This window comes from Eublepharis macularius, chromosome 2 (genome assembly GCF_028583425.1).
Source record: "Eublepharis macularius isolate TG4126 chromosome 2, MPM_Emac_v1.0, whole genome shotgun sequence".
Lineage (NCBI taxonomy): Eukaryota > Metazoa > Chordata > Lepidosauria > Squamata > Eublepharidae > Eublepharis > Eublepharis macularius.
The window spans coordinates 148,948,276-149,236,633 of NC_072791.1; the positions used below are offsets into that span (position 1 = coordinate 148,948,276).

At 44.3% G+C, this 288,358-nt stretch overlaps 6 protein-coding genes and 2 gene segments (V, D, J or C); 3 read left to right on the top strand and 5 right to left on the bottom strand.

Moving 5' to 3' along the window:
* Positions 1–38,343: 38,343 nt before the first annotated feature.
* Positions 38,344–78,973, bottom strand: SERPING1 (serpin family G member 1). Of its 2 annotated transcripts, none has more exons than XM_054971117.1 (9): positions 78,927–78,973; positions 78,463–78,532; positions 64,145–64,309; positions 60,248–60,734; positions 58,636–58,773; positions 44,514–44,717; positions 43,201–43,343; positions 41,070–41,289; positions 38,344–39,472 (listed from the first exon to the last, which is right to left on the bottom strand). In XM_054971117.1, the coding sequence occupies exons 2-9, from the start codon at positions 78,517–78,519 to the stop codon at positions 39,225–39,227; spliced, it is 1,662 nt and encodes a 553-aa protein (XP_054827092.1). In that variant the 5' UTR covers positions 78,520–78,532; positions 78,927–78,973; the 3' UTR covers positions 38,344–39,224. The 2 variants fall into 2 exon arrangements, with proteins under 2 accessions (XP_054827092.1, XP_054827091.1); XM_054971116.1 differs by having other exon boundaries at positions 78,888–78,947.
* A 9,488-nt stretch (positions 78,974–88,461) lies between these two features.
* UBE2L6 (ubiquitin conjugating enzyme E2 L6) lies at positions 88,462–93,151 on the top strand. 4 transcript variants are annotated; one of them, XM_054970495.1, is made up of 5 exons: positions 88,462–89,423; positions 89,730–89,835; positions 91,556–91,651; positions 91,943–92,129; positions 92,278–93,151. In XM_054970495.1, the coding sequence occupies exons 1-5, from the start codon at positions 89,161–89,163 to the stop codon at positions 92,430–92,432; spliced, it is 807 nt and encodes a 268-aa protein (XP_054826470.1). In that variant the 5' UTR covers positions 88,462–89,160; the 3' UTR covers positions 92,433–93,151. The 4 variants fall into 4 exon arrangements, with proteins under 4 accessions (XP_054826470.1, XP_054826471.1, XP_054826472.1 ...); XM_054970497.1 differs by lacking the exon at positions 89,730–89,835 and adding an exon at positions 90,916–91,001 and having other exon boundaries at positions 89,365–89,423; XM_054970498.1 differs by lacking the exon at positions 88,462–89,423 and adding an exon at positions 90,916–91,001 and having other exon boundaries at positions 89,795–89,835.
* Positions 93,152–95,400: 2,249 nt separating this feature from the next.
* SMTNL1 (smoothelin like 1) lies at positions 95,401–116,018 on the bottom strand. 2 transcript variants are annotated; one of them, XM_054970493.1, is made up of 9 exons: positions 115,826–116,018; positions 108,917–109,792; positions 107,868–108,003; positions 106,598–106,652; positions 105,855–106,022; positions 103,614–103,716; positions 97,668–97,819; positions 96,348–96,554; positions 95,401–95,739 (listed from the first exon to the last, which is right to left on the bottom strand). In XM_054970493.1, exons 2-8 carry the CDS (start codon positions 109,727–109,729, stop codon positions 96,410–96,412), a joined length of 1,572 nt encoding a protein of 523 aa, XP_054826468.1. In that variant the 5' UTR covers positions 109,730–109,792; positions 115,826–116,018; the 3' UTR covers positions 95,401–95,739; positions 96,348–96,409. The 2 variants fall into 2 exon arrangements, with proteins under 2 accessions (XP_054826468.1, XP_054826469.1); XM_054970494.1 differs by lacking the exons at positions 97,668–97,819; positions 103,614–103,716.
* A 6,801-nt stretch (positions 116,019–122,819) lies between these two features.
* Positions 122,820–127,896, top strand: TIMM10 (translocase of inner mitochondrial membrane 10). 2 transcript variants are annotated; one of them, XM_054970248.1, is made up of 3 exons: positions 122,820–122,948; positions 124,474–124,571; positions 127,581–127,896. In XM_054970248.1, exons 2-3 carry the CDS (start codon positions 124,501–124,503, stop codon positions 127,780–127,782), a joined length of 273 nt encoding a protein of 90 aa, XP_054826223.1. In that variant the 5' UTR covers positions 122,820–122,948; positions 124,474–124,500; the 3' UTR covers positions 127,783–127,896. The 2 variants fall into 2 exon arrangements, with proteins under 2 accessions (XP_054826223.1, XP_054826222.1); XM_054970247.1 differs by lacking the exon at positions 122,820–122,948 and adding an exon at positions 122,957–123,074.
* Positions 127,897–138,213: 10,317 nt separating this feature from the next.
* Positions 138,214–167,929, top strand: SLC43A1 (solute carrier family 43 member 1). 2 transcript variants are annotated; one of them, XM_054971266.1, is made up of 16 exons: positions 138,214–138,513; positions 142,988–143,104; positions 147,633–147,810; positions 149,159–149,342; positions 149,663–149,718; positions 150,154–150,230; positions 154,898–154,990; positions 155,485–155,618; positions 156,070–156,251; positions 157,069–157,221; positions 157,463–157,498; positions 158,592–158,730; positions 158,813–158,954; positions 159,110–159,183; positions 161,066–161,189; positions 162,811–167,929. In XM_054971266.1, exons 3-16 carry the CDS (start codon positions 147,657–147,659, stop codon positions 163,003–163,005), a joined length of 1,743 nt encoding a protein of 580 aa, XP_054827241.1. In that variant the 5' UTR covers positions 138,214–138,513; positions 142,988–143,104; positions 147,633–147,656; the 3' UTR covers positions 163,006–167,929. The 2 variants fall into 2 exon arrangements, with proteins under 2 accessions (XP_054827241.1, XP_054827242.1); XM_054971267.1 differs by having other exon boundaries at positions 142,988–143,027.
* An 8,333-nt stretch (positions 167,930–176,262) lies between these two features.
* LOC129325138 (Ig heavy chain C region, membrane-bound form-like) lies at positions 176,263–179,745 on the bottom strand. The segment is given in 4 exon segments: positions 176,263–176,562; positions 176,908–177,027; positions 177,942–178,280; positions 179,318–179,745. Coding segments are annotated over 4 exon segments (558 nt in total).
* Positions 179,746–203,876: 24,131 nt separating this feature from the next.
* LOC129323505 (T cell receptor alpha variable 20-like) lies at positions 203,877–204,513 on the bottom strand. The segment is given in 2 exon segments: positions 203,877–204,265; positions 204,434–204,513. Coding segments are annotated over 2 exon segments (465 nt in total).
* A 72,944-nt stretch (positions 204,514–277,457) lies between these two features.
* Positions 277,458–286,415, bottom strand: RTN4RL2 (reticulon 4 receptor like 2). Its single transcript, XM_054971716.1, has 3 exons — positions 285,936–286,415; positions 280,089–280,564; positions 277,458–279,129 (listed from the first exon to the last, which is right to left on the bottom strand). The coding sequence occupies exons 1-3, from the start codon at positions 285,964–285,966 to the stop codon at positions 278,350–278,352; spliced, it is 1,287 nt and encodes a 428-aa protein (XP_054827691.1). The 5' UTR covers positions 285,967–286,415; the 3' UTR covers positions 277,458–278,349.
* Between the last annotated feature and the right edge of the window lie 1,943 nt (positions 286,416–288,358).

Below are 288,358 nucleotides of genomic sequence, written 5' to 3' on the forward strand. Positions count from 1 at the left end.
TTCCTAAACCCCACCCTCTCCACCCCCAAATCTTCAGGAATTTCCCAATCTACCTCTCAGTGTTGTTGTGAGCATAGTATGGAGGCAAGGAGAATGAAGTGAGCTACTTTGGGTCCCCACTGTGGACAAAGTTAATATAGAAATACACTAATTTAATAAATATAGATGAAGATGGGGGGGGGGAGAGATACAAGGTAAGTTGTCCAGAGAATTTAAAGGAGAGAATGAAGTAGAGAAAGGTGAGCAGGAAGAAGCTTCCAGGAGGAAGGAAAGAGGAAATTGTGTGGGGAAGGAGATTAAGGGAAAATGAAGTATCTGTCACAAGTCCTTGCAGGATTCCCACCACACAACTGGGCCCAGCTGAGCTCAGGGTTGGCTGAGGGGAAGGTGAAGACTGGAGAAACAAAGGTGGGTGGGGAGGAGAGAGGGCAGCAGGAAAAGGGGGAGAGGCTATGGAGGGGCCAGGGAAAGGAAAGAGGACATGATGAGGGAGGGGAAAATGAGACCCCCCCCCTTTCCCCCACAAGTCATTGCAGGTTTTCCATTTGTCTGTTGCTAATGTGTGGAGCCTGTCAGATCAGATATGAGCAATTTTATAAGAAAAGTGCCTAGTAAGCTGGTCAAAATGAGATGTCAATAGTTCTGCTATTTGCCCCGAGGGGCTTTTGCTACTTTTTTACTACCCTCGCTTCAGAGTGGGGGCATAAATTTGATCTCCCCACAATCTCATCTTTCTGCAATAAGTAGCATCAACTATTAATTAGCAAAGTATTGAAGGTGGGGAGTCAAACTAGCAACACAGAACTAGAATTGTGCCAGTATCTCTGGTAAGAGTTATTTGAGTACATATCACATTTCAGTGAGCTGTGCAAAACCTAGGTGCTCTCACCAAATTTTGACCCCAAATGACCTCAAATGAGGAACTTGGACGAAACAACTTGCAGACAAAACACTAGTGAGATAGACTGCACAACAAACAGGGTGACAGCCAGGGTAGGGCCATTGGGTACACTGCCCCACCTGGATCACAGCTTTGCCCCACCTAGGACATTTTTTGAAAAACAATTTGTGACATGATGGCTTTCATTTAAATAATGAGAGTTTGTTTTCATAATAGGAAAATTTCTGGTAAAAAACAAAAATAAAAGCCAACTGTTTGGTGCCCCTCCCAATGCAGCAGTGCTCTAAACTCCACCTAAATGCTTTACCTAGTTCTGCCTGTCCAAGATTCCCTCTGGCTCCAGGTAGATTTTTCAAAGATACTATCACTATTATTATACTTTAGTGATCCTGAAATAAATTCTCCTTTGGCTTCTATGACTTTAAATATAGCAGAGGGTGAAGGGGAGGTAAAGAATAACTGAGGAATAGACTTTTTTGAAGAGCACATCCTTTATCCCTAACTTCGTTTAGGCACCTTGCCACATTTAAAGTAATAATATCTAAAAGGTGTTTTTTAAAATGTGCATTCAAGGATGATTGCAGTGACAATCATCTTTTTGTTCTTAAAATATGCATTTCTGCTAGTATGATTATGGAGAGGACAAAGTGTATGGGGATGTGAAAAGTAGTTTAAAGTGGTGAATTAAAATAGCATTGAAAGATAATTCAAAAGCTCATATCCTGAGAATCTAGTTGGTCTTTAAGGTGCTACTGGACCCGAATCTTGCTGTTCTAAGTTACCCCATATAATTGTTTAATCATTCTGCCAATCTTACAAGTGGCTAAGTAGATTTTTAAATCATCGCTTATGGATGGTTCTTGGCAAAAAATCAAAAATCACACTTAGCTACTGTGCTGTTCACCCCTAATTCCAGATCATTTATAAACAAATTAAGTAACACTGGCCCCAACACTGATCCTTGTGGGACTCCACAGCTCACTTCCCTCCATTGCAAGAACTGTCTTATCCCAAGACTGCTAAATTACTCAGGAGCCTTTGGTAAGGGATCTTGTCAAAAGCCTTTTGGAAGTCCAAGTATATGTCTACTGGATCACCTTATCCATATACTTGTTAACTGGCTCAAAGAACTCCAAAAGTTGAAGCAGGACTTCACTTTGTAGAAGCTGTACTGTGTACTGCTTCTCCCTCAGCAGGCTTTGTTCCTCAACGTGCTTAATAATTCTATCTTTAACAACAGTTTCTACTACTTGCCTTAAATAAGTATCTGAAGAAGTGAGCTGTGGCTCACGAAAGCTCATACCCTACCACAAATTTTGTTAGTCTTATAGGTGCTACTGGACACTTGATTTTTTCTACTACTTACCTGGAAGCGATGTTAGGTTAACTGGCCTGTAATTCCCTGCATCCCCTTTGGCCCTTTTTTAAAAAATCAGTGAGACATTTGCCACTTTCCAGTCCTCTGGCACAAAGGCCAATAGTTGGTTTCCATAGTTGGTTTCCCCACATTTTCCCTTGGCCAGCCCCCATGGCAGCCATTCCTGGTCCATGCCACCAGGGGGAGGGCTTTTTTGTGAATTTTTTTAAACTGGTAATTGACATAGCAGCATACCATTATATTAGCTTGTCAACTTCAAATTAAAAAACCTCAAACCAGCCCCCCAGTGACATGGTATGTATGTTGGGGGGGGGGATGGCCACTTTAGGGACTGGGAAAGGGGAAAATGTGGGTGGGGCTATACAAATCTGGACTTTCCTGCGCTTACTGGAGACTCCCAGACTATATTACAATCTTTCCCAAAACTTCTAAGCAAAGTAGGTTTGGGAAAAATTGGAGAAAACCTGGGGAAAACCCAAGAGGTACACAAATGCACAGTGATGCTGTGGTGAAGCAGGAACAAAAACCACTTCCCAGCAGCATCAAACCCAGGAAAAATAACTCAACTAGTGTAGAGAAGATCATATTATCCTGTTTCCTTCATGATTTATTTTTATATGGTTGCCATATAATGTCAAAATTGTATCAGGAACTAAATTACAGCTCCCCTGCTTCCTAATTATACCCTAAAGCCCTAAACTATTTTGTTTTGTTTTTTTCACCTATAGTCAACTGCTTGTTCATTAATTTCTACTCAAGCCCTATAGTTCTTATTATTTAAAAAAGTCAATCATATAATTCAAGACGTTTGTAATTTATTCTCTTCGGGTACTTCTTTAATGCAGGCAATGTGTGGCAATATAGAGACTTACAGCTAGGGTTGCCAATCTCGAGGGTGTGGCCTAGAGATCTCTCAGAGCTACAACCAATCTCCAGACCTCAGAGATCAGTTCCCCTAGAAACAATGGCTGCTTTAGAGGGTGGACTGTGTGGCAGTATCCCCCCTGCAGTCCCTCTTCTTCCCAACCCCTGCTCTAGCCCCAAAGCTCTAGGAATTTCCCAAGCTATAGTTGACAACACTGTCTCATAAATAGAAGGGGCCTATGACTGGGTTAGCCAGTCACTGACCAAGGAGGAAGATGGTGAGGAGGAAGCCCTACTCCAGGGGAAAGCAGCTGAGGACCAGGGGGATTTCCCAAAGGAACCAGCAGGGAATGACCCACTCCAGAGACCTATAGCTTGAGTGTGACTGTGTCCTAATCAGATTGGTCAAGGCTTGCAGCTGTTTACAGCTGTGATGGGAGGACAGGGGAGTCTCCTAGGGCTGTAGTGTGGCTGTGAGCAGATGGCAAGGCCTGAGATCAAGGTGGGTCCAGGCTCTGGGCTGCTACTTAAGAGCTACCACCCTGAGGTAGGCAGCTGAGATGGTAGATAGAGGGATGGAGCACAGCTGAGGGAAGTGAAGTAACTTCCCTGGGGCCCATGTCTCTTTTTTATTGCTGACTTTGATAAATAAATTGTATGTTGGCCCCAGAAACCTAATTAAAGGATGCCATGTTTAGGCCATTAGCAGAGTTTATCGTTTAGCAGTGGTTGTGTAATTATAGATGGTTGTGAGCTGGTTCTGCTGGCAGGTGTGCGTTCCGGAGAGAAAATAATAAAGCATACACTTGCTTATATTTAGAAAGGAAATAGAGTTCTTTATTGTAAGAATTCCATACTCTGATAAGAAAGGAGGCGAGACAGAGCCTGTCTACCTAACTAATCTAAGGATAGACATGGATGCTAGGACAAGTCCTGCATCCATGGTTGCAAGATGGAGGGAGGAGAAGGAGAAAGATGGTGCCTGGAACAAAGCCAGGAAGAGAAGAGGGAGAGGGAGGAAATCAGGAAGAGGAAATCTTGAGAATAGCAATCTACATATCAAAGGATAGGCAGAGCAGTAAACAGAGTGCCTTGACATCTCTATCTTTCTAATTTTTTTATTTGTCCCCCTCTGAAACCTGAGGAAAGGGACAGCGCTGAACCTTCTCTTCCAACAGACTTGATAAGTGGCCGAATGAAGAAAAGCTGGAACTGCATTCTGGGATCCAAGGTTCTTTGTAACCAGAAGGGCAGGGCAATGGGTAAACTATCACCATACAGCTCCCTGTGCCCTCCCACATTCACAGGGCCACATGAACATTTAATTTTAGAAAGATTTTTCACTGTACTTTTCTGTCAAAAAGACCCTATCAAAGTTGCCAACAATAAAAATCATATTAAAAGAGGAGGCAGACAAGAGAGAGGGAGTGTAATTTCACCATACTCACATTCCTCACCACATCCCTTCCCCCAGTCAGGATGATAAACTGTACTGCATTTTAACAATGGAAATTATCAGATCTTTTGCCTTTCAAGGGAAGAATATAAAATCAGGAGTAAATTCAGTTCTTTCTGTGTGCTCCATTTACTTCAGTTAAATGGCCTGCCCTTATTTCCCTGTTTGATCTATAGATTTAATCAAAACAATGAATGAATGAATGAATGAATGATTTTCTTACTTACTTACTTACTTACTTACTTACTTACTTACTTACTTACTTACTTACTTACTTACTTACTTACTTACTTACTTACTTACTTACTTACTTACTTAGGATTTATATTCCACCCTCCCCATGAAGGGCTCAGGGCAGATTTCAACAGTTTAAAAACATATTAGAATTAATTTATACAATTAAAACCATAACTAGATTTAAAAGAAAATTTAAAAGAGAAATTCATTCATAAAATATCCACTAATTACAATCAGATGGCAGCAATCGATAGGCAGCAAGCACGGCTCAACAAGGTAAGATGGTGGACAGCTCTAGTAGGGAGGAATTCAGGTGTTATATTCTTCTCCATTTTTTTGGCCGGTGAATATTGAAGAGAATATTGCCTCTTGTGGGACACCATAGGTTGGCGGGATGACAGTCTTTCCGCAAGCACCACCCTTTGTCCCCGGCTGTGGAGAAAGGAGACCAGCCACTGCAAGGCAACCCCTCATATCCTCACGTCGGTGAGGTGGTAGGTCAGAAGTTCATAATCGACCGTATTAAACGCTGAGACAAATCCAACAGAATCAGCAGCGCCGATCCACCTCGATCCAGGTGTCTGCAGAGATCGTCCATGAGGGCGACCAGCAATGTCTCCGTACCATGCCCTGGACAGAAGCCAGACTGGAAGGGATCTAGAGCTGAGATTTCATTCAGGAATCCCTGCAGCTGTTCCACCACCACCTGCTCAATCACCTTACCCAGGAACAGGAGGTTTGAAACTGGGCAGTAATTGACTGGGTTGGTGGGGTCCAAAGATGGCTTCTTTAAGAGAGGCCTCACCACGGCCATTAAGACGCCTCCTATCTAGACTTGCCTAATCTTAGGGTTGCCAAATGGGGTCTGGAATAATACCGGACCCCCAGTATTGCATGCATGCTCTCCTGCCTCAATGTGATGATATCACTTCTGAGAAGTGATGTCGGCTGATTCCGCACACATTGGATAATGCACTTTCAATGCACTTTATCAATCGTTTGAGGTGGATTTTTTGTTCCGCACACAAAAAGATCTGTTCCAAATGGTCTGTAAAGAGGATTGGAAGTGCATTATCCAATGTGTGCGGAATCAGTCGTCATCACACATATCCCACTTTGAGGTGCCTGGGCTGGCTGGCCATGCCTGGCCAGTGCCACACAGTCACAGATTGGGTGGGCTGGCCAGTCTCACTGGCACTACACAGAAAGGTGGCCGCCCACACTGGTTGACCACTTTCCTGAGCAAGTGGCAGAGCTCAGGAGGCTAGGGGCCGGGCTGAGCAGGCAAGTTGCCTGGAAGCAAAGGGGAGGAGGAGAAGGCAGTGCCAGGTGTCCAGTATTTGGAGAAATTTTCTCCCAGACTGTCCACAAAAATATTGGACTGTCTGAGTGAAAACCAGACATCTGCCAACCCTAGCTGATCTGATCACATGTATCCATGCTTATGGTTACCTTGAGGCTAGACCATTGTAAAGGACTCAGTATAAGTCTTCCCTTAAAGTCAACTTAGGAAATTCTAGTTGGTACAAAATGCAGCAGCCGTGTTACTATCAGATACTAGACAGAACATGCATGTTACACCCATTTTGCAGTCACTCCTACTGACAGTTGCCAAGTTCAGTTCAAGGTACTGGTTATCACCAACAAAGCTCTTAATAGCTTTGGACCCACATATCTGCAGGACCACCTCTCTTGCTGTTAGGGCTGCGAACCTCCATGTGGGACTGGGGGGCTCTCCTGGAATTCTGACTGACCTCTAGACCATGGAGATCAGTTCCCTGGAGAAAATGGCTGCTTTGGAGAGTGTAGTCTCTAAGGCATTACACCTTTCTTAGGTCCCTCCAGAAGACTCCAGGCCCCACCTGAAAGTTGGCAATCCTAAACTTAGGCGCCACCCTGCAAATGGATAATACCAGCCTGCCTGTTCACATGCATTCTCTGTGGTGGTTCCTACCACGTGAAACAGCCTGCCTAAGGAGGTCAGTAATGCCTCCAGACTTCTAACATTTCACAGAATGTGCAAAACAGAAATGTTCAGGTGGGTATTTTTATAAAGACGTTAGAACTATAGTATAATGGAGCAACTCATGAGATCATTTTTATAAGTGTATAGGATTATAATCTACTGCAATGCTTTATATATATATTACCTGTTTTTATTGTATTGTCTTCCTTTCCGACGTACGTTCTGTATTTTGTTATGTCATGATGTAGACAGATTTCTTTTGCTTATTTGTTTGCTTTGCTTTCCAGTTCTGTGATCCTAATCCTACTTATTGTTTATTGGATGTCTTATGCTGTCTGATCAAATTGTATTTTATATTTTGTAATTAACCTTGAATCTTGGTGAGCAGTGTTATAGCTTGGGGAGGGAAAGAGGGGTGATCGCCCCGGGCGCAGAATTTGTGGGGGGCGCAAGAGACTGCATAAATAAACTAATTTCTTCCTCTGCTCCATACTCTTAGAAAGACCAATAGCCTGGCTTGAAGATGGAAGAGTGAAGACATCACCCTACGCAACAGCACCAAAGTTCACCCTAAGTTCCTGATAGTTGGCATTTCCAGTTTGTTTCCAGAATCCTACTTGAGGTCTAAATCTCATTAAACAAAGAGGGAAAACAGAACAAATTCCACCATGGGGTAGTAATGTCCTTTTGTCTTGAATTAACTAATTTAAGCACACTGTAGAAATATATATCATAATTGGTGACCATTACATAACCAACTAGACTTCCTGTTTTGGAAATAGAATAGCTGCTCATAGCTACTCCTGGGCTGTTTCCACACAGCTTACCTTGTTGTGGAAAATAGCCAAATCTCGTGTGAAATCACGCAAGAAGACGCTGTTATCGCGTCTTCTTGTGCAATAACAGCGTCTTCTCGCGTGAAAACAGCATCTTCTCATGAGATTTCGCGTGAGATTTCGCTATTTTCCTCAACAAGATAAGCTGTGTGGAAATGGCCCTGTGCTGTAGCAGCAAAAAGAATATTTGTTCCTCTTTGTTTCCATCTCCTTTAGGCACCAAGCTTCTCCTTTTGCTACTTCTAGCTCTGCCTTGGTTTATCCTGTTCCTATATGTCTCACAGCTTAGATCTGTCAAAAACTCATTACTGTTAATTGGTTCAGTGAAACTAAGTGTCTCAGACGCTTTCCTCCAGACCGGTCAACTCTGGCATCAGCTGCTTCCAACTGACTCAAAGCCAAGCTACAAGTGATGCCTGACAAAGGTTGGACACTTGTCAGCTTCCCTCAAGTTTTGATGGGAAATGTAGGCGTCCTGGTCTTGCAGCTGTAATGGAGAGCCAACCTGTAAAACCAGAACGCCTACATTTCCCATCAAAACTTGCGGTAAGCTGACAAGTGCCCAACCTGTGTAAGGCGTCGCTTGTAGCTTGGCTCTCAGATCCTGCTCTGGTTCTAATTGCTCAGCAGGTTCCACTGCCTATGAAGTTACACTCTGAACATGTACTGTTTTTGAGCCTCCAACCTTATTCCAAAATAAAACTGAAAATAAGCAAACTGATGGCCACTCACTAGAAAAATTTCTGTATTGCTTTTTAAAATTAATTTTACTGCAATTTAAATTACAGTACATTGGTAATATTAAATTATTATATTTTCCACAAATCAACCCTTACTTGTTACATATTTAAAGAAAATAAATAAAACCTCTGAATTTCTGATTGATCATTAGACAAGAAGTTCTCTCGTTCAAGATACTTAAAAACCACTACGCTTGGTGGAGGAATCACTAAGTTAGCAATACAGCACATATAAGACAGAGTGGCTTAAGGAAAGCAGATGAGTTACCTGAATGGCTACAAGTGTCTGTTCTCTGGCCCCAGAAGTGTCCCTCTGAGCTCATTCAGAGGCAGACTGACACCACTATGGTTATCTTATATTGCAATCTCTTCCTTTATATACCAGGGTCCTGTGGGTTGAGCCATTAGTGTTGTGAGGGAAGGGGGGAATGAAGAACTTATTTTGACTCACGATTTGGGGAATAGCCAAACAAACACTTAGACACAATAATGGAGTTTTATTTACTAACAGACAAACAATGGGATTGCTGCAAAGGCTCAAACTTAGAGGCAGACTACAAAAAATACATAACAAAATGAGGGAATATTAACTTGTACACATTCCATACTATGAAGGATTAGAAATCTTACATATACATGTTAAAATTGACTATGCTGAATGAACTTAATATTCCTAAGGGTTAAACTTAGGGATCCCATTCCCCCAGTGGGGGCGGATAATCCCCCGCTTTCACCCTCTGCTCCCCGCCTCCACTTACCTGGCCAGCACGGGAGGAAGGCATGAGAATGGGCCTCCGAAGTGCGTTCCTGGGGTGGCACGACAATGTCACTGATGTCATTGTGCTGCCCCGAGAGCATTTCCGCACTTTGCAGCAGATTGGTTTGGGTGCCAAATGGGCCAAATTGGGCCCATTTGAGCCTCAAATCGGCCCATGATGATGCACATGTGTGCACTCCTGCACCTGCATGGTCATGTAACTGGAAATGACATCATCATGCAGTTGCAGGACCATGTGTGTGAGTAAACTATAAAGAAGGTAACAGCCAGATCTCTCCCCGTCCCACTGGAAGGGTAAGGGGACCTGGCAACCCTAGTCAAACTAAAAGAGCAGGTTTTAAAGAGTTCCCTGCAGCCACACGGCAGTTATGGGGAATGGCTGTTAAAAATAAAGGAGAGCCTAAATGGCCTCAGAACACCACCTTGGGGAGTGGAAGGGCTCCTGCCTTTCCTTCTCAAGCTGTTTTCTATAATAGCAAGTGAGGTGTGTGTGTGTGTGTGTGTTTGCTGCTTCACATGGAGTATTCTGTACATGCATAGCAGTAAAAACAGGAAAATGACCTCCCCTTGTGCTATTTTGACATGGGGAAATGGCTTATGGGAGGGAGGCAGGAGACCTCTACCCTACCAAGGTCAGTTCCCCTGGAGAAAATGGCTGTTTTGGAGGGTGGAATCTATGGCATTATACCCTGCTGATGTTCCTCCCCTCCTCGTCCTCCCCTTTTCCTAGATTTTATCCCCAAATCTCCAGGAATTTCCCAACCTGGAGTTGGCAACCTTACCTACTCATCTGGTTTTGGGACACAAAACAGAAGTGACAAGCTCCATCCTGAACAGGCTTGACAATGTGGAAAAGTTATTTCTGCACTGGACTGCTTTATTTTGTCCATACTTCCCTCCCTTTCCCTCTTTGGGTAGGGAGCATAGTGCCTCTGCAAGATTTTCATGATACTTGAAAGTGGAGCTGCCAAAAATGCAAAAAGATTTCGAGAATCAATGAAGAAATGCAGGCAATAAACCCATGCCCCTTAGCAAAGCAGTTATTCCACACCTCATTTTGTACTTGTATTCATTTATACCACAAGCACTGTTTATGCAACATGATACAGATTTGTGAGGAAGGGAGGTTTCAGTTTTTCTAAATAAATCAATATATTGAATTTTTATTTGCACATTCTAAAGAATTGACATTTTTATCAGTTTTCCTTTTTCCTGGAGCGCACATACAGCTGTTTTTAAAAAGTTTACATGGTAGGTAACACTGGTGCATTCCGCCCATCTCCAGACTGTTCCTTTCATATCCATTAAGGTTGTTTCCATATGAAGCTTTTGGTGTAATTTGTCAATGAAACTGGAGTAGGTTTGTTTTTTAAACATCCACATGACATTGTTCTTCTTTCATCCACTGTCTGGGTTTTCTTTTGCTCTGTTCTTTCCCAAACCTGTTTAAGATAATCTCTCCAGAAATATCACCGTCAAGGCAGGTTTGCAGCTACATGAGTGGGAAGGTGCAAATTTTCAAACCTCCTGCCAACATTAGTGTCACTGTATTGCCATCATTTCCTAGTGCCTACCTTTTCCCTACACTATGCTACCATAGGGCCTTTGGATAGCTTTTAAAAAACCAAGGCTTCGGGCGGATTTGGGGCCGGCTGCCCATTAATAGATACAACTGGGTGTCATCAGCATATTGATGACATCTCAGTCCAAAACTTCATACCAGCTGGGAAAAGGGGCGCCTATAGATATTAAACAGCATCGGGGAGAGTATTTTCACTACAGTGATATAAGAAATATTGGGGGGGGGGTTACGCCAGTAAAAAAACTTACAGTGACAAGGGGTGGGAGATGTACGCTTGGGGGATGACCAAAGGAAGCATGGAGAAAATCCCTTTGTGGATGCTGTGTTGATGCTTGCAAGTGCCTCTACATTCACATCAACAATCATTCTACAACAGAAAAATGTCACTGTGTATAAGCAAACCCAGTTCAGGATGGATGTCACACTGTTGCCACTGGATCTGGGCCTGAAAAGGTAAAACTAAATGTGAAAACAACACCATTGTGAATGCTCTGATATACAGCTGTGTGAAAGTGGTGAGTGGGTGAGGGGAATTAAACTTCCATGCCTGGTTGCTTCAGACACTCCCCTCCCCCCCGCAAATTTGTTTACTTTTGGCACTGGAGTTGGAATATGAGTTGATGGAACACAGAGAGGTTATGAGGACAGCAAGGAGGATTCAACTCCATTCACCTATGTAGCCTTTCAAAGGCTTGCCAACCAGGTGGGGCCTGGCAATCGCCCAGACTTACAACCAAACCTCAGACAACAGAGATCAGTTCCCCTGCAGAAAATGGCTTCTTTGGAGGGTGGATTCTGGCATTATACTCTACTAAAGTTCCTGTGCTCCCCAAACCCTGCCCTCCTGAGGCTCTACCCTGACTCTCCAGGAGTTTCCCAACCCAGAGTTGGCAACCCTATGCTTTTCTGATGTTAAAATGAGACACCTGCCTTTTCCACCTCAGCATTGGATGTTTTTATTAACAATAACATTAAGTCAAAAGAGCAACGATTAAGTATGGCCGCCCAACCATTTTTGAACTCCTTGTCATCCAAAAACATTCCTGGAAGGACAAATGTTGTTGGGGAATGATAAGTTTAATCAGGTGGCAAGACTTTTCCTGTACATAGGTACTCTTTGAGGAGTCCCATTATCACTTTGTCATGATGATTCTCATGGTGACACCATCACAATTTGATTTTTCAGAGAAATATTTAATTGTCTGCCCACTCTAACATGTCTTAGGTGTGTCAACTAACCTGCCACATTCTATTTTCTCAACCTGGAAAACTCTCGTTATGCTCAAAAGTAGTGAGAGTCTGTATGTAACTCCTTGGTGGTGGCCAGAAGCCCCAAGCTATCAAGCTCAAAGCATATTTTCCTTCCATTTGCCTGGAATAGGCAAGAAGATGATGTCTGGTGATACTAGTAGTAAAAGTCCAAAATCCCAAGCCTATTCAAAATAATTTTGAACATGAAGACACGTAGATGGCGCAAACATTTCTAATGGTGTTTTGGGAAATTTTTCCTCTTGGTTTCACAAGATGGGGAAAAGACTAGCATTGGTTCCATTTGCCCTTCATTTCCTGCAAACACTCCACCCTGGCATACATGCTGTGATGCTGGGATTACAGTAAACTGGAGCCCCAAGCTATGTTCCTGACTTCATTTCCCATTAGGGAAGAACTTTTAATCTAGAAATCGGAGACAACTTTTGCAGGCTGTGAAATAGCAGGGACTATACTGGGATTTTCGGCACAGCAATTTGAAGTGAAAGGTAGCATGCACTGCCAAGATATACGACACAGGTCTCTTGAAAGTCAGCACATAAGTTTTCTAAAATAAAAAATACATCTATAAATATGTTCAGGTCATTCAAGGAGCACTTTGGATCCATCCAGCCCAAGCTACTGGACTGCACCAATATATGAAGTCTTTTGGGACAACGTAGAGTTCCCAGGTGTAACTTTTGGCTTTCACACTACTTGCTTGCAAGCTAAGAAGTACATTCCAGCATCCCCTCTGATGTCACAGTGGAGCTGGGTCACCGCTCAGTTTGTTTGCTGCAACTACTAATGCTACCTAGAGATGTAAAATTTCCAGAAATCTTGAAGCCACGGTGGGTGGGGACAGGGTGGTGGTGGTTTATTTTCTCAAACAAAACCAGACATTTTGGGGGGAAACTGATATATATGCAATATTTATTTCCTATCAAACCTAAGCTTATGTTACTGCTTTAACAACATAAAATGGATCATTTATAATAAAAATATTATTTATCATTTATAAAATTATATTATTTTGTAATATTTATGGAATTACAAGGTATAAATGCCTGACAGCTCCATCCTAAGTCCTGGCCCAAAAATCCTGGTGGCCAGCCCTGCCAGTGTGAATTCAGTGAAACTGCAATGCCAGTGTACAGCTGGAAGGCACCAGGGACATGACATGGGTGAACTGAACTTAGTCAGTTCCCTAAGTATTCCAGCCCTGAGCCTGGTCCCAATGCTTGTGTAAAGTTATACCACTAAACCTCTGGTGTAGCCCTTAGAGGCTCATACAATGGGAAAAGGTGCCCCCTGATATCTTCTCCTTGCATCAAGCACTGGTGTAGCTTAGGATGGTGACTTGGGGCCAAACCAGACGAGACCCAATTTGTGGCCAGATGTCTTGTCTGGTTTGGCCCTAAGTTCACAGTCAATTATATCCCTCTCATAATGGCCAATCACCCCCATCCCCCAGTGTCTGCATTCCCTTTGCCTGGGAAAAAGCTTTGCTCTCACATGCCACCCTGACTGGGATCTGAACCTGGAGGGATCCACCATAGTGTCATGTGCTGAGTGAGCTATGAGAACATGGGAATGCTGAGGCTTGATTAGCCATGTTTCCTCTGATGTGTCTGTGTGGGAAAAGGGAACTTGGGGAGGGCAGGGATTCAAATCTACATCTGTAGAACTTGTTGGCCTATGTTAACACCAGGGTTCCTGCTACTCCCTCTTTCACGGACATAAAGCGACCAGCAGCTCTTGTCTCCCAGTCTTCTGACATTCTGTGTGAGTATTGCAAAATGGGGGAAGTGGCTGGGTATGGCTAGGGAGCATGGCCACTTTGGTGGCTGGTGGTTGGCTCCACTGATGTGTGCTAATCGTGGGAGAATCAGCAGCTTCTTTGTGGTTGGTGAGTGTTGGTGGGATTACTTTGGGCTCTACACCATCACTATGCTATACACATTCCGGGTGCTATACATACTTGCATTGGAGTGTTTCTATTTGTCATTTTGCTTCTGCAGGATGGCCATAGGTTGCTGACTAGCAGTGTTAGTGCTGCACTGGCATGGGGTGCCACTACCATTAGGAAGGGGCAGCTTCTTTTCTATAAGCAAGACTGGCAACTTACTCACTACTTGAGAGACAGCTGCAAACTGTTATACCCTATGCTAGCTTAGCACAGGTATCTTAATATTTGCTATTTGACAGGTAAGAAAAAATAGAAGTTGAAATAAAAAACGTAGTAAACAAAATAAAGTGTATTATTTGGACAGAAATAGTCTCATATAGTCAAAATACAGCTATCACTATATATAGATGTCAACTTAAACTGTGTGATAAAGACAGTAGTTCAGCCACAAATAGACCTGTAAATAAAGTACAAAGTACGTATCTGTAGGGTACAAATACTGCACTATTAACAATTTAATAATGCATATAAATAAGTTGTGAAATAACAATGCTATACATGTATTTCAAACCATCAAAATACAAAAGTATCCCTCCTCAAGAATAACATATCAAGTGGGGAAATTCCACATATTTCTTCCAATGGGAGAGAACCCTAAGGCTGTAACAAATCCCTTTCACACACTATTTTCTGTTTCCCTCTTCTTGGAACCTTCCCCTACATCATTTTCTCTTTCAAATAGGGTTGCCAGATGGTATAGGGGGGAAAAAACACAGACTTACCAATTCAGAAGTTTTTGCATGCATGCTCCTGGGCCCAGCATGATGTCACTTCCAGAAAGGGTGTCAACTGCTACCCCCTGGGCAGCTTCACAGTGTCGCCAGAGAGAGGATGGCCCAGGCTGTAGCGGTGCCTCCTTCTCTCACCTAGACCAGGTGTCCATTATTTTAATCCCATTTTCCCAAGATAGTCCAAGAGAATCCTGGACTGTTTGGGTAAATACCGGATGCTTGGCAACCCTAAGTTTAAACCCAGTAAACAACTTACCTTTTATCTGCCCCTCCACATCTTCATGTATATATCTTACTTCCTTTAAATACTGCCTTTCTCCACAATGGGGATCCAAAGCTTAAATCATGCTCCTTGGCTCCATTTTATTTTCACAACAATCCTAACAGGTAGGTTTGGCTGAGAGTGTGTGACTGGGTCAAAGTCACCCAGTGAGCTTCTACAGCAGAGTAGTGACTGAAACCTGGGTCTCTAAGATCCTACTCTGAAACCCTAATACGAATGATCATTATGTGATATTGTAGATTACACCACATTAAAAAAAATTCATACCACACATTTTGAGCATCTAAAATCTTGTTTGAAAAATTATTTCACTCCAGAGGATATTTCATACAAGGTCCCCCCCTCCCTAGTATGCCCCAACATGTTCCAATTTTTCCAATGAAATTTTAAAAACTCTTTGAAAAATACTCCACTTTTTTCTGACAACCTCCCCCCACCCTGCCAATCTTCACAGCTCTAATGCTACTGCTCAACCTAAGACTTGTACCCAAGTGCTCTTTGTAATCTTACACAGGATATTGGGGTATGTTGTCATATCACTCACTGCACCAGTTTCCATTGGCCTGATACTGAAGGGGGGTGTATAAAAAGTATGCTACCATAAGCAGAAGTGGCCTGTTACCCAGCTATTCTTGTAAACCACTGCAAAGTGGGAAATAAAGAATAGAACATGTCTCTGAACTGACCAAATCAGGAGGTGGATCATAGGAGGCCTATTTTGCCCAGTGAAGGTGCAGCTTAGACTTTAGTGGCCCATGTCAGTGTGAATGGATAAACCTGGTCAGCAGGTGCTAGATGCCTCCATACAAGTGCAGTATGGACATACTTACCCCATACAAGTGCATTAGGGTTGCCAGCTCCAAGTTGGGAAATTCCTGGAGATCGGGGGGATGAAACCTGGACAAACCTGGAGAAAGTGGGGTTTGGGGAGGGAAAGGACCTTGGCATGGCATAATTCCATAGAGTCCACCCCCCAAAGTAGCCATTTTCTCCACGTGAACTGATCTCTGTGGCCTGGAGACCAGTTGTAATTCTGGGAGATCTCCAGCCACTACCTGGAGGCTGGCAACCCTATGCAGTATGGACATACTTGACCCTCACGCTTACTAACTTCTAGCCACGACAGTTGGCAAGTGCTGAGATCCTCCCATCAATGGTTAAGAATAACAGTATGCACACACTCAGGAATTTCTAGCACATGTAGTAATTAGTAAGTTTTGAACCAGCTGAGCTATTCATGAATGGTCTTCTAAGATACAGAGTTATATAATACATTTTTGTGTATATCCTGGACTCAAAGAATCCAGTCTGTCTTGTCCATATTTGGAAAAGACTAACATTTATATCACAAGAACACTGCTGTTAAAATTACCATTTAATATTTAGTAACTCACAAAATAAAAGTATTAGTTCACATTACCTCAATGCCGGAAAGTTTTTTTTAAAGCGCTTATGTAAAGGTTCATTCACTTCAGTCCTGCCAAGAAGCTACATGTTTTCATCCAGACCAATGCATCCTTTTCTTACGTCACATATTCTTCTTGAGCTTAATGCTTAAAAGCAAGCTGGCAGGATCTGACATGTAAGAAAATTAGCATTTTGTTCACAAATTAGTTCAGGAACTGCCCTTCCCTAGTCTCTCATCCAGCACCAGGTGATTTGCATTTCACTTACGGAAATAATTAGAGCCATCGAATCTATTCTGTCACGTATGTCTAAACAGGAAGTGGGTCTAAGGCTTTGTCAGCAAGTCAGACAGTGTGTGCCCCAGTCACATTTTACTAGTCATGCAATATTTGAATACCTAAGTAAGTTTTATGACTTGGTATAAACGTAGGAGATGGTGAGAGGGAGGGCAGGAAGGGATGATCCAGTGCTCGGCTCTGGGCTCTCTTATGTGCCCAGAGAAATGTTGATGGCTACTTTGGGGGCAGGAAGGAATTTTCCTCCAGGGCAGATTGGCCAGGAATCCTGGAGGGTTTTTTTGCCTTCCTCTAGGCACTGAGTAAAGGTCACATGGGCATGGGAGATAGCATTGTGCAAGGGGTTGGATTAGATGATCCTTAGGATCCCTTCTAGTTCTATGATTCCTACAGTACAATATACAGTCTACACATTATGGGTGAGGGGATAGGCTTGCTATAAGGACATGGTTGTATTTCTGTCTGTTCTCCCTTGTTTGTTCACCCTGGCATAGGAGACAGAGGGCCAAACTACACAATATATTATTTGCCAAGGCAGGTCGATATTCTCCTGTGTTCTTTTCCTGAGTTGAAATTACCCCAGCAAGGAGGGGGCCCCTTTGGCTTAGAAAATGACACAGGAAGAAGGCAGGAGCCCCTCTCCTCCCATGCTAGAATTCTAAGGTGAATCAGATTCCTACTGCTTTAAAAAATGACATTCCCTGCAGCTGCTGTGTGGCTGTGGGGAAAGTGAGTCGAGTACAGGAAACCTGGACTCCATTTACCAAAAACCATATCATGTGGTTTGGCCCAAAGCATGCATTTTTCTAAAGAAAGCAGAAAAGATAGCTGCTGTTCAGAACACAGAGACAAATGAGTTCAGTGACTTAATGAATGAGTGTTGACCACCATTCACAGTACAGGCTGCTTCACATAGATGTTTTCTCTGCCTTGGCTTTCAAACAACAGCATGGGGTTTTGCAGGTGGCAGGAGATTCTACAAAATGTCATGCTGTACTTGTTGTGTTTCCAGGTTTTCCTTATACACTATCCCAAACATTTGTGTGTGCGCATGCACACATGAGCATGTTCCATCCAGTTGCAGCTACCCACCATGGAGTTTTCAAGGCAAGAGATATCCACAGGTAGTTTGCTATTGCCTGACTCTGTGCAGCAACACTGGCCTTTCTTGACAGTCTTCCATCCAAATACTGACCAGGGCAGACTCCACTTAGCTTCCAAGATCCGACGAGACCAGGCTACCTAGACCATCCAGGTCAGAACTCCAAGCCTTTACTCCAATCCTTCTCAAAAGAATGCATTCCAAGTACACTATCTGGAAGGAATGGTGTGCATTATCCTGCCCTGCAAAAGTCTCACCCATGGTGGCATCTGTGATGGATTGGGATGGGAGGAGTTGGCAGTAAGGCACTTTTGGTGGGGTCCAGTGCCACTGCCCAGCGCCAGATCTAGGGTTGCCCGCGCCTGGGGCAACCCTCGGCCGGCCACCTCGCACACGTGCGCTCCCCGCGCTGCGTGATGATGTCACTTCAGTGACATCATCACACAGGGCGGAATGGAGGCAGCGTGTGGGGCTGGGAAGCCACCCGCACCATTCGCCTCCCCGCAGGCAAATGGCGCGGGCGGCCTCAGAGCCCCCTGCGCAGCTTTCACGTGCCCCGCAGGACAGGGGGCGGCCGGCTTGCTGCACACCCCCTTCCCTGCAGGGCAGGCAAAAGGCAGTGCGGCCACCCGCGCCATTCGCCTGCCCCGCAGGACAGGGGGCGGCCAGCTGCCCCCTGTCCTGCAGGGCAGGCGAATGGCGCGGGTGGCCCTGCAGCCCCCCGCACTGCCTTTTGCCTGCCCTGCAGGACAGGGGGTGCGCAGCAAGCTGGCCACCCCCTGTCCTGCGGGGCAGGTGAAAGGCAGTGCGGGGGGCTGTGAGGCTGCCCACACTGCTGCCTGCGCCCTCTGGCAGCTGGCAGCTGCTCCCAGTGCCCCCTCACTGGTGGCGCCGGGGGCAGACTACCCCCCTGCCCCCCTTGATCTGGCCCTGCCAGTGCCTTCACGGAGGCAGAGTGTTGATTTGGGGATTAACTGAGGACTGTCTGCCCATACCTCACTTCCCCATCACGACACCAATCATAGCTGTGAAAGAGGCTAAAGCTATGCTTATTTAGATTTTATTTAGATTTTTCTAGTGCCTTGTAAGTTTCCTTGACTAAAAATTAAAAACACTATCAGATCACACCACTAGATCATATCTAAATCTCCCAAATCTCCATTTCACTAAGCCAGTGTATCTCTGAGTTATCCCAAAGATCTCTGAGTTTATCCCAAAGATACATGGGTGTATCTGGACATATGTTTTATCAAGATTGCAACCACACTAGCATAAACCTCAGCAGCCGCAAAGGCATGCTGTGGATGAGGTGTGACTTTGTTGGTTTCCTAAAACCTTCCAATCCCAAATATACCCCCAATGCTGGTATAAGATTATATCAAAAATAATCCTGGGGTAACCCATAGAGGACCATGCAAGGGAAAAATATTAAATGTCCCCCGCAAGCGCTGGTGTAGTAGCTCTCCACAATATCCTAACACATGCCTCCATAGCTGCCAGTCATACCCCTCAAACCAATTCACCTGATTCTCTACAGCTATGCCTCTATTTGACTGAAGTTTGACAGATTAGGCTCAATTCTCACTCACTGTTAACAACAACATCATCATCAACAACAACAATAACAACAACATTCAATTTATATACTGCTCTTCAGGACAATTTAATGCCCACTCAGAGTGGTTTACAAAGTATGTCATTATTATCCCCACAACAAAACACCCATTGAGGCGGGTGGGGCTGAGAGAGCTCCACAGAGCCGTGACTAGCCCAAGGTCACCCAGCTGGCTTCAAGTGGAGGAGTGGGGAAACAAACCCAGTTCTCCAGATTAGAGTCCCACGCTCTTAACCACTACACCAAACTGGCTCCCACCTTGTTCACCTTGCTCAGCTGTCTTCCTCATGCAGTTCATGTTGGAAGGAACTGAGACAGCAATCTGAAGGGGATATAGGTATGATGTTGCAAGGAGGAGGGGAAGAGTGTCCAGGTTGTACATCCCCACACTGATGAGGTATGCAGGTTGCATAAATGGAAGTAGGCAGGAATAGACAGAGCACAAAAGTCACTGGGCTGGAATGGAGGGCCTGAGTGCAGGAGGGAAATGGTATATGGAGTCTGGTCAAAAGGATGGGGATGAGGTGTGGCCACTCAGCATGAGCAGCTCGTCCCCTGTGATTAAATGTGATAGGGCAAAACTTATGAATCCAAGCAGGGATAGAACCAGGAACCATGGGTAAGCTATCCTCATGTCTGTCTCTGTTCTCTACCCTGCCCTGCTCCATATGGTTGGTGCTGATGCAGTACTGCTGGAAGTTGCCTAATGCCCTCTGCTGTCTCTCATTCCTGTGTACCCATCTGGGTGAGTGGGTATAGAATTACTCCTGAGTGTGGAAGGTGTGAATTTTAGTCTCCTGTTTGGGTTTATGCACTATGCACATAACTTTTAATTTACTTTTTCAGACTTACATTTATAAAGCTTGGCATAGAATACATGCCCAAACAAAATATTTAGAACAGAAGAGTCTCAATCATTCTTCTCTCATCTTGTTATCCTGCCTTTCCCAACCATCTTCTTCAGGCCCCCTTAAATTCATTTCCCATGTATTCATCCTTTCATGCTACCCTGCAATTTAAACACTTGGTCACAAAAGTTATCAATAACAACATGACACGAATCAGCAAATAGAGCCAAACCATTATTCAATTAATTGATTTCATAGTTATATACAGTTACTGGCAGCGCTCATTTCGAGGGGAATGCGCAGGAACGCAGTTCCGGCAGTTCCCCAAAGAGGTCACATGTCAGATCCCACTCAGCAGCGGCCTGATCCTGACCATTTTGGGCCCCTTTTCGGCCATTTTCAGCCCCCTTTTACCATTTTGGGCCCAATTTTCAGCCTGAATGGCCAGGATTGGGTCCAAAACAGCCAGGATATGTGATGCCAGTGGCGTGGCATATGCAAATCAGTTATGCCAATGAGTTCCTCTAGCTCTTTTTCTATGAAATGATCCCTGGTTATTGGTTATAATTTAAACCCTTGGCAGAAGGGATCTTGGGTGGCAGCCCTGAGAGAACTACAGAAACATGGGAATGCTGTCGCTGGATTGGCCATGTCTCTTTTGCTGTGTAGATAGTTTAGGTGGTTAGCTGTGTTGGTCTGCAGTAAAACAGCAGGATTTGAGACCTGTGGCACCTTAGAGACCAACAAGATTTTCAGTGTGTAAGTGAGATTTAGCATTTTAATGAGAGAGGTTGGCGTTATCAGACTTGAACTCTTTAAAGTTCTTTCTTTGTTAGACACTCCTTCACAGGTGCGCAACCACACAGCACACCTTCCCTTTTACTGTAGACCTCAGGGTACTGCACTGAGTTAAAACCTTCTCCAGTGGAATGGGTCCTGCCAGAAGCCTTGCACCCCAGCTGATGCCTCGCCTCCCAGAATCTCCTCTTCTAGCTCACCCCATTCCTCTTCCTTTGCCTGCTGTCACAACTCACTTATGAAAGAGCCATGACCTGTTTTTGGGTCTCTGACTTGCAGCTTGAGAACCACTGTATTAACAAATTGCCAGATATTAAAACAGATATGATGATGAGGCAGAACTGTAATTTTAAAGTTTTTTCTCAAAATGATTGGCTTTGATCCTATGCCTTGCTTTCACTTGTGTAGCACTGATCTCCATTGTAGAGGCAGTCCTCTAATTCAAACCATGTTCCTTTGGTGCTGGGCAGTTCTGCTCATGCAAGAACAATGTCTTTCAAGAAACTGAAAGTGCTCTGCAGGGAAGGATGCCTCCTCAACATTCAAGAGCTGGTCAATTGGAAGCAAGGAATAGGATCCAAGCCATTGGTTGTTTTCTTATCTTTGGTGATGGTAAGAATTTATAAAGAATTTATAACTAACAGAGACCAATATTTGAGAAACTTGTTTAGAATATCTGATAATATTCTGATTAAAAGAGGTTTATATCAAACTATTATGAATCCCTATTAAACAAAGAATCACCTGGAAGTTCCAATTTCAACATCAGCAGCAAAAATGGTAGATAGACTAAATACATGCTAGAAATGTGGTCAGGTTTCTGCAGATGTTTTGCCCATGTGGTGGTTCTGTCCATACATATGAAAATTTTGGAATAAGGTTATTTTAGAAATTAGTAGAATAACATTGTACATTACCTATTCATTACAAGGTTATTTTGATGGGTTTATTAGAGGATTGTGTTGTATTAGATCAGCTGACTGCATTCAGATAGGAGGGCTGTATTGTAGGGAGGTAGTCTCAGAGAGATGCTTCACTAAGAAGTTAGAGACCATGGACTTCACCATTATGTTGCGCTATATACTATCTGTTACTTTAAGAATGACCCTACTGGGTAGTTCTATGTTGTCTAATGTTAATCCTAGAATTGTTTGTTTGTTTGTTTGTTTGTTTGTTTGTTTGTTTGTTTGTTTGTTTGTTTGTTTGTTTGTTTGTTTGTTTGTTTGTTTGTTTGTTTGTAGTCCTCATTTCTCACTGAGACTGAAGGCAGATTACATAGACTGAAATTAGCACAGTCAATATCCAGGACATTTCAATATGCTTATGCTCTGTTTCAGCATTTCTTCAGCTCTGTATTGGATTTTTGCTAATGTTATGTGTTTGTAAACTTGCATTTATTTACACTATGGCATTGTTTATTGAAATGTCCTTGATATTGACTGTACTAATTTCACACTATGTAATCTGCCTTGAGTTTCAATAAGAAAGGTGAACTATAATGACAAATAAATAAATATGCTGATAGCTAAAAATTGACAAAACCCCGAACATATGACTATTAGGTTAGGAGAAATAAGCTTTGGCAAATTGCCAAAATAAGTGACATGGTTAGATCAATGATACTTAGTGGCTCAGGAGCCAGGTATGACTCTTTGACATGTCACCTATGGCTCTTCTGAGCACTATCCACAAATATGGCATTTGCCCCATGTTTCAAGAAAGCAGGCAAGGCCTTTGCCCAGTCAGGCTTGTATTTTTTAGTTATTTCCCACCTTGAAACAGCCACAGACAAAGGAATGAGTAAGCTGCAATCCTCCCTCTGGTATGTGCAGCTGTCATGCCAAGGATGGGAAGTACATGCAACTCTTTTGGCTGAGGGTAATTGTGAATGAGCCATGGAGTGATCCTCACTGTGTTAGACTGAGAGACTGCAAAAAACAAAAAATGAAATTCTAGTAAAGAGAGATCTGCTCTATAAGTTTTGAAAGACTAAAGGAGAATTAGATACAGACATTTAGTATTATGATGTTATAGAAACTTTTTAAGCTTTTTTCAGCTTTTTAAGCTTTTTTCAGCTTTTTAAGTCCTCCGAAACCTTGACCTGGATAGCCCAAGAGAGCTTCATCTCGTCTGATTTCAGAAGCTAAGCAGGGCCAGCCTTGGTTACTAATAGGATGGGAAACCTCCAATGAAGACCAGAGTTGCAGAGGCAGGCAATGGCAAACCACCTCTGTTAGTCTATTGCCATGAACACCCCGCCAGGGGTCACCGTAAGTCAGCTATGACTTGAGGGCACCACTCACACACTTACAAGTCCTCAGAAAGCCCTCTGATGGTACAGTGGGGACAACAGTATCCACAAGGAGCTGATGAAAGGAAAATGGCACCAATAGAGGCAAGCCCTTTGAAAATGTGAGCTTCTCCATCAAAATGGTGCTTAGACCGTGTTCTTTTTAAACAGTTAAGAGCAAAGGAGGTTTGGGAAATGATTCAAGCTCTAAGCAGGGAAAAACCTGGGAACAGAATGATTAAGGGACAATGTCATGTGGATTCTTCAATAAAACGTTCCTGTTTGGAAGCCAAAGCAGAGAAAGACGTCCATGTGAAGGCAGCCTTTAATATTTCATACTTGCGCAGGTAAAATTTATGCACATAACAGCTACATCTTGGTGAATGGTTCAAATCTATATGTACTCCCAACAATTTCTGTAACCCCCAACTTTGCAACATCCTTTCTAAGATGTGCTCATCAGAACTGGACACAGGATCTTAGCAGCAGCATCTTTGTCTAGAAGATGCCAGCAAGGACTTCCTCAGCTTGGAAAACCCCTTTCTGTTCTTTACATTGTCAGGTGCACTCAGATCCCCCCAGGTGAAAACATACGTAACAGATGTCTTCATTTGAATGCTTTCCTTGCATCATCAGGCCCAGCCTCTTGTGGGGGGAACCCTCTGCTCCACCCAGAAGTGTCCACAAGTTCATTCTGTTAAAGCTCCTCCCCCCACATCCTGTCCCTTGCTTCACCAAACTGATATACCAGTCTTCCTGGGAACCAGAGTGATGTCAGCACAGGGGTGTGATAACAACAAACAGATGGGATAAAAAGACCCTTAAGCAACAGGTAAGGGACAGTTAAGGAGCAGGAAAGCACCTGAATTGGACCAGTATGGAGCAGAGTAAGTAGAGGTGATCGGGGAGCAGTGCTTTCCATTGCACTGAGGCTTCTCTAGCAGATGGTGTGGTGAGATCAGAAGGTTAGCTGGATTCAGCTAGTGGAGGGAATTGGTTCTGCATCTTATAGGTCTTTGTTGAGGTGAGAGGAGCTTGATATTTTCACAGTTCATAGGGGATGGGAACGTGGCTGGCAAGTATCAAACCTTTGATGGAGAAAAGTCTACCAGGAAAAGATATTCAGTTGCAACACTGAAAGTGCTGAACTCTCATAGGTGGGAGCAAAGTTGCCCATGAAACAGTTATCTGAGATGTTGAGCAGCACTGAAAATCCAGATTCTTGTTTGGGTACTTGAATGTTTATCTGCTTCGAAGAAACAAATATGCCCAAGACCTCTTAGCTGGATGCCTGGTTTCTTCCATTGCTATACTGGTTTATTCCGTTGCTATCTGTTCCTTCAAAGCTTTGGGGCATGTTTAATTGACTTGTAAGGAAGGGGCAAGTGTGTTTACTGCATTTTGCACACTGTGACATGTAAAAGTAAAGAGAGGCCTGAGGGCTTTAGGACCTCAACAGAGCTGAGCATGCTTGTACCAGGGGAAATTCCAACCACATAGGGCTGAAACTTTGTTTTTTTACAGAGAGGGCCTTTATGTTTTGACAGCAGCTGATATATAGGAATTAAATGGCTGGTGCTTTTCTCGGCCTGGAAAAGCAGTTATGAGCTTTACCAGTTAGGCTTCTGCCTGTAATACAACTCTTACAGTCACAGTCTGACGAAGAGAACTGTGATTCTTGAAAGCTTATGCTACAGTAAAGTTGGTTAGTCTTAAAGGTGCTACTGGACTCTTTTCGATTTTGCTACTACAGACTAACACGGCTAACTCCTCTGGAACTGTTACAGTGCAATCCTAAGGAGAGTTACTCCACTCTAAGCCCATTGATTTCAGTTATTTCAATGGGCTTAGACTGGAGTAACTCTTCTTAGGATTGCACTGTGTTAACGATTCAGGAATCCTGTCAGAGAAAAAAATTCAACTATGTAATAGCATGATCTGTGGATTAGGATCAGGGGGAATGAGCAGAACTAGGTAAGGTGGATTTTACATTTTACAATGTAAAGAGCTATTGGTTCCTCCACTAAAAACATTATTCCATTTCTTGTATTCATGATTTGACAAAATGACATTCTGGTCCATCGCATCTTCCTTCAGTGGATTAGTGAGAGTGGTAGAATGTTATGCATATGCAGATCTTTTGGCTGGAATATGGAGAAAGGGACATGAGTTGATAAGAAGGAGAGGTCAGTAGAAGAACACAGATTATGCAGTATTCAAATGGCATGACATACCAGCAGTACCTACTGACAGGTAACATTGCTCCAAATCTGAGAGCAGTCATGACCCTTCCAAAATGTTTTCCTTTGTCTCTCCTAGTCTAGATTGGTGCTGGAATTCCATTGTTTGGTTCTTTGTTGCCTGATGGATTGGGGAAGTCCCTCTAGACTGTCTCTCCTTCAGGGCATTAATACACAAAGTAGCTACCCCTGTCTTGTGTCAGGAGAGGAAGTAGTGTCTCTGTCTCACTAGTGCTACCCAGAGCATGTATTCAAACTTACAGTTATGCTGCCTGGCTCAAATTCCTAGGGCAGGTGTGTGCGTGTGTGTGCGTGACCCACCCTTAGTTGCTGCAACTAGGAATCTATCTCTTTGATTACTCATGTGAGAGAGGCTGTGGAGTGTCAGGTGAGTCAAGGGTGACCAGAGAAAATAATTCATAAATGGAAATAGCTGACTAGCTTCATAATTATTTTTTGATTTCACTGACACATACAAAATATAAATCTCAGTTTCACTCAGATTTTATTATTTTGGTTTTTTTTAAATACATGTTTTCTGATTTTTCAGTTGGCTAAACTTTAATCCCGCAGAAATTGATGGAACTTAATCTAGTAAACTTGTGGCTGCATCATCTTCATGCTATCTAGGTTCTTGTATTAAAAATAAAATCACTGGCTCACAACAGTAATGAAGATCCTGCCAAATGAGCCTTAAGTCGAGAACTGTCATGATTATTCCAATTTACTGAAATTATGTTGTTGAGAACCCATTGCAGTTCAGTGCTTTCTATGTCATTTTCCCATCCCCCCCCCCCACACCTGATTAGTGGTGGTTTTTAAAAATAGGATTACGACTGTCCCATCTATGTACTAGTGAGGTTTCCTGGACCTACTGACCCTTTACATTTTCTATCCTTCCTTTCCTTTCCAGCACAACTAATTATTTTCTGTTCTTCTGAGGGCCATTTAATTCTCTAGGAACTCATTAATCAATTGTACATTATCAGTTTTTGAGCTCTGGGGAAAAGATTAAGTATTGTACTTCTTTCACTCTTTATAGTTTGTCAAACGCACTGCTCTTCTAAAATTGTTTAATGATCATAATTGTGATGTTACTATCATAAACAAACCATTATAAACCATCACTTGTGTTGGCTACAAAGTAAACATACCCCTCCCCCCAAATTTCCCTAGGGGATCAAAACCAAATAATTAAGTATTGATTCATGAATGCAAAAAGAGAACTGGCAAACCCTTAGAGAATAGGAAGGAATTAGCTTGAAAAGAACAGAAGAGAAGGAAATAGAAAGCTGATAGACCTTTGCTGAAGCGGACTTAGTTCCAAATAGACATATAACAGGATTTTTTAAAATTTATTTTTATTTACTTCATTTAAACCACACTTTTCTCCCTGATGGGGACACAAAGAAGCTTACAACATTCTCCCTTTTCCAATTTTATCCTCACAACAACCCCGTAGAGCAGGTGAAGCTAAGAGTGTGTGACTATCCCATGGCTACCCAATAAGCTTTCACTGCAGATTGGGGATTTGAACCAGGCTCTCTCAAACCTGACACTCCAAATACTGCACCATGCTGGCTCTCTATTTTAAGAGGAATGTAGTGCTATGTTAAGTGCTATATGGAACCCTACTTTCAGTTGTGCATTGAGCAGATTACAGAGCAGTTTAGCAGCACGGAATAACTTTTGTGAGGATATTAGTGGGGAAATTAGTATAAAGTTATCAATAATATTAATAAAATAAATGCAAATGACAACCATACAAATATCACTCCTCCTGATACAGGTCACCACAGCCACAGCCAAAAACTTGTAGCTCACAGATCCAAGTATATGTTCCATTCAGTGTTAAAGTGAATGGTTGATTAACTGTGGGTTGTTTGTGGGTTTTTTTGATATTTGCAACTGGAAGCTGCCATCATCTCACCACCTTCTTCCCAGAATGTGCAATCTGATACCAGGTCTGCACAGCACCCACTGAATTTTGCTGAGCAATCTACACAAGGATGCATACAAGGAGCCTTAAGATCATGGTCAAAAAAGCTGGAACCCCCCCCCCCCCTTTATAAAGTTGCTAACTCTGGGCTGGGAAATATATGGAGATTTGGGGTAGACCCTGGGGAGGGACCTTAGCAGGGTATAATGCCATACAGTCCACCCTCCAAAGCAGCCACGTTATCCAGGGGATTTGTTGCCTGGAGTTCAGTGTAATTCTGGAGATCACCAGGTACCACATGGAGACTGGCAACCCTACCCTAACATCCAGCTTGATGAAGAATTCTGGAGAACTCAAAAGGTTGCAAGTTGTTTTTTTGTGCCATTTTGGTAGGTTTTAATAAATGCAATTATATGGTTCTTGTGTTTCTTTGAACCAATGCAGTAAGCTGGAACCATTCACGAGGGTTTAAAAAAAAAGATATAATTGTCTTCTTGACCACTGATAACGTCTCTGCCCAGAAAGTACTTATTGCTACACAGATGACTTTGGTATGCCTTTCTTATGTCATGACTACCATTTCTGAAGAAGTATTTGGCAAGAAAGTATGATGAGGCAGCCAAGTAACCCCCCACAGGATATTAGAAAGTGTCTCTTACAAAATAAGTGTCTAGTCCCACAGGAGGCTTTCTTAAGTCAGGATCAGGAGGAACCCTTCAGACATATTACTAGACTTTTCTGTGTATTTCAGCCAGAGGAATTTCCTCCACAGATTACTGTGATAAACTTTCTTTAGAAAATCTTCTGCTTCATGTATTGAAAACTCTAGTAAAGAACATGACAAAATAGACAAAAATGATCAGGTATCAGAAACACGCTGTTGCATGGGTTTTGTTCATCCATGGCATATACTTTGGAGAAACTTGTGCAGCCATATTGGTCCATGCAAAATCCAAAAGCAAGAACAAAATGTGTGTAATACATTTTAGTAGGAAATACAGCTACCATAAGGTGCTTTCTATTGCTGTCTTGTTTTTAGATATTCTGAGGAGGTCAGTCTCAGAGTACAAACTGATTTGACTGTGAATCTCCATCAGTCTAGTCAAAAACCCCTCTGCTTTTCTTCCATGACCTTGATCTTAATTGTTTGCATATACAATTTGGCTTTTAAAGATGGACAGAGATCTACAGTCCTCATTATGTTGCTTTGTGTCCTGTCACGTGGCACATACTATGTTAGCCCCCTTAGTACCTGCCTCTATCTGCCTGCTACTTACTTACCTTTTTATTCAGCCATCTTCATGGGCAGGAAGTAAACATATTTAAACAAACTAATTAATGTTGGTATTTTCATTATCACTTTTTAATGCTTGACCACTTGTTACAATCTAGATTATATTTGGCTTGAGTTAAAATGGTCACAAGGGGGTTCTTCACTAGAGTGACTAGACATGCCATCACTGAAGTCACTTTCTGAAGGCGGGTTAGTGGTGCACGCAGTCCAATGGTGTTCTCAGATAACCAAATCCCTATAGGCAACCTGAATTCCGTATTGTAAAATGAAGTGGCTGACCTTGGGCAAAGTAGTAGTTGTGACAATCAACCACGTATATATTTAAGCATTGATTTTAAATGTTCAGAAAAAAAATTTAAACTCCTCTTCTTATCCCTGAGTCATTTTGGACACTAGACTGCAGTGTTTATATGTTTAAAGCAGGGGCAGGGGGAGTGTCAGTCTAAAGTATTGAGAAAAATGGCTCTCCCTATCTTACCTCTCCTTTCAAAAACTGTGACCTTGAGTACATTTTGCTGAGTCCTTTCCTACCATTGATTTGTCATACACCATAGTATAATTTCTTGCTATTTACATGATGATAGTTTTTTCATTATCTTCAATGGTAACACTCATAGTACTGTCTTTTGTTACAGGACAGCAAAAATTTGCATCTCTAATGGTGATGATGTGGATGTTCTGGAGCTTATGCCAGGGGTGCCCGAATGTCCCTGGACCCGCGTGTGTAGATGAACTGCTCAATGCCGATCGCATTATTAATCTCTTGAAGAAAAGTCTGAAGCACCTTCACAAGACCTTTGTGGTATGTAGGACAAGTGGTAGGCGTTTTCTGTCCTCTTTTCCTCCCTTCTTCCTAGATTCCAGTACAGCCATTCCTGATTTTCAAGATGTAAAATAGAAAAGCTTATGAGAAAACAACTGTTTTAATATTCCCATACAAGAACTGGGGGAGCAGCAAACAAAAGCTGACTGCTGAGATGACTCAGTGTCATAAACAGTAGGGATTGAAGAGTTTTTAGCTCATTTGACTAGGAGAAAACATTCCTTCTCCAATTTTCTGTCACTTTTTAATAACCAATCGTTTCAGTTCAGGGAAACCAGACTTATTTTCTAGCAGTTTGGCAAGGGGGAGAAGAAAGGGGCATTGAAGTTTTCTGAGAAGAAATGTTTAGGTTTCAAAAGCCAATAGTAAAACCATAAATATTTGTTGGGTATTTATCCCATTCAGTCTCTAAGGAGCTCAGGGCAGCATGCATGAGTGTGGGATAAAAATCCCTCCATTTAATCCCAACAAGAGCCCTGTAAGGTAGGTTAGTCCAAGAGTGAATGGCCTCAGATCAATATGAGTTTTATGGGGAAATGGGGATTTGAACCTGAGTCTTTTCAGTGTTGGGTTGCTACATGGTTGTTGCTTTGCTCCCACATCCTCAAAAAACATCCCCTGAAGCATATTTTATTTTGCTTCCACACAACATTGTTTTGCTTTTAGGTTTCCCCCAGCTCCACTGAGGGTTTCTGCAAACCTTAATTTTCTGAAAGATCTTACAAAAAAACAGGTTTGGGGAAAGTGTAGACAGGGAAGTGTGGATTTTCACGCCTCCCCACCGACTTCCAGAACTAAATCTAGGCTTGCCAACAACTTGGATAACAAATGTCCTGTCCCTTCAGTAAAGGCATAATGAGATGTTATTTACCAAGTGATGTTATTTACCTCCATGCCCTGAAAAGCTTCTGCGGCCCATTTCCTCTCATTAAAGGTAAAGGTAGTCCCCTGTGCAAGCCCCGAATCACTACTGACCCATAGGGGGACGTCGCATCACGACGTTTTCTTGGCAGACTTGTTACGGGGTGGTTTGCCATTGCCTTCCCCAGTCATCTACACTTTACCTCCAGGAACCTGGGTACTCATTTTACCAACCTCAGAAGGATGGAAGGCTGAGTCAACCTTGAGCTGGCTACCTGAACCTGGCTTCTGCCAGGATCAAACTCAGGTCATGAGCAGAGTTTGGGCTGCAGTACTGCAGGTTACCATTCTGTGCCACGGGGCTTCATTCCACACATTAAGCTCCTATTAAAGGAGCAAGACATTTTTTACTCATGTTGTGGGCAACCCAAACTGCAGCCAGCATCATTTCTCCATGTATATTACCGCCCCCCCACCCGCCCCATGCCAGGAGGCTTTATGCTGCTTTTAAAAAAGCAGTAGTAGATATGTTGCTATAGTGTTAAAACAGATTTTTTTTAAATGGCAAAAAAGGCCACAGGAAGTAGTGGTGGAGAAATGGCAAATGGGAAGAAAAACACAGAGAAAATCTCAATGCAGAGGTTCCATTGCAAATGCCTTTGGGGAACTCATCTGGAAAAGCTCTTATTTGCTCTGTGACGTGAGGTTGCAGTGAGGTTTCACCAACAGAAAGGGAAGCAGAGGGGGGGGGGCATTTCACCTCTTTTCTCTGACTCCAGGGGGAACCCAGGGGGAGCTAGGGGAATGGAATGTGGGGAAAGAAAGTGGAGACAGGGCTGAGGGGAGAGGGGACGGGAAACAACGCAGAAAGGACTCTGAAAAAAGAAAGAGAGTTGGGAACAGTGTGAGAGAGTGGGATTTCCTTCCTATATAAGTTTCCCAAGGCACCCCCGCCCCCCAGCTTATATCTTTTTTTCTCATTTGCAGGTTGAGGGTTATGGAGGTAGACTGTCAAGAGGACCTGTATGTATTCATGGAAATAGTGGCATCAGTGACCAGTCCATGGACCTGGTAAGGAGGCATTTGGCAAGATGGTGAGCTGCCCCAGGGGAACAGAAGCTGCTGTTGGCTTGACCCAGAGCTGCCTTATATTCCTCAGCAGCATAGTTGCCAGTCATTTGGAGGAAAATAAAAAGCACAAGAGTGGAAGCTCATTTATATTTCTTGTATGATGAATATGCTAAATATTGGGATAGTCTTTTTCTTTTAGACTAGTCTATGAAGTGAATGAAATTTTTGTAAGTTTACATGGAGGAAAGAACTATTTTCAGCAAGCTCTTTTTAGGACTCTATAGTATCTGTGATCAGCTCTGGGTAGTTCCAATTTCAGTTGACTATTTGTGGGAAGGTGGCTGAATGTGGTAAATTTAATATATAGCCCTGGCCAAGGTTTGTCAGGAATGTGGCAGTGCTACAACACCTTGAAACATGAATGTAACAGAAGGAAACATGGTAATGCTTGTCTAACTTTTGTTAATGGCATAGGCAGGGCTGCCAAGAGCCACCACAGGCCTCCAGACCAAGATCCACTTTGTGCCCTCCACATCACAACATCCGGACCCAATCCAACTATTATATGAAAACAAATCATATGATTTACTCAGCTTCACAAGTCCACAGCATGTCCAGGGCCCCTGAATTTGTCCCTAGTCCCTGCTTCTGAAGCTCCTGGACATTGGAGCCCCGCCTGTAATGACAGAATGCCACACTGCAAATCACAGTTCTCAAATCTGATCATCTTTGCTCCTTTGACATCAAGTGGTTTAAAGTAGTGGTCTTTAACAGTCCAGGTCTGAGACCCACTGAGCTGCAAGCATATGTCATCAGAATCACATGACAGGAAGAGAGGGAACTTGAGTTATGAATTTATTAGTGCAAAAGCCAGGACCAAGAGAGCTAGGGACAGGAAATACAGCTGAGACTTAGGAGGAATAAGCCAAATGTGAAAGCTATGGGGGAATCCTCTCCACATCTGAGTGACCTGGTCTTACTGTCCAGCTGCTCCTCTCAGTACCAAACTTTATATGATGTTTATCATATGTTCTCCTGGGGGATTGGCAACCATATGCCAGCTGCTGGTCCCCATGGAGAACTCCCTCTAAAAGTGCTTCATAGCATCGATTCTAGAAAGGATCACAGTGTAGAGGGAGGAGCGTCTACCTCCCCCATGTCATTTTCTTGACCAAAAATAGGACCAGGAGGTGTAATTTGTCCCCTCAAGTGGCTGACCCCCCAGGTGCCTTTTGGGACCAGAATTGGGAGGTCTAGGGTACTTTTAGAGGGAGTTCTCCACAGGGACAGTTGGCTGGCACATGACTGCCAGTCCCTGTGGAGAATTTGATGAGCATCACATCTAGTTCGGCTCTAAGCAGGGCTTTTTTTCAGGGGGAATGGAGTTCTGGAACCTCTTGAAATTGGTCACATGGCCCTGCCCCCTGATCTCCAGACAGAGGGGAGTTTAGATTGACCTCCGTGCCGCTGAGCGGTGCGGAGGGCAATCTAAACTCCCCTCTGTCTGGAGATCAGGGGGCGGGGCCACCGGCCATGTGACCATTTTCGCCAAAGGCAACCCACTGAGTTCCACCACCTCTTTCCCCAGAAAAAAAGCCCTGGCTCTAAGTGTGCAAGCAGAGAGAAGCAGGAGTCATGGCATGATGTTTTCTACTTATAGATACTAGCTGTAGGTTCTTCCAAAAGGCAACAAAAAAAGGTACCTCTAGAAGGGATTACAGTCTAGCAGGTGGGGCTCCACAAGCTGCATAAGGGTCTCAGCCTCTGGGCTGAAGACCATTGGTTTAAAGCACCTGTATATAATGTGCCTCTGCTTAGCACTCTTTCTTGTTTGTCTTCCAGAACAGTATTGAAACAAGACTATGCCAGTATGCCCAGTGCCTCCAGCATTTTGTAAACAATACGCGTGAGATCAGTGGTTTGCCACCTACAATCACTGAGGCACTTAAAATTTGCCAGCACTTCCTTGGCCTTCTAGAAACTACCATTAAAAAAATGAAGGTAAAAGAACCATTCATTCAGAGCTTTTTTTACACACAGTCATGATTAAATTGTTGTCTCGGTGTTATTCTACAGAGGCAGCAACCTCTAGCTACATGAACAATGATTTTTCTTCCATGCTCAAATGCTGATGGTCCAGGATTTTTTATGGTTTACTATATTTTTCTGTAAAACGGTAAATGTCACCCATTAGAACTATTTCCGTACGCAGAGTCGCAGTTTTCCCTCCTGATAAAACACGTGTTTTTAAAAAGCAAAAAATTATCACAGATGTCGCTTTCCCCAGCTTGAAAACGAAGTAAGGTTAACTTTGTCATTTTTTGAAAGTTGTCCACAGGGGGATGAACTGGGCCCAATTCAGGCCTGAATCATCCCCCTGCGGAGCGCAGGTGTGCTGCTGCGCTTTGCAGTGGCCTGAATTAGCCTGAATTGGGCTGCTGCGGAGCACGGGAGTGCTCCTGCACTCTGCAGTGGCCTGATTGAGACCGAATCAAGCCCGAATCCGGCTGTGGCTCTGCAGCAGCCCAATTTGGGCTGAATCTGATTTGGCCTGAATTGGGCCCGAATCGGGCCACTGCAGAGCATGGGAGTGACGTGCTGCCCGGGAGCCTATGATAGCCACCATTTTCCCTGCCACTAAAAATCTTTTCTTAAACTTTAAACCCCAGTTTGGTGTTGTAACATTGTAACAATCTATTGCAACAATGTACCAGCCCCCAACTTTCATTTTAAAAAGAAATTTCTAGCCCATTTTGTTTCTAAGTTATAAGGGGAAAGGTGCATGCTGAGCATTTCCTCTTAGAACTCTTCAAATAAAAGAGTTAGAGACTTTGAAAAATGAAAGGGGGGAACTAGTACATCATTGCAATAGATTGTCATGATTTTACTACACTAGAGCAATGTGTCTATTATCAATTTTTTTAAGTCTGAAAAAGGCCCTCTGGTGACATTGGAGGAAACAGTGGACACAGCAAAAAAGTGCAGAAAAAACTTCCATGTGAACACTCCATTGCCACCATGCTGCATTTGCAGCAGAAACCAGGCTTGATAGTGTGGGAGAGTTACTTCTGCATTGAATTGCCTTGTTTTGTCCACCAGACCTTTCCTTTTTTGGTAAGTAGCATAACATCTCCTTGTTTTCATGACACTGAAAACAGAAGTGCCAAAAAAGTCCAAAAATTTTCAGGAAGCAACGAAGAAATACCAGGGGAGGGGGCAATGTAAAGGAACTGGGACCTCAAATGAACATTTAGTCCTTGGTATAAAATAGTCCTGTATGAACAAAACAGGGCTTGAATTGAGCTGATGTACTGTTATCTTGAGATCACTGGCAGTGTAAATGGGGATTAGCACAATTCCTTTTCTACTTGTTGTACAAAAAGAACTTCTGTCTAGCTGCACAAAACATTAAAAATGTGCTCTTTTCAATAAAGATCCTCATTGAATTCTTGCATATGCATACATCTTTGGCAGATTCCTCTCCACAGTTTTAAGAAAATCCTGATTATTTAAGACACATGCAGAACAAAATAAATTGACTCAACACCTATAAAAATTTAAAAGGAGAGCAGACATGTGGAGGAACCATACCAAAATCAATTTCAATGCTTGGAGATCAACTGTTAAGAAAATCAGGAATAAATCGAGTATGTGGGAAAGCCCCTGGTATGGTATAGCTTTCCCACATACTAGGATCTGAAAGATGCAGGTTCAAATCCCCACACTGGCATGAAGCTTGCTGGGTGACCTTGGGCCAGTCACATACTCTCAGCCTGATCTACCTCACAGCGTTGTTGAGAGTAGAAAATAGAAGAGAGAAGGATGGTGTAAACTGCTTTGGATCCCCAATGGGTGAAAGATATAGCATTAAATAAATAAATGATTTGAAACAGGACTTAATAGTTCCAATGTCTTCACTTTACTTTTTTATGTCCTCATATCACATGTACAGAATTTGTAGGACTCCGTTTTGGCATTTTTGCTTCATCTTTTTTCTTTTCATTTCAGCTGGAACCCTCAGCTTTGTGTACATCTCCCTGTACAGTCACCTGGTCTTTTGCTGAATTGACATGGGAAGAAATCATCAAAGGACCACGCCTTGTCCAGGAGCTGTTGGCATATTTGGATCATCTTCAGTTTCCTTGCAGCTGAGGCATATGTGTGCATGCTTCTCATTGTATCCTAAGTTTGGTATGTATGAGTACAAGTTTGTGCGTGAGAGACAGAGGTTTAAGGCACATGTGTGAGGGTGGAGTATGAATGTGTAGGATGGTTGGCCACAGAACAAAGCAAGGGAACTAGTTGATTTCTGTTATCTGCTTGTTCTATTTATATATAATGCTGTTAATAATATTGTCTGTTGTCCCTGTATATTTTGTCTACTCCCTATAATCTTCAGCAACTCAACTTTGTAATGCTGAAGCTGGATACCCTTTTAAATAAAACCAAACCTTTTTTCTATATCTCTGGCTGCTGTATATTTCTAAAAAGTATAGAATTTTCCTAAGGCGAATCTGTACATTCTTTCTTTCTTCAGTCCATCTGTTTCTAGGCTGATCTTCAGTCCATTCCCCAGGTGATCACACTTGGCTACTTCATCATGACGCTCCCAAATAAAATAATATTTATTACATTTTTGCTCTTGGGACAATCTATGAAAGGAATGAGTGGTTCATAGAAATGTATTATTTCCATCAGAAAACTGAGTGGTCACCACCACTCCTGTTTTGGATCATGTCTGTGCTGGGTTAGCATTATACACTCTTCCTTAGATATTAAGCAATAGTGTAGTGAGCAGTTTAGGCATGGTCATAACCGGTTCAAAAGGATGGTATCCATTGGAAAGGTTTGAGGAGTGCTACTCTGGAGAAAAATAAATGAGCATGATAGAATTATTTGATTAGCTGGCTAATTAGAAAGAGAGAGAGAGAGAGAGAGAGAGAGAGAGAGAGAGAGAGAGAGAGAGAGCTCAACCTGCCAGCTTGCTCCCCAGAAGCAGATTCCCATTAGGCCAGTAGAAGTAAAATGGTGGAAGTGCTATTCTCTGTTCGTGTCTTTCATCCTACTGGCAGACTGTAAAGCATCAGCTGAACAAAAGTAGATTATAAAAGTATTTTACCAAACTACTTGCTTCATTTACATGCTTACTAAACTCTTATGAGGAAGCAGACATATTTAGACTGCTGCAGAATGTTGTGTTTTCTCATTGAATCACAAATTTTCCAGTTAATTATTGTCTAAGATTTCCCAAAATCCATGCCCATAATGGGAGAAATCCTGTGTTTTACATGGTCTGAGAACTTCAGTGTGTATTTTTCTTGGCAAGAAAGAGTAGAAGAATATACCAGTAGAAATGTCTGAGGGTAATATGGGATGCTTTATTAAAATGCAGTGGTCTGCCTTAATGGGAGTAAACCTAAAAGATTGTTTCAGATTTTTTTTTTTGTCCAAGGAGCTCAGAAAGTCAAAGAAAAGAGACTATGAACATTATTTCTGGAGTTTAACTTACTTTTGTCATTATGGTCTATCAACAAATGGCTGGTGAGCCTGGGTCCAGATTGTACTATTTCAAGAATGCAGGTGGAGGGCTTACATAATGAAACATACTGTGGGGAAATTACTCTAACCTGAGAATTTACCCCAATATTTCAACCACTGGGACTACACTGTTTATGAGCTGGAACCCAGCTGCAAACCTGTAGCTGGCAGAAAGGAAGAGATTGGGGAAGGAGCCATCAGGCTCCAGGCACAGAGCACTCAAGCTTTTGGTTATGCTAATGACTCTGGCAGAAGTAAGACAATAGTTTACTATCTCAAACCTTGCCGGTCTGGGACAGTCAAATGGTTAGAATGTATTCACTTCCCTTTGAGGCAGGAAGATCTAAACAACTCCAAGGTGGGGCAGACTCCCCAGAGTAGATTATAAATTTTCAAGTATCAAGGAAGACGCTCCATCTTCTACAGCATGGCCAGGGAGGCATAAATCATGCAAGACTAAGTCTTTACCTAGGGACTCCATCTTGCTCATGTGGTGAGAGACAATGGAGAAAAACTGGCAGGAGTGAAGCAGGAGGCAGGGCAACTAGGTAAAATCCCTAAAGTGCAATGCAGGTATAGAGTGTTACACTGCAACTCTGTTTAACAGGAGATACTCTCAGAGTTGTGGGTGCAGCAGTTACTACACAGTTTGTTACTGGTAGCCTCAGGACCTGAATGGAGACTTGGGATGGCCACAGGTTTTTCTGGCCTCTCAGGGACCAGCCTGAAGAAATTAGGAGGGGTGGCCTTGCAACTCCATTCCTTCACATTGACCTATGTACCCCCCAAATCCTGTCATACATTTTTTTCCAGCGAGAAGTGATCTAGTGAAACCATCTGTCTGACATGCTAGTTGCCTATGGAGGGGCATTAAATCACCTGAGTACCTACCTAGCATGTAAACCCAGGCACCTCATCCATCATTTGTGAGAATGAGGCCTATATTTCTAATTCAACTAATACACTGACATTAATTATTGCCCTAATAAAACCCTCTCACCCCAAATCTTCTCCAGCACCCTCTTCCTGAAACATAGCAATAACACTCCAGTAAGTCAGCATAGTCACTCTTTATTCTGTATTAAGTGGAAGGAAATGCAAGCAGTTGGTGGCCTTGTTGCACATTACACCTGGGAAAAGAAAGACCCTTCTAGATTGTTAGGGGAGAATTTTAAATAATACTCTGCTTTCAATTTGTAAGTCCCCTACTACCATTAACCCATATATATTTCAAGACACCAAACACAGTGAATACAGAGGAAAATGGGTTTATTTCTTACATGGAATAACCCCAGATACTGCCTCCATTAGGGGGAGACGTGTAAGGACCAGTAGCATTGGAGAGCCTTATATACCCTTCAGTACTGATTGTTTACAGAATAATTGCTATTTGTTTACAGAATAAAAGATCAGAGGTTAGGATGAAACCCTGTCAAAATGACGCATTTTTCCAGAGAACATGACATCTGACAAGTTTGAATGATAAATGAATTATACAAACAATTGAAAAGCTGGATCCATGTATCTGACATTTTCCCTGGGAAGGAATTCATCCAAGGCCAAATCCCACTTTATTTAATTAGAATAACCAAAACAACAAAATGTTTACACATTGCTCCAGTGACCAGTCTCCACCAGAGGAGACACATGTAACAAGCAGGATATCTCAGAAGAAGGAATTTGACATTCAGAGCAAGGCTTTATCACTTGTCCACAGATTTCTGTATGTCAGTAGCTAGAAAGTATGCCCAGAACTAGATTCTATGAAATGGGGCCTAAAAATTCCCTGACATAGATGAAACCTCCTTTTCAGTCTATCACATAAATGAGCACAGATGAATTTTTTCTGGGTTAAGGAAGAGCAAATAAATTGGAGAAAAATTAAAGTGGGAGGAAAACCCATTGAGGGGAACCCTCCCTTCATGAAAGGTAGAAATGAAAGAATTTTTAAAAAAGTAATTGGATAAAAACAAAGATGGATTTGAAGAACTAAGTGCATGCACCACACCCAAACAAAGCATCACATGTAAATATATCACATGTAGATAAGATGAGCCTACATGTAAATACTGCAAGATGGAAAAAGTGTCATCCTAAAGACAGAAGATGATAGGAGCAAGAAGAAGGAAGTTATCATGCCTGTGGATTGTGGATGCGCCCCATGAAGATGGGGAACCTTTTCTCATTCACTACCACAAAGATGAAGGGCTGCTGCACGTCAAAGAAATTGGCTGTGCGTGCCAGGGAAACAGCAGTGGCAGCAGCTGCCTCCACTCCTTCTTCACTGATTTCCATCACAGCTCTGTGCCGGGCACTGGACACTGCCAGCTCTTCATTCTCAGAAATCCCACACAGGTTGACATCAAAGAAAATGCCGTATGCTAGAAGAGAATAATGGATGGAATGAATAGAGGACACTTGTATTTCTTCCTTGGGAAACTCATGCCAGAAGGCACGTGGCAGAACATAATACTTCACTCATGAACTCCCTCTGGCTTGATGTGTGAGAATGGGGTGTGGTTCAGTGACATTTCCACGCATGTACTGGGGCCATGGCACACATGTAGAGAGGGCTTACATCCCACCCACCCCCACCCCACACACACTGTTTACCTGATCTGAAGTGGCTCTGGGGAAGTGTTATTTCCCCCACTGTGGAAACTCATACGTAGCCATCAGTATAAGTAATTCTCCTCAAGGAGGCAAACAGCAGTTCCCCAGGCTGTTTCAGGCTGGGAAAGCAGCGCAGGGTGGCAAGCTAAAGCCCCATCTCCCTGCATGCCACAGTTCCAATCTAAATTGGGCCCCCACATTCTAGGGATTTAAGTTTGTACCACAGAACTCCCAGTACACATTTGATCTACAGGACCCACTGAAGACATGTGGGGGCATGAAGACTTTGTAACATGTCAATTTGCCCTAAATCACTTGTAATTTCAGTTGAAAGTATCTCATGTAAGAGGACTAGGAAGCACCCGTGGTGAAGGACTTAGGATCTAGGATTTGTCCAGTTGTTTCAGAGATTTGGCAGATATCAATTAAATGGATTACTTATTAGGAGAAAGTGTCCAGAACCAGGAATGGAAAGTGACCTCTTCCTCACGTATCAGGATTCTCCCGATTCCACAGTTAAGAACTTCTCTTGATTTATCATACATTTTAATAACAAAAACAACAATAACTGCACTTATATACCGCTCTTCTAGACAGATTAGTCTCTCACCCAGAGCAGCGACCAAGTTAGTGTTATTATTCCCACAATACAGCTGGGGAGCTGGGGCTGAGAGGGGTGGCTTATCCAAGGCCACCTACTGAGCTCATGGCAGTAGAGGGATTCAAACCAGTGGAGTGCCGATTCACAGCCAAACCACTTAACCACTATGTTACAACAGCTCTTGCTGCTTTTTCACTTAACTAGAACTGCCATAACAGGTGTTAATTTCGATCCCATTTGCTCTGGTGGGCCAAACTGAGACAGTAAGGTACATATAGAAATGAATGAAAAGTGCCATCCTCCAAGGCTTATAGCTTTCACTCAAATTAATTTGTATTTTTCTGAGGAAGCCTCTTGTGCACCATGCAGGAGGACTGATTCCATGGCGTCATCTGGAAATGGAGAAAGAGATCCACGTGATGGACACCTGATATTAATCTGGGCCCTGTTTACTCCAGTAGGCCACACTGAGCCAGTAGTGTACTCACAGAATCAGTAGCTTTACTGAAATTAATTAAATAGTCTATAAGCGACAAAGGAGCAACATACCATAAAATAAACTCAGAAGAAAGGAGAAAAAGGAAATGCTCAAGGTATTTGGGATATTCTTTTTTTTTTTTACTTTTTAGGGAGTTTCTGGTATGTTGATGATCTCTGTGCCTCAGTATACCATTCCCCATCTCACTGTCCTTTATTTAAACATGAGCAAGCTGATGACCCTTTCTTCGAGTTTCTCCTCCCACCCCCATTTTCACTTTTCTTACCCATCTCTGCTACTATGGACATGAGATCCAGAGAGGAATCCACTTTGAACTTGGGAACAGACACTACGGTGGGTTTGAAAGGAATGCTCTCCAGCTTGGCCATCATTGACTTGAAGACATCCCCACTGAGACGCTTCTCCACATCAGAGAGATTCTGAGACAGGGATCGAGGAATCATAATAACCAGACTCATGTTGTGGGACAGCTGCAGACGCCCAACCTAGCAAAACAAACCACATTGACTATGTCTCTTCCATACTTTCGTGGACCTTATTTTAAATGAACATTTCCTTCCTCCTCTTCCTGGGTCAGAACTACAAACCACAGCTGCTTTTGCAACATTTTGCTTTATAGCTCCTCCCTTTGGAAGATATTTGAAGGGATCATGTGGGGTCCCTAATAAATCCCTAAAATTCTTCATGGGGTACATAGTAGGGGCTTAAAGACGTGTCCCACTTCAGTAGCAGAAGCCTGTGCTATTCAAGGAGGTTGCTAAGAGAGGCATAGTGCAGGGCCCAGACAGACTTGATGCTCAGGAATCCATGAGAAGATCTTCTCAGCATTTTTTAAACAGCTTATAGCTGTTGAGCTTGGCCCTGGTGTAGACTGGACCCATGATGCAAGGGGGAAGGGGCTTTAATCCTTCTACCTCTGCTTCCCAGCTCTGCTTGGCATCACTAATTGCATTACTACCACCACCTCCTTTCTAAGGCTAATATCAACATATGTGTGGTGGGGGGAAGGAGTTCAGCTGGTAAAACCATGTGAAGGTAGAAGGGCTAATTCCCTTCTCCCCTCAAATGGTGGCTTTGAACTAGATTGGGACTCTGTAAAAAAACTATTAGCCTTTTAATTAGGCTGGGAAGATCCAGTCATATATCTCCTAGTGTATTATTGGCTTTGGAAAATGCATAGGCACACTACTGAAAACCCTGAAGCATATGATTGTCTTAATATTCAGCGTATAAGAACACATCTACACTAGAAATTTAAACTAGTATAAAACCGATTTAACTTCTATGGCTTCTTCTTAAGAATTTCAGAAATAGAAATACTGCAAGAGTGTTGTTGGGATTTACATTTGGATATGAATAGTAAAAGGAATTGAAGAAGCCATTTTCATTGTTATCATTGTATCTAACATGAATTACGAATTAACGATGTTAATTAATATTACCTAATTACCTAATAATTACCTAATATATGTGTGCCCCTGTTATTCTGGCCCTTTGAAGCCATTTTCCTTATCATCACTGTATCTACCATGAATTACAAATTAACAATGTTCATTAATATTACCTAATAATTATCTCATATTTTTGTGCCCTTGTTATTCTGGCCCTTTGATGTCTGTTCCTAACATTAGGGTAGCCAGCCCAGCAACCTCACTTTCAGCATGAAGCAAGTGCTTTGGCACTTGAACAGGCTGGGGGAACAAGATGGTATGGTGTCACCACACCCTGGGTCTGATCAGGACTAGGCCCTTGCAGCAATTTTTAAATGGCTAAATTCTCTAAAATGGCATCAATGGCCATGCGTTGAACCAATGTCTAGTTTAGCCCTTAGTTACCAGACCAAGGAGTTTAAATGAATGAGAACCCAGAGTGATCCTGGTGGCTGCATAGTTTGCTGGTATTGGGAGAGGCAGGTAAATGACCACCTCAGGTTCAAGAGATCTGAGAAGTCTTAAAAGGGAAAAGAAGTTCCAATCTAAAGTGATATAGAGAAGTGGGAACTGAATGTAAGAGGGAAGGAGTAAAACATCAAGCCACATCTTGTTAGTCTTTAAGATGCCATTAGGCTCCCAAAAGGATATGAAGAAGGCAGGTGAGTGTATGAGGCAGTTTCATTTCATAGTTTCTGCAGACATAACGGGCAGAGTGCTGAGAATTTCTAGCTGGTGCTAGCTGCAACTGAGTGCAGCTTTTGACGGCCACACAAGTTTCTGTATCTGGAGGATCTTCTGCCATGGAGGAGAGTTTGTCTACCTTTATTTATGCTCTACTTGAGCATCTGTAGATAAAGGAAATATTTTTTTAAAACCTGCACATTTCCAATGCCCAGTAGTAGTGCTTGGGGAAGTGTAGGGGGCACCTAACAGCATACATCAGCACTGGATCATGAGCATTACCTTAGCCTGCAAGATGTGGTCAGTGAAGGAGGCTAATGGATATTTCTTACTGGTCATCATGAACACTTTGAAAGGAGGGAGGCCTGGATGGTAGAAATTTTCCTCTATTGTGTTTTTGCGCTTAAAGGTGGTCTTCCACTTGGCTGAAATGATAAAGAACTTGGATTAGAGGCGAATTTACTTATTTATACATACAACCTAGAAGGGCTGATTAAACTATGTTGCACATTTTTGAAAACCAAAGAGAAAGAAATAATATATGGTGAACTCACAGTCAAAGGGCCAAACTATACATTAAGAAAAAAAAATGTTTTAAAGCAACCACAGAGGCAGGGGGATTTGATCAAGGCTGCAGAGCTGGTCGGTACTACCTTGCCACCGATGATGGTTTTCCCACTGCAGTCCCCACCCCTCCCAAATAAGGTGGCAACTGATTGAACTTAAGAATCCGGGACAGGCTATGAGAGGGGCTTTAGTGGGGAGTTCAGACATTGAATGGGGGTTGACGGCACCGGCTTGCTAGTGAGGAAGCCGTGGTTAAAATCTTGTGGGGAAGGATCATGGGGATTCAGATGAGCCGTGCTGAGAGGGGGCAAATGTACACAGGGAAAGCAAAAAGCATATTAGAGGCTATAAGACAAGCCTTTGGGAGGATTGGGTTGGATTGAGAGTCAGTGTGATATAGTGGTAGAGTGTTGGACTACAATCTGGGAGACTTAGGTTCAAATCCCTGCTCTGTCATGGAAGCTTGCTGGGTGACCTTGGACCAGTCACACCCTCTCAAGCCTAACCTACCTCACAGGCTGGTTGTGAGGATAAAATGGAGGAGAGGAGAATTACATGAACCCACCGGGGAGAAAGGTGGAGTATAAATAAATATAAATATGACATTGTATGAGAATGAAACATGTGGAAGGGGAATGTAGGGGATAATAAAGTTGAATATTTGGGGAAAGAGACTTTAAAAGGAGAAATTCTACTGATCAGTTATATACAATGTATTTTAAGCTGCTTTGAACTTTCAAGGAGCTGGAAAAATGATCTGAAAGAGAAACTCTTTCTAAAACAGGTTGTACAACAAGTCTTGTGACTTCTTGGTGCCACAGGACGCAGGGATGGGGACAGGCTGCAGGCATAGTTTTAGGAGGAGCTGGTGGTAAATGCTGACATGAAGCTGTCCAGGATCAAGATTCTGCGCTGGCATTGCCAAGGATATTCTGCCATTGAGGGCTTCAAGGCTAAGGGCAACATCTCGAGCTATTGGAAGGCTTTGTAACTGCAGGGCTGGGAGGTCTTGAGGACTTTCTACTTACAATGGAAATGGACACCATTGACAAGCACCATCTTGACTTCTGAATCCAAGTCATCCAAGAGCTTTTTGATTTTGTGGTCGGTATTTCTTCCCACCCAATTATTGATTTCATTTACATCGTTGGCAGGGTCATTAGTGAGATTCCGTAGCATGCTGCGATAGAATTTTTGTGACAGCTGGTAGAAATCATTGTTCCAGGAGAGGGCTGTGTATCAGAAAATCAAGCACAGAATATCTAAAATAACTCTTCAATGGAAAGTCATATGCCTGGTTCCCAGAGGTTATCCTGACAGATTTCACCTAACACAAATGATGAGCCAGGCAAATATAGCAATAACTATTGTAAAGGATCAGAAACATTTTCTATGATCAAAAGGATTAGCAGAATGTGCATGGCAGAACAGCATCATATACATATCAGTCACCAAAGTGCTACCTTGTTACTGAGATTTTCTTCTGTAATTGAAAGTGAATAGAGAATCTGGAAATCTTAGTTCAGACAAGCATTTACTATTTAAATCACTCCAACCACATTCTCTCTCAGCTCCCAGTCTATATTGTAGTGATAATAATACAAGCCTATCTCAAAGAGCTGTTGTAACAATTATTGAAATACTATACGTGAAATATATTGAATATCTAGAGGAAATATCAAGAAGTAATATCTCATAAACATGATACCACCATTACTAATCTCCCTGCCTCTCAGAGAGATAAATCATGAAGTTATAATAACTCCTCCTAATTAACAACCATAGTATTGGTGACAATAAGATGCTGTGGTTATGAATCTACTCCCTCTCAAGAGTTAATATCAGAGGCAATAACAACATTAATGAAATATTATATTTGTTTCCTTGATGATAAATATTTATTTATTTGTTGCATCTCGTTCCCACTTTTCTCTTCCATTAAGACCCAAAGTGGCTAATAAAAATACAAATACGGTGTCGTGGACCAGCCCAGCCCAGCAGAGCAGAAAGGAACAGAGGACTCTTCTGAGGAAGAGGCAGCTGACGAACCTGACCCAGATCCACAGCCAGTGGCAGAGGCACTGCAGGAAGAGGCAGTGTCTGAAGGATCAGACATAGATCCATAGCCAGGTCCCAGCACATTGGCCCCTCAGCTTCCCAGCCCTGGGTGAGCAACAGACAGCCAGGGACCAGTTAGCTCCCCCTCCTCATCACCAGAGCCTCGGGAGCACCATCAGAGGAGGAGAAGGAGAGCCCTCCATGCCAGAAGGCGCAGTGCCAGGATAGCAGCTCAGCACTGGCCCAGCATCAACAGTGATGATGAGTAGACATGGGCACGAAAGGGGGAAAAAACGAACACGCTGTTCGTTGTTCGTTGCCGTCGACGAACACGAACAGACAAACAGTGACGAACATGTCCTGTTAACAAACATGTTCGTAGTTCGTTGTTCGTGGGGGGCCAGAATGGCTCCCGTTGGACTAACAGAGCCCATATTCACAGGGAGTGTTCAGCAGGCTCTCCTCCAGCCATTACTCAAGTTTGGTCAAGATTACAATATGGATTTTGGAGTTATACATTCCCAAATCTGATGCCCCCAGGAAACTCCCACTCAATACAATTGGAGCCACCAGTTGATTTTTGCCCCATGTACAAGCGGTGGACTTGAAGGCAGGCCGCCTCCCCTCTAGGGGGTGGTGGGTTTATCCGCTCGCCAGCAGCACCCCCCATGTGCTTGCCCGCCAGGCCTCCCAGAGGCTACTTTCCGCCAAGGCATTAGTGTAGGTCATGTCAGCAGCCACTGGGCCTGGCAGGCTGGGGGAGGTGGAGGCGAGCCACCTCTCCTCTAGGGGGCAGGGTGTGTGGCCACTCGCTGGCAGCACCGCCCCATGTGCCCACCAGCCAGGCCTCCGAGAGGCTACTTTCCACCAAGGTATTATGGTGGGTTATGTCGGCAGCTGCCAGGCCTGGCGGGATGGGGGAAGCGATGACCAGCCTGCCATCACAGACATGGCAGTCTATTCAGCACACCCTACAGAAGACGGCAGTTCCACAGAATCCACACCACTCAGAGACAGCTTACCTGTGCAGGCAGTACAGGCAGGCTGCCGCCAGCATCACCCACCTTCCTGCCTTCGCAGGAAGGACGGGTGTTGCGGCCGGGACCCATTTCCCCCTGCTCAGAGAGGACAGCAGGTGCCCATGGATAGGGGGCACTGTGCTGTGCAACCATATGTACAACAGCTCCTGAGCTGCCCTTCGTGCCCAAAAGCAGCAGCAGCAGACAGCACCCACCTTCCTGCCCTTCCTGCCTTCACAGAAAGGGTGGGAGGGACCCATTCCCCCCTGCTCAGAGGGGACAGCAGGTGCCTTGGAATGTGGAGCACCATGCAGTACAACCGTATCAGCGACAGCTTTTGAGCTGCCCCTCGTGCCAAAAAGCAGCAGCAGCAGACAGCACCCACCTTCCTGCCTTCACGGAAAGGGTGGGATGGGCTGGACAGGAGAGGCCTTTGGGAAGGGTCGTATTGGTTCCATCAACAGAGGGCAAGGATAAAAGAGGGACCGTCCAGGAACTTGTCATGGAGAGGATGCGACAGGCAGGACAAGTCGTGGGGAAGGGTCGTTTGGGCACCATCCAGAGAGGGAGAGGTTGAAAGAGGGACCAGGACTTTATCAGGGAGAGGGGGACAAAGGGTAACCGGCTGCATCAAGGGGCAGGACCGGGAAGACCCCTGCATTGGCGAGACATGAGTGAAGAAACCCACTGAGTTGCGGGGCAGCAGCGGCAGACAACATGACCCACCTTCTTTCCTTCGCAGAAAGGATGGGATGGACAGGACAGGAGAGGTTGGGAGGCATCTGAGCGGTTCCAGAGAGGGAGAGGTTGAAAGAGGGACTGTCAGGGAACTTGTCAGGGAGAGGGGGACAAAGGGTTACCGGCCACATTGCAGAGGAGGACTGGGAAGACCCCTTCATTGGTGAAACATGAGCCGAGAAACCCACTGAGTCACGGGGCATTGGCAGCAGATGACATGACCCACCTTCCTGCCTTCACGGATAGGGTGTGAGTTGCAGTGCGGGACCCATTCCCCCCTGCTCAGAGGGGATAGAAGGCACCGTGGATAGGGGGCACCATGCGGTACCGTACAACCAGATGCGCAACAGCAGCTGAGCTGTTCCTCATGTCCAAAAGCGGCGGCAGCTGACAGCACCTACCTTCCTGCCTTCACAGAAAGGACGGGATGGGCAAGACAGGAGAGGTCATTGGGAAGGGTCGTATTGGTTCCATTCAGAGAGGGGGAGGTTGAAAGAGGGAACGTCCAGGACCTTGTCAGGGAGAGGAGGACAAAGGGTTGTTACCAGCCGCATTGCAGAGTGGGACTGGGAAGGCCCAAAGGTGGGGGCAGTGCTGTGGTAGTCCCTCGTGTCCAAAGGCAGTGGCAGCTGACATCGCCCACCTTCCTGCCTTCGCGGAAAGAATGGGATTGGCAGGACAGGAGAGGTTGTTGGGAAGGGTTGTAGTGGTTCCATCCAGAGGGAGCGAGGTTGAAAGAGGGACCAGGAACTTGTCAGGGAGAGGACATGATGGGCAGGACAAGTTTGTGGGGAAGGGGCGTATTGGTGCCATCCAGAGAGGGAGAGGTTGAAAGAGGGAACAGGAACTTGTCTGGGAGAGCAGGACAAAGGGTTACCAGCTGTGGAAGCAGCCCCGAGAACTGAGGGGGGCTAGAGTCCACTGCAGAGGAGCTTGGCCTAGAACCACAGTAGACTTGGGATGGCTCAGAGCCCAGGTAGGTCCAGGTCTACAGAGGGATGCCCAAGTAGGTTAAGGTTGGCCTTGATGAAGGTCAACATGTCCACCAGGTCCAGGTGCAGACGTGCACAGCGGGGACAGAGGAGGTCTCCCAAGTGGGAGAACACCCACTCGCTCTGCACGCTGGTGGGAGGGCAGGACAGGATGTTGGTTGCCACGATGGACAGGTCTGGTCATACGGCAGATTTACTCAGCCAATACTCCAACGGGTTGGAATGGGGTGGCTCGGTGGGCTCCGCAAGGTACTCTCGCACCATAGCCCCCACTGAGTCCTCTACTGCGAGAGACGTGCCCACTGTGCTGCGGCCAACCACACAGCCCACCATCAAGATCCAGAGATCAAGTGGGGCCGTTTGGGTGGGTCTCTCCTGGTGTGGCTCTCTTCCCACCACCTCCTCCCCCACTGACTGCCCCTCACCCCTGCCCGGTTCCCTCAGGCCTGCCTTCTCTTTCTGGAAACTGAGCACTGCTCTGCGGAGCTCCTTTTTCCAGCACTGCATCTGACCCACCCACATGGCAATGCTGCCCTTGATCCGGGGGTCACAGAGGGAGGCCATTTGGTATGGACCTCGTGGCGCAGAGGATGCAAGCGCTCAGCCACGCATGTCTGCATCCTCCTCACAAAGTCCCTGACCCTGGGGAGCAGCTCTTTCTCATGCTCAAGCTCCTTGGCCAGGAACTGGTCGAGCCTGTGGATCAGGGGGATGACCTGACCCTGGCTGGCCTCATACACGCACAAGAGCTTGGTGGCCTCCTTAAAGGGTTTCAGCATCCGGGACATCTGGGCAAGGACTCTCCATTTCACAGAGCTGAGGCTCAGCTCCTCTCCCCTCCTCAGAACGTCCATAAATGACAGGATGTCCTACCATGGGTACTTCTGCTCCACCAGATGACACATCGTATAGTAGGTGGAGTTCCAGTGCGTGGGCAGGTCCTGAAAGAGTTGGTGCTCAGGGTCCTCCCCCTCCCCCTGGAACAGTTTGCAGGAAGAGTTAATGCTGTGGGAGAAGTTGGAAGCGATGTGGCAGCAGCTGTCCAGCAGATTGCACGTCCACAAGGTTCCCTCATCCCAGCTGTCCCTTGGCTTGCTCCCCAGCCCGAGCATGTCCCTCATCACCAGGTGCAGCTTATGTGCCATGCACACCAGGCCCGGGAGGGATGCCTCTTTCAGGGCTGCCAACATATTGCTTCCCGCATCCATCACCATGAAGCCACGGACAAACTCACCCCCGCCGTACACTCCCTCAGAACCACCTTTGCAGTAGTGGCAATGTTATTCCCAGTATGGACCTTGTCCATTCCCCGAGCCTGGAGAAGAACTACCCTGTAGCCTGGTGTCAAGCATGGCACCTTTTTCAGGGTGCCAGTTCTTGGCCTGGGGTGGTGGAGGTCCTCTGGTTGTCACCAGTGGCTGGTAATGGCAAGGTACCCATGATGGCAGCTGTTCCAGAGGTCAGCTGTGAAGTGTACTGTATGGCCTTTGGTGGCCGACAGCTCCCTGAGCACCATGACTCACACAGACTGATAGAGGGCAGGCAGGACTCGACGCCCAACAGTGCGCTGTGACGGCATGGAGAACCATGGGGCAAAGTGCTGAAGCGTCCTTTGGAAGTCCACACCCTCCACGATGGATAGGGGGAATCCTAGCAGGGCAATCATCTCTGACACAACACGAATGCCCACCTCCTGAGCCCTTGACCTCACCCTTTTCAACGGCACTATCCTCAACCCCGATGGAACAACCTCCCCAAGAACGGCCTGCCTGACCGTTCTGCTCCCACCAGCAGCACCCTTGGGGCAAGACTTCTTGCTTGGGGTGGATTCCAGTGATCCTCCCACTGATCCCGGCTCAGAGGAGCTGGTAGCCCTCTGTCTCCCCCCCGCTGTATGTTTCACTGGCCAAGGATGGAGACCATAGGCTTGAGTGGCGTGTCTTCAGGTGCCTAGTCAGGACTGTTGATGACAGGTGCTTCGGGTCATGGCCCCTGTGCACTAGGCCATCACAGACACGGCACCACACCACACGGGGGTCATTTGGAAGGGCCCGAAAGTACCTCCATACAAAGAGTTTGAAACCATGGCCTGCTAACTGTTCCAGGGGAAGGAGGCCGAAGGGTTACTGGCCGCGCTGCAGAGCTGGTAACGGAAGATGGAGTGAGGGGTGGACTGCAGGCAGGGACAGCACCGGGAGTTTGGGATGGGGATGGGATGGATGTTTCATCGAACCCCAACCATTCCTCCACGGATCCTTCACCCTCCTCCTCCTCAAACAGTGTAAAGAGTTCCTCTTCCCCCAGCAGCAAGAGCTCTTCGGCCTCCTCCACAGCCTCCAAAGGTGAATTTTGGGGAGCGAGAGTCTCTGCTGCCCTACAGCCCTGCCCAGTACTGCTTCCTGCAGGGCAATTGGGACAATCTTTGCACTTCCCCCCACAACCACCCTTGGCCCCGCCCGAAGCCTCATTGTGCCAGCAAACAAGAATAAAGGGGGAAAGAAAAGGAGAGAACACTGTGAGACCTCAGCCCAGGTGCCCACTGAGATTGGCCCCGGGGCCTGTAGAGCCCTAGCCCAGCACTCCCAGATACCTGACCAGATCAGGCACTGATAATAATAATAATAATCAGGACTTCTGGCTTGGAGTTCATGGAGGGCTGAAGCAGCTCAGGGAGCTGGGCTGTCCGTGCTGCTGTTTGTGAGGGCTAGTGGGGTGCCAACTGCCTGTAGCCCCCTGTTCTCAGGCGGAGAACAGACAAGTACTCTCAAGACCCCAAGAGTGTGAGGGTCTCGGCTGTGGGGGGGGGGATCTACGCAACGATAACCCACCCAGCCTTGAGACCCCGCTCGTAGACAGGTGGCAAAGATCTCTGCAGTAGCTCTGGAGTCAAGTTTTTGGCTTAAGACCTCCGTACCCAAGCTTCAGCACCAAACTGGGAATACTGGATTATCGTAACTACTGAAACAGCAATTACAACCCATAAAGAAGATTTAATAAGGTAAAGATTGCTATCTCTTTATGTGAGAAGAAAAATGGTAAAAGAAACTGAATCAAATTAGAAGACAAAAATGGCAAAAGACTTAATAACTTACTGTGAATATTCTGGCAAATTAATTGAGAAAAAAGATTTTTTTAGAGAGGAGCTAACACAGAAAATAGATTATTGTTTACATACCTGCGGCTTGTAAGAGATAGCAAAGTGTGAGAAAGTTGAAACATCGCGAGAAACGCTATTTTGAGAAGAGAAACCGGAAGTGCGTCAGTGCAATAGAAAGACTGGCTGGAAGCAGCCTCTGAGGAACCGGAAGAGGACGTGCGCCATTTTGAAGAAGGGAAAGAGCTTGACCTCAAATTGGGCGGAAGTAGGACATTTTGGATAAGGGAAAGGGCATAAACTTCAAGAAAAAACCATAGAGAAAAGATGCCCGACATTTTGGATGCTAAGATCGCAAATTTTTAAAAGACTTTGTTAAAATTTGATGCTTAAGGTGAGGAAAGTAAATCAGCCACACCACGGAGTTAAGGAAAAGAGCAGACTTGTGGGAGCGAGGTAAGGCAAGCCCCACGATGTCGAAGAATAATGGCAAATGGCGCTGTACAGTCTCGATAAAAAAGTCGCAGAGGGGAATAAGGAGATCAAAGATATGATGCAAGAGATTGTGAAAGACATTAAGGAGCTCAAAGAGACTTTTAAATCAGAGATGGTGGAGTTGGTTAAAAATATTGATGAGGTCAAGAAAGAATTACAATCGACACAGCAGAAAGTTAAAACAGTGGAAGATGAAACTGACAAGTTGGCTGCATCACACAGGATAGAAACCAAGGGTTTGAAAGAGAGAATGGCTGTGGTGGAATGTAAGCATATGGAAAAACAGCTTCGATTTCACAGAGTCCTGGAAGTGGAAGGGAAATCAACCCAAGAGCAGATTTCAGAAGTACTAGCAGAATTTTTGAATAAGGAACCGGAGGAAGTGGCAGCCTTTCTGGATGTGACATACAGAATCAACTCAAAATATGCAGCACAAAAAAACCCACCAAGAGATATAATAGTCCAATTTACAACAAAAAGAACAAGAGAAGAGATTGTGAGTAAGCAATTTCAAAACCCTCTGGAAATTGGTGGAAAAAGAGTGAGAATAATGAAGGAACTTCCTAGGGGGGTTTTGTTGGAGAGGAAGAAATACAGAGAACTAGTACAAATGTTGAAAGAATTGAACATCAGATATAGATGGGAAATACCAGAAGGATTGAGTTTTGAGTTTCGTGAGACCAGAAGAACACTCAGATCTGGACAGGAGATGGAAATGTTCATAAAGGACTATGAAAAAGACTTACCCAAAAGATCTAAAATTTGATAATGGAGTGCAAAATTATATCTTGGAACGTAAACGGACTAAATTCACCTTCGAAACGTAAAGCTACTTTCCACTGGCTATATAAACAACATTGTAATATAATTTGTTTGCAGGAGACACATATTAGGAAATAGGATGTGAAATATTTAAAATTTGCTAAATTGGGGAAAGAATTTGCAGTGGCGTCAAAGCAGAAAAAAAGAGGAGTTGTTTTATATATTAAAGATGAGCTGCAACCGAAAGTGATTTTAAATGATCCAGAAGCTAGATATATAGCAGTGGAAATAATTTGGAACGCAAAGAAGATACTTTTGATTGGGATTTATGCACCGAATGGCGCTAAAGAGAACTTTTAAAAAGACTTACAGAACCAATTGGATGGACTGACATATGCTCAAATAATTCTGGCAGGTGATTTTAATGGAGTAACAAATTTGGATGATGATAAAAAAAATGAAAGGCGCTCATAAAAAAAGAGGACTTTTGCCAAAATCCTTTTTTGGAAAATTTGGAGGATGTTTGGAGAAGAAGTAACCCTAAAATAAAACAATATACGTTTTACTCGGCGAGGCACTCGACACTATCAAGAATTGATATGATCTGGGCCTCTAAAGATCTGGCGGTATGGATTAAGGAGGCGGAAGTAATGCCTAAGGTAGGCTCAGATCACAATCCAGTAATGTGGAAATTTGGGAAAGGCACCAAAAGACGAGGATGGAGGATAAATGAAGACCTGCTGCAATTAGAAGACAATATAATGCTACCACAAAGAGAGACCAAATTCTTTATACAATATAATCTAAATAAAGGCATTTCGACTGACAAAGTATGGGATACCTACAAAGCAGTAATCAGAAGAACTTTAATGGATTTAAACGCAAGAGACAAAAGGAGAAAAGAAGAAAAAAGGCAAGAAATTATGGAAAAGATAAAGGCCAAGGAGTTACAATTAAAGAAAAGACCTGGGAAGAAGAAGTTGTATCAAGAAATAAAAATTCTGCAAGAACAGTTGAGAGTAATGAACAATAAAGAATTAGAGTGGGAATTGAAAAAATTGAACCAAAAATCATTTGAAGGTGCAAATAAACCTGGGAAATATTTAGCGTGGCAATTGAAAAAGAAAAGGGAGAAAAAAGTAATAACTAAGATTAAAGATGACGGTAAGACGTTAATAGACCAACTGGCCATAAGTAGAGCCTTCTTTAAGTATTACGCAAAGTTGTATCAAAGGAAAAAAGTGGATTTGGATACTATTGACCAATATCTGAATAAGATCAACTTACCAATACTATCAGAAAAATGGAAGGAAAAATTAAATGCAGAAATAACGGAAATGGAAATAAAAGAGGCTATCCGGTCGACTAAGTTAGGAAAGGCACCAGGTCCAGATGGAATTACGGCTAGATTCTACAAATTATTGGAAAACGAACTGGTGCCTTTTCTGAAAGAGGTAATGAATGGAATTTTAAAAGGACAAAAGATACCAGAGTCTTGGAATGAGGCCAACATATCATTGATTCCAAAAGAAAATCAAGATTTGAGTAACGTCAAGAATTATCGACCTATTTCGTTGTTAAATAATGATTACAAAATTTTTGCAAAAATTTTGGCAGAGAGATTAAAGGACTGGTTAGTTAAGATTATTGCAGAAGAGCAAGCAGGGTTCCTTCCAAACAGGCAAATCAGAGACAATTTGAGAACTGTAGTAAATGCTATAGAATACTATGACAAACATTGTGAAAGGGAAGTTGGTTTCTTCTTTGTGGATGCAGAAAAAGCATTTGACAATTTGAACTGGAATTTTATGTTTGCCACAATGGAAAGGTTGCAAATGGGAAACGATTTTATTCAAGCAGTAAAAGCAATATATAGAGACCAATGTGTGGCAATTGTAGTAAATGATGAGCTAACAAAAAAATTGGAAATAAGAAAAGGTACAAGACAGGGGTGCCCATTATTTCCATTGTTGTTCATCTTGATTTTGGAATTGGTATTGATTCAAATAAGAGAAGACGAGGCTATAAAAGGCATAAGGATTAAAGAATTTACCTACAAGGTTAGAGCTTTTGCAGATGATGTGATGGTCCTAGTGGAAGATCCAATACAAAATATGCCAAAGTTGCTTGATAAGATAAAAGAGTTTGGAGATCTGGCTGGATTTTATATTAATAAGAAGAAATCAAAGATACTATGTAAGAATATGACTAAACAAAAGCAGCAAGAATTAATGGAAATTACCGATTGTGAAGTAACACATAAAGTAAAATATCTTGGAATTGAGTTAACTGTGAAGAATATTGATTTATTTAAGAATAATTATGAAAAGCTATGGCAACAGATTGATAGAGATATGATTAAATGGAATAAACTAAATCTATCATGGCTGGGAAGAATAGTGGCAGTTAAAATGAATGTGTTACCACGGATCATGTTTCTATTACAAACAATTCCAATTATTAGAGACACTAAACAATTTGAAAAATGGCAGAGGAAGATCTCTGACTTTGTGTGGGCAGGCAAGAAACCACGAGTAAAAATGAAAGTTTTGTGTGACGCTAAAGAAAAAGGTGGACTGCAGTTGCCAAATATTAGACTATACCACGAAGCAATATGTTTAATTTGGTTAAAAGAGTGGATGTCACTGAAAGATTGTAAGCTGTTAACATTGGAAGGTTATAAGAAGCTGTTCGGATGGCATGCCTACTTGTGGCAGGATAAAATAAAAGCTGATTCTATGTTTTTGCATCATTATATCAGAAGGAGCCTCTTCACGATCTGGAAAAAATATAAAAAATATCTGGGTGAAGGCATCCCCTCTTGGGTGGTACCGTTTGAAGTGATTGATCCGAGAGCTATCTACAATGAAGAACAATGTTTACCATATAAAGAGATATTGAACAGAAAATGATAAGAATTAAATCAGAGGAAGAGTTATCTTCTTGTTATGGATGGTTCCAATATAGACAGATCAGAGACCTTTATAATTCGGATTGTTCAAAAGAAGGAATTAAATGGGAAAACTCAGAGTTGGAAGAGACTATACTACAAGAAAGCAAAAAGAAGATATCTAAGATTTATAAAATACTTTTGAAGTGGTATACAGAGGATGAGATGGTCAAAGTACAGATGGTGAAGTGGGCAATTAATTGTCATAAAGAAATAACAATGGAATCATGGGAATATTTATGGAAAACTCCTCCCGGTATGCATGCTCTTTTATTTTTTTTTCAAAGCCAGGAATGATTCCTAAGCTTGCTGCTAATTCCCTGCTAGCTTTAAAAGCAAGGAAAGTGTTAAATAGCTGCTTTCTCCTTCCTCCCTTAGGGTATGCACACACATTCTTTTTTTTTTTTAAAGACAAGAATGGGTTGCAACGTTGTAATGTTCCTGCACTTTCTTCCCGGCTTTAAAAACCAGGAAAGGATTAAATGGCTGCTTTTCCCTCCCTCCCAGGCATGTTTCAGACTTTGCCAAAGAGGGGGGGGGGAAACCCAAGCATTTTGCACAGCCCTTTGGAAACAAGCCTCTGCTTCCTGGGAGGAGATGAATCGGCAGCATTTTAACCCTTTCCTGGCTTGATTTAAAAAAATGAGAGTGCTGCATGTTTTCCCCCAGAACTCTGCCACCAATTGCCTCTCCAGTGGGCAGGGGACAGCCCAATCAGCAAAAAGGGGGGAAGGGTTCCAACATTGCAACGTTACTATGCATGCTCAATTTTTTTTAAAAAAGTGTGACGTGAAGGCCCCAAAAGCCCAAAATTGCACCGAGGTTTTGAAATGAAGCACAGACACCAAATCGAAATTGCAGTGGACAGTGTGAAATGAACAGGTGCAATGCCGAAGCCACTGCGATCGGGGCGAATGCTCATAAATGGCGGTTTAAACCGTAAGTGCAAACAGGGCCAGAGTTCAGGCAGTCCCTGCCTCCATTGCCAAGGGAATTGATCGAAGGCACCTGACTGTCTGGCTTCATGAACAGTGGATGAACGCAACGAACGAGGCTTGTGATGACCACTCGTTTGTCTAGAATGGGGTCTCACAAACAGCTTGTTCGTCAACCTCTGATCAGGCTGTTTGTGGCTTTTTTGCGTTCGTAATGCTGTTTGTTCCCATGTCTAATGATGAGAGCTTGCAGGAGCAAGGGTGAGAGAGCTGGCAGATGCATGATGCAGCACAAGTGGCTGAGCAGCATGAGGCTTAAAAGCAGCAGAGAAGGGAGTGGCTGTGTAGAAACAACGTCGCTGCTTACTACTGACCTTGCTGCTTGTGTTTGGAACTGATTCCCTCATCTCTGACCTTGGCCTGTTATTGTGGACTTGATTCTGGAACACCCCCTTTGGACTCAAAGCTCTGAGTGTGGTCTAACCTGTGCCTGAACCTTGGAACTGTGATTTGTCCTGCTCTGACAATTTGGGAACTTTCCCCTGCCTGAGTCTGTAACCAGGACATACAGCTTAGAGGATTAAAGGTGTCTGATCTATTACAAAACTACAGTGAAAAGCAACTTTCATACTATGTATACACATTCCCAAAGGATGTTCACAGTATTCATATGACACATGTCTAGCACCTATTATAAAAATATGATATCTGAGAATATATGACAGTATTATACCCAAAAGTGTCCTCATAATCTTACTTCTGCGTATCAGATGGGGTTGTGATCCCCCCAGTTTACTCTTGTGAATGCACCATAAAGAAATTACGCTGCTTGTTTTACTTCCTTATTCCTGATAGTATTTAATGATGTAGGTATAGCATTTGTGAGATGAAAGGTGAATCAAAGAAAAGGAGACATTTTACAATTCAATCACAATTTTGAAAGCTATATATAGATGGTTGACAACCACTGCTAGTTCAAGGTTAATGTTTGTGCACATGGATTGTGCACAGTCTTTAAAGAGACTGTGTGAGTGTCTATAGGTGCACATATTTGCAGCCTATGAAAATATATGCTTATGTTACATGGGAATTTGTTCTCCAAGAATTTTTCCCCATTTAGAATCTATTTATAGCACCAGCCATCGGTTCAAGATCCTGTTCCACTACTATGTTTGCCCACTGTGTATTGGGAGACTCCTGCAGATTTGGGGGTGGAGCTGGGAAGGGTGAGTTTTGGGGAGGGACCTCCACAGGGTGTAGTGCCATACAGTCCACACTGCAAAGGAGCCATTTTCTCCTGCGGAACCGATCTCTGTAATCTGGAGGTCCTTTGTAATTCTTGGAGATCTCAGGTCCTACCTGGAGGTTGGCAGCCCTATCCACTACCAAGGAAGAGATTCCAGATATAGGTGCGGTTCACATGATAATTACCGAAAGCAAATCTATGAACATTATAATGTATAAAAGAAGAACAAAACACCTATTAATCCACCATGAAAAAAACATACTGCCCCACAGCCCTTCCCTCATACTACAACTTTGGCATCTTTCACAAGGGTAGACTGGATTAGATTTTCTTTCTTTCTCAGAGAACTCCAAACCATGTTACAAAACCAGATTTTTGGTCCAATTATAATATCAAAACATCCAACCTCTGATTTCCTTCTCTCAAACTGTTTTCTACAGAGCAATTTCAGTCATCTAATATTATGCTATTCAGTATATGATTACAGAAATTAAGCAGTAATCCAGAGATGGAGATTGTCTGAAGTGTATTTTTTGTCTTGAAACTCACATCTCTTTGTAAGCCCTGGTCTACACATATAGCAAATAATGAGGTGGCAGAATGGACTGTTATCACTTCAAATTGCAGGTGAGAACATTTTTCAAAATTCTCCTACATTAATAATTCTCTGTAACTGGAAAATTAGTACAGCATATCAAGTTTTTACATGGGGGAACATTTAAAAAGTGACTCCTCCGCCTGAAATCTGAAGTGGTACAGTCCATTTGGACAGAATTCTACCATCTCATTCCTCATGCATAGATCAGGCACAGATGACTTTACCTGAGAAGAGATGTGTTTTGAAACTGGTAATTTACTCACCAGGTTGGACAAAAATTGCAGATGCTGCTGTCATGGCTTCTGATTTGTGGAATTTACCCATTGCATCATGAATACACGTGAATTCTTCAGGGTAGGAGAGCAGCTTCTCAAGATCTTCTTTGGTTTGTCCACGGGCTCCTGAAACAGTATGAATACAGAAAGAATGTAACTGAGCAGGCCAAGGCCTCCCTTCAACCGAGTGTTTTTTGAATGATGAGCGATTTCTGTTCCCTTAGATCATGGCAGCATTGAATGCTTATTTGTTCAAGTGTTAATTCAGAGCTTTATTATTTGTTAAAGTGTAATTCTTTTTTTAAAAAACTGCTAGGGTTGCCAACCTCCCCATGGAGCTTGGAGATCTCTTGGAATTGCAACTGATCTCCAGACAAGAGATCATTTCCTCCAAAAAATGGCTGCTTGGGAGCATGGCATTTATGGCATTATAAGCCCCTCCCCCAATCCCCCCTCCCCAAGCTTCACTCCAAATTTCTAGGAATTTCTCAACTCAGAACTGGCAACCCTAGCTATGAGAAGTGTAGGTGGCTTTGTGATTAACACAAAAGACAGCTAAGCCTACCTTCAAGGAGGGGATATATGGTCTCATGAGTGATAAAAGGTCTGGCCAATCACTATTGTGCAAGTCTAGGTTCTAATGAAAATGAAAAGAAATTGAAACTGACTTCAATCTGTGTACAAAAACCCAAGTAAACTAACCACTAAAAATATGTATACTTGCACACACAATAAGAATCAGGCACAGAGGGCTCCCTTTGTATCAGTCAGGTATGTGCTCAGTGTAGAGGTAAACAGACTAAAATGAAAAGGAATGGAAGGAACAAGATCACATGCATCCACAGTATGAATTTCAAATTGTTAGGGCAAATGAACAGGCAAGAAATACAGAGTCCCCCAGTCCCAGCACAAGCAATTATCACATGGAAGGTGCTTTAAGTAAATAAATGAGGATGGTGAGCAAGCCACTGTGATCCCATAACAGCAATACAAGAAAGGGGTGAGTTAGTGATGGCAATATCAAAAAGAGTCCAGTAGCACCTTTAAGACTAACCAATTTTATTGTAGCATAAGCTTTCGAGAATCACAGTTCTCTTTGTCAGATGCATGGAGGGCAGGAAGATGCCCTCCATGCATCTGACGAAGAGAACTGTGATTCTCGAAAGCTTATGCTACAATAAAATTGGTTAGTCTTAAAGGTGCTACTGGACTCTTTGATTTTGCTACTACAGACTAACACGGCTAACTCCTCTGGAGTGATGGCAATGTTTGTGGGAGTAAATGAGGAATCTGTACAAGGGGCATGAGGACTGTTTCATAAGTTAAATGTTCTCTTTGAGAAAATCTCTATGTTGAAAATGGTATGCATACAGCAATGTTTATAGTGTGAAAGATTTTCTCCCCACAGGTACACATGAAGCATTATTTTAAGCACCGTGGCAGCGCATTTTCTGTACTTGTTACAGGTGAAACACGCAGGCAGCACTTCATACACTGTGATATATGATCTTTTTACGCAAATGTATTTCAACATAGGTTTTTTTTTAATTAGCAATTTTAAGTTTGTAATTGTTGTGTTAATGTAAGAGGGTAGCCTTACCTAGTAAGAGGTTGGAAAACATCATGGAGATGCTGAAGGGTGAGAAGACCAGATTAGAGTTACTTTTCTCATACTGGATTGCTGCCATATAGAAATTGATTGCAAATTCAGTTAGAGCTTCAGCCAACTTTACTTTATCCTCCACTGTGGATTCATTACATGAGGCCCATGGATTACTGAGTGGTTGGCATCGTTGGGGCATATTACTGTCAGATGTCTCTATTGTTGTAGGAACTATAGTAGGCTTTGCTGTAGCTGTACTACCAGGGCATGGCTCGGTGGCATTCAGACATTCCAGCAAGAGGTTTTCAGGAAGTCTTGCCTGTTGACATGTATTAGTGACGTTTTCACTTTCTTCTTCCATTCTTGTTGTGTTAGATTCAGCTTTCAAGTCAGCAGTTTCCTCCTCTATAGTTGCTTCTATTTGTTCTTCTTCTGGATTTGTCATCTTCTCTTTTGAATTATTTTCCTTCTTATCTGGTCTCTCCTGTTATACAGATATATTGCAATAATTAGCGCAGGTTAAGAATCTACTGCTACTAAACTGGTGGTTTTGTCTATCAGCTAAGAGAAGGATATTATGCACCTTTCTCTTATTACTATTTCCCAGCACTGGAATTTCAAACCACAAATCAGTTATGTTCCTTTCACACTAATAAGAACCTTTTTGAGACATCTTTGCTGGAACCAGTCTTGATATGTCTCTCTTCCCTGAATTGCTCTGTATGAATTTGACAAAGTTTGGCAGTCCTTGAGAAATCACTTACATGGATGGTGATCCTCACAATGTAACTGTTAAACTGTAGAGGTAGACTGCAATAGAAAACCTGTCTAGATACCCAGGTCTACTGTTCTACATCCATTTTCCTTTTTTCTACATCCATTTCCCTTTTTCCCAACAACTGGCTTCTAGAAAGGGTTTTCCATGAAGGTAGATCTTAGGACTTTCTTGATTTTATATTCACAACTGAATATAAAATTATACACAATTATAGTCACTGCTATAATTTTGTAGTCCCGATAGACAGATAGCAAAGAGTAATAGTTCTGCTAAGACTGCACAATAAATTTGCTATGAGAAATGCTTCTTGTCTTTAATATTATCTCAGGACATGTAGTGAGAGAAAATAAAGTCTTTAAAAGCCCTGTTCTAACATGGACGGACTCTAACAGTCTCAGTTACCCTTCCTTTCTGGCCAATGTACAGATTAGAGTTGACAGATCAAATTGTGTGATTTGGAGTTCACAAGAACTTTTCTTTGTAAACAGTGGTCACACCAGGCCTAAATTCATCTCAGGACTATGACATAAAATAACAGGAGAATCCTTTCATGCTGTGCCATTTTTATGACCTTTCATGACTGTACCATGGAGATACGCTTGCCTTGTTGGGGGGGAAACACAGACAACATTTGGGTGCCTGTCTATGTTCCCCAATGGGGCAAATAGCAACTCCATTCAGTAGTTCGAAATTGGAAGAATAAGACAGGAGGAATGCATTAGCCCTCCTTCCACATATGCTGTGGTCCTGAACCAACAGTGAAATCCTAAGCAGAGTTACTCCAGTCTAAACCCATTGAAATAAATTGGCTTAGACTGGAATAACTCCACTTAGGATTTCACTGTAAATCCAACACAATCACTATTTACAAAGAAAAATGCTTGGGAGCTCCAACCAAATACAATATCCAACATCTCATCAAGGTGGGCCCATAATAAAGCTACTCAGAAAAGGTAAACTGTTGCCTTGAAGAAGTAAAACTGAGAAAGACTAGGAAACTGTGAGGAATTAAGGCACATGCCTCTAAAGCATGGTAACTACTTTTGGACAATATTCTCAAAGGTTTTTTTCTCTGAATAGATAATACAAAACGTGATATAGTATTACTATAGCAATTGATGACATTTACAGTTTAAAGATGTGCTAGGGGGCCAGCAGTTAAGAACTTCAGAACAAGTAAGGTGCCCTTCAAACACTACCGCAATGGTATGGGAGTCACTTTTCCATTGGCACTTTTCCCATGGCACTGCTGCAATGTCTAAATAACTGGCATCACATAGGCAGGCTAATTTCATTGTTCCTTCCCACAGCTGCAGGGGCAAGGCATGAGGCTTTGACTCTGGATGAGTTTTGTTGCGATAAAACTGGTCACAAATTTATTGGTTACAGTCACCGGACCATCGGTGCAGCATAGGACATGGATCCCTCCCTCATCCACTTTTTCACACAAGTGTGGCTACCCAAGGAAATCCTGACAGATTGTGGCATGTTCTTCACCGCCACTATCACCCAGCAGCTTTGCTATACCTTGGGCATCCACCAAGTATTCACCTCCGTGTACCACCCCCCAAATGGATGGCCTTGTTGAGTGATTTAATTAAACCCTCAAGATGATGCTGCGGAAGTTAGCACATGACAAACCAACACAATGGGACCTATACATAGACTCCTTACTATTTGCCATACATGAAACACTGCAGGCCTTCACTGGGTTTGCGCCCGTCAAATTGATATATGGCCGGTGGCCTAAGGGCATACTGGATGTGGTGGAAGGACAGCGGGTCAACACCCCTGACACCCTGGGGCTACCAGCCCCAGAGTATGTGCAGCACCTCCAGGAGAGGTTGAGGACAGCTCATCAGGTGACCTGACAGCTACGCAGAAGGAACGATATGACTGGGGGCCCCAAAGGATACAGTAGCATCTGATTTCCTATAACATTTCTTAAACTGACAATGTTGGTGTTGGTTGTGGTGACACATCTTGTGAATGCTCCAACAAGAGTTAAACTTATGGCTCACCCGATCACATGAATGGTACTCTGGCTCTTCAGGGTAGCTTGTAACTTCTTGTCCTTGGATATGTTAGTAGCCTTTAACACAGAACCTGTCTAGGTTCCTTGATGCATTATTCTACTTATCATAATTCCTTGTTCCAAGGCTCTTACTTCAAAACAGGTGGGGTTTTTTTACTTACATCTTCATTTAATACCACTGCTGACTAACGGTTTTGTTTTATTATGAGCTGCATTTTTGAAAAGGATGTTAGAGACATGAACAGGAGCTATCTGGTTCTGGATTGTAAATACTCTTTACGTAGCATGATATTATCCCCAATGTTACCTCAGGGGACCTTATTTGTTAGAAACTAATGCTTTATTTTTATTTCTTTATTATACCATAAATCAATGTTCTTCTGTCATTAGCAATGAATAAATATGCTTCTTATTCAGAAAGAGACTGTGTTCTAAACTACCTGGTGTCTTTTTAACAAAAAGAACCATTTTTATTGAATGTTTTATTGATTTTTGTGTGATTAGCTGTCCTAAGGGTTCCATTGGAGCTAGGTAGTTGCACATAAATCTCAAAAATTAATATATAAATGAACCAATTAATCAGTAGCAGAACCAGTCTAACACTGTTACTTTCAACTCTTTTTACAGTGTAGTAAGTATAAGCTACACTCAAGAACAGCTCTGAGAAAGAATGGAAGACTAATGGGTGAACTAGACATTACCATGTACACAGGTCCAACCCATGGAAGCTGATACCATTTTAAAGATTAACTTGGGCAGTGCTTGAAAAGTTGCAATTGGCGGGGAGAGAAGACCACCTGGTCCTGCAATGTTATGGGCCCAATCATGATTGGACTCTCACAGCATTTTAAATGGTCAAGTTTTAAAATGGTGTCAGAGCCCATGGGTTGGATCTGTGGACACGATAATATCTAGTTTGGCATCCTGAGTTAGAGATTATTAATTAAAGTAGAAATCTCTAAGCTAGAGAAATAGTTCCTGGTTGGACTCTCTCCTAAAGTGAAAAAAAAATTTGGTAGTTAAAATGTAAAGATGTTAGGACTAGTAGAAAAGGTGATATAGCTCAGATTACTTGTCATACCTGGAAGGGAACTCTCTTCCTCAAGAAATTCCAGAATCCTAGATCCTCAGCATCACTGTTGCTACTCCGCTGAAGTCCATGTCCTTCTGCCTCTGCTTGAACGTGCGTATAGTTTTTCAAAGAGGGCTGTGATTCTTCTCTCCTCTCCTCCACCTTGTCCTGCACCTTGAAGTAAGAGATTGATGAAACAAACACATCTATTAGATATGCTTTCACTGTAACCATAAACTTGTTTCTTCTTTTAAAAGAAACTGGGTTTTGACCTGGATAGTTTCTAGCCTGAGTCTGAAGAACTAATGGGTTGAAGGCATCAAATTACACTTAGATTTGGTACCAATGTTACAACTGGACTGCCAGTGAAAATCCAACTAAGATCAGACTATGGTTGTAGGTCCATGATATAGCAACCTTCCTGAGGCTTAGCCGGTCTGAGTTAGGTCTGTGCTGAGGGGGCATCTGGGAACTGAGTTCCATCATAGAAGAAAGATTAGATATAAATATAATTAATGAATAAAAAGTCCCCAGATTGGTGGTGTTCTTCTGGTTTAAAACAGCTGTACTCAAATTGATTGTTTTGTATGTTGCTAGCCAGCCACACATCACAGGAGCCATGCGATGGAACAGAAATCTAATAAAGAAGCAAATAAAGGAAATCAGGCTCCTTTTCCTACCAACATTCTTGACTGTGCCTGTACCATTTAGTTAACCTCCTGAAAAGCTGTCACTTGTCTTTGATGTGATAATGCTGAGAGAGATTGGAAATCTTAGCGTATCAGGACCAAATGAGATGCATGTGTGGGGAAAGAATGATTCACATATCTGCCCTATTCGTATCTAGAAGGGTTGAGGCCACTTTTTACAGCAAAAGGTGTGCAGAGATGAAGAGAGCGAAGTCTTTCCATCTAACCTTCCTGTGCTGTGTTGCCTCAAGCACTTTCCCAGCCATTCTGGTTCGCTTTGGGTATTTAAAATACCTGAAGGACTGAGAGCGGGACCACAAGTGACGCCTGACACAGGGTGGACACTAGTCAGCTTCCCTCAAGTTTTGATGGGAAATGTAGGCATCCTGGTCTTGCAGCTTGGCTCTCCCGACTGCTGTCCAATGGACTTTTCAACTGTCACTTGTCCAACATTCCGCCAAGCTGCCTACATTTCCCATCAAAACTTGAGGGAAGCTGGCAAGTGTCCAACCTGTGTCAGGCATCACTTTTGGTCCCGCTCTGAGAGGTATGATGAGGAAAAGGAAGAGTTCAGCAATCCTCATCAAAACATTCCTTTGGTGGGAAAAATTACCTACATTCTCCTGTCTTACTGCAGCCAATAAATATATCTCTCATTTCAAATAAAAAGTCTTGTGGAATTTTAAAAACTAACACAGTTGTTGGGTCATAAACTTTGGTGAGCTGGAACCTACTTCATTAGATGTCAGTAGATTTGTCAAGTATCTGAGCAAAGATACAAACAGCAGATGGAATGTGGGTAGGATTGCCAATCTCCATATGGTGCCTGGAGGTCTCCTGGAATTATAATTGATCTCCAGACTATAAAGATCAGTTCCCTGGAAGAAATGGCAGTTTTGGAGGCTGGACTGTATCGCATTATACACTACTGTAGTCCCTCCTCAGGCTCCATCCTCAAACCTCCAGGAATTTTCCAACCCAGAGTTGGCAATGCTAGACATGGTGGATATTACAGAGAGAAGCCAAAGACCCAGCAATATATGATGAACATGACATTGTAGAGCACAGATAAAAGCAAGACTGTAATGGCATTTTAGCAGCTTGTTTTTTTCATATGGTTGGTTTTATAATTTCATTGCACTAATTTACTTTGTGAGGTGGGATATCTAGAGTAGGTCTCTAAATTTTCTAAATAAATAAATCTCTATATATAAAGACATGTGTCCTGACTGACTCATCAATGCCCAGCCCAACCCCTGGGACCTAGAAATGTGAAATTTGGGGAGAATATTGCTTTCATGATGTAAAAACTCGCTAAGAAGGGATTTTAAGAAATTCGTCCCCTAAGGGGGTAAAAAGGGGTAAAATGTGTTTTCCCATAGGGATACAGCTTCCCTGTGTGGCTGGCAGGCTCCTCCTCCCCACCCCTCACCAACTGCCAACTTGGCCACTCTTCCCTGATGTCATTTACATATGTGGCCTGATTGGCCATCACCCCAACATTCTAAATAGATCCCGCCGATCTGCTCAGTTACCGACCGGTTTCTAACCTCCTGTTTTTGGGTAAGGTGATTGAGCGGGCAGTGGAGAAGCAACTGCAGAGTTTCCTGAAGGAGACCTTGGTCCTAGACTCCTTCCAGTCCAGTTTCCACCCAGGATATGGGGTCAAGACATTGCTGGTCGCCCTCACAGACGATATCCGCAGACATCTGGATCAGGGCGGATCGGCACTACTGATTTCATTGGATCTGTCAGCAGCGTTCGATACGGTCGATTATGACCTTTTGACTCACCACCTTGCCAATGTGGGGATACAGGGGAAAGCACTGCAGTGGCTGGTCTCCTTTCTCCATGATCAGGGACAGAGGGTGGCACTTGGAGAGAGAATATTGTCTCGTAGGCCACTGGTATGTGGTGTGCCACAGGGAGCAATACTCTTCCCACTACTATTTAATATCTATATGCGCCCCCTCGCCCAGCTGGTGCGGAGTTTCAGGCTTGGGTATCACCAATGCGCGGATGACACCCAGCTTTATCTGTTATTGAACAGACGGCCTGGATTGACACTGGATGTCCTGGAGCGTGTTTTTGAGGCTGTGGCTGGTTGGTTCAGACAAAGTCAGCTGTAATTGAATCCTACGAAGACGGAGATCCTGTACTTGAGTCGTGGGGGGATGGCTTTGGGACCCCAGCTTCCTACACTCGATGTCATGAGTCAGCCCCAGCTCCGACTGGCCACCTTACCTAGTGCCTCAAAGTCCTCCTCAGAGTCCTCCTCAGAAGATGAGCAGGAAGGGCCAGCAGGATCTCCTCTAGAGTCGGAAGCCCCTGCAGAAGCTATGGGAGAGGAGGAGCAGTCAGAAACCACTGCTGCTGCTCCAGAGGGAATTCAGCAAGAACAGCCTGGAGCTTCTGCAGAGACTGTCAGGGACGAGGAACAGCCAGAAACCTCCACAGAGGCTGTAAGAGACAAAGACTCCCCCAGGGCAAGAGCGAAATCCGAGCCTCTGGGGCCAGCTGAAAGGAGGAAACTTAGAGATAAGGCAGCGCTGCTGGAGAGGCGTAGGAGTGGCAAGCACAACGCCGAGCTGAGCTGTTCGAGGGAGAGGCAACAGCTGTCCCTCATTAGGACAGCAATAAAGGAAGACGCTGAGGAAACCAAGCATGGAAGCAACTCAGCTCGCCACTCCCTGCTACCTGGACATTCGTGTACCCTGCTCTACTGCTTGCTTGGACTTTGACCTTGGCCTGCCTACTGACTACTCTTCTGCCTGCCCCTCTCTCTCTCTGACTGATAGCCTGACCCTGACACCTGGCCTGACTCCTGGACCCTGGTTTGCTGTCTTCTGTAATACTGAACTCCTGCCTGCTGTGTTCAGCCCTGCAGTACTAGTGAGCCTCCTGCCTGCTGTGCCCAGCCCTGTGCGCGACACGTTGCTTCCACCCCTAACTCAGCAACTACTGGCAGCGTGGACGCAGCCACAGCTGCTGCAATTGTAGCTCAGAACCAGACGCTGCAGCAGATGGTAACCCAACTGAGCAACGCTGTGGCTCAGCATCAGCAACACCTTCAGCAGCAAGCTGCGGCAGCACCGCCACTGGCCACACCCAAGTGCCCGGTGAGCCTGCCAGAAAAGTTCGCTGGCAATGTGGAGGAGTTTCCTGTCTTCCTAGCCCAGTGCCAACTGTACATCAGCCTGCGCCCCTGAGACTGTCCTGATGATAAGACCAAGATGGGCTTCATCCTGAGTCTTTTGAAAGGCCAGGTGGCCAAATGGTCTACCCCTCTGCTCCTGGAACCGTCGCTGCTGCTGCAAGACTACACCGGGTTTGTGGAGCGGCTCCAGCAAACTTTCGCCAACCCCATCAAGGCTGAGAGTGCCAACTGGCGCATCCGATGGCTCCACCAGGGACAGGGGTCCGTGGCCACCTAGGTGACGGAATTCCAGCTACTGGCTCAGGACCTTGCGTGGAACGAGGCAGCGCTGCAGGACCAGTTTGTGGAGGGCTTGTATGATGAGGTTGCAGACGAGCTGGCCCGAACAGAACGCCCCAGTTCCCTTCAAAACCTTGTGGTGCTGTGCCAGCGCATTGACCAGCGCCTGGAAGCCCGGAGACAGGTGCGCAGCAAAGGGGCCCGGCGGGGAGGGGTGCCCCGGCCGGTGCCTGCAGGCCCCTACTCCGCCCCCGCCACTCCAAAGGGGGCGGAAGGGGAGGAGCCCATGCAGCTGGGCGGTGCCCGACCCCGTCTTACGGCCACAGAGAAAGCAAGGCGACGCACCCAGGGGCTCTGCTTGTACTGTGGCGGGGCCGGCCACTATGCCAACGCCTGCCCAGAAAAGCACCACCCAGAAGGTGCAGCAAAAGACCAGCCCCGGCTCGTGGCGACCCACACAGACCGGGGCGAGAGGTTTACACCAATGGGGCCCTCGACGTCAGAGGGGGACACCTCCTCCTCCACCTAGAAATCCAGTTGCCAGACGGGCGGCGCGTGGAAACCCGCGCCATGGTTGACTCCGGCGCTTCCTGGAATTTCATGGACCGGCAGTTTGCCCACCAGCACCACATCCCGTTGTACGAAAAACCTGTTGCTGCCCTAGTGGAGGCCATCGATGGGCGGCTACTGAAATCCGGTCCAGTGACCCATGAGACTGAGCCGGTGGAGGTAGTTGTGGAAGGCCACCAGGACTGAGTCCAGTTCGATGTAGTCTGCATGCCACACTTCTCGGTGGTGCTGGGGCTGACCTGGCTCATGGGCAGCAACCCGCTCATCGACTGGAAGTGCCAAGTCATCCAGTTCCCGACCAGGAAGCCAGATCCCCTCCCGAAGCTGCTCGCCAGCGCAGACGCCAAGGTCCAGGGATCCCTGCTGCCACCCCACTATGCAGAGTTCACGGACGTGTTCGAGGAGAAGGGGGCTGATCAACTACCTCCGCACAGACCCTACGATTGTGCCATCAACCTGATTCCTGATAAACCCCTTCCCAACGGATGCCTGTACTCGTTATCGGAGCCAGAACGAGTGGCCCTAAAGGACTTTTTGGCAAAAAACCTAGCGCGGGGGTTTATCCGACCCTCAGCCTCTCCGACGTCTGCACCAGTCCTGTTTGTCAAAAAGAAGGGAGGGGACTTGCGTTTATGCAACGATTACCGGGCCCTTAACCAGATTACAGTCAGAGACCGTTACCCACTACCTCTGATCCCTGACCTCTTAGAGCGGCTCCGAGGAGCAACTCGGTTCACTAAACTAGACCTGCGGGGAGCATATAACCTCATCCGGATATGGTCAGGGGGTGAATGGAAGACAGCTTTTGGGACTCGTTACGGCCAGTTCGAGTACCTGGTAATGACCTTTGGCCTATGTAACGCGCCAACGGTCTTCCAGCGTTTCATCAACGACGTGTTCCGGGACCTCCTCGACCACTATGTCATCATGTACTTGGATGACATCCTGATTTACTCCCGCAACCCCGCCAGGCATGGGGACCATGTGCCTTCTACTCCCGACAGCTCACCCCAGCCGAGCGGAATTACACTATCTGGGAGAGGGAGCTGTTGGCCATCAAGGCTGCCTTTGAGACCTGGCGGCACCATTTGGAGGGAGCTCGGCACCCGGTGGTGGTGTATACAGACCACCGTAACCTACAACATCTGCAAACCACCCGGAACCTAACGCAACGCCAAATCCGATGGGCATTGTTCTTCTCCCGCTTTCAATTTACTATCCAATATATCCCTGGCTCACAGAACAAGTTGGCGGATGCCCTGTCCCGGAAACCCAAATTCAGCCGGCAGGCAGGAGAGAAGCCGCCAGCCACAACCATTCTGGCTCCTGAGTTCTTTGCAGCCACCAATGCCCCAGATGCCCTGCAGGACCGGATCCAGCAAGCTCAAAGCACGGACCCCTGGACACAGCGCATCACCCAGGGACTACAGGACCCTGTGCAGCCAGACCCCCCAGGCTACCTCCTGCAACAGGACCTCCTTACATATGAAGGCCGAGTCTCTGTTCCCCCAGGTGCGCTACGAGGGGAGGTACTGCAGCTCGCTCATGACACCATAGCAGCTGGTCACTTTGGGAGATACAAGACCTTGCACCTATTGTCCAGGGATTTCTGGTGGCCCCGTATGCAGGTGGACGTGTTTCGCTATGTGCAGTCCTGTGATACATGCCGGTGGGCCAAGGACCTTCCAGGGAAGCCAACAGGACTGTTACAACCGCTGCCCACACCCGAGGGGCCCTGGGAAACCGTTTCCATGGATTTTGTCACGGACCTGCCACCCTCTAAAGGGCATACATGCATTGCAGTGTTTGTTGACCTGTTCACCAAGCTGGCCCACTTCGTACCTTGCCCATCGCTGCCTACAGCCAAAGATCTGGCATACCAGTATGTCCAAAATGTGTTCCGGCACCATGGGATTCCACGGCACCTGGTTTCAGATCGGGGGGTGCAATTTACTTCGCATTTCTGGAAGGCCCTCCAGACACTGCTCGGAACCCAGGTTCACCTGTCCTCGGCCCATCACCCACAGTCCGATGGGCAGACGGAGCGGACCAATGCCACGTTGGAGCAATACCTGCGCTGCTACATAAACTACCAGCAGGATGACTGGGCGGACCTCCTAGCCATGGCCGAGTTCACGTATAACAATTCAGTGCACGCCTCCACACGCCAGACCCCGTTCCTGGCCACCTACGGACGCCACCCACGTTACTTTCCCAGAACAACGCCAAACTCATCTGTACTGTCAGCAGATGCCTTTGTCCAGGAGCTGCAGGCCCTACACCTGGTTCTGTGGGAACAGTTAGACCGAGCCGAACGGGCCTACAAAGCAACTGCAGACCGGCGACGGCAGGAAGGGGACCCTTTGAAGGTGGGGGACTTGGTGTGGCTTTCCACTCGGCACATTCGGTCACAGCGGCCCTCCCAGAAATTGGACCACCGTTTCATTGGGCCCTACCGAATTACCGCCCAGATCAATCCTGTGGCCTACCGATTGGAGCTCCCGCCAACGCTCCGGATCCACCCCGTGTTCCATCGCTCCCTGCTCACCCCGGTAGCACCTCCACACCCCCTCCGTGAACCTGTACCACCGCCTCCCCCGGTCCTGGTGGACGGACAGGAGGAGTATGAAGTAGAACGGCTCGTGGACTCTCGCTGGCACCGGGGCCATCTGCAGTACCTGGTGGAATGGAAGGGCTATGGACCCGAGGATAGATCATGGGAACCGGCCGAGAACCTCCATGCACCCTGCTTCATCCGCCAGTTCCATCGGACCTACCCCAGCAAACCCGGACCCTCGGGTGAAGGGGGCCTTGGGAGGGGGGATGGTGTCATGAGTCAGCCCCAGCTCCGACTGGCCACCTTACCTAGTGCCTCAGAGTCCTCCTCAGAAGATGAGCAGGAAGGGCCAGCAGGATCTCCTCTAGAGTCGGAAGCCCCTGCAGAAGCTATGGGAGAGGAGGAGCAGTCAGAAACCACTGCTGCTGCTCCAGAGGGAATTCAGCAAGAACAGCCTGGAGCTTCTGCAGAGACTGTCAGGGACGAGGAACAGCCAGAAACCTCCACAGAGGCTGTAAGAGACAAAGACTCCCCCAAGGCAAGAGCGAAATCCGAGCCTCTGGGGCCAGCTGAAAGGAGGAAACTTAGAGATAAGGCAGCGCTGCTGGAGAGGCGTAGGAGTGGCAAGCACAACACCGAGCTGAGCTGTTCGAGGGAGAGGCAACAGCTGTCCCTCTTTAGGACAGCAATAAAGGAAGACGCTGAGGAAACCAAGCGTGGAAGCAACTCAGCTCGCCACTCCCTGCTACCTGGACGTTCGTGTACCCTGCTCTACTGCTTGCTTGGACTTTGACCTTGGCCAGCCCACTGACTACTCTTCTGCCTGCCCCCCCTCTCTCTGATTGATAGCCTGACCCTGACACCTGGCCTGACTCCTGGACCCTGGTTTGCTGTCTTCTGTAATACTGAACTCCTGCCTGCTGTGTTCAGCCCTGCAGTACCAGTGAGCCTCCTGCCTGCTGTGCCCAGCCCTGTGCGCGACACTCGATAGGGCAGTACTTACACTGACCCCGAGAGTTAGAAGCCTGGAGATAATTCTCAATTCCTCCTTGAAGATGGAGGATCAGATCACTGCGGTTGCCAGGTCTTCCTTTTATTATCTTCGGCAGGCCAGGCAGCTTGCCCCCTATTTATCGCCCCGCGACTTGACTACAGTGGTCCAAGCAATGGTCACCTCTAGGTTGGACGACTGTAATGCACTCTACGCTGGGCTTCCCATGGGCCTGATCCGGCGGTTACAGCTGGTACAGAATGCAACGGCGCGGGTCATCATTGAAGCACAGGTGTGGGAGCATATTACGCTGGTGCTATGCCAGCTGCATGCTTCGCTTTACTCAAACACCTTTATGAAGCTCAGGAACTATGCTATTATACAACAAAATCAACTCCAACCCCACCCCCCCATAAACCAAAAAATGTTACATACACATAAGTATTATAACTGGATTTAAAGTAGTAAAATACTGTAACAAAGTACAGGTATCAAGCGAGTAAGTAAGTAAGTAAGTAAGTAAGTAAGTAAGTAAGTAAGTAAGTAAGTAAGTAAGTAAGTAAGTAAGTAAGTAAATAAATACGTAAGATCTAGTCAAAAGAGTTAACGATTCAATCAGAATAGTTGTGGATTATTCCCAATTGCTGGTTATACTTTGCTAAGCAGGATATTTATTTATTTAAAACATGTATATGTCACTTGTCCACTAACAGTGTATGAGGTAGTATACAAACACTAAAAAGCTATATAAAAAAAATATAAACAAACTAAAGCTACAAACAAAACAACAGCTCAAAACCAGCTGAAGCCAACACCAGCCATAGCAGCAATGTAAAACATGAAACAGCAAACAAAAACAACAGAAAACAACCTTTACATTACTCATTTTAAAATATTTTTATTTATTGAAGCTTTTCTGTTATTGTTTTTAACATTTCATGCACAATAACATGTTAGGAGATGGTGAGGGGCAGGAATGGGAAATATATACTGTATCAACAAAGAACAAAAGGCTCTAGGAGTGCATCCTAAGCAGAGTTACACTCTTGACTTCAATCATCAAACACCATTCACTTCAGAGGACTTAGAAGGGTGTAACTCTGCTTAGGATTTCACTGTAAGGTCCCCTATCCTATGGTTAATTAGTAAGACTGTAATGTGTCACCCGTTCTGTTATACGTGGGCTTGGGGTCGCTAACACGCCTGGAGGCAAGGGGGGGGGATATCCTGTCCCTTTAATAGAGCTTAATGTATAGGACTGGGCAGCTGAAGCTTTCCATGGCATGTAGGTAAATAACATCATCTGATAAATAACATCCCATTATGCCTCTACTAAAACGGCTAGAGTTATTTTCTCCAGGAAGTTGCCAACTCTAGCTGGCTACCAGTTTGAATTTGTTCATGTCTTGTCACGTCATGTCTTTCTTTTTGTATAGAAATTTTATTTAAAAAGAAAAGATGTAACAGTAGAAAGTGCATAAAAACTTGTACAAGCACTATATTTGAAAGATTAAACTAATAGAAAGATACAATCAGAATATATAACAACACAGCTTAATTATAATAGCTCTCTTTCCCTCTCCTTGGTTACTTATGCCCAAACTTTAATATCAGCTATTTTAGTTAATAATTTCCCTGTGTTTTATCTTCTTATCTTCATATCGATTTACCTTAATTAATCTTAAATTTAGCCTAAGTGGTCAAAGAAATCCTTCAATTTTCCACAAAATTCAGCTATTGGTCTGTTATGTACATAGATAGTTAATTTGGTCATTGATGCATATTCATAGATCTTATCTATCCACTCTGACACATCAGGGCACATATCTGTTTTCCATTTCACTGTATATAGCACTCTTGCTGCTGTCACCATGTAACAAAATAGGTCTCCCTGTTCTTTTGTAATATTATTTGGTAGAATGTTTAATAGCATGTTTTTTGGACTTAGCTCAAACATGAGGTTGAAAATCTTCTGCATCTCTTCATGTATCTTTATCCAGTATTTTCGCACTTTCATACATGTCCACCACATATGATAAAATTTTGCATCCGTGCATTGACATTTCCATCACTGTCCACTGTAATCCTTACTGATTCTCACAATGTCTTTGGGAGTAGTATACCATCTAAAAACATTTTGTACCAGTTCTCTCTTAGTAACTGACGGTCTGTGAATTTAATATCTTTAGTCCATAGATTTTCCCATAGGTTCATTGGACTAGTTTATCCGAAGTTTTTCATCCATTTTATCATACAGATTTTAACTTGTTCTGTTTCTGTTTGGTGTTGCAATAAAATTTTGTAAATTTTCCCTGAAATATGCTTTAAATATCCAGATATAAATAATTAAAATTGTTTTTTCTTTTAGCCTACAGCCTTCTTTAAAAGTTAGTTCTTTGAACCTTGATACTGTTTGGTGATACATCAGCCATGGAATATTTTTGCCTTAATCTTGAATTTCTTATCAAGTTTTAACATTTCCTTTCTTATCAATCATTGATTTGTAGCTGAGCTGATCAATTCTATTTCTAGTGGCAGCATCATAATGGGCATTTATTGGTGACAGCAGTGGGGAGATTAGTGGGCTCAGTCTATTTCTGCATTGAAACCATGTTTTAAGCTGCCCATTTCTTAGTAGATGGGTCCCGTCCTGTTTTTGAATAGATTTCAATGATTTCTTAAGCCATACATAATTGTGGATGCCTTCTTTAGCATCCACTATCTCCAGTTTAATGTGCCTAGTACTCGGATTTGTAATCCAATCTGTTATCCAAACTAGTGCTGCTGCTTGGTGATATAATTTGATGTTCGGTACTGCCAGTCCTCTTTGTTTTTTGTCATCCTGTAATACTTTAAATCTTATCCTGGGTTTCTTCCCTTTCTATATGGAGTCATTAATTACTTTCTGCCACTTATTTAGTCTTTTGGTCTATATGAATTGGGATTATTTGAAATAAAAAATTCAATTTTGGTAGTATGTTCATTTCCTAGCCATGAAATCATGCCTTGTCTTAAATGTACAGTGTGTCCTGACAAATACATTAGCAGTAATTGTTACACCACTTTATAATCTGGGGCTTTTCTGGACACTCTACTTATTTCTAGTTTTCTTAGCAGTTGATCCCAAGCACTGGAATCAGTTTGAGTATGGTTATCCCACCCATCTACCCTCCCTTTGCATTCTTGCAGTTGTGGAATCAGTTTACTTTGTTGTGTGCATGCTTTAAATAATCAGCATTTTCAAGTAAAGATGCTGTTTTCATTGGTAGCATCATCAGTGTCATCACAGTACAAACACCCCTTTTTATGTTTTGCCCATGCTTATATCGATATAAGGGCTCTATTCTTAAAAAAAAACCAGATTGAAAATGAACAGAAAAGGGGGAGGCCCCCCCAGTCCAAACTGGAGAGTCGTGCCCAGGCTGACCCATAGATAGGAGGCAGAGGCCAGCACCAGTGGGGCAAACCAACCTCTGTTGGTACAGAGCCTCAGAGCAGCAGTGGCTATGTGCTTTCAAATGGCACTGCTCTTTCTGGCACCAGAAGTGCCCCCCTCCTCTGAGTCCCCAGGGCTTTTGCAATTTTTTTAAAAAAATACCATTTTCACAGCGTTATATCGACCTACCATTGTGACAAATGCAGATCCTCTGATTTCCCAGCTTTCATTTATTTTAAAACTGTAAGTCTCTAGCAGAGATACAAGGAAAGACATTATCTCTGCAATGAAACTAGAGACTTACTTTTTTAAAAAAATAAAAGCTAGGAATTCAGAGACTCTGCTGTATGTATTGGCTCAATAGTAGGTTGATATGACACTATGAAAATGACAATTTTTAAAAAAGAAATATAATCCACTGTTCACACAATCAATGCTGCTGGTCATACACATGGTTGGGGAGAAAGGCACAGGAACAGGTTGTAAGTGTTGTAAGGTTTGTGGCCTAGCACAGGAATGTTTTTGCAAAGCTTATTGGAAACATCCGTGGAGCAGTCTCTATGTTCCCCAGAGATTTGACCTTACACAGAGACTGCTCTCAGAGAGCTCTGTGTTTGACTCCCTAGTTTTTCACACAGCTGTAACACCAATTAACAGCTTAGCCCCGATTGGTTCCTGAGTTGCTGGGTGATTCACTGAGGCTTGAAAAGATGTCATCTCAACTCACTCAGGTTGTTCCCCTTTGCTTAGTTCCTAATCATGATGCAAGTATGCAAGAAAGAATCTGGACGCTTCATGCTATTTTATCACCTTAGCATGTCACTATGCTGAATTGACCAAGCATGAGAGAGGGCTTGCTTTCTGATGGATGTTTGCAATATGCAACAATGGAAACCACTTAGAGATGCTTAGGTAACTAGCTGTCAGGTTTTAGAAAGGCAGTTTTAATATTTAGCAACAGTAAGGATTACTTCTTTTAAAACTTGTGGCCTGAGTAAGAGTGCTTCGTGCTTTTGGAGACACTCCTTAATTAATAAACTTATATTTTACCAAGCTGAGTCTGGAATTCATGTCTTGTGCATGGGTAAACCCAAAAAATGACCCCCAAATTGGAGAGCTTTTGGTCTCACAAATAAGCAAAACGCATCCTGACTGCCTGGTTGCTGGAATGGCTGTGGTTAGCACTCAAAACTGAGAGGAGAGGTTGCGGATTCCCTGCAAGGTCCTCACTTGGTGGATATACACACACTTGCACACATAGATGGCTATAAACAGCAGTGTCAAATGATATTAAATTCAGGAAGTACACAGTGAAACATATTTATGTAAAATTAAAATGTAATCAAGAAAAGCAAAGATAATCCTAATCACCGTAATTGTTTATAATACGTACATTTCCTCTGATTAACACCTCCAAGGAGGTCAGAGTAGCATACATAGTTCATCCCTCTCCTTTTATCCTCACAATAACACCGTGAAAGAATGGCTGGCCCAAGTCATCCAGTACTTTTATGGGAAGGGGAGAACTGAGCCTGGCCTTCCTGGTTCTAGTCCCGTTCTCTAACCACTATACCATACTGGCTCTCCATTCTACCACATCCATGAGAGTTTAGGCATCCCAAATCCATGGAAGATTCTGTCAAATGCCCTGATGAATTCTAATTCAGCAGTTTTACATACTGTAGACTCCCTATGAAATTCTTCTGTTAGGTAATTATGATCAGGTATACCACTTTGGGACCATTCACCTGGTAAACCTTCAGTGTGAGATATGCTATAATGTGTTCACAATGCCCTTCTACCCTCTACATGTGATTAGCCTGTCAGTCCTTGTACAAAAAATGAATAGACACACAACTGGCATAAAAATTAGTAATATTCAGAAATCGACGCCAAAGCATTTTGGTCTCTCAAGACACTCTGCTGATGAAACAAAAGTCACCATTCTCCAACAAAAGAACTTCCAAAAGGGGCTCTACTGTGAAACTGCTAGATTAGAATTCATAAAGAGGTTTGCCAGCATCTCCCAAGGACTTAAAAAGAACCTCAGAATACGTAACCATTAGAGATTTGCATAATTAGGGAAACTGCATTATCACCAGTTATTGTTGCTGTGAATGGTCTCTGTACTTTTCTTGATCACATCTGAATATTGTACAATTATGTCTCATTCTTCTCTTACAGCATTTCATGGTTCTTTGACCCTGCCATTTGCAACTTTTCTTTTCATAACCACATATCTGTATGTCTACCCAATGAGGACCACTTCATGCATCTGATGAAGTGGATTCTAGTCCATGGAAGATTAAACTAAATTTAAAATTTGTTCATCTTTAAAGTGCCACAAGACTCCAATTTATTCCGAATGCATGTTGAGCCAAGAGATGGTGAACACTGTGACATACCAAGTTTGAATCAGGAACTTTATGTTATGTCTTCCTACCACTTCAGTACACTGCCTGAGTTGCAGAACTAATTCCCATGCCCTCACCTCCTACCAAACATATTAGCACTTTATCACAGAACCTCATGCTCACAACTTTGAGTACAATTAATTAATTAATTAATTAATTTTGCCTTTTGCTCCAACAGAAAGTCTCCTTAGTAAGAGGTAGAGGTAGAAAAGAGATGCAAGCAGTGCTACTCACCAGTGATATACTTATCACAGTAGGGATCAGATATATGAATATCAGCCATGTCTTCATGGTGGCAGCAAACCTGCCAAAGAAATACACTTGTATTTAATCCCAACAGAAGATGAATATGCTTGCCCTGTCTTCAACCTCAACTGTCAGGCACTGAAGGAATTCTAAAGGATATGCACTCCACTAACTTGTTTTCTCTCTAGCTTCCTTTCCCTCCTTCTCTGGCTGTCTACTGGCTCTTTTTTCCCATTTTTCGCAATCTCTGGTCACATGTCTAAGGAAAACATTGGTTTCACTATCTTTAGGGGAATTCCATTTCCCCAGCTCCTCTTGTTGGAAGAAAAATAGATTATTTGGTGAAGTGGGAAATTGCAAATGGGAGAAAGCGACATAAGAATTTCCTTAGGAATAAAATATCAAGAAATTACCTTCTCTTCAAATTGTAGGACCCAACAGTTATGACATACCTTAGCACAGCTCAAAACCAGAGTCTGAGAGAGGAAAGAGATGGGAGGGGGACTTCATATCCCATTGGCTGACTATACTCAGTGGTCAGTTAAAGATTAAGGATGATTGATTCCCGTTGAAGTGAGAGTTCCCGTAAATCATGGGCAAAGAAAGGACATGGGCCAGCCTGTGGAAAACAGAAAGGAGTTAAAGAGATGAGCATTGCAACAGCTCACTTTTATTTGTCTGCTTTCTGATGACACACTTTCAAATGAAGGGCCACTTCATGTGGTAGATTTTCTACATACTGGTAAGAAATAATAGCATGATTCCTTCCTACACGTTGTTATGTATGATGAAAATCCTAGTGTATATTTCCCAGTGTATAAACTTTGCACAGACTTCGAAGCAGCAGCTAATCCCAGTTTGTGTTCATGTAGCAAAATACACAAATAGACAACCATTAAACAGCTTCCCATTTGTTTAACCTTTTTTGTTTGTTTCTTTTCCTGTTTCACAGGGCTGTCATATTTTAGTATGTGTTTGCATTTAGCTTTTTCAATAAAATTGAATAAGCTCCTTCAGTGCACATGAGCTCAAACCACATTTATTTTTTTTTAAAAATGGCTGTAATCTTTTTGTCAAAAGGGCACTCAGAACCACTTGCAATACATAAAAACAAAAGCAGTATGTAACAACAGAAGACTATTAACAACCCCAGCAGCATTAAACAGCAGTAATAAACAAATCAGCTCATAAAAACTATAGTAACAGGAACAAACCACTGGCAACCTTCCCCCCCTCCCCCCGCCAAGAGTTGAGTAAACAGGACAGGCTTTGTCTAGGGCATGAAAAATGCTGTCTTGATATCAAGGAAACATTGTTTGAAAGGGAAATTCATACACTGGATCAAGTGTAACAGCAGAGAAGGCTGTGTTTCCAGTAGATACCTGTGAATTCTACAGGAGGCCAGAGAAAGTCCTCCAAGGAAGGCCTCACTTACATCCTGGGTTGATCCTATGCTGCCCTCTCACTATTTACATAATGGCAAGAGAAGAAAGTTGGCCAGTTGGTCAGTTGTCTTCTCCAAACAACCCAAGGTGAGATGTTGGTATAGTTTTATTCTACACCAAATTCTATCTTCCTCTTCTGGGCCAGAGACACACCCATAGCTCTTTCACAATCGGGTCTCATCTGTTTTTTCTTCATTTTGGCACAGATATATGATCTGCTGAATTCTAAAAAATATTTTGCAGATCTTCTCAAAGCCCAGTTCCCTATTCAAGCCGTATGTGCACCATTTTTAAAAAAGGAACTATAAACTGCAAATATGGAACTAGCGAACGCTAACTACCAGGGCTTTTTTTCAGCTGGAAGGTGGTGGAACAGAGTCCCGGCACCGCTTGAAAATAGTCACATGACTTGTGGCCCCACCCCCTGATCTCCAGACAGAGAGGAGTTTAGATTGCTCTCCGCACAATCTAAACTCCCCTCCGTCTGGAGATCAGGGGGTGGGGCCACCAGCCATGTGACCATTTTTGCCGAGGGAAACTCACTGAGTTCCACCACCTCTTTCCCCAGACAAAAGCCCTGCTAACTACCATTAGCCTAGTCCCTACCTAGTGGTGTGAGGAAAGGAGAAACAGCAAACTGACATGATGCTTTGGAACAATTTGCCTCCATGAACGGCAAGCAAAAATAAGCAAGTTTTCATTCATTCCTTAAATAGACCTAAGCAACTTTAAACTGACCAGAGGGGGTCTTGTCAAGGGTATTGCTGTGAAATTATATCTACACTTATTTCATAAAAGAGAGAATCTTTAGAAAATTATTGGACTAGCACTTCCATACGAAGATAATTTTACAAGCGTTCGAATGGAGCATCTCTTGAAATGCCAGAAATTAGGTATCTATTAGGGCTTCTGTACCAGGGCTCACCAGGGCTCAGCTCTGGCATATAGTTTCAATATTAGGGCTGAATCCTAGACAATATGAATTGACAAATGTGTTCCTGAGCAGAGAGATAATGTATTTCCTTCAGCAGCAAGTAAGCTACTTCCTTCAGCAGCAAGAGTTCCCACACACCAGGGATCCCAAATAAGAGGATGTTTCCAGACAGATTTCAGTCTTAGCATCATTTGCTAAGACTGAAATCACTGCCCTTGGGCACCTCTGCCAATGTATGCCTTCAACTTCCAGCTTAGCACTTCAGGGCTGGACAGAAGGCTCAAGAACCCCAATGCACACCACTACCAAAAGAAGCCAAGAAATGGTGTGTGACAACCAGCATTTCACCTTGATTTACACAGACAACACAATTTACATTGCCTGCATAATATAAATTCTCAGTACAGGCACTAAGGTGGGGTGAATGCCCATGAACATGTCAATTATAATAACTGAAATGTATTAAATTCTAGGGCTGCAGTGCTGCATTGCCTTTAACAGATGCATGGCAGACAGAAATCCTACAGGCAATGCTTTCCCTATTGTTGCATCTCCATACCCAGAGCATCTATGTATATGAATGGGAGAAAAAGTTGTCTCTCTGACTCACCTTCCGGAATGTGCAAAACCATCTCAGAAATGCAACACACACCCTTTGTCCAGGAGTGCCTTGTTTGCTAAGCACTTGTTTGCTAAATATAGTTTGGGGCAGCTTGTCGTTGGGACTGCTGGGACATTTCAATAATTCAGAGATGATCAAATAGCTGATTTAGCAGGATTTGTGGGCAATCTGGTCAGTGTTAACTCTGTTGGCTTGGGTGAGAGAGAGCAGACCTCTCCTGTATGAATTACTATTATTATTATTAAAGGCAGACCTCATTATTTCAACTATATACTGTTATGATATTTGAAATATGGATATAAAACAAACATATAAAACATATGAACAGACAAATTACTTCTGCCACACAGTGGACTGAATTGCCAGGCCCAGGGCTGAAATATCATTTCACATCTGCTGTATATTCTTTCTTTCCAGGAGACAGTGTTACCTACAGCTAGCATATCTATTGGATCACCTCTCTCCCTATGTTGCCCCATGGCAGCTTCTTTGCTTATCTGAACAGGGTCTCCTTCAGGTGCCACCCTGCACATGGGTGAAATCAACAGCTGCCCGTACACGTGCATTCTCTGTGGTGGCCCCTGCCCTGTGGAATGGCCTGCCTAAAGAGCTCAAGAGAGTCCCCACTCTCCTGGCTTTCCACAAACTATGCAAAACTGAATTATTCAAGAGGGCTTTTTTATTCAGATAGGAGGGCTGCACTGTAGGGAGGTGCTTCATTAAAGAGACAGGGACCATAGACTTCACCACTATGTATTATCTGTTGCCTTATGTCCTATTTATTGCTTTACATATGTGCTACTATGCACTATCTGCTGCTTTAAGTATGCTCCCACTGAGTAGTTCCAGTTTGTTTAATGATAGTCTTAGATTCTGCACACATTGGATAATGCACTTCCAGTTCTCTTTAGAGATCATTTGGAACTGAATTTTTCGTGTGTGAAACAAAAAATCCACTTCAAAACTATTGCTAAAGTGCATTGAAAGTGCATTATCCAATATGTCCGGAATCAGCATTTCTGTTTCAGTGTTTTGTTTCAAATCTGTATTGGATTTTTGCTGATGTTGTCTTTGTAAATTTGCATTTATATACCATATAACATTGCTTATTGAAATGTCCTTGATACTGCTATACTAATCTCACACTATGTAATCCGCCTTCAGTCTCAGTGAGAAAGGTGGACTATAAATGACACAAACAAACACATTTCTTGTAGAAAACTCATCACTGGGGGATACTGTTGTGTAGGAGGCAATGTCTGCCCCTGGGCTGTTTTAGTGGGGTGCAGGTTTTGCTGTCACTCTGTCAGTGCCTTCATGTGACCTCTCCCATTACTTTCTCCCATAAAAGTGACTGGGGAAATGACTATACTATGCTTTGTGTGAATTTGTATATGTTTTGCTGCCTAAGGCACTGAAGGCATATCCGTAGGTGTGAGCCTGTGTACTGTCGATGATGTATGGCTATTTGCATCCAACAGAAATACCTGACGTATCCTTAGGGCAAAGTCCTGGCTGGGAATGGGTACTTTGAATGATGTATGTCTTCCGTTACATGTTTCATAACAAGGAGCCAGCACCTGTAATGTTATCATCTGGAGTCCCATGACTAAGGTCATGGCTGAGAACAGGACAGGGTACTTCTATTATAGTATTGCTTAAAAGTATATAATGAGAGACAGTTTGTGCTTACTAAGAGATGCTGTATAAAAAGGCATCAGACTAGAAGGAAATGGAAGCACAAAAAATGAAAAGTAGCTTGACCAGAAGTCATTGATCAGGTCACTTATAGGCCTTGGCATGAAAACAATCTCTTGAATTCTAGTCCCACCCTAGAATGCAATGCCCTGTCAATGAGCAGCACAGACATGTACGTGGTCATTGTGTCTGTCTATGGCGCTAGTATCTCTCAGGGTTTTACATCGTATTTTTCAGGGTTTTTTTTTAAAAAAAATAAAGTATTAGTGTTTCATGTTGTTATAAAATATTGTTTTATCTTAAACTCTCAGACTTTCATGGATACTGTATTTCACACACAATTATAAAGAACTATTAAATGCAGTGGTAAAATGAGCGGGGATGATCAGCACAGAGTAGAAATATATGATTTATTATTCGGCTGGAGGGGAAAGATTGCTGCCAGCTTGAAACATCTAGGTTGAATGCTATTTCTCTCTCTTGCTGCAAATATTTGTAGCCTACACATGGCAAGGGACATGAGCTGAAGGGCAAGAACCTAAGGACTCTTGGTTCTTGGTTCTTAGCCTGTGGATCACAGCCTGATGGATTAACCTGATGGATATCATTCAAGGATACCTTGTTTATTTCTTGTGTTTTGTCTTTTTTATGCTGTGTTGTATTTAAAGTTGTATAAATACATATTGTTCATATGCTGCTTTGGGTCCCTATCAGGGAGAAAAGCAAGATAAAAATATACTAAATAAATTTTAAATTTTGATTTCTGTTCTCAGAATGCTGTCAGGAGCTGCATCCACAAGGAGACAATTTTCCATGTAGCTCTCATTGCGGCTGCAAACACAGTGGTAACAGAGCACCTACATGTAAGTTATCCTCTCACTTTCCTTGCCTCAGCCCCCTGCCACCAGGCAGCTTTTTAGGTCTTTTAAAAAAATGGTAATAGCTATAGCCCTACAGAGCGTGCTTTATAACAATCTATTGCAACAATATACTAGTTCTCAGCTTTCATTTAAAAAATTGAAGGCTCTAGCACTTTTAGCTGCAGTTATAAGGAGAAATGTACAGTCAGTACCTTTCCCCTTATAACAGTACAACCAAAAGTGCTAGAGGCTTACTTAAAAAAAATGAAAGCTAGAGATAATTATATTATTGCAATAGATTGCTATAATGTTATAACACTATAACTATTACTAATTTTTTAAAAAGCTCCCCAAAAACACTCCAGTGGAGGGGAAAATAGCCACTGCAGGGACTGAGATAAGGAAAATGGTGCTGATGTGGGTGGGAACTGAAAAATTCACAGTGTCCATAGGCTTTTTGACAGTGATCTTTCAAAAAATATGGTCTCAGACCAGATTTGGGAAAGATCACCTCAAAGTAGGGGAAAACACAGAAATGCGGTGAAAAGAGGACAATGCAGTATCGGGGCTCCTGAAAACAGCATCGTTGAAAAAAAAGCCAAGCTGGAGCAAAACCTGCATGTGGACACAGCCAGGGACTGTGGGGACAGTTATAGAGTTCTAAAATGAGGGGACCCAGGGACTGAACTCAGGTCTAGGTCTGAATGCCGCTCTTTTTTGAAATTTATTTTAAAACAGTGCTCACCAACTTTTTCTAAGGCAACAGAGCTTTAGTGAGCAATCCTTGTATGTTTACTTGGAAGGAAGTCCCATTTTATTCAATGGGGCTTGCTCCGAGGAAAATGTTCTTAGGATGGTACTGGAAATATTGTTGCATTGCGGACCTCTGTTCTAGTTTGCTTTTTTGTGTAATATGTTATTGTGAAAATGTCACTGGGAGGCTTCTTGAAATATTTCTGAATTAAAGTTAATCTATTTCTGCATCCCAATGCAGTACATCTTCATACATCTCAGTGACATACAGCATGTACGAATCTGGCAATGCCTATCTAGCAATAATTTTCCTTCACTTTGAATGTTTGGTATAGCTGCACTGGAGAATTTAAATTTCTTGTTTATCACAGTTTGCACAGAGAAATGGTTGCATAGTGTTCTATTGTTCCTGTTGCAAACTCATGGACCACCCCAAAATACATCACAGATCTTAGATCAGTTAAAGAATCCACTTGATTATGGTATCATAGCTGCAGTACCACTACTATAAAAAGTAGAACATGGATGATAAAAGCAGCCTTTGACGAGAATTAGGAGTAAAATACTGGAGGACAGAGTGCTAGCTGTAGGGTTGCCAACAGGCCTGGAGAAAAAAATGTTCTGTACCTTTAATAGAGGTTTAATGTATTAAAATAGGCAGTTGACACAGAGGTAAATAACACCCCCTGTTAAACAATGTCCCATTAAGTGTTCATTAAAGGGACAAGGCATAAGAACATAAACAGAGCCTGCTGGATCAGACCAGTGGCCCATCCAATCCACTTTCCCGTTTCACCCAATGGCCAACCAGTTGCCTTGAAATGCCAAACAAACAGGACACGGATGGTGAGGCCCTCCCCTGCTGCTGCCTCCCAGCATTGCCATCCAGAGCTTTGTTGTCTCTGTATATGGAGGCTTCTATGGATGGACCTCTCTGCTATGAATGTAGCTTTCTTTTAAATCTGTCTATGCTTGTGACCATCACTACATCACTGGCAGTGAGTTCCATAGTTTTCAATTTGTCATAATTTAATGCGCTCACAAATTTAAAACAGCAACACTTTCCAAGCCTGCTTGATTTTCTGATATTATAGATGGGCTTGGGGACCCCTTTTTTCCCCATGTCTTCACCCATCGCTTATAATTAAGTGCAGTCTGAATCTCTCCCTATCTTCTGGCACATTGTTTGAGATCTTTAATGAACCTGGAGCCTTTAATGACTCCATAAAATATTCAATAAATACTGCTTACTTTGGATGATTTCCTTCAGAACCCTGTCTCACCTTCCTTTCTTCTTTTTTTTTATAAAACATTTTTATTGGATAGGTTGAAAAACATAATCGCTCCAATATCTCTTTCTCCTACAAAATACATATTTCATCCCAACCCACCCTTCCCCTCCCCTCCCTTCTGACCTCCAACAGCACCTATACCCTTTAGTTCCCATAACATTCCCTCTAGTTCTATTATTTCTCATACTCTTCTAAGGTAAAGTTACAGTCAATATAAAATTCAACAGATTACATAATGCTCGTCAAAAGTTGTCCATAGACCACAGTTGGTCCTTTACATCCCAATTCTTTTCCAAATAATCTTTAAATTTTTTTAAAGGGGTGGTGGGGGTGGTGTTATGGATGCCAACTCTGGCTTGGCAAATTCTTGGGGATTTGGATGCTGTGTTTGGGGAGACTGAAGTTTAGGAAGGGGAAAGAACTCAGCAGGGATTTGATACAGACCCACCCTTGAAGAGCTGTTGTTTCCTTCTGGGGAACTGCTGTCTTTTGACTGGAGATCAGGAGAATTCCAGGCCCCACCTGGAGGTTGTTAACTCTAAGTATGTGTGTGTCAGTTAAGTCTCAGTACATGCATTGTGTATAATGTAAGGAATGTTTTTGGTTTATTACAGGAATACTTCTTTTAAAAAAAAATATTATTGGTGAGTTTAAATTTCCAAATTTGATACATACATTCCCTTCATATCTAATTAGTTCTATTCCCCACCCTTTTCCTCCCCCCTCCCTATTGACTTCCAACAGCTTTCCAACCCTTACAGGTTTATTACAGGAACACTTCTGATTGCAGTGTTTTCTTAATGAATACATTTTTGTTTAAGATCCTGAACTAATTATAGAAGGATCTACTCCTTGCACCTTGTTATCTAGCTAGGATACTAAAGCTGTGCTATGAATACAAAGGCTACAAAAAAACATGATTGCTCTGCTTAACTTCTGAGCATATTTTAGATTTCCATGATGCTTGAATTTAAAAATTATTCTTGGTTCAGCCTGTGAGAGCTTGTGTAAAAGAAATGGACCTCTTACCTTAGATGTATTTATCTTGCCAGAGGAATCTAGTACATTCTGTTAATGGCACAGAAATTAACACATTATGAGAAACTAGATATTGAAAAGAGGCTAGAGGATAAGTTCCTATTAGGGTTATCAACTTATTTATTAATCCTAAACCTGCCACACCAGAAATGTAGCAGGAGATCTTCCTGGCTAAAGATAGTGATGAGATAAGCCTCCTTTTTGGACAGTCTGCTGCTGGAGACACAGTACTAATTACAGATCCTTGATTTCCTTTCCCCAAAGTTGATGCAGGGGTGGTGTTTTTCCTAGCAAACTCCTCAGATTTTCATTAACATCATCATACAGTTACGGTTTCTGTAGTTTATAGTAGTTGTGGGACAAGAAGCAAAGGTCATACAATGTTTTTGCTGCCTAAAACAGTTAGGGCAACTGTTAGGGGGGAAAGGAGGCATACTCTTACTGCTGCAAACTGAAAATATTTTCCTTGTATGTTTGTCACAATAACAGACAAAGAGCACTCTTTCTTCAGCCAGTATCACTGCCAGGAAGTTCATTCTGAAACTCTGAGTCACTATCTGGTCTCCCAGTCTGTTCAATTTTTCAGATACTCTTTTTTACGGTTCATGAGGAGATGCCTAAACAACCTAAGATTCAAACCCTCCCCCATTCCCATTTTTCACTCCTTTACGCTTACAAAGAACCTTTGCTCAAGAATGCAGCCTGTGATAATTGGCAAAATATATTTACACAAATTAGCATATTGCGAAATATATAAATATTGCATCTTTAATTATAGATCATCTGATGTCTTTATTTTGGTATCTGAATGTAATGATACACTAAAAATACAGGTATAGCAGCAGCCTGGAGAGACTGGAATGGCACAATAGCTATGAACCCTGTCTACAAGATACTGGTGCTTCACCTAGGACTGGTATGTTAGCAAGGGTGGGAGGGCTACACTTATCTGTATATACCAATGAACTCACTGGAATTTATCACTGAGTAAACACATTTAAAATTGGGTTAAAAGGGTCTCTGGAAGAAAAAGCTTAATACCAAGGGTGAAAGTAACTTTTTATTAGCATTAATTAGATGTTTACAAAACCAAACTACATGCATATAGTATACTGGACCAGTAGCAACTTAAGAGACCAATTACATTTCCAGAGTATGAGCTTTTGAGACTTACCATGAGAGCTCATACCTTGGATATCTTGTTGGTTTCTAAGGGGCTAATGGACCTGAATCTTGCTGTTCTATTATAGTCCAACGTGGTTACTCATTTGAAGAAAGCCTTGAAGAGCAGCCCTTCTAATTTCCCCCTTCACACCCATGAGCTGGTAGCAAAAAGTTTTTGTCATTCTTGTTAGGACTTCCCAAAGACAATAGTTGCAACGGCCTGCTAGGATCAGGATTTTGGCAGAGTTTATAGCTCAAACTGAGCTTCATAGCCAGCCGCAATATGTGACTGTGGGAACATCAGAAGAGGAAGGCATTTCCTTCACTCTGCTTTACCTGGACAGATGCTGCAAACTTTTGCTCAAACTTTTGCTCAAACTTTTGCTCAAACTTGTGCAAAGAGTTCCACATTAGCAGGATACCATGAGGACACAAAGTCCAAATACATGATGTAAGGGCCAACGAAATTATACCAAAGGCTTCCCCCACTGTCCATCTAGGTATGTACGTCCATTCAACCCTCTCACAGTGATTTATAGCAGCGGCATACAGGTTTGCACTTTAGACCAAAACGGCTACCCACCTGAATCTGCACTGTCACTTAAATGCACAAGACCTTGAAACTTTAAAACAGATTTCTGAGAATGGGCCCAATAAAGTGAAAACCAGTATCTACTAAAGAATGATGTGACTATTAAGCTGCCTTCAACTGTCGACCATTGGTTTACTCAGCCCAACAGTGAACTTTCAGGATTTTGTATGTGGAAATAACCATGACTGTTTCAACGGTAGGTTTTACTCTGTGTGGCGTCTAACTGAAGCATCCCGGATTTATCAACACAATAAAGGTGTTACATGTGACAATGGAATGAAATTTTGAATGGGGGGCACAGAAGTAGTGGGCTATTTGGACAAGGAGAACTGCAATCTTCCGCAGTCCAAGTCCATCTTGAATCTGATAAAAAGGAGAGCGCCGGTTTTAATCTATCTGTTACGCAGCACGGCCGCTCGATGCTGCCTTTCCAGCTTCTCTCTAGGGAAGGCGGCCAGTATTGCCCGTGGGTGTGGTCTCGGTAGCTCCGGCGCTCTGTTTGTGGTGCGGGCTAACGCAAGATGGCGGCGGCGAGCAGGAGAGTGGCGAAGGTAAGCGCTGGGCTTGGACTTGCACGCAGTTTGAGGCCGAGGGCTGCTTAAGGTCTGTGCACGCGCAAGGAGAGTGGGGCGTGCTTGTGAGCGCGGCGCTGAGAGAGGGGCTGCTGGAGGCCAGAGAAAGGATTCTTGCTCTTCTTTGCGGGGGATGTTGTGGGCTGGGTTCAGTTCATCGCCCGAAACTTGCTTTCTAGGCTAATATGGGGTTGCTCGGTCTGTCGAACAAGCAGATGGCCCGAGAAGCATTTCTCATGTCAGCATCTCCATAGTCATGAAAGTGAAGTTCTTCCTGCCTTGCAGTTGTTCAACGCGCGGGAGCTGTGGCGGAAAAACACCCCCCCCCCAATGTGTTTATATGTATAACAACAAGGAGAGTTCCCAGCGTGAACGATGCCTCTTCCATGAGGTAGGAATTTCCCAACAGTACTTCATAGCTGAAAAAGTAATAGAAAGTGAAAGCAACCAAGAGGTGCAGTGAGACTGCGAATTTACACTGCCTTTTGTGGTTCAGATACTTCTCCCTCAAAGTGCTTTGGCAGTTTTACTCTCTTCACCCGAGTCAAGATTTATATTTGTTAACAGTTTCCAAACGTAGCTTGCCAAATCCATGATGACTAAATCTCCATACCATAGTAAAGTTTAAACAGGAATCTGCCCCCCCCCCCGTTCAGGTCTCCATTTTTAATTTTCTTTTTAATAGTAGCATTGAACTTGGGCAGAAGGGCATTTATGGAATTGGCAAGCGCCTCTTAAAAGCTGATTTCACAGCTGTGGGCTTAAGAGACTTATCAAACCATGAAGTTACTCTTAAAGCACACAACGCAGCTCAAAGTTCCCCTAGAACTGCCTCCCCTCCCCTACAGTTTCCATCAAACTGCATGTGGAGCTCAGGCTCATGAGCCTCCCCACATTTTTAATAGATAAAGCTGCAGTGGCAGCCTACAATCTAGATTTGAAGTTGGGGAGGAGGGTCTTTTTTCTTACCAAAATTGTCCCCTTTGAATTACATTTTGTCTCCCCAGGGAAGAGTACAGGTACTCAAAAATGTAACTGTAGGAGTATTTTAAAAGAGCACCCACTGAGATTAGAATCAAAAGAACTTCAGATGTATAAAGACTTGATTGTGAGGATCTGAGTCATGTTTTTGGAGGCTAAGGCTACAATCCCATGTACTCCTAGCAGGGAGTTATTGAACACAGTGGGGCTTTTTTCTGAGTAAACATGCATAAGAGTGAACTGCACAAGATGGCATTTCTAGAAAAAACAGAGAACACTGGAATCACAACCTTTATATTCAATGTGACTGGTAGAATAAATCGTTAAATTTGTCTTTCTTCATTAGATAGTTTCATAAACTGAATCAGGTTCTTTCAGATTTGGTTTAGAGCTTTCCAAAGAAAACATTGCTGCGAAGAACAGGATGTTACTGTTTGATACCTTGTTGCATCTCAAAGGTCATTTGGAAGAGCACTACTTTTCTGATTAGCATTTAGGAATGGCTCCTAAAGACCACTGCGTAAGGAACCGGTCGACCTTGGTTTAATGTATGCCAGTGGCCATTGGGAAATTAAGGTAAATCTGTAGCTATTTGGAATGAACCCATGTGTTTTTTTTAGAACGTCAGGCTGACTGTAGGGAAAAGCTATCATGTTTGAGAAAATCTATAAAGGGTGTTTTTTTTTTTGGTATGTCTGATATCCATAACTAGTATTTTGCCTTTTTTGTAAGGTAGCTTGGATTGAGTGAGGGAGTCCCACAGACTCTGGCAGTAAAGGCTAAAACTGGTGACAGGAAGTAACTTAGGTAAATACAGATCCTATGAAAAGCATTCTGGGGAAGTCACACCCATCACTTTGACCTGTGGAGGTGCAGAGGCAGGCCTGGTTTCTATTTGCTTTTGCTTGCTCCATGATAGGATTTGGCTGTGTAGGGAGAAGGCAAATGTGAATGTGTTCAGTAGCGCAGACCCTGTGTATCCCTTCGTAACGGATAACAAATGCTGCAAAGTATTTTTGTGGCCAGGGACAATTATTTATTCAGTACAACTGGACAGCCATGTACTCCTTGAAACCTGTTTTGTCATCACAGTTGGGCCTAGAGATAGCACATGCCTTTTGTCTTCTTAGGAGCTGGATGAGATTAAGAAGGCACGGTTCCATTGCTTCCAGAATATTGAAGCGGATGAGACCAATGTCCTCCTCTGGAAGGGGCTTCTAGTGCCAGTAAGTAGAGGGAGACCAGGAAACCATGGGGCCTAAATAGACTCGGATACTTTGTGGTGCACATAATTATGTTAGCATCAAAGTACTGTGCAGCTGCCATCTCAAGCAACATGTAATTTTAAAAACCCTGCAATTAATTTGTTTACATACTATAGTTCATCTAAGGAACTAAAATGTAAGAAGTCTCTTGGGCTGAGCTATTTTCTTTTTAGATTAACTCCCTGCAATGATAAATAGCACTTGCTAGTGCACCTTGCTGTATCTTCCACTCACCCCTTTCAATGTGTTTAGGCTGATCACCCATACAATGGTGGTGCATTTTGGATTGAGATCAGCTTTCCATGTGAGTATCCACTCAAGCCCCCCAAGATCACTTTCAAGACTAAGATCTACCACCCTAATGTGGATGAGAAGGGCCAGGTATGCTTGCCGATCATCAGCAATGAGAACTGGAAACCTACCACCAAGATAGACCAGGGTAAGAAAAGGAGAAACATGAAGAGCAAAGTGGGAGGATAGAGCTGTCTGCCTGGTGGATGGGTCCTCTTGTCTGTTCTGCTGGGGGTTTGGCTGCTTAAAAGGTATTATGAAGTTATTGTTTCTGACCCTCCTGACTTTCCCCATAGTGATCCAAGCACTGATAACCTTGGTGAATAAGCCAGAGCCAGCCCATCCACTGCGTGCTGATTTGGCAGAAGAGTTCACCAAAGACTATGAGCGTTTCCTGTGCAATGCTGAAGATTATACCCACGAATTCAGTGAGAAGCGGCCATATAAGTGACTCTACACTGAAGCAGTGCCTGCTCACCTTCTCTTCATGCCTGCTTTTCAAGTTGGCAGGAACTGTCCGGGGGAATCTTTTGCAGATGAACAATCCCAGTAATATGATAAGGGAAGTGTGGCTTAAGCAGCCGCTTCCAATCATGTATATCGTCAAGCAACCATACATGATGGGGTCCTGGGGCACTCTAGCATTTGATACCTGACTTCAGTATTAATGTTGCTTCAGCACTGATGGGGCAACATAGGGTTTGGATTTCACTTTGAGATATGTGAAACTTTATGCCTGAGTATGATGAAGCATAAGGCCATTGTCACTGCCGCCAATCAGTTGCATTCTGGTGGTTTCCATTACATTCCTGTGTCTTTCAAGTCCTGGTTTGTGATGATTTTTCTGACACGGAGTGAAATTTCAATGCCACACTGTCCATTGTGTCATGTTGATGCACCTCTTAGAAGAGTGGTCCATGAAGCAGTTGGTGATGTGGTTAGCGATGCTCCACCATTTCTGGGTTGCACTGCCATTACATGTCCTGGCTATGGTAACTTCTGTCATTATTTTCAACAATTTTGCATTTTAATTTTTCCATTTCATATTTTTTCTGTATAAACATGCATGATTAAGAATGGGTCTCCTAAAACAGAATATTAACTCAACTGTACAGATGGATGAGATCAATGGCTGAAAGATACATAATAAATAAGTACCCCTTCTGCTCACCTGTGATGACTTTACAAAACACATTCCCCTTTTCCTCCAGCCTTTGCAAAGAGCTCTAGCTGAAAAAAGAAGCAATTCTGGGCTGTGGTGCATCTTGAGACTTCTTGGGGGGTGGAGGTAATCCTGATTGGAAATTTTATTTCTGGGTATACCTGAATTTCGGCTAAGTTAGGACAGAAATTCTGAACTGAGGATTAAATTCTCCCTCAGGCAGGATGGACCTTTAGTAAAAAGTGCCCTCTCCTCCACTAACGACTCAATAGTTTATTACTCCAACAGATCCAGAGCAGCACCAAGTCATGTACAAAGGCCTACCTAAGTTTTTGCAACAAACCTAGGGTAAAAGCAGTTTTAATTTATGTTGGCATTATAAGAGATGAATGCATCTAATACATTAAAAAATGAACAAAGTTTGAATGGGATAGTTCTGGCTGCAAAAGGAAAATGAGTTCAGGAAACTGGTAACTAAAGGACAATTGCAATAATAGCTTGTTGAAGGCTGTCTGACCGCACTACCTAGACAGAAAGCTATTGCTACAACTGGAGCTTACTTCTGAATAAACATATTTAGGGACTTGCCTGTGGGGAAGAGCATCTTAGGGTTGTCATGGTGAATATAATAATGTGCTGTTTAGAATAATAATTCTGTTTCTGTCTAGTTGAGGAAGACAGATGCTTAGCACCACTAAAGGTCATGTTGTGGAAAGAACTTCCATCACTAGCATTGGATTGCGCTCAGCAGTCTCAAATACTTAATCCCCAGTTCCCTACTGCTGTTTGTAGGATTTTGCTCAGCACTTTCAAAACCTGCTGTAAATATTCCTGGAGGAAAGAAGGGGTGGACAGAGAGAAAATGACTTTCCTGCTCTTGACTGATGGAGGATATTGCCTCAGTTATAAGACAGCAGAAAGTGTCTGGAGCAGGCAGTCTCTTCTAAATAATATGGTGGTAAAAAGGTTTTTAAAATGTTTTTCTTAGACTGTTTGTTGCATATACAATTGTGAACTACCTTTTTCTAGTAAAAACCTTCTACTGGCTGAAATATATACATATTCATGGAAGCAGGCTTTTCTCATCCTGTTCTACTGCAGCTCTTGCTGATAGGATTCCTTGGGTGTGTTTCTGGCACAACGAGTTGATCCTCACAGTTTACAGTTGCAAGGATAGCAAGAGCCGCCTGCCTCTTGTAAGTAAAGACTCAGAACGTGCTTTGCTTGCCCAAGGTCATACGGAGCATACATCAATGTCAAGGACCATTCTCAGGCTTTAAAGCATACTAGGGCTTGATTTGAGCAAGGAATCCTAGAGCTTTGCTCCAGAAAGTATTTTTAGTGCTAACACTTATGTTTACAACCTTTCTTTCAGTACTCGCACACACACATTTGGGCTTAGATGAAAGATATCTAGGGAGATTGATTCCTGTACATGCTTAAGTGCTTTAAGTTTAGAAATGAAGCAGCAGAATATGCTCTTCAGTAACTGTTTGCAGCTTTTCTAGCTTCCCATTATACTTGAAAAGGAGTCTCTAAACATTTCCAAATTTATTAGTTTATACTCTTGTAGATTAAAATATATTTTATTTGATGCATAAAGTGAATCTTCTGTGTGTATGTTCACTCACTTTTTTATACGCACACAGGAAAATATTGTGAAAAGGGGCCCAGTTTTCTCATTCCCCCCTCCTCTGTGTATGTATTTGTTGTCCTCCTTTAAAACCTGTTTGATACTATACAATTTGTGGCTCTCTTTTAAGTCCTTTTATAGAATTCTGTAGTTGGTGGAGATGGAGTAGATCAACACCTCCAAGCTCCTGCACCGAGACAGCCTATTATTATTATCCCATTCCCAAAATGTCATAAGCAGATGTTTGTTCAGCCTTTTCTTGGAAAGAATGAGGATCCCACACTCCCTGCAATGAGTTTGCCTCATTGCTGAATAGTTCTTACAGTTAAACTTATTTCTAGCACATTATCCTCATAGCCCAGTCCCAGATGTGTTTGATCATAGTTAATCAAGATGTACTCTAGTAATTGTGCTGAAGTGTGCAGCCTTAGCCAAGGGCAGTAATGTAATGGGACTTACTTTCTGAGTAAAGTTGCATATTACTCTGTAGTTGTAAATAATTATTTTGTCCTTATGAGGAATATCTCCAAGGATAGTTATTTTACTTCCTGGTATTCTCACTACTAGAGAGAAAGGGAGATGTAGGTATTGAATTGTTTGCTCTCACAAATACAGCATAGTTGCTTTGGTTCACAACATTTTTGCTTTAATAGATACAAGTGTTCTGTAAGAAGCAGTGCTGGGAGGATAGGCTGCTGCAGAAGAGGATTTGCTCATTCTAAGATGTGTCTGCTTGGAACAGATGTCATTTTTGCTTTCATGGAAGTCAGACTTGGAGATTATTGCCTCTGTCATGAAGGTGATACCAGGAAATCTCTTCCCTAAGTATCTCAGAGGCATATATACTGATCAAGTGTCTGTGTTCTAGACTTCAGCACAACAGGGGAAAATCTACTGCTGTTCAGTCTAGTGCTGTGTGCAGGAAATCACAGAATGGAGACAGGGCTTCACCCAGGACGTATTCTGGAACAGACAAAAAAAAAATCCTGCATGTGAACTTTTCTCCTACAGTTTGCAGAGCAAGATATTTCCAAGTATACCTTCCAATGGTGAAGCTGTGAGGCAAATCAGACAAGATGGTGTGAGATCCATGACTGGATCCTCTGCATTTTTTTTCAAATGTTAAAAGCAGTTGTTTGGCAGAGATAGGAGTGTGTGCTGTTTTCTTCTATTGTGGTGTTTTCATGATTTAAGTCATGCCCCACCTAGCTGCTGCTACCCTGGTATTTGGTGAACCAGTTTACCCACCTAAGGATACCATTTCCAGCTCTCGAGCTGGTTCAGCAAGTTGGGTGATAGAAGTGCTACGGCCACTGTTGAGGACTCGTAAAGGTCTGATAAGGCTCCTGGATCTTGTATGAGCCAGCTCTTGGTTAAACCATTGCTCCATAGCTGGCATTCTTCTTAAACTTCTGTTTTAACCATAACTACATGCAGACTAGAATTCTCTACTGAGGGAACTTACAACTGAGTAGAGAGATGCTCTACCTCCATCCCATATCCTCCACAGGATGGTGTCTTAATGTTTGTGATACTCTTCCTTGGTGATGAGATTTATAGAGCCCCCTTACCTGTCCCAAACTTTCCTCTGTAGTTTCCAGCTGGCTGGCTGGTATAAACCTGCCATCGCTTTTCACTGCTTCTTTGTCTTCACCAGTCCTTTCTGTACCAGGCTGCGATAAAGCTCCTGGATATAGGTGTAGATGCATTTGGCATCAGGGACACTCATATGCACCATATCCTCCACATCCAAAAGCTGAGCACAGTCTGCAAGCTTCCTGGGAGAAGGTTGTTAAAGAGAAGTCAGGTTAGTTTGCTGCCTTGCTGAGTCTGCAAGTCATCTGTGGGACATAGTTCTTAATGCAAAAATAGGTAAGAGGATAGAAGGGAAGAGGGTGCTCTCTAACCATAAGAGGTTATATGTAAAGGAAGAGATACCACTAACAGGGATATTTTGCCATTTGAGGCTGGCTTAAAATGAGAACCAATATTTGTTAAGTAAACCTACAGTAAAAAAAAAAGTTCTTGCCCAATGTATATTGGAGCCAGTGTGGTATAAAGGTGACAGACTAGGATCTAGGAGACCTAGGTTTGATTACCCACTCTGCCATGGAAGCTTGCTGGGTGTCCTTGGACCAGCCACATACTCTCAGCCTAACCTACCTCATAAGGTTGTTGTGAGAAAAAGATGGAGAGGAGAATGATGTAAGCTGCTTCGGGCTCCCATTGGGGAAAATGGCAGAATATAAATGAAAATAAAAATAGATAATAAGTTGTGCATTAATGTTCCTCAAGTGGACAAGAAAGATAAAGAGAGGTCTTCTGCACTTCAGAGGCCATTGAGGTCACTTACTGGAGTCCTCAGGGAGAATCAACTGATAAGGCACCTACAGCTAGTTTTGATGGTCTTGCTACCATGCCTTTCCTTCTAACAGCTGCCATCTCTTCCAGTATAGGTCCCTCTGCTGGCTGTTTAGAGGAATTTCATTTTCCATAAGCCTTTGAGCCCACTCCTGTCAAGGCTAACCTAGTACCTGAAGGACAAAACTCAGCATGGATTACCACTTTTCGAAACACTGTAAGCACACCAGGGTTTGACTCATATTTGATACAGTATACACTTTAAGTGTGACAGGGAGATATGTGGTGTCCCCTAAGAACTTGGAGACAGTCAGCAGACATGAGCCAAAAAACAGCAAATGGTATGGCTTCCCAGCTCATGCCCACTATATTTAAAGGCCCACTTTACACTTCCATATTTTATGTTCTTACTGCAGCAAGTCCCAGTGTAGTCGGGGCACAGTGTGAAGTGTGGATCATCTCTCCCCCCCCCCCCAACCTGTCCTCGTTGTTGTGCTGTCCCAGGGTCTCGGACTGGGAGGAGTGCTCACTCGGCAGTGGAGAAGGCCAGGGCAAAATTTTCTCTGCGCTTTGCAGGGTCAAGAGCAGCATAGTCGAAAGCATCTGGGAAGAATTTGTGGATGAGAGCACAAAAGGCCAGCCCGCTGCTCCAGCTAGAGGAAAAGTTTTGAATGTCCACATGCTGGGAACAAGAAAGAAAGGTTAATGGGGAAGGGATCAGCTGCTGATTGTCCTTGTGCTCTCTCACGCAGCAGCTGCAACACACACTTCTTACTGCATCATCATGATTGTTGTACATTAAAGTTGAGTCACACCATTCCTCCAACCTTTTTAGGAGTTGCCTCATTTTTTAAAAAAAATACAAGTGTCTTGAGAGGTAGGCCACAGTATGAAAACCCCTTGGCCACCCAGGGAGCATCAACACTGAGTGGGGAGCTGTACACCCAAACCCCACACACTAGTACTATACCTTGCTGGCTGATTGGAAATTCTGTGCATTTGCATCTGTCCTGAGACAATCTGGGCATTGTTGTGGTGATAGCGTTGTCCCACACAGATCTTTTGCTTTAAAAAGACTGCAGTACAAATAGGTGGATGCAGCAGTTGCTAATACTGCAGCATACAAAGTAGCATATCTGCTTAGCAAAAGGTACAAAGTTCAGGTAGATGTCTGGAATTACTCAGTGTCCACCCAAGAATGTTAGAGCTAAATAGCATTTCAAGTAGTTTTTCCTTCACTTGCCCATTGATGGGATGTTTTTAAGGTTTAGAAGCCCAGAACTGTGGATAGTAAAAGATGCATGAATGTTCCAATTAGCATGATCATTTTAATTAGAACAAAGCCAGTGTTAAGAGCCAGTGTGGTGTAGTGGTTAAGAGCATGAAACTCTAATCTGGAGAACCGGGTTGGATTCCTCACTCTTCCACTTGAAGCCAGCTGGGTGACCTTGGATCAGTCACAGCTTCTAGGAGCTCTCTCAGTCCCACCCACCTCACAGGGTGTTTTTTTGTGAGGATAATAATGGCATACTTTGTAAACTGCTCTGAGTTGGCTTTAAGTTGTCCTGAAGGGTGGTATATAAATTATCATCGTCATCATCTTTTTTAAAAGAAGTGTGGATGGAAATCCTATGAATCAAACATTGTGACTCACTTCAGGGTGGAGAGGATCATAACTCTGGTTTATAGCATTTCTTTTCCTGGTCAACTTTGGGGTTTTTTGTGAGATTGCATTGCTTTGATGTTGCCATGTGTACGAGATAACTATTTTGACGAATTACACAAATTAAGCGTGATAGACAAGCAGGCTGTATCATCATAGCCAGAGGGACATCCTTGTTACACTACTTTAACTCAAAAAAAAGACAAAAGCATTTATGTAGCACTTTTAGCATGTTCAAAGCACTTCACATACAAGTATCTTGATAATCTGTATAAAATAAGTATTTTTCTAAGATGGAAGGTTATGGGGCCCGGCAGAGAGAGTATGGTTTGGTGAGGGTGAAAATGGAACTGGGGACTCCTGGTTCACAGCTGTTTCTTAGCTGCACTAGTTCTCAGGAAGAAACTGAACACCAGATGGAAGAGTTTGGGATGTTAGGAGAGGTCACTGTGCTAATGAGTAGTGCAGATCAAAACTACAGAAAATCCAACGAGAATGACTTGTGGTTTGTTTGTATGTGTCCACCCCAGAGTAGCTAAGAAAGCCAGTTTGCTGTAGTGGTTAAGAGTGGCAGGACTCTCTGGAGAACTGGGTTTGATTCCCCACTCCTCCCCTTGAAGCCAGCTGGGTGACTGTGGGTCAGTCACAGCTCTCTCAGAGCTCTCTCAGTCCCACTCACCTCACAGGGTGATTGTTGTGGGGTAATAATAACATTTTGTAAACTGCTCTGAGTGGACATTAAGTTGTCCTGAAGGGTGGTATATAAATCAAATGTTGTTGTTATTATTAAAGCATGCCAACAGGACATGTTTTGATCTATACCCACTCCTAGGGATGTGCGTTTCGGCATTCAGAATGCCGAAAGAATGCCAAAACAAAAGTGTTTCGGCTTCTTTCGGGGAATGCCGAAACGTTTCGGGGAATGCCGAAACGTTTCGGGTAGCCGAAAGAAAAAAGCCGAAACGTTTCGGGATTCTTTCGGCTTTCTTTCGGCTTTTCTATGGGAAAATGCCTCCGTCTTCCAGGACGCCTGGAGGAGGCATTTTCCCACCGAATAAGCCCAAAATTGGTGGGGACCTTCCTCTAACCCTTCTCTAACAACCACCCAAGTTTCAGACAGATTGGACTTTGGGGGGCCATGTTATGGCCCCCCAAAGCAGGTCCCCCCATCCTCCCATAAGAAAGCGAAGGAGCAGCATATTGTTAGCATGCTGCTGCTGATCTTTCTTCATTATTTCCTATGGGGAAAAAATGAAGAGGCAGGCTTCCTTTGCCAGGGGTGGCATTTTGCATGCAAAATGCCCCCCAGCCCTCAGGGGCCCTTCTCCCACCCCTCCTCCCACCCCCCACCAAGGCTCAGCCTGCTCCCACTTGGGGGGGCCATTTCATGGCCTCCCCAAGTAGGTGCTCTAATCTCTACCACTGACAGCTGGGGGAGGCTTGTGTTGCCAGGGGTGGCATTTTGCATGCAAAATGCCCCCCAACCCTCTGGGGCCCTTCTCCCACCCCTCCTCCCACCCCCCACCAAGGCTCAGCCTGCTCCCACTTGGGGGGGGCATTTCATGGCCTCCCCAAGTAGGTGCTCTGCTCTCATCTCTACCACTGACAGCTGGGGGAGGCTTGTGTTGCCAGGGGTGGCATTTTGCATGCAAAATGCCCCCCAGCCCTCTGGGGCCCTTCTCCCACCCTTCCTCCCACCCCCCACCAAGGCTCAGACTGCTCCCACTTGGGGGGGGGCATTTCATGGCCTCCCCAAGTAGGTCCTCTCAGCCCCTAAAGTCCACCCCTTACAGCCCCACACAAACCCAATTCCCCCCCAGCTGCCACACACAGACCCAAATCCCCACATTAGCCCCTCACAGACCCAAATCCACCCCCACCTGCCCCAGACCCATAACCCCAGGAACAGGCTGGCAAAGGCCAGCCCTCTCCCTTTGTTCCCTATGCTGGGAACTTCTAAACTCTCTTTCCCTGGGCAATTCTGCACAGCCCAGGGGTGCCACAATGGTGGGCACACTTCTGAGTGCCAGCTGGTCCCTGTGAAAGAGCACCTGAACCACAGACACCCTCCCTCAAATTCCCCCACCACCTACAGAGATGGCTGGCCAGCCAGCCCCATTGTTCCCTATGATGGGAACCAACTGCACAACAAAGAATAAAACAAGAACAACACAAAATAAAGTTTAAAAAAAATTATTTTCTCCCTTCCAAAGTACAAGGAGGCAAAGCATTATGACACATTACACCAGCAGTCCCCCACACAGAAAAATTAAAACAAAACTCACTTAACATCAGAGAATCACAAAACACGATTCCTGTCAAAAACACTTTATTTCTTGAACAGCTTTAGGTTACACAGCAGGGGGGAACACCAAAGGGCATGGCAGCACTATCTTACACAAAAATAACACAACTCACTTAACATCAGAGAATCACAAAAGCACAATTCCTGTCAAAAACACTTTATTTCTTGAACAGCTTTAGGCTACACAGCAGGGGGGGAACACCAAAGGGCACGGAAGCAGTATCTTACACAAAAATAACACAACTCACTTCACATTAAAGAATCACCCCAAAAAATTGCTGTCAAAAGCACTTTATTTCTGTAACTGCTTTAGGTTACACAGTAGGAAGGCACCACAGAGCAGGAAAGCAGTGTACTACGCAAAAATAACACAACTCACTTCACATCAGAGAATCACACAAACACAATTGCTGTCAAAAACGGTGAAGTGGGTTGTATTATTTTTTGTAGTACATTGCTATCATGCCCTGTTGTGCCCTCCTACTGTGTAACCTAAAGCTGTTCAAGAAATAGTGTTTTTGCCAGGAATTGTGTTTTTGTGATTCTCTGATGTTAAGTGAGTTGTGTTATTTTTGTGTAAGATAGTGCTGCCATGCCCTTTGGTGTTCCCCCCTGCTGTGTAACCTAAAGCTGTTCAAGAAATAAAGTGTTTTTGACAGGAATTGTGCTTTTGTGATTCTCTGATGTTAAGTGAGTTGTGTTATTTTTGTGTAAGATAGTGCTGCCATGCCCTTTGGTGTTCCCCCCTGCTGTGTAACCTAAAGCTGTTCAAGAAATAAAGTGTTTTTGACAGGAATCATGCTTTGTGATTCTCTGATGTTAAGTGAGTTTTGTTTTAATTTTTCTGTGTGGGGGACTGCTGGTGTAATGTGTCATAATGCTTTGCCTTCTTGTACTTTGGAAGGGAGAATATAATTTTTTTAAAACTTTATTTTGTGTTGTTCTTGTTTTATTCTTTGTTGTGCAGTTGGTTCCCATCATAGGGAACAATGGGGCTGGCTGGCCAGCCATCTCTGTAGGTGGTGGGGGAATTTGAGGGAGGGTGTCTGTGGTTCAGGTGCTCTTTCACAGGGACCAGCTGGCACTCAGAAGTGTGCCCACCATTGTGGCACCCCTGGGCTGTGCAGAATTGCCCAGGGAAAGAGAGTTTAGAAGTTCCCAGCATAGGGAACAAAGGGAGAGGGCTGGCCTTTGCCAGCCTGTTCCTGGGGTTATGGGTGTGGGGCAGGTGGGGGTGGATTTGGGTCTGTGAGGGGCTAATGTGGGGATTTGGGTCTGTGTGTGGCAGCTGGGGGGGAATTGGGTTTGTGTGGGGCTGTAAGGGGTGGACTTTAGGGGCTGAGAGGACCTACTTGGGGAGGCCATGAAATGCCCCCCCAAGTGGGAGCAGTCTGAGCCTTGGTGGGGGGTGGGAGGAAGGGTGGGAGAAGGGCCCCAGAGGGCTGGGGGGCATTTTGCATGCAAAATGCCACCCCTGGCAACACAAGCCTCCCCCAGCTGTCAGTGGTAGAGATGAGAGCAGAGCACCTACTTGGGGAGGCCATGAAATGCCCCCCCAAGTGGGAGCAGGCTGAGCCTTGGTGGGGGGTGGGAGGAGGGGTGGGAGAAGGGCCCCAGAGGGTTGGGGGGCATTTTGCATGCAAAATGCCACCCCTGGCAACACAAGCCTCCCCCAGCTGTCAGTGGTAGAGATTAGAGCACCTACTTGGGGAGGCCATGAAATGGCCCCCCCAAGTGGGAGCAGGCTGAGCCTTGGTGGGGGGTGGGAGGAGGGGTGGGAGAAGGGCCCCTGAGGGCTGGGGGGCATTTTGCATGCAAAATGCCACCCCTGGCAAAGGAAGCCTGCCTCTTCATTTTTTCCCCATAGGAAATAATGAAGAAAGATCAGCAGCAGCATGCTAACAATATGCTGCTCCTTCGCTTTCTTATGGGAGGATGGGGGGACCTGCTTTGGGGGGCCATAACATGGCCCCCCAAAGTCCAATCTGTCTGAAACTTGGGTGGTTGTTAGAGAAGGGTTAGAGGAAGGTCCCCACCAATTTTGGGCTTATTCGGTGGGAAAATGCCTCCTCCAGGCGTCCTGGAAGACGGAGGCATTTTCCCATAGAAAAAAGCCGAAAGAATGCCGAAATAATGCCGAAAGAATCCCGAAAGCCGAAAGCCGAAAGAGATTCTTGTTTCGGCTTTCGGCTTTAACGATAGAGAATCTTCTTTCGGCTTTCTACTTTCGGCTATAGCCGAAAATTTTTGGCTTGCACACCCCTACCCACTCCATTCTCCATCCAGGCCTTCGTCATTGTTGACAACTCACTGGTATCTATTGAGTTACCCATACTGGGACCAGAAACATGGCAGAATGTGCTTCTGGATGACCTCTGAGCCTAGAACTGGTGATGCCTGTGACATTATGTAAAGCCAAGCCAAAGATTCTAGATTATGAGCTGAGGGGCACTTGGGAAGAGGTGTGTACTGAACTCTTGTCTTTACAGTTTATTTTGACTTTTTTACCTCATAACCACGAGTCTTGGCCCTGCACCACTCCAGCAACATGTTCTTCACAGTGTTTGCACCTCCCATCCTCTTAATATTGGGGGCAGGACCACTTGCTGCCCTTTGGGAGGGAAAAGTGAGTATGAGAGAGAGAGAGAAGGATATAGGAAGATCAAAAGCAAGAGTGAGGTTGATACTTAACAAATGAAACAAGGCACTTTCCTCTAACTCTGTGATCTACAAATTCTAAATTACTGTACTTGATTCATTTATCTTTCTCTAATGACCAGCAGTTTGGAGACATTCAACTCCAGCTATTTAGGATCAGTGCCTCATATCCAGTCTAATCCCCACCTGTTGACCAGTCTCCACAAGACAGACTTTGTTGTTATCTTTAACACACATCAATCTATATATAATCCATAACAAAAGCACCTTTTAACTCACCAATACTTTTAGATTGCATACCCCTCCCCAAAACTAGCTGAATCTAGAAAGAATGCACATCTGTCAGTACACAAATGTGGTCTGATTTAATAAAACAAAATTCTAGGGTAGTAGTGTTATTCTGTTATAGCCAAAGCAAGAGTCTTGTGGTACTTTTTTGTGGCAAACGTTTTCATGGCTAGATCTGAATTGTGTTTTGTTGTCTCTGAGATGCCATTTTTGTTGGCTTTTCTCTGCCCTCCTTTATGTTGGCTCTGAAAGCAGCTCTTCTTCATGCTATGCAGGATCCAGAAAATGAGTTTTGGCCCCTTTCCAAAACAAAAACTGAAGGCCAGCAGAGAGAGAAGCAGTATCCATCATCACTTCACACTGATCTAATCATGCTCATTAGTGGCAATGGCAGCTTCTGACAGAAACAAGCCTCTCTCTTATCTAGCCCCAGACCATTAATCAGGACCTTTCAGTAATTAATCCAGATATATTATCCTGTTGCACTGAAATCCCTGCTAACTGATATTAGATACCCATTAGCTTCCTTGGCTAAAAGTTTCCTATTCACACTGGTCAGTTGTAATCTTCCCCAGAATCCCAGTTTAATGAGGTAACTAATAATGCTGCCTCCGATATACAGCCCCCTATCCTGAGACTTCCACCATTTCCCTTATTTGGAAATACTTCCAGGAGGCAGAGACTCCTTTTTTTTACACCTTTGGCCTATTACAGTGCATATCAGCTCACCTGGATTTCTCTCCCCTTTCTTCAAGACCAGGTAAAAGTCACCTTAAATTTTTTATTCAAGCTCCAAGCCCTAAAACTGAGGTCAGAATCTAAGCTAAAGTGTGTGTTTCTGATGGTGGCCATCCCCTTGTGGTAGTACACAAATTGTCTTGTTAGTTCATGCAGTGAGCTTCCCTGAGTCTCTTTCCCTCTGGATTTCTACTTGGACTGTTGTCTGTATTACTGCTTTGGCCCCCAACAATATACATAGGCTCTGCCGAGGCCATGCTCAGCCTTGCTACACTTTCTCTTCCGGCTTTTTTGTTATATTATTGGCTGCCCAGATGTTTGTGGCTCCTCTTTGGGGATCTAGAACTCTGCCCGGAACCTGCACAGTTAGGTCGTGATAAGCCCTCCTGCTGCTTCACCCCCTCTTGCTCTACTACTTTTGGCCCCTTGCCTTCTCCTTAAGATACACATGTTGCACTGTGTGTGTCTGTAATACAGGCATCTTAAAATGGGCATTCTAGTACTGGTAATGCTGCAACCCTGATGATATGATTTCTTGAGTGTACTATTTATTCCCCTCAATAAAGCTATCTCTGACTTCACCATGCTCATGTTCTCAGTACTTCTTTCAAATTTTGTCAAAGATCCCTTTGCTTATTCCTTTAAACTGGGTGTTAGAATCAAAGCCAGTAGCACTTTGCAACAAGAGGTAACAGATGGGAGGTTTTCTTCTTTACACTCAGGCCATACTAGTGTGAAGCTGGGACCAAAGTAAAAGTAGGTTCACTCCCATGGACACTTAAGGTACATTTGTCTTCCTGCCCTCGCATAGTAACAGAATCTGATAAAGTGGGCTCTGGCTCATGAAAGCTTTTGCCATAATGAAGATTATTATCCTGTGCGCCTTATTTGGGACAAACCCCCTTGAATTCAGAAGAGTTACTTCCATGTACATGGAATTCAGCTGTTAATTCTGCTCCTATAAATGCAAGTAACATAGTAATTGTGAGAGGAAGAGGCATGTTCATGCTGCACAGAAGGTCCAAAAACTCATGGAAACATCAAAAGGGCCACACACAAACTCACCCTCCAAACTTCTCCACAATGGCTTTGCGGGACTGAGCTCTGGGTGGCATACGTGGTCTGGTTAGCTCCCTTCGGTCAAATACAGGCCTCTTCTTTTTCTCCTTAGCAGGGGCTGTTCCCTCAGCTGCAGGGTGCTGCTCTTGATTCCCTTGAGAGGCTGCTTCAGTGCTGGGAATCCAAAGCAAGTCAGAAACAGGGATTGGACAGGGGGTGATAGCCAGGTGACCTGAGCTCAGTCTCCTAATCCAGTGGTTCTCAAAATGCAAGGAGCAGAGACAGATACGATTGCCAAGAAAGGCAATCCTTCCTGGCCACTTCAAATATACAGAAAACATATCCCATCATTTCTGTTGATTGCCAGTCCCAGGTATCGTTGTTGCAGACTTTTCCTGTTTCTAAGAGTTCAGTACTATGGTCATGTTTCTATTCTGCATCTCTGCCAAGGTCAAGAGTAAGCATTGCTGGGGTTTATTTTCTTAATTGCACTGAAGCTTTTTCAAACAGTTTAAACAGAAACAATTTAAATCCGCTCATTACTAAATAGTTTGATACCCTGGTTCTACTTTGTTATTAGGTGGTACTTTGGGACTTTACCATTATAAACTGTCAGCCAGAAAAAAGGAGGAAATGTAGCCAAAGCTATTGCTCATAACTTTTATCACCACAATCACTACTAAACTTTGTATTATCTGTGCATTTCTCCTTTTCCACATGCCAGAGTCCTTTTCAGCATCTTATCTCACCTGGTAGTGTTCCCAGTAGCAGTTTCTGCAGCTGTTGTGCCTGAAGTGGTGCCACCTAGAAAAAATTGCATAAAGTTGTATGGTGAAATATCTCATTTTGGAATCAAGGATGCTGCCACACTATGACTCTTTTGCATTGCTGAAGGATTAGTATTCCACAATCAAAAGTGGAATAGAGCACATACTATATAGTGCTATATTTCCAATAAAAAATTGGCAATGCTCATCCTGCTGGCAATATCTTTTTATGTTTATTTGGAAGTAAATTAAGTCTCGGCAAAAATCTTAGTGTACTCAGCAATTTACATTTTATTACACTTGTTCTTGCACCATGAGTAGCTCTACCTCCTGTGTTTAATTAAGTGCTACTAATTAATTCATGGTGGCCATGGCATTCCTGAATGGATCCTTAATTATTTTTTTCTGGACGGGAAATCTTTAGATATTATTTTCCCTTTGCATCCAATGTAACATTTAACTTTCCATTATTGTAATTTCATAATAGTGCTTTTAAAAATAAAAGTAATAATTACTTTGGCAACAAAAAAAAAGCAGTAATCCTCCTGCGGATCAATAACTCATTCAGGAAATACATACAAGTGAAGAGGAACTAATTAATTAGTCACATAAACAGAACCAACTTTAAATCAGGAGGGAAATTTTAAGGGATAAAAGCCATTGGAAACCTCTTTGGACAGGTTGGCATAAATCTGAGTTTTATGTTAAATAAGTTGTCACAATGCAGGAAAAAATGATGGGAAAACAACACACACACAAATGCTGGAACGCACGAGGTTCACAACAATATTTAAATTCTCTTTAAAAACTAAGCGAATGAATATTCTGGGCTAAAATAAAATAGCATTGAAGCAACCTAAATATGAAATATCATGCTATCCTGATCTTCTCTATCAGCGCTTTCAGAAATGGCAGGGACCTTGCCGCTCCGCTGCACCTCCTTTAGAGGAATGTGAGTGAAGGCCATGAGGAAACATCACTGGGGGAGATCATGAAGAAGCACTGCCCCCCAAACACTGGCTAGAGCATTTTGAAAGCACTGCTTGCATGTTTTTAGTTCCGAAGTAAGAAGGAGCTTTCTTTTTTTGGACAATGAAAGCTGAGATCCTCGAGATTCTGTGCTAGTTGCCAAACACCACATCAGCTGGCGTTCCATGTAATCCGTCAAGAATATTAACTCTGACTATAATCTTCATGTATTTTGTGCTACCACCAATTGCATTCTCAAGGGACTGAATTAAATTTTCCTCACCTTTCTCCAAACTTTTGAATCCTGTGGGACTTTCTGGGCCTTCCTCGGGAGAGTTTGCAGAGAATTCTGGCCAGTACTCTTCTTCATCCCCTGGCTCTGGTGAGAGGGGTTCATCTGAAGTGCTGCCTGTTCGGCCCTGTGCACGTGAGACAGAAGAGACCAAGCTACATTAACTGTGTCCAAATAAGTTTCTGGGAATGGCATTAATTCTCTTACCAGCAGGTAAGCAAGCCCTTTCCGGAACATGTCTAACCATGTCATGTATCAAAAATTTCCCAGAAACAATTTGGAACCTGGTATCTGAGTTCTTATGATACAAGGGTTATGCTAATGTGTTTACAAAGACACTGCATACAAGTGAAGGAGACAGAAATATGAGTTGCTTATGTTTACAGAACTGTATATGAATAAATTCCCTCTTGCAACATCTCCATTCTGTTATCTGACTTGGAGAATAACAGCTCTTCCTGTCACATTAAGCAAGAGAGTTGTGAATGTGTGTGCGCCTTTGTGTACAATATAGGAAAGGAACTGGCATAAATAAGCTAAGTGTGTGAGATAAATCAGGGAGCAAGATGCATATGACTGGAGTGTATATAGAAATGTTTTGCCTGTCTGCCTACAGATCTAAAAAGAGTTATGTACCCTGAGCAAGTCTGAAACAAATGCACAACAAAGTGGAAGCAAAATTGTAGTCAGTATATAGGAAGCATTAAGGGAGGATAGTTTCTGGTAAGAAGCCATGTTGGTCTGCAGTTGAACAGCAGGATTTAAATCCAGTGGCACCTCAGAGTCCAACAATATTTTCAGGCTGTACGCTTTTGAGAGTCAAAGCTCTCAAAGATACAGGGAGATACAGGGAGGCATGAAGATCCCTGTCCCTTTATTCAGGAGGTGGGAGGGGTGAAGTGACGAAAGGAGTCAGGATGTAAAGGTACAATGTAGCTGATCAGAGCAGAAATTAGCATCTGTAGTGAGATACGGATGACACGCAGGAAAAAAAAGTGGAAACAAGTATGATTATAACTAGAAATATACAAGGCTCCTACCTCACTGCGGAGGATGCTGGAATTATTTTCCAAGGTGTCAGCTGCTTCTTCCTTCTGCAGTTCTTCTAGGTTTCTATAAGCTTCTTCCTTGGGCTCTGTTCCAGATACACCCACAGCCACCTTATCTTCAATCTCTGCCTGGCCTCCTTGGCTGATTTCCCTTTCTCCCTTCACTTTCTCTGTAATTTCAGGTTCCTGTCCCTCCTCATCACCCAAAGCTTTTCCTGTTGGTTCATTTTCTCTCTTCACATCACCCCCAGCAGCCTCAATTTTCCCTGCCTCACCCTCTCCCTTCACCTCATTCCCAGCGGCCTCTGCTTTCCCTGCCTCACTTTCTCCCTTAGCCTCATTCCCAGCGGCCTCTGCTTTCCCTGCCTCACTTTCTCCCTTAGCCTCATTCCCAGCGGCCTCTGCTTTCCCTGCCTCACTTTCTCCCTTAGCCTCATTCCCAGCGGCCTCTGCTTTCCCTGCCTCACTTTCTCCCTTAGCCTCATTCCCAGCAGCCTCTTCTTTCCCTGCCTCACTTTCTCCCTTAGCCTCATTCCCAGCGGCCTCTGCTTTCCCTGCCTCACTTTCTCCCTTAGCCTCATTCCCAGCAGCCTCTTCTTTCCCTGCCTCACTTTCTCCCTTAGCCTCATTCCCAGCAGCCTCTTCTTTCCCTGCCTCACTTTCTCCCTTAGCCTCATTCTCAGCGGCCTCTGCTTTCCCTACCTCTGTCTGAGCTTCTGCCTGAGCCTCCCCTGAGTTTTCTGTCTGCCCTAGGTCATCACTCTTCTGGGCCTCCCCCTGCTCCTTGGTGCCTTCAGCTTCCATGACGTCCACTTTCTTTGTTTTTTCAGTGGAATATGAAGCAGACGGCCACTTCTAGCTCCAGTTCTGGAAAGATAAAGAGTGCAAAGAATAAAATGATCAAAATTGTTAAAAACCTCTACTCCTTCATGCAGTTGATACAACTATTGGTGATGTCAGGTTATTGTGTAACACTTGATCAAGGTTGCTAGATCCCTGGGGGCCAAACTGATGGGTGTGGAGGTGGTGGGTACTTACATCGCTCCCACATTGCTGGAAAATGGGGGGCAATTCTCTAAAAAATTGTCCCAACTGGGTCTGATTTTTAGAGAACCAGCCCCTGGCATGACCTGCTGCTTCCATGTTGTGCCAGAAATGATGTCATTTTCCAATGCTGCGGGATTCGGGAATGTGCATAGCTATTTTGGCTGTGTGCGTTCTGGGTGGAGGGCATGCAGCTAGCTGGTTCTTTGCGCCTTCCCCCCTGCTAGTCAGGTGAGCAGTGGTGGGGGGAGCTGCAGGAAGGAGGGGATCACCTACCTCCAGTGAGGAACTGGCAACCTACACTTGATTTCTCTGCACAATTACTGCATATTTGATAACTGGCCAATGTATGTATGAGTGGAATATACAAACTGAAAAGCATTGTATATTTGATGTAATACATGAAAGATTTATGTGTGTTGTTAGGTATGTGATGCTATTCACATATGAAAACCATCAACTGATGTGACAGTCATCAGGAGATGTATGTGCATGTATGAACTTTTGAATGATAAGGAATTCTTCCTTGGATTTTACGAAGAATTCCCTGATGGACTTATAAGCACTGTATTATCCTGAAAACCCACTGAATTCACCCGTCTATCAGCTTTCAGCTACCACATATAGCACAATATATTGTCTATAGCCAAGTTTGCTTGAATTTCTTGGATAGGGCACAAGATTTATAGCAGATAGCTAACCAGTGAAGAAACAGATTGATATTTCTCCAAACCTGAGAAAAGTTCTAGGTTTGCAGAAAAATCTGAAATCTAAAACAAAATACATTGGGGGGGGATACCCCCCCCATAAGAGAAGCACTACATGTATCTTTAAGAAATGAATTTCCTCTGTATCAGCCATTGTGGTGGGTTGCTAGGCAGGCAAAACAATATCATCTGCCTTCAAGCCTTGGTTTCTGTCAAGGAGGGAGGAGGAAGCCTGTTTTAGCCTCTGAGAAAGGAAGTACGGAAGGGGGGAAAGCTGAGAGTGAGTATTGTCTAGTAGTAAGACTATGAGACTAGGATTTGAGAGACTCAGGTTTGAATCCCCATTCTGGCATGGAAGCTCACTGTGTGACTTTGGGCCAATCACACATGCTCAGACACATGCTGATTGGGACCAGGACTGGCAGTGACCACCAGGTGACTTGCTACTGCATGACTTGCATTACTTAGCCAGGTCTAGCAGCTTACTGCTATTCAACAGCAGCCAGTGTGGTATAGTGGATAGTGTTTCAGACTATGATCTGTGAGCCCAGATGTGGATTTCCTCTCTGCTGTAGAAACTCACGGGATGACCTTGGAGTGGTCACACAGTCTCAGCCTAAACCAACTCCCAGGGATGTTGTGAAGACAAAATGAAGGGAGAATGATATAAGCCTTTTAGGGACCCCATTGTGGAGAAAGGTGGGGTATATATAGGGTTGCCAGGTCCCTCTCACCTCCTGCTGGGAGGTAGGGAGAGCTGGCACTTACCTCTTACTGCTTATGAGGATCCTCTTCATGTGCATGCGCATGTGCACACCCCAGGGCTGATGCAATGATGTCACTTTCAATAGTAACATCATCATGCCAGCTGCGAGAGCGCTCCCGTGCTCCGCACAGGGTCAATTCGGCCCATTTGGGGCCCAAATCAGCCCCAAATGAAGCGCGGGAATGCTCCCACAGTCAGCGCAGTGACATCACTTCCAGAAGTGATGTCGCTGCACCGGTTGGAAGCACACATGTGGTCGCGTTCCTGAGGTGCCTGCTGGTAGCAAGCAACCTCCAGGAGCTTGCCCCCTCCTGCCGATTGCTGAGCGATCAGCGGATGAGGGGGCAAATCTCCAGGAGTTTGCCCGCCACCACATGAAAACCCTTTGTATATACAAAGTAAATAAATACAAATATAGCTGAAGATACGGTTGCTAGATGTCCAGTTTTCACCAGCACTGTCTGGTATTTGGGGGGACAGTCTGAGAAAAAAGTTCCCCCAAAACCAGATGCCTGGTCTCTTCCCCTCCCCTCCTCCGGCTGTGTGGCGCCACTGCCATTATGGAGCAGTGGCCAGTCATCCCAAGCAACCAGGTGGTCTCCTGTGGCTGTGGAGCAGCACCCAGGAGCTAACAGCCATCCCTGGTGCTCAAGTAGTCTCCTGTGGCTGTGTGGTGCTGCCCAGGTGTTGCACCTGGAAGTGTGGTCAGTGTGATGATATCATTTCCTGCAGTGATGTCATCATGCTGCCCTGGAAGTGCACCCATGCACAAAGTAATCCCCCCCTCCCCAGGGTCCATACCCATCTGGCCACCCTAGTTGAAGAGTGTGGTGCAGATAAAAGGTAGGTTGGTTTGTGAGTGGGAGAGAAGCAAAGAAATTTTAAGCTATGGGAGCTATCAGGAGGAGGGAAAGAGGAAATAGGGTGGGAGGGAGACGCGGGAAAGTAAGGCATCCCCCACAATTCCTTACAGGTTCCCCACTGTGCAACTGGCCCTGGCCCACACTAGCAGACAGCACTGTGCAGCAGTGTTTTCTTAAGAAGAGACTGCCAGTGGGAGAGGAGGAGGAAAAGTTGAAGACAGAGAGGTAGATAATGGTAGGTTGGCTGGTAGATGAGACGAAAATGGGAGAGGCTATGAAGGCTTTCAGGGAAGGAACAGAAGAAATTAGAGTTGCCTACCTCCAGGCTGGACCTAGAGATCTTCCAGAAATACAACTGATCTCTAGACTATACAGATCAGTTCTTCTGGAGAATATAGCTGCTTTGGAGGGAGGAGTCTGGTATTATATTATTATTTATGTTATTTATATTATTTATAGCATCTCTTTTCACTGAGACTCAAGGCAAATGTGTAAATCAATCCAATCAATAGGATGAGACATCTGATAAGCAATATGATAGGACTAGGATTACAGCAGTCTGGAACAACACAAGGAATGGATTAGACACAATATGTTAAACAAAGCAGAAAAGGGCATTACATAAGCATAAAAATAAAGTAGTGGTAGTAAGATAATGCATGCAGTAAACGCATCATACATACTATGTACAGTGGTGTTGTTCACAGTCATGTTCTTTTATAAAAACCATTTTGTTATAATATAAACCTTTAGAAAAGTACCAGGTGAGGCCCCTCTCTTCCCCAAATCTTGCCCCCAAGGTTCCACCCCCAAATCACCAGGAATTTCCAAACTTGGAGTTGGCAAGTGGCAACCCTAGAGGAAATAGTGGTGGAAGGGAAAATAAAATGCCCCCATAGGTCTTTGCAGGTCTCTGGTTGTGTGTGTATGACCTACCACATGCATCTGAGAAAGGGGGCTCTAATACAGAAAAACTTGTAGTGGAACAAAAATTTGTTAATCTTTAAAGTTCTACAAGGTACTATCATAACAATCTGCCTTTTTCTTGAGGCAAAAAGATAAAAAGGAAACCCTCTACTTCTAAATGCTGTAACTATATTAACAAAAGCTACCCAGTAGGATCAAACTGAGGGCCCTGCTCTATTATAAATAGCAAGGTGTCCGGTATTCATCCGGACAGTCTGGTATTCTCTTGAACTGTCCAGGGGAAATAGGATCAAAATACTGGACACCTGGCCCAGGCAAGAGAAGGAAGTGCTACCATGGCCTGAGCCAGCCTCGCTCTGGCACTCGGCCCCTCAGTGAGGGAAGTGACATCATCATGCTTGGTTCAGGAGTGTGCACGCAAATTTTAAACTGGTGGGTCCGAGGCTTTTTTCTATCTGGCATCCCTGAAAGTAACATACACCAAAATCTGCAAAAAGACCCTTCTCCCTGTACTGGACTGTTTTTAATTTTTTCCTGCTACTCAAACCGTGGTTCCTTCCCAAGGTACTACAGCAGTGTTAAAGTGTTCAGTTGGAAGGAAAATTTAAAATGCATGAGAATTTTAGATTAGGCTGTAAAAGCTGGATAACTTTTTTGCTTAAAAGGTTCCTGTGGAAGTGAAACTACTTTTGAGCGTGTCCTGCTGTGTGTCTGAATACTGGCAAAGGAAATAGTATCACTCAGAAATATGTGGAGGCCCAAAATATAGCTCAGTGTAGAGTCTCTAAATATGTATTTTAATCCTTCCTTCTTTGGAAAAAGGCAGAGCTACACAGAAGGCTAAACCTATCAAGGGAACCTATGTCAACTACTACATTCAAAACCATTTAAAGCAGCATCTTATCTGAAGTAGTACATGGAACCCTTAAGACCGTGTAAAAGGGTCAGGCTCTGCCCCCTCCTTTCTTATCACCTAGTAAATAATCTTTAAATAATTCTTGTTGACAAATGCCAGGAACATCCAGTGACTCAAGCATGAAACGTGCAGTAGGCAAGTAGGAAGAGAAGAGGCAGGTGAGCGGGCATGTCACCTGCTAAAAATACTCTTCGACATTTGCATTAGAAGGGGAGAGATCAGCCTGCCCAGAACACTTGAGCAAATGATGGTCCTTAGCTCATGCCCTTCATGCCTTCTTCATGGACTTTCCAAGTGCCCCAGTTTTAGCAGCCCCCCCCCCCGCCCGCGAGCCACTGGTATTCCATCCTTATAATGGCCCTAAAAGGATGAATTCTAGAAAGTGTTCTGTCACTTTCGGAGAAGGAAGGTCTTATGCAGCAGCTAAAAAACAAAGGGACAGGAAATTTCTAGCTAGAAGGAGGTGCTATTTGTCCAATAAACCTTATTGTTTGAGAAACTAAAGGTGTCTGAGCTACATCCCCTGGTTCCTTATAAACATCAACCTCCTTTAGTCAGCCTCTGCTACGCCAGCTGTGTTCTCTTCCCACTCACGACTCTTCCAGTTCTGCTCAGTCCCAACGTTATATGCCCCTTATTCTTCCAGCCTTGCGTTTCCTGCAGGCACGCATTCAGTTCAGAGGCTGACTGTGAATCAACAGCCTGAAACATCCTTTCTGTGTTTGAAATGGCATGGCGTCCCTCAGACAGGAATCAGCATCTATGCAGTGAGAATCCTACCCTTCCCCTAGACTGAGCAGCTAGCGTTGAAGCAACCTAACAGTATAATCCTAAACAGAGTTACTTACTTCTAAATCTATTGATGTCAATGGGCTTAAAAGGATATAACTCCACTTAGGATGGCGTTCTTAGTCTCTGACAGCCTTACTCTCCCACACAAATATAAAAGAAACAGCATTTCCTTGATCTGCCAGTGTGTGTGAGGGGGTATTTAGAATCTAATAGTGATTTAAAGATTCCTCACCAGCTTTATACAAGTATGGTGTAGTGGCTAGAGTGCTAGGTTAGGATCGGGGAGTCACTCTCCCTTTAAGCATAATCTTCCTCACAGGATTGTTGTCATGAGGATAAAATGGTGGAGGGAAGATGTTGTAAACCCAATGGGTCCCTACTGGGGAGAAAAGTGGAGTATAAATAAATAAACAAACATGTTTGAGCCTGAGTCATACTCCAAAATACTTCCGCTGAGACCCACAAGCTTTTCCTGCTTCTCTTCTGTTCTTTTAATTATTGGCAGATGGGCAAAAATTCATCAAGTGCATCTTTCTATTTCACTACATCTCTACACAAGAAAAGCTTCGCCTGTTAAATTTTTGTCAGTCTTTTGGACCATAAATGTGGAACCAGCTCTAAGCAGCTCCCAGCCAACTTCATCTACTTGTTTCGTAGCAAAACTCACATAGATATTTTGGCTCTGTACTTATTCCTGGATTTCTTTGCCCTTTCCTGTATGTCTGAGAAATCATTATACTTGTACTGTGCAATAATAGTGAAGATTTTCCTTCCAGCTCTACTTCTCTTCACTGTCCAGGAACTAGACTCGAACCAGCTGGAACTTAAAACAAATTAGGAGCCACAATCTGGCCATCCCGGCACATCTGAGGAATAAGCACTTACCTAGACACGTACACAAACAGGTCCCACTGATGACTGCAAGTGAAAGATGGAACATTGGAAATGAGGCAGCACCTACTGAATGGTTTGTTTTTTCGCTCTGTCTGCTTTGCTGTCTCCTGTTCAAGCTTCCTTCTCCTGGCCGTTTCGCAGGCTGCCTTCTCCCCCCGCCACCAGGCCAGCACCACTTTTCTCATTGTTTACTACTCTGTTGATGCACCCACCCTCCCTACTGTGATGGGTAACTAGATGCTCCTATTTTTATCAGGAGGCCAACAGGTGCCTGTTTCAATCATACTTCCCACTTCTCAGAAGGGCCAGATACAGCTAGGACAAAGTGAAGAGAGTGGTCAGCCACAGGGCAGCTCTGGTCTAAGAAATGCATTCCTTTCAGGAAAAGGAATAACCAGAAACAAGATATTTTTCTATAGGGCACAGTGATGACTACTGAGCTGATCAAAACAGACCTGATATCGAGTGGATTGCTGTCTGAAGATACTAGCTATTTGGAAATATATTCAAGACATATGCTGCCATTCGTGACATTTATTACAGCCTTTCTGATTCCTGATACACCATGATAGCCAGAAGAAATTTGCAAGACTTAAGACATTTAGACAGAAGCAAATGAAACTGTCAAAAAAGAAGAAATGTTTTCAAAGAGTATACAAGGGTCCCAGCAGAAGAATATGAAAAGTTTAAGTTAACAGGATTGTCATAAGTTCTGCTGTTTATTGGTAGCTGCTTTCTCCATGAGAAAAGCAAGATTGTAAAGCAAGATAAAAAAGAAACCTAAATAAACAAGAGTCTGAAATCTGTGGTTCTGTTTCTAGTTTTGGACCTGAAAGAAGACTGGAACATTGAAATTGGGGCTTTCTGAAAGAGTGGGACTAGTCTTATGGGTCATTACTGACATTCTTGAGTGAGTATGGTCTCTAGCACTGTATATTTTATTTTCCCATGCTCTATGACATACACTTTTTTATTCCCATAGGAAAGTCCTATATACTTTGAATATAAGGGATTCTTGAATGCAACCATTTTCATATGTCACTTTACCTGAAACAAGGCAATGGGGGGCTTTGGATGTTTTATAGGGTTGCCAGCCCGGCGTTGGGACACTTCTGGCTTGAGGGTGGAGTCGGGGGGGGGGGACTTGAGGAGGGGCCTCTGCTGGGTATAATGTCAGAGTCCCCCCCTCCAAAGCAACCATTTTCTCCTGGGAGAGTAATCTCTGTTGTCTAGAGATAAGATGTAATTCCTGGAAATATCTAGGCTCTGCCTGGAGATTGGTAACCATGTCTTCAATCAAAGCTAGACATGCTAAACTAGCTCATCAGCAGCAAACAGAATTCAGATATGATATGAGAGCAAAGAAGTTCTTGAAATGGCCACTCCTGGAGTAGGGAGAGGGATGAAAAAGGCTGGTGGCCTAACTTTCCTTAAAAGAATCAGTCCACGATCAGAGCTGGTCAAAAGTGCCCTTGAATTCAGTTTATGTACCTGGAAAGCAGGGTTCCAAAATTCAGAATACATTAAGTATACTGACAGCATCTAGCATCCACAGAGCCTGCTGGCACTTTTGGAATTCTGACAAAGGGTGGTGGATATAATTACCAGACGGCTGCTGTAGGAGTTGGAGCCACACAGAGGAAGCCAAAGTGCAGGAGAGAAGGGGATAGTTTTTAAAATACACTAGAAACAGGAGAGAAAATAAAACCAACAATGTGGTGGCAACTGCAACTGAAACAATAGGTTTTCCATTCTGCCTGGTTGGGATGGAAGATCCTTGGCTGCCAGTGGGCACTTCTTGCCAACACTTAGCTGGCTGCCAGGGGAAAGATAGTGGGAAATGGCAGGGATCATCAGCAGTGCCCTGACATTCTGACATCATTTCTAGGTGCATGGGAATGATGCCATTATAGGTTTGCTGGTCCATCCGTGAAGAAAGGGAATCCTCCACTCCCAGCCTCTGCCCCCACCACCACTCACCTGGCTGGCATGGGAAAAGGCATGGGTATCGGCCTCCCAGGGCGTGCTCCTGGTACAGAATAGTAACATCACTCCAAGGAGTGAAATCATCACACACGCCCCAGGAGTGTTCTCGACCTTTGTGCTGGCCCATTTGAGGTCCAAATTGGCCTGGTGCAAAGCCTGCATGACGGCATCACTCGTGGAAGTGACGCCATTGTGCCATGCTGGGAGTGTGCTTTGTGCACATGTGCAGACATTGTAGAAGTGAGTCAGTGCCAGGTTCCCCCCCCCCCCCGGAGGGTAGGTCAGCATGTCACTGGTGAAAATGTCGTCAATGGCAAGCCACTGCTAACCGGTAAGTCCCCCCATCCCTTGCTGGGGTGGGGGGAGAACTGGCAACTCTATGAAAAACCTTTTTAAAATCCTGCACAGCCAATCAAATCTTCACTGGCCAATCAGAAGCCCTATTGGTCAAGAGCTCCACATGGCTCCACCCACTTTCTAAAAACACTGGGTTCCAGGAAAGGTGTTTGCGGGCATCCTGGCACCCATGGGCACCATGTTGTGGAACCCTGGTCTAAAGTATGTATGTATGTATGTATGTATGTATGTATGTATGTATGTATGTATGTAAGTATTGAAACTTTTATACCACCTTTTCACCATATTTAGTGCTCAAGATGGTTTACAGCATACATATTAAAACAATATTAAAATAATATTAAATAATATAATATATTTTATGTAATATGTAAAATGATATAAACAAACATTAAAATCGGTAATACAATATTAAAATAGAAATAAAATATTAAAACCCATACATTTAAAAGAACAGAGCCATCACTAAATCCTTCTCATGCCCGTTTTCTATAATTAATAAATAATAGGGAGTCCAGCCAATAAAATATTTGAATCAGCCTCTAAATACCAGACAAAACATTTCTTCTTTGCAAGCCCTCCGGAATTTCACCAAATCTGTTAATGCATTCCAGAGGGAGGGAGCCACAACCATAAAAGCCCTCTCTCTTGTCAAAGAGAGTCGAATGGCCCTGGAGCTAGGAACCACCAACAGTCCGAGTTGCGGACCGTAGGGCATTTAGTGGGTTATACCAGGAGAGGCAAAAGAGCAAACCTCCCAAAGTTGTATCCCATTCTGGACAAGCACTAGGAATCAAACCTTATAATTTCTTGGTCACTCAAATTTCTTAGTATAAAGTTTTATGCGAAAGATCCAAAGAATGCTTAATTGGCAGCGTAAGTTACACACGTATCGCCAACACTTTATTTATATCATTCATAGCCTGGCCAAGTATGTTTCCTGTAAACATTGCTACGGGAATGAAGTGAAGAGTTCTCTGCTGGGAGAAACCCTTAACTTGGCTGAACAGTTTGCAAAGGATTAACCTCTTCAGCATAATCAAAAAGAGTCCAGTAGCACCTTTAAGACTAACCAATTTTATTTTAGCATAAGCTTTCGAGAATCAAGTTCTCTTCGTCAGATGCCTGATACAGAGACTGGTCAAACACAGAAGAGCAGAGGGAAGAGGCAATTAGGGAAGTGGGTTTTTCCCTCTACTTTTGAATTCTGGAGCAGCTCTGACATCTGGTGGCACAAACCAGGAAATGACTAGGTTCCTAAATAGAACATGGTCATAGATGCAGAGAAGTTAGCCGTGTTAGTCTGTGGTAGCAAAATCAAAAAGAGTCCAGTAGCACCTTTAAGACTAACCAATTTTATTTTAGCATAAGCTTTCGAGAATCAAGTTCTCTTCTTCAGATGACCAGTCTCTGTATCAGGCATCTGAAGAAGAGAACTTGATTCTCGAAAGCTTATGCTAAAATAAAATTGGTTAGTCTTAAAGGTGCTACTGGACTCTAAATAGAACATGGTGAGGGTAGGGAGGTGGAGTTGTGTGAGTAGGAAGAGTTGAACAGCCCACCACAGGGGTGGGCTTTGATATCACATGACCCCCTTTCACTTGCAGCCATAGGTTGGGCATATTTTGCAATAAAGTCTGAAGCTTTACATTTTCTCCTACAAATTATATATGGGTATATCTAGGCCTTAGTACAATCTGTCAGGTTAGGAGATGGTCTGCTTTCTCAGAGTCAGTGCTGTTCCTCTGACAGAGACATAGGGAAGTTAGGAGGTGCTGTAGAAATGGCTCTCTGAACCATTCTGACCTTTGTCTTCCCAGCCACTGGCTTGTTTGCTTTTATCTGCCCTCCTGGTTATCCTTAACTGATATACTTAAGCCCTGGTTATCTGAATGGATTGCTTGTCTTCTTTTCTGATTTCTCTGTTGCTCTCACTTTAAGGGTAAAGTGATCCAGGATTTGAGAAGGAGAAGTTGTGTACATTACCAGCCATTGGTCTGACCTGTCCACTGGGAAGACCAATTTCCTTCTTCATGCCTCAGTTGCTGTCCAAAGTGCTCAGGGGCAAGTTTCCGAACAAGGCGGCAGCCATTTTCTGACTTGTGCGCAGTAAAGAGAAATGACAGATATTGCTGCATTTGCGCCTTACATAACAAGACTACAGAGTCAAATTCAGATTATTTACCAAATGCAAAAGCACACAGACAGGGCCACTAAGAGCTGCTGCATAACAAGAACGTTCTTTCAATTTCTAAATATGCAGGGAAGAGTGACCTACAACCACCTGGTTGCCAAGTGGCCTTTCCAGGAGACAACACCCCCTTTTTGCACTGCTTTAGATCTCGGATGTGTCCACAAACAGAGAGAGTCCAAGTAGCTTAGGAGAAAACTGAGCCACATCTGGCACTTGGAGACCAAAACTCAACTTCAAGTAAAAGAGATCCAATGACACACATCATACAGTTCACCGGAAATATTTCAACTTTCTCTATTAAAGCCTAGGGTTGTCGAATCTGGGTTGCAAAATTCTGGTGGGATGGAGCCTGGGTAGGGTTGCTAACCTCCAGGTGGGGTCTGCAGATCTCTTGGAGTTACAATTTATCTCTAAACAACAGTGTATCTTCTTCAGTGCAATAATTAAAAATAAAATAACTCTACCATCCCTTGCCTCTGGTCACCATATTCTTTCTCTCCCATTTTCTTTAAAAAGAAACACAAAATCAGAAAAATACTAGAAGTGATATTGGCTCTTTTGGGTGAAGCATGAGCAACTTTTAGATTCTGACTAACTGCTTTAATACCAGTTTGGTAGCACCCCGCCCCCGCATCCTTTACAGGAATCAAAAACAGTACTGATCAAGACCAATGTACAGCATTTCATGATCCATGACAGATTCTCCCCCTCCCCGTTTTATTTTTGAAATGACATAAATAGACCACATTAGGGTAATGGGGCTTCAGCCTAGACTCCTGGGCTCTGTAGAGTATATCCATCTCCACCCCCATGCTGGCTCTCTAGAAACTAGGTTTGCCAACTCCAGATTGGGAAATTCCTGGATATTTGGGTGGACGAAGCCTGAGGAGATCAGAGTTTGGGGAGAAGAAGAACCTCCAGAGGGTATAATGCCATACAGTCCATACTCAAAAACAGCCATTTTCTCCAGGGGAACTGGTCTCTGTTGTCTGGAGATCAGTTACTTGTAATGCTTGGAGATCTGGAGACCGGCAACCCTATAAAAGAGAGCCCCTTCATCCCAATATTCTTTACCTTCAGCTCTGTCTCTGCCCCCTACAATGGCAAAAAATGCTGTTTCTCATACACTTTTCTGTGCAACAGATATCCAATTCCATCCCAGCAGATATATTGCCTGCTTAGGAAGTACCAGCATCCTCTTTGTGTTAAAACTCTCACTGGGAGTCACTTCAGACAACATCTTAATAACAGACATTTCACAGTAATCACATATCATCCAGGGTAAACTATAAAGAGTGGCGCACAGAGTTTCCTGACTCTTTTTGTCTTGCTGCTCACTTCCCATTGAATTAAGAAAATGTAATAGTGCTGGGTACTCACTGGCAAACTATGATGACATTAGGAACATAGAAACATACAACTGGAAGGGGATCCAAAGGTTGTCCAGTCCAACCCCCTGCACAATGCAGGAAATTCACAGCTACCTTCCCCCACTCCCTCAGTGGCCACTGCTTTGTTCCTAGAGGAAGGCAAAAAAACCTCCAGGATCCCTGGCCAGTCTGGCCTGGAGGAAACTGCTTTCTGACCCCAAAATTGCAATTGGCATTACTCTGGGAATATAAGAAAGGGTCGTGAGTACCTAGCGCTTGCTCATCCTGTCGTGCCCTTCCTCTCATAATCTGCCTAAATTCATACTGAGTCATAGAATCTGCATTGCTGACAGATGGCCACCTAGCTTCTGCTTAAAAGCCTCCAAAGAAGGACAGCCCACCACCTCCTGGCGAAGCCTTTTCTACTGAGGAACCGTGTCAGGAAGTTCTTTTTCATGTTTAGCCAAAAACTCTTGATTTAATGTTAACCTGTTGGTTCTGTCGGACACTCTGGGGCTCCAGAAAACAACTCCGCTCCAAGAGGGCTAACATATTATCTCTCAGTCACCTCCTCTCTGGGCTAAACATACCCAGTTCCCTCAATCTTTCCTCATAGGACTTGATATCCAGACTCATCACCATTGCTGTTGCCCTCCTTTAGGCATGCTTCAGATTGTCAATATCCTGCTTAAACTGCGGAGCCCAAAACTGAACACAGATTCCAAGTGAGGTCTAAACAGAGCAGAGTAAAGGATACCATCACTTCATGTGATCTGGGCACTATAATTCTGTTGATGCAGCCCTAAATTGTATTTGCCTTTTTAGCTGCTGCATCACACTGCTGACTCATGATCAGCGTATGAGCTATATGGACTCCTGCTTCATATCCTGCAAGTTCTTCATGACCACTGCTGAATTCCAGGGCAAGAAGAGCGACCGACCAATACCAACGCTTCATATTGTCTACGGCTTAAAACCTGCCTGGCGCTTCACTTCCCCTCCCACTCCACAGCCTCCAAGCCTAGGCTGCGGCGCCAGCAATTTCGGGCAGGCCGCGCTAGATGGAGTCTTACTCTCCGACTGGAGAACGAGTTCCTAGAAGGCCTCACGCTCCCCCGGAAGACTCTATGATTTTGCGAAGGGCGCACTCTCGGAAATGCCAGTTCCTTGCGACGGTATCTGAGCAGGAGAGGGAGCGTCGCTGGCGGTAAGAAGTACTACCTGCAGGGCGGGAGTCGTCCTGCGGCATTGCCCAGCTTTGCCTCGTTTTCCTTTGCCTTGCATGAGGTGCAGCTGCACAGAGGAGAGAGAAGGGCGAGTTGAGTGAGGGGCGGTGAGTATGGGGGATTGACTCGGTGCTCTTTTCCTCCGGTTGGAAAACAGCAGCGCGTATTCCACTCCGCCTCTGCCCAACCCTAGTAGTAAAGGTGAGGGATGAGTCCTAGACTTAGATCAAGTACGCCTTCCGACCTTAAACAGATGGCTACTCGCTACACAATTATTAGGGATAGACTCTGTTTTCAGTCCTGGCGGATTCTCTCCATTTTTGTAATTTGGAACTAGCATATTAAAATGTTATGCATGTGGATTTCTAGAGTTGCCAGTCTTCACGGTTTAGCTACCTCTCTATGGTCTCTAGAAGTTGTGTCGGCAATGATTGTACATTAAGGCACCTTCGGTATGCAGCCTTCTGCTTTGCATACTGCTGCTCCTGGGGTATATTTTGAACTGCTTATTAACATATTTTAGGATGGTTACGTTTTTCTAGTAGGTTTTTAATAATAAAAACAATAATAATAAAAACAAAATTTCTCTTTGTTGTGGATTTTCCGGGCTGTATAGCCGTGGTCTTGGCATTGTAGTTCCTGACGTTTCGCCAGCAGCTGTGACTGGCATCTTCAGAGGTGACACTGAGAGATCTCTGTCTTTTGGTGCTACACCTCTGAAGATACCAGTCACAGCTGCTGGTGAAACATCAGGAACTACAATGCCAAGTCCACGGCTATACAGCCTGAAAAATCCACAACAACCATCATTCTCCGACTGTGAAAGCCTTCGACAATACATCAACATTTCTCTTTGTTTTTTAATTGGTGAAGAATGAATTTTATTTTTTATTTATTTCTTTACATTATTTATAGTCTTGTCTTTTTCAAGGGGACTCAAGGTGAATTACATAGATTATGTCAATTCAGTCAACGGGATGGGACATTCAATAAAAATTGCTATAGGATTTGTATTATAGAAATCTGGAACCGACTAGAAATCTGAAAACAGAACTGAAGCAAAATATTGACAAAAATGACATAGTAGGATTCTACTTATATCAACACATAGTATGAGCTATACACAGTAGTATAGACCCAGTCCCTAACCTTTACCCACAGTAAAACCCTACAGCACCTATGGCAACTTATGGTAGTGTAGCTGGGGGCTTCAAGCTTTGACCTGGCTCTTGGTATAAGAACTCCGGGCTGTTACAAGATTTTGATCTGTAAAATGTTGAAGAGTATAATATTAGGATAGCTCTCCTTATTGCCAAATCACTGATCTATTCGGCTGGGTGGGGTATTAACAGGTTTGAATTTATTAGGTTTTTTAAATTGCCTGGCTCTTCATCAGGTTGAAGTACTGAAAATCTCAGTAAGATACTAAAAAGCTAAGTGGGTAGCAAGTGACATAAATCATGGATGTGTGAATATAGGATCCTAAGGCTTTGTGCTTCTGCTTAGTATCAAGGATAAATACCTGGAAGTGTGATGGATCCTCTGAGGGCACAGCAGCTGGCGGCTGAGCTGGAAGTGGAGATGATGGCTGATATGTACAACAGGTACTGATGAATGGGTGCTCTGCAAGGGTATTCTGCACTTGTCCTCATATTAGGGGTTCCAAACTGAGGGTGCTGTGCTTATATCATGGGTGTAAAATATATCATCACATGCACTTTATTCTGTATTGCACAGATTGCAGTTAGCATAGTCTCCCCTCTCCCCAGATTCTTCTCTCACAAAAACTACGATTTAGCATCATTGCTAGCTTTATCTTCCATAGATTACAGTGCCATCTGAAGCAGAGTTACAGCCTTCTCAGTCCACTGAAGTCAGTCAGCTTAGAATGGGGTAACTGCTTGGGGTGGCACTGCTTAGGGTGAAGTTAGTGACTTCATTACATCTTTTGGTAGTGAATTGTTAGTGATTGCCAACCAATTTCGTGTGGGGATCCCTGAGATCTAGTATTATGAGTGAGTGTGAAAAATGTCACTCTCTTGACATCATTCATAATTATATAAACTTTTATGATGTCTCCTCTTAAAACTGTTCTTCTTCCATCGTTATTCACAGGCAAAGTGGTTCAGCTGACAGGACTCCTGCCCAGTCTCTTAGAGCTACAAGACAGGATTGCAAAATGAGGGTAGGAAACAAGTGGGAGAGTATAGAAACTAATTTCTTTTCTGCCGCTGAACCACCTGGAGAGTCTGTCTATTTGTCTGGCTTTGACACTGCTGGGTAATTTACAAAGTGAGTGATATTACTGAGTATGGAACAGTTAGAGGTTTTAGGACTTTGCCAGGAACCCAAGAAAAGGCTGAGCCAGAAAGATTTGATCCTGTCACAAGTGCACTGGCTCTCCAGCAAGAATTGGTGCCAGGAAAGAATTTATTTATTTATTTTATTTATAGTCTGTTCTCTCTGCAAGTGGGCTTAGAGTGGATTAACAGCATATAAATACATATAATAAAAACAGATATAAAACATTGGTAGCAATCATATAAATACAGCACTAAAAGCATACTAAGGCAGCCCACATTGCACCTTGTGTCTCAACATCCTCAAGATCTGCAGGGCAGGGTGGCTAAGATTTGAACAATACAAGGTTGGGCACATATCTCCCCCCCCCGGGGGGGGAGCAGGTTGGATGATTTGTCTGCTTCAACCCCCATAAGCCTGGCAGAACATCTCCGTCTTACAGGCCTAGAAAAATGATAACAGGTCTTGTTGAGATTGGGCCTCCACAGAGTTCCACCAGGTAGGTGCCAGGACCGAAGAAGCTCCTCAAGGTAGTCAAGGCTAGATATGCTGGTGAGAATGTGGCATTAACAAGTGGTATAACTGTTGGCATTATATAAACTTTTTGGAAATGAAATAATCTTACAAATTGCATTTGGTATTTTGTTTTCTTTACAACTCTTCTGCCTTTCTCTCTAGCTAGGCTTGCTTGTCTTCCAGTTGGCACTAAGTTCCTATATTGTTCCACGGCTGCATTCAGTAGCAGGCTGATGGTGCCTACTATTCCTATTTAAGGAGATACTCTGAATATGACAGCCTTCAGCAGAGGAAGAAATATTTATTATCTACTTAATAGTCTGTGTTTCTGTGAAGATTTAAGGTGGATTACAAAAATTAAAAGTCAAGAATAAATACTATGTTAAAAATACAATATCACTTTCAAAGAAGGTTTAATTTTGCACGATCTGTGGAATAGTGGTGTCAGAGCTTTACTGATCTTGTCATGCATGCTGTCAGATCAGATGGGGGCCATAACAGAGGATGGTTAGATACAGGAAGCCACTGATTTCACCCATTTGCAGGGCAGCGGCTTCAGTAGAATTTGCTCTGCTGGATGAAGCTGTTACAGCAGAGCATAACACAAGAAGTGGTCCTGCAGATGTCTGGGCCCCAGGCCATGAAGGGATTTTATATGTAATAATAGCCAGTACTGTGAATTGAACCCAGAAACTAATTGGCAGCGACTGCACAGTAGGTGCTCACTCTGCCTAGCTCCAGATAGTGATTGAGCTGTGGTGTTCTGTACCAACGGAAGTTTCCAAGTTGTCTTCAGAGGTAGTCCCATGTAAACCATGTTATGCTAGCGTAGCCTTAAAGTTATTCTGGCTTTGATCCATGTGGACAAGATAGTAAGCTATTCTCCTTGTTACAGGGAAGTGGAAGAAAGCAATTTTTGCAGCTGAATTAACTTGCTTTTCCAGCAGTAATGCTAGGTAAAATATAATATATACAAATGCTGTCCCAGATTCTTATCTATGTCCACCAAGTCAACTGAAACCCATCAGATGGGAGAAGCAGAGTGCCCTTCGAGGCCTTTGCCTATTCATATCATTCCAGTTTTGGAAAGCAGCCCTGATCCTATGAACGTTTGTTAAGGGGGGAAAGAGCCACTGAGTTCTATGAGCTTCATCTCAAATATGTATGCAGAGGATTGTAGCCATGAAACACAACTCAGTGCTTTTTTGCTTGGGAGTAAATGTGCAAAATTACATCAACCTGAAACCTGGGAGGTGGCAAATCTATTCTAAAGTGCTCCTTGTTTGTCCCGTTCACTTTACCATAAATTAGACTGTATCCTGTGAGTTAGGATGTGTTGCACACTGGGTGCCTTGAATCCATAGAGTCCTAATCCCAAAGGGTCCAGAGCTCAGAATAAGTTTATTTTAATTGATTTATTGGTTTGTTTGTTTCTGAGCAGTAAGCAACAATATACAAATCTAAATTATTTATTTATTTAATGCTTCATGCATAGTTTCCCTCAGACAAAGCAGAGGCAAGACTAATGGTGGTCCCAGAAGTGCTTGTGTGCTGTTTGGAATGGCTGGCATCAGAACTGTGGAACCAAGAAAAATAAGGTGGACTTGGGACAGTTGTGGCAGAGATTCTCAGAACCTTGAGGGTAATTTTATGGCTTTATAGGCATCTCTAGAGACATGAGGACATGGGCTATATATAAGAACTGAGGGATGTTTGTTTTGACTGAACAGAAAGCAGATTTGGAGCAGCCAGAAGGCTGCCATTGTCTCACGTTCTTCTCTCTTGTTCTGTCCCAGAATGACCAACGCCTGCCATCGCAAATGTGTGCCTCCACACTACAAGGAGGCTGAGCTGTCAAAAGGGGAGTCTGTGTGCCTGGATCGCTGTGTTGCCAAGTATTTGGACATCCACGAGCGCATGGGCAAGAAATTGACAGAGCTCTCAATGCAGGATGAAGAACTGATGAAGAGGATGCAACAAGGGGCTGGGACAGCATAAGGCACTTCCCCTTGATAATGGACAGCATTGCCACTGCCACCTCTTCCCCCCATTTAGTGCCTGATCTCTGAGTTGACCTTTCCTTTACCAATAAAATATTAAGGTTGTATCATCTCTGCTAAGTTTGCTGGAGCTTTGCCTTCCTGATTAGACTTACTAGGCAAATAAGGCCAACCTAAGAGTGTCCTGTGAGTGGAGGCAGCCTGGCCTCCGCTTGTTAGAATGTTCTCTTCAGAATGAAGTGGAAGGCTGAAGAGTGAAATGCCTTGGGCCATATTTGGCCCTTGAATGTGACTTGTCTTAGGGGGAATCCAATTCTGTCCAAAGTTTGCATGACTTGCAGAGAAAGTGCCCCCCTCATTCAGTTCATAAACTAGTTTCTGGGCACCTTATTACAAGTTTGATGTAGGAATAACTGGAAGGTATTAGGTTCTGCATTACACTAGCATGTTAATCACAGAGAACCTGTTTAAGGCTCGTCAAAAATACCAAATAACTAATGAGGGGTTAAGATCATTTGCATAAGAGCATACAACTTGCCACTATGTATTGCTTGCTTGTTATAAGATGCAAAAGATCAGCTCTATAAATAATCACTATTGCAAGACTAATAACAGATGCTTATAGCTGGGTTTTTGAAAGTTCTATTGGAAGAGAGGAATTGCGTTGCAGTCTGACTTTAGTCTTGGAGCATACTTTAAGTAGGCATGGCAAACTAGATAATGTATATGAATTATATTTGCATTTGTAATCTTCTGTACATTTGTAGACTTCTTGCTGTGTTTAGCCAGGGAGATAAGCAGGTAGAAGAAGCTATTGCATGTCTTCTGTAAAATCTTGCATGAATTCAATCAATCCAGTGTGGTGTAGTGGATAGAGGGTCGAACTAGAATTTGGGGGACCTAGGTTTGAATCTCAACTCTGCCATGGAAGCTTGCTGAGTGATCTTGGGCCCATCACACTCTCAGCCTAACCTACCTCAAAATGGTGGAGAGGAGAATGATATAAGCTGCTTTGGTTCCCAGTGGATGAGAAAAGGGGGGTATAAATGAAGTAAATAAATTTCATAACATGAGAATCTGCGCCACAGTTTGTGGTGTAAATTTGGATGCACATCTGTGTCATAGTGCCATGTGGGTTACACACTGTGGATGAGAGCATGGATTTCCATCCCTGTGTGTTGGTGTCAGCTGAGCAACTAGTTTTTGATCTCAGAAGCAAGTGAGCTGTTCCCCTTGGGAAAGACAAAAATCCTAAATCACTCACCAACTCAAATGAGAGAAGTCTTGAATATCAGGTAAACTCAGCCACTGTGTCATCTCGTATTTGATTGGAGTACAATACCATGCTACTGCACAGGCTGTTCCTGTTAGAGTATCTCTACACGAGACATCTGACATATGAAGAACACGTGTTGGGAGATGCAATGTTAGCCAGGAAAGGTAGTTAAAAAGACAGAGCCAGAGGCAGGGCAAAGGCTTTGCTATACACTGGAGCCGTGTGAAGGGGCTGTGAAATGCCAGAAGAGAAACTTAAGCCCATTATAACCTCTCCAGGTCCAAGCCCAGCTCTGGAAGGCAGCTGCAGCCCATTTCCATTCCTTGCTGCCCTTCGGTTGCGATCTCTCTGTTTTAGACTGGAGGTGAAATTGACAAACCCTCTGAGGAGCGCTCTCTGCTGGCTGTCTTTAAACTACACTTCCCAGCTAACATTGCGTCTCCCTGCGCTTGACGAACATGTGCCAAGGAGTCTCATGTAGAGAGACTCTCTGAGTAATTACTTTTAACTCTAAAAAAGGAGAAATGAGCATTTCAGTAAGTCTCTTGCTCTTGACTGGGACTAAGTATGAAACTGGTTGCAGTTGCAGTAGATACCCAGTAGGGGGAACTGAAGCTCATCATATGTAGTGAAGTCCAAGGCCTTTGCAAAAAAGTTCCAGAGAGAACAGGAAAGAGGAACAGATGATATTGCTACAGGGATAAGGATAAACAACAGTCATGTCTCTGGAAAAATGAAGCAAAGTATACACAATTCTGATTTACAGGGCAATCCTAAGAAGAGTTACACCAGTCTAAGCCTATTGATTTCAATGGGCTTGGACTGGAGCAACTCTTCTTAGGTTTGTACTGTTTGTGTGCCTTGAGAAGAAAGCCAGAAAACTTTGGCATGCTGTAATATTTGGTATGTGGCTGTTGATAATAAAATATTGGCAAACCAGCAAATGGTTTTCCAGCCTTCACTTCATCTGCAAAGAGACATTGCAAGTCAAAGTTGCTATGCAAACTTTGTTCATATTAAACCAAATCCTTTCCCATCTCTCGTTTTTTGCTGAAGTTTTCCAAGGCATTCATTTGTACAACTTGAACTGTATATACAATTTCACTTCAGTGTTTTTGTGGTGTAAATGAAGTAGCATATTGCTGCTTTGCATCAAGTTGCTATAGTTGTCATCCTGCCTGCTTTTAGCATGGTTTAATCCAGCACCTGTTTTTTTTTAAACAGCTATCATTTTTAACCATCATTTCCTCTAACAGAAAACAATTGTTACGTGCTTATCAGTGAGGCATCAAAATGGACCCATCCACAGAACCACAGATCAGGCAGAGGTTTCTACATACTCAGAGGAACACCCAGCTATGTACAAAAAGGCTAGTTTGTAAATTAAAAAGTACCCCTTTCCCAATAGCCTACTTAGGACAGGGCATGTTCCTTGTCCTCCAGGAGGCATACAGTGTTTAGAATAATTGAGAAAAAGTGAGAGAAGGAATTGGTGTGTATATGTGTGTGTCCGTTTATGCTCCTAAATAATGTATAGCATCCTACTCACTTAACCTCAAAGCTCAGCACGTGGTGCTACACAGCTTGACAGCTGAGGTTCAGAGCTCGGTGAGCATGAAGCTAATTTATTCACAGTGCTTATCAGTTCAGCAATCTTGTGTTCTTGTGGGAAGGATTCCCAGTAGTTTACCCTCCTGTGATTTGGAGGCTCCCAATTTCTTCCTTCCAATACCAGATTTCTAGACCATGACATCTAGCAATACGGCAAAATAGTTTGTAGGGGGGGAGAACCTTCAGAAAAGTGACTGGATGAGGACCGATTCTGCTCACGACCTGGGATGTTCAGAGCAGTTGAGTACCAGTTCAAGTAAGGAAAACGAGAATTGGCTGGCTCAAGCCCTAAACAGTATGTAATGGGAGAGGGGGCTTGTATTAGTCTGTTGCGACAAAAATAAGTATTGTGGCACCTTAAAAAATCAACAGTGTTTATTCTAGCATTGAGCTTGCTTGGTCCAGAACCCACATCTTCACATGCTAATGTTGGAATAACATTTCATTACACTTCAAGGCACCACAAGGCTTCTCTTTAGGGTTACCAATAGACGTGGAGAAAAATGCCCTGTCCTTTTAATAAGGGCTTAATGTGTGGAAGTAGACTGCTAAAGCTTGTCATGGCGTGGAAGTAAAATAGCATCCCATTAAGCCTCCACTAAAGAGGCAGGATATTCCCCCCCCCCCCAGATTTGGTGGCAACCCTAGTTGCACTATTGTACTAAGCAAGGAATTTCCTATTATTGCCCTGTGATTCTTCAAATCTATTAGTCAAAAACTTTTGCTGTATTTTAGGTGGCCAGCAGGGGGCATAGAATAAGGCTTGTGACATGCTTTCCAGTCACAGTAGATGAGCAACAACTTTCCAGCACAGTTAAATTTGGATTATTTTTTATGAGTCTAGCTCATAATTGGGCCCTTTGATTTCTTTTAGCCTCATTCTGTATTTTCTAATTAAGTAGCAGCTGTGTTTAGCCAAAGGGTGACTTACTCAATTAGAGATGCTTAAGGCAATTAGAAGTTATTTAAAACCACATGCTGGAAGTTATTTGGCAACCCTTGTAGTTCTGCCTCCTGTTCAGGGCAGGATGCCGTGCTGCGGTTTCTTTCATGGACTTCAGAGCTCTGAGTACACCCTGTTGTGGCTGGAAAGGGCAGCAAAAGTTTCAGGCACAATTAAGGGCAGGTGTGTTTTTATATATGGATCTATTACACGTGATTTGTGTGCAAGATTTTCAGCAGCGGTGCTTTTTAGACTTTATACCTTGGGGAAATGCTTTCTGCTTTGGTGCATGTGCCAAGAAACTCTTGTGCATGTTTCATGGAATCCTTGCAAGTGACAAAAGATTCTGAAGTGTGTTCACGGGCGTGCAATTACTACAGGCGTTGGGGACGGGGGTTGCCTGTCACCCAGGGTGAATGAGGAATGTGCCCTAGAACACAATGACTACTCATCGTCTACATGCCAGAGGGGAATATCAGCAGTGCTGGGTAAATTTTTCTAGCCATTAGACATCGTCTCATAGCAGAACCCCTTACGAACTCCTGCAGAAGAATTTGAATAGCCTGTGGACTATTTGTGGAACTCCCTGTCGCATCCATTTCTGCAAAAGTGGGAAGGAAAAGGAAGAATGATGGTTGTTGTGGGTTTTCCGGGCTGTATTGCCGTGGTCTTGGCATTGTAGTTCCTGACGTTTCGCCAGCAGCTGTGGCTGGCATCTTCAGAGGTGTAGCACTGTCTTTTGGTGCTACACCTCTGAAGATGCCAGCCACAGCTGCTGGCGAAACGTCAGGAACTACAATGCCAAGACCATGGCAATACAGCCCGGAAAACCCACAACAACCATCGTTCTCCGGCCGTGAAAGCCTTCAACAATACATTGAAAAGGAAGAATGTTGCCAAAGGTCACCATTCGGGCCACCAGTCAGCAATATTTGGAGTTGTTTCCAACCATCTCAGCTAATTTTTGCCTTCTGCATGTTTTCCTTAATCAAATTCATTTCCCTCCATTTCTCCCCTAATGGCCTGTTTTATAGACCAATTGAATGAGTCTCAGAGGATCACGAATAATTGCTGGCTCAGCTGCTAACCTGCTGCTGCTGCCGCAACCGCCATCACTGATGCTTAGCACTTCCACAGGGCTGTGATTCCGTTGGTCGGGTTTCTTGGGAGAATCGGGGAGGAAGGTGGTGGCTATTTCTTTGCTTTCCAGGTGTACATAGCCACTTGAGCTGCAGCAAAGCAAATCTACATTTGTTCCACCACAGCAAAAGTTGTCCCTTATGATTCAGACAGGCTTACATATCCAATTAGACCTAGAGCCACATCCCCCAGGCTTCTCCGCCTTGCTTGGCATTCCAGTTGTACGTAATTGCAATCGATGAACTGCTGATTAAAATAATTGAAATGCTCTTCTGCCTGCAGGGGCACAGTTCCCAAGTCCTGCTCACCTTGCTAATTAGCCACCTTTACTACTCTGCACCTGCCCTTTCCAAAACTCAAATTGCTGAGTTGCATTTCTGGTTCCAGTTAAATTAGACTGGACCAACTCATAATCACTTGATTCAAGGTTATTCCTAACAATCATTTTATCTATCATAGCATAATCATATTGTGCAGCATTTCTTTCTGCCAGATGAAGGAATTTGCATTGTGCATATCTAGGGGCCTTTGCAGAAGGACAGAGTGGAGGAATTACAAGCTGGATGTAATGTGCAAAACACTGAAACTCTTTGGAACGAGCTGTGTTTCTGAACTGTATAAACAAGCACAGAGCGTTTCTCTTCTGGCACTGTTCCATGTGACATTGTCGGAACTAAACTGGAGAAATGTGAATGAGAAAGGTGTTGCCTGCGTAAGATGGGGAGATGTCAGGTTAGAAAAATGCTCTCAAAATTTGCCAGGGAATGAATCATTGACAAACTGGGAGGAGGGAGTAGCAAGAGGGTTTAGTTCTGGGTCCACCTGTGCTATTCATAGTTTTCATGAATGTGCATGATGGAGGGCAAAACATGTTTGTCTGCATCCTTAGGAATACAAAACTGGGACTTGCAAGTCTGTAGAGGACAGAATGAAAATGAAAAATGACATTGATAAATGGAAGGTCTGGCTGACAATAAAAACACAGCATTGGACTGAAGTTTGTCACAACAGAAAGAATAACCAAAAACACATGCAAAGTGATTGTCAAAACTAAACTAGAATGCTACAGTGCTTGCTGGGAAACCACAAAGAGAGGTTATATTGAGTTACAGCCTGAGACTTTCTGTGGTGTAATGTCATTGCAAAGAAAAAGATGGGCATATTGGACTGTAAACAAAAAACAGTTTAGCAGTAAGAGTTCCTTAGGAAAATTCAAAGTCCCATTGAACTGTAATGGTTACTTGCAAGTGTCTGTCAGTGGACTGTTCGTCTTCTCAGAATGGTTGCAGAAATAGCCTCAAGCAGCAGCCCACGTCTTTCTTTAAACCTCTTGTGATACCAAGGTCCTTGCCTCAGCCCTGTAGGGGCATGTCCAGTCACTAATTCTGCCATCTTGTAAATGACACATTAGCTTTACCGTGTAATCTATATGGAGTTATTCCAATAGTGCTGACTGGAATAACTGCAAAAATTTGGTGCAGCTGTCAGCAAATACTATCCTTCCTTTCCTGATTTTTCCTGCATCAGTAGAAGTATGGCTGAAACTTAACCTAAATTTCCCTCTATTGCTTCTTTATTTATTTAGTTATGTAATTATTTAAAACATTGATATGCTGCCTTTCCACCTAAATAGGATCCCGAAGGTAGTTCACACGAGACATTAAAACATTGAAATAACATTTAAAATGTATATATAAACACAATAACATATAGACATAGAAACACACATGCACAGCCAGGGAGGTGGATCAATACTGGGGGAGAGGGTAAACCAGATTAAACACACAAAGAATATTCACCTGCTGGTGGAAGAGAACAATAGAGAGAGACAGACAAATCTCCTTGGGAAGAGAGTTTCAAAATTTTGGCACCACAATTGAGAGAGGTAGCCAGCCCTCTAGCCTCAGTAGCTGAGGCACCCAAAGCAAGGCCTCCAAAGGTGACCTGAGTGAACAGATAGGTTTGTGACTAGCTTTTTTGTCCTGTTCTTGCTTAATGCTTGATTGGTGCAAATGCCAAATCATGTATGGTGGTTGTGTTGTTACCCAAAAGGCCTACATGTGTACACCCTCTGATGTCTGGAGCATCCTTCTTGCATGTCAGGTATACATACACATGTACCTGGGTAAATTTTATTGAAGGAATCACTGCCTAGTGTATACCGGGTACCAGATCTGGGTAGCCTTCCATGTGAAAATGGGGAGAGTCCCCAAAATAAATAGGTAGAAAATAGAACAAATTGAAATCTTTATGAGAAATAAGGGAATAGTAAGAGAGGCATAGTAGGAATTGCGGAAGCACTCCAACACACATATATATGCACATGAAAGCACACGAGCATGCATACACAAATGCACTAAAAACCTAAAACCCATACTATACAACAACAGGGCAATAAAAGAAGATAATGAAAATGTACAAATTTGTCCAAAGAAAGCGTGGAAGAGCACGCAGTAACGCTTGTGCATTGGGTGATCTCAGGTGGCATTCAGGGGCAGAATGAAAAGGAAAGTGGGGCAGAGACTGAGGCTGACTCAAAGCCTCCAAGGTTTCTGCACAGAGTCACAGGGGCAGTAGTAGGGAGGTCCGGGGGAAAACTGCTGCAAAGTCCTGGGAACATGAGGATTTGGATGCTCCTAGACTGGGATAGATCAGCGATGAAAAGTCTGGATTTGAGTTTTAATAATAGGTGGGAATGTTTCATCTTCAGAGTCACTAAAACGTGGAAGGTCTGAAATGACAGTGGCAGCCAAATTTTCCAAGGGTATCAAGTCTGGTTATGTCCTCAAATGCTGATGGGTTTCTGATAAGGGTGATTACCTTATGGATCCTTTTGTGTAATAAGACTATTGTGAAACCTAATGATTGAGACTTCAGCATAGTTTTGAATGGGTGGTAGTGGTTGATGTAATTACCTTCAGGCAGACCTTTCGGTACAATAGGCCACTTCCCTTTTGTGATGCAGGGAGAGCTGTGGAATGCTGACAGTTCCCATTATTAATTTGCTACATGTATTATTCCAAACCTGGGGGACGAATTAAGAAATAAAAGTGCAGCACTTCCTGAGGGGTGGGGGGTGGGGGGGTCTCACCTGAATGAAATCAGTGTGCACAGCCGCCCCCTGAGTACTGTGCAGGAATTTTGGAGGAAGAGGACTAGGAATTCTGGCAATTTCTGTAGCCAAAAGGGGACAATTTGGGAGACTTCTGTTTGAAGTTTGGTTCTCAAAAAAGAAAGTCAGCAGACGTGTCCTCCCACCTTGACATAAGGGCAGGGTGGCACAAAGCAGTATAGAGTAGCAGCAGATCATGAACAGCACAGCAGTGTTACTATATTGGGAGGATACCATCACCACCCCTCCAAAACAAACATAAGCATCCCAACAACAACAATCCAGGTACGTGTAGGGTTAGAAAGGTGCACTCAAAAATGTAGCAGTGAATAAATCATTGATGACGTGGGAGGAAGTAAGCAAGAGCTGCTTCCAAAGGAATTTGTTTGCACAGATGCACCCTGGGGAGAGCACAACTACTTCACCTTAGAGATCAATCAGGGGAAAACACGGCTCTACCTGAGCCTGACAGAAAGGGCTCATAAATATGGCATGGTGCTACCTTGCACTCAGCAGCTGAGAGCACAGGGCATCAAACTCCAAATAGCTTCTTTGGAAGTGATGTCTTCAGAATGGTAATATCCACCCGCTTCCTTTCTTCTTGGTAAAACATTTTTGGAGTTCAAATTGGGAGCTCTTAAGAAGTGATAACAGGAAGTTAGAGTTCCAGTATTTTGGTGTGCTTGGTCTTGAGGATCACATTTTCCGAAATTACAACTACAATATGGACACTACTTAAGAAGAGTCCTGTTGGATCTGGCCATGAGGCTGAAGTTGGTTCCCTATTCCTAGTTTTCTGTTTGCAGTGATTATAGTTGGATTGGAGAACAAGGAACCAAGAGCTACAAACTTTGAGATCAGCTTTGGGAACTTCAAAGTGCCTGGGACCCAGATTTGGCCTTGTGATCTAGTCCAGCATCCTTTCAGGCGGTAGGCGTGTCGGTCAGCCCGAGAACAGCAGGATTTGAGTCCAGCAGGACCTTTGAGACCAACAAGATTTTCAGAGTGTAAGCTTTCAAGAGTCAAAGATCCCTTCTTCACTTGAGCATCCTGTTTTCACAGTGGCCAACCAAGTGCCCCAAGAAAGCAGGAATGCAGGAGCCGCTGCTCCCAACAACTGGTAATCAGATATACTAGAAACATTTCTGAACTAAAATTCATCATTTGCACTCCAGTGCAGTTGTATTGAATTGACTGTGTAAGGAGAAAGGAAATGGGAAGCATAATTGTGTCTTTACTTAAAAATGCACATTTCAGTGACTTCTGAATTTGAACTCTCAGCTACACTCTCATACAGGCATACAGATCATGTGAGGGACAAAAATAATGTTGCTAAACCACAGGGTTTGTATTTATATTTGTGTCGCTGAACATTTGTCAGTCAAAATACTACTGTTCAGACTCTGTGTAAGGGTGTCTTAACAGCCTAAGAAACATCACAGTGACAAAGAGCAAGCACAGAATAGAGCAAAATACCGTTTTAGAATATTATCCCTTCTTCCCATGGATTAGAAAGTTGCACTGCTGTTCAGAAGCTGCATTTAAATCATTGTTTGCTCTGGAAAAGTCCTTCAGCATTTCACTTTATTATTTCAGTATTGGTCTCATGGATCTTCTAAAAATGTGTTTTGAATGGCAATTTAAGAACGGCAGTAATGAGAAATGTATGCAGCAATATCAGTTATGTTTACATCAATAAAGAAGTGTTGTATTTCATGAGAGAGAGGTGTATTTTATTTTACCTATGCGTAACTGGAGTTAAGAAAGAAAAAGATTTTCAAGATCCGTCAATGTGAGTTTATGGCTGTAAAGTAGGTTTGGAACTCACCCGTCAGCTACGATGAATAGGCTAGCTCGTGTAATGTCACTGAGGAATCCCAATGTAGAGTGTTAAAAAGAGACTAGAAGCTGGGAGAAGTGTGTGTGTTGGGTAGGGTTGCCAACCTCCAGGTAGTGGCTGGAGATCTCCCGGAATTACTACTAGTCTCCAGGCCACAGAGATCAATTCACCTGGAGAAAATGGCTACTTTGGCGGCCGGACTCTATGGAATTATGCCATGCCAAGGTCCTTTCCCTCCCCAAACCCCACTTTCTCCAGGTATCTCCAGATTTCACTCCCCAGATCTCCAGGAATTTTCCAACTTGCAGCTGGCAACCCTAGTGTTGGGCCATTAAAAAAGGAAGTCCCCCATGAAAAGTTGCCATTTGCTTGTTTTCCTGATCGTTTGCTCCTCGTTTTCTCTGCTCCAAGTTCTTTTGTTTAACCCATACACACACACTGATGCCCTTATAAAGTAATGCTAGCGCACGCATCCTCACACACAACCCCGAGACAGAGCCACATACACACACTTCCTGCCGGGAGGGCTGCGCGCAAGCAGAACAACACGCTTGTTTCTTTCCCCACTGATCATCTGCTGCTGGCAAACCGCAGCAGCAACGGGCAACTCTCCTGAACTTTTCGAGAGGAGGGTTGAGTAATCTTATCCGCTGGGGGAGAGGACGGAGCGAGAGCTTCGCCGTTCTCCCCTCCGGCAGTTGCCGGCGACACCTCGGAAAGGGGCACGGAGGAGAAGGCGCGACTCCATTCCAGCCCTTCTGCGATTCGAAACGACGGGGGGAGTTCACAACTTGAGGGGCGGCCCAGGTACCTCGGGAAAGAAGGGCTGTGGGCGGAGGGGGGCTTGTGTGCCGTAGGGTGGGGCTGGGCTAGCCCTGAAAGCCCCCTTTGTGTCGCCTAAGCCCTTGTCGAAACAAGGCAGTTTCTTTCCACGTGGCAGCAACGGCTGCTTCCTCCAGCCTGTATTGGGGGAAAAAATAACTTCGGCCATGTGTTGACTCTTCTAGCCGCAGATATTTTAAGTGTGTGCGAGAGTTGGGAAGGCAAGGCCTCCCCTGGCCTGCCCTAAAGCGGGGCGAAGAGAGGAGGTGGGCGTCAGAGGACCTGCAGAGGTTGCTGGGCCGGGGTGGCCCGGGACCTGCTAAAACGAATGGCACCGAATGGCCATTGAAATGCCTTGGGTCTTTCCGAGTGGTCGCAGGGCTGGACTGAATGGCTGAAGTTCTTCTCTCCTCCCTGTAAGGGGACGTTTACAAGGGAACGAAGTGGGTCTCACGGGAATGTGTGGAACGGTTGTTTCCTGGGAACCAGAGATTCAGAAACATGGGATCGTGAAGAAAATCGAGTTGGCCCTGGAAGTAACAGCTGGATTTCTTAGACTTAAATCCTAACAGATGTTCATTCAGCCTCGGCTCTTGCTCCAGGAAAGGGATTTGGTAACTTTCTTGAGGCAACCTCTTTCATTTGCCAAGCCTTTATTGACCTTCTGGCACATTGTGCCTGGTATTATTCAGTCTCAGTCTGATCAAATTTCTAATATTGCAGAGTGGAAGAAGGGTGGAAGTAGGGTTGCCAGCTCCAAGTTGGGAAATTCCTGGAGATCAGGGGGGTGAAACCTGGAGAAACCTGGAGAAAGTGGGATTTGGGGAGGGGAAGGAACTTGGCATGGCATAATTCCATAGAGTCCAGCTCCCCAAAGTAGCCATTTTCTCCAGGTGAACTGATCTCTGTGGCCTGCAGACCAGTTGTAATCCCGGGAGATCTCCAGCCACTACCTGGAGGCTGGCAACCCTAGGTGGAAGCCATGGCTCAGTGGTAGAGAATCCAGTTCACATGCAAAAGTTCCCAGGTTCAGTTCCAGTGTTGCCTTTACCTTAATACAATGATCTGACAGGGTAAGATAGCTTCATCTGTTCATGCATCCAGTAGTAGCCCAAGACAGGAGTGGAACAGCATGAATCCTTTAAGGATGCTCTCCTAGGGATTACCAGAGGCAGAAATCTAAATTGTGCTCCTTTTTTGGCAAACTCCCAGTTTGTCTGTTCACCCAAATCTGCTTCCTGAAGCAACTGCCCTGCCTGTTGGGCCAGCCTTGCTATTCAATCACCATGATGCCTCTGTGAGAGAATTTCCTATCCAGAGCCAACTGCACTCTGAGAGCCAAGCTATAAGTGATGCCTTACACAGGTTGGGCACTTGTCAGCTTACCGCAAGTTTTGATGGGAAATGTAGGCATCCTGGTTTTACAGGTTGGCTCTCCATTACAGCTGCAAGACCAGGATGCCTACATTTCCCATCAAAACTTGAGGGAAGCTGAGAAGTGTCCAACCTGTGTCAGGTGTCACTTGTAGCTTAGCTCTTAGATGGCAATTCTCAGCTGGCTGTTTTCCCTGTTAAGAAGTAGGCTGTAGTCCTCTGGAAGCAATTTTGAGCTGTGTCCGTGTGTCAGGTAGAGGGAGAAGACTTGGTAGGCTCCTTTCCTTAGAAGTGCTTCTTGCCCATATCGTCTTTTCCTAAAGTTGCTTTCTCAAGGTCATTTCTGTCTTGGCTGGATTCCCTCTCCCTACTTGTATCATGCTCATGGCTAAAAGGGTGTTTGAATCTTTTGCTGTAAAGCCAGATTGTAGTTTTGCTTTTACATGCTACTGTTTGATCTACATTTGGAAAGTTTGCTGTCCTGAGAAGTTGTTCATTTTGTTCTTAGGGAGTTTACGTGACCAATTCACCACACACTGCTGATATCTAGCAGGAATTGGAAAAGGAAAACTAACCTAAGCAGAATAGTTGTGCAAATTGCATTCATGCACCATTAATTTTAATGCACCATGTGATAGGTTGATTGTTACAGGGCACGCTTGCAAAAGCAGTAAGGAGAAGAAGACCCTATTTCTATTGGTAACTCTTCCTTCTTGTACTTTTAATGCCTTTTGCCTCATTGTCCAATTTAGACTTACAAGCTTCCTGGATGCAGGGACCTTTAGTTTTGCTTATGTTGCTCTATAAAGTGTCATATAATTAGACACCGCTAAAACTAATAGTTTTGAGATATCCTTCTCGTTACTAGGGCTCATTATACATGTTCTCAGGGCTAGAAATCTCAGGTTCTCTGAATACACAATTCTAGTCTTGGAACACACGTTACAACATTGTTTTAACATTTTTTCTCCCCTCAGAAATGTCTTGCAGGCAGGGGATGGAAAAGAGGACAAAGCCCTTCTATCTTTTATAGTTGTCTAGAATGATTTGACTAGGATTCATGGGCATGAAAAGGCTACCCCTACCGAAATCCTCTATTCTCTACAACACAGAGATTACCCTATTACAGGAGCCCCTGACTTTGTTGAGCCTGTGGGTACTGTTGGAATGTTGAGAACAAGTAGTGGGTGCCACCACCAAAAGGCTGCTGTGGGGGTCAGGGCCAGTCACAAAATGATGAGAGGTTCCACACCAAGCACCGTACTATGATGGAGATAGGTGGTTCCTCCAGAACTCTTTTGAAGTGTCCAGTGGGGTGCCGCAGAGCCCGGTACTTTTCAATATTTTTATCAGTGATCTGGAGGAAGGGGTAAATGGGCCCCTTAAATTTGCTGATGATACCAAATTGGGAGGAGTGGCAAACACCCAAGAAGATAGAGTTAAAATTCAACAAGACCTGAATATTCTGGAGAAGTAGGTGGTTGTGAACAGGATGCAATTCAACATGGATCAGTGCACAGTATTACATCTGGGCCACAAAAATGTGAAGCACAAATACTGGATGAGGGATACACTTCTAGGTAGTAGTGTATGCGAAAGAGATCTTGGAGTAAGAGTGGACTGTAAACTAAATATGAGCAGTCAGTGTGATGCGGTGGCAAAAAAGGCAAACTCAGTCTTAGGTTGTATTAAAAGGGCCATTGCATTGAAATCACAGGAGGTCATAGTCCCTTTCTGTACTGCCCTGGTCAGGCCACAACTGGAGTACTGTGTGCAGTTCTGGAGGCCTCACTTCAAAAAGGATGTGGACAAAATTGAGAGGGTGCAGGGGAGAGCGATGAGGATGATCAGGGGTCTGGAGACTGAGCCCTACAAGGAAAGGCTGAGGGCCTTCAGAATGTTTAGTTTGGAGAAGAGGAGGTTGAGGGGGGACATGATTGCTCTCTTTAAATATTTGAAAGGCTGTCATTTGGAGGAGGGCAAGGAGCTGTTCCAGTTTGCAGTGGAGAATCGTACCCAAAGCAACGGGCTTAAATTACATGCAGAAAGGTACCGGCTGGATATTAGGAAAAACTTTTTCACGGTCAGAGTAGTTCAAAGGTAGAATCAGCTGCCTAGGGAGGTGGTGAGCTCCCCTTCACCGGCAGTTTTCAAGAAGAGGCTGGATGAATATTTGTCAAAGATGCGTTAGGCTCATCCTGCATTGGGCAGGGGGTTGGACTAGAAGGTCTGTATGGCCCCTTCCAACTCTGTGATTCTGTGAAGCATCTCTTGCTCTCAGGAGGCAGAAGAAACCATGACTGATTATTCGATTTGGGGCCATAGGCACTGGGAAGCACATTGGGCACCACAAGGGGGAGGGGAGGAAATAAGGGAAACATTGGTAGGCAGCAGGGAATCTATTGGGGTAGGTGTCGAAGGGGCTGCGGAGCTGAGTACAGCGGCCTCCCGCTTAAAAGGCAATCTTGGCTTCCTTCTCTGCCTTTGGCAAACATTGCCCAGATGTTTTTCACAACCTCTATGAGGAACTGGATTTGTTTTCAAATTAAATTTCTGCATGGTGTTCAGTCCTGTGCATCATTGTAGCATATAAGGTATTTGACACTTAATTCACATGCCTCTGGGTGAAATAGGGAGAAAATAAGAGGATGAGACAAAAGGAATAGACTCTCCTGAGTCAGATAAATTGTTCTCCTGTCATACCTTACCTGCCTTTCCAGATGGTGGTCTTAAGGCAGCAATGGAATATTCATTTCCCTTCCCTTGTTTCTGTTGAACTAGACACCTACTACTTTATTTGACTTTCTATAGCACTATGTTCAAGATCACATTCCCGAAACATGGCTTCTTGAGTGTGTCAAGCAACAGCTGTTTTCTGGCATTGTATCTCACGGGCAACATCTTTGTTTAAGGTTCCTTTTTCAGTTTCCATGCTAAACTGTGTGGTGTTGTCACTTCTTCTTCTTCAGGAGCTATCAGCATTTCCGCCCACCCAGATTTTGCTTGTTTACAAATGCTTCTGGATTGAATGTCATCTCTGAATTTTATTACCAGCTTGTTTACTTCCTTTTCTGCTTCATTCCAGGAAGCCCAAGTCAGCTCTGAAACTGAAGAACATCAGAAGGGTAAACCCCAAATGTTCAAAATAAAAAAACGTCCTTTAAAACTCAGCAGGTTGGCTTAACACTTGGAGCACATACAAGTGAGGATTCTTTGATTGGCTAATCATATATGGCACCACATTAATGTGTTCAAACTATTTTCCATTCTCGATCTTTATAACAGCTCCGATTATCATTCCTGTGTGTTCAGGTGATGGCTGAGAGCAAGAGTAGGGCACCTACACTCACCTAGGGAGCTGATGGCAGAGGCCAGATATGAACCAGGGACTTTTGGGTTCATAACCAAGTTTATTCAGCACTACATAAGGTCAGCATCAGGTTTTTATAGGCTCTTGGACATAACATGACCATGGGCCCCTTTGGTACTGTTACCTGCCTTGCAACCCCATTTTGCCTATTCTAAAGAGAATCAAGCACAACTCCTTCATGCTTGTTTTAGCCTCGTGTGTGTCAGTGAGCCTAAAAGAGTACCAAACATTCTGATTCCGCACATGTTGGATAATGCACTTCCAGTCCTCTTTAGAGATCATTTGGAACTGAATTTTTTGTGTGTGAAACAAAAAATCCACTTCCAAACGATAGCTAAAGTGCATTATGCAACGTGTGCAGAATCAGCAGTCTGATTCTGCTTTCTCCTACTGTAGTTGGAGATTTGCTCCAGATTTTCTCATGTTTCAGGTAAACAGGATCTGAAAACAGGAGGATAGAGAGGAAGCAGCAGAGCAAGACTCTTCCTTGCTTCTTTTAGACCGGCTGGTGATTGTCTTAAGCTCTGCTTCTTCCATTGCCACCAAGCATTAATTGTCCCAGCATTTCCAACTGGCACTGGGCTCTTTGCTGAGTCACAGGCCTTGGCAGGTGCTCCACCATGCCATCCCTTGCCACTGTTTCTGGTCTGCAGCTATTTGAGCTAAAAACTTTAAGCATGGCTCAGCCCAAAGTGAGAAGTTCTTAAGCACTGCTGATGTCATTGGAAGAGTTTAAATGAGCCCATTCATTGACATTGTACCCTTCTCTTTTATCTGGTGAAATTGGCTAAATTGTACCCTTCTCTTTTATCTGGTGAAAGCTCAAGCTAAGGCCTTAAAGATTTCTGCATTTAAGAGCTTGTTTTGCTGAGAATGTAGGATAAACATGATTTAAATAAATAAATGAAAATAAGATCTCAGCATTTATCAATGCTACTGTGAAAATTAACAACAACAACAACAACGTTTTATTTATATGCTGCCCTTCAGGATGACTTAACACCCACTCAAAGTGGTTTACAAAGCATGTTATTATTATCCCCACAACAAAATACCCTGTGAGGTGGCAAAAATCGAAAAGAGTCCAGTAGCACCTTTAAGACTAACCGACTTTACTGTAGCATAAACTACAACTTAGGTAGCATACGCTGAATAGAGACTATGAATGGTTATCTCATTATCAGAAGCTGCTGATTGCATCTACACCCCCCTCCCCTCTCCTCCTATATATCTGACCAGTTTCTTACTCTCCACGCATCTGACGAAGAGAACTGTGATTCTCGTAAGCTTATGCTGCAGCAAACTAACATGGCTAACTCCTCTGGACCTGTGAGGTGGGTGGGTGACAGGTCTTGCCAAGTACTTCCCCAAACACTTCACTGCATCACTCAAGCGTATGAGTTAAAGTTAAAGAGTTAAAGAAAGAAAGATACCAGTGTCAAGATACTACGACAGTGGAATTGGCTGGAATGCTTAAAGGTAGTAAAACAAGGTTAATTATTAGTGAATGTCCCTGCCCCCAGTCGAAGAGTCCGTTAGGATTTTTGGCATGCAAAGCCTGGGAAGAAGTGAGGAGGGGAGAGATGAGCTCAGTTCAGTCTCTGTGTAGTTTGGTGCAGTCTCTGCATTGACTTCAAGGTCGAGTTTCCAGGCTTGTCAGGAACTTCTAACAAAAACACCTTGCCTGTGAGATAAGCAGTTAGCAGCAACGCACCAGAAAACAGGTTTTACTTTGCATGTACTCAGAGGCACATTACTTTGCAAGAAACACTTAATACATGGCAGATATGCTGGGGCTTATCTGACATTCTGCCCCCCAAAGAGACCTAGCCCCTTGGCTTCTCCAGGTATGCCTTGTGAAATTTGCGGCTGAAATGAAACACCAGGTGAATATGTTTTAAGTTCTTTGGCAATTTAAGCTCCACTTTTACATCATTAATAATTCTGAGGACTTCAAATGGACCCAAATATTTCCATCTAAGCTTTTTACTTGGTTGCTCCCCCCACAGATTCTTAGTGGACACATAGACCTTATCTCCCACTTTCAGGTCCCAGGGGGAGAGCGCTTCTGGTCAGCTTGCTTTTTGTAATCCTCTTTGTGTCTGTTTAATCACCTCCCATTGGCCTGTTAGCCTAGTCCACCATTCAGTCTAGTTCCCCGTTCTCATCTGGGTTACTTATGAAAGGCATGGCTTTACCTTCAAACCCCGGTGCAATTTTGAAGGAGGATGCCCCCATGGAGCTATGTATACTGTTATTGTAACAATATTCTGCAAAAACCAGAAAATCAGCCCAGTCACTCTGTTGATAATTGATATAGCACCTTATCTGACAGTGGGGCTGAGAGAGCTCCTAGAAGCTGTGACTGACCCAAGGTCACCCAGCTGGCTTCAAGTGGAGGAATGGGGAATCAAACCCGGTTCTCCTGATTAGAGTCCTGTGCTCTTAACCACTACACCAAACTGGCTGTCAGATTAGGCTTGTCCAAACCTCATTTGAGTTTTGCAACCCAGAGTCATGTGGTTGTGACTTTGTATTATGAATATTATTAGCTTTGCCATCACCCCAATCTGGCCAGATTAACCAAGTGTAACTATGTGACCACACATAGCCCTATCACAGGGCATCCTAATAGGAACTATCACAGGGCATCCTAATAGGAACAGCAGCATTCCTACATTAGCCATTCTTCTGGCTATAGAAAAGCATTCAGACAAACACCTTAGAGTAAGTAAGGCTGCCTTTTACAAGTTCAGACGAGTGGATGGAGCATTGGTATTGGAATCCCTGCTCTGCTGTGAAGCTCACAGGACAGGTTTGAACATATCTAAGTCACACCTGACTTGCGGGGCTGTTTACAAGCGCAGAGCGCTTTAGGCACTGGAAGATGCTGCAAAGATAATAACTGATGTCTCTCTTTGTCGGGCTTAGCATCTTCCTTTCCCCAGTCCTATACTTTTAGCCCCTAGTTGCTGATGGGAAATTTAGGCTCCTGTCACTGTATTAACACTTCTTTTGACTCTCCTTTATAAGCCTTTTTCCTTTGTTACCTGATCTATCATTATATTAGAAGGGAAAAGCAAGCATTTCAGATTTAAGAGATTTGTGAAATCACTGTGCACAACAGCTGGTGCAGGAAATCCAAATGTATTCCCTTAAGGGGATGCTTCTGTGGTCGTGAGGCACATTGTTCCAGCACCTAAAATACAATTTTTAAAAGATTATTTTTGCAGCAGTTCTATTTGGTTTTTAACCTGTTCTGTCCCTAAGGGTTTACATAAATACTTTAAATCTCACATTTCTCTTTAAAATGGGGAGAACAAGAGTCGTTTCCTAAATGGGGTGGGGGTGGTTCTCTTGAAATAGCCAGTGTTCTGAGCAGGGCTTTTTTTCAGCGGGAATGCGGTAGAACGGAGTTCTGGAACCTCTTGAAAATGGTCACATGGCTGGTGGCCCCACCCCTGATCTCCAGACAGGGGGAACTTAGATTGCCCTCCGCGCCGCTCAGTGGTGTGGAGGGCAATCTAAACTCCCCTCTGTCTGGAGATCAGGGGGTGGGGCCACCAGCCATGTGACCATTTTCTCTGAGGGCAACCCACTGAGTCCCACCACGTCTTTTCCCAGAAAAAAAGCCCTGGTTCTGAGGCAGTGACTCAGAGAGCAGTTGGCAATTTTGATGTTTGTGCATGCTGGGAGGGAGAGAGTAGAACCTCATGGCAGTGCTTGGCCCTCTGGCTGGTGATTTCTGTGCCAGGCTATCCTTTTCTTCCTTGGGTAGCCACTGGGAAGCTGGCAGTGTGGCTGAGTTCTCTAGGGAGGGGAGGCACAAATGCCAGTAGTTGTTACTCTGGCTGATGGTTGGTGCCTGAAACTTTGCTGTGGCTTTGAAAGTTGCAGACCCTTTCTATCCAGTGGTGTACCTCTCCCTTATTTTAGCCTTTCTAGCAATTCCCTGGCCCTTCTGTTTTTAAAAACAGAATACTAACTCCACCCAGTACATTATGTAAAGTCAGGATGTTGCACTAGAGCTAGTACTAGTATCATGCGAATAATAGAATGCTTTGTTTTCTTGAGGCCTGGTTTTCTGGAGACTTCTTTATTTCTTGCTTCATCTGAAGCCGCTTTGCCTTGTACCCACCACTTTGCTGCTTCTGGTTCTAGTCCCCCTGGTCATTATCAGTGAGAAAGTGGCACTCCATCTGTGCTGAGCATCAGCTTGCAGAAGAGGATACTGTCTGGTACTGGCAGGAAGCATGAACCATTACTGCTGTCAGTTGGCTTTTGTGTTTTTAAAGTGTCAGGGAATGCAGCAGAATGAAAGGGATGATGAAGATGATGATACTGTTCTTTCTGCTTTCAGCTGGTTCTCCAAGCAAAAAGAAAGATGGCGCCAACCTTGCAGCAGGCCTACCACCGGCGCTGGTGGATGGCTTGCACCGCAGTGGTGGAAAATCTCTTCTTCTCAGCTGTTCTGCTGGGCTGGGGCTCCCTGCTCATTATGCTCAAACATGAGGGGTTCTACTCCTATGTGTGCATAGGTAAGGATGGAAAACGCAGGGCCTTGCAAGAAGGGTGGAGGCAAAATATGGTGGGCGAGGCCAGGCAAAGGGTGGGATGAGTTGTAGATGCCTGCCAAGCATCTCCAGAAAGCTCAGCAAAGCCCCTTCTGTGCTGCTTTTGGGAAGACCCAGTCATCCTGGGGTTGTCTATTTCTCATGTTTTTCAAACCAGTTTGGGGAAGAGGAACTGGTGGGAGTTATGAAGAAGCCTGGTAGAGAATGAGACACACAAACAGCACTAAGTAGAAACTATGTTGCTGATAAAAGACAGTGAGAGACCCACAGCAAATGGACACATCCATTTTCAGCCTCAGCAGGACTAACATTCAGCTCAGTTAGACAAGGCAATGTTGGGATTTCAGTAGCTGATTGAAAAAGGTGCAGTACCTATCCTAGTCCAGCATGGGTGCGGAAGGTTTATCACACGGAGACTGTTTCAAGCAGTCTCCATGTGCTGGTGTGTACTATTGTTGCTATAACATATGGAACTGGTTGTTCCACATCATGTGGAAGCTCCCCATGTCAGTGCTGATCATAGTACTGATGAGGAGACCTTTTGTTTGTTATGGAAGCACAACATGATAACCAGCACTGTTCATTGTGACAAGTGGAAAGATGACCCATCACCCAGATGTTTCAAGCATTTCCATGTAATAAGCCCTAAAAGACAACGTCCTACACATCCACTGTTTTTCTTACGGACTGCTGTCCCAGAGAAATTTGTCTCTTCTGCAGTGGTGCCATGTCAAAAAATGGTTTCCTTGTACATCTAATCTGCAAGCCTCTGGAGTGCACCATCCACCATACTTCTTCTATATGATAGTATCTTAGACAAGCCATTCTCCCTCACCCATGTCATTCACAGACCACAGATAGCCTCCATCTTCTGATACTACTGTGAGGAAAAAAGATGTAGAATGATCTCCCCCATAGCTCCATTTGTAAATCCTGACTGAGGTAACAACCTTCCCCATTCAACACAAAAGTCCTGTCCCAGGGGTACATCATCTCTCCATACCATTTTCTCCCATGAGTCCATATCTCAGACAGGTTCTCTTCTTCATGCTGCTGCCACACTGCAGCCTGGAGAGTCCATCGGAACCTTTAATGGAATCAGTGCAATGGGAGAGAGTGCCACCAACACACTTTTCTTGGGTGTCATTCATCCGTCTTCCTGTATGACAGACAGGGGAGGAGGATGCGTGGTGGGACCCTAAAGTGTTCTTCTCATGGGCAGAAAGCAGCTTTCCTGTACTAGGACAGGGTGGGTGTGGCAGTGAGGTCTGTGTTGGAAAGGGAATAATCGTGTTAGCCTCATTCACTTCAGGTGAGAATGGCACCAATGACTCCATCACGACTGACTCGCCTCACTCTCACCCCAGCTGTGTGGAACAGGAGGAAATGCTCAACCTGGGTTTCACCATTGGATCCTTTTTACTGAGTGCTGCCACCTTGCCTCTTGGGATACTGATGGACCAATTTGGCCCCAGGCCACTCCGCCTGGTAGGCAGGTATGGGATTAGAACTGGGGCAAACTGGACCTGGGTAAAGGGATACCCAGGGTGGAGAATGTTGTGGGGGTGCTGGAAAGCAGATTCTTGGGATGAAGGAAATGAAATGGAGGTTATAGAATAAATTATTGAGTGGAACAAAAGGTCTACTGGGGAAGGTGGGCCATTAGATTGGCAAGGGGAAAACTGAGAGAATTGTGGTTTCAGAAGTAGGAAGTGAGCGTAATATGTGAGGAATGATTTCTTAGAATGTTTTTGGGGTGTCTGAGAATGTGGCTGAACCCCACATTGATCTGATGTATCTGTTGCTTTCTGTACAGTGCCAGTTTTGCTGTTTCCTGTGCTCTCATGGCTCTGGCTGCTTACAACCCACCAGGTGAGAAGGTAGTTCAAACTGAGATTACCAGGGAGTAGCCAGAACCCATCCACTCACCCAATTGCAAGGAAGGAATCAAGTGTAGCTCTATCTCACCACACCCCAAGATCCTGTTGTCCGTTGCCCATCCTGTCTTCCCACCAGTTTGGAATTCTTTTGCTTCTCCATAACAAGCAAGGCTGTGCATGAACAGTGGGCCTTTCCAAAGAACAGGACTGGTGAAACTGCATGGCTGTATTCTTCATCAGGGCTGCTAGACGGAATATTTTCCAGGCTGCAAACAGGCAACCCTGGGTTAATATATTCTTTCTACATAGCATGAGGATATCTGTTTCCTCTATGACTTCTATTTGTTCATTCTTATCACCATCCCACCCAGCCCCGTTGCTGCCACCATCCATCTGCTCATGTGGTCTTTTTGTTTTGCCTTTCCAGTTCTTTCCCCACTGATTTTTCTTGGCCTTTCCCTGAATGGTTTTGGTGGGATCTGCCTGACCTTCACCTCCCTAACTGTAAGTACGGGGACGGCGCTGGGATGAACCTTTCATTATGAAAAGTGCTGGGAGGTTTATCTCTCTGCACAGACAAAGGGAAGTGATTGAACATATCCAAGATACAAACTATAGAATAGTTCTTGTTTAACTAGATAACAATTTAGGCCTTAATTGGCCCTCCTAGAAAGTCTAGATGCAAAAGAGGGGGCAGGTTTTTATCTTCCTTTAACAGTCATGTTGAAGGGAAGTTTCATCTGGTCACTGGAACAGGGAAGCAAATGGTGATTGCTGGGCACCACGTACAACTGGTGACGAGCTGCTTATCTATTCAGCACAACAATCCATTTGTCAAGGGTGGGTGAGGCTACAGGGGTACTTGAGATAGGACTGTACAGAATAATTGAAGTTTACATTCTATTGGCTTGTCATTTGCCTTATTTAGTGAGCCTTGCTGTACATTTTCTACACCAGTGCCTGGCCAAATTCTTATTTATTTGATTTTGCTGAAACTCTTTTTACAATTGCTGGAAGCTTTAGATAATAACTGTTGGGATTTGGGTAATGGAAGCATTGGGGATCTTGATCTCTTTTTCAGCTGCACACACTAGATAATTGCTCTTCTTTGAGCTTAACTACCATCCTTTATGTAGAGCTTTGTGCTGGTGTGGCCCATATGTATGGAGTTTGGTACTGGGTATAGAATGCATGATCCTGAAAATGTCCTGGAAAACTACTGAGTCTCAGCTATTTGAGCAAAAATACTTGAAAAGGCATGAGCAAAACCTGGTGAATACTTACAATGGAACTACATGTTGTATGCCATTCCATGATTCTTTTAAGAGGCATTTTTGAAGCTGATTAAACACAGATGCTGGTTTTAAAGGGAAAAAACGGTGCCAGAGGAGAGGACCTTTCCTTAAGGTCATTTTCAGCAGGAAGACAGTCCATCTTGATCAAGCTGCTTTTATTCCCTCTAGGGAAAATGTGCAGGGGATTGAGGAGCCATTTTGCAGGAGTTCGGAAGAATCTGTAATCTTTGGTTGTGGAAATCAAGCTGCTTAGTTTGCTAAAGTGATTGCTTCAAAGTTTTTCTTGGCGTGGCTGTGGCTTGGTGGCAGAGCATCTTTTTGGTACACAGAAGGTCCCAGGTTCAATCCTTGGCATCTCCAGTTTTTTTAAAAAATCAGCTGATATGAAGGACCTCTTCCTAGGATCCTGGACAGCCACTGCCAGTCCAAGTAGATAATTACTGTGCTTATATATCACTGTTCTAGACAGATTAGTGCCCCACTCAGAGGCGTGAATAAAATCAGTTGTTGTTGTTGTTGTTGTTGTTATTATAACCCATACAATACAGCTGGGGTTGAGAAGAGTGGCTTACCCAAGGCCACCTGTTGAGCTCATGGCAGTAGCAGGATTCAAACCAGCCGAGTGCTGTTTTGCAGCCCAGCTATTTAACCACTATGGTACAGTAGCTATCATGCTGACCCTGATGGAGCAGTAGTCTGCTTCACTATAAGGCAGCTTCATGTGTTCATGTGTTGGTAGAACTTTAAAAAGCATTGTTCCATCGTTGTTGCAAGTAAAAGAATGGGGGGAAAGATCCATACCTCAGCCCCATGTTTTTGTGCCATGAAGTGCTGCATTCGTGCTTTTTATAGTGCAGTCTGTAGACATAGGTGTGATTTGAGTTGATGGTGGATTTCTGCAACCTTCTGCTACAAATTGTGGTACTATGTGTCAGGTTTTTTTGCATCTTGCCCCCTACACACAATTCTGAATCTATTCTTTTTATAGTGCACTTTGTTGGTGAGTTTAGTTGTCTCCATATAAAACACTATGTCAATCCTTGGCAGGTAGAATCCCCAAGTTCTCCACAGCAAACACGCAGGTGTATTGGTTGAAGTACCTTTATTAGAGATCCAGCAAGTTCAAGGTGCTCAGACAAGTGCATTGGCAGAAGTGACGTAACGGGTTGGTGATGTTAGTTATAGGGAATGTTCCCACCATCAGGATAAGGGCCGTTAAAGTTTTTGGGCGCGAAAGAGCCAGGGGGGTTGTCAGGGAGAAGCTAGGCTTAGGCTAGACAGAACAAAGAATGAAATCATCTCAGTTCCCAAGAAAGATACATTTCGAGCTGGCCGCAGCCAGCCTTCAAGGACACTTCTGGAGGCAGCGGGGAAAGAGAAAGTAAATACTTGTGAGATAACCTACTGCCTTAACATCAATAAGAAACTTCTCATGCCCTCAGAGGGCCGGTACATAACACAGAATACATTCATGGCAGATATGAACACAGAATACATTCATGGCAGATATGCAGACAGGCATATATGACACACTATGAGGATCCATGCTTTGAACCTTTACCCATGATCGTGCCATAACACAGAGGGGATTCCATTCTTTTATTTAGCTGTTTTGAACATTTATAACACAGCCTTGGACCAGTAAACCCAGGGTGACTAATAAAGTATTGCAACCATTAAAATCTCAGTAATCACATAATCTGCCCCCTCATGATCCTGCCTCTTGTATTGTTTTTCATACTCGTTCTTGCTGCCGTTGCTTTAAAAAAAAGCTTTTTAATGTTGCTGCTTATTGTTTTATTGCTGGCCTTTTAACTGCTGTAAATTTATATGTGTTTTATTGTTTTCATTAGAGAAAATGCTAAGCTGTTTCAGTAACTAATCTAGCTGAGAGTGTAAGGTATAAATATTTTAAATAAGTGAACAAAATAAGTATGAGTTCAGTCTGATCTTGTAAAGTGTAGCAGTTTAAATTTGGGGCATGGGAGCCCCCGTCCTCCTGTGTTTCTGATCACTGCAGTGCTAGCAAAGCCCTACATGGGTAGGGCACAGGTTCTGACTGGGACCTTGGCAAGAAGAGCAGTGTTGCTTTCTCCGTTTGTTTTGGTCAGGTCAAGCTGATCCATGCTGGCAAAAAGAAATGGGATGATGCTTATCTTGGGCAGATCATCTGGGGACTGCCCCCTGGGTCTGACCTCAGTCCTCTTCTACGGGCCCTCGTGCCCATGCTGCTCATTGCCAGTTTGTACCTGGACATGTGGAGTGATGTTTACTTCCCAGATCACACTGACTTTTGGCACAGGAATGCATAAAGCTCACTGGCCAAACGCATAAGCTCACATATATACTGGCCAAACGGGTGGTAGCCAACTAGAAGGCAAAGTTGAAGGCCACACCCTCTCCTCCCTTGCTCTAGGCAAGGGCATGGATTAAGGAGCATGGCAGGGGCACCTTCTGGTCTTATGTATACCAAATCAAAGGGCATGGCCCAGGGCAATATCACAGTGCCACTCCAGGGAAAGGAGTAGGGAATTAGACACATTCAAACTAAAGCTAAATACATTTATTGGCAAGTGTATCTCATTGATACACATTGCAGTTTACCTCTTGAATAAAAGTCATGGCTGTTATCTCTTTATCCTACATAAATGAAGCCCTGGAATCAGCCCATCATGGAATACTAGAGAGATGAGGCCAGGTTCAACCCCCCTCCCCTTAACGCAACATATGCCTGAGATTCCTGACTTTTTACAACATGTGAGTTCCCTTTCTGATAACTCTCTTACCAGCTTTTGTGCCTTTAATAGTAGCTTGATCTACAGGCATTAAGAGGGGACAATGTCAACTTTTATGTTGCAAAAAATAACATTTTTATTAAGGGTTAATCTGGAATAAATCTTAGACGCACACACATGATGGAAGAGAGAAATAAAATACTCTTTTATTTTGGTGCTCTGGGTACAAGTTTGTTAAAGCATATTGGATGATTAAGCCACAATAGGTTATGTTGAATATAACCCTTTGCTTGGCAACAGACAATGTAGAATGGGAAGAGAGGTCTTCAGATGAGAATTTTTAAAATAAGGAAGATTTCAACCTTTATGATTTCTGGAGCCATTATAAGGCCTTTTTTAAGGAACGGTGAAGTTTGTGAGTAAGCAAGAAGAAGCTGGGAGGTCGTGTGGAATTATTGGGGTGGGGGAGACAACTTAGAAATCCTGACCAACTCCTTTGAATGTGCATGTCCAGGATTCTCGAAGCTCCTAGGGGCTTAAGCAGGCTGGCTTTTCCACCCCCCTCCCTTTGCCTGTCACTCAGCTGCTCTCTTTCCATTAATAGGCGTATCAATGGTCACTCAGCCATGGTGACTGAGAAGAACCTCTGAATACCAATGCCAGGAGACAACTTCAGGGGAAGGCCTTCACCTCTGTGCCCTGTTGTTGGCCCTCCATTGCAACTGGCTGGCCACTGCGTGAGGCAGGATGCTGGACTATATGGACCAGTGGTCTTATCTAGCATGGCTTTTCTTATAACCTTGCTCTGGAGCACTTACAAATAGGTTAATTTTTGAGTTGTTTTCCTGACCTGTTGGTCAGTTAGCAAACTCATATTTTTCTACATAATTGAAGAGTTCTTGAATAAGCAGAGACCCTCCGCCCACACACACACCTTGTTTGTGGTTGACCCAGTTGTGCAGCTTTCATCATCCACACAAGGACAATCCACTTTACTATTAGGTAGAGTGATTTTGTCGGAACAAGTGTCCTTTCGGAACCCTAAAGGAGATTTACCTGAAAAGGGTGGGTATGGAACATTTATTTGTTTGATTAGAAAACTTTTTTCAGCTAACAGTTACCTCATATTGCCTTTCTTCAGCTGCCCAACATGTTTGGGAATCTGCGTTCGACCTTCATGGCACTCATGATTGGATCATATGCTTCATCTGCTGTTACCTTTCCTGGTGTCAAGGTATGTAGGTAGAGGGTGATGAAACAAGGGCAAATCATTCCAATTGCCTGGCACGTGGTACACTTTATTCCTAAAAACCTTACGATGTATGTATGCATACTTCCTTCCCAAGCTGAAGGAGATGCCAGATTTGGCGGATATTGGTAAGAATCAAGTGGAGGCAGGGTTAAATTTAGAAGGCCTAAGCCCTGTCCAAGGAGTGATGGCTTGGGACATTCAAAGTGTGGGAAGAAGCATGAGCGACTTGTGTTTCTCTGTCACAATTTCCGGAACTCCAGTGAAGGGGTGAAATGTACATATCCTCCTGTGATGAGGTGCAATATTCTCGGATGCATGAACAGAATGAATGTTTTTACATCAGAGATAACTGCCACATCACTCTTCACTTGAATCACGTATACTTCCTTGCTGCTTTAGTAGACCGGCCAGAGCCACCCGAAGTCTTCTCTCCTGTTCAACCCATTTATTTCTGTCTCTGGTTTTCTTGTTCTCAGCTTATCTATGACAGTGGAGTTTCCTTCATCATCATCATGCTTGTCTGGTCGGGTCTGGCTTGCCTCATCTTCCTCAACTGCATGATCAACTGGCCCAAGGAGGCCTTCCCAGCTCCTGAAGAAGCAAACTACACGTGAGTAACATCAGGTGGCATTTCAGTCCTAATCTGCCATGTTCTTGAAGATATGGAAGTAAGCGGTACTAAGTAGAGTGGCGGAGGGAATCATTTTGGGTTTTCTGTGCCTTGCAGGTGGCTATTTCTGCTCTGGTGCCTTAAGTTAGTATTAAAATGGCATGCTCACTCATGCCGACATAATGTGCTGCAAAGCTTTCTTCAAATCTCTGCAAGCTGATGCTTCTCAGTCCTGGGGCCATTGGGCTGAACCATATTAGACCACACTGCCCTTCAGACCCTCTTCTCTTCCCAAGCACTTCCCAAGGAGTGCCCTCACTACAGTGGCTTTTGTCAGGGAGAATCTCATTCCCCTGGTGCTGTGGCAATTTTTTCAATTGTAAGCAGACACTTTATTTCATCCAGCATGGTGGCACAACTCCTGTGTAATCTCCCAATATTTCTGAGACAGGAAGAAGATCAAACTGAGCAGTCTAGCCCTTGACCACAAAGTAACAGGTGACCGATTCTACATGCACGTGATGGTTGTGGGGCAACGGTTGAGCCAGAAAGCTCCACATCTGGATGAGAGCAAGGAGGAGCACTACCCGTCCATTCAGGATCTCCATGAAGGGGCCACAGAGTCTTCCCAGAGTGAGTGGCCCTAAGTATCTTGACATACCCACAGCTTAGCCCAGCTAAATGATGAGTGATGGAGTTCCTTACCCACAAACATCTCCAGTTAGAACTGACATTTGCCTCATGTTTTGAGGCTCCTCCTGGACGCTTTGCAAGGTTGAACTTTTTCTGGCAGGTGAAAGGTTTCCTGAGGGATGGTGACTGCTGGAACTGATGGATGGAACTGATGGATGAAGAACTGATTTGTGTCCCTGGCAGCTGTTTTTTTTTTTTTTTGCAAGGGCTCAGGCCTCTTGCATCAGTCAGGCTTCATTATAGGCAATGGCTGCCATAGCTGAGAGCAGACCCTGGCATTTAGCGCCATCTTTTGGCAGGAGGGAGTACACGCACCTTTTGGCATCGCTCCTACAGTTGCAAGGAAAACAAGCCTCCTTTTTCCATTCCAGGGTGTGGCAGGAATTTTTCTGTTTTCAACAGTGAACAGGGCATACAAAAGGATATACATTCATGATGGAAATAGGGATTGAAGCCATTCTTGTTCGAGTCATTGTTCTGTTTCCTCCTTGTTCTGTTAAAGACAGAATATTCGAATCTTGAATCCCAGGAATCCCTTTCTGTCAATTAAATCCCATGCCTTATTCCAGAGCTGGTGCAAACCCTTGAATTTTCGGTTTTCCAGCTGAAATGATTGCTCTGCTCTGAGAACTAGGAGTCCAAGTGCTAGCCTTTCCCACTAGCCTTGTGGGACAGCACAAAGCCTAGGGAGCGTCATACACAGAAGATCTTTCTGGCTACTGTGTGACAGCAACATCATGTATCCTACTCCTCTCAGCTGCAGGATCCATCCCTTTCCGCCGTAGTGTCTGCTCTCCCATCTTTCTGTGGAGTCTGGTTACAATGGGCATGACGCAGCTGCGCATCATTTTCTACATGGCGGCCATGAACAAGATGCTGGAGTTCCAGGTGACGGGTGGCAAGGAACATGGTGAGGACTGTGTGTCTGGGGGAGATCAGCCAGCCAAAGGGCAAGGAAGGGGCAGTGCAAGACGGAGGGGAAGGGGGGAGAATAAATAGCACAGGAGATGGAGAGAAACAAATGTACGTAGTGAGAAAATGTGGGGCTGCCAAAGACAGAAGCTTTTCAAAGCGCCCCCCCGCCCCCCCACTCTGAGTACTGTGATACAATCTATGACTGCTTTCTTCTTTTTTCCCCTTGGGAATTCCAGTATCAGCAGAGATGAGGAACAAAGCTGAGCAAACAGGTAGGAACCTTTCCTCAGAACTGTCAAAGTATACATGCAATGCACCCCAAATACAGGTTTCTTCCTGCAGAGGCTTTGAGATGGGAAACTATTTCCTAGAAAACAAACCTGAAAAAGGGAGTCCCCAATACCTTAGCAGCCAATTTTTCTACCAACAAGATAAAAATCCACTGTGTCCAATTCCTGCACTTTGTGCCACCAAGTTGCTGCTGTCTGTGCAGTCTATAGACTTTGGTGTTTCAAAAAGACCAGGAAGCTACAACTTCCCTCTGACTTGTCCCTTCCCATCCCTCCACTAAAGTTCCTGTGCCTGGCTTGGGGTCTGGCACCCTCCTTTGTGGCACTGTGTCCTAGAGAAAATTATCTCAAAGGGTGCTCATTCTGCTTAGAGAAGCACAAAGGGTCAAGTAGAGATTTTCCACTAGAGCAAGATTTGTGCAGTGAAGGAGTAGAATCCTGTTGTCACGAAAACCTGACTGAAAAGAGGAACCACCATGCATTATGGAAAGCTTGGAAATGAAAACAAATGTTTTCTCTGGTGGGATGAATATCTTGATTTCCTGTGCTTTGCTGATTGTTATAAGAAAATTGATTTGGGTCAACTGTTTTAGCAGCTGAGGAAAATGGGAGCAGGCCAGATCCAACCAGACTGGATGAGAACAATCGAACAAAGTAGGGACAAAGATGAAAGGATGGAATTGTGGAGACTCCAGTTTATGAATCCATGTTATATGGGCAAGCTGGACCAAAGAACTTTCCTCCTTGGCAACTAGTAAATTCTCTCCACATGGCATGCACTGCAGTGCTTGTAGGGAGGACCAAGCATATAGTCTTCAGGGTTTTTTTGTTTGTTTGTTTAAATCTGTTAAAAGTTTATCTCACCCTACCTCTAAGGAATTCAGAGCACTTGGGTTTCCAGATAGATACTTGTTTATTTTGTTTATTTGACCAAGCTTCTATACTACTTTATAACTTCAGTAACATTTTCTAAGTGGTTTAGGTGGATAGGCCCAGCCCTGATTACCTATAGAGATGAACCTCTTATCAGAAGCCTTCTGGTAATTCCCTCGTTCCTTCTTTCTTTGCTGGGCAGTCAGCTTCTACTCGTCCATATTTGGGGTTATGCAGCTACTGTGTCTTCTCACCTGCCCTTTCATTGGTTATGTGATGGACTGGCGCATAAAGGACTGCGTGGATGGGCCAAGAAATGTGGATGCCACTGAAATGACTAGGTGAAAATTTCATGCTCCCCAAATTTGAAAAAGTGTGTGTGTGTTTGTGTGCGTGTGTGTAACAGTTTCTTTTTCTTCTTAGAAACGGGTTGAAAGGAAAACCACCTAAAGTGCGTTACCGTAAGATCCAGAAGCTGACCAATGCTATCCGGGCCTTTGTCATCACCAATCTGCTGCTAGTGGGGTTTGGTATCACTTGCCTAATCAACAACCTCCCTTTGCAGGTAACTTCTGTCCTGCCGCTCATTCACATATTAATGCTCCGTGACACAGTGTCTCCCTTCCCTAGTAATATTTTCAGTCCCTCCCAGTCTCCTAGTCCTGCTCTTCATTGAATAAGCCATGTTTGCTTTTCTTTTTTCCTCCATTTTCCCCACAGTATGTGACCTTCATCTTTCACACCATGGTGCGTGGCTTTTTCCATTCTGCCTGTGGAGGCCTTTATGCTGCTGTGTGAGTTATGCTGCTGTGTGGAACTACTTTCCCTATCTCCCTTGACAGAGGAAGGCAGATGCTATGGTCTACACTACTTTCCTTAATGTGCAACAAGGATAGGGGAAGATCAGACCCACTGGTCAGATAAAATCTACTTGCCATCTAATCCCTGAGCCCTTTGAGTTTAGATATATCCTGGTTTGGGCTTGGTTGCAGTTTTTCCCCACGAGGTTCTGTACAAAAGTTACAAGTGAGAGGAGGTGTGACAAAGAAGAATGCTGTTCTTTTTCACTCCTCATAGCAGGCTCCTTTTGGGAGTTGCACAGCAAGATAATGAGCAAGCCAGTGGTATTGGGGGACAAAAATGATGACATGCATTCCTCTGAGGGTGTCAAGACAGGTAGTACTGACATGCAACAACAGCTGGAGGGGATTTAAATCGGACAGGGAAGGAGGAGCTGCTGGCTGTTTATCTCCATTACCTTCCTCCATGGCAGCTAATCTCCTGTAGTGCTGGGGGTGGGGGGGAGGCATAAATGAACAGTGATGGAGAGCCAACTCAAATTTCTCTTCTTTTTGAAAAGAATATTGAAAAATGAAAACAATTCTTAAACTTTCAGTGCTGCTCTAAGCAAAGTTACAACTAAGTCCATTGACTTCAATGGACTTAGAAGGGTATACATTTGTGAAGTATGGCCGTGTTGGTATCCTGTGCCAACAGTTTTCAATCACAGCTGTTTCTCCTCTCTTTCCTGATATTTTCAATTGGTTTTCCAAAATCTGATTATGTGTTTCTGTCTGGGTGTGGTGACCCCACACCTGCACTCACCTGCTTTGTGGGAAACTGCAGGCCAGGTAGAGGCACCACTAAGGCAGATGGCCCAATCAAGGGCTGCAGGGAAAGAACCAAGTGTGAGACCCTGCCCAAAAGTGCACCACAAGCAGCTTTGGAGCCCAGCAAGCCTAGCACAAACCTTAGAGAAGAGGCCAGGCCAGGCATCAGGCTGCACGCTGGAGTAGACAAGAGGAGGAGACCGGCAGTGGCTTGAGCCTCCTGGGACCTGAGCAGGTCTGCAGAGCAGTCTCTTAAAGCCCCTGAATAGGGTGGGGGAAGAGAAGGGAGGGCATTGACCCAGAGTCCCTTCATTCACTATAGACCTGCTCCTGAAGAAAGGACATTAGGGGACCCCGGGGTGAGCCCACCTCCAGACAACACTGTGTCTTGGGCCAGTTTTTAGAGAATTAGCCCCTGTTGCAACCTGTTTCTGCTTCATGATGGAAATAACATCATTTTCTGGTAACACAAGTGGGCACACGTGTCTCAGGGCTACCTCCCCTGTTTCCCTGTGCCTCCCCCTTGCCAGCCCGGTAAGCAGAGGCAGAGACCAACAACTAGTAGGCGCTGTGGGCAGAGGATCCCCCACTATAGTGGGGTCCCTGCAGCACTGCCGGACAGTCCTTTATTAGGCCAGCCCAGACAGAGCCAGGGAGGAAAAGATAGATTCCTCCTGAGAGGTGTGAGTAGAGGAAGCTGGCTGCGGGAGCGAGAACCAGGGTGAGTTGGAACCTCCCCCTCTCCTTTTCTGAGTTTCAGCTAAGGCCAGGCCAAGAAAAAGGCAGACACTGGAGGGTGCCGTCACCTTGAACACTGACCCATCACCAGGGGAGTCTGACAGCTTCATTTATTGAGTGTTTTCAATTCTTAATAATTCAGTAGATTTGATATTTTTAGAACTGATTCATTCCCCCCCCGCCCAACATGTTACAAAAATGAACAATATCAGTTTTACATCTGGAAGCTATTTATGCATGTATTGGGGGTGGGAGAGGATTGAAGTTAGCATCTGTAGTGCTGCACATGCTGAGTTGTACCCTTTGTGCATTATTTTGTGACTGACAGGTATCCATCCAACCATTTTGGGACATTGACCGGTTTACAGTCGATGATCAGTGCCATATTTGCTCTTCTCCAACAGCCACTCTTCATGGCAATGGTGGGACCGCTACATGGTGACCCCTTTTGGGTGAGTTATGGGCTGCAGGAAGCTGGTTATTCCTTGGGAAACAAGGCTGAAGACAATAAGTCTCATGCTACTGAAGGTACTTGGGTTCTGTAGGTCTGACTTCTATGGCCTTACCCAGCTCTGGGTGAAGACAGCTGTTCCATTTTAAGAGGGATCACAGCAGACTGTCACTTGTGATGTGAAACCCAGCTTCACAACTTGTGTTACAAACATGCATCTCAACAAGCTGGATGCTGGATTGGCAAATTGCTTTCCAAGCTAAGGTACTGTATCTTGTTGCCCTAACCCTTTTTGCCCCAACTCTTACATTAGATAGCTTATATTTTTTAAAGTAACATATATGCACTCATTTTTCAGTTTAAACACACAAATAATTGCAAACATTTTAAAAACAGTTGTAAAAATCCTTTGTGGTGTAGGGGCTGGGAGAGAGAATGGCAATGGGTTGCATTATGAGTGCTGACCAGTAGGCACCCACTGCAACTAGTTTTGTAGTCTAACTCTTTCTGTAGCATGTTAATGCAGTGTAGAGAGGTAAAGAACATCCATAAAGGTGTCTGAGGAGATAAGCAAATGAACGTACACGTGGAGACCTCAAGATATATCCTTCTAACGCATATCTGACAACATCTACATTAGATTACTGCAATGTGCTATATGTGGAGCTGCCCTTGAAGACTGTCTGGAAGCTATTGTTGATACAGAATATTGCGATCAGAGTACTAACTGGAAAGGGCCATATCACTCCAGTCTTGTTCCATCTCCACTGGCTCACAATTTGCTTCCAGGTCCAGTGGTGCTGGTGTTGACCTTTAAAGCCCAATATGGCTTTACAGCATACCTTAAGGACCGTCTTCTTCCATATGAACCTACATGTTTGTTCTGGTCATCTTCAGAGGCCTAATCCTGCCATATGAGATTAGATGGGTGGAAAACCAAGAAAGGGCCTTTCTTGGCTTTCCAAGTTTGGAACTCCCTCCCCACAGAGATTCCTCTGTCCCCCTATATTGTTGTCTTCTGCTAATGGGTGAAGACTTGTTTCGTTTGGCATACCCCCAATAATTGTTTTTTTCCCCTCCTCATTCTTGTTATTGTGTGTGTTTGTATGTGTTTTTATTGAATTATTTTAAACTACTTAAAATGTTGTTTGAAATGTTTTAATATTTACCACCTTGGATACCCTATTTTGGTAGAACAGTAGCATACAAATGCTTTAAATAAATAAATAAATACATATATCTTCTTTCCTCCATTAGTATTTTTAGGGTTTAGGTTAACATTTTTTTCCTGCTGATATTTTTAGGAAGATGTTAACCACAAACTCAGGATAAGATACTACTTTGCTTGACTGTCTTGGATATTTTAAAATAAGATCGTCCATAATGAAGAATAAACTGGTTTTAGTTTCTATATGTCATTCTTCACACCAATTTAATGTTTCTGGAATCTTGTGAGGGTGAAATGTTTTCCTGTTTTGTGGGTGGGATCTTAGTTAAGCAGACATGGTCTTCCACTTCAGGGGGGTAGACCCAGAGATGGCATTTCCTGCCACAGCCTTTAGCCTACTTCAGCATCATGGGATATGCAGTCAAAATACTGACCCTCTTTGCATTCTCCCTAGGTAAACCTTGCCCTTCTTATCTTCTCTGTTGTGGGTTTCCTGCTCCCCTGCTACCTCTACTACTTCCGCCACAAGGCTCTCCAGGATGAAGCTACGAAAGAAGGGACTCCAGATCAGGCATCTGGTATACCAGTGAAACTCCAGGATGGTGCAGCTACCAATGGCTTGTTAAGCAGCAGTTCCACCACTGCATAAGCCAGGGATGGGCAAGGTGGAGAACTTGTGGGTGACAGAGAGCAGGATCCAAGTGCCTGGCAGATGGTGTGAGACGCTAATAGTGAGAGGAGAGGAATATACTGTGAGAATTTTATATTTGGAACTATGAAAATAACCAAGGTGCTTTTAATTCTCAACAAATGCATATCTATATTTATATCTTTCTATGGTTTATATATAGAGAAAAAGAGAGCTCTATTTTTTGCAAAGTATTTTAAATGGCCCTAAAACATTTAAATAGATGATTAGAATGTCAGTTGATCAGTACCAGAGATCTAGAATATGTCTAGTTTATTAAAAATGTCTCCTCCTCGTAAAGAGATAACAGATCATGGTGTCTGTGTGTAGCTCACAGTACTTAAGCAGCACTTTCAAAACATAGCCTCAGTGCTGTTAAGCTGAAATGAACAAGTTACCCTTATTGCTTCCCTCCTCTCTATATGACAGTTGTTGCAGCTAAAGCCAGGGAATGAGTTAAAAATGGAGAACTCCAAATGAAATGTTTTCTGTCAGCTAGCCCTAGTGATTCAAAGATGTTTCCTGGGCTTCCTTGTATTCTGACAGCTGATAGAAAAATGAGTTGTGTTATTAGGACATTGTTTAACTGCTAACTCCAGAAGTCCAGCCTTCCCTTCTCCTTTTTTCAATCCTTTTATAAAAACTATCTCCTCAAAGATTGCCTCACAAAGATGAGGCTCAGGCTGCTTTGATATGTATTTTTCATGGGCTTGGATTTCTGTCTAAGCAAAAGTTATGGCAGGATCTGCAAGTGATAGAACTTTTAAAAAAACCAGATTGGCAGGTTTTAATTCAATCTTAGTAATACCAATTTAACAGGATTTGTGTAGGGAAGAACAAACCGTCCATTTTGAATTGTCTTCCTTTGACAGAGTCCTGGCATAATGGCAGTGTTGTTGCCTGCTAGAGCTGCATATTATGCAGCCTGACCTAAAATAAATAACTTATTTATATATTTATATACTGCCTCTCCACTGGAAACTGTCCCCAAGGCAGTTTACAGTAAAACCCTACACTATATCAACAATGGCATCACACAGAGAAAATACAGCAGGCTCAAAAACCTTAAGTTTCAAATGTTTTAATCGGTCCCTTAAATAACAATAGATTGAGAAAGGGTACCAGAACCACCACTGAAAAAATTCTGTTCCTGGCAAGGATAACCTTGCTGTCAGTAATGTTTGCAGCTAGACTAGAAACTCACTTAACAGCTTTTAATTTACAGGGGAGCAGGGCTCATTTCAAAGGGGGAACGCGCTGGAATGCTGTTCTGGCAGTTCTCCCAAGGTGTCAGGTGGCCCCGCCCACCTGATTTCCGGCCATTTTGGACCGTTTTGGCCTGGATTGGGGATGGAACGCACCGGTTTGGGGCCAAAAAGGCCCAGATCAAGTTGGTGCCAGGCAGGGGAAGCCTCCCGTGCCCAGCACCGACCCAGTCCCAGCCATTTCGGCCCCGATCCGTGCCCAAAATGGCCATTTCCGGCAATTTTGGGCCCGTTTCGGTCTGGATTGGGGCTGAAACAGCCCAGATTGGGTTGGTGTCCCAGGCCAGTCTGTTTCAGCCCTGATCCGGGTGCAAATGGGCCCCAAATGGCCATTTTTGGCCATTTGGGGCCCATTTCTGCCAGGATCGGGGCCGAAATGGCTGGGATCGGGTTGCTGCCAGGCAGGGGAAACCTCCCGCACCCAGCACCGACCTGATCCCAGCCATTTCAGCCCCAATCCAGGCCTAAAATGGCAATTTTGGGCCCGTTTTGGACTGGATTGGGGCCAAAAAGGCTTGGGATTGGTCTGTTTCAGCCCTGATTCGGATGCAAATGGGCCCCAAATGGCCAAAAATGATATGGGGGAACACTCCCCTGTCTGGCAGCAGCCAAATCCCAGCCATTTCGGGCCTGATCAAATCAGTTATGCTAATGACACACTTCTGGTGATGGCAAGAGGCGTGGCATATGCTAATACGTTATGCTAATGAGTTGTGCTAATGAGTTCCTGCAGCTCTTTTTTTACAAAATGACCCATGCAGGGGAGGTATGAATGTAACAGAAAACATTCCCTGCTTCATCCTGGATTCACAGTGCTAGGGTTTAACAGTCAAAACCAGCTTCTTTGAATGTGTGGAAACAAATTGATAGAGAGTGCAAATAATAAAAAGATTGAAAGTATATGCTCTTTATGGCCTACTTACCTTAAACTCCAGACTGCTAACCAATTGAACTTTCAGGGCATGCCCAAGTGAAGCACATTGTAATAAGAAAGCTACCAGAGCAAGTTCTTAACCTACAGAAAGGAGCACTACCAAAACATTAGTCAAAGCTAGAACACTTTCTTTTGTTCCCGGTTCCCTTAGCCCTGATGGAGGCTCTTAGAGCATTCTTAAGTGTGAAGCTGCTCCCTCACCCACTCCAGATCCAAATCCACTCACTATCAGCAATTCTGTCTTATTTGGGTTGTTTATTTATCCTTATCAAATCTATAATGTGGTTCAGTCATCAGCTTATCAAAATCCCAGCCCTTGAGTGACATATAACCACAGTTGAAAGCATAAGGAACAACATGGGATCCTGTGGAATCTCATACAACAATTCAAATGAGGAAAAGCAACACTGTAGTCAGTATCCCACTACCACCTTCAGGAACTGTCCTAAAAAGTAGGAATGAAACCACTGCGAAGCCACAATTCCTACTCCTGACAAGAGTAGAAAGATGCCATTGTCAATGGTATTACGAGATCTAGAAATCTTGGAGAATGGTATTTAAGAGATCTAGGAGAATTAACAGGATTCTAGGAGAATCAACAGGAGAATCACATACCTTGTCTCTCTTCTGCCAAGAGCAACAAAAGTGTCATCCAAGCACATCAGGACCTGATACCAGTGATCATTATAGCTAAGAACAATAGCTTGGAAAATGGTCTGTGGGTCGACAGTAGGTGGGGATTGAGAGAGAGCTGCTTTAATAATAATCTGACAAATGGTAGAATTATAAAGTCACAGAACGAACAGTGACCTTCTTCCCAGTCATGAGAGAATTTAAATGGACAGTATGGATTGCACTGCTTGCCAAGTAATTACTCCCTCATGCTACACAAACTGACCATATTTGGCAAGTAGTACAATGACTGAAGAAGGGTGAGGAATAAGAATGATAAGGAAAAGATCAAACTGTATATGAGTTCAGATAGAGAAGAATTGTGCCATGTGGGACAGAATGAGATGGGTTCTAGAATATGGCCCAGCATAAGCCTCCATGTGTTTTAATCCACTGCTGTTACTTCTTCTCCAATAGAGATTCTGCACTTCATTTATTTACCTACAGGAAATTTCCTGTACATTTCTTAACAGTTAAATTTAAAGATCTAGTTTTCATCAACAGATTTATTATATATATGTATGTGCCACCAAGTCATCACAACTTACAGCAACCCCAAAAAGGGGCTTCCAAGACAAGTGAGAAGAAGGGTTAGTTTGCCAGTGCCTTCCTCTGCAGAGTCTTCCTTGGTAGTCCCTCATTCAAGTACTGACCCTGCTTAGCTTCTGAGATCTGACATATCGGACTATACCTTGCCGTTCCACATCCATACAGATTTATTAGGGCAGTTTAAAATTAGTCAGTCTAATGCTGTCTGTACTGACAGTCTGCAGTAAAACATTGTATTGACAAGAGAGTTGTGTCATCTATTGGCCAGACATAGAAAATATATCATTTGGGTTGGGTGGCATTGTGGCAATTAGTTAAGGATACAAACACTACAGGAAACTTAATGATGCTGCTAGTCATAATTTCACTTATCCCTAACTTCAATGACTGGTATCTTTGGTGCTCATTTGCTCCATTGGTTATTTAATTTATTGTCTCCTTCTATGTATTTCAGAGAACAGAAAAAGTTTTGATATGCTTAACTACTGATTGGACCAGAATTGAATTAGACAGGTCTCGCTACCCAAAATACTCAAAAAAGTGAAAGTAGAGTGTGTCTCATCACATGTAGAGAGCTTTTCTTCTCCAAGGAGTAACAACAACTACCTTTGCACAAGTAGTGCTTTTAAAAAGATATTTTTGTGTGTCCAGTTATGTCCAGCATACATTTGAATATGCTTCTCATTGAAAGCAATGGAGAGCAGATTGACCGTTTAGGCAGACATTTGATGCATTGCAGACTGTATCTGTGCTTCCTGATCCAGCAGGTGATAAACATGAAGAATCTTGCTTAGGCACCTGGGTCTCCTTAGCAGAATTGGGGCACTAGGGCAAGGAGAGAGACTCGCAGTACAAACAGTATAGGCTGGACTGAGTTCTAGAACATCACTTTGTAGAAGTTAAACATAGGACAAAAATCAAGGAGGAACTGACAGAAGGGTGCAGAGAAAGTGAGTGTGCAGATGGTGGAAAGAAATGGCAGAGTATCTTGAAAATGTTTTAGCAGTGGACTGAGGTGGCAAAATATTCAGCAATTATTGTGAGACATTTCATGAGTGAGTGGAGAAAAAAAATCCTTGTTGGCAGGGCTTTTTCGGTTTCAGTAATCACTAGTACTGGGTACCAGAACCTTTTGGAGGGCTTTCCCAAGTCCTGATGGTGGATTAGGTGGAAATCAGTGCAATTGTATATGTGCGTACTGGCATCTTTAAAAACAGAAAAAGCATTTCTTGTTGGTAAATGAAAGATAATATTCATTGCAGATATGGATTATGGTTTATAGAGGCCTCAAATGGTTTAACAGCCCCCGGGCCATAGTATTATGCAAGTCAATTTTAAATCTGAATAAAAGTGTTAAAAATAGGAATCACTGTTCCCTTATAAAATGGAAGAAACTCAGTAATGTCATGAAACATTTTTTTAAAAATCTGCAAGCATTTCAATAAAAACTGCTTAATAGGGTATAGCCTCCCAGTCCAGGAACATTCTTCCAATAATCTCTTTCTGCAGCTTCTTAACCCTTTTACTGTTGGGAAATAAATGATGGCTTTGTGCCAGCTCCAGCTTCTACCAAGGAAGGCTATTATCTACAGGAGTTCATGCTCTTGACAGTACCGTCTCTCAAAGGTCACAGCACTTTCTGGTTATCTTGGTCTTATTGCAGGCACCTGAGAGAAGGCTTCTGTGTTATACCATAAATTCAGCTAGACCATGTCTAGTAGTGGCCTAGGTTCATGGGTGATGCTAATAACATGGGCAGATCAGTTTGCTGCCACCAACGTACAGGGGCAGTGGTAGTACTTGTTGTATTTTTTCCTTGCCCTGCTTCTAGAATGTTAAGAGCTTTTTATCCTTACAACAGCCCTGTGAGGTAGTTTAGACTGAGTCACTGGCCCAAAGTCATGCAGTGACCTTCATTGCAGAGGGAGGATTTGAATCCAGATCTCTTTTTCTTGCTGCAACACACTGACCACTATATTGACTCTCAAATGGTAGCATATTTAGAGTGAAATTTTAGAAATACCCACTTTAGGCATAATTGGGACGAGGATGCAAAATAAGCCTTGATAGCAATGGAATATATCTACAGATAAGGTTAAGTTATGTAATGTTTACATAATTTTTCCAAGGTAGGAAATGAAAATTCAGTTAGTACCTTGTTGAGAAGGCGGCATTCCCAGCACAATGGCACCTAGATTTGGGCTGATTTTGTACCATGAGTCCAGTGCAGTCAAGTCCATTCAGCTATTGAACACTGTTAGAGGTGTAAGCAGTATGTCAGTGTGTGTTTGGGGGTAAGGCAGGAACTAGTTAGTGGTTGGTTTTACTATAAAGCTTTTCACTAAAGTACAGAAAGCATGATCTGTAAGAATTGTGGAGAGTATTACATGGTCAGAGCTCTCCTCCAAGACCATTGTTTTGTCCTTGGGAAAATGCAGGAGCTGCAGAGAGGCTGTAAAGATCATGCTTTGCATGGATAAGGTCCTGGATTCAATCCCCGACACATCCACTGAAAGGTTATCTAGTAGCTGGGAAAGAGCTCAGCTCAAGACCCTGGAGAATTGCTGCCAGTCAGAATAGACAGATCTGGGTTATATGAATAATTGGTCTGACTCTGTATAAGACAGTTCCTTACACTTAATTAATATCCTTTCCCTTTGTATCCAAGATTCCCCCCTCCCCCACCAGCAAGGCAGTGCACAAGATTTGTACATCTGTTTCTAATGTTCTACAAATGACTTCAGCAGCTAACTGGTCATTCTCTGGATCAGCTAATAGAATTTTCTCTGACTGCTATTTTATTCACGTTTTTTTGTTTCTTTACTTATGTATCTTTAGTTCTGTGGTGACATTTTGTTTCCTTCCTGTACAACCCCAGCCCTGAAGCAGTGTTCTAGCAATATTGTTTCTACTTCAGTTCCTCCTCCACTGCCTTGCCATTTGGTGACCTCTTTCTACTCTGCTGGAAACCCCACCTAGCCTTCTTTCTTAACAAGAGAAGCAATCAGAGCCTGGCTACCAACACCCCCCCCCCCACTAAGTGCAGCCAGGGATAGGTCATTGTCACTGGGCTGGAATTTATCACACAGACTCAAAAGAGCAGTTGGAAGATGCTTCATGCTGACAAGCCTAGTCTAAACAAAGACAACACACCGCTGGGCAAGGTAACCCATTTTACTAAAACATTTGTGAATTGCTGCTATAGAGGAGTTGACACCCCTCCTTGAGTGAATCTACATTTTACAGCCCTATGACAGACAAATTCAACAGGTAACGTTTTCCTACAGGGACATATATGGTAAGCCATGCTTGTTGAATTGCTGTCATAATCAGTAGCATGGGTCTGTGGCAGTCGCTAGGGCCCACCTATGAAGGTCATTGCTTTTAACAGCCACATGGATACTGAAATCTCTTTTACTGAACTAAAACAACCCACAAGCCACTAAATCACAGCACTGCTGAATATCCGAACACCCCCTTAAAACATTAAATCTTTACTGTGCACAACCCTCAGTCTCTAATGGTGATACTGAGGTTCATTTGAATGTTTTTTAATTATTCAATGTAGCTAACAATAATAGTTAAAAACATCTCCAGTTAAAAGCAAAATAAAATAACAAACCCCAAGTCTTTCCCTTCCTTCCTTCTTAAAAGATGCCACCCACTCACACACCATTGAAAGTCCTGGCAAACAAGCAAGTCTTGCAGCACTTCCTAAAGATCTCCAAGGAGTGGGGGCCCCTCACCTCTTCAGGGAGCCCATTCCACAGAGCAGGAGCCACGTTGGAGACAGCCTGGGCTCTGGTCAATGCCGGATGGCCACACTGAGTGGTGGGATAGCCAACAAATGGGTGCCTGAGGATCATAGTTGTGCTCACATAGTTGGCATACTGGGACATGTGGAAGGAGACAGTCCTTCAAATAGGTGGCTCCCAGGTCATGAAGGGCTTCAAACCAGCACTTTGAATCAAACTCAAAAATGGACTGGCAGCTGATCGTGCTGTTTCAAAATGGACAATGTATCTTCCCAGTAGCTAGCTCCTGACAAGAGTTGTGCTGCTGCTTCCTGGATCAGTTATAGTTTCTGGATTGTCTTCGGTAGCAGTCTCACGTAGAGTGTGTTGTAGTAATCCAACCATGAGGTTACAGAAGCATGGATCAGCATGACTAGATCAGCTAATGAGAGCAATGGCACACCAGAAGCAGCTGATAAAAGATGCTCCTGGCCACCATGCCAACCTGCTTTTCAAAGAGCAAGGCAGGGTTCATGAACACCCCCAAGCTCTTAACCTGCTTTGAGACAGTCAACCATCTAGGACAAGTGGCTTCTAGGATATCAGACTTTACAACCAGTATTACTTAGTTCTGTCTTGTCTGAACAAGCTTCAGCATATTCCGCCTTAGCCATCTGACCACAGCCTCAAAGCACTGGTTCAGAACCAAGACAGGCACAGTTGGAGGCTTTGATAATGAAATATAGAGTTGGATGTCATCTGCATATTGATGACATCCAGCATCAAAGCTATGGACAATTCCATTCAGTGGTATCATATATGTGCATGTGCGCATGCACATGCATGGGTGAAAAAATCCTATGGCACAAATCCCACCCACAAATCCCAGAGTGAAACCACCAAAAGGCTATGTCCTTAATACCAACTCTATATTCAAGCTGGAGGATTAAGAATGGAGTGGTCAAGGCCACTGAGAGATTTAACAGTATCAACAGGGAAGACTGTCCCCTGTCCACCTTCATTCAGGTTCAAAGTAAAATCCTCTGTTTCCCAGCCAATAAAATAAGTGTATTAATCAAAACTTTTATTTAAAATTTAATTAAAATATGATTGGATACAGGAAAAAACCAGCATACCCCATAGAAATCAATCTTGTATAAGCATGCATATCATTCTTATTCTACCTAAGTTGACTAAGCTATGTTTCAAAGCTTCTTACTCAGAGCTTTGTCAAAAAGGGGAAAGCAGATTTCGCTGAATTCCAAATCTGAGAGATTCAGATTATACAATGTAGCCAGATTATATAGAAGCGATTACATAGAACAACACAACTATCAATCCTTTTGATTCATGCCCTCTAAAGGCATAATGTAAAACATCTCTGAGCATCCCAAAGAATAATTGTTATACACTTGTTCTGGGATTTATTCTGGGCATGAAGCTATTCATAAATTACCCTTCAAGTTTGAAAACTGTAACTTAGGTATAATAGTGAAAAATGCAGGATTGCAAGTTTACAAAAGAACCTAAATGCAAACACTCAGGCCTACTGTTTCAAAACATTTAAACCATGACTTAAAAGTTAAAATCCACAACAGATCCACTATACTGTTTCTGTGGATGGAAAGGTTTCTGATTGTGAAGTATGACTTTTATGGCTCCCCTCTCCAGCTACAGCCCCAAATGACCCTTGAAATGCTGCTTCTTGGGGGACAGGTGACCCCTACCCAAGAGGGGCATTTCAGGGGTGCTATGGGCTAGGCAAGGTAAGAAAGTTATGCTGCACAGACAGAAATCCTTCTATCCATTGAAATGTTCTTCTGGATCCAACCTATTTGCATATAAACAGAAGATTGTGTCCCTCAGCGCTCCCAACTTAAAAAAGAAATGTGGTGTTAGAAAACGACAGTCAGTTAAGATTTTAAACAGATCATGGTTGGGGGAGATTTAGAAGGTATTGATGAGCAGGATCAAAGTAGCGTGCCAGTAATGGGGCAGGTCTGATGTTAAAATGGGCCATTGATCTTTCCTGATAGTGGCAGCAGCACTGTCTTCTGCCCATATGTGAGAAACCCCATAGCGGGTCAATGAGCATAAAGTCACAATTGGGTTCTGCTGTATGGATTCATTTGAGCCCAAGCTCATCTCTAGTAAGCTGAGAACACTTTTCAGAAATCCTTGGTCACTGCCAGATCTCCTGATCCAGTCTGTGCGCGCTTGGTGAAAGATAAAGTCAAATAGTAACTTGCAATATGGGCACAAGCTTGCAGAACAAAAAAGATCTAACATTTTAGATCCAAGATTCTTAAAATGGACATTGATTTTTTTTTAAATCATTTTTAAAGAAAACTTGGTTTCACAAGCATTTGATCTTTTACATAAACCCCTCAGAGTTTTTACAATTTCCATCTTTTTTGTATGACAAGCAACGCTTAGAAACTTTCAACCAGTTTTGTTCTGATCTCCATTATTCATAAAGCATGTGACTTAATTAAACTGAAAAGGAAACTGTTAGAAGAAATGTCTTTCACCAGAAGGCATGGTTAATTTAGGAAATACATGGCTACAAAACACTGGAGACCTAGAATAGAAGGATTTAAAAGACAGCAGGGATTAGACTTTTATTGGGCCATGGAGATTTATCAGGTTTTATTGCAATAAATATTCAGTGTTAACTATAGTGGTAGAATAACCATATTCCAAAATGGACAATTTTCCTTTTGTTGAAGGAATACTGAAGCATTCAGCAGGTATAGCTTGTGCCAGTGGTTCAAGACCATGGAAGGAGAAACTGCCTGTGAATTCAGGTACCTTTCTCTGAGCTCTTAAAGGAACAGAATTCCCATTCATTTTGGAATATGGCTACCCTGGATAGGGTAAAATAAATCTACCTGTTGTAAACCCAACTGTTGTGCCTCTCTTTAAAGAAATTGGGGTGCATACAAATATATGTAATATGAGTGTTAAGGCTATTGTAGAAGCCCATTTGTCATATTTTGTTCACTCAGCCATGGAAGCTTGCTGGGTGACTTTGAGCAAGTCACTTTCTCTCAGCCTAATCTACTTCATAGAATGGTTGTTGTGAGGATGAAATAGTGGAGGAGGGAATGGTACTATAAGCTGCTTTGGAACTTCAACAGGGAGGAAAGCAGCATATAAATATATAAATACAATTTTCTTTTCAGGATTGAGTTCAGGGCAAACCATTTCTGCCACTTTCCAGCAGAAACCAACTGTGCATAGCACTGATTTGCTGGTACCTGTGACATTATGAATCCATCTGTATGCCCCACCAGAACAGGTTTTCAACTTTAAAAACAAAGGGTTTTTTAAAAAATAAAGTACTGAATATACTTATAAATGAAGAAAGAAACAAATGGAGCTTTAACTAATGCAAAAAGTTAAAAAGCTTGCCTCAAGCATGTGGGAGACAGAACTGGACCATCAACATTCAACTTGGAGGCAAGTATGTTTGTCCTATATACAGCAACAGTGGAAGGGAAGCTCGGCTCACTTATGAAGAGAAAAAATGTTACCTACCTTTTTCGAGATATATGTCTGCTTGCATCCTAAGAGGTTACTGCATGAAACCACTGCACTTAGAAGTTGCTGCACTTAAAAGCCACTGCACTTAAACGTAAAGGTTCTGTGAATTATGGTGGTACAGATGATGGATAGAGTATCTCAGGGCTAAACTCCAGTTGGTTTCACATGTTGCCATGGGACTCCCAGGTTAGGAAGGGTCCTGTTTCTGTCTATTTAGTACCTTATTTCCATTCTATAATGCTACTCTACAAGAGGAAAACTATTCCTTAGGTCATAAGAAGTTGCCTGGTGTCTTTCAATTGTGCCTGGACCCAGGCTCACTGAAAACTGCTTCCCTGAATACCTTTTATTATATTATACTTATATCTATATTTTAAATTGCTGTAAGCTGTACTAGAGGCCAATTTTTGGCTAAAAGGCAGGAAAAAATACAATAAATTATGGAACCTGGGAATTCTTTCAGCTGCGCAAAACTAACTCCCAAATTCACTAAAGGCAAAGTAGAGGAAGTTTTTTAGGCCTGTACACTGGGAATGACCATAAGAAACTGTTCCTTATAGAAAAGAATTGTTCTCTTCAACTTAATATTGTGAGCAGACAGATTGAGGTATGACATACAATCTTTGAGCTAACTTACATAACCCTGACCACTTCCACTGTGGAAGCAGAGGCAGGTGGGATGGCATTAGCATATCCCGTTTGCTATTCTGGCCCACACCCTTAGGCCCACCCTTCTTTTCTTCCTACACAGCTGAGCCACAGTGCTCACAGCACTACACTCAACTGTGACTTGACTTCAAAAGAAAGGCATGTTAAAGGGCTGGAGAGGGGGTTGCAGAGCTTGCCAGCTGGAAGGTGGAGCTTAGCTCCACCCCACTCATCAGGTGGGCTATGGGCAGTGCTTTTACATAGAAGCAACACTTGCAGCTGCCCTGCATTTCCCTTTAAAGGCAAATCAAAGGATGTGGCATGGCTTAGAGGGCCAGGAAAGCCCACGTCAGCTCAGAAAAAGCACAACATCCTGTGGAAATGGGGGCACCCAGCTGCACTCAGAACAAAATTCCCATGTGGCAGTAGTCCTACTGGCTACTATGAGTGAGGCAACATTCTACTGAAGGAGCACCACAGCCTCAACAACAGTACGCTAGTTGGTTAATGTTGGTAAAAGCTATGTGAGAATTAGTTCAAGCCACAAGGTAAGGAAGCACAATAGGCTTTGACAAGGAGCACACAGATCAAATCTCACTGACATCAAAAAGGCTCACATCATTCTCTCTTAGTCTCTGTTAGTGTTGCAGTTGAACAGCTGCCCTGACCTAGCAGGTGTTATCAAAGTACAGAACGGTTGCTGAAATGAAGGCTGGTGCATTGATCTTTTTTTAAAAACCCAAAATGGGTTTCTATTTGAAGAGAACCAGTTTCTGCAGCTGTAGATCAGCTAGTCACAGAAGACAGAAATGGTTGGATTACTTTGAAAAAGAAATGGAAGACCATAATGGTCATATACAGAGTCCCCCTCCCCAAGGAGTGTGTGCTCCCTGCTTTTGCATTTAGAACCACACAATGGGAAACTGACACAGATTAACAGAAGCCTATTTTTGACTTTTCTGCTTTCCCCTTTGTACTTTTGACACCTGAAGTTCAGCCTTCATTAATTATTAAATGGCATTGGTGTGCACTAATTATTTCTTTAACAGTCATAGTATTTAACTTGTTATAAGGAATATTTTGTTGAGGGAAGTACAGCATAGTGGTTGTGTATGAGTGTTAAGAAGGCCGAATTCAAATGTCACCTCAGTCACAAACTCACTAGGTGGCCTGAGGCAAGCTGCTTCTTTCTTTGGTATGCAATTTCAAGATAACTGTAGCCTACCTTACAGCCTTACAGGTATATTAGAAGGATTTCTTAGATAATGAACGTGACATGCATTGAACACTTCAGATGCATCTGAGATTTCATTTCCGGCCGCTGTTAGCAAGCCAGTGGGGCACCCTGTGTAGCTGTCAAAGGGTGTGAATGGAATTCCTATTGCAGAAATTTCACATGATCATTTCTTTAAACCGCTTCCTTAGGTCAGTTCTAATGTAACCCTTTGGATTTTCCTTCCCATGGTGTTTAGTGGCAGAACTTGACAGGTGCATATTCCAGTACATTTTGTGGAAGGTGCTCATCCCACTGTTACCTTATTCCTTCTTTTCTCAGCTCTCTCAGGACACCATCATTGGCTGTGAAAGATGTCATGTAGCTACCATCAGGCCTCACACGTGCAGCCCTGAAGTTAACCAGACTAGCAAAATATTAATACTTCAGACACCAATACTCTGAAATATTTGTTCCTAACCCATGCGGTGTGTCTTTAACAGCTGCATAGCAGGTAAAAATTAAACTAGGCCAGTTTTTCTCAAACCAAAAGAATCAATGACAGGGAAAGCAGCACCTGATGAACATTCTACTTAGCAGAATTAGTAATTTCCACACAGGAATCACAGGAGATTAAAAAGTCTATATTGTTTTATTGTTACTTAGGAAATAGGGAACATATGTGAAAAAATTATTCAACACAGAAAGGAATTTAGCTGAAAATTCTTTTTAGTGATCAACTTAGGTCCTTAAATCACAGTCAAGATTGAGAGGGGGCTCTAAATGGCAATATGGAAGACTCAGAGCACAGTACATGGATCTTCATTAGCAAAATTCTCCAGATGTAAATCTGCATTACAAATAAACTTCTCTGCTAGGGCTGTCTTGATAAGTAATTTCTGCTGCAACAGGAAACGCCAGTAAGGCTGTGGTGAGACTCTACATCCTTTTATACACCTGCAAGAGAGAGATGGTAAGAAGGAAGTTCAGAGGAACAAGATGATTATCATTAACAGAACATCATTCATATTAAAGTTTATATCATGCCAAATCACTGCTCTGTGAGTTCTCATCGTACTCTAGAAGTCATCAGACTTCTGGTGCACATGAAAAAGTTCTCGGTTGCTAATGAAGTTGTTCCTTCTTGGAGTTCCAGAGTATGGTTGGAGGGCATATGATACAGCAAACTTATTGAAGCTAAGCAAGTCTGGGTCTGCTCAGTTCTTGGACAGAAGACATCTGGCTTAAGCATTACAAAGGAAGGATATAAATAAATTATAGTAGGCAGAATAAGGCTATTACCTGGTTTCCTACAGGCTAGGTAGATTCCCAAAGCAGCACCGTAGGCAAAGCTCTTGGCAATGAGGAAAAGGAAGATGAATTGCCCTGTGCGAAGGCTGAGCAGCATCTCAGAGGGACCACCTGAATATAGTGCCAGAGAAAGCAGAGTGAGGCGGTGAAAGCAGTAACACCAGACCAGTCACAGCTCTTGCCATCCCCATTAAAAAGTCCTTGCAGAGTTTGCTCCCTCCCCCTAAACTCTCAGCACATATGAAAGCTAGTAATGGTCCTTCAAAGACTAGCTGTGGAAAGCAAAAATGACTTATCACAGGCTTCCATTAACTGGGATGCAGAATTTGCAGTGCAACCCTAATCAGAACTGCCCCCTTCTAAATCCATTTAAATCCACGTGTTTAGAAAGGACTAACTCTGTTTAGGATGGCACTGTTCACCTCCCAATTCCTTTTGATCATATCACTAGATCTAGTAGTAAATTAACTATTCCTAGAGCAGATAACAAAGTTCACATCATGGGGGCCTCTACCTATCTAAGGGGTTCCACAAGTATTTAGAAAATACAAACTTGCAAACTAACCACAAGGGGAAGAATCCTCAAAAGTTCTAATAGAAGCTGAAAACGTTCTAGAAGGGAGGACAGCCAGTGTGGTGTCGTGCTAGAGTGATGAACAAGGATCTGGGAGACCCAGGTTTGATTCCCTACTCTTCCATGGAAGCTTTTAGAGACCTTGGGTCAGTCACATACTCAACCTAGCCTACTTCACAGGGTTGTTGTAAGGGGAAAAATGGAGATAATGCTGTAAGCGGCTTTGTGTCGCTATTGAGGAGAAAGGTGTGATACAAGTGAAGTAAAACAAACAAATAAAATGCTGAAAGCGATAGGGCGTCAGTTAAAGGCCAAGGGGGAGGATGAGTTTCCTCAAGAACCAGTGAGCTCAGGGAATCCTGGAGGAGGAGATTTCTTTTTGGTAGGATTTCTACCCCTCAGGGACCCCTTCCCAGCCTCCATTCACTACCACAAACCAGCCTGTACTCACCTGACTTCTTCTGGCCTGCGGCGCGGAGCCCCGCGCTTTTCACCTCCTGCTGGGCGTCCCCTTGGCGCGCGTGGCACGAGTAGCTTCTGCCCGCCAGCCAATCCTCAGCCGGTACGCTCAGGCGGCTGGCTGTGCCGAAGTTGCAGTTGCCTGGCAGGGCCCGGAGCGGCTCGGTGGCAGCTGCGAAGCTTTGCACCTCCTCGTCGTCCCGCGTCCAGCTCACCTCCAGCGGCCACGGGTAGGAGAAGCCCCGCAGCAGGCATACGAGCGTGGCGCTGCGCCGGTGGCAGGAGGGGCCCAGGAGAAGCGCGGTTGGCGACGGAGGGCCGCAGTCTGGATCTGGGGAGGAAGAAAAGAGATGCTGGCTAGTGGCTTGGGCTGCGTCGTCCAGCAGGGCAGTGGCGCTTCTAATGGCATGTTCTAGTTCTTGCCAAGTCTGGATTGGGGCCGGTTCAGGCATCAGATTTGTTAGCCCAGAATGGTGCGAATTTGTGTAGTAGGTTGGTCCTCTCTCTCTGTTCGTAATCGAAACTGGAGTTTGATCATCACGCCCATTACGCTTTAATTCCCACCATGTTAAAAGAGGTACCCTCGCACTTTTATCTTTCTGGGTTTTTTAAAAAAAAATAATAGATTTATGTTTCACAAATGTTAAGCTGTTTCCGTCAAATTTTGGTCCAAAGTTTTGCAGAAAGGACGGGTTCATGTTAGTAGGAGGGTAGTGGTTGGTCAAACTGAATCAAACTTCGTATTATCAGAATCAGTTAGCATAGAGATTTCATCTCAAAGCAAATCGCCTCAAACTCATTTTGAAAAGCCCACTTGTAACTTCCGTTGAATTTGAAAAAGCAAGCTGCCGTTGCCTTAGCTACAGTGATTTAATTTTTTCTTGCATCAGAGCAGCGTTGGATATCCCAGTTTTTGAGATGTAGATCTCATAGATCTGATTGAAGAACAGCAGGACTGCAGTTTTTACCACTGGTGCTCCTTCATCACCTATATTGATTGCTATAACAATTGCTGATTTTAAAAAAAATAAAAGCCCTCTGGTGGCACAGTGGGGAAAATGGTGGACACAAGGAGCTGACAACAGAAAATTGCATGGAATACTCCAAAGGAGTATTGGGGCAGTCCAAGGAAGTTTGACAGAAATAGAAAGAAGCTGTGAAAGCTCATCCCCAAGAAGTTTCCCTATGGAAGCTATTATTATGGTTTCATACGTTGCAAACTGTCCATTAAGTAGACTGAACCAGCACAGTTCTTTGGAGCATATTCAGGATGGGACCAGTGACAGGTGGCTGTGGCATAGGACAGGAATGGAGACCTGTGCTTCCCCCTTCCCCCCAAGAAAGATTATATAGTACATTCGTACTTACCTTTGATGAGGACCTTCGTCCCCTGATCAGCAAAGTAGGCTTGATACACAGCATTGCCATTACATAGGAGGCCTCTCCAAGATCCTTCCATCTTCTTCTTGACCTCCAGAAAGCTCCTTTTTCAGCCCTCTCCCTGCTCTGTCATCCATCATTGCAGGAGGGCCTGCTTAGATCTAGTTCTGCCCAAAGGTAGTCAGTGGCAAACCCCACCAAGGCTGCGAAAGCCACTCAGAGCTTTCCCAGTGTCAGGAGAGACCATGTCAGGAGCTGGAGGACCCCTGGTCCTGAAGGAAGCCCTGTAAGACCTCCCCAGGCACAGACATGATTTCTTAACCCTGACTCCTGGGCCTGTGCCCTCAGATCTCTGAGCTCACCATTGACCCCCCATTGTCTTCTCTACACCCTCTTTTCTAACTGCTGAATATTGTACATGGCTTATACCATTGTGCGTCCCACTGACACAGCAAGACAAGCCATAACATAAACTCCATCTCTTTTCTCTCACCCTCGCAGCTGTCCTGCCAATGTAAAACTAAGCCAGGATGACCAAGCTGGTGTCACTTTGAACCCCCTTATCCACCAAGACAACTTCTCTCCTTTTGTCGCACTTGTTGTATTCCCTCTTGATGTCCAGAAGCAGCTGAGCCACTCTCTCCTCTTTGGATTTATTGCCTTTGTGAGCAGACTGTCTGGATTTGGGTTTTCTTTAACATCCATTCTAGATTTCTTGCAGTTCTTGGGATCAGGTGGATTTTAAACCTGCCTGTTCCCATTTTCATGGTCAAGAAAGGGTTAATTTTCTGCTTTCCTATGGGCTTTTCTGACAACTAATGCAAGGAGCCAGTTTTATTTTTCCCTTGGCAGAAGGTTATTGTAAGGGCGCTGTGTGCTGTTTTACCACAGTGTCCCTGTATAAGCACTGTGATAGATTGCTTTGCAGAAACTCCTGAGCTATATCCTTGTTCATTCAGCCTATTTTTTTTATTAGACCTTTCTCCCACAAGTAAGTGCAGATAGGATTACCAAGATGTCTCTCTCTTTGTCCCTAGCAGAGCTGCTGTGTCTTAAAGAGTTGTCTAATTGGCAGGTGTTCAACAGGTGGAGCTGGAAAAGGCACAGTGCCTCTGAAAGCAGGGTGGAAAATCTGCTCTAGACACTTGGGAAGTGTGTGTGAGGACTTCTTCACATACTCAACTTATTCCTGATTTTCTTAACACTTGATCCACAAGCAATGGAATCAGTTTGGGTACAATTCACGTCTGCCCTCCCTCCTTGTTTTAACAGCTGTGGAGTTGGTTTACTTTCTTCCTTACGTACCCTAAATAATCAGTATTTTCAAGCCAGGGTTTTGTCATCATCAGTACAGTGGCAATGTGTCTGGTTTTCACCCTGACGGTCTGGTATTTTCTTGGATTGTCTGAGGGAAATGGAATTAAAAAAAAACAGGCAGCTGTGAGGTAAACAGGTGCCGCCGTGGCCTGGGCCAGCCTCACCCCTCAGTGAGGTTGTCCTGGGCCTGGAGGCTCTATGTTGTTATCTCTGAGTGGGAGGGGCCATTGATGAATGGTTCAGGAAGGCTTCAACTGGCGCAGTTCTTGGGCAGTGGGATGAGCTCAGTGGTTTAGGATGCCGTGCTGGTGCTGGCTTACTTCTTCAACAAGCATGCTGCCCACCAGAAGGCGCTACCAGGCTGTCGCCTCTGCTTCTTTACAGGCCTCATAGCTGCCATCCCTTGCTTCATCATTCACTTGCCTGCCCAGACTGCCCACTCAGCCTCCTACCCATGCCCTGCCACCTTGCCCTGCAAATGAGCAGGCAAAGCTGCTGCTGGTGACCTTTAGGGGCTGAGTGGGTAGATGCATGCTGGGAAGGCAAGTGCAAGGGAGCACACTGCAGCTGGGACCTCAGGAAGCTAAGCCCAGCTCTCTGCAAAAGTCATCCAGGTAGCTGCGGGTCAGCAGATGATGTCACTTCTGGTAGTGATGTCATTGCACTGAGCATGGGAGCATGTGCGCACTTTGTATGCGCATAAAGAAATTAATTTGGGAAGTCTGGTATTTTTTACTATACCATCTGGCAACCCTAGTCATCAGTGTCATCACAGCACCCCTCCCTTTTCGTTATTTTTAGTGCATGCTTAAGTCCCCCTCCACAGTTGCCAGTGCTTGCAATTTTTTTTTTAAAAAAATCACTTTAATAATGTTAAAATGACCTAACATTGTAATAATAGGTTCTCTGAATCTACAGCTTTCATTTTTTAAAAAAGTAGGTCTCTAGTTCCTTCTGTTGCAGATAAGACTTTTTCCTTATATCTGCACAATGGAAGGGGCTAGAAACTTTTTTTTAAAAAATGAAAGCTGGGGGTACAGAGAGCCTGCTGCACCTATTATTAGAATGTTAGATCATTATAATATTATTAAATTGATTATTTTTTAAAAAGTTTGAAAGCAAAACCAATAGGGAGATGGAATGATTTGACTATGACAAATAACCAATCATCAAAAAGTGAATTGGAGGTGGGTAGGAGTGGGTGGGACAACTAAACTAGAATTGGCTTTTTTTAAAAAAAGAACACGTAAAAGTATTCTCAAAATAACTGTGGAAAAACAACTCAGGGAAAACAAACAAAAATCCCAAAGTGAAAACTAAAGGCAAAAAAACCTGCATATGGAATTTATCAGGGGATAAATTGAAACTGTACAGGGCCAGAACTGATGAGGGGGAAAAAACGCTGTGCGGAAAAGCCCTCCATTTAAGACTATAAAAAGCATCCTGCTGGATCCAGCATTCTGTTTCCACATTGCCAAGTCAGGTGCTTCTGGACAACCTACTATCCATGAATTCTTTTGGCCCTTATTCTTTTTGTTTGTTTACTTTATCTATAACTTCTTTCTTATTGAGACTCAAGGTACATTACAAAGTAACTCCAAGCAACCAATATTCAGAATTCCTGAATTTGGAGGTTCTATTTAGCTATCATGAATAATAGCTATGGACTGTCCACCGTGTACTCATTTAATCCTCTTTTAAAGAGATCTAAGCCAATCACCATGACCACTTGTTGTGCAGTGAATTCCACATGTCCCATTAATCTTCCAAGAATATTAAGCCAGACAAATTAGTGAGGTTATCCTTTTTTGCTCACTACTGATAATTTTGCAAACAATTGAGAGATTTTGTTTTTCTAAACTAAAAAGATCCAGACTGTGGCAACTGGTGGTCAGGGCAAATTTTCTGGTTTTGCCAATGAGGAGGATTCTGTCATTGTTGCATCCAATGGGGCTATTGTGGGATTTGAAGAAGGACATGGTTATGTGCATCCGACTGTAAGTTGAACATGAAGATTGTAGTGCAGATACCATGCCTTGATTTCAACAATGGTGAAGTTGGATCCAGTTCTTTGTTTGCAGTTCCTGATTCCTTATTCTGCCACAAATATTGATGAGGTTTAAACAGTCCTGCACCCCAAAATAAGCTTTAGACCACTCCAGTAGCAAACACCCAAGAAGAAAGAATTAAAATTCAACAAGACCTGAATACTCTGGAGAAGTGGGCAGCTGTGAATAGGATGCAATTCAACAAAGACAAGTGCACAGTATTACATCTGGGCCACAAAAATGGGAAGCACAAATACCGCATGGGGGATACACTTCTGGGCAGTAGTATATGTGAAAGGGATCTTGGGATAAGAGTGGACTGTAAACTAAATATGAGCAATTAGTGTGATGCGGTGGCAAAAAAGGCCAATGCAATCCTGGGTTGTATCAAAGGGGCCATAGCGTCGAAATCGCAGGAGGTCATAGCCTCTCTCTATACTGCCTTGGTCAGGCCGCACCTGGAGTATTGTGTGCAGTTCTGGAGGCCTAACTTCAAAAAGGATGTGGACAAAATCGAGAGGGCGCAGAAGAGAGCGACGAGGATGATCAGGGGGGTCTGGAGACTGAGCCCTATGAGGAAAGGCTGAGGGCCTTGGGAATGTTTAGTTTGGAGAAGAGGAGATTGAGGGGGGACATGATTGCTCTCTTTAAGTATTTGAAAGGCTGTCATTTGGAGGAGGGCAGGGAGCTGTTCCAGTTGGCAGCAGAAGGTAGGACCCGAAACAATGGTCTTAAATTACATGCAGAAAGGTACCGGCTGGATATTAGGAAGAACTTTTTCACGGTCAGAGTAGTTCAAAAGTGGAATCAGCTGCCTAGGGAGATGGTGAGCTCCCCTTCACTGACAGTTTTCAAGAAGAGGCTGGATGAATATTTGTCAGAGATGCTTTAGGCTGATCCTGCACTGGGCAGGGGGTTGGACTAGATGGTCTGCATGGCCCCTTCCAACTCTATGATTTTATGAAATCCTGTATCTTTGAAATATGGAGATTTTGCAAGGAGATGTATCCTGCTTAAAACCTGAAATAGTAAAAAGTCCAGTTGCACCTTTAAGATTAACCAGTTTTATTGTAGCACAAGCTTTCGAGAACCACTGTCAAAGAGAACAGTGGTTCTTGAAAGCATACACTACAATAAAGTTGGTTAGTCTTAAAGGTGCTACTGGACTCTTTACTATTTTGCGACCACAGACTAACAACAGCTAACTCCTCTGGATCTGCTTAAAACCTGGCTTTGTGCAGAGTGCTCCAAAATGGGTGTCTCCAGGAATCGGGTTGCATGGTTAAGAACGGAAAAAATAACAAACTGGAAGCTGCTGTATTGCAAAATTAGCTTTAGGACCACCCCAGAGCATTCATCCCTACACTGGGTTGCTTGGCTCAGATTTCAGAACACACACCATGGACTGTGTTATAATAGACTTCATTTATTACTGAGACAGTCCCATAGATCTGGAGAAAGGCAAACTGTCAGATTGCCTGTTACTGGAGTTGAATGCCTTGGAAAGTCTGTGTGTGGTTGTATGTTAAGTGAAAGGCATTAACACCTTCAATTTTCAAGTCTTGGGGGGTAGGTGGTAATAGAGTAGGTTAGTTACAGAGTAATTGAAATCCTGGACAATTATTCTCCGTGTGTCACATCAGTGGATAAATACAGGCCGCCTATGACTGCAGACTGAAGTTGAACCCTGCGAAGACAGAGGTCCTGTACTTGAGCTGTGCGGTGTTGGATGTGGGGATCCAGCTTCCAGCTTTTGATGGGGCACCACTTGTGCCTGTCCCATTGGTCAGGAGTCTTGGCGTGACGCTGGACTCCTCTCTATCAATGGAGGCCCAGGTTGCAGCAGTTGACCAGTCTGTTTTTTTTTCATCTTTGGTGGGCCAGGCAGCTTGCCCCCATCTCTCAACTCATGACCTAATGACAGTGATCCATGCAACGGTCACCTCCAGATGCATGTCCAAACTACTGTAACTCACTCTGTGCAGGGCTTCCTTTGGATCTAACCCGGAAACTACAGCAGGTCCAGAATGCTGCTGCATGTGTCCTGATGGGTACTCCATACAGGGGACACGACACTCCAATCTTGCAGCAGCTACACTGGCTCCCTGTGGAGTTCCGGATCAGGTTCAAGGTTTTGGTTTTAACCTACAAAGCCCTAAACGGACTGGGACCAGCATACCTGAGGGACCGCCTCTCCCTGTATGTACCCCGGAGAGTGCTTAGATCAGCGGGTAAACATCTACTGATGGTCCCTGACCCCAGGGAGGCTCGGCTGGCCTCAACCAGGGCCAGGGCATTTTTGGTCCTGACCCCAGCCTGGTGGAACTCTCTGTCAGAGGATATTCGGGCCTGCCAAGATCTTGTATCTTTTTGGCAGGCCTATAAGACAGAGATGTTCTGCCAGGCATATGGTTGAGGCCGGAATTAGGTCCATCAGATGAGCCTCCCTACTTGTCTCCTGCCTGCGAGGGAGCTATATAGTAATCTGTATAGTGATCTGCTCCCCAACGCACACGATATCACAGAGCAATATCTACTTGCACCTCCCCTCCTTTTTACGTTTGGTGGACAGGGAAGTATGAAGGGGCCCCAGTCTGGGATGTCAGAATCTATATTGTTGAGATTTTCAATTCTGAAAGTTAGGTTCTTTTGAGATTTGTTATTTTATTATTTTATTCCTTGTATTTTTATTATTGTTGTAACCTGCCCTGAACCCACTTGCGGGGAGGGCGGGCTAAAAATCAAATAAACTAAACTATGAACGTGTAAGGTTTTCTGCCAGTAGGATTGTCAAGTGCCTGGGAAAAAGGAGTCCTGTTCCCTTAATAGATGTTTAATGGGAACTTATTTACCTCCATGTCTGTACTTTAAGCTTCTTAAATTAACAGGACATTTCTCCAGGCCTGTGGGCAACCCCCATCTGCTACACGGTTTCATGGTCATCTGTATTATGTGATATAAAATGTTTCTGGCATAGATTGTCATGCATAGTGATTTTTTTTGTCTTTGTCAAGTTATGAAGTTTTAGCACATTTTCCGTATGGTCATTGTGTCCACTCACTATTGAAATACTGTCACCATTTTACAATCAGAAATGGTTAACTTATCATTTTGTTAGCATGTGAACTTATTAACCCTGCTATTTTAAAGAAAACTACTTGAAAAGTAATTGGGACCCAACCCAGCTAAAAGTAGCCAGGACTACTGAAATCAGTGAAACCAGACAGATGAATACTTCAGTGCTTTCAGCAGATGATTAGCTAGATCCTGTGCCTATTTACTTGGAAACGGGGGAATAGAACTTAAATTTCTTACTGTTACTCTCTCTCTCTCTCTCTCTCTCTCTCTCTCTCTCTCTCTCTCTCTCTCTCTCTCTCTCTCTCTCTCTTTTTCTTCAGAGGTTTGAAGCGGAAGACAGGCGCTATAAACCAGCTGATACTGGCTTACTGTCATCCCTGTTTGGAAGTAAGACTCATTGAGTTCAATCAGATTTACTCCCTAGTGAGATTGTGATAAACCATTTTAGCTGAATTAGAGCCAGCCTCTCTAGGCCATTACAATCCTAGTCATACTTCTTTGTGAGTTACCTTTCTGTCGGATGTAATATGGTACTGTAACAACATTTCCCTCTGTGGTGGCAAGAATGGTTTTGCTAGTTCAGACCAAGGCCAATCTGTTCTGTACTCTGCTTTCAGCTTTAGTCATTTGGATGTTTTGGGGCACTCACAAACAGAACATGAAGAGATCAGCGTTTCCTTCTTGTTTGTTCCTAATATTTGGTACTTGGAGGTATTTTGCCTTTGAATATTAAGTTTCTGTTTAACTATCATGGCTAACTTTTGAATTTTGCCAAATTGGTTAGCAACAGAGCCAAATAATAATAACATTCGATTTATATACCGCCCTTCAGGACAACTTAATGCCCACTCAGAGCGGTTTACAAAGTGTTATTATTACCCCACAACAATCACCCTGTGAGGTGGGTGGGGCTAAGAGAGCTCAAGAGAACTGTGACTCGCCCAAGGTCACCCAGCTGGCTTTGTGGAGGAGTGGGGAATCAAACCCGGCTCTCCAGATTAGAGTCCCGTGCTCTTAACCACTACACCAAACTGGCTCTCAATGTCAGGAGATTAAAAGCAGTAAAGGGAAAAGGCAACCAACCAACTGGAGGGTCAAGACTAGATAGGGGCACGAACTGCATTACGAACGCAAAAAACCCACGAACTGCCTGATCGTCTGTTCGCGATCTGGCAGTTCGTGAGGGTCCATGGCCAACGAACGAGCGTTCGTAACAAGCCCAGTTCATTGCGTTCTTCCGCAGTTTGTGAAGTCAGACAGTCAGGCACCATCAATTAATTCCCTTGGAAACGGAGCCGTGAGAATGCCTGAACTCTGTCTGCTGCACTCCTTCTGTCGCCCTGGAAACCTGAATCAAAGCCCAGCTTACCTTGATGGGCAGGTCTTCCTTCCAACCATGGAGCTGCAAATTGGTTACAATTGGTTACATAGGAGAAGATACCTGGGGGGAAGGTGGTGTTCTGTAGGCATGGGCACTCCAATCTCATCCCTGCAAACCCTGATAGGCAGCTCTGACAGCCAACCACAGACCTCCTGTGTTGCTCTATGGGACCTCAGCTTATAAAAAGCACTAGGCTCCCGGGCTGGCTTTTACTTTTCAGTGAGCAGTGGAGTGTGACAGAGCTGTTGCTTGCTACTTGCTAGCCTTTGGGGAGAGAGACAGAGAGAGTATAATCAAGCTAGGATTTTAGGGATAGGGATCTATCTCCTCTGGTTCCAGGGCTGCTGCCTGGCGCTGGGGCCAAGCTCAGTGTGCACCTGGGCTGAGGGCTCACAGTATTATTAGTGCCTGATCTGGTCAGGTCTGTGGGAGTGGTGGGCTAGGACTCTAGTCCCTCCTTCCCTCTGGTTCCAGGGCTGCTGCCAGGCCCTGGGACTAAGCTCAGTGGGCACCTCGGCTGAGGGCTCACAGTATTATTAGTGCCTGATCTGGTCAGGTCTGTGGGAGTGGTGGGCTAGGGCTCTGCCCCCTCCCTCCCTCTGGTGCCAGGGCTGCTGACAGGCCCTGGGGCCAAGCTCAGTGGGCACCTCGGCTGAGGGCTCACACAGTATTATTAGTGCCTGATCTGGTCAGGTCTGTGGGAGTGGTGGGCTAGGGCTCTAGTCCCTCCCTCCCTCTGGTTCCAGGGCTGCTGCCAGGCCCTGGGGCCAAGCTCAGTGGGCACCTCAGCTGAGGGCTCACACAGTATTATTAGTGCCTGATTGGGTCAGGTCTGTGGGAGTGGTGCTCCCTCCCTCCCTCTGGTTCCAGGGCTGCTGCCAGGCTGCGGGAAGCAGTGCTGGGCAGGGGTCTGGAGCAGCAGACTCCTGCTCCCAAAAAATCACCTGTTGCGGCTGTGGAGGAGGCCGAAGAGCTATTGCTGCTGGTGGAAGAGGAACTCTTAAAAATGTTTGAGGAGGAGGAGGCTGAGGGTGTCAGATCTGTGGCTAAATAATAGTTGTATCCAGACTACCTTCTGCAATCAGACAAGAGTCTGTTGTTTTCAAAAGATTTACTGAAAAAAGCAACCATTATAGTCCACTGGTCCAGATGCAATATCTGGACTGGTACACGTGTATTGTTACAAATGAGAGATAAAGAATACAGTACAAAGTATCAAGACTCAGTAGGCCCAGCCTCCCCCCCATAGTTCTCAAAACAATCCCTTTGAAGCTGAGAAAGTGAAAGTCCCAGGACTGGAAAAGCTGTAGCCAAAACATTCCTCTTGTGAGAGATAGCTGCTAGGGAACATCTTGGCACCTGTGAAGAAAGCACTCAGAACACTAAAAGAATTAAAATGGAGTCTCAGTGGTTACAACACATAGGGAAGCATTCTGAACCTGACATTTCTGCCCTCCCTAAAATGCCCCTCCCCCTGGTTTATGCGGATAGCGAGTATGGAATGCTTTTACTAGTCTAGGAGCATGAACATTCACAGAGTTCACCCATTCATCAAACCCAGAGTCAAAGTCTTTCCATCTGATAAGATAAAACTGCTGATTCCTTTTAAGTTTAGAGTCCAAAATTTGCTGCACTTCGTAATGGGTCTGATCATCAATCAAAGTAGGGATAGGAGGGGCACAGGTGTGCCATTGATTTGCTGGGGGAACCTTTTTCAAGAGGCTGACATGGAAGGTGTCATGTACATGACGTAAGTTCTTTGGTAAATCCAGGGCTACAGTCACTTTATTGATTACCTTACGAATAGGAAAAGGTCCCAGAAATTTCAATGCTAGTTTTCGGCTGGTTTGAGTAACTTTCACATTTTTTGTAGATAAATAAACAAGATCTCCAGGTTGTAAGTCCCATTCGGCCACACGATGGCGATCAGTATACTTTTTGTAATCCTGTTTGGCTTTGTCGAGATGTTTTTTAATTAGAGTCCATTGCTGAGCTGCTTCCCCCCACCATTCGGAAACATCTCGGGACGCTGAAGTAGGAGGGGGGAGCGCTTCAAACGGGAAGGGTTTGAAGTGGAAGCCATATACTACTTTGAAGGGTGTTTCTCCAGTAGAGGCATGTATGCTGTTATTGTATGAGAATTCTGCTAAGGGAAGCAAATCGATCCAGTTGTCTTGTTGAAAATTGATATAACAGCGGAGGAACTGTTCTAATATTTGATTAGTTTTTTTGGACTGTCCGTCGGTTTGAGGATGATGGCTGGAACTTAAACCTTGCTCAATTCCCATAATTTGTAGAAGCTCCCGCCAGAAGTTGGCAACAAACTGTCCGCCGCGATCCGAAATCACCTTTGACGGAAAAGAATGCAGTTTAACAATGTGTTTTAGGAAGATATCTGCTACCTTTCCGGCCGAAGGTATAGTGGTGCAAGGTATGAAATGAGCTTGCTTGGAGAACAAATCCACTACAACCAAAATGCAAGTGTGGCCCTTGGAGGGGGGGGGGAGGTCTGTAATAAAATCCATGGATATGGTTTCTCATGGTCTGTTTGGTGTTTCTAAAGGTTGCAAAAGTCCGGGTGGCTTGCCTTTGCGTGATTTGGCACTGAGACAGATGGGGCATGACGCTATATATTGGGAAATGTCTCTGCGCATGCCTGGCCACCAGAATTGCTGTTGCACTAGATGGAGTGTTTTTAAGTACCCATAGTGGCCAGCCGTAGGGGCGTCGTGACAGCGTTGTAACACTTCTTTTCTTAAACTTCTGGGTACATAAAAGCGGTCCCCCCAAAGCCACTCTCCTTGTTCGGATTGTTGTAATTTTTCCTTGGGTACATTCCCCCCCTCCTTTTCCACTTCAGCTTTCAGTTTTTGTCTCCACCCTTGGTCTGGTTGAGGAGGTTGGGTGGCACGGCTGCGCGTTGTAACCACTCCCCCTAATTGCGTAGGTGAAAAGACAGTGTCTATGGTCTCCTCCCGCTTGCTCTTATGTTGAGGCATGAGCGATAGGGCGTCGGCAAGGAAGTTAGTTTTGCCGGGCAAAAAGTTCAAAGTGAAGTTGAATTTAGAAAAGTACTCTGCCCATCGCAATTGTTTGGCATTCAGCCTTCGCGGACTGCATAGGGCTTCTAAATTCTTGTGATCCGTCTAGACCTCAAATGGATGACGGGCTCCCTCTAGCCAATGTCTCCAGGTGGAGAGCGCCACCTTTACAGCAAAAGCTTCCTTTCCCCAAACATTCCAATTTCTTTCAGGTTCAGAAAATTTGCGGGATAGGAAGGCACAGGGTTTAAGCACATCGTCCTCCCCTCGCTGCAAGAGGACGCCTCCAATCGCAGTATCACTGGCGTCTACTTGCACTACAAATGGGCGATTTTCGTCAGGGTGCTGCAGAACTGGTTCAGAAATGAATTGGGTTTTGAGCTGATTGAATGCTGCTTGGCATTGGGGCGTCCATGACAATTTAGCACTTGTTTTTTTAGCTTGTTCCCCTTTGTCTTTGGTTTTTAACAGTTCAGTCAGGGGAAGTGTTATTTGAGCAAAGTTTGCTATAAACTCTCTATAAAAATTGGCAAACCCTAGAAAGGATTGTAGTTCTTTGCGCGTAGTGGGTGTTTGCCGTTCTTGGACAGCTTGCACTTTGCTCGGGTCCATTTTTAGACCATCTTTGGAGATGCAATATCCCAGATAGGTGAGTTCCGTCTTATGAAACTCACATTTGGACAGTTTAATGGACAATTTGTTACACATTAGAGTAGTTAAGACTTTTTTCACTAGTTCCACGTGTTCTTCAGATTCTGAATAAATTAAAACGTCATCTAGATACACCACTACTCCTTTGTACAAAAAGTCATGCAATACTTCATTGATCATGGACATGAAAACCGAGGGGGCCCCGGCCAGGCCAAAAGGCATAACTAAGTATTCGTATTGGCCAAGGGGCGTATTGAACGCGGTTTTCCATTCATCGCCTTCTCTTACACGAACGTGGAAGTAAGCATCTTTTAAATCCAATTTCGTAAAGATCTTACCTTGTGCCACGACGTTGAGTAGATCTCGGATGAGTGGGATGGGGTATGCGTTGCTGGAGGAGACTGCATTAAGTCCTCTAAAGTCTGTGCACAGTCTCAATCCCCCTTCCTTTTTTTAGACAAATAGCGCTGGAGCAGCATGTGGGCTATTTGCGGGTCGGATGAATCCTCTTTGAAGATTAGTGTCAATGAATTTGCGGAGCTCCTCCCGCTCATTTGGACTCATAGGATACAGTCTGTCTTTAGGTAAAGATGCCCCCGGTAAAATTTCCACGGCACAGTCCGTCCTCCGGTGGGGAGGTAAGGAGTTGGCCTCTTCTTCGGTGAAGGCTTGGATATAAGCTCTATATTGTTTAGGTATCTGGTTAAGTTCTTCTTGAGTTAACAGGGCTTGTTCAATGAGAGTAGGGTTTTTGCCCCAGTTTTGATTCCAACGATGATTTTCACATTTCTCGTGGGAAAATGTAATGCTTCCTACTTTCCAGTCTATATAGGGGTTGTGATCCCACAACCATCTGCTTCCCAATATTAAAGGATACTTTGCTGTAGTACTAATTACGAATGATCTCATCTCCCAATGTTGTCCCATACCTGTAATGACAGGTATAGTTTCGGTAGTGACAGGATTCATATTAGTGCCATCCATTTGTTCAAAAATGACTGGAGTTTCCAGTTCTTTTACAGGGAGTACTAATCCATTTACTAAGGCTGGTGCAATAATGTCTCTAGAGCAGCCCGAGTCTATCAGGGCTTGCACACGAATATGTGTTTTTCTTTCTGGGTTAACTAACGTTACTGGTATGAATAGTTTGGACCCATGAGGTCTCACCAATTAGAGCTGTTGAATCATAGTCCATAATTTCTTCGAGCTCTAAGCCCTTTTCGGGAGGATTTCTGCGGAAAGTCCCTCTGCCTCTCGACGCTCTGGGAGCGGGTGTCGGGCGGGCTGGCGTGGGCTGAGAGGTGGGGGCTGGATGTCTTGGTAGGAATGGAGTTCTTTGCACAGGCCGGAACGGACATTGTGCCGCAAAGTGACCGCTTTGGCAACACTGTAGACACAATCCTTGTTGCCATCTAGCATCTCTCGCTCCTCTAGTTGCATATCCAGCTCCCTTGCTCCCTCTCACAAGTACAGATGAGCGCCGGTGCCCAGCGGTTTGTTGCTGTTTGACCAAGCGTACTTCTTGCATACGATTTTCCACTTCACAAGCTAACTGAATCCACCCCAAAAGTGTGGGGGGATTATCTTGCATCAGGGCCCTGTCCAATAGTCTGGGATTCATGCCCTGTTTGAACAGAATTATTTTGGTGGACTCCTCACACCTTGGACATTTGGCAGCCAGCTGTCGGAATTTTGTAACATAGTCTCTAGCCGACGTGCTGCCTTGTCTAATAGATTGTAATTCTGTTCGAGCTCTACTTTCTTCCAAAGGGTCTTCGTATTGGGCGCGGAGCGCATCTACAAGACCTTGTAATGTGTTTAATTCAGGGGCCCCTAATTCATAAAGGGCTACATACCATTCTGCTGCTTTTTCTTATAGGCGAGACCCCAAGTGTTTGATCTGGCTGGCTTCATCTCCGAACAAATGTCCCCAACGGTTAAAGAATTGTAAAGCTTGTACTAGGAAAAATCCTAATTTGGACGGGTCTCCGTTGAATGTGGCTTCCAGTTTTACCCACCCCATTGGCAATTCCGGGGGTCTGGCGACCGGCGCAGGCCGTGGGTAATATTCTATAGGCACTGGTTGAGGTCCCCCATCTGGGTACTGCGGATGAGACTGTACCGGGGGAGGTTGTATCGGAGGTTGCTGGGGTCTCGGTTGAGGTTGTAATGGAGGAGGCGGTCCTCTCGGGACTGGTTGAACTGGCGGAGGAGGTCCCCTCGGGACTGGTTGAACTGGCGGAGGGGGTCCTCTAGGCACTGGCTGTAGCGGTTGTGGAGGTCCCCTCGGAACTGGTTGTAGCGGTGGAGGAGGTCCTCTTGGAACAGGCTGTGTTGGGGGAGGAGGTCCCCTCGGTCCTGGTTGCAGTAGAGGCCGTGGTGTGGTGCCCCGTCCTATCGATCCCGACAGCGGGTATTGCCGAGGAGTGGTGCCCCGTGCAATTGGTGCCACGAGCCTCGGCAGGAACGGCTGCCCTTGCTGTACGGTTGTAGTCGGGGGGGGGTAGCTGGTGGTCCTTGCGGCGGAATTGGTGCGGGCATAAGGATCGGAGCTTCCCCTGGCGGGTGTTGCGGGGTATCCCCGGGAGGCGGCGGAGTTCTCCTCGGCTCCTCTCGCGGTGGTCCCCCTCCTCCTGCTATTTCCTCATCCTCCTCTTCTTCTTCCTCTTCTTCGGTGTCGGTCGGCTGTTCATCGACTGGCCCTGGTGTGGGGTTCAGAGGCTGTACAGGTTGTTGCGAATCGTCAGCTAACGGGAGTGGTTGATTTGGCACCCCGGTTTCTGCCCGCGGAATGATTCTTTGTAAAGTTGACAAGCTTTGACTGATACTCTGTACGCCTGAGGCCGTCTCTTGGCTCCCATCTGATCCCCCAACCACCAACACGGATAGCAAATGGACTGCATGGGCCAGGCTCTCTTCCATACTCGATAATCTCTCCTCTAGGATCTTTACCCTATTCGAGTCCACCGCCGTGGTCTCTGTTTCGGCATACTTCTGGGGAGGTTCACCAGGAACTTGCGTAGTCTCTAAATATTCTGCATAGGGTGCCCCGGGCCAAGGTCTTATTTCTCCCATGCCCTGGGCCCCGTTACCTTGCTCTTCATGTGATCTCCCCACCAGGATTCCTTTCGCTAATCCTGTGACCGCCGAAATTCCAGCATCTACTGCTATGGTTCGGCTCTGCAATTGTATCCACGTGTGCTCACTTGAATCTTGTTGCCCCGTCCACGGAGCAACTTCTGCATAGTCCCAACTCATTACATCGCGGCGGGACGTTTCCCACGTTTGGGTACTCTCTGAACCTCTTCGATCCCACTCCATCTGGTCGGCCTCACGGTTCCAATAGTACCAAGATTGGCTACTGGGATGCTCTGCAATCACAGCCAAATTCCGTCGGCCTTCCATCGGGGGTTGCGTGAACAGAGTACTCGCTCTCCTTTCCCTCGTGTCTCTAGGCCTCGATCCCCACTGTGTCAGCATTGGTAAGGATATCAGTGGGTCAGCTGCTGCTGTGGGCCGAGTATCCGTTCTGCTAGGAGCGAGGGTGTATATTGTAGTAACAGAAGACCCTGTTCCCCTTTGAACGGGTCCTTGAGGTTCCAGTCCTTCCGAACCGGGGAAGGCATAGGGATTGTACAAAGGGTCCCTGTCGGGAACGGCTTTGGTATCCGGCTGCTCCGGTTTAGGCATTGGAACAAATGTGATTCGTAACAAAATGTCAGATCTGTGGCTAAATAATAGTTGTATCCAGACTACCTTCTGCAATCAGACAAGAGTCCGTTGTTTTCAAAAGATTTACTGAAAAAAGCAACCATTATAGTCCACTGGTCCAGATGCAATATCTGGACTGGTACACGTGTATTGTTACAAATGAGAGGTAAAGAATACAGTACAAAGTATCAAGACTCAGTAGGCCCAGCCTCCCCCCATAGTTCTCAAAACAATCCCTTTGAAGCTGAGAAAGTGAAAGTTTCCCAGGACTGGAAAAGCTGTAGCCAAAACATTCCTCTTGTGAGAGATAGCTGCTAGGGAACATCTTGGCACCTGTGAAGAAAGCACTCAGAACACTAAAAGAATTAAAATGGAGTCTCAGTGGTTACAACACATAGGGAAGCATTCTGAACCTGACAGAGGGGTCCTTTGAGGAATGATTGGGGGTTGAGGAAACATCCAGCCCGTCCCCATCCCAAACTACCGGTGCTGTCCCTGCCTGCAGTCCAGTCCTCCCTGTGCCCGCCAGGCCTAGTGGCTGCCGACATCCCACCTTCCAGCCTGCGCCGGCAATAAATGCACGCTCCTCTGAGGCCTGGTGGGCAGGCACACGGGGGGGGGGGGGTGCCACCGGCAAGCGGCCAGACCCCCCACCCCCTGAGGGTAGGCGGCATGCCACTGCCTCCCTGTGCCCACCAGGCCTAGTGGCCGCCGACATCACCTGCCTTCCGGCCCATGCCAGGAATAAATGTGTGCTCCTCTGAGGCCTGGCGGGTGGGCACATGGGGAGTGCTGCCGGTGAGCAGCCAGACCCCCTGCTCCCTGAGGGGAGGCAGCATGCTACCACCTCCCCGTGCCCACCAGGCCCGGCGGCCGCCGACATCACCTGCCTTCAGGTCTGCGCCGGCAATAAATGCATGCTCCTCTGAGGCCTGGCAGGCAGGCACATGGGGGTTGCCACCGGTGAGCGGCCAGACCGCCCTGCCCCATGAGGGGAGGCAGCACGCCACTGCCTCCCTGTGCCCGCCAGGCCTGGCGGCCACCGACATAAAACCACTTTCCATCCTGCGCTGGGAATAAATGCGCGCTCCTCTGAGGCCTGGTAGGCGGGCATATGGGGGGTGCAGCCAGCGAGCAGCCAGACCCCCCGCCCCATGAGGGGAGGCGGCACACCACCGCCTCCCCATGCCCTCCAGGCCCGGCGGCCGCTGACATCATCCACCTTCTGGCCTGCACTGGGAATAAATGCACGCTCCTCCAAGGCCTGGCGGGTGGGCACATGGGGGGTGCCGCCGGTGAGCAGCCAGATCCCCCCGCCCCCTGAGGTGAGGCTGAACACCGCCTCCCTGTGCCCACCATGTCCGGTGGTTGCCAACATCACCCACCTTCCGGCCTGCGCCGGAAATAAGTGCGCTCTCCTCTGAGGCCTGGTGGGCGGGCACATGGGGGGTGCCACCGCCGAGCGGCCAGAACCCCCGCCCCATGAGGGGAGGTGGCACGCCACCACCTCCCCGTGCCTACCAGGCCGGGCAGCCGCCGACATCACCCACCTTCTGGCCTGTGCTGGGAATAAATGCACACTCCTCTGAGGCCTGGTGGGCAGGCACATGGGGGGTCCCACCAGCAAGTGGCCATACCTCTCCACCCCCTAGAGGGGGGTGGCCCGCCTTCGAGTACACCCCTTCGAGTACACCCCTTGTACACTGGGCCAACGTCAACTGGTGGCTCTCGTATCTAGTGGGAGTTTCCTGGGGGCCTCGGATTGGAGAGGGTATAACTCTAAGATCACTATTGCAAACTTGACCAAACTTGGGTGCTGGCTGGAGGAGAGCCTGCTAAACACTCCCTGGGAATATGGGCTCTCTAAGTACAACGGGGGCCGTTCTGACCCCCATGAACCCCGAACAGGTTCGTCAGTGGGAAATGTTCATCACTGTTTGCGAGTTCGGGTTCGTTGGCGGCAACAAACCACGAACTGCGGGTTCGTTATTTTTTTTTGGTTCGTGCCCATGTCTAGTCAAGACAATATCACTATTTCTAAATATATATTTTGTTTATGTATTTTGTTAAGAATGCAAACCATTCTTGAAGTGGATGGTTATAATTTTATTCCTCTTGAAGAATCTGGCATAACATCCTTGTGTCTGAAAAAGAAGAAACATCTTTATTAACAAAATTTGAGACAAGTCACTCACTTGTGAAGTCAGTTCTGGAACTTTTTTCCAGCTATTAAATTGGACACAAAATGCGCTGCGGTTTCGTTTTCGCAGCCATGTCGGACGCTCCTCTCGGCAGGTCCGAGAAGAAGCGGCCGAGCACCCTGACCAGGCGGCTGATCTGCAAAGGTTAGCCCCCAGGGCTCCCAGGGAGGGAGTCTGGGTCCGGGACGCGACGGGAAGAGCCCTCTGGCAGATCGAGGCAGAGGGTAAATTGCCCGTTTGTCCCTATGGAGGCCGGCAGACGTGCGCAGCACCTTGTGTGCTGCCGGGCTATGGAAAACGGCAAAGAACAGGATTAGGCGGAAGCCTGTAAGTAAGCGAATCCCTTCTGTTACTACAAGCTCATGTGAAGGAGTGGTGGGATCTGAAGTTTAGAAGATTCGGATTTTTCCCCCCTCGCAGAGTCTCGGAAGATTGGCGGTCCCCCCCCTAAAATGGCAGCAAAAAAACAGAGTCCTGCTTTGGGCAAGTCAGTTTCGGCTGCCCTGCAGGGAAGAGGCGAGTCGCTTGAGGAACTGGTGAAAAGATTAGTTACTGAGGCCATAAAACCCTTTGTTGACAAGCTGAATGAAACAGATCAAAGGGTGGGCTTAATTGAGAGCGATGTGAAAGCCATCAAGGAAGTAGTGGGGGGGGGGCAGAGAAGTCTGCTCGGGAAAATGCGTCACTTACGAGAGCAACGAACAAGGAGCTAAAGTTGGTGGAAAATCAGCTGATTGGGCTGCAAGTGGAACGAACACAGACCATTTTGCGTCTCCAGAATGTTAAAGAGGAGGAAAACGAGGATTTGTGGGATCTTGCCTCGGAACTTTTAGCATCACCCGCGAGAGCAACTAAAGAAGAAGTAAGAAGCACCATTTTGAGAGTCCGTCGGGCATCTTCAAAATATGCAATGAAGCGGCAGCTGCCTCGCGAAATCGTTATTGAGTTCTCATCCAGGAGGGTCCGGGACAATATCCTATATAACTCATATAATGCGGAATTGGACTTTCTGGGAAATAAAGTCAAGATACTGAAGGACGTTCCATTTTTAGTTCGGAAGAGAAGATTTAAATATAAAAAGCTGGCCACTCTTTTGAGGGAACGTGACATAAAGTACAAATGGCTATTTCCGGAAGGAATCGGGTTTAGTTACAAAGATCAAGCTTACAAGATTAATTCGGAAGATCAGCTAAGGGATTTTGTGGACAAAAATCAAGAATTTGGGCAAGACACCAAGCAAAAAGAAGAAGATTCGAAGCCTGAAGGGAGGGGGGAGGCAACGAGCGCTGCGGCTGTAGCTGCTCAGAGAGAACTGCGTCCGAGGCCCAGAGGGGGGAAAAAGATTTAATTTGAATTGTAATTTGTATTTTGTAAGATCAACCATTCCATCATTACTTTATTAAGCTATTTTTTTAATTATGGCAGTATGAAGGGAAAGCATTGAAATGTAGTGTTTAGTGTTTGTAAGTTGCCTTCCCCTTTTTTCCACCCCCCCTTTCCCCCCTTCTTATTCTCCCTTCTTTCCCTTCCCTTGTACTACTGTAGTTTTTTGTAGTTTATTGTTTTTAGATGTTAAAAAGAATAAAAATATATATATATAAAAAATAAAAAAAAATGCATCATTGTATCAGACTTGAATTCTTACAGCATCCTTTTGTATCCAGTGGTGAATATATGGTTTACATTGTACATGATTGCTAGAGATATACTTACCCTCTCCTAGGACTTCATATTGTGAGTTACTGGCTTTATTTATTGAATTCATAATATTTATTGCTTCGTTGAATTTATAATATTTATTATATTCACTGAGCATGTTCGCATGTTGCACTTTAAAATATATTCAAATACAATTATAAAAATAAACAAAATATATATTCAAAAATAATTATAAAAACAAACAAAACATATATTTAGAAATAGTGATATTGTCTTCACCCTCCGGTAGGTTGGTTGCCTTTTTCCTTTACTGGTTTAAGTCCCAGAGAAGCCCCTTGTTTTTCTTTTGGGTGCTTAAAAGCAGCCATGCTTTATCAGTCCAGTTGTTACTTAGTTGAGCATCTTAACAACAACAACAGTAACAACATTTGATTTATATACCGCCCTTCAGGACAACTTAACACCCACTCAAGAGCAGTTTACAAAGTATGTCATTAGCAGGGCCAGCCCACCCATTGAGGCCGGCCCGGCAGCCGCCTCAGGCACTAAGGCGCCGGAGGGGGTGCTGGCCTGGGGGTGGGGGCATGCACCACGGAGCTCAGTTGCTCTGTGCTGCTGCCGCCGCCGGCACACAGCTGCGGTCCATGTGCAGCAGGCGGCTGGGGCAGCACATGGAGCATCTGAGCCGGAGGGCTGGGAGGATGCATGCCGCCGCAGCTGCCTGCCGCACCTGGCCCAGCCAGGAGTGTGCCCAGCCAGGAGTGTGTGCTGGCGGCGGCAGCATGGGGCAGCTGAGTGGGCATTCAGTTGCTCTGCAGCCAGGGCGGCTGGCTGTGCTTGGCCCGCAGAGCAACTGAACGGGAGGGCTGGAAGGCCCCCTGTGTGCGTGACAGCCCTGTGTTATTACGTCACACACAGTGACATCATCATGCAGTCCGGCGCATGTATGCATGTGCACAGCAGCAACCTTAAGCTGCCTCAAGGGCCAATGATGCTGGGGCCAGCCCTGGTCATTATTATCCCCACAACTCACCCTGTGAGGTAGGTGGGGCTGAGAGAGCTCCTAGAAGCTGTGACTAGCCCAAGGTCACCCAGCTGGCTTCAAATGGAGGAGTGTGGGGAATCAAACCCGGCTCTCCAGATTAGAGTCCCATGCTCTTAACCACTACACTCAACTGGCTCTTCTTTTTCACAGTGGCCAACCAGATGCCCCCGGAAGGCCTGCAAGCAGAGCATGGAGGCCACAGCCTCCCTCATCATTTTCAGCCAGCACTAGTTTTGAGAGGGCTACATCCTATGAACATGAAGATTACATTTAGTCATCGGGAATGTGTGTAATCCCTGTTGAAAGCCAACAACACTCTTGACCATCCCTATACAATATCCTGTGGCAGTGGCCTGTTTCACACTCAGGTTTAAAACCGATGGATTTCAGCATTCGCGCCTATGGCCGTAGCAGCGGCTTTATATCCCTCCATTTTACACTCTCAATTTGATTCTACATTCTTTTCTGCATTTTATACTAAATATTTGGCACCGAATTTGCCTCGGGTTTTGTGGGCTTCTCAACACACATCATGGGTTTTTTTAAATTTTGAGTTTGCGTATGTGTGATAACAAAGTGCTGTTGTGATGTAGCCTCTTTGTTAGACTAAGAAATCCTGCCCTCTCTGTGCAGCCAGGAGCAATGAGTGGTGTTGAGAACTGATTACAGCTTGAGCCTTTTTACTTGCAAGGAGGACGGCACAAGAGCAGCTACAGTGAAATTAACATCAACCCATGCCTTCCCCCTCGACTGCCAACTTTTTATTACTGTTGTCTGCAATCGGAGAAGACAATAAAAGTAGGCAGAGTTCCATGCAGCTAAGGAGGGGGAAGGGGTGTGTGTGTGGGGGGGGGGGAAACCACTCCGTTTTTGGTGGGAAAGCTCCTGTCCCAAGCAAGCCACTGTTCTGCTTGTTCTGTGCATTTGCTCAACCCGGCATCACAATAACTGTTAAATGCTCACGCTTCCATTTTAATGTGCTTAATTTTTTTTTTCACATAAATTCACAATGCTGCAACTGTTGCTGCTCTTCAGAAATACAAAAAAAATTAAAATCAGATGGAGAGCTGAGGAGGGAGGGGGGAATAGCCCGCCCCAGCTCAGCACTCTCGGGAAGGAAGCGAAGGAGGTGAGCAACGGGTATAACTGTGCTGCCACTTACTGCTGCCTGCCCCAGCTCCTCTCATCATGTGCCATGTGCAGTGCATAGCCGGAGCCTCCCCCCCCCCCACTCTGCTTATTCAAGGCACAGAGGCACCAAATGGTGCTTCACCATGCGAGTTTGCAGGCACAGCGGCACCCGCCTGCCCCACCCCCCCGCACACCAAGTGCATCCAGCCTGCCTGGTGAGGCACCAAATGTCACTTTACCGTGCGAGTTTGCAGCTGCAGCGGTGTGTGCTTGACCCCTCCCCCCACACACCACTAGTCTGGGAAGGAAGCGGAGGAGGAGAGGATGGGCACAGCTGAGCTGCTGCTTGGTGCTGCCCGCCCCAGCTCTGCTCACTGGGCACCATTTGTAGCGCATAGCCAAAGCCTCCCCCATCCCTGCCAGGGCTGCCTGTTTATCCAAGCCCCAGTTCCTTGGGAATGCAAGATGGACACCCCGGGACCTGCAGAGTTTCCTGCCTCCCTTGCAATCTGCACCTGTCTTTCCCTGCTTGGGCAAGGCCGGGCCAGATGGAGGATGCTGCACTGCATGTCCTTTAGAAAAAACAATGGCGAAAGAAGCGTTAGGGGAGCTGATGAGGGTGGTTGTGGTTAAATCTGCTCTGGCCAATCAACTTACAATAGGAATGGAAAAGGAGGATTGAGAAAGGCATGCATTTTACACTTAGAAACACCGGATCAAGCGTGAGTTGGCAGCTGAGGCAAAAAAAATTGCCATATTTCTGCAGCCAGATACCACGGGGAAAACCTAACATAGCCCGGAGCTGCGTCACATGACTAGCTTGGAAGCGTAAAAGGCAGACAAACATGGAATGCAAAATAGGTAATGAATGTGCTGTAAAGACCGAGTGTGACTACAAGTGGCTTTCTTCACATGGAGAACACTAGATTTTTCTTGCAAGGTTACCTAGGAAGTGAAGTCCGAGCGGTCCTTCCCCTCTCTGTTAGAATCACTGCCTGAAGAGCCACAAGAGGGCTTCATTTGGGGGTGGGCAGCTGCTACTTTCTCCCAGGGTGTCCTGCAGGCTGCCTGCTCTTGGGGGGCTGCTCTGGAGAAAGCGGCCGTGTCGGTGAAGCTTCAGCCGCAGCAACAGTGGAAGGATCTGCTGATAAGGTGCTGTTCTACAGTGGTTCCAATCCCACCTGGAAGGTAGGTTTCAGAAAGTGTTGTTGGGGGACTGCTACTCAATTCTTTGGTCTGTGGGTCCCACAGAGTTCTATCCTGTCCCCCATGCTTTTTAACAACATACCTGACAAGCCACCTACTCCCTTATGAACCCGCCAAACCATTGCGGTCATCTTTGACGGTCCTGGTTTGGGTACCCCTGCCTTCCAATATTAGGTGGGTGGCTGCCCAGGAGAGGATCTTCTCAGTAGTGGCACCAGACTCTGGAACTCTCTTCCCAGGGAGATTTGCCTGCCCCCTTCTGTTGCTGTCTTACACCAGCAGATGAAGACTTTATTTTGTTTGGCATTCCCTCAGTGATCTCTCCTCCGTCACCAATGTTTTAATTGTTGTTTTAATTTTTTGAATATATTTTCTGGTTTTAAAATGTTTTAATGATATATTTATGTGTTGGTTATAACAGTTTTTAGGGTGAAATTTTAATTAGTATGTTTTAGCTGCTTTGGTGGCCCTTTGAGGGCCAAAAGCTGGGGTAAACAATCCCACAAATAAATAAACTACCATCACTCTCCACTTGTCTTTCCTCTAAAATAAAAAGCCCCAAATGTCTTTGCTTTCCACCTTTTAGGGAAGGTATTATAACCCTTTAATCATTTAGTTCACCCTTTTTTGCAGCGCTAAAACATCCTTTTTAAGATATTGTGACCAGAACCAGTATTCTAAGTATACTGCATAGAATTTGCCTTTTTGCTGTGTCATGTACAAGCCAACATTTTCAGTAAGTTCTCCACCATGACTCAAAGATCTCTTCTAGTCAGTCACTATTCAGCCTTATTAGCATATAGGGTTTTTTTGCCCCAATATTCATCAGTTTATACTACACGTAGCCAACTTTTTCTTTAATGAGAGGTATTTCTGAGGAATGAAAGAATATCCCAAGCTCGGCATGTTACCAAGTTTTATTTTGTCCTGGAAACAGAACATGGACTAGGGAGAGGACCAGAAATGAAGGTGTAATTTGCTAAGCAGCAAAGAAAAATCCTATGAAAGAACAGGTTTTTAAAAAAATAAATAGCCTAGAGCAGATCTTTTTGCATTTTTTTCCTGGGTCTTCTGGGGATGCACGAGCTACTCTGCAGCAGCCAATGAGCTACTCACAAGCTACTTGTAGGAACCCCTTTGCCATGTTGTTGTTCAGTCACCCAGTTCTTCACAATTCACTCTAATTGTCACCATTCTGAATAATTTGGTGACATCAGATCACCACTGCTAACTGCTAATGCCCAGATCACTTACTGTCTAATCTGGCTCCAGGCTTTCCCCCTATAAGGATAACAATAAAGTTACCTCTGTAACGGGGTCTGTGCCTGTGATTTTAGAAAGAATGTAGAAAGTCTCTGGAGAGAAGACATATGCATTCCCTAACTTAATGAATAATTAATGAATGAATAAAGTATTTTCATAGACAACATAATTGCTTGAGATGCAGAGCATCTTGGGTTGCTGCCATTTCCTGATGTGGCCCTGTTCTTGTGTTTGCTGACTTATAAGCAGAAGTTCAACAAGCAATAGAAACCTTGCAAGGAAAGTTGTGGCCCATGGGGTAGAAGAGAGGGGGCAGGAAAAATGTAGCTGGGGGATTCAGACAGTGGAAGAGAAGAAAGTACTGGAGAGGTATAAAAGAACAGAATAAAATTGTGTGAGATTATTGGGAAAACTGAAGCAGCAGGATTTTGACTCCTAGCCACCAGAAGGTTAGGTGAGGATATCCAGATATCACATCCAGGGTGGTATAGTGGTTAGTGTGCTGGACTAGGGTTAGGGAGACTTGGTTCAAATCCACTCTCTGCCATGGAAGCTTTTTGGGAGACCTTGGCCCAGTCACAGTCTCTGTCTAACCTCCCACACACAGTTGTGAGGATAAAATAGAGGAGAGGAAAATGATGTAAGTGTCTTTGAGTCCTCATTAGGGAGAAAGGCAGAATATAAAAGAAGTAAATGAATAAAAAGGTAAGTCAACACAGAGAACCTCTGGCATGGGGTCTACATGATGCTGTTTGAAGAGAAGGGCCACAAGTGTACTCTTTCCTGCAGGTTTATATGATGTCTAGTGCTACCACTTACATACAGTACTGAGAGAATGTTGTAACAAATGCATGTTGCCTGGTGCTCAGTTTTGTATCAGCCCTCCTTCCTGCCACTATCTCTGTGTCCGTGACAGCACACAAATACAGTCCTGTGTCTTCAGGCTGAAGGTGTTGCAGGCTTAGGTAACAGCTATTTTTCTCTCGTTTGCCATTGAGCCGATCTTTTATTTCACTTGGTTTTTCAGATAGACTATTGCTGTAGGTGTACAAAGTCCCAAGGTGCCGTAGCTCAGTCTGTCCAGGGAGCTGGCGGTACCAAAAGAAATTGTAGTTCTGCTGATCAACAGTGCAGTTCAGGTATAGGGTCTCATTCTGTGACAAACCACTAAACACTGGATGCTGGGTCACCTTCACTGTAGAGGCTAAGGGGAGAAAAAGGCAGCATATCAGCTGGGAACGTGGGAGAAGACCTTTACCGAGAAAAGGGGAAACTATGGGAGAGGTCACCAATTTGAGCTAGCCTAGAAAGGAAGAGGTGATGTCCAATGAGACCCAAATTGGCCCCTGCCACCCTGCACCAAGAGGCTTACCACACTGCAGGGCCGAGAAGGAGAGAAGGAAGAGAGCAAAATGCCCGTGGTAGGCTCGAGCTAGTGCTGCAGCCATCTCAGCCTTGGACTGACGGTTAGTGGGAGGGAAACGGATGCTGCTGATTTCCTGCTGTCTTTCTCTCTCTCTCGTGACTGTTGCTCTGTGTGTGGGGGTGTGTAATGGGGACCAACAGCAGGATGTTTACAGTTTGGAACAAATCATCAGCAAGTTATTTGTTAAATATGTAATGAGTATTATTTTTATACACAATAAAAGCATTCTTTGTTACCTGTTTAAGAAATTGTAGACAGTTAAGTTTTACTCTCTGTGGTAGAGTATTTATGAAAGCCAGTTTGATGTAGAGGTTAGAGTGCTGGACTAGGACTTGGGACAACCAGGTTGGAATCCCTGCTCTGCCATGGAAGGTCACTGGGTGACCTCGGCCAGGCATACACTGTCAACCTAATCTACCTCACAAGGTTATTGTGAGGATACAAATGGAGGAGAGGAGAATGGGGTTCCCATTGGTGAGAAAGGTGGGATAGAAATGAAGTAAAATAAATTAAAACGGGCTTTTTAATGGTGAACCAGTATGTTCTGGCAGTTATACCACGAAATTGGCACACCTTTGTCTTTGGGAAATATGTGAAGTAGGAATGGGAAACCTAAATCAGTAACTCTGTTTTTTCAAGTATTTCCAGGGTCGCTTGAGGAGTGTCTGGAGGGCAGTGAGTCACTCCTGCTTTCTAGGCTTCCAAGGGGTCCCTGCCAGATTGATGTGCTCAAGATGTGGCTTCTGCCATTGCCACTTGGGAATTGCGCAGCATAGATCAGTGAGGAGAGAGATGGACGGACTAGGCATCCAAGGGCACTGTGGCTACCTGTGGGGAATGGAGAGGTCGTGTTCCTCTCTACAAAGGCTTGAATTTTCCTCCACCCTGCATCTTCACAGAAAGACTGTTTTGACTGTGAAGAAAATGGAAGAAAAGGTCTAGAAGTTTGGCAGGGAGAGGATAAAGGTTGCAATGCAAGCACATGCTTGATGGGAGCTCTTTAAACAGAATTGTGACATTTCCTGAGTTATGCTACGAGACATCGCCCCAGCCCTTGTTATGGCTACCAATGAACAATTTAAACGTTTTACATACCTATTAATTGGCATGTGGACATCTGACAGTTTGCTTCTCCCTCCCCCACTAGTTGCCAGTTTGCCATCAGAAATTCTCTGAATTCTTCACCCACTTCTGTGTATATCATCTGAGCGCTACTGAACTCTTCATCTTTTGAAACCATGTAGTTAAAAATTAAACACAAGGTTTTGGACATTTAGTCACATATTTTGGGTACCAAAGACAAAAAGCTATTACTTCCCCAATTTTGAAATCAAAATAAGGTTGCTTACAAAAAGCACACAGCCCTTCTTGCAGTTGGCAGACATGGACTTGCTACCCTTTTGCTTCAGGGACCTTCCTAATCCCAAGTGAAGATTACAGCTTCTCTGCTCTGCTTCCTTTTTTAAATAAATGTAGATGGAAGAGAGACACCGGATGGATGCTCATCACAGCCTGTACACAGAGAACATTCTTTTCCCCTGTCCCAGTGCAGGAATGGCATTTCAGAGCAGCAATCTATCCCCATGTTGGGAACCTCCAACTTTCATTTTATGTACTCAAAGACTTTGCCCCAGCATGGCTTAACCCCCTCCCCCCATTTGCAGATGTTGTACCTGTGATGTTTTTGTAACGTTTTTGTGGTTTGCAGTGCTTATTTCTGCTGTTCTGACATCCCAGTCCCCACTTCCTGTGCATTATGGTTTGACAGGTTTCTCCACTACAAGCCAATGAGAGGAAGGTTTTTTCTAAGGCACTCCCTACAGTGACTGAGATATAAGCCTCCTCCTCCATGGCAGCCCATGTTGTAACCGACTGTTGAATGATTTCTAATTGAAGCACAGGAGTCTCTTAAATAAGATTTCCGGAAGAGCGGTGCTGTGATGATTTCTTAGGGAGTCCTGCCAAATTTCTTTCTGTCCCTTGTATTATGTTTCCTGCTAAAGGCTTCTACTCTGTTTCCCAGCTCTTGGGGGATTGATCTGCTATTCTGAAATGGCAAGCACTCCCAAGGGTCTGCTGTTTCTCTTGTTCTAACCAAATTGCTAATCAATTAAGTCAGTCAATACATAGCATCTAGGGTTGCCAAGTGAAAAGAAGAAAAAGCAGCTGGCCTAGCCTGCTCTTGTCTTTTGTGGTTCAAAACCCCAGTGAAGCAAGTGGCTGCTGTACTGAACTGGCTGGTGTGGGAGGTGAAGAAGTGTGCCCCTCCCCAGCACCTGTGTCTCTGCTGCCCAGCTCAAGTATAAGGTGGCTGCTTCTGAAGTTTGCCTTGCACCTACAAGAGGGCAATACAAGAGGAGGGGATGGGGAGTGGCAAAATGTGTGCAATGGAAAGGAGACACTTTTCATGACATGTATGTATGCACTGTCTCTTGGTAATGATGGTAGAGCAAGCTGCTATTATAGGTACAGGAGCAACTCCATCACCTCAATTGTAAAAAGAGAGTTTGATCAAGCAGAAGCCTCTACAGGTGGGTGAGGGGTGAGGCTAGTCTTTGGAAAGTTTGATGCATTTTTAAAGTAAATAGGGAGATGTGGTTACTAATAGGAGCTAAAATACAGTTAGTTAAAGCAAATTCTAGTGCCCTTCATAGAAATGACTGGCTCAGTTTATCAGGAGTATGTGTTCAAAGCAGTCTTGGCTCTGTACACATGCGGGAGAGCCAGTTTGGTGTAGTGGTTAAGAGCACAGGACTCTAATCTGGAGAGCCGGGTTTGATTCCCCATTCCTCCACTTGAAGCCAGCTGGGTGACCTTGGGCTAGTCACAGCTCTCTGGGGCTCTCTCAGCCCCACCCACCTCACAGGGTGTTTTGTTGTGGGGATAATAATGACATGCTTTGTAAACCACTCTGAGTGGGCATTTAGTTGTCCTGAAGGGCGGTATATAAATTGAATGTTGTTGTTGTTATATAAACCTGAAATTTAGAAAATAAATTAGTAACAGTGTCATATATTTGTGCAGCCTCTTCTCTTGATATATACTGCAACACAGTATTCTGCAAGCTAGTAAATTTAAAGTAATTCCTATGAAATGTACTCCTACCTCATGGCTATAAGTCTGGACAATACAATTTGCTGTGGAGATCTGCATGATGAATTTCCTACCCCTGGCGGTGCTGTGGAGCCTCATTGAGTTTAGCCTATTCCATAGTGAATTTCCCACACCCTCACCACCAAGTACCACTGAGGCCTAGAGAATCCACATCAGAATAAAGTGGTAAAGTAATGAAATGGGAAAGCGAATGGTTTCACTTCAGGCCACAGTGGAGAAGCACAGTTTTCAATGCTCCCCAATAATAATAATTAAAAAAAATCTTATCTGTAATCATAAAAACCTCCAGCATACCAAGGAGAAAGGTTCAAGCACAGCAAGATCTAGGAGATTCTATTTTCTGCTAGCAAGGAGGTTTTTTTTTAAATTTATTAAAAACATTATTTAAAATATTTATAACCCACACTCTCAGTACACAAGCTCTTGAGGGCATGGGAACATTAAAATGTATCCCCCACTTGCATTATGAAATGGTATAGTCCATCCTACCATTCCATTAGCCCTTCATTTGATTGCTTGAGTAGACCAGGCTTCAGATCTGATCTACACATTACACAGAATGAAGTGATTGAATTCTGGATTGTCCTAGTTGGGGTGGCTTGTGCATTGATGTATCATATTCTGAATGATCCACCATATAAAAAGTTCTCTTCATGCAGTAAAATTGCACATCAGAGAGAGAGCACTTTGCATAGTGATCTCCTTAATGTGCTATACCACATGTATGGAACTGAGTGGCCAAAACATGGTGGTAGAAGGCCTTCTGATATCTCTGACACATAGCAAAGCACTGTGGAGCATTCCCTATGACAAAGGGGCCTTTATTGTTATCTCTTTCAGCTCCCCTCTTGTACTATGCTACTTCTACATAATGCACCCTTTACTAGCCACTTCCACATCCTATGAAACAGATATCTATGCATTTCCATTATTGCAGGGGAAATACATTTCACAGGAGAGACTCTAAATAGTATCTACAAGCACAGTAACTATTTTTTTCTACTTTATGCAGGTGGAACTGTGTAGCTACATCTAACTAGAGATTCCTGGCATTATCTATGGCCTTTAAACACTCTCTGTTATAGATACAACAGATGTAGTATCTCTCAGTGTGGAATTTCTGCTATCCTACAGCTGGTAAAGGCACATGATCCCTGCCAGAACGGGAAAAGGCAACTCATGACAAACCACTCAGCAACAGGTGGCAAACCACTCAGCGATTGCCTGCCACTGGAAGGCAATCCAGGCAAGATGGCCCCTCCTTCCTTTCCTGGAGCTGATACAAAAGCTCAGGAAGAAGTAATTTCTCTGTTGAAAAATAGGGGGGGGGGGCGTGTCAGCTGGAAAAACAATATGAGCAATTAAAACACCTTTCTGCTAACGATAAGGCAATTGATAAGTTGAATCAACAACTTCAGGAGTCAACTGAAGCTATTGGTATATAAGTTCAACAGATGGAGACTAAAATTGCTGCCTTGGAGGACCAAACTATTTCTCATGAGACAGTTGTCTCAGCTTCACATAATGTTCTCTCTAACTGAATCTCTCATTTAGAGATTTACATCAGATGTCTAAATATTCGTGTTCTTGAGTCTGAAAAGACAGGACAGAAGAGGCTGATTGAATTCATGGAGACACTAGTACGTGACCACGGCAATACAGCCCGGAAAACCCACAACAACCATCGTTCTCCGGCCGTGAAAGCCTTCGACAATACATCGATAAAAAACAAGTTGTGTAGAGACTGATTTGGAGAGGTATATGTTACAGATACATCATTCTAAAGGTGTGGCTTTATTGATACATAAATGTGTCTCTTTTCAGGTTCAAAAAGTAATAACAGACCCAAAGAATCACTTTATTATTTTGGTCATAGATGCAGAGGAGTTAGCCGTGTTAGTCTGTGGTAGCAAAATCAAAAAGAGTCCAGTAGCACCTTTAAGACTAACCAATTTTATTGTAGCATAAGCTTTCGAGAATCAAGTTCTCTTCGTCAGATGCCTGATACAGAGACTGGTCAAATACTGTACAGAGACTGGTATTTGACCAGTCTCTGTATCAGGCATCTGACGAAGAGAACTTGATTCTCGAAAGCTTATGCTACAATAAAATTGGTTAGTCTTAAAGGTGCTACTGGACTCTTTTTGACTTTATTATTTTGGTAGTGAAAAGCTCTGATTCTGTTATGGTTATGATTAATGTATACGATCCAAATGTGGATTCTCCAGATATGTTTCATCAATGTTTCAGTTACTTGGTAGATCTTAAATATGATTATTTGTTAGTGGGGGGAGATTTTAATGAAATGCTATATACAGCTTTAGATTGAAGCACATCCCCAAATAAAGAATAGTCATTAATGGTGAGATCTACATTTAAAGCCTATATGGCTGGACTAGGTTTGATTGATCCTTGGTGCATGTTATACCTAAAGGACAGAAATTATACCTTTATTTCTTCTTTACTTCATAATTGTTTTCAATTAGATTATTTCCTTCTTTCAGCAGTGTTGCTGCCTCAGATTAAAGCATATGATATAGATGTAATTGTTATTTCTGATCATGCCCCTATTTCATTTGTTCTGCAGTTTTCTGATTGAGTTAGACCACCAACCTTATGGTGTTTTAACATTTCTCTGCTCAATAATGAAACTTTTAAAACACAGATGATAGCTGAACTTGCAGGATATTTTAATATTAACTGCAAATACTCATGCTATTGAATGGGAAAGTTGCAAAGCTTTTATTAGAGGGAGGATTATTGCATATGCGTCTCACAGAAGAAGCTTAGAGAAAGGGAAGAAATGAACATGAAAAATAAATTGAAATATCTGTTAAACTGGTTTCCTATATCTCCCAATCCATATCTCTATCGAGAGTTACAGAAAGTTAAACATGACTTGAATAATATATTCTCAGTGAAAACAGAACATGCTTTGACGTGCCTGCGCCAGTCATACTGGGGAAAAGGATTGGCATTGTTTAAGGCAGCTAAAGAACAAGAATTCCTATGACTGAGGATGAGGAGAATGTAATACATACTACCTCAACTGAAATAAATTTGCAGTCTCAAAAGTTTTTCTCTAAATTGTATAGTAAGGGCAAAGAACTATTAGAAGAAGATTTGGAAACATTTCCCACTCACCTTGATCTTCCATGTTGAGATATGGCTCAGCAACAGCTACTTGCTGAACCTTTGTATATTGATGAAATTAAAGCTGCAATAATGAATATGGGTACTGGTAAATCTCTAGGATAGGGTTGCCAGCCTCCAGGTAGTACCCTACAGGATACAAAAAATGATTCTTTATATAATATTTTCAAAATTCCAAAAGTGCAATGTGCTCATAACACTTCCTACAGTGTCTTCAAAGTTTCAAAAATGCAACGTGCTCATAACACTCCATACATGATTCAGTACATATTACATAAACAATCTAACAAGGTAGGATGAATTAGAGATGATACCATTTAAATAACCAGTTCATGAAATATTTTCCGGGAGAGAATAGCCTACATAGGCTTGGGTCTTTGTTTGAAGTCAGTTTATTCTTCTATGTTATTATGACTTAAGGTGGAAATCTTAGTTGTTGTTTCATTCCAGCATGGTGCAGATGTAATTGCCAGTGAGGAAACAAATGCTGGGGAGTGCTTCCTCCTGGGATAGCACACCATAGAACGCTCTCCCCTGGAATGCTCTCAATCACTCAATCTGAGGCCGGCTGCGAACAGATTTCACGCCTGCTTCTTCAGGAGCTTCTGTTTTTAACCACCAAGTAAAAGTAAGCATCAGCCATACATTCATTCATCCCGGTGTGGGCGGCAGTGTCCTTTACACGCACCTATTTTTTTCCTCCCAGTTTATTACAGGTACAGCCACCTATTTTGTATTTGATTATAGCCTCCAGGTAGTGGCTGGAGAGCTCCCGGAATTACAACTGGTCTCCAGGCCACAGAGATCAGCTCACCTGGAGAAAATGGCTAATTTGGGGGGTGGACTCTATGGAATTATGCCATGCCAAGGTCCTTTCCCTCCCCAAACCCTGCCATCTCCAGGTTTCTTCAGGTTTCACCACCCCAGATCTCCAGGAATTTCCCAACTTGGAGCAAGTAACCCTACTCTAGGACCATATGAGTTCCCTATTGAATGGTAAAAAACCTTTTCAGACTTTTTAATCCCAAAATTATATCAATTGTACAATGAGATTTTTTTAATCTGGTATATTGCCAGCATCACTGCAGGATGCTTATATTCCTGTCATTCCAAAGCCAGGCAAAGACCACACTCAATGTGCAAATTTTAGACCTATTTCTTTGATGAATGTGGATGCTAAGATATTAAGTGACATTCTTGCTAACAGACTTCAAAAGGTTATTAGAACTTTGGTACGTGTCTCCAAGTAGGATTTATACAAAGTAGACAAGGATCTGATAATCTTAGATTGATTGCTGATCTGATCGTATTAATAGAAAGAGATCTGATCAAGTTGCTGTTCTTTCACTTGATGCTGAAAAAGCGTTTTGACAAAATATATTGGAAATTTATTTTCACTTCATTGACGACATTTGGCTTCCCTCATGAATTTTTGAAATGGATTAGAATTTTGTATTCATCCATGAGATCTGGGCACAGACCAGTGATATTTTTTCTGCACCATTTCCTCTTGAATGGTACTAGGCAAGGTTGTCCTCTTTCTCCTCTCATTTTTTATTTACATTTGGAACTTCTAGCTTGTGCTGTTAGACAAAGTAGTAATATACATGGCTTTAAACATTTATTTACTATTTACAATTGTTTTATATATTATTTATTTCAGAACTTCAGTCTTCCATTCCTGAATTAATGAGTTTGATTAATAATTTTGATTGTCAGGGCTTGTTTCTGCTGCCGCTGGGCAGGGCACCGGCTGGGCCGGCCCTGACGTCAGAGGGGCACCAGGGATGCTGCAGGACCCTGCTCTGTGGAAGGAGGGGTGGTATACATCGCCCAGACTCCCTCTCAGTCCACTCGCTGGCCTGCTCAACCTGGCCTGCTCACCCCCTGCGTCCTCCATCATCTCCTCCTCCCAGAACTCTCTTCCAAGCCTCCACTCTCACACTGCTCTGCTCTCACTCCACGCCATCACTCCTTACTCACACCCACACCTCAGAGCTCTTCCTAGCCACCCGTTATAGAGTTTACTTTCTCCGCCCCACCCTCCTTCCAGGCTTGTTCCCTCTCCTGACTTGGCCCAGCTGTGCCTTCCCTCAGATGTTTCCCTCCTATCACTAACCCCTTGTAGGCTTCCTTGCCTTGCTGGCAGGGTAGGGTTGAATGCGAGCCATCCCCAGCTGAGGTCTCCTTGGCCTTGCTTATGAGGAGCTGCCCCAGTAGGCCTTTGAGCTGCTGAGCTTCCCTGGCCTTGCTCGCAAGGAGCTGCCCCAGCCGGCTTCTGTGCTGCTGAGCTTCCCTGGCCTTGCTCGCGAGGAATTGCCCTGGCCAGCTTCTGGGCTGCCTGCTCATTGATGCTGGGCAGGGCTACCCATCTCCTCCCCCAGAATGCCTGTGGCAGCTCCACCTGGAGGGGCTAGGCTCCTAGCAACTCCTGAGCCAGGCTATTGTCCTCTTGCCGGGGTGTGGCTCTGGGCTGTAGTGGCTGCTTCTCCTCCTTGGCTGGTAAGGGCTCTGTTTGGGCTGCTGCTGGGTCCCTATTCCCCCTGCCTTGGCCCTTTTCCTCTGGCCTGCTTAGCCCCCTCTCCTCCCCCTGGAGGATGGGACTAGCTGGTCTCTCCCTGCTTCCTCCAGCTCTCTGAGGCTTTGGCCTTTTGCCCCATCCCCCTGGAGTAGGCAGGTTCTGGACCTGGTTGCTGGCTGGCGTGGCAGAGCCGCTGCCTCCTGGTTGCCTCCCACTGTTCCCTCCTGGCAAGTCTGGGGGCTGGGACTCAGACCCTGGACATTGATGATCTGCCTAGTTATTCAATTAATTGGACAAAAATCAGAATTGCTGCCATTGGGAGACAATATATCACAGAGTGTAACTGGGGAAGGCAATGGCAAACCACCCCATAAAAAGTCTGCCAAGAAGAGACTTCCGGTTTGGGATTCATGGAGGTCTGACGCAGCTCCAACTGCGGAGCTGACCGGACTGCCATTTCAACCGGCCGACGGGGCAAAATAGCCCGCAGCTGACTGCTCTCAGGCGGAGAGCAGGCAAAGAACGCTCAAGACCTCAGGGCGCGTTGATCTCGGGCGAGGGGGGGCTCTACGCGACGGGCCCCCTCACGACCCTTGAGGTCCCACCCTGTGACAGGTCGGCAAAGATCTCTGCGGCAGTTTCGGGGCCAATGCGGTTGGCATAAGACCTACGTACCCAAGCTTCAATAGGGGAAAGAGGAGTGGAGGAGAAACGAAGATTGAAACAGTGATTACAACCCACGGAAAGTGAATGGGAAGGTAAAGATCACTATCTTCTGATACGGGACAGATTGTTAAAAGTAAAGAAGATTAAAAGTAGATTTTAAAACTGCAACAGGCTAATTATAACGAGGAGAAGACTCGGCAAGAGTCGAAACAGAAAAAAGACTAAGCTTAAAGAAATTATTAAAGAATTTGGACTATTGTTTTGAATACTTGCGGTTATGGAGCTGTGAGAAAATCTTGCCATCGCGAGAGCTACTGCGGGAAATCGGGAGACAGGAAGTACGTAATAACAATAGAGTTGCTGGAGAGAAGCGGCCCCTGCCGGAGGGCAGGAAGAAGGGAATCGCCATCTTTGAAAGGGGAAAAGCCGCGGCTTCAGCGGAAGAGGAAGTAAGCCATTTTGGATTACAAAAACCATAGAAGAACCATAGAGAAAAGACGCCCGACATTTTGGATTTTCTAAAAGTTTTTTCTTTGCAAAAAGACTGGGATACTTAAATTAAAAATTAAAAAGACGCTTAATTTCACGCCACGGAGTTAAGGAAGAGGGCGGACTCTTGGGAGCGAGCCAAGGCAAGCCCCACGATGTCGAAAAAAGAGTGGCAATCGGCAATAGAGAACCTAGATAAAAAACTCTTAGAAGTGATTAAAGAACTTAAGGACATGAAACCGGAGCTGATCAAAGAGGTTAAACAGACAGTGAAAAGTGAGCTGTCAGAAGTAAAGAAAGGTATGGAAATAATGCAAAATGAACTGCAAGGAACACAGCAGAGAGTTAAAGTAGTAGAAGGCGCGGTGGAGAATTTAGCTGACACGCAACAAACAGAGATGAGGCTGATGAGGGGGAGAATGGCGGTTGCGGAAAGCAAACACATGGAGAAGCAGCTAAGATTTCGCGGTTTGCCGGAAGTGGAAGGAAAAACAGCGCAAGAGCAGATGACGGAGGTGTTAGCTGAATACCTGGGGAAGGAGGAGGAGGAAGTTGTGGCTATCCTGGACGTGGTATATCGTGTAAATTCAAGAATTGCGACCCAGAGGAAACTACCAAGAGATGTGATTGTGCAATTTACGACCCGAAATACGAAAGAGAAGATTGTGACTAAACAGTTTCAAGATCCATTGGAGATTGACGGCAAGACGATTATCATTATGAAGGAAATACCCAGATCGGTGTTATTGGACCGGAAAAAATATAAGGCGCTAATTCAGATTTTGAAGGACATGAAAATCAGGTACAGATGGGAACTACCAGAGGGAGTGTCCTTTGAATTTGGAGGGGCCAAAAGACACATCAGATCGGAACGAGAGATGGAGCGATTTATAAGAGACAATGAAAAGGACTTACCAGCAACAAGATTATGATTATGGAGTGTAAAGTTATATCTTGGAATGTAAATGGACTTAACTCACCGAATAAGAGAAAAAGCATTTTTCACTGGCTATTAAAACAAAAATGTGATATTGTTTGTTTGCAAGAGACCCATATTCGAAAACAAGATGTAAAGTATTTAAAATCAAAAAAATTGGGCAATGATTTTGCAGCGGCCTCGAATAAGAAAAAAAGAGGAGTAGTGCTTTACATTAAAGAGGAGCTGCAGCCAAAGTTTGTAATGAAAGATGTGGAAGCCAGATTTATAGCAGTGGAATGCGTATGGAATTTAAAGAGAGTGCTGGTAGTTGGAATTTATGCACCTAATGGAGCAAAAGAAAGCTTCTTTGAGGACTTAAGGAAGCAACTAGATGAACTTTCATATGATCAGATAATACTTGCTGGAGACTTCAATGGAGTGACAAATCTGGATTTAGACAAAAAATCATCAACTGCACAAAAGAAAAGAGGATTGCTACCAAAGTTGTTTTTTGAATTGATACAACAGGAAACCTTAGAAGATGTATGGAGAAGACAAAATCCGAAAAGCAGACAATTTACGTTCTACTCCGCAAGACACTTTACACTATCGAGAATTGATATGATCTGGGCCTCAAAAGACTTAGCGTTATGGACTAAGGAAGTGGAAATAATGCCGATGGTAGGCTCGGATCATAATCCAATTATGTGGAAATTGGGGAGAAGGAGCAAAAGGAAAGGATGGAGAATAAATGAGGACTTACTTCAAGAGGGAGAGAATATGGAGATGCTGAGAAGAGAGACAAAGTTCTTCATACAATACAACATGAATAAAGAAGTACCAACCAACAAGGTTTGGGATACTTACAAGGCGGTAATTAGGGGCATACTAATGGACTTAAATGGAAGAGCCAGAAAAAAGAAAGAGGAGAAGAGACAGGAGATTATGGAGAAAATAAAAGCCAAAGAAATACAGTTAAAGAAGAGACCAGGGAAAAAGAAAATTTACCAGGACATTAAAATATTACAAGAACAGCTGACAGCAATGAATAATAAAGAATGGGAGTGGAATCTCAAAAGACTGAATCAAAAAGGGTTTGAAGGTGCAAACAAACCTGGGAAATATTTGGCATGGCAATTGAAAAAGAGAAAGGAAAAGAAAATAATAAACAAAATATGTGAAGATAACAAAATGTATTTGGAACAGACATCCATTAGTAGAGCCTTCTATAAATTTTATGCTAAATTGTATAATAAGAAAGAGGTGAATAAAGAATCAATAGCGACATATTTGGAGAAAATGAAGCTCCCAGTAATTTCGGAAGCGTGGAGAGATAGACTGAACAATGAAGTAACGGATGAGGAAATAAAAATGGCAATACAATCAACAAATTTGGGAAAGGCACCAGGGCCAGATGGACTTACAGCTAAATTTTATAAGACAATGGCCAACGAACTGGTACCATTCCTAAAAGAAGTGATCAATGGAGTATTAAAGGATCAACGGATTCCAGATACCTGGAAGGAAGCCAACATTTCACTGATCCCCAAAGAGGGCCAAGATCTGACTAATGTGAAAAACTACAGGCCTATATCCTTACTTAACAATGACTATAAAATTTTTGCGAAGATATTGGCAGAGAGAGTGAAGGGGTGGCTTTCGGAAATTATTGAGGAGGAACAAGCAGGTTTTTTACCTGGTAGACAAATCAGAGACAATTTAAGGACAGTGATTAATGCTATTGAGTATTATGATAAGCGTTGTGACAAAGAGGTTGGTTTCTTCTTTGCTGATGCAGAAAAAGCGTTTGACAATTTGAACTGGGACTTTATGTTTGCCACTATGGAAAAGCTACAAATGGGAGAAAAATTCATAAGAGCAGTTAAAGAAATCTACAGAGACCAGAATGCAGCAATTGTGGTGAACGATGAGACTACCAAGAAATTGACTATAAGTAAAGGAACAAGACAAGGTTGCCCGTTGTCTCCGCTGCTATTCATTTTGGTACTGGAGATACTGATGATACAAATACGACAAGATGAAGAAATCCGCAGAATAAAAATAAAGGACTTTTCTTATAAAGTTAGAGCATTTGCGGATGACATAATGTTAATTGTGGAAGATCCAATGGAGAATATGCCAAAAGTGATAGAGAAGATCAAAGAGTTCGGAGATTTGGCAGGGTTTTATATTAACAAAAAGAAGTCAAAGATATTATGTAAAAATATGACTAAGCAAAAACAACAACTGTTAATGGAAATAACGGACTGTGAAGTAACAACCAAGGTGAAATATTTGGGAATTGAACTGACTGCAAAGAATATAGATCTATTCAAAAACAACTATGAAAAATTATGGACTCAGATTGAGCAAGATTTGATTAAATGGAATAGATTGAATTTGTCATGGTTGGGAAGGATTGAAGCAGTTAAGATGAATGTGTTACCAAGAGTAATGTTTTTGTTACAGACAATACCAATTATCCGAGACTCTAAGCAGTTTGAAAAATGGCAGAGGAAAATATCAGACTTTGTTTGGGCAGGCAAGAAGCCTCGAGTGAAAATGAAAGTTTTACAAGATGCAAAGCAAAGAGGCGGAATGCAACTGCCCAATTTAAGACTTTACTATGACGCAATTTGCCTAGTGTGGCTGAAAGATTGGATGACGTTGAAGAATAAGAAATTATTGGCCCTAGAGGGATATAAAAAAATATTCGGATGGCATGCATACCTATGGTACGATAAAGTAAAAGTGAACTCTATGTTCCTACATCATTACATACGGAAAAGCCTATATGCAACCTGGAAGAAGTATAGAGACTTCCTACAAGAAGGAACCCCCATGTGGGTAGTTCCGTATGAAGTAATAGATCCGAGAGCTGTCTATACTGAGCAACAGTGTTTAACATATAAGGAGATAACCCGAATAGAATCTTCTAAACTTAAAATAAAGACACAGGACGAGTTATCACCCAACTATGATTGGTTCCAGTATAGGCAGATCAGAGATCTCTACAATTCGGATTGTGTAAAGGGAGGCATAAGAACAGAGAATTCGGAACTAGAGCAGACACTTTTAAAAGAGGATAAGAAGGAAATTTCCAAGGTATACCAAGTACTGTTGAAATGGTATACTGAAGATGAAATAGTTAAAGTACAAATGGTGAAGTGGGCCATAAATTTTAATAAAGAAATAACAATGGAGGCATGGGAACACTTGTGGAAAAACACAATGAAGATTACAACGTGTACTAATATTAAAGAGAACATTTACAAAATGATCTATCGTTGGTACATGACACCAAAGAAGATTGCGCTAGGGAATCTGAACACTTCTAATAAATGCTGGAAATGTAAAAAACATGAGGGCTCTCTGTATCATATGTGGTGGACGTGTGAGATAGCCAGGCAGTACTGGGGAGAAATAATAAAAGTAATAAGTGAGATTCTACAATTTCAAATTAATAAGAACCCAGAACTCCTGCTACTGAACCTGGGAATGGAGAACATTCCAGCCCAATATAGAACATTGTTATTTTACATGACAGCAGCGGCCAGACTTTTGTATGCGCAGAAATGGAAAGTACAAGAAGTGCCAACTATTGAGGACTGGACTTACAAATTGCTGTATATGGCCGAAATGGACAAAATGACAAGAAAACTGAGAAATCTGGACCCAGGACAGTTCAACACAGACTGGGAGAAGCTGAAGCAATATGTGCTGAAGAAATGGGAGGTGGGAAGAGAACTGTGGCAGTTCGAGAACTACTGAAATATGACAAAATGTAGAGGGGGGTGACTTTACCGGAGGGTAGAGAGAGAAATGAAAATGTCTAAGCAGCTATTTTGTTAGATTGATATGTATAGAAAAATATATAGAAAATGGATAGAAAATAATTAACTATAAGGACCGACTAATTAATATTGTTTCTGGTATAAACGTGTAACATGTTAAACTGAATGAGCCTACCTGAAGAAATATATGGATCAAATTGATTGATAATTTTTGAGGATAGTTATATAAAGTAATATACGGAATATAAGTTAAATTGGTGGACTTATACAAATGCATGGGTTATATGGTTTATATGGTATATGGTTTATAGAAATATTTGAAACCAGGAAACTACGAAATTATGTTAAAAAGGGACAAATTGTTTGTCTAATATGGAAGAAGGGACTCAAAGATAAGGTATAGAGTATTAAAAATAGTTAAAGAATTATTGCTTAGATCGAAGGGAAAGTATATGTTTGTTAGATAGATGATTTTAAAATGAGTAAGAGAAAAGGGACAAAGGGTTGGAAAACTGTTGGAAGTCAAAAGAAAAGGGGGGAAAGGGAGGGGGTTAGAAATTGGGAAACGGGAATTGATTGTAATGTGAAATTATATGATTCTAATTCCAATAAAAAATTTTATTTAAAAAAAAAAAAAAGTCTGCCAAGAAAATGTCGTGCTGCGATGTCCCCCCATGGGTCAGTAATGACTCGGTGCTTGCACGGGGTGCTTGCACACCTTTACCTTTACCTAATTACTCAGTGACATTTTTGATGGTGCCCAGATGCTATTAATTGTCTTGGAATATTGTTTTCAAAGCATATTAAGGACATGATTTAGTTGAATTTTAATAAACTGATCTCAGATATATCCTTGGATGTGGAGAGATGGGCAACCTAAACCTGTCATTATGGGGAAAAGCAAACACACTCAAAAAGAATATTATACTTTGAATTATATACAGTTACCTTGGCACATGTGGATTTTGGCGTGTGAGTCTCAGCATTAGAACATTTGGTCACCCCTGTGACTTCGACAGCCTGTGTATTGTGTTGGCATATGCCAATATTAAGAGCCTCTGCATGCTGTTTGCAGACTGTGTGTATGATTCTGTTTGAACAAGCTGCCGAGGCTGCTGTTGCCTGCAGGTGTAGGTGATTGCTTGCCTGCAGGTGATGCAAGAATTTGCTGCTTACCTGTGACAGAGCACATGTTAGCAGCAGCGTGTGGGAGAGACAGACTTATTGCCTGGTGGGCAGTTTTCTGTCAGCCCTCTTTCCTGCCACTATCATTGTCTCTCTTATAGCCCTGTGTCTTCAAGGACTCAAGGAACATCTACTGCTTTCTCATTTGCCATTGAGCCGATCTTTTGTTTCACTTGGTTTCTTTGGATATTGCTGTAGGTATAGGAATTCCCAAGGTGCTGTCGCCCTGTCCACCCAGGGAGTTGATAATACCAAAAGATTTTGTAATTCTGCTGATCGACAGTGCAGTTCAGGTATAGTGTCTCATTCTGTGACAAACCAGCAAACACTGGATGCTGAGTCACCTTCACTTCAGAGGCGAAGGGGAGAAAAAGGCATCATATCAGCTGGGAACGTGGCCTTTACTGAGAAAAGGAGAAACAATGGGAGAGGTCACCAATTTGAGCTAGCCTAGAAAGGAAGAGGAAAGGAGGAAATGTCCAATGAGACCCAAATCTGCCCTTGCCACCTGGCAGCAAGAGGCTTACCACGCTGCATGGCCAAGCGAGAGGAGTAAGAGAGCAAAGAGCCCAGTGTGGGCTTGAGCTAGTGTTGCAGCCATTTCAGCCTTGAACTGACTGCTGGGGGGAGGGAAATGGACTCTGCTGATTTCCTGCTCCCCCCACCCTTTCCCGTGGCTGTTTCTCTCTCTCTTTGTGTAATAGGGACCAACAGCAGTGAGTTTATAGCTTGGAACAAATCATCAGCAAAAGTCAGTCATTTGCTAAATATGTAATGGTGGGTAGTACCATTATTATAAATAATAAAAATATTGGTTAATACGTATTTTTGACATTTTAGGTGGTTAAGGTGTACCTTCCAATGTAGTGTATTTGTTTGAAGGGGGTTTTTTTAGTAGTGAACCAGTGTGTTTTAGTTTCAGGTGGGTAGCTGTTTTGGTCTGTAGCTGAAGAGCAAGAGCCAATAGTGCCTTCAGAGACAGCTAGATTTTCAAGATATGAGTTTTTTGAGACTTGAAGCATAGCACACCTTTGTCTTTGAAAATATCTGAAGTACCAATGAGAAAGTTAATAACTAAGTGCATCTCTTCCAGTGTTTCCAAGGTCTCCTGAGGAGCATCTGGAGGGTGGTAAGCTGCCCCTGCTTTCTAGGCCCTCTGAAGTGTCAAGGGGTCCTTGCCATCTGAGGAGCAACAAGGCTCTGTGGATAATTCTCTGGGCGTTTGCCCCTGCCTTTGAGCATGCAAGAGTCATTTTTCTTTTCTGTAATTCTTTCACATTATACGGACAATGCTTGGTGGCATAGATATAGCTAGGTTTCTGAAGTAAGCTGGTCCTGGCCAAAGGTATGCTGTTTGAGGCTTTATGGGGCCTGTCCTATTAATTTAATTTATTAAATTTCTTGCCCACCCTCCCCTCGAGCGGGCTCAGGATGGGTTAAAACATTATATAGTGGTACAATAAATGAAAACAACAAACAACAACATTAGGCATATGGCCACTGCTAGAGAGGGATGTTGCAGTTAGACATGAGCACGAACCCCCCAAAATTAACAAACCCATGGTTCATGGTTCGGTGCCGCCAACGAACCCAAACTTGTGAACCGCAACGATCTTTTCCCGCTGACGAACTGGTTCGAGGTTCATGGTTCATGGGCATCAGAATGGCCCCCGTTGGACATAGAGAGCCCAAATTCCCAGGGGATGTTTAGCAGGCTCTCCTCCAGCCAGCACCCAAGTTTAGTCAAGATTGCAATAGGGATCTTGGAGTTATACCCTCTCCAATCCGAGGCCCCCAGGAAACTCCCACTCGATACAATGAGAGCCACCAGTTTACTTTGGCCCAGTGTACAAGTGGTGTACTCGAAGGCGGGCTGCCTCCCCTCTAGGGGGCGGGGGGCCTGGCTGCTTGCCAGCAGCACCCCCATGTGCCTGCCTGCCAGGCCTCAAAGGAGAGTGCGCTTATTCCTGGCCCCCGAGCCACACCCACTACTGCTTTCCACAAGTAAACCAGGAGGACTGCCATCGCTCTTCACCTCATGACCACCCTTGGCAGCCAACACAACAGGAAGACTCATTGTGCCACCAAACTAGAATTAAGGAGGACAGAAAAGGAGATGACTCTGTGAGCCCTCAGCTGCAGTGCCCACTGAGCTTGGCCCCAGAGCCAGGCAGCAGACCTGGCACCAGAGGGAGGGAGGGACTAGAGCCCTAGCCCACCACTCCCACAGACCTGACCAGATCAGGCACTAATAATACTGTGAGCCCTCAGCCCAGGTGCCCACTGAGCTTGGCCCCAGGGCCTGGCAGCAGCCCTGGAACCAGAGGAGATAGATCCCTATCCCCCAAATCCAAGCTCGACTATACTCTCTCTGTCTCTCTCCCCAAAGGCTAGCAAGTAGCAAGTAACAGCTCTGTCACACTCCACTGCTCGTTGAAAGTGAAAGCCAGCCTGGGAGCCCACAGCTATTTATAAGCACAGGTCCCATAGAGCAACACAGGAGGTCTGTGGTTGGCTGTCAGAGCTGCCTATCAGGGTTTGCAGGGATGAGATTGGAGTGCCCATGCCTACAGAACACCACCCTCCCCCCGGGTATCTTCTCCTATGTAACCAATTGTAACCAATTTGCAGCTCCATGGTTGGAAGGAAGACCTGCCGATCAAGGTAAGCTCGGCTTCCATTCGGGTTTCCAGGGCAACAGAAGGAGTGCAGACAGAGTTCAGGCATTCCCCCAGCTCCGTTTCCAAGGGAATTGATTGATGGTGCCTGACTGTCTGGCTTCACGAACCACGGAAGAACGCACCGAACCGGACCTCTTACGAACACTGGTTCATTGGCCATGGACACTCACGAACTGCCGGATCGCGAACAGACGATCAGGTGGTTCGTGGGTTTTTTACGTTCATAATGCAGTTCGTGCCCATGTCTAGTTGCAGTCATAGGCCTATATATTTTTGCATGTCCTTACATTAATCCTCCCCTTGACTTCTCTCACCTTTTGAAGGATATCAGTAGAGTTTGAATTTCTGCAAAAATTGCAGATCCCCCAGAATCTGTGCAATTTTTCTTCTAGATCAACAATTTGGAGATACCCATAGATAATAATTTAGATGAACAAACTTGAATGTGTAGCTGGAAAGAGGAACATTTGCATCTACTGATTACACTTAATACATTTAGCAAATCAGGCTGCAATTAGGGTTGCTACCAAGCAGGCAGAAAAAATGTCCTGTCCTTTTAACAGAGGCTTAATGGGATATTATTAACCAGTTGATTTTACCTCCAGGCCATGAAAAGCTTCATCTGCCGATTTCCATGCATAAAACCTCTGTTAAAAGGGACAGGACATTCGTCTACAGGACTTTTGGAAGCCTTAGGTGTAATTTAAATCTTTAAGCAAACCTATGGCTATACTCTTTGACAAGTGTAATTAATAATAGCCCTGATCCAACCAGCTAGCTTGTAGGGTTGCCTGGTCCCCTTACCCTCCCAGGGGAGGGCAGGGGGGACCTGGTGCTTACCTTCTTGTTGCTTCTGGTGTGCTCCTTGCATGTGCCCTCTTGCGCCTGTGCAGTGACTATTTCTGGTGATGGCACTCCCTCAGGCACAGGAACATTAGGGTTGCCAGGCCCCCTCAACCTCCGGGCGGGGGATAGGGGCCTGGCACTTACCTTGGGGAGATGGGGTGCCCGCCCCCCCCACAGGCACGATGACATCACTTCAGAAGTGACGTCATCGTGCAGCCCCTGGGAGCATGTCCAGGCTCTGCAGGGGCTCAAAACGGGCCCGATCTGCACTGAAACGGGCCCATTTTTGAGGCACTGCGGAGCACAGAAACACTTTTGCACTCCACAGCGCCTGAAAACAGGCCCGTTTCAGCACGGATCGGGGCTGTTTTTGAGGTGCTGTAGAGCGCAGGAGCACTTCTGTGCTCCACAGCACCAGAAAACGGTCTCAATCCGCAGCAGAACATGCCTGTTTTCGGGAGCTACAGAGCGCAGGAACGCTCCTGTGCTCCACAGTGTCTGGAAACGGGCCTGATTTGTGCTGAAACAGGCCCGTTTGGGGGCTCTGTGGAGTGCAGGAGCTCTCCTGCACTCTGCAGTGCCCGAAAACAAACCCGTTTTGCCACGGATCAGGCTCATTTTCAGGCACTGCAGAGTGCAGGAGTGCTCCCCAGTGCCTGAAAACAGGCATGTTCTGCTGCGGATTGGGCCCGTTTTCAGGCGCTGTGGAGCGCTCCTGTGCTCCGCAGCACCTGAAAACAGACCTGATTTGTGCCGAAACAGGCCTGTTTGGGGGCTCTGCAGAGTGCAGGAGCTTTCCTGCACTCCACAGCACCCGAAAACGAGCCCGTTTTGCCACAGATTGGGCCCGTTTTCAGGCGCTGCAGAGTGCAGGAGCACTCTTGTGCTCCATAGCAGCCCCAATCTGGGCCAAAACGGGCCCAATCTCGGTGGCTGCTGTGCATGGGAGTGCACAGTGCCACAGGGGAGCCTGCAGGGAAGGTGTGCCCCCCCTCCAGTTAGGTAAGTGGGGGTGGGGTGGGGGCAGGGGACACATGCTTCGCAATGGGCTGATTTGGGCCTCAAATGGGCCCAATTAGGTCTGTTTGGGGCCCAAATCATGCCACTGCAAAGCATGTGCACACTCTCAAGGCAGCGTGGTGATGTCATTCCCAGGAAAATCAAAAAGAGTCCAGTAGCACCTTTAAGACTAACCAATTTTATTGTAGCATAAGCTTTCGAGAATCAAGTTCTCTTCATCAGATGCCTGATCCGAACTGGTCAAATACAGAAGAGGAGGGGAGGGGAAAGAAGGGGACATATATCACAAGAGGACAGGATGCAATTAGTGTGAAGGCAATCAAAACATTCCTTTGCTTGTAAATGTAAACATCTCCTTTTGGTGTGGAGTCAGTTTGCCGTGTTCGTTTGCCGCAGTGAAAGTATCCAATCCCTATGTAGTATAAGCCCTCGATAACCACAGCTCTCCCTGCCAGCTGCATCTGACAAAGAGAACTGTGGTCCCCGAAAGCCCACACGTACTCAGGCTGAGATAATTGACAAACAAAGCCCACACCAGGCGTCACTGGGCTCCCCCAGACCACGCCTCTGTAAAGGAAATCTGTTACCTGTGATAATGTGATAACCATTCATAGTCTCTATTCAGTCCCAGCTTGACAGAGTCAAATTTGCATATGAATTCCAATTCAGCAGCCTCCCGTTGGAGGCTTAAATGACTTCTCACTTACAATCATGAATCGGCCAGCAGAGTCACCAGCACAGGTACCAGGCCCTGCAACAGACCCAGATGCCAGCTCTGCCCCTATATCTACCCAGGGAATACAATTACAGGACCCAATGGCATCAACTACACTGTCTCTGGCTCTTACAGCTGCTCATCCTCCAATCTGATATATGCCCTCATGTGCCAACAATGTCCTTCTGCTCTGTACATTGGACAAACCAGCCAACCTCTACGCAAAAGAATAAATGGACACAAATCTGACATTAGAAATGGAAACGTCCAAAAACCAGTGGGAGAACACTTCAATCTACCAGGACATTCCACCAAAGACTTAAAAGTCGCTGTGGTTCAACAGAAACCCTTCAAAAACAAAATCCAACGGGAGGCTGCTGAATTGGAATTCATATGCAAATTTGACTCTGTCAAGCTGGTCTGGGGGAGCCCAGTGACGCCTGGTGTGGGCTTTGTTTGTCAATTATCTCAGCCTGAGTACGTGTGGGCTTTCGGGGACCACAGTTCTCTTTGTCAGATGCAGCTGGCAGGGAGAGCTGTGGTTATCGAGGGCTTATACTACATAGGAATTGGATACTTTCACTGCGGCAAACGAACACGGCAAACTGACTCCACACCAAAAGGAGATGTTTACATTTACAAGCAAAGGAATGTTTTGATTGCCTTCACACTAATTGCATCCTGTCCTCTTGTGATATATGTCCCCTTCTTTCCCCTCCCCTCCTCTTCTGTATTTGACCAGTTCGGATCAGGCATCTGATGAAGAGAACTTGATTCTCGAAAGCTTATGCTACAATAAAATTGGTTAGTCTTAAAGGTGCTACTGGACTCTTTTTGATTTTGCTACTACAGACTAACACGGCTAACTCCTCTGGATCTATTCCCAGGAAATGACATCATTGCGCTGCCCTGGAAGCACGCCTGAGAGACCTGTTCCCGCACACACCCATGCTGGCCAGGGGAGTAGTGGTGGGAGCAAGGGACCCCCCAGCCACCACTGGGGGACTGGTAACCTTATGTGACTGCCTGATCCTATGCATGTTTACTTGAAATCTGGTTTCATTCATTTCAATGTCCATGGGACTTTGCATAGTTACATGGAAGTGAGCCTTGCTGAACTAGGTGGAACTTACTGCCAAATAAACGCATATAGGATCAGGCTGCATGTCCCACTGAAACCAATAGAATAAACTAATTAGGAGTTAGTAATGACTACATCAGTGTAAATGTGGTTAATTAGTTGCTGATTAAAACTCCCTGAGCACAAACCCGGAACTCCTGAGACAGCTGCTGTTGTACAGGCATCAGAGATGTGCCAGTTCCCTCATTTCTGCACCAAACTTCATGAAACACAGATTTATCCAAAGCTAGAAGATATGTTATTTCTCAGGATGAAACTACTATGGCTATTTTCACTATCAGTCAGAACCACATGCACCGCAAACTGACAGTGCTAGGGTCTTATAAGTGATGCATCTTGAATGTGTTCGCTTTGAAGCAGTTTTTAGATGTTTGCTATAATAAGGCAAATGATATATTCCATATATTCTTCTAGTAAAGAGTGGAAAGCTTATCCGTCTGTCTCTGAGGATCTTGGAAGAAAGAGACATATTCTGCACCCACTCTCAGGTTGGTTAGATCTACCATAGCCTGATTTTGTTCTTTCTCAGCTGTAGCCCCAGCCCTCTGCAGCAGCCTTCTTCAAGGGATCAGGGAGGTTCCCCCGGTAAAGATGCCCTGTTTAAAAGGGCTTTTGATAGTCTGTTACTTTTGGCACTACTATCATATCTAGGGTTGCCAACTCTGGATTGGTAGAGCCTGGGGAGATCAGGAGTGCATGTGGGTCAGGGGGCGGGGGGTAGGAACTCAGCAGGTATAAAGCTATAGACTCCAATCCACCATTTTCTCCAGGGAAGCTGATCTCTGTCATCTGAAAATCAGTTGTAATTCCAGGAGATTTCTAGGCCCTATCCAGAAGCTGGCGACCCTAGAGAGCAGGAGGAGGAGCCATAAATAGTTGTTTATCTGGTGGTAGTATATACATGCTTTAATGGTTTCAGAATTCTGGTTTCTGTACACCAACATTGGAAGTGGAAAATAAACATTTCAATAAATAAATGCATTAAAGGAGTAAGATACAAGCAGGTTGAAATGTCCATGGTTAGATACATTTATTTCTTATTTATTTTCTTCATTTATATCCCACCTTTCTCCCCGATGACCCAAGGTGGCTTACATCAGTCTCCTCTCCTCCCTGTAAGGGTGTGTGTGGCTGGGCCAAGGACACCCAGTGAGCTTCCATGGCAGAGTAGGGATTTGGACCTGATTCTTCCAGATCCTGGTCCAGCAGTCTTACCACTACACTACGTTGGCTCTGAAGAGCACAGCTGCCTATGCTTTTGTGAATGTCACAATCTGATTACAACCTATTACTCCTGGTTCATGTTCATCTATCTCAACGCTGGTCTGAGCTTAAAGAACTAATGGGTATTAGCACTGGGTTCCTGCAGTTTATCATCATTGCAGTTGGATTGATTATAAGCCCAGGGACACAATAGAGTAACCTTGATAAAATCTACATGCCTGGGACTGCTGAGTGCCTGGAAAGGTGACTTCCTGGAACTCTATGCACTGAATCTATGTATAAATATAATACAAATTAAATACTGTGCTTCCTGATACAGCTTCCTTGGAGTAGCCACTAGGGTTGCCAACTCCAGCCTGGGAAATTCCTGGAGATCTGGGAACAGTGCCTGGGGTTGGTGGTGCTTAGGGAGGGGAGGGAACTCAGGGTGTGTGAGATATCGCGTCCTGTGATGGTATGCTCAGTTCAAAGGCCAGTTCTTCCAACTCTTCCTTTTCCTGTGAGATCATTCCCTTCTACCAAAATAGAATTTTAAAATTTAAACTTTGCACTTCATATTACTCCCCTTATCCCTCCCCACTCTTACATTACTTCTGGCTTCTATATGCATATGTCCTGTATGCCATACTAACCCCTTCATCCTAAATATTTGTGCTGGTATAATTGGCTTCTATCCAGTTATGTTCCACTCAACATAAAAAATCTCTCAAAATCCTCTTTAAGATTTTTTCAGTGTTAAGAAGAAAAATCAGTTCTGAAGATCTATAGGAAGACACCAGCCCAAAGCAATCCAACCCCTTTCTCAGTCCCCAGCTGGAGTAAGATACAAGCAGGTTGAAATGTCCATGGTTAGATACATTTATTTCTTATTTATTTACTTCATTTATATCCCTTCATTTATATATATAAAGGCCTCTGGCCTTTAGCGTCTGTCAGGTGAAAATCAGTCTCTCTCTCTCTCTCTCTCTCTCTCTCTCTCTCTCTCTCTCTCTCTCTCTCTCTCTCTCTCTCTCTCCCCCCCCCCTCAATTGCATACCACAGGAGAAACGGAGGTTCTAGTGCATCGAGTCTCTGTAGCCCCTCTGTTTATTTCAATTACTTTAATTATATCTTGCCTTTCTCCCCAAAGGGGATCCAAAGCAGGTTACATTATTCCCTGCTCTTCCATTTTATCCCCACAACCCTGTGAAGTAGGTTAGATTGAGAGTGTGTGACTGGCCCAAAGTCACCCAGCAAACTTCCACGGCAGAGTTGGGATTCAGTCTTCCACTTTTCCTAGGCTCTATGATATATCATATAGTCCAGACTCAGACAGCTATTTCCTCCAGGGAACTCAGATATGTTGTAATGGACTATTATCCGCACCTTACTAAAGATCCTACTATCTCAAAAGAAAGATTAGTCTTTGACTCTTGGATAGTTTTCAGCAATTAGTAAGGCCTTTCAAACAGGACTGTTCTTTGAACAATCTGCTCATCAGTACATTATTTATATAGGGTCCTTCTTGCTTTGCCCCTTCTCATCAAAGCACACAGACACCTTAGAGTTTATTTCCTTTATTGAAATTACTCCCCAGTTTCTTAATGAAGCAAGTTATCAAAATATATATAGACTATAGTTATTAATATAACTCCTACAAAAACAGAAAACAGAAAGGCAATAAAATTAAGGTTTGCTAACATTTCCTAATAAACTCTAAGTTTAAAACAATCAGAGTTTCTATGAAATGCATTAAGATTCCCGTAGCATACAATGCAAAGATAAAATCCTCACCTAGATTCTCATGAGATTTCTTCCAATCAGAACTCTTACATACTATCTGAATGTGCATGTTTTATAGGTTATCTTATGCAAATATCTAAGATATTTTCATGTGATAGCATAAGCAAACTATGATTGGTTTGATGCTTCATTAAATATTCATAATTTCTATTGTATAACCTCTTAATTAGCCAAAAAAATGACATTATATCCAACTTACAAAACAAAACTATAAATCTGTGAGAAATGACAGAAAGAGTTAAGTTGGTAGATCACCTTTGGTTCCTTTTCTGATAAAGGAATACTAATATAGATAGAGTCCACTATTTTTAATTAGCTGTCAAAGATGAAAGCACACCTGTTTTGGTTACCTAACATTCTGAATGAAAAAAACCCCATAGTTCATGCAAAGTTGAGAAGTTCACCCAGGATACTAATGGATAGCTTTATACTGCTTACTGCAATGCTTTAATCTCTATTACTGCAACAATGTAGTCTGGATATCAGTTGGATATCTTTGTTAGGACAATAAAGTTACCCTCTGTTGAAGCATCTGACTCTCCTTTCATTCTTCTCTAGAAGCATATCAAGCCTCGCCTGGAACTGAGCATACACTTGTTTAAAATGTCTCCCAGGAACCAATGTCTAGTCCCTACATATGTCGAGATGCACACATGGGTGTACCCTATTGCATGTGTCCATTTGGGTAGCATTATTACACATTTCATTGGAGGCAGGTCCTTGGCCACATTTTGTCTCTTAGATGAAGAGTTTTTCATTTGTAAGAGAGCCCCCTCAAGCCACCATGAATCAAAAGTGTAATCTCTGCAAATATCCCCCCTCAATAGTTCCTGAATATTCATTCTAAAATAAAATCCTGAGTTAATACTTTTAAGCCCATTCCCTACCAAATGCAAAGCCGTTGTATATTTTGGCCTGTGCCACGGGTGCCAACTTTCCCACTGCCCCCTACTCTTCTCTTTAACAGCAGTTTGATGTGCAAACATTAGCTAGGGATGCTTTTTTCATCAAGCTTCACCTGTACTGACTGCACATTAAATCAATAGGCTTACACTGGAGTCACGCTGCATACAGCTGCATTGTAAGCGACTGTTACAAGCATAAGAGCAAGCCAGGCAGATTGTTGACGTGTCACTTGGCAATCTCCTTCCTTGCACTCACCTGGCTGCAGGTGTCGGCACATTTTACCTCCTGCTTGGTGTCCCCTTGCTGCACATTCAGCATGGGTGGCTATCAGGTAGACACTATTTTAGGGAAAGAGAGACAACTGATTGGCAAAGATGCAGCTTTTGATTTATGATCCTAAAATGGGAGAAGGGAGGGGTGATTTCAGCAGCTGACCTTGGGTAAGCCACTCCTCTCAGCCCCAGTTCTCTAGCGGTATTGTGGGGATAATGATAACACTGAGTTTGTTTGCCATTCTCAGTGGGGCACTAATCTGTCTAGAAGACCAGTGTATAAGCACACTGTTATTCTTATTAAAAGCCCTGCTGCATCCTTTACTTTTTAAAAGTTGTGCATGTGTCATCATGTGCTCATGATGCCTTAGGGTGGTTACAATGGTTGATCTTGGTATAGTCAGGGGGTTTTCTCGGGGAACGCGGGGGAACGGAGTTCCGGAACCTCTTGAAAATGGTCACATGGCTGGTGGCCCCGCCCCCTGATCTCCAGACAGAGGAGAGTTTAGATTGACCTCCGCGCTGGCAATCTAAACTCCCCTCTGTCTGGAGATCAGGGGGCGGGGCCACCGGCCATGTGACCATTTTCTCTGAGGGCAACCCACTGAGTTCCACCACCTCTTTTCCCAGAAAAAAAGCCCTGGGTATAGTCATTATGCACTCTACCTCAGGGGGCTGCTATGAGGGTCCAGAGAAAAGGGGAAACTGCGGACATTGCCTTCAGTTCCTTGGTGGAACAAAAAGAAATCTGTTGACACTGGCAGAAATATTCCTGTCCTGCTTTGCATGATGGCAAATATGAATAAGCCTCATCATAATTCATTTTGCATGCTTAAAATGGTAATGTAGTCTTGGAAAACCAACCCAGTGGCATTTCTCCCTTTCCACTTTGGGTGGCAAAGACAGGTCTCACCCCTTAATCCATAATTCTTTCTCTAGGAAGAATGAATGGGAGATCAGAATCAGAATGTGATTTACATCCAAACTCCTTGATACAAACAACATTATTTGCTCCATTTGTTTCCCTCACAGTTTGGAAGTAGCTGTGATCAAAACTCCAGGGATCCTCGATTTTCTTGAAAAATGGGGGAAAGTAAGTTTGAATCAGGCTGCAGCACTGATGGGTAACCTTTGCCCCTTGCACCATTTCCCCCAGATAAATGGTTTGACCATTTTAGTACTGGTAAGGGGAAGTACAGGTTTCGAGTCCTCATTAAACCTAAGCCATGCTGCCAGCGAGGGACTGGGGGTGCACTCCAAAGTCCAGATGGAAGGGCTGTGCCTTCTGTCACCAGCTGCAGTCCATATACATTTACTGGTAAGTAAGTTCCATTAAAATGAACTGAGTTACTTCAGGTACTTATGGTTAGGATCAGCGTGCAAAGAAATTAGGATCATTTACAGAACTTCAGCTAAAAATAAGAACGTTTTAGCTGGTGCTCATTGCTTTCTGCAAGTCAGTCAGGCCTAAGGCATTATTTTCTCTGGGGAAAGAGATGGGAAGTGGAGAGGGAATTCACAGCAGGGCACACTGTTGAATGTATTTACTACATTTTTTAAAAAAATAAAGCATAAGAGCACTTCTTGTAATTACTTTTAAAATACCTTCTCATAGGGACTATGCCAAGATTCTGAGAATCAGTTCTGCCGGCTTCCTTAAGTAGCAGCACCCATGTAATTTAAACTGTTGGGAAAGGGGTAGTGGGTAGGAGGCAAAATTCCAGGAATGACTGGGGCAGGCCCTGCAATTCAAAGCACAGTTACAGCCTTGAAAATCCCTCTTGCACATTTAGAAAGGTTTGCACTGTGAGAGTCTGCAGTTGATTTATTTCTGAGCTCCCGGACATCTGACCCCATTCTTACTAGACGTAAGAGGGCCGTAGGGCAGGGTATGTGGACAGAGAAGCCCCTACCTGCTCAGCAAGCAAGCAAAGGTTTTTTCTGTAGAGAGAGGCAGGATTCCAACCTTCGAGATGAGAGGGCTGCCAGTCTGTGGAGAAGAAAAAGCACTCTGCGCTTGGTCAGGTGCGCTGTCTTCTGCAGGACTAGGCATTGGGGCCAAGACAATTCTGAAAGTAAGCCATATGTATGGAGGGGCTGGCCCGGGCACGATCCCGTCCTTTGCCTCCCAAGACAGAAACAGGTCCATATCTTTTTTGCCCTTTATGGCCATTTGGCCCTGGGACAGCATCCCACCCCCACCCCCCCGCCGCGAACAGTGGATGGAGAAGATGACACTAGAGCAAGTTTTAATTCTGCCAAGCAGGAAAAGGCCATCTATGCCCAAGGACTGCCGGGGCGGAGGAGCAGAGGGAGACTCATCTTCCTCCCTCCTCCAGGGAAGATCCGATCGGCTCTCCCAAACGCACATGTAATCGAGCCCCCTGTCCGGCGCTGCCTCCCCACCGGCGGCCTTTGCAAGATTCTCGCAGCTGCTCCTTCGCCTCCCGAAGCCCCTTTGCGGCTCCCGTACCCGATGCCGACGAGGGCTCACCTAGCTCCGGTCGCGAGTTGCCAAAGCCGCTGGCCGCCCTAGAGCGAGATAGGGATGCCAACTCCGGGTTGGGAAATTCCTGGAGATTTGGGGGTGGAGCCGGGGTGGGCAGCGTTTGGGGAGAAGGGAGACTCAGCAGGTGTAATGCCCTGGAATCCACCCTCCAACCAGCTATTTTCTGTAGGGGAACCAACGTCTGTACTCTGAAGATCAGCTGTAATCCCAAGAGATCTCCAGGTACCACCTGGAGGTTGGCAACCCAAGTGCGCGGGCGGGCTGGGAGGCCTGGGTCCAGGAGAGCGCCTTCCGTTGGACCCTCCGAGATCGGCCTCCGTGGTCTTGGTCCCGCCACGCTCACCAAAAGAGCGCGACTTGTTTCCTGCCAGCGAACTGACCCTCCTGGGGCTTCCAGCCGGTGAGGCGAGACATGCCAAAAAGCCCCTCGTCCTCCTGGCACCATCCCGCAGCCAGCCCAGGAAGGCTCAGCCTGCGGCCTATCCCCGGCCATTCTGGGCACCACGCCCCATGGGCAGCCTGGCCCAGGCTTCGTTCTAGGGACTGACTCCAGCCCGCCTCCTCCTGCTCTCTGCCGGGGGACGGTTTACCTGTCCGTCGCGCTCCAGCTCCGGCCAGGCGCGCCCCACGTCTTGGCCCGCTCCCTGTGGTTTGGGAATTCCGCCTATGAATCAGGGCAGGGACCCCTCCTGGACGCCGATTGGTTTGAGTCGAGAAGGGCCACGGGGGGGGGGGGTCCCTGCGGTGGTTAGACTGGCCTACTAGCAGCCGGGAGAGCCAAGTTCAAATCCCTTTTGTCCTGCACTGTCATCGGCCTCCCTTGGCCCACTGACCCTCTATTACCCTAAATGAAGGAGGGGTGAATGGTGTTGTAAGCCACCTCGAGTCCCAGTTGGGGAGAAGACCCTGTAAAACTGAACTGATCAAGAGCCCTAGGTCTGTTATTTAAGTGACTGTGCTCGGTGGGGACTTTTGTGCAACTAGGAAATATGCTACGAATTTGAGAGCAACCAACTGGACCAGTAAAAGTGAACAGCGGCTCTCCTCTGGCTTTGACCCCCTCTTGCATCTTTTTACCAGTCTGACTTTACCCTGGTGTACACTTCCCCTATGGCAATTTCAGTGTAAAGCTCTTCCTATCTACAGGAGCAGTCCCAAGGAGTTTCAGTTACTTCTCATTTGCCTCAGCCTGACCTATGAAGGAGGGGGAAATTCATTCATTCATTCATTCATTCATTCATTCAAGGCAGATTACACAGTGTGAGTCAGTACAGTCGATTTCAAAGACATTTCAATAAACAATGTAAAAGGGTATATAAATGCAAATTTGCAGAGATTTGAAACTAACAAGAATCCAATACAGAGTTGAAGAAATGCTAAAACAGAGCATAAACAATTCTAAGATTGACATACTAAACAACACAGAAACAGGTGGGTAGCCCCATTGGTCTGTAGTAGAAAAGCAAGATTCAGGTCCTTAACGACCAACTAGACTTCCAGGTAGGATCTTTCGATGAGTGGAGCTTATTCGAATGGAGCTCTGACTCTTGAAGCTTATTCCCTGGAAATCTAGTTGGTCTTTAAGGTGCTATTGGACCCTAATCTTGCTCAATCCCTTTACTGATGCATCTCTTTTTGTTATGAGAAGTCTGCATCTCCAAATTCTGCCAGTCTCTTTTGACCTGGATTCTTTCAGCTTCAATTCTCCCAGAGTAACCCCCCTAGGCTGCACAGAATTTCCCACTGATGATGAAATCGAGGTGCACCTCAGTCCTCTAGTGCAAAACAGCACGAGAGTCTGTATCACTCTACAGGACATCAACATCGAGGGGGCGGGAATGGGAAGCTTTCCGCAGAGGAATTTCATGGGGTCGGGATAAAGCATCAGTCACCCCTGCTTGGAAGAAAGCTGCCTCCTCTGATCTGAAGCCCTGCTCCCAATCCTAGATAACATAGAGATCCTGCGGTGATTATTCTCCAGTAGGCAAAATGGGCTTGGTACATGCTTGTTCTATCATCATGCACCAGAGGAGGCACTGGGTTCAGGGCTGAAATCTGGCTCTAGTTACAGCTGAAAATAAAAACATGACAACCCCAGCTCCAAAATCTGCTCTTCCATGCGATACCTGTGATAAGTTCTGTGCTCTTGGAAAACGCACTTGATGGAGCAGATGTGCGTTGGAGTGCATGCTCAGATCAGCTAACCTTTCCTGTAATGTATATATCATCACCCAGCCAGCCGATTCTTCTCATTCATAATTGTAGTGATCAAACTAACAACAACAACATTTGATTTATATACCGCCCTTCAGGACAACTTAATGCCTACTCAGAGTGGTTTACAAAGTATGTTGTTATTATTATCCCCACAACAATAATCACCCTGTGAGCTGAGAGAAGCTGTGACTAGTCTAAGCTGGCTTCAAGTGGAGGCGTGGGGAATCAAACCTGGCTCTCCAGATTAGAGTCCCACGCTCTTAACCACTACACCAAACTGGCTTCCTGGCAGGGAGGTATTCTTGACACTTAGATGGCATGGCTATGGAATACAGATCATGAAAATTCTAGGCTCAGTCTTTTTTATATTTATTCAAAAGTAAGTACTACTGAGTTCAATATGATTCAGCCCCAAGGCAATTGCTTAACACTGCAACAACAATAATAACAACAAAACCCCAGATATTACTGTGAGTGAAAAGTAAGAAGGTCAAACTGAACAATGTGGCAATCCCAGGTAATGGCCAAATTGAAGAAAAAGAGTTTGAAAAGATAATAAAATATCAACATCTAAAATCTGAAGTTCAGTGTTTCTGGGAGAAACATACAATGGTTATTCCAGTACCAATGGGAGTGCTAGGTGCAATTCCAAAAGGACTAACTAAACATCTGAGTGATATCAGCATAGACAGGACACATACTAAGGCTGACTGATTAAGGCTCACAGACTCCTAGATCCTTGGATAAAATCTGAGTCAGTGGACAAAAAAATTCCAGCCCAAACATCTGGTGGACTGTTATCACATAACAACAACAACAGAGTACAGACCAACTGCAGCCATACCATTTTTTCTGGAAGCCCTGCACCTTAATTTTTAAAAAGTGGAGAATAAGCTGTGCCTTCTCAGTCAGGGAGCAATACTTGGTACGTCCTTAGAGATATTTTTAAAAATATTGTAACTTTTTACAATTCTGGATTGAGCAGCAGGGCTTTCGGTGCTGAGCCCTGGCACACGTCAAGCTCAGGTTTGAGTTGCCCTTGAGTTGCTCAAATATGGATGATTCAGTGGCATACAGTCTCAGATTAGTCTCCATTGGAGGACTGAATGGGTACGTGGGTTCTTAGGGTTTGCATACAACGCAGAGGGTTACAGTGTAAATGCAGGACAATGAGCTTGACGTGTAACTGCCGGACATTTATTGTAGGTATCGACAGGGCAAAAAAAGCCATATTAGCACTCTCTGTGGTACCGTGTGTGACTATTAGAGTACAAGGGAATAAAGCTGGAATAAAGTTTAAGCAAACAGACTTCAGTTATGTTGTGACAGTTCTGGGTTCACTTTCTCACTCTTCACTTCTTTCATATTTTTATTGTAATAATAGTTTAGAAAAATATCCGAAATCCAGAACACTTGCAATAAGCATGTCACATCGACAGCTTGCACGATATAGTGGTAAGAGTGTCAGACTTTGGGCCTTTCACTCTCTTCCAGCCTGGTTGCTGTGAGGACGAAATGGAGGCTGGAAATACTAAGTATGCTCTTTTACTATGGCCCTGTTATTATTAAGGGGAAAAGTTTGAAAAGCAAAATGTCACCCAAGTTGACTTAAAAAAAAACACACACACATGGGTTTATTAACATTTATAAATCACTTTTCTATTAATTGCACTGAAGACATATGCAATAAAGACATAAAAACACCATCAGTGCAATAATTTTGACACAATATATTAAAATCATCAGTTAAAATGATCCCACAGACAAGATCCAGCTCAGTGTTTGTAAATAAAAGGACTTTACTTGACAATTATAGCTAAAGGCATAAGAAAAGGAGTAGATCCTGCCCATTTAATGCAAAACATCCTGCATCCAAACAGACCTATGACTTTAACAGGTGCATCCAACAGGCAGGTATTCAACAGGTTTGTTTTTTTAATCAGGATTAAAATGAGAAAAGCATCACTGGTTGAACTTTGTAACTGTTAGAGGTATAAATCCATTTCCCTCAGTACCAACCTTATCTGTACCCCACAGTCCGGAAGAAAGAGCTTTCTTTTTCTGTGAATTTACTTTGGACTCTGGGTCTCCTGAATATTCTGAGATCTGGCTGTTCAGACTGCTTTACCCATGCATGTCCATCACTTGAGGACTGCAACATCATGGTGACATGCAAACATGAATGAGACGTGTCATAATTCAAACCCTACAGACACAATTTTGGTATCCCCTCACAACACAATGCTTTTCAGAGGTGTCATTTCACATATCTTGTGAAGTATCAAATGCTGAATGACCAACTGATGAGAAATTCAGTGATATGCGAACTGGACTGCTGGGTAAGAACTGTTGGACATCCTGAAAAATGGCCATGTCCATGGTAATGATTCTACATAGCACTGGCACACTGTTTATAGTGAGCATGTTGGGCTATTGATGGGGTCTGAACTGGTGGAATAGGCCAAGAAAAAGACGAGGTTGTGGTGGGTAGCTTGCTGAAAATAACAACTTGGTATGAAATGGCAATACAAAAGGTAAATTCCATGCTAGGAAACATCAAAAAAGGGACTGAAAATAAAACTATCAATATAGTAATGCTTTTATACCAGGAGTCCCCAACCTGTTTGAGCTGTGGAATTCTGACACAGGGTGGTAGGTGCAACCACAAAATGGCTGCCATGCCATGGGATGTAGAGCCAACCATAAAATGGCTGCCAGAGGAAGCAGAGCTCCTTCCCCCCCTCCCCAGCACACAGAGGAAGCCCAAGTGCAAGTGAAAAGGGGGGTAATTTTATAAAATACATTGGAAAAGAGGAGTGGGCAGGAGAATAAAACCAACACTGTGGTGGCCACTGACACCAAAATGACATTATTTGAATCTGCACAGCCAGATCTCCATTACCCAGTCAGAAAACCTGCTGGGCAAGAGCCCCACCTGGCCCCACCCACTTTTTGAAAAGACTTAAGAAGGATATTGAAGAACTGGAAAAAAGCAGAAGGAGGCAACTGAAATTATAATGGGGCTGGAGAGTCTGTTCTGTAAGGCAAGGCTAAAGAACATGGAGCCTTTTAGGTTAGAAAAAGGCAGCTGAGAGAGACATCACAGAGGTCTATAGAAGTATGCGTGATGGTCAGAAAAAAAACTATTTCCTTCTGCCACAATACTAGAAATTGGTAGTATGAAATTGGCAGTACAATAGATTCAAGACAAACAAAAGGAAGTATTACTTCACAGACAATGGAAAATTTACTTTTGGAACTCTCTGCCACAAGATATGGTGATGGCTACTGGCTTAGCTGGATTTAAAAGGGGACTGGGCAGATTTATGGAGAATAAAATGTATCATTGACTATTAGCCATGGAATGGGACTTCCATATTCAGAGGCAGAATGCCGCTGATTTTCACATGCTGGGGAGCAGTCAGCAGGTGAAGAATGTTTCCAGTTGGCTTTGCTTGTGGGCTGCCCTGTGATGCCTCATTGGCCACTGCTGGAAACAGGATGCTGGGCTACATAGACAATTGATCTGATCCAGCAGGGCTACTCTTATGTAGGTTTGTAAAGCAGTTTCAAGAAACCTCTGCTGTGGCTGCTGCAGGTCAGCCTTTCACTAGCTGACACTTTGGTTCTAATCACAATTTATAGTGCTGATTGCCAGCACTGGATAGGGAAATACTTGGAGATTTTAGGGAGGAGCTAGATCTCAGCAGATTATATTACATATATAGTCCATCCTCCAAAGCAGCCAGAATCTCCCAGTATCACAACTGATCTTCAGACTACTGTGCTCGGTTCCCCTGAAGAAAATTGCTGCTTTGGAGAGTGGACTGCATGGCATTATACTCTGCTGAGGTTCCTCCTCTCCCCAAAGCCCACCCCCCAAGCTCCACTCCAAATATCTAGGAATTTCCCAACCTGGAGTTGGCAACCCTACCACCTCCCATCTCCAACACAAACATGAAAACAAATCACTTAACATGCACCGTTCTATGGGACTTTAGGGTGATCATGTCCCCTGGAATTTTGTCCTCCTTGGCAGACCTGGAGCTACCAATGGCAGGAAGGCTCCATTGAGGGTGTGTGGATATCACATCCCAAAGAAATTGTCACCCTCCCCCCCACCGCCCAAATTTCTGTTCTTAAGCATTGCTCATGGAACATGTAGGACTGGGCCAAGGGGCTAGGGTATATATCTAGCTACTTGATGCATTGTGGTTTTCATTTCTATGTTTTAACTTGGTGGATTTCTCCCTGAGTCCCTGTTGGCTCTCAAATTAGAATTGGGCTCATTCTAACCACCCTGCACTTTTGTTTACAGCTAAATACACCCCTCTGCTTTTACTTGGAATGTGTTGTTACATCTTCCTGTTGAGCTCAACACATGCACAGAAACCTCAGCTACAGGTTTTTTTTTAAGTAAAGGAATTAACCTTTCATCCCATCTTCATTTGTATGTACCAGATCACCTGGATTGATTAAAAGTTTGATTTAAAGCATGTTTGCTGATGGCAGCAGAACACCCTCCCCCTTAATTGTTGGCCGGACCCCAGATCCTTTTACCTTTACTTGAGGGCAAAATCTCTCCCCAGGTTACAGCAGCAGCTTATCTATGGAACTTTCTCCTTGTAGGAACTTGCCAGATGCCTAACTCTTCAAAGTTTTAGGCATCTGGATGAAGATAATTTGGTTCTTGTTACCTCTTTTGGCAATAATAATTAGTGTTTTGTGGTCAGTTGGTGTTGATTGGTATTGTTCTGGCTTTTAAATCTTGTTTTGATTACCAATTTTAGTATTTTAACTGATTTATTCCTTCCTTTTATTGTTGTTGATTTTCATTAAATTGTTATTTAGGGTGAGGGTTTTTAAAAATGAAAATCCTGTTTGTTGTGAATTGCCTCAAGGACTTCATTTCAGAGGTGGTCAAGAAATATTTCAAATAAATAACTAGAGTTCTTTTTCCTAATCTTGCTTTTCTTTCCTTATAGTAGTCTGAGCTGTCAAAAGCTCAGATAAAAAAATGACAGATGCCTTCTTGTCTGCTGTTATTATTAATCACTAGCAAAGCCCTCACTGGAATGATTGGCAGCAGGGAGGGCCATTCCATCTCCCATCTTCCAAGCTATTTCCATCACAGCCACGCAATTGAGTGTTTCTGTAGGCGAGGTCCAATTCCACCCTCATCTAGTGGTGCAGAGTGTGGGAAGAGCTTTCCCCATAACCCACCCAGCCAGCTCAAGCGTTTTGTCTTCCTTGTGTGAATTACAGTTTTTGCCACCATAAAGCCCTCTCCCTCCCACAGCTTATTATATTCTGAGCAGCAACATGATCAAGAATTGACCACAATATTGTTTTCTCATTTTTCATTCTCATTCATGTCTATGCTGCAGTTAGACAACAAAACTTTCTTACGTAGGAGATATCCTCTAGCTGACAAGCTACTACACTATCTCTTTCAGAAGTTCAATCCAACACTCTGTCCAATATATTTACATAGCTGTAAATAGAAAAGCTGCCTAGTTTGCATTGATGACTGGGTCAGCTGTACCTTCTCACAGAACATTATCACCATAGAGATCATATCGGTGGGGAGGAGGGTGATATACTCCAGGTCTGGATTGAACCTTGAACTACTTGAGCCTTGACAGCCGGTGTGCTGTAGTGGTTAGAGTGTAGGGTTAGTATCTGGGAGATGCACGTTCAAATCTCCACTTTGCCATGAAGCTTCCAGGCTCCTCACTCTCTCTCTCAGCCTAACCTACCTCATGGGATTATTGTGAGGATAAGTGGGGGGCAAGGAGAATGATGTATACTGCCCTAAGCTTGGAGAAAAGGTAGAGTAAAATTTAATACTTAAATCAATAAATGTTCCTTGGCAATGGTGGTGGCAATGTCTTGAGGCCAGGATCTGCTTCTTGGATTTCCTTGCACTCTGAAAAATGGTCTCCTCAAGGTTACTGTGGGTTTTGAAGTTGTTTATTTGAATTAAAACACTGTTTGGCAATCTGGCCAAGTTTGAGGTGACTTTTAGTGATGAAGAAGAGGAGTGGGCTTATCAGTTTTCACATTCACTATCAGGATTGCTTCCACCACGATGACATATGTTTGACGCCAACTATATAAGGATATCTAGTTTGCACAAAGAGGGCTGATATGGAGTATATGACCTTCAGATTTAATATCGGGATTTTCCATAATCACTGCCACTTCCTGACTATTTCTTAGACAGAAAAGGGAACCAAGTAACTGAGACATATGTGGATTTAAACTACAGCTTCTTGAATAATCCAAGGGAAAATATAAGTGAGTAGAAAATCAAGCAAACCATCCTTCCTCCCACAAAAGGGCTATGTTCGCTTAATTTGAAACTGTATGGATGGCTACATGACAGGCCTCATGTCATACAATTATTAAAATATTCAGTCAGAGAGAACCCCTCCCCCACCTACAATTCTTTACCAAACATAGCAAACATAGGATAGTGTAATGAAACCATGTGATTTAAACCAATCAACATTTATATTTAAAAATGAATAAAACGCTTTAAAATCTAGACGTGAATAGAGAGAGAGAGATACATGGAACAACGTTTATTAAAGTTCTGTTTTTATAGTTTGTTTTAATATTGAAAATGTTTTGGTTGTTGCATTTATGATTTTAATGTGTTTGGCTTTATTTTGTGGGCTGCCTTAAGGCAGTCTCTGAAGAGATAGCATATGAATTTTTTAAATAAATAGGGCAGGTCTGCAGGTGGTTGTCTGGCCTACCAGCAGAGTACAAAGAGATGTGTAATCTGCACAAAACACAGGTGAATATAAACAGGACAATGCAGCTTGGCAAGCAGGAAAGTCAACCCAAAGAAATAGAGTAGGCAATGTGAAAACCTGGCCACACATCTGCCTATTCTAAAAACCCAAATGGATTCTCTTTAATGATGGTGTTGAATATGGGTTACAAAGACAAAGGTTTCTTAGCCTCATTATTGAATCTTTCCCATACCCCACAAACCCCGTCTCATACTCAGAGGACCTCTCCCTCCAGGAGTCAACCCCATCCCTCATTTGTTCTACTTTCTGCTGCAACACCTGGTTCTGAGATGCTTCTTGAGGTTTTGAGGCTAATTCACAACATTTTCCTGCACTTATGCTTGCAGTGCTGACATCTCGGCCCTCACTCATGTGGTCTTACTTGTTTCTACCAATAAGTGATAAAAATAGTCAAATGATATGCATGTTTACTCAGATATAAGACCTATTTTATTCAATGGGCCTTACTTCCAGCTAAGTCAGCTGAGGATTGCAGCTAATGTTTATATCATTCTTAAATGGATAGAAAGAAGAGTTTTTAAAGCAACCCTCCAAGGTGCTGATCAGAAACTCAGCCTTACATTTCCCTTTGTTTTCCTGAACAAAAGGATATAATTGCTGCATTTTCCTACTCTCTCTGGATCCTTTTATTTCAGATAATAGAGGAGTAGCTCTTTTTATGGGCAGGTGCATTCAAAGTCCATTGCTGGGTGTGAGTTGGAGGGAATAGGAATCCACAGTTTCAGACCTGCAGTCCAATGCCATTCTCATAAGCAGCTGATTATGTGGAAAGGGAGAAAATCCATTCCACACTTTCCTCTCTCGTCAGATGCACCCAAATTTGATGTTGACTAGATGTGGCATTGGATAAACCATACCCCCCTGCCCCCAATTCTGCTGTATATAACCTGATGTATGTTTCTAGTCTTCTTTTTTCCTGCCAACTCTTCCCTCTCCAGTCCCCACCATCAACACAGAACTGAATGATCCTTATAGAAGCTCTGAAAACATTTTAGTGGTGAGTATATATTATTGCTCCTTAGGCTAATCAATGCCTGACTAGCAGAGTGAGCAATCAGGATTTAAAGATGCTCAAATAGATGGGCAAGCCATTAAGACATATGAGTCACTATGAAGTAGATACTGAAACTGGTGCTAAACTGGGCTGCTCCAAATCCCTATGCTGTACTGTGGAATGAGCTGGTAATTTACTAGGGTGAATTATGTAGAACCCGTGGAGGGGCTTATTGAATGAACAACTAAAACACAGCAACTCTCTCAACTGAAATCAGGGCAAGTAGGACCTTAAAGCGAGCCATTAATGCAGCTGTGCATTGTACCAGAGGGAAGAAGAAAAATTATGACTGAAAACATTGTTATAAACATCCCTTTTGAATATATAAGGGAAAATGTGTTTGCATTTTTAGGTGGGATCATAAATGCAATTTAATTTAATTTTTTCTCCCAGACAACCATTCACATGAGTGGATTTCTGTATGCTTCAGGCCTGACAGTTGAATGTGTGAAATGCTTATCTCGGAGAGGAGCAGCTAAAGTGATGTTCTGTTTGTGAGTAATAACTATGATGGCCCTTTTGCAATACAAGCAATCAATTCATGTGTTAGGAATGAGTCAAAGGTAGTGACAAGTTTTAAATCCTTGGTTTAGTAGGATACTAAAATCCTTAAGACCAAGCCTGGCTTTGTAGTGAGTAAATGCTGGAAGTTTGTAAGATGAAGATGTAGTAGAAAGATATGCCCAGCAGGTGGCACTGCAGAACTATGACACTCTATTGGAGTAGGGGAGCAAAAGACATAGTGACCAATTAAGGATTTTTGGGGACTCCAGAGAAAGTAATGAAACTGGCCTTAATTTATGTTATACAAAGATTGCAGCCAACATCAGAGGCATATCTGATCACTATTTATTACAACATTTTAGGCAATACTTAGTTTAATTAGCAATGGCAAAATGTACAGAAATAAAGAATTAGTAATTTAACATTTAAATGTTAGATGTGGTACAGAAACATAACATGCCACAGGTAATCTTTTTCAGCATTTAGACTTTATGTGTACTCTCTCTCCCTATGTGCACTGAAATATTGTTATGAAGAAAAGATACTTAAAAGGTTTTCAAAAATCTAAATTAGTTGCTTTTAAAAAAAATGGTCTATTAAGAAGGTTTTTGGGGCAGGGGAGGAATATTACAGACGTTTCTTCATTTTTTTCAACAAACAGAAACATTGTGCTCACCAAACAAATTTTCAGTATAAATATACACCCATTCCACAAAACTGAGGCCCCTCAGATAGGATTGTCAACAGGCCTGGGAAAATTCTTCTTTTTACAGAGGCTTAATGTGTAGTAATAGACAGCTGAAACTTTTCATAGTATGGAACTAAATAACATCATCTGGTAAATAACATGCAAGTAAGCCTCTGTTAAGGAGACAGGGCATGTTTTCCCAGGCCTGGTGCCAACACTACCTTTGGACCATTGCTCTGCCTGTGTGGGATCTGCTATCTTGGGAAGCCTGCAAGCATTTTAGGAATGTTGAGAGAAAATAGTGGGCACTGCCACAAAATAGCTGCCTCGGGTGGTGGAATAAAATTTTTTAAAAGCTGTCTCTGGTCCATTTCATTTTTAAAATCAATATATCTAATTCTCAATGTGGTTACATCTTTGGATACTTAAGTACAGAAACTGGGACCAATGAACATACCAGAAACCTGGAAAAACTCTAGGTTTGCAAAAAAAATAATAATCAAAATCTTAAAAACAGTACATTGGGAGGTTAAAACCTCCCAAAATAATAGAAGCAGCACATGTAAGTTTAAGAGAAAATGCCCTCAGTGAAATAAACAAGCAATAATTATAGATGGGACAGCAGGATGGGGCAGGGGCACCTTAGAGACCAACAAGATTTTTAGGGTGTAAACTTGCAAGAGTCAGGGCTCCCTTCTTCAGACTGGAGGGAAGATAGGAGATAAGCTGGCTGGTGGGTAAGAAGGACAGAAGGAAGTTGGGAAAGATTGCCAGGAGGAAGGAAAGAGGTAAGAGTGGGGAGGGGGGTACAGAGGGAATGAGGTGCAAGGTCCAGCCCTTGCAGGCTTACCACCACACAGCTGGCAGCCCAGCAACTGGCACTGTGGAACTGGACCACAGTTCTTCCAGGTAGAGACCTCCAGGGTGAGGGAAGGAGGAAACGGTGAAGACAGCAGGGCGGATAAAAGTAGGTTGTCTGGTATGTGGGAAGGAAGATGGAAGCAGGAAAGGGGGACAGGCTCTGGGGCTTTCTGGAAAGGGGAAAAGGAAATAGGGAGGGAAGGGGAAATGAGATGCCCTCCCACTTTCTTGTGGGTCCTTTGCTTATTAATAAGTATTTCAGCAATAAGGCGTTTCCATGTCTTCCTTCAGAAATCCGCAGGGGCCAGGAAACACACTGGGGTAGAGTATGGAGGCCACACTGGAAAGCAGGGCAGCATTTTTTAGTGCAACTATCAAGGGATGAATCCTATACGTTGAGCTATTGTGCCAGGACTATGGTTGCCAACTACCTGTTGAGAAATTCCTGGAGATTTTGGGGATGGAGCTTGGGAGGGTAGGGGCCTCAGCGGTGTATAATGCTATAGAGCCCCCCTCCAAAGTAGCCATTTTCTCTAGGTTAGAGAAATCCATTTTCTCTGGTAGAGGATTGGCATGCCCGTCTCTCTGAATCCATCGACAAAGTCACTCCCCATTGCCGTCTCCATCCCCGTACCAGACTACCCCCATGGTATACTGAGGAGCTACGATGGATGAAACAGGAGCTGAGATGGCTAGAGTGAGTGTGGCGGTGTACTCATAATGAAGGAGCAAGAACATCTTATAGGACGCTTATGAAAGCCTATGAGATGGCAGTGAAAGCAACCAAAAAGGAGTTTTATGCCACTTCCTTTGCATCTGCAAGCTCCTGCCCAGCTCAATTATTTAGATATTTAGTCTCCCTATCACAGAAGGAAAGGCAAATTGTTGATTTGGGACTTAGCTGTGAGGCCTTTGGGAGCTTTTTTGTGGGTAAAATCTTGTCCCTCTGCCACGACTTGCCTGCCACGGTTGATACAGTACATGAACTGGAGGCCCCTTGGCCGTCTTCTGGTTTGGTTTTAGAACACTTCAGCTGCCTCTCCCAGGATGAGGTTCAAAGGACCTTCACTGCTGTGAGGCCTGCCATGTGCCTCTTGAACCCTTGTCCATCATGGCTGATTAAATCCAGTGGTGATGAACTTCGGGTCCCATTGGCAGAGATAATGAATTTATCTTTCAGCATGGGTGTGTTCCCTGGAGCACTGAAAGAGGCAGTGATAAAGCCCCTGATGAAGAAGCCATCTTTGGAGCCCACCGATCTGTCCAGTTACCGCCCAGTATCAAATCTCCTGTTCCTGGGTAAGGTGAAGGGCATTGGCGGAGCAGCTGTAGGTATTCCTGAATGACTCCTTGGTCCTGGATTCATTTTAGTCTGGCTTTCACCCTAGCCACGGGACGGAGACGGTGCTGGTTGCTCTCACAGATGATCTTTGTCAGCGTCAGGATTGAGGTGGGTCAGTGCTGCTGGTGTTATTGGATCTGACAGCACAAATATCTATTTAATATCTATATGTGCCCCCTTGCCCAGTTAGCCCAAAGTTTCAGACTGGGATGATTGCTAGTAAAGAGCCAGGCTCAACATGACCTGCTTTCTTTTGAAATGGGGTGAGCCAGAAAGTTCTGATGAGCAATAATCTAACTATATGGCACTGACATATCCCATCAGGACTGGATGGCTTCAGCACTTCACAGCAGTTTGCCTGAAGCATGCAATCATCAGTGATTCCTGCACTGGGAAGAAGCTGGCATGTGTCCCAAGCTTGGTTATGAAGCCAGGCATGTCAAACAGAGTTGGCTAAAGTTGAACCCTGTGAAGACAGAGGTCCTGTATCTGAGCCGGGGGTTGGTGAGCTCAGGAATCTGGCTCCCAGCCTTAGACGGGGCACCTTTGACACTTGCGTCAGTGGTGAGAAGCCTGGGTGTGATTCTGGATGCCTCCTTGTCTATGGAGGCCCAGGTCTCGTTGGTTGCCAGATCTTCATTTTTCTATCTTCGGCAGGTCAGGCAACTTGCTCCCTACCTCTCCACCCATGACCTAGCTACATTGATCCACATAACTGTCACCTCCAAATTGGACTACTATAACTCACTCTATGCAGGGCTACCCTTGAAACTGACCCGGAAATTGCAACTAGTCCAGAATGCAGCTGCGCATGTCCTTGTGGGAACCTCATATTCGACCTGTACTGCACTGTCTCCCAGTTGAATTCCGGGTCAAGTTCGAGATGTTGGTGTTAACCTTTAAGGCCCTCAATGGACTGGGACCTGCATATCTTCGGACCGTCTCTCCTTGTATGTTTCCCGGAGGGCATTTCACTGTGTAGATCAACATCTGGTGGTGGTCCCTGGCCCCAAGGATGTTTGCTTGGCCTCAACCAGGACCAGAGCCTTTTTGGCTCTGGCTCTGGCCTGGTGGAACGCTCTTCTGGTTGAGACCCGGGCCCCATGGGACTTATTACAGTTCCACTGGGCCTGTAAAACAGAGATGTTCCGTCAGGCCTATGAGAGTGGTTGAGGAGCTGGTGAACTATCCTGCTGGTCCATTGCCTGTTTTCCTTTGTTCTGCTCCACTGTCCAATGAGATCCGTTGATTTTATTGTTTTATGATTTTAACTGTTATTTATTGTATTTTAAACTGTAGGTTTATGATGTTGTGACCTGCCCTGAGCCAGCTTGTGGGAAGGGTGGGATATAAATCCAATAAAATAAAAAAATAAATAATAAATAAATAGGGGAACTGATCTTTGTGGCCTAGAGATCAGTTGTAGTTCCAGAAGATCTCCAGCTGCCTCCTGGAGAATGCAACGCTACATCTGCCCCACCTGTTTGCTGCTTACCACCCCTGAATGTTTCCGTAGAGTTTCTAAGGCGTGTTGACATGCAGACCTGGAGGGCCAGTGGTCACTACTCTGGTCGAGGAACTGGAACCAGTGTTTTTTGACAGACCTCCTGTGTTTCTAACCACACCCCGAGACGCAAAAAGAAACAGATGAATTCGAGGAAAAGTTGCATTAGCTCCAGGGTCAGGCTGCTCACCCCCTTCCTTCCTTTCTGCGAAGTGAGCAGGGCCCACCCAGCAGGCAAAGACCAGCAAAAAGAACAGATTTCCCTTCTCTGTTGTGATTCTTTTAATCCTTATATTAGAGAGTTTAAACAAGAGCTATTGGAAATTAAAATGGTGTGGAATAAGATTCTGGGATAAAATGGAGAGGGCCTTTGTATGTGTATGCAGCTTCACATGGCATGCAAAACACCCTCTCTTTGTACTTGGTATTTCTTCCACTACAACACCTGATCATATGGTAGGAAGGAAGCACAGTCGGCAGGGCTTTGAACATAAAGGCAGCGGAGGGCCCCCACAAGTGGGCTACCTAGAGGGCGACTGAATCGCAGGCTCTCCTGGCTAACGCAGCCCCTTTCTTGTCATCTCGCACCATTTAATGAAGCCTTACTTGAAAGGGGGCAGCAATTGGGAAGACTCTGAAGAAAGAAAACCAGTTGCCCCTCCACACCCTGTGCATTCTACAAGATGCAGAGGGGCAGCAACGTTTACTCCTTCCCGAAGGCAGCGGAACAACTTGAGCAGGGCCTGCCCTTTGAATTTCCTTTTCGGTTTAATACAGTTCAAAGATACCGCATGCAAATCGAGGCCAACATTTTCAAAGAGAAAGCGGGAGGCGCCAGCGCCCTCGATATTTATTTCTTTTTTGCATTTCAAACCCATCTTACATCTCCAGTCAGCCAGGTTTTTAACAGCTTCGCGACTTGCGGACTCCCAGCAAAGGCAACTTTCTTGCCAAGCGCTGCGTCCCCCTGCTGGAAGAGAGTTTCACCTCTTGAACTTCTGCCCGTCGCGAGGCCATGAAAGACGCAGAAGCCATGCGCCCCAGGGGGAGGGGGGGTTGATTGCCCCCTCGGGGCAAAGTCCTGGGCAGACGAGGACGCCGCGATGGCCGCTTCTCTCCCCCCGCCCGCTCGCCCGCCCCCTTTCCAACTCCAAATGTGCTTCGAGATAATAATGGGGCGCGGGGGAAGCGGCAGCGATGAGCAAACCAAACGGAGGGGCTGAGAACGGGAAAACAACGTGTTTTTTGCTGCTTAACAGGGAACAGATGGCGCGAAAGGGCTGCATCTCCTGCGGGGGCCGGGATTAGGGAGGAGGGCCCAGCGGAGACAGCACCGCGAAGGATTACACCCCTCGTCTCCCGGTGGGGAGCAAAGGAAGGCGTCTCCATCGGGCCACACCCTCTTCCCCTTTCCCCTTCGTTCACAGGAGGATCTGGCAACGAGAAACGAGGAGGGAGCTGAGCAAAGCAAAAAAAAAATATGGCTAATTTGGGACTTCGGATTTTTAAAGCTTTGGCGCTGCAGAATGAGAAACACCGCGGGGGAGGGGGGGGAGGGGTTTGCGGCTCACCCAGCAGCCCCTTGCCCACTTCTTTTAACAAGCAGCGCTCAGCTCTAGAGCTAGTTTACACTAGTGCCGAGGCTGTGCTTTGGAACACGGAACTGAAGTAGAATGCCCCTGGGCATGTGCAGGGTACTCGGCGATCCTCAGTAAATACACTATATCTCTGAGCATCTGGATTCAGAGTCCCTGAATTTGAGAAACTAGATTTCAAGGAAACATCCAAGTACAGGTGTGAATCCTGCCCCCAAGCAAAACAAATGCAGATTTTGCTTGCAACATCTCCCTTCCGAGATATCCTGAAGAGTATCTTGCCAGTCTCAGCATGCACTAGGGCATGTGCTGGGATGCTGGGCCAGAAACTCACATAATTAACATCAGAGCAAGTGTTGCTGTTTTCTTTTTAGGACATTTGCTTTCTTCGGTGTGGCGCAGCCAGCCCCTAACTTCCCCAAGCCCCTTTGCTAAGAGCCAGCCGTTCTTCACTGGAGTCTTGATATGCTATAACTGAGGCACAGTGATTAGAAAGTAGACCTGCTGTGTGCAAGACACATTTTTATTGGAGATAACCCAACTGATCCTTTCCTCACCTAGAAAACAGCAATTTTTTTGGCCAAAATTATTTTAAAAAAATTAATCATGCTTCTTATACTGGTGAAATGTCCACCATCATGACAGGTGTTGTGCATGTCCATGCGGAGGAAAGGTCTTGTATAACTACCCCTTGGAGTTGAACAGCTCTGCACAGGGATACAGGCACCCATGTGCTGCCAGTGACAGTTGCGCCATTGAGCATCAGGAGGACTGGAGTCCCTCCCCCAATGCTACAATATCTCAAACTGCAGTGCTTTACCTCTCTATTGGGAGTAAATGACAGCAATCTAGGGAGAAAATAGAAAATGGACAAAGGGACCCGTTAAAGTAAGGACTAACTCTGTCATCTGCCCTGGTGACCGCCATGTCTGCAGTGATGGGAAAACCTGGAAGAGAGGTTCAACAGTGTTTACTAATCATCATGACTAAAGGGAATCTCCACATCCAGAGGCAGCCAAACTCTGCATACCAGTGCAAGGAGGCAAAGTGTCTTTACACCTTTCTTGTTTGGCTCTCCAGAGCAATGCGTGAAGCAACTGGTCTAGATGGACCCCTCGTTTGATCCGGCAGGGCGTTCCTCAAATTGCACCTTTTGTGTGTTTCGTATTGTGCATCAGTCACATTAGAGTGTCACAGACTGTTAGGAAGCGTCTTTTATATGCAAACAGTTTAGATATGGCTTTGGGATAGTTTTTGGAATTTTAGAAAACATATTCCAAATGGAATATAATCAACTTGAGGTGAATGATGTTTTCATCATTCATAATATCTCCTTCCTTCAAAGAAGGGGTGAAGAGAGACTCATTCCAAAAATCCATACAAATTGTAAAGAGGACAATCAGCATTCATTTTGAAGAAGAGAAAAATTATTTTATAGTATTGCCCCTCTTGAGGCTGAAATAATATCACAATGTGAAAATTATTCTCAAGAAATCCCTCTTAAAAAGGGGGAGAGGAGAGGATCAGCTGCAGACCTCTGAAATCACAAGATATGTTTGGTTTCAAGGAAGGAAGGAAGGAAAGTTGATCTAGTGGAAGAGAGAGGCAAATGTTTCAGTTTTGAATACTGTGACAAAACGTCAGTTGCAATTTCAAAAATGTCCTATGAGAAAGAAAATCATCTGAGAAGGAATGTTGCCTAGTGACAGAATGCAAAAATTATCATTTGGAAATCTGGGTACCCTGACATTACTTTGTTGAATGATGCTAAATGAAATCAATATTCCCTTCCCTTTGCCTCTGTTTCTCTAGCGGAATAAGTGAGCTAATAGGTATAATCCCAGATCATTACATCGAATAGCACTTTTGCCCAGTGAATTCAAGAAAATTATAGCTATACATTTCCACTTCTTTAAATTGTTCAATATATGTGGATGCATAGAGCTATTATTGTTTGTTCTTTGAATTCAGTTTTTATTGAACATTTATTGAAAATATGATACCTCTTCATATAACACAGTTATGAAGGGATAATCAAGATGTCAAACAGAGTTCTGATAGGGTTGCCACATTGCTTATTAAACAAGAAGAGACACCCCTCATCCCCTCAAACCTCACTTCCCCCTCTGCAGACTAATTTACAGATCTGTTGTCACAAGGAGGAAGTTTGCTATCTGAATACTGCAGATGGAACACTGAGCGAAAAATGACTCTTGTGAAGAGACCTGATGTATGCCTGGCCGAACAAGGCTAGGACTCCATGGCTCCCAGAACAAAGTCTGATTTGTCCACAGGACCACACGGGTGTTGTACAGCTTTGTACTGATTATGATATTGCAGGAAAGGGTTAATCTTCAACACTGGAGCATTCGGGAGTGGGAGGGAAGGAGCTGGTTGCCACTTACTCATGACTGCAAATTCCAGGGAACGTGTTTCATGTTCGGGGGATCACAAATAGAAAGCGGAAAATGTGTTAATTAAGACTGAATACAAATGAGGGGGGAAGGAAGAGAGAGAGGGGGGAAAAAGGGAATAGGGGGAGATGGGAAAGGTGAGCTGGAGGAAGCACTGAGGAAAGTGCCCAAGAATGCAAAGGCCTGAGGTTTCCTGTGGCCATGTTGGAATAGCTTTGTTGAACTGCCTATGCTGCAGATGTGACAAGAGCCACCCCGTACTTCTTGGCTCCTGAGCCATAGAATCCAAATGGTAAAAATGTAATTGGAACACCTGTAGCTGACAATTTCCTTGGCCTTTATTGGAACTCAAAACTTGCTACCCAAGGTGGCAGCAGCCCCATTTTGCCTCATGGCAAGGCTGACTGCGGGGCTATAGTCAGGTGAGGCTTCTGGGTGAAACACCTGAAGCACAGGTTTGCTCCACCTAAGACTTTTCTTAATGTTAGGTTTTTAAAATATGTAACATACATGACAGTTTCTGGAAGCTTGGTTTTAAAACAGGAACATTTCTTTCTTTTTTAAAAAAACACAGTAATGGTTGATGCTTCAAGGCAGCACATCCTCCTGTGTCCTGCTGAGAATGGTAACAGCAGGTTAGTTAGGAGGGAAGCCTGACTTCAGTGCTGCCTTTTTCCTAGCCAGAACCTCTCTCGGGTTTCTCACCCAGCCACCTCCACACCCCGCTGCTACTGCCGCCTCCCTCACTTTCCAAGTCTCCTGCTACAGCCGAATGGACAGATGCCAAAGAGGTCCCTGAGGAGACATGGTGCCATGTGCTCGGCACGTAACTGCGTGGTGAACCACTGCTGACTGGAAGAGGACACCGTTAGAAGAATACTGCTGTTGTTTTGTATATGGCGCTCACTAGGACAGAAACTGCACCTTGTTGCTGTGCTTTGCCCCCACGCCAGGTGACACTTTTCACATCTCCAGTGTGGGCGGTGTGACCCCTGAAAAATAAGAAGGTACCTGACACACTTTGCAATATCCTTGTGGGGCATCAATTGATCATGTCACAGGGAAGGGAATGGGAGGGAAGCCAAGGAAGGTAGCAACAGTTTCTGGGAGGAGGGGAGGGAAGACAAAGGGACAGGCAAAAGGAAGCACCATTCTCAGCCCCTTCCCCACCAAGCAGGCCAGCACATTGGGCCTCTTACTGGAAGAGGGGGTGGATCTAATTCTTACCCCCGCACACACACACACCATTTCACATTGCACAATGCTGCCCTCTTGAATTTCTGCTTATTGACCAAATATATGAGTACTTGTGTGTTCCCCCTGCAAACCAAATAGTGGCTTGGTGGTAGAGTATGTGTGGTCTGCATCAGGAAAATAAGGGAAAAGGGTAAACCTTCCTGCCCCTAACTCTGGGGACCCAGAAATTTGGGCCCTCAAGGGCTGCTTTAAAGCATTTTAAAGAAAGCCAAACCTAGTTTGAGTCTACTCCAACACCTTTAAGACCCCTGCCAAGTTTACAGCAGTGAAGGGCTAAAAGATGTGCTTTTTTCTTCCTCACATTCTCACAAAGATGTCAGTGATTGCCAAGGTCAATTGTGTACTATTAACATTCTTAATTCTTATAAAACAAAAATATGCCATTCATTTAGGTATTTGTAATTAATTTTCCTTTACACATGACTTTCAATGGCAAGCTACATATTCTGTTCAAAGATGTGTAATTGTTGCCAAATGGTCCTTTTTCCCTTGGAAAATCCACTTTGAGGGGGGAGATTGGGAGTGGAGAAGTGGTTAAGGAACAATTAACCCATTTCCTCCCTGCTGTTTTTCTTCTTCCAGTAACCCCATTCTGCAGTGAATTTCCAGCAGAAAACGAGTGGTTGTCCTACTGTTGCTTGTGTCTGTATTTTGGGCCTCAGCTGTTAGATTCTTGTCTGTCAATCAGTCCTTTCAAATCAGAGTGTTTATTTTTTCATTGGTGGTGGAAAGTGCTTTCAAGTCATGGCTGATTTATGGTGAGTCCTGCTGGGGTTTTCAAGGCAAAAGACTAACAGAAGTGGTTTGCTATTGCCTGCCTCTGCAACCCCAGTTTTCTTTGGAGGTCTCCCATCCAATTACTAACCAAGACTGACCCTGCATAGCTTCTGAGATCTGATGAGATCAGGTGTGCCTGTACTAGCCAGGTCAGGACATTTGTTCATTTTAAATATGTTACAAGTTTTTAAATTTCAAAATGATCGTTCTTATTCAACAATCAACATACATGTCTGGTGCTAACAATCCTGGGCACTAAAATGCCTAGAGATAGGGAAGTGAATTTTATCTTTGTTATGAGGCAATCATCAGTGATTTTCCATTCACTTTTTTAAAAGCTCCTCCTGGAAATGTGGCTACCTCACCTATTGAGGAAGTCTTACTGTGGCCCTGGCAACCATGAATCCATGTTATGTTGTAGGTGATGAAGTCATTAAGATGGATTTCTCTTCCACTGCAGTAAGTGACCAGACCCAGAGATCTCTGAGTGAGGTAAATAATTCTTATTGGCTGCTTCCACTCAGAGTCCCCCCCCTTTGGTTTTCAAACTGAAGTGCTGTTTGTTGTGAGCATCCATAGGATGTTCTACTCTAACCATGCTCAGATCTTCTTTTCCTTGTCCTCAGTACACTCTTTCCCAAAGCAGCTTTGCCCCAGTCTGTAGAAAGACTATAGTCTGAGTGTATTATTATGCCATCTGGACAGAAAAGTGTGCATTTTCTTGCTCTTAAAAGGTTTTGTCCACATCAATGATATTTTCCGGCCAACATTCCTTTATAGGAATCATTTCCCCAACATTTTTTTTTCTTTTCATGCCACTGGAGGGCATTTTTTTTTTAAAAAACCCTTAATAATAGCTATAGACCTATAGCACCCTAGCAATTAGCGATTTTTTTAAAAAGCCCTTCAGTAGTGTGGGAAAATTGCAGGAAAAATAGTGGTCCTCAAACACCTTAATGAGAAAAGTATGCATAAAGATTCCATGTGGAAGCTTCATTGCCAATACACGTACCTCTGCATCCACTGCAGTGATGAAATCAACACAGAGAATAACTCTTGCTGAAGAACAAGTGACAGGTGATCCCAGGGATACCTGACTGGATCCCCTGACAGGCAAGTCAGCCTCAAAAAGCAGTTGGAGTTGGGCCAGTATTCTTCACAGTGGTACTGTGAAGAATCCAGGACTTCATTTCTCTAATTATACTGAAGGAATTTTTTGGCAAATCCCCAACCAGAATATTGGAAAATCAGTTCTATTTTTACACCCCTACTTGTTATCTGGTATCCTTTATTTATTTATTTAGATAGTGTATATGCCACCTTTCCAAAGACACACTAGAAGCAACTTTGACCTAAGTATTTCTTATTTTCAACTTAGTCAATAAATCGCACAACTTCAGTGTTTCATAGCGGTACCCTAATCTAGATCTTTGAGTTAGCCCCACAATTAAGAAGCCAGACTCATTTGTCAGCCATCAGGGTTTTGTATTTTAACTACTTCCTTTTCTGCTTATTGCTACCATGAAGCCTAATCTTAAACTTTTCACTGTCTCATAATTTCATTAAAGCTATGACAAATTGTTGCATATAAATAAACTAGCTTGATACCCGTGCTTTGCTAATAATCTACTTTAAATCCAGTTATAATATTTATGAGTATGTAATTTTTTTTTGTTTGTGGGGGGTTTTTTTAGTTGGTTTTGTAGTATAATAGCATAGTACTTGAACTTTACAAAGGTGTTTGAATAAAGTGAAGCATGTTGATACCAAAAACGGATGAAGTGAATTTCAAAATATAACATTTATTGAGGAGATTTTTAAAAGGAAAAGATTGTAGGGCAATAAATAAAGTGAAAAACCTCTTTTTTTCTACTAAGGACCTCTTTGTAAACCACATTGGTGGTTTTCCCCTCAGGTGCTAGGATCACCAGGTTGTTGGGTAAGCTCACTCTGGAGCAGGCCACATAGAACTGGCCATGTGAGAAGCAGTCCTCCCTTAAGTCAATTCCTGCCACCTTCAGTGTCTGCCCCTGGGACTTGTTCATCGTCATAATAAAGCAGGCCTTGAGGGGGAACTGCAGTCTCTTGAACTTGAAGCGGTTCTCTGATGGTATGAGTAGTATGCTCCCTACCCCCTGAGCATTGTCAGTGAATGATGTGGGCCTCAATAATGTTCCTGTGGAGGGTTTTTACTCACAGTCTGGTACCATTGCAGAATTTGGGTGGGTTGAGGTTCTGGAGCAGCATCACTGGAGCCCCCACTTTGAGGAGAAGCTTGTGGGCTGGGAAGCCAGGAGGGTTGAGTGTGTTGAGGAACTATTTGCACCACTGAGTCCACAGATCTGTACTCCATTTTTGCTCCTTTGAGGGAGTTGTGTTTCATTAGTGATAGCAGCCTTGTCGTTCTTGGGGGGTCAGAATGGCACGCTTTCACAGCCAGTCCATGGCCTTCTCCATGATAGTGATGATATCAGGTTATATCGTGGCTGTTAGGTCTGCTAGGGTCGTCACTACTGTGCCCAGGCCTGCAGGGATGGTCACTTTCCCCTTAGACTTGGGATACTCTCCATCCCGTATGTTTAGTAGGAGTTCAGAGAATTTCCTAGCAGACACCTCGCCTCTCAAGTGGACCCTCATGTTCTTTCTTAGTGAGAGTTTCCTGATGAGAGGCCACAGATACGACACCTTGACACACACAGTAACCTCGTCAGCTCGAGTCCCCCTTGGGACTACTGGCAGAATTTGCTGGAAGTCTCCAGCCAGCAGCACAGTGACTCCCTCCATCACTCTCTCGTTGCCCCTGACATCTTTGAGGGTTATGCTCAGTGCCTCAAAACACCCCTTAAGCACCATAGTGCTTGCATCCCAAACAATGAGCTTAAAGTTCCACAGCACTTGGGCCAAGTTGCTTTGTTTTGAGATGCTGAACAGGGGTGTTTCTGCATGGATGAGATTAAGAGGCAGCTTGAAGGTAACGAAGGATCATATGCCATACCTGAGTGAACCTTGACCTTCCATGGAAGTGAGCGCCTCTCTATTCCTCTTCCAGGATTGCTTTGCTCATAGAGAGACTCTGCCACTCTATGCACCTTGGAATGATCTTGGTGGTACTTGGCCACTACTGCTCAGTGCACTGCAGAAGTATGATGTGCATATTTCTTTGCCGCATCTCTAAGTTGCTTCCTCCTTTTAGCGTTGGTGTATCTTGCACAATGTCTGCCAGGAGGCTTCTTGGGGGCAGTAAGAGGTGTGAGGTGGAGTTGGATTGAGGAGGGGTGGTGTGGTGGGCACTTCAGCAGGTTCATGTGAGAGATTTGTGTTGAAAAGGCCCCTAGAATGGTCGTGCACCATCTCCCCTTGAACACTGAAAAAACTCAGTTGCCATACCGACTTTTATATAAAATCCCTATTCAGGGGTCGTGTACCATCTTTCTTCAAAAGCCAGTTTGGTGTAGTGGTTAAGAGTGCGGGACTCTAATCTGGAGAGCCAGGTTTGATTCCCCACTCCTCCACTTGAAGCCAGCTGGGTGACCTTGGGCTAGTCACAGTTCCCTGGAGCTCTCTCAGCCCCACCCACCTCATAGGGTGTTTTGTTGTGGGGATAATAATGACATACTTTGTAAACTGCTCTGAGTAGGCATTAAGTTGTCCTGAAGGGCGGTATATACATCGATTGTTGTTGTTGTTGTTGTTGTTGTTGTTGTTAACTGTCTGCAGTCTCCTTGACCTGATTTTTATCTCAGAACACAGAGTTCCACAGCTGACCCATCAGAGAGAGGGGTTGCAAGCAGGCAGGAGCTTGCCAGCCACACAAGAAAGCCACGCCCCACAGAGAGATTGGCAACCCTAGTGAAATTTTAGGGGAAGACTGGGAGGTACATTTTACCTCAGGACACATTCAATGACTATCAATAGCAACTGCATACTCTTTAGAATGTCAAGGTGAGGAGCAATCAGGCTGTATATGCAAATGACCTTGAAAGGCTGGCCCAATCAGGGAAGAGTGGCCATGTTGGCAGTGGGTGGGGGAGGAGGAGAGCAGGCAGCAGCCTGCCAGCCACCCAGGGAAGCTGTATCTCTATGGGAAAACACATTTTACCCCTTTTTACTCCCTTGGGTGAATTTCTTAAAATCCCTCCTTAGTTGGTGTTTACATCATGAAAGGAATGTTCTCCTCAAATTTCATGTTTCTAGGTCCAGGGGTTTGGGCTGGGCGATGATGAATCAGTCAGGACACTTGTCTTTATATATATAGATATGCTGTGATGACCACAACAAAAAACGAACATGTAACTCCAACCTAACTTCTCCCTGGTTTCTCATATTATTGCTTTAAAAAGCTACGTTTAATTGAATATTGGATCCAGTATGGAAAGCAGCGGATTAAGAAGTGAATTAATTCACTATCACTGTAAAGTTAATGTATAAACAAGCAATGTCAAGAACTCCATGCACTTGTATTTTTATGTCATGCAGCAAAACATATTATGATGTGAAATGATAAATAAGTTTGTACTTCTACTGAGGACCACAGAGAAACATTATAATAAAATCATTGCTGAAAATACTAGATGCCATAATGAAATGTCTAGGTGCCATGGTAATCTGGTGCCTGGGATTTGTTGAACCCTGCCCTAATCTTTTGCCAGATTATTTCTTTCCAGGAACTTTTACGATACAAAAATAATTTTTTAGCCATTTGTATATCAATTATCTTTGGTCCAGACAAAAATCAGATCTCTGATTCCTTAGAAAAACAAGATGGTTAGAAGCCAGCAGGTGCAAATATAGGGCTGAATCTTATGATTCTTCCATTAATGACGAAGCCTCACTCTAGTCAAAAAACCTCCCTGCTGGCAGAATAGGCCCCTTCCATTGTAGCAAGGCCCCTTATGTAGGAAGTCTCCACCATGAGAAGAACAGAGTCATAAGAACCAAACCTATAGACTGTAATATAAACAGGAATGGAGTTAAAAGAAAACCATGTTTTTATTCATTATAGCCACCAGAGGAGAGATTCTAGATTGCAGCAAGGGATGGGCAACCCCAAATTGGATGAAACCTTTTTAGTAAGAAGCAGGAAAAAGTGCTCCATGTGCATGGAGTTCTTGACATTGCTTGTTTATACATTAACTTTACAGTGATAGTGAATTAAACCAGCACTTTTAAAAGACCTGCTATGTGTAAAGATTCAGCTTCTTCATCCCAGCTTTGCTCCTATGAAATAATACAGCAGCAAAGCCCTCTTGTTATAACTTTTCAGCAGGATGTCAACCCATAACAGCAACATAGAGCAGGCACACTTTCTTTTCCAGCATGTTTTTCTGGGAAAAGTGTCCATTGCTCTCTTCCCTCCTCTTAGGAGTTTCCAACAAATATCCAGCTATTCTCCTAACCCAGTGTTCACCCCCCTCCCCTTTTAACCATAGGTCTAAGGTTGAAGGGCATTGTGGGAAAGCTATCAGGGAAAAAATAACTGTATTAGACTGATCAGCCTGCCTGTGGCAAAAACAGATAAGCTACCCCTCCCTAAAAAATTTGGACACAAGCCTACTGGCAGAAGCAGCCTCTTTCTGGGAGAGGTCCTGTTATCCTTCAGGTTTTGAACAAAGTCATCTTCCACTATCTCCCCCCACCCACCGCATCCTGTCATGGCTCTGCCTTCTCTGGCAAAAGGCTGAGATGAGAGACAGGTGCATGGGCGAGGACACAGGGAGGACACAAGCCAGGCCGCTGGGTGAGCAGATCTAGGCAGTATGATAAAAGAGAGCATGTCTCTGGGGATAGCAAATAAAGCTGATGCAGGAGGTCACAAACTGGCAGGGAGGAAAGGAAGGCTGGGGACAGTGCAAGGGTTAAAAGAAACTCCCATATTGTGACACAGTTATCTCATTTGCATGTTTCCACCCACCCAGTCTGAATGGGTTACTTGTGTATCCCTGTTCTTTCAGTTCACATTGATGGGCATGTTCCGCTGCGCTAATCTGAGGGTCTGGATTAATTAACCTGAAGTGGTCTCATCACAATCAATAAAGTGGATTAAACTCCCCATGCTTTAAATGTTCTTTGAAAGAGGGTTGGAGAAAGCAAATCTAATCTCAATGCTACACAAAAGAACAAGGTGGAGCTTATTCAGGAGTGCAATATACTGGAGGTGTGTGGCAGGGCGGGGGTGTGGGGGTGTGTGCAGCAAAGGTGAGATGAAGGGATGAGACAGTAAGAAAACAACAGGGAAGACATGGAGATGGGCCTCATTTGGGATTCATATGGTGAAAAAGAATGGTGGGATGGATGAAGATGCTGGAGAAAGCCCTTCCTTCCCTTATAATTCAAGGACTTCCTGGTACCAGATCATGAAAGTAGGTAGGGGTGGGGAGCTTATGGATGTGTGGACAGGAGAGAAAGGAAAGATGGCATCTCTCGGGTTTCGGAAGGTCTGACAGGGCAGGAGACATTAAACATTCATGATGGTAACCAGAGTGCCCACTCCTATCTGCCACTCTCCCCTCTCTCCTCAGTTCCACTGGCTCCCATTGTCTGCATACTGATAACTAAGCTGCTATCAAGTTACCTAGTTCCATAGCAAAGAATGGGCACTGCCAGTCACAGCACTGAGACAGAGAGCTTCCACCTGATAGTGCACTGCCAATACCCAATCAAAACTTAAAAAACTAGGAGTCACAAGTAATTCCCTCTCAATGCCTGTCTAGGATTGTCATATCAGACTTCTTGCAGTGGTACAGTAGCACTTTCCCAGAGAGAGTGGCAGAGACATAAATTCATATATGTCCTGCAGTGCCTCTGCTTTATAGCTTTTGCAAGCAAGAAATGAGTATGTGTGTAACAGAGAACATATCAACTCTACAAATTTAGACCAGTTTTATCTAGAGTTGTGAACTCCTCCTTGGAAAAGTCCTGGAGATTTGGGGGTGGAGCCAGGAGGAGGAGGAGTTTGGAGAAGGGAAGGAGTGCGGCAGGGTTGTTGTAACGCAATAGAGTCCACTGTCCAAAGCTGCCATTTCCTCCAAGAAAAATGATTTCTGTATTATGGAGAAGAGCTGTAATTCTGGAAGGTCTCCAGGCACCACATGGAGGTTGGCATCCATGAGTTCATCTGTATTTTAATTATCCTGGCTTCCCCCCCCCCAAAAAAAAACCAACCCTGGGAATTATAGTTTTGTTAGCATGCTGAAGATTCTCTGTTAAGCAAGAATTGCCAGGCCATCTCAGATTTCTTTGGCTTGATTGACTGAAATGTTTTTATTGTGCCCCCCACCAAAGTCCAAGGTTATAATTTCCAGAGCTCTCTTGGGAGAGGAAAACTAGACCAGTTTGCATTTGTGCTGTTGTAACCACTTAGTTTGAAGAAACCAGTAGCCACATTGGTTCAGTACCCGCAGCATGAAGTCCAGAACACATTGTGCCACAAACAAGAAGCAGGATGCATGCTGGACAAAAAAAAAATGCAGACTGAACAAATATATTGTTTTATGTTCCTGACTTTATCAAGGAATAGAAAGTTTCAGGACAGCCATTTACAGGGTGAGTTTCCTTGTAAGGGGGTAGCACTGGAGGATCCATGGTGCATTTTGTAATAAGCTGTTTGTGTTCAGGATGAGCAGAATAAGTACAGGCATGCGAGCACACAAAACTAGATCCCAGCAGCAGCATGTCTTGCAGCTCCATACAACTACTGCTTGCCAGTCTGCTACAACAATTCACACTTCTGTTCCTGGTTTCCTCCTCCTCCCCCCGTCCCCTCATCAACACACACGTCCAAGACAAGAACACTCATTCTAGCTTGGGCCTTAACAGGTAAGCGTGGCCTGCATTCCTAGCTGACCTCGATTACCCATTCATCGACATTCATTCTTCACTTCCAAATCTTTATGCTGGGCTGCATGACTCATGACAATATTTATAATGATTCTATGGAAATACTTTGTATCCGGAACTATAGAACTGGAGCAAATTAAACAGGCCATCTTCATGCCCTCCGGCAGAATATCTTACACCAGGCCCTGCATAATTTGTAACCCACCAAACTGAATGCAGCCTATCAGTCAGCTTTATTTCACAAGCTTCCATGTCCTTAAATGACAAGGCTGTTTGGTCTGCTTCTGGAAGGCTGCAAAACCAGGATGCTCCTGGGGAGCCCCATGGACATGGATGTGTTTGGCTTGGGAGGTACCACAACAAGTCATGCAAGGCTCTCCTGCCTGCTCTGTATCCAAAGTGACCCCAGTATATGCTTGTCCACCTTTTTTCAAGAGAACCTTAAGGAAGGAAGGGCATTATGCCCTTTCTCTTGCCACCTTATTCCAGCTCAAACTGTAATGTGCCTTTCTTATGGAGATTTTGCTCCATTTCCCCTAGTCAACTACTTCCACACACCTAGGGTTGCCAGCTCCAACTTGGGAAATTCCAGGAGATCTTGTGGGTGAAACCTGGAGAAAGTGGGGTTTGGGGAGGGAAAGGACCTTGGCATGGCATACTTCCATAGAGTCCAGCCCCCAAAGTAGCCATTTTCTCCAGGTGAACTGATCTCTGTGGCCTGGAGAACAGTTGTAATTCTGGGAGATCTCCAGCCACTACCTGGAGGCTGGCAACCTACACACACCTCATTCCAAGCACAAGACGTGTGGCTCGCAGGGCTTTCCTTTGCTCTGCCTCAAAGAGGAAACAGTGGAGGGGGAGGGGGAGGCTGCAGGCAAGCATCTGTACGCATTAGGGTTGCCAACTCCAGCCTCGGAAATTCCTGGAGCTTGGAGGCAGTGTCTGGGGAGGGCGGAGTCTTGGAAGAAGACCAGCAGGAATGTGATGCTGCCATTTCCTCCGAGGGAACTGATCTTTGTAGTCTGGTATTTATAGAGAACTCCAGGCTTGGCCTGGAAGTTGGTAATCCTATTATAGATGCTTGTACTGTAGCGACTTTGGGGAGACCTCAGCTCCATTTTTGCTCTTAAGCCCTTTAATGGGATCCCCACGTCACCCACCCTAATTCTGTGGCAGCACCAGCATTATGGTGTCAACTATGGTTGGGAAGTTCTTGCAGATTTGGGAGTGAAGCCATGGGGAAGGTGGCATTTGGGAAGGTGAAAGAACTCAGTGGGTCACAATGCCACAGAGTCTGTCCTCCAAAGCAGCTATTTTCTCCAGAAGTACTGATCTCTGTCATCTGGAGATGAGTTGTATTTCCAGAAGATCTCCAGGCTCCAACTGCCTTTCAGCTGAGATGTGGAAATGGGTGTGTGTGTTTGACAGGGTGAACACAAGTGTGCTCCCTTGAGTGCTTCTGCACTGATGCAACAGATTGCAAGGGAGGTCCAAGGAGAGCAATGAGCAATATGGGGATGGGGCTATGCAGAAGCTAACCTTACCTGCATCCATCCACCCTGCTTTCTGCTGCTTTCACAGTGGACAGCCTTTTCTGCCCGTGTTGAAGTGGTCTGGGATGTTTCTTCCTGTCAGCGCCCTTGTCTTATTATTTGTATACATGGCAGTGCATGTATATGGTATGCTGCTGATCCAACTACAGAGAGTCATGGGTCTGAGTGTGCATGACTGTGTGCCCTTAATGCAAAGGCATTCTGTTGTGTATCAATGTTACAAATGTTTACAGTAGTATTATTTTCTATATAATTATGTGACCATGTGTGTGTTTGTGTGATCTTAGTGATTCTGCTCTGGGCAAGTGAAATAGTATGTATAGTGTGTGAAAGAGAGAGAGAGAGTGGATGTCAGGGCATATGTGAAAAGTTCTCTTGGATTCCAGGGACATACCCAATGCTGCCTTGGCTCTTGCTGACTGGCTGGAAATTGGGTCACTGCAATGCTGTGGTGACACACTTCAGTGCTCTGTTAGAATTACATGGGGGGGGGGGGAAAGCTGGGAGGGTAGCCAGAGTCACTGTTGAACAATAAGAAGAAAAGCACTGCTGTAGTCTGTGAAGTGCCTCCACCACCATTCTCACCATGTTGTAAGCTAGGAAACATTTAGTCTGTCCTGTCCTAAGAAGCTGCTTGTGGTTGGGTTAGAGAGATCTCTCTGTGCCATTTCATTCCTCTCATGTGCTGTAGCAGAAACTATTGTGGGCACTTTCACAACTGCGTGGTACTACTGAAAATCTCCATTTGTCTCTGCACAAAATCTTTTGAGACCTAGAAAATATTTCCTTCCTGCAAATCAAAGCTGATATAAAACCAGGACTCTACTGATTTATACTGGAAGTGGGGAGAGGGAGCGCAGATGTGAGTAAAGAACAATTAATTTATCACTTGTACACAGATACTGGCATTTTAATATAATTAATATGGTAGAACAAGTATGAGTAGAACATTACAGTGTTCATGACTCTCAATGCCATAAAAATAGACTATATTCAGTATCCCAAAACTATGCACATTTTTATAGTAGGAAAAAAATAATGGTTCCACGTACCAAGTGAGAAGAAGGTAGGATGTCAACAAGTAATGGAAAAAGACATTTCCTGTCACAAATAAATACCCTCTTACACTAATCAGAATTAGCTAGAGTGTGTATCACCAAGGCTTCATTGCTTACTCTCCTGGTCAAGTCCATCTGTGGGCTCGAAAATTCCTGCCCCTTCAGGCATTACAAGTTGCCCTTTTTCTGGAGAGCAGCAGAAAAACCATGACTGTTCAGAAGAATCGGAGGCAGTTGATAAACTTAATTTCACTTCTTACATATTCTGCAATGACTAGAGCAAAGAATGAGGGCTTCCAAAATGATAGGGATGGGGGTTTCCAGAATGACAGCTGTCATTTCACACCAGTGTCCAAAGGTTCCAAAGTCATTTTTAAATTGCAAAGGCTTGTCTTTTTGATAAACCACAATGTCAAAGAACAGAAAAGAAATTATCTTGAAATGTGTCATCTGTGAATTGTTTAGGGTGGGGAAATCGGATTGTATTCAGGTTGATTTGAATCCAAAATCGTACTTCTTGGCTACATGCCTGCTAAGTAATTTGTGTGTCCAGCTCCAGAAGTAACTGCACTTAAATGAAACAGTGAGCAGATGTATGTGATCCAGCAAGCTCAATACGTTGTCTCTCATAATGGTTGGTTCTTAGAAGAGATGAACAGCACCAGAGGACATTAATATAGAATGACAATCTCCAACAATCTGTTTCCAGGAGTATGATGTTTAAGCTCCACAAGGAGAAGTATGGCCTTGCTGATATCCTCTGATGTTCTCTTTTTCCATGAAGGTGAACACAGTCAAACAATTGTCCCTTACTATATCCTATGGCAATGAATTTCAAATTTCCATTAAGTACTGGGTTCCATCCAGCAAGGATGTAAAAACTATTTAAGACCATGGATTTCAATGGGTCTTAAGCATACCTAGCTCTGCTGGATGGTGGCCATTGTGTTAAAAAGAAATGTAGTTTTTTGTTTTAAATTTGTCATGTGTTAATTTCATTTAGTGTCTCCTGCTTTCTTTTTTCTACAACCCATTCATGATTTTAAGTAGCAGTAACACACCACAGCCCCCTTTACCCAACTATGTATTGTGTAATCCAACAATCTTTTAAAAAACATAAGTCCACTCATCTGGGAGGTATTTTAGACTTTAGTAAATGGTTCTGCTAGTTCAGCTCTGAAGTGAAGTGTCCAGCTGGGCAGGTAGTGGGTAGGATCTAGGTAGTATTTGCTGGGAAGAATTGGCAAGCATGGGAGAGATTGAATGCTCTTCTCTCCCACTTGCTAATTCTCTCTAGCAAGTGTGACTCCACATTTCTGTTGTCTCAGCAAACACAGGTTAGGGAACATGTGTTTGCCAAGTGCAGTTTAGAGGTGCTTTTAGATCCAGGACTAGAGATGGGGACATAGATCTCTTCTGTAGCATGTAGCATCACTGAGTAGCTTCATTTATTTAGCAGTCCTACTTGAAGGGCAAGATTTGGCCGCACATATCCATGATCTGATTAAATCCAAGTTGGACTACTGCAATACATACAATGTGGGGCTCCCTTTGATGACTGTTTGGAGCTTCACTTGGTTCAAATACAGGGGCTAGGCTACTAGCAGGTATAAGTTATGGGTGCATATCTCACCAGTTTTAAAAGCCCTACACTGGCTTAGGTTTGCTCTTGAGTCCATATTTAATTTCTGAAGGAAACATTTAGTCATTATTGTAAATTTATCTATCTTCTAAAAGGGTTTTATGCTGAAGGTCTTAAGAATTGGTATGCAATGGATCTTTCATTAAAATGCTATGAACAAACTGCTAATCAGCTGTTTCTAGTACTCCACAGAAAAACTGGATGCATTTTAGGGACTGCAAACTATACTACTGGGCACTGTCTGTTAATGTAGACATGCTCCTACTGGGTAGTTTCTGTGCCATTTAATATGTTGTGTCAAATTACTTGTTTTGTTCCAGCAACATTTCATCTGTGTATTCAGAATTACACTTGTTTTCAAATTCCTGCAACTCATGCTCTGTTGTTTAGTGAACGTCCCCGCTGTTGATCGTATTGACTTATGCTGTGTAATCGGCATTGAGACTCAATGAGAAAGGCGGACTATAAATAACGTATAAATATTTAAAAGTAAAAAAAATTAAGTGACAGGGTTCATCTGTCAAGCCCTGGGACCAGGGTACTTGAAGGATCCCCAGGTGTGGTTGGAAGCTAGGAGGGTGTGCACAAAAGATAGGGGTTTGTGCCTATGTTGTGGAGCTCCCCATGGAGGCTCACCTGGCACACAATTCTGTGTTCTTTAGTTATCAGGCAAATACATTTTTATTTTCTTAAGCCTTTTGGGCTTCCTGTAACTGATTTAGAAACAAAAAGCTGGAAGGGTTCCTCAAGGGTCATCTAGTCCACCCCCTCCACAATGCAGGAAATTCACGGCTATCTCCCCCACACCCTCAGTGACTGCCGCTTTATGCCCAGAGGAAGGCAAAAAACCTCCAGGACCCCTGGTTAATCTGGCCTGGAGGCTTTCCTGATCCCGAAGTGGTATTACCCTGGGCATATGAGAAAGGGCCATGAATGCCAAGCACTGGCTCATCCCTTCCTGCCCTCCCTCTCACTATCTGCCTAGCTATCCCTTCTTGTTATTAATAGGGTTAGGCTGTTGTTTTAAAAAATCTTTTAAATGCTGTTTTTAGGACATTAACGGTTTTATCTTGTTTAATCTGAGATGTTTTAATGCTGTTTTTGTCTGGTTGTGTTGATGTTTTACTGTTTTTGTTATATTTTATCATATTGTTCATACTGTAAGATACCCCAAATATAATGGTATAGAGAGGTTGGATATAAATATTTAAATAAATAATTCCACCCTCAGAAGATGTCAGATCAATGGGGACTAAGCTCCTTTTTATTAGGTTTGATACATTGAAGAAAAGTCTTTGACTTATTTTCCAGTGTCTTTTTTTTATTATCCACCATATGAATGACCTTGGAAAGTGCAAAATTATGGCTGACTTTCACTTCAGGCTGCCGCTGTCCATCAGCATTGCACTAGAGGAAACCCACTGAGCAATATTTGATATGGAGTTAACTTCCATATCATACTCTGTTAATAGGATGTTTCATTGATTTCTGAATATTTGGAACCTTCTCTGTCTTTTGAATTCCTGACTTTCTTCATATCTGTCTTCTTCCATCCATCCATGCTAGCCTTGGTAGCTTCAGCATTAGGCAACCAAACAAGGAGAGTGAGTGGCAAGTAACAACAAAAGCAAGAAGTCTCATGTGTACTAATGAACCTTTAAACAAAAATTTTAAAAATGTGTCAGTTTTTTATTTAATGCCAATATATATAATTTAAATAACATACACAGTGGTATATGTTAGCACTTTATGTATACTCGGATAGAAGCTTACTTAGGTTATAGCACATGTACAACTTGTAATTCCAGCAGTGATAAAAAGTCCTGATATTCTCTTTAATGTACTGTCAGGTACCACTGTGTATGTTATTTAGATTATATATAGTAGCATTAAATAAGAAACTGACACATAATTTTTGTTAAAAGGTTCATTAGTCAGTACACATGAGACTTCTTGCTTTTGTTGTAGCTTCAGCATTAGGCTGCTCACATTTCAATTGTAGTTGGTAGTCCTGCTGCTCCTGCCAAAGTGACCCTAACAACTGGTGATCTTCTTGCATGTGATGCACTGACCTCTGTAGCAGTATAGATCTCACAGAGTCTGCGTTGTTCCTGAGCAGCTGGTGTGGGAGGAGAGGGAATGAGGCCCGCAGGCCTTTGGAAGTCAAGAGGACTCCCAGCTGCGATTTGGCCACAGTGTTTCTGCTACTGGGATTGCTAAGGTTTATTTGTGTTTATAGAGGCCTGTTGAGCCCAGCAGAATTGACAGCAATTGCAAATTTCTGCTGCAAGCACTAAACATTGCCCAGCTGTCAGCAGCTGAATAATTCCTGAGTTATATACTGGTTTCCCAGAGCTGTATGAGTGACAGAAAACAAAGGCCTAGCTATGTGCATGCAGCTGCTGGACATGTTGTTGAGGATGGGCATCTTGAACTTGGACCATGAATGAGCATTTCTTTTGTCTACCTACCTCTTCAGCTAGGGTTGCCAGTCTCCATGTGGAGCCTGGAGAACTCCTAAAATTACACTTGATATCCAGCTTCCCTGAAGGAAATGGCCCCATTGGCATTACACCCAGCTGAGGGCCCTGCCCTCCCCAGGCTCCACCTCCAAATCTCTGGGAAGTTCCCAACCCACAGTTGGCAACCCTATCTTCAGCTCTTGACTTTCTCACAGTGAGGGCCCTCTAATAAAAGGCATAAGTGGTTGAGGAAGTCAGATACCACTTTTCTGCCCTGATCTCCATGTCTCTTGGAGCTCTAACACAGACTGAGTTTCTGTGGGAGGGGTCATTTGGATTTTCTGGTCGAGGTGCAAAGACATACTGTTCAATGACGCTGGAGGATAAATCAGTGTACAATGGGGGAGGGGGAATGAACTTCTGGATTAGGCTTCTAATCCTAACTTCTGGATTAGGCTTGCCAACTCCACCTTGAAAAATTCCTGTAGGTTTGGGAGGGGCAGCATTTGGGGAGGGAGCTCAGCATAGATGTGATACTGTAGAGTCCTTCCTCCAAAATTGCTGTTTTCTTCAGGGGAAACTGACTGCGTTTGTCTGTAAAGCAGTTCTGAGAGAAAGCCAGGTTCCACCTTGAGGATGGCAACCCAATTGTAGAGACTGTCCAGACGGGGAGAGGCCAGTTTTAGCACTGATTCTGAACTCCCCACATTGTAGAATCTGGTCTATCTGTCTCAGCAAGCAGTTTGGAGAAACAGCCCTGAAGCTCCTCCTCCTCTGCCACTTTTCCATGTCAGGCAGAAGGGCAGGCTGAGCAGCAGCAGTACAGGGAGGGGTAATGGCAAGATGCTCAACAGGCCCCCAAGCAGTAGTGCTTGTCATTCATAATGTAGGACATGCGAGAAGTAGACCAAGATATGGTCTGAAGGCACAATGTTCAGAAACACGGCTGAAACTAAACAGGGTCAAGAAAATGCCAGAATATAATGTCTGCTATGCAATTCACATTGGGTTCTTCAATGGGATATAGATGTAATAAAGGTGTCACATTTCTACATGCTTCACCTTTCTCCAGGATTTAATTTCTACATAAAAGCTGCTATTCATCCTTTTTGACAATAATTTCTTTTGCCCTAGAATCCCTACTTTCATATTTGTTTGTTCAGGATTGGCTTGGGGGAGGGAGAGGAACTCTGCCTGTGCTGAGGGATTGTTCCCAGGATGAGGCCAAGGAAGAAATCAAATGCTCTCCTCAGAATTCACTTTGGTGTGATGATGACCAGTTGTGAGACATGTTCTACAAAAATGTAGATGGAGCCAACAGATGGTGAAAGGCAGCCCTCACAAGATTTGTCATCATAACCCCCCACCCCCACACCAAATTACTTGTGGATTTACCATATTACCAACATATAGCGTCTGGCTTAACCCTCTGAGCTGACTCACCTTTGAATTTTTCCTTCAGCTGCATTTAAGTTTGCATTGCCTACTCTGTCTGCAGAAATTCAGGATCTTGTAAGCAAGAAATCTTTCAATGCCAAAGACTGAACCTCAGACCTTCCGATGCAAAGTATTGCCCCCTGCCCCCAGTGTGTTCTTGAGAAATGCATGTATTCAGTAACAGAACTGCCTACAGAGGTATGGGTGTGTGTCATGCTGTTGCCTTATGGAAGGTTGTGTAATGGCTGCCCCTGAGGACTTTTATGTGGCATAGTTATTGATAAGGGATAATGGACATATGAAGGGTCTGCTTGGCAGTTGATTGTTTTAAGTGCCTGGAATGCATCTCACACGCAACTACCATGGTAGGGGCTAAAAGTTTGTTCCCAGCCAAGTATGCATGAGGAGTACTGGAAAGTAATTGGCCTGTGAGTTTTCATGCAACAGCTGAGCACCTGGTCTCATTTTGTTGTGCATTTGTTATAACATGCTTTTGCTTCTATCCTGCATCCCTCCTTACTCACCTTTGGAATTAAATCAGGTGATACAAACACTATATTAGTCTCCAGTGCTCTAGCCTCTAAAGGAAATTGATCCTGTAAAGGCTGTCTCAGACTCACCCCTGCTCAGGAAAGGAAGATGGCAAAATAGTATTTATTACTGTGATACTAGGGCTGGGTTAACTGCTGTGCAAAACATTGCACTAAGTAGGTCCCAGTTTATCAGGAGCCCTAGTTACCTGACTTTTCTCAATGAGAATAATTTGCATGTATTGCTATCTGTGAAGGACTCCACATTTCTTACAGCTTATAAAGTCATGGATAGGCATATATCAGAAGATTAGGATGCAGTGGTCATTCCCTACCACCATGCAGTAAATTGTGTATATAGATAGCCTGCTCAGAGGAAAGAGTATTGTGGAAGATGCTTGTCTGTATGAAAAGTGTCAGATGTGACAATGTGAATGATGGTTTAGGAATAAGGGATACTAGAAGTTGTTCCACCTGTCATATCTGATCTTGCCCACTGTATTGAGAACAGATGCAGGATTTGGCTTTGAAATGAACACATAGGGATGAAAAATTACACTGAAGATCCCAACTCTCCAAGTACCTTCCTTGGAGGACTACATTTTGGCCCTCATACTAGGAGTTAGGGGTCATCCCAGGCAAGCAACAACTGTATTTCCAACAAAATGGAACTGAGCCTCGCAATCCCTCATCATCTCTGCCTGGCTTCCCCAGTGCCATTGTTCTAAGCCCCAGATTCTTGAAACCTCTTCCCTTTCCACATTAACATCTAATAGCCTTATGTCTTTAAGATATAAAACCATTTAAGATGTTAATCTTTTTCTTTCCTGCCGCCTAATCCTCCTGATTCTCCTCTGAACAGCTGTTTCTTCTATCAAATTGGAATGTGACTAACTTCAGATTGAGTGACCACCCAATGAGTTGTGGCAAGAACAAACGCCCTGTTGAACCTTGAACAAGAGGGGCACGACTGAGTTATCAGCAGCTGCAATACAGTGACTGCCAACTGAGGTAACAACAGCTCTGTGCTTGAAGTGGTGCTTTTCTCAGAAAGTAGTGCTGCTTGAAGATGTGTGCCCAAGAAAACACAAGCCAGACACAGAACAGAGACAGAACCCAAGTGCCTATTTCAAGTGAAACAGACCATTTCTTCACTTTTCAGAATAAAGCCAAAATAAAGTATATGAAAATATATGTTTATTTAGAAATAAGCTCCATTAAGTTCAATGGGCCTTACCTGCCAGTAAGTGTGCATGGATCTTCACTTGGAGGTACAGGGCAGCACACTCTCTAGTATCCAGAGGAGTTAGCCGTGTTAGTCTGTAGTAGCAAAATCAAAAAGAGTCCAGTAGCACCTTTAAGACTAACCAATTATATTGTAGCATAAGCTTTCGAGAATCACAGTTCTGTTTGTCAGATGCATGGAGGGCAAAAAGAAACTGGTCAGATATAGAGGAGGAGAGGGGAGCGCGGAGTAGATGCAAACAGCTCCTTGTGATATGAAGATGCAAACAGCTCCTTCTGATATGGAGATCAGTTTGCTTCTGTTAAGGAAATCAGTTACCTCTGATAATGAGATAACCATTCATAGTCCCTATTCATAGGACTGAATAGGGACTATGAATGGTTATCTCATTATCAGAGGTAACTGATTTCCTTAACAGAAGCAAACTGATCTCCATATCAGAAGGAGCTGTTTGCATCTACTCCGCCCTCCCCTCTCCTCCTCTATATCTGACCAGTTTCTTTTTGCCCTCCATGCATCTGACGAACAGAACTGTGATTCTCGAAAGCTTATGCTACAATATAATTGGTTAGTCTTAAAGGTGCTACTGGACTCTTTTTGACTCTCTAGTATGATTCTGAGCCACTCCTGAATGAGGCACTGGTAGTTTTCGGCACTGCTCATCCTACCAGTAACAAGACCCCTTGGCCCAGGATGTGTCCACGGCTAAAACATCTGGCTGTATTTACTTTCTTGCCACACCAAGGACTGCTGAAGCAAACTCTTCATGATGGCATTTCTCAATCACTAATACAGTCGTCTTTTGTATGCCACTTTTGATTGGTCCAAGAAATTTAATGAGTGTTAATCCCCAGCAGTGCACAGAAAGCGCTCACTCCAGGACGTTACCATTGCAAATTCCTCATCACATTCCCAGAAGGGCAGAGTTAAGGTTATGAATGCATAAGATGGTCATATTACCATTGAGTGATGCAAACTGTCCTTGTGGAAAAGGACACAACGGCTTGTTCATTCCTTTACCATGCTAAGGAAGGGCTGGAGTTAGTAGCAGCAATCCACATTTCATCAGGCCTCATTTAGAAAATGAGAAATGTCAATAGTTTTAACTCCTTCATTTATTTACAAATGACTCTGGGGGAAAGAAAGGTCACTTCGTCCTTTGTAAAGCTTTATAATGGTGTTGTCTCCACTAAACAATGAATTTAAAAAGACTAGTCAACTCATGGAAGATAAGCTGGTTAACACTAATTAAGCTGCCTGCACTAAGAATGCAACTCCACATTCTGTTATTCTGAGAATGGAAAAGAAGTGGGATCAGCCTATAGATATTACTTGTCACTGTATTTCCCTTTGAAATGCTTGGAATTGGTCACTACTAGTACAGGAGAGACATAAGTACAGGCAGGGTTAGTTATATTTTGCCTGTATTCTAAACCGATGTAACAAAATCTATAATATGAATAAATTATTCCAGGCACACTTTTGACTGCTTATTTTTCATTGCTGACACTCTTTCAATGGACAGAACAATCAACCTCCACCCCTAGACCATTAAGTCCCATGCTGTGCCCTAACAGTTTCTGCAAGTACAGCAAATAACCCAGGAAGCAGAAGTCTCCCTGTCAGATAACCTCCAAACTCCCACTGCCTAGTTGGTGGTGCACAAAATATACAGGGCTCAACCCCAGTTCATTAGCTATGGGAATTGTTCTATAGCCCAGTAGTGAAGGAAGCTATGCTGCATGAATGCCCCACATGTTTATGTGTTCTCCACTCTATAAACCTGCCTGTGTGCAGGCAAGAAGGGAAAGTGTGGGAATCTCTCTCTATAAAGTAGTTCAGAGGGGTGATCTTTTAGGAACAGGTGTAGTTTATGGGTTTATAGAATGAACTGCAGCCCAATTCCGATCTGAATAGGAATGCTACATTTTTGTCTGTCACATAGGATCAAAAGTGTCTTTATTACAAAGTTCTTGTAAAATTTACCAAGATCGTATAGGTTAAGCTCTTGAGTTGGGGAGAAACACATTAAGCCCCAGTCCTTTTCTATACAGATGCAGCAGCATAAGACTAGGGGCAGTCTTAGCCAATGGGCAACAGGGGCAGCTAGCCCAGGCATCATCCTTAGGAGGTCTTGACAACCGCAGACCCACATCCTCAAATGTAGCCTCCAGCTGCTGCTTGCTCCCACCCCATCTGGGGATCCAGCAGCAGTGGCTCCTGCTCACCTTGCGTGGCCCTGGCAGTGGGCAGCAGAGGGTGGGGGTGGCAGTAATCCTGGACCCAGAATCACTAAAACCACCCCTACATGAGGCATAGGAGACAGGCACCAGACTGATCATTCAGGGAACAGGAGGTTGTAGCACAACCTTGTCTAGCCATTCCCACCCCCAGCCATTCCTTAAGGAACTATAATGACAATATCATGTTTCCTAGAGTGCACCAGCATGTTATCTTCGTAAGTTTACCAAAAGAGGGAAGGAGAAAACAAGATTCTCTCGCATCCTATAGTGATTCTCCCATATGCAGGGAAAGAATAATTTCCTTGAGAATTATTTCTAACATCGCAGTTAACTAGTCTAGTCAACAGCACTGCCAGAAAGAAGCTGAAGTGGTTAGTATTCGAAGACAAGTTCAGCATATCTGATTGTTAGAGGAGAGCCCAAGTCAGACTCAGGTTGAGTGTAAAGTGCTGAACCCTAGAAACAAAAAATAGGAAGGCTATTTCAATGTTCACAGCTGCTCAGCACAAAAACAGCAAACAGCAAGGTCTGTGCAAAGATTAGGCTAGTTAGACCACATCTCACTGCTGGCACATTCACAGCCAGGTCACCTCATCGTCTGCAGACAGGAAGCCCTGTATGTGTGTATGTGTGCGTGCACAATCTGTGACTGCTCACGTGTGTTTAGGAGAAGGGTGGACAGGAGGTACGAGGCTGTGTGTAGTTAGTAAAGATTCATGCTGCACTGTCTCTCCCTCTGTGTGTGTGTATATCTTCCTGAGCCTTCCTTCGTACATCCCTCTCTCTCCCCCTGCTGCTCTGAAATAGCATCTGGGATAAGGGGTCATGAATATTTCACAAGGATAATTACCTGACCTGGAAAGACTGAGCCCGCTGGAGTCTTGCTGGCAGATTTAATGGCACTTTCCTCCAGTTTCACGGTGCAGCCTGGCCCTCACTGCAGCTTTGGCCTTAGCCCGCACCCCTGCCAATTAACCCTAGGCTCATGCCCATTCACTCCTGGCCTAAGGCCTCACGGCACCTGCATATAGCTACAACAGCTGAGCAATCCTTCAGCCCGTTGCTTTGGATCCCTTTGGCCAGGCTGCTCCAAAAATTATTGGCAGTATATATCTTGCCAGCCAATTTTAACTCTTGCCCCTCAGTGTGCTCACTCTCTCTCTCTCTCTCACACGCACACAAAACCTGAACTCTCACATTAACTCTGCCTCCGAGCAAGCTTCCACATGCTAAAAATAGCCCACTCTCCAGCTCCACCATCCCCTCTCTCCATTATGTGATGTTAAATTAAGAAAGATGCCTTTAGACTGGGATGATAGGTTTTCTTCTGGCTCTTTCCCCAAAGTGCAACTATCCCACCCCCTCTTTCTACATATTAAAGGAGCCTCACTAGCGCCATCCTTCTCTGTCACAATTTACAGGTCCCCAGGGCAATATTAAGCACTATAAACAAAGAATTCTGGTGCCAGCCGCCAAATCCACACCCTCCCAGAACAGCAGCCAAATCCACACCCTCCCAGAACATGTACCCCAGGGCTCCATAGAATTTTATTTTAGAAAGCTTGAAATCTTTTCTGCCTTTAAAAAAGTCAGTTGCAGACCATTTGGAAGGCTAGAAATAACTCAAATGGTAGCAGTTAATAGAATATTTTCAGATTTGGAGTGCTTTCCTGTTGCAAAACATGATGAAGAAGGTGGGGAGGTAGATAGAAGATGTAACTTTTTTTTCTCCATGTCAAGCTGCCAAGAACACCCAAAACCATTTTGCAAATAAGAATGAAGCAAAACAAATTCTACAAAAAATCCTGCATGAGACATGCCGATCCAGAACATTTGCAATTTAACATGCTATTTAAAGAACCATTTTTGATCCACTTGAATCATCAATGACAAACCTCTTTCTCTGGAGTGGGAACAGAAAACCAGTTTAAAATACTTTTGTATGCCGGAGAGAGAACAACCTCGAGTTACAGGGAAGGCAGGGCTTCAGAAAGAATGGTGGGGCTATTGAAGTCAAGCGTTGCAACAGGGAGAGTGTCAGACAACAGCTGGAGAGACCCACCTCAGATCTAGCCAGGCCTGCAGACTGTTCGGTCACCCTGAGTCAGTCTGCCCATCCGTCTCTGTTCCTCCCTGTCTAGCCTTCCTCACAGGGTTGTTGCAAAGACAAAGGCAGAAAGATATATGATGCCCTTAGCTCCTCAGAGGAAGAGTGAGTTTTAAAAATGTCATAGTAATATAAATCTCTAAGAAGTTAGAATGAAACCTCAATCTGATCTAAAATCAGTCGTTTCTCCTTGTCAAGCTCTGTCCACATCACACCCCACAGAAAGTCTTACGTGCTTTCCCCAGGACTTCATATTGCCCCAGAAGGTTTTTCTTAATTCCTCCAGCCTCCTCTGGTGGCACTGACAACTTGATTATTCAGCTCTAAGCCTGTAAAAACCAGTTTGCTGGAATCTGGAACCCATGTGGTCTTCCCTAGCTCATTCATTGGAGGCCATTTCACACATTATATTTTTAGGCGTCCACCTAAAAAATGTAAAGTGTGAATTTCTACAAAACATTATTTTTTAAAATCATATTTTAATACTACTTTCGAATTACAACGTACAAAGTTTCTGATGATAGTACAACTGTCAGGAACAAAGAGAGGTTGTGGCTGTAAAATAGTCAGTGACAAACTCCTATTTGCTACATAAAAAAGAGCCCTTGCTGATACTAGCCAAATGAATTGCAAGAACATGAGGTTGAAAAGCATGAAGGTCTGAAACCGTCTATCTTTCAACAGCCTAATAATACCATGCCCATCCTCACCAGGTTTGCTTCTAACCCAGCAGAAAAATGTGTGCATGGAATGAGTAAGCTCTATCAAAAACTTAGCTTCTTACCTGCCAGATACTGTAGACTTCTTTAGTTGCTGAGATTGGTAAACTGCTTAACTCTGTATCCCATTACTTATTTCCTTTAGTGACCAAGTCCACCAAACTGTATTAAAATAGTTTAATAGCTTTCCAATTTTTTTGCCTTTTAAAAGAGGAGACAGAGGCAGCAAGGGAAGGGAACATGCCCCCATCACCACCCCAAAAGACCAGATGTTACGACCAAAGGACAATTCGCATGTTTATCATGCGACAATTGCAACCGCTACACAGACATATGGAATGGCCATCACAGACATGGCTTCAGCAGCATTATCCAGACACAATCCCTGGGAAGGAAGGTTACCTTGTGATAAGCCAAGCTTTGTGCTTAGTAAACGAGCACTTCGTCCATTCGTGTGAATATGCCTCCATCACATACTGGGGAAGAAATCAGTGGTGACAAGGGCCCTATAGTCAGTGCCAGTTCTGGAAGAGGACACAGTTATCTCTTTAGCTGAAGGATCCAATCTCATTGGATAAAGCAGGCACTTGCGTGCATGACAGGAGATTGAGGAAAGAAGCTCTGAAAATCAGATGCTCTTATCCATTCTGCAATTTCTTATCATGTACGGAAGAGATCCTGGCTCATACTGGGTTTAACTAGGGAGATGCTGGCCAGGACACGGGAAACAAACAATGCCCATAGCAGCCCCATTAAGCAATAACATTTAGTGAGCATAACTTTCCCGAGACACCATACCCCAGAATGAAAAAGGAATGCTCTTGCCATATGTTCAGGAAAAACATGTTCAGATACCACCCAGAAAGTGGCTCCAGCATTAGTCTTGTAACAGGCCAGGAAAACAGCAGCAGCAATAGAGCCTTTGCCCTTGTGAATGGGTGAAGGCTTATCACTCTGGCCTCAGCAAAGTGCTAGGTGAGGATCTGTCCTGACTTATGCTTCAGTCTCAGTTCCCAAAGCCAATCAGCATTCAGCAGAGCAGCCAGCCTCTGTTGTCAAAACCAGGAAGGCCCCAATAGCATCAGGAGGCAGGGAAGAGGAAGGGACAGAAAGCCAATCCTGATAGCTCCAGAGTCCAGAGAGGTACAACCTGGTCCTGAACACCCCTTTTTAAGCTGTCCTCCTTCTTCACTGCCATAGCTCCCCCAATAGTCATCCTCTGTAGGTGGGTCATACTTAGGGCTTCGAATCTCATTGGCTGGCACGTCTCTGTAGAAGGAGGAGGGATCAGCAGGTGGTGACCCTCCCAGGCCATAGAGGTGATTGGATGAACCATTGGGATGGGGATGAACTGCTCCATTCTCCCATTCAGGCCTACAACCCCAGTCAAAACCAACAGGCTGGTGATTGGTTGGAGGACAGTCCTGAAAGACAGTTCCTTTTAGGTAACGCATGTCACGTCCCTTGCGCTCTGCAGGAGATGCACATATGACATCTGAGATGGAGACACGTGTGTGTTGGAACCAGATCCAGAGAGAGCGGGCACGGCAGTCACAGGCCCATGGGTTGTTGTTGAGGCGCAGGAACTCCAGTGAGGGCAAGTTTGAGAGTGTTTCCCCAGACAAGGTTGTCAGGCTGTTGTTAAACAAGTACAGAATGGTAAGCTTGCGCAAATCACGAAAGGCCCAGGTAGGAATTGTATGCAGGCGATTCCTGTGTAGCAACAAGCGGTCTAATCCAGACAGGCCCCGGAAGACATTCTCTGAGAGCTGCCAAATCTTGTTGCCATGCAGGAAAAGATGGCTCAGGTTAGCCAAGTCCACAAAAAGGTCATCCTGAGAGATTGAAAATAGAGCAAGAGTGAAGAAGAACAGCAAGTTATGAAGGACCCCTTCCTGGGAAATGATTTGCTCTTCCCTCTTAGATGATCAGCCTTAAAGGCTTCTCCCATACATGGAGCACTGTAGCCTGTTCATCAAGACCTTAAATTCATTAGCTGACATCCTTTTTCTGTACCTCCTCCCTCTTAGGGGGTCTAATGCTGTGTGGAAATTCAGAGCTTATTATTAAATGACTCCTGTGTTGGATGTCTCACACCATTTATTCCCCCTCCCCTCACTCAGGATGTGGCTTGAAGCAATGAGGCAGGATCTCTAAATGCATTTTTACTGCGCCAGGCCAGGCTGCAGCTTCCCTACTCTTTAAACTACACTGCCCACGGCCGGATAGGAATGTGGTTTTTAAGTGAGTCTCTGGCAAGGCACTGAGCACCTGCCTGCTGGGGAGAACCAGCATATATGTGTGTGTGTGCGTGTGTGCGCGCGCATGCGCGCACGCACGCATGGGGTCAATAGCCACACCAGTTCTTTGCCAGCTGTCTAGATATGGTAGTTAAGCTCCAGCCCATCCCCCTTGCATTTGCATCTTAAACTACCTATTTGAGAAGGACATCAGCTCTGTCCCCCCTTTAATCTCTTTCTGTTGAGTGAGGTGATCTTTCACTCACAGTGTTTACTACAAATCCAGACCCATTCTTCTTCCACCCATTGGCTATGCCATAGGCTATGCTGAGAAGTTTCTTTCCAGACTGTACTTCCCCTCTATACCAACTATCGAATCTTTTCTCAATATTTTGAGCATTCATTTTTGCCAAGGACCAAAGAACCACAAGAGGAGGACTCCATCATGAGCACCAGCAGAAAACTGCCCAGGACAAGATAGGCACCACTTCCCTACAGAACTCAGAGGTGAAGTTCCAAGCCCCACTCCAGACCAGCAATGAAATTTTGCTCACCTGTAAGCACAGCAGATTGTTCTCTTGAAGATAGAGGTATTGGAGGCTGAAGAGGTTGCGGAAGATGGTATTTGGTAGGCTGCTTAGCTGACAACGGTAAAGGTGCAGAGACTGCAATCGTTCCAGCCCGTGGAAAGTATCCGGGTCAAGGGTGCGCAAATTGCGGTTGTCCCCAAGATCCAGTTCTTCAAGTGCTTGCAGATGGCGGAAGGTGCCAGATTGGATGGAGGAGATATTGTTAGAATAAAGCCAGAGGGTGACAAGGCTGGGCCCAAACATGCCAGCTCGCAGGGTCCCAATCAGATTGTTTTGCAGAAAGAGGCGCTGAGCATTATGCGGCAGAACCCGTGGCACAGAGGAGAAGTTATTGGCCTGGCAGCTGACTGTGGGTGGAGGAAAGTAGCAGGTGCAGAGCATTGGACATGTGGGGGCTCCCAGAGGCACAGCCAACAGGGTCAGGAGTACAGGAGCCAAGCCTGCAAGGAAAGAACAGGTAAATGAATCCTTCAACTCATCATGCCCCTTCAGGGGAACATTCCATTGGTATCCACCCATTTCACAGGCTCTTTCGAGCCATTAGGTAAACAAACAACAGATATTGAAAAGGTTCCATAGGTTTTTCAATTAAAAAGAACACACACAAGACTTTAAGACAGAACAGCAACATTATGTTCTTGTTATTCTACCTTAGAAGCCCTCTGCTAGCTACATTTTCCAGCTCTTGTCTTTGTCCTTTGATGATTAGCTATCATTTTGCTTTCAGTGAAAGAAAGCCAAGAGCCTCCCACTTTCAAGAGCTGGGATGCAGAGACAGAGACATCCCGAATTGTGAGACTCACAACAATGTCACTAAAGTTGGCAACCCCGCAGAGCATAATCCCACGTGAGAAAGCATCCATGTGTTCCATTCCTCTGCGAGCACACGCTTTCCTGTGCGAGCAAGCAGGAGTGTCACCATACTTGTGTTTGTGGATGGTCTCACGTGAGCACTCCCATGCAAGCGTACATGGCTCCCAACCTCTGCATGCATGAGTGTGGGTGGTGTGACGTGATAAACGAGTAACACAAGCTGCTGCCGCCGTTTCAGGAGTTCACACCACCTCCACGAGGGCCCTACACTCTCTTCCCACTCCCTCTACCCTCCATTCTGTTCATGACAAGTACCATATATAGAGCTGGAGTCCTTCAAACAGCCCCACAAACTCTCAGAGCTTTGGATATAACTCAGACCCTACCAGTACCAAACCCCTCCAAGTGGGAACATGACAATTTCCCACATTCTCTCAATAAAAGGAAGACTAATTATTCTTGTCTCTATAGCTAGTTTGTCTCAAAAGGATGCCTTGAATCCCACCCCACCCCCATGCTACAATGCAGCAGAGAATCACCTCTTTAAAAACCAAAAAAAAAACAAAACCCTTCCTATTTCTTATTAGGAATTCTCCCCTCAGACTAGATGCAGTGACTCTCCCCTTTCTGCCTTGACACAAGGAACGGGGCATATTCATCACCAATTCCACTCCATAGGTCAGTAGCAACAACCTGTGGTGCTTTGTCCTAACACTCCCTGCCCTCACCACTTTGCCATGAGCCAAAGTCCTGCATTCACCCAGGAGAACAGAATAGCATCTCCTTACTGTACACAAGACAGTAGGCAAAGCTACACGACCATTAGGGCACTGGACCTGCTAGAACCAGCCACCAAAGGGAAATGTTGTTGCCTTCTTTCCACTGAAGATCTGTTTGGAAAGGAAATCCAGTTCTGCCTCCCTTGCTCCCCCAAACCTAGGATAAGATAGAAGGCGGTGCTCCTCAGTGACATCAGCAGTGGCTATTTCCTCCAATAATGGCAGGTGTGTTTTCCTCAAGGGAAAACGGGGGGGGGGGAGCCTTCATCTTGAGCTGGGGGGAGGGAATTGCAGCTGCTAATGTCGACTGTCTCTGGACTCTCTCTCTGTGGTGCTGTGGAACGGCTGTAACCCAAGGAGTCTCATCCATAATTCAGGCCTGTGGCTTTCACTGGAGCTTGGGCAGAGAAAAAGGAGGGGAAGGGATTGGAAGCTTCTCAGCTCTCCCCATAAAAAGTCCTCTGAATTATCTTGTAGGGGGATGAGTTCCCCCTTGAGTATCTCACACATCCCATGGAGCTGCTAGAGACATATAAAATGCCTTCTCAACTATACTCCCCCCCCCAAAATAAGTATTAGCCCTTCTTCATCAATATATCTTTCCAATTATTCCCTCCTCCCACGAACCAAATTCTACATAATTGTCAAGCAGAAATGCTTTGTCTAGATTTTCTCAGCAAAGGCAAAAAGATGCTCATTCATAATTTCTTGCTGAAAAGGCTGAGCTATTCAGATTAGACCAAGCACAGTTTATGGGACTAAAATTCTCTGATAATAGCCCTTATTCCTAGCATAAAACACAGTAAGCACCCCTGTTGCCAGCCATAACACTAATAATTAATGCCCTCTAATCCCCACGCCCAGTCTGGAATAGTTGGGGGATGTGTCAGAGCCCTTCCTCCCCAAACCACTCCCCCCTAGAAAAAAAACCCCTTGACCTTCTCTCAGAAAGAAACTTCACCAAGCATTTGTTATATCCCGTGAGATCATTCTCATTTTTACTGCCAGAAGCAGAAGGCCTTCAATGTCCTCCAGGTCTTATCCACACTGCAATACTGGATTATCATTCCCTTGAGAAGTCCAGTAACAACTCACTCCATGACAATGAGCAGAAATGTTATCTTTGGAAGAAAACAAGTAAAAAATGTAGCTTCCTATTCCAGGTGTTGAACATTTGAAGGAAAGTATTCATGAGCACCTCTCATTCAGTAATAAAGGTTACAAAGAGGATGCCCCACACTCTGACTTCCTGCCAGACAAACCAACCCCCAAGGCCATTCAAAAACAGTGTGAATGATGTTCTGTGGAAGGAAGCTGCAAGGACTGACAGACAGACGTCTTCTCTCAGCTGGGTATCTTGGGGGGCGGCAGCAACAAAACCCATTGCTGGGCTGCAATCTGATCTGAGGCTATAGCATCTTCAAACCAGAGAGAACTGGAAGCTTAGAAAAAATATATATGTCCACCATCACACTCTAAAATCATGAATATGGTCCTCACCAATGGATCCTCAGCCAGGCTAGCTCCAGTTATAACCCAAGAGGTAGGAGCGACAAACCACCCCAGTAAATGGGTTTGATGTGCTGGGGAGAGGGAAATAGCGTGAAATAAGACATACTACTTTGGTCCTTCCTGAGGGTCTCTGTTCTCCCTATGCTGTCCAACCCCCACTGGATGGGACATTTTAAACTTGTGGTAGTGTTAAGTAACACGTCCAACACACTTTTTATAAAAGAAGGCCAAAGTGCAGACTGGACCAAGGAATGGAGTCTTCCACCCTTTCCCTGACTATACTGGCTGAAAAGAAGTGCCCCCTCCCAGCCAGAATATTTGCTAGTACTTTAACTGGCAGCTGCTGGCCTCTGCCAGACCAAAGTAACTTTTTGGTAGCCAGTGCTTTCATCCTGAAAAAGTTAATGCTCACAGTCACTTTTGATGAATTAAATGGTCTCTTGAAGATTACTGAAATTATATTTGAAGTGCGATGGAACATTTGAAGTCCTTTATATAAAATGCTATTATTACCATTAGGCAGATTAGACACATTTTGCTTCACTACCCTGCCCACCTCCTGGCATTTGAAGTTACCCCTGCAGCTTTCCCTGCACCCTTCCCTATTTTTTCAAAGATCTCTTTAAAATGAGGTGGATTCAGGAGGTGGCAGTATTGTTAGCAATTCATTAGAACAACTCTCTTATCCTTCCCCATTGTGACACTAGAGCATTCCTAGAGAATAGGGGTACTTCTGCTAGTTCGTCCAGATTCCTACTTTCAGTTCTCACCCCACAGACTTCACAGCAGGGACAGCAACAAGCCCCTTGGGCTAAATCCAGCCCGCTGAAAAAAGGGGGGGTATTATCTTGTTCTCCAGATGCCAAGCTATGTGGAAAAGCTGTGGTGTGACATATTATTGCGTTGTTTGCTGTATGCATTACATTGTTCATTTGCATTGTTTTTAATTGTGTGATCCACCTTGAATCTCTGAGAGAAAGGTGCATAAATGACGTAAATAAATGCCAGGCAACAGACCCACAAATCGAGGCAGGCCACTTCAGAATATGTGACCCACAGCCTTAGCCCTCCACTTCTGATCATGTTATCTTTTTTTTTTATCATGTTATCAAAATGATCCCCACAATGGTTGAGTGAAGCTTTATAGGACTATTTTCTTGGATGTCGCTTTCAAGATTATCTAGAATGTGCCATATTTCTCAGCTGTATCGTTGTAGCTGTCCGTTCAGCTAATAACCCAGGACCAAATGCTCCAGTTTTCATAGCATGCCATACAAGACTCAAAGCCTCAGCAAAGTACATCCCAAAGAAGATCCACCTGAGGAGCTGGGCTACGTGCATGCCTCAGTGTGACATACAGCATTGGTTTAGGATTATCCAGGGAAAGGCCACAGCAGACCTCTTAAATCTGGGCAATACACCCCAGTTTTGAAACAGAGATGACAGTTTGGTTGTATGTAGGTGGGGGGTTAAGATAGTGTCCCTGGGAGGGGCCAGAGATAGTTGGTCTGACGTGGCTGGTGACGTGGATAAAGCTGAAAACAGTCCAACTCCTCTTTCGTCCATAATTTAACACCCCCAAAATAAGCAGCTGCCTGTTGTTGCATAACCCATTGGGGGCCAGGCTATAAATGGCAACAAGCAGACTAGAGGTGAGAGCCACAGGCATCCCTCCAGCCAGCAGGGTATTACTCCAGCCAGGCCTGCCACATTACACCCTGGGGCCATCTCCTCTTCCAGGATCCCACCAACTAAGTATCTAGCCAGCAAGATACTGCTCAACATCCTGGGATTTTGCCTCGCTCAGCCACAGTCAACAGCCTCCTTGTTCCTTTAGGAATGCTGTCCCAATTTCCCCTTTTGAAATGGAGAAACTCATTTCAATACCTGCACCCCATGCCCACCCCACATACTTTGAGCTCACTCCATCATTTCTACAGCCAGTCCCCTCTCAGTGCTGTGGACTAGCGGAGCCTTCCTCCAAATATCCAGTTAAATGAAAAGAGGTCTGGTTTTGCTGTCAGTGGGAGAGAAGAGGTCCTGAACCTCTTCCATACCTTCACAGACCAGCCCTTGGAGCCAGTTTGGACAATGTGCCCCCTTAAGGTAACAAGCACCTGTTTCCTCTCACCCTGGCATTGGCGCTTTCAGAAGCAGACCTGGGACAGGCCACTTGTCAATAGCTCACACTTTAACCAGCTCTCTGTCTAAAGGGTAGCCCCACCCCCGACTAAGACCTCCACCCCAGTTCCAGTGAATTGCTCTGGAAGGGATGCCGATTCACTTATTGTGAAGGCAGGACCGGTGACTGGCAGTTGCTTCGCATCAATTCCAAAGCAGGGGAACAATGTTGAGAAGACGCCCATCATCCACGTGAACGTAATGTCTTCAGAGGTGCATCCACTTCAAGGTCGCCATGGGGCTATGATACGGGACATATCCGTGCACAAAATCCCTGTGTTCTTCAAAGGGGCACTTCAAGGGGACATGACAGCTCTGCTCTCCCCGTCGAAGCTCTCATCTCTCCCCCGATCCGTCTCAAGTGTTCTCCCTCTTCCCTCGGACAGTCCACACAACCCGTTTGCACGCGAGGCCCTCCCCCTCCTGCAATCTTTCCCCAAATCTAGAGCAGATCCAGTTCCGCCTCAACCCAAACCAACGTAGCGCAAGCGATACATCCCGAAAACGGATCGGGGCTGTCACTCACCGTACAGGGGGGGTCTTAGGCGGAGCGGCATGGTGCTAGGCAGACTCAGTGGAAGGACAACCGGGGGGGGGGGGGACCGTGGAAGAAGGAAGGGAATGGGGCGGGGTGGGGGGAGGGCAGAAAGAAAGAGAAGGAAAAGCGAAACAGAACGGGTGGGGGGGGGGCTGGATCGAGACGGCTCGCGAAGTCCTTGCTCAGTCGCTCCCAGCCAGGGTCCCGGGACTCCCTCGAGAGCTTCTTGCCGGACAGGGCGCAACGCAAACACTCCGGGAAGAATCAGCCCGTGAGAGTCTGGCCGCCGCCTGCGGGGCTCATGGCCGGCCAGGGCCAGCCAACCCACCTCGCCAAGCACTACCCTCCGCTCCGCCGGCGAGAGCTGCCGGACGGAGGCTTCATCCCGGGGGAGCCACCGGACACCATCTGCTCCGCTCCCTGCGCGCCGCCGCGGCACAGACAGCCACTCAGGCAAAGGGAGCGAAGGCGGCCGGGCGGCGGCGCCTTATTCCCAGGGCCAGCCCGCGCTCCGCCTCCCGCTGCCGCTTTAACCCTTTCAGGGACGGGCGGGTCCCCCGCGCCCCCCTCCAGCCCTCGCTTGTCCCCCTCCCCTCCCACACGCCCGGCCCCACCCTCAGGCGTCACCGCGGCTGGACCCAGCGGGCAGCATTCCGGACCCTCTCCCTGGAAAGGGTTGGCCGAGAAGCCGAGTGATTCACGCCACGCACAAAGACCACACCTTCGCACTCTGCATTAACGAATCCGTATTAAACTCTGCTTGCAGGGGATCGGGCTACGTACGCTTAGCGCAGTGGGGCACTTACGCCCAGTGCGTGCAATCCTCTATACACTTATTAGGAAGTAAAATCAAAAAGAGTCCAGTGGCACCTTTAATTAGGGAGTAAATCCTGAAGTAAACGAATTACTGTTTGGCTGGTGAAAGTACGCTAAAGCGTAGCTACCACGGGGTAGGTGATCTGAGCATGCGCCCCGAAGCACCTGTGCTCCGCCCGGTGCCTTTCTGAGAGCTTCGAACGCGTCACAGGTCCGGCAAGGAGCAGATTTTAGAGACGCGGCTGCCGTGCTTTGATTTTCAGCGGCAACCAGAGGCTTGGGGGAGGGGCTCAGGGAGCAATTAACGCCAGAGTTTAGTCCTGAACCCAATGTCTTCCCCGGTACATGGCGAACTAAAGAGCACCTCTGAGCATGTGCCGAGCCCATTTTGCCTACTGGAGAAGTATAATTGTAGCAGGGTCCACATATTATCTGGAATTGGGAGCAGGGGCAGAGGAGGCAGGTCCAAGCAGGAGTGATTGACTGCTTTGTTGCCCCACCCCGCGGAAATCACCCTGCGGAAACCTTCCCACCCACCCCCTTGCGGTGTTGTGTGTGGTTTACGATTATCCTGCAGAGTGATACAGGCTCATTGTGCTGCTGTGCATCAGTAGATTGAAGTTCATCTCCGATTTCATCACCGGTGGTAGTACAGCCCGTGGTGGTTACTCTGGGAGAATCGAAGTAGTAAGGTTTGCCTTGCCACGTTGGTTCAACCGAGCGAAGGGCGACCCCTTCCAGGTGCAACTTTATTACAGGGAGGGGGCGGGGCAGGGGAAAACAGAGGCGCCCTCCGCTAGGTTCAACCGACGTGAAGGGCGCCTCTGTCCTCAGATGTGAAGCAGTTTACATTAAAAATTGCCCCAGACACGCGACACTTGGCTACCAACCAGAGTCATAAAAAGAACGTGGGAGACTCCTCCAGGCTTCTCAGGATTTCAGGGTCAAAGGCAGAGGACAGACGGGCTGCTCTCTTTTACTGGCTCAGCTAGTTGCTTTCGAGTTGCAGATTTCCCAGCCACACCAGGGCCCATATGGAGCTCGCGCATTCAAAGAACTCCCACAAAGCCTTCTGGGAAAGGAAGAGGTGCTCCCGCTGGGATCAGTTCAAGAGGCGCTGCCTTTCCGCGCTGAAAAAGGCGCGTCCTTATTAACTAGCAAAAGGCAGTGCCTAGCGAAGCGCTGATTCCTGACCCGACAGGTTACTCTGTCCGGGACAGTAGGCAGGATGTGCCTCCCCCCAATCAGTGTCCCCAAGTGCAGCTCCGTAGCAGTGAAGGGCACTCGTTTGCGTGCAAGGGAGAATATAGGGAATGGGAGAGACAACTGCTTCTGGATATTATGAGATACCCTGTTCCAGGTTGTCATTTGCACGGGCTGCCTCTGCTACTTACTCTTCCCCGCCTCCCTCTTCCTTGCATTCCTTCCCAAGGCTTGGCCGCACTAGACGTCCCCATTGAAATTTAAGCCGGCTTTAATGTCTGTAACCTCGTCCTGGTTTTTGTTTCGGGGTTGGGGGGAGGGGGAAGAACGTGGTAGGAGCCTTACAGTCAGCTGTTGCCTATAACTCTGCACTTCGGAAATGGAGAGAGGCA

Bases quoted from the DNA above. Each gene is read 5' to 3' on its own strand.
- SERPING1 (XM_054971117.1), bottom strand. From the start codon at position 78,519: ATGAAGACATGGCTGATATTCATATATCTGATCCCTACTGTGATAAGT. The intron at 43,344-44,513 runs GTAAGTAGAAAG...TTATCATTTCAG, and splicing joins CAATGGTGTCCATTTCCATT to CCAAGTGGAAGACCACCTTT. The intron at 39,473-41,069 runs GTAAGAAAAGTG...ATTCTCTTCTAG, and splicing joins GTCCATAGTAGCAGAGATGG to CATACGGCATTTTCTTTGAT.
- UBE2L6 (XM_054970495.1), top strand. From the start codon at position 89,161: ATGGGGGGCACAGAAGTAGTGGGCTATTTGGACAAGGAGAACTGCAAT. The intron at 91,652-91,942 runs GTAAGTAGAGGG...CAATGTGTTTAG, and splicing joins GGAAGGGGCTTCTAGTGCCA to GCTGATCACCCATACAATGG. The intron at 92,130-92,277 runs GTAAGAAAAGGA...CTTTCCCCATAG, and splicing joins TACCACCAAGATAGACCAGG to TGATCCAAGCACTGATAACC.
- SMTNL1 (XM_054970493.1), bottom strand. From the start codon at position 109,729: ATGGAAGCTGAAGGCACCAAGGAGCAGGGGGAGGCCCAGAAGAGTGAT. The intron at 103,717-105,854 runs GTGAGTTTGTGT...TCCCTCCCAAAG, and splicing joins ATTGTGGAGAAGTTTGGAGG to GGCAGCAAGTGGTCCTGCCC. The intron at 96,555-97,667 runs GTGAGCACTCCT...ACCTTCTCCCAG, and splicing joins CTGGCCTTCTCCACTGCCGA to GAAGCTTGCAGACTGTGCTC.
- TIMM10 (XM_054970248.1), top strand. From the start codon at position 124,501: ATGGATCCTCTGAGGGCACAGCAGCTGGCGGCTGAGCTGGAAGTGGAG. The intron at 124,572-127,580 runs GTACTGATGAAT...GTTCTGTCCCAG, and splicing joins ATGGCTGATATGTACAACAG to AATGACCAACGCCTGCCATC.
- SLC43A1 (XM_054971266.1), top strand. From the start codon at position 147,657: ATGGCGCCAACCTTGCAGCAGGCCTACCACCGGCGCTGGTGGATGGCT. The intron at 158,731-158,812 runs GTGAAAATTTCA...TTTTCTTCTTAG, and splicing joins GATGCCACTGAAATGACTAG to AAACGGGTTGAAAGGAAAAC. The intron at 161,190-162,810 runs GTGAGTTATGGG...CATTCTCCCTAG, and splicing joins TACATGGTGACCCCTTTTGG to GTAAACCTTGCCCTTCTTAT.
- RTN4RL2 (XM_054971716.1), bottom strand. From the start codon at position 285,966: ATGCCGCTCCGCCTAAGACCCCCCCTGTACG. The intron at 280,565-285,935 runs GTGAGTGACAGC...CTTTCCTTGCAG, and splicing joins CCTAAGACCCCCCCTGTACG to GCTTGGCTCCTGTACTCCTG. The intron at 279,130-280,088 runs GTGAGCAAAATT...TCAATCTCTCAG, and splicing joins ACAATCTGCTGTGCTTACAG to GATGACCTTTTTGTGGACTT.